The 266752-nt window shown below is 47.1% G+C and overlaps 9 protein-coding genes and 2 pseudogenes across 37 annotated transcripts; 6 read left to right on the top strand and 5 right to left on the bottom strand.

Annotated features, from left to right (window-relative positions):
* Window positions 1–1461: 1461 nt before the first annotated feature.
* Window positions 1462–2832, bottom strand: GPR61 (G protein-coupled receptor 61). The gene has a single exon (XM_055403938.2). It carries the CDS (start codon window positions 2815–2817, stop codon window positions 1462–1464), a length of 1356 nt encoding a protein of 451 aa, XP_055259913.2. The 5' UTR covers window positions 2818–2832.
* Window positions 2833–16638: 13806 nt separating this feature from the next.
* On the bottom strand, window positions 16639–36652 carry LOC148778079 (uncharacterized; annotated as a pseudogene).
* Window positions 36390–41896, top strand: AMIGO1 (adhesion molecule with Ig like domain 1). Of its 2 annotated transcripts, none has more exons than XM_055401575.2 (2): window positions 36390–36679; window positions 37165–41896. In XM_055401575.2, exon 2 carries the CDS (start codon window positions 37230–37232, stop codon window positions 38709–38711), a length of 1482 nt encoding a protein of 493 aa, XP_055257550.2. In that variant the 5' UTR covers window positions 36390–36679; window positions 37165–37229; the 3' UTR covers window positions 38712–41896. The 2 variants fall into 2 exon arrangements, with proteins under 2 accessions (XP_055257550.2, XP_055257549.2); XM_055401574.2 differs by having other exon boundaries at window positions 36390–36736.
* Window positions 41886–65337, bottom strand: LOC129540520 (putative transmembrane reductase CYB561D1). Of its 8 annotated transcripts, none has more exons than XM_055401570.2 (12): window positions 61466–65337; window positions 59511–59576; window positions 59024–59128; window positions 58397–58607; window positions 57817–58103; window positions 57101–57183; window positions 56567–56820; window positions 55544–55742; window positions 55287–55408; window positions 54006–54801; window positions 53628–53728; window positions 51479–52998 (listed from the first exon to the last, which is right to left on the bottom strand). In XM_055401570.2, the coding sequence occupies exons 1-11, from the start codon at window positions 61590–61592 to the stop codon at window positions 53636–53638; spliced, it is 2343 nt and encodes a 780-aa protein (XP_055257545.1). In that variant the 5' UTR covers window positions 61593–65337; the 3' UTR covers window positions 51479–52998; window positions 53628–53635. The 8 variants fall into 8 exon arrangements, 6 of the variants coding, with proteins under 6 accessions (XP_088691677.1, XP_088691676.1, XP_088691674.1 ...); XM_088835549.1 differs by lacking the exon at window positions 61466–65337 and adding an exon at window positions 59753–61454; XM_088835551.1 differs by lacking the exons at window positions 51479–52998; window positions 53628–53728 and adding an exon at window positions 41887–50146.
* Window positions 65338–65486: 149 nt separating this feature from the next.
* On the bottom strand, window positions 65487–77988 carry SYPL2 (synaptophysin like 2). Its single transcript, XM_055401576.2, has 6 exons — window positions 77796–77988; window positions 77556–77630; window positions 69941–70065; window positions 68675–68876; window positions 67557–67748; window positions 65487–66020 (listed from the first exon to the last, which is right to left on the bottom strand). Exons 1-6 carry the CDS (start codon window positions 77847–77849, stop codon window positions 65874–65876), a joined length of 795 nt encoding a protein of 264 aa, XP_055257551.1. The 5' UTR covers window positions 77850–77988; the 3' UTR covers window positions 65487–65873.
* Window positions 77989–98749: 20761 nt separating this feature from the next.
* LOC129540404 (zinc finger HIT domain-containing protein 3 pseudogene) lies at window positions 98750–99218 on the top strand (annotated as a pseudogene).
* Window positions 99219–112297: 13079 nt separating this feature from the next.
* On the top strand, window positions 112298–133206 carry PSMA5 (proteasome 20S subunit alpha 5). Its single transcript, XM_055402817.1, has 9 exons — window positions 112298–112455; window positions 117100–117166; window positions 121514–121640; window positions 123861–123928; window positions 124848–124955; window positions 125097–125155; window positions 125725–125827; window positions 126830–126916; window positions 132964–133206. The coding sequence occupies exons 1-9, from the start codon at window positions 112427–112429 to the stop codon at window positions 133039–133041; spliced, it is 726 nt and encodes a 241-aa protein (XP_055258792.1). The 5' UTR covers window positions 112298–112426; the 3' UTR covers window positions 133042–133206.
* A 3576-nt stretch (window positions 133207–136782) lies between these two features.
* SORT1 (sortilin 1) lies at window positions 136783–203584 on the top strand. 8 transcript variants are annotated; one of them, XM_088835545.1, is made up of 21 exons: window positions 136783–137238; window positions 158962–159021; window positions 161140–161213; window positions 170200–170302; window positions 170833–170997; window positions 174031–174104; window positions 177218–177267; window positions 178162–178289; window positions 181298–181442; window positions 182498–182653; window positions 184222–184328; window positions 187757–187859; window positions 188201–188369; window positions 188956–189146; window positions 192062–192251; window positions 196288–196404; window positions 196950–197058; window positions 197858–197956; window positions 198471–198577; window positions 198827–198950; window positions 199183–203584. In XM_088835545.1, the coding sequence occupies exons 1-21, from the start codon at window positions 136798–136800 to the stop codon at window positions 199195–199197; spliced, it is 2727 nt and encodes a 908-aa protein (XP_088691671.1). In that variant the 5' UTR covers window positions 136783–136797; the 3' UTR covers window positions 199198–203584. The 8 variants fall into 8 exon arrangements, with proteins under 8 accessions (XP_088691671.1, XP_055259890.2, XP_055259892.2 ...); XM_055403915.2 differs by having other exon boundaries at window positions 178159–178289; XM_055403920.2 differs by lacking the exon at window positions 136783–137238 and adding an exon at window positions 137431–137681 and having other exon boundaries at window positions 178159–178289.
* Window positions 203585–203711: 127 nt separating this feature from the next.
* MYBPHL (myosin binding protein H like) lies at window positions 203712–223116 on the top strand. 5 transcript variants are annotated; one of them, XM_055403922.2, is made up of 11 exons: window positions 203712–203771; window positions 205899–205962; window positions 206416–206601; window positions 216361–216449; window positions 217240–217435; window positions 217639–217778; window positions 217920–218079; window positions 218169–218305; window positions 218755–218941; window positions 219995–220040; window positions 222438–222917. In XM_055403922.2, coding segments are annotated over exons 2-10 (1107 nt in total). In that variant the 5' UTR covers window positions 203712–203771; window positions 205899–205961; the 3' UTR covers window positions 220006–220040; window positions 222438–222917. The 5 variants fall into 5 exon arrangements, with proteins under 5 accessions (XP_055259897.2, XP_055259899.2, XP_055259896.2 ...); XM_055403924.2 differs by having other exon boundaries at window positions 203725–205488; window positions 217240–217299; window positions 217883–218079; window positions 222438–223116; XM_055403921.2 differs by having other exon boundaries at window positions 203725–205488.
* A 3082-nt stretch (window positions 223117–226198) lies between these two features.
* On the top strand, window positions 226199–231932 carry PSRC1 (proline and serine rich coiled-coil 1). Of its 8 annotated transcripts, none has more exons than XR_008682884.2 (9): window positions 226199–226272; window positions 226656–226713; window positions 226805–226862; window positions 227290–227731; window positions 228082–228196; window positions 228293–228541; window positions 228858–228951; window positions 230472–230585; window positions 230675–231932. XR_008682884.2 is itself a non-coding variant. In XM_055403928.2 (8 exons), the coding sequence occupies exons 2-8, from the start codon at window positions 226695–226697 to the stop codon at window positions 230476–230478; spliced, it is 984 nt and encodes a 327-aa protein (XP_055259903.2). In that variant the 5' UTR covers window positions 226232–226349; window positions 226656–226694; the 3' UTR covers window positions 230479–231932. The 8 variants fall into 8 exon arrangements, 4 of the variants coding, with proteins under 4 accessions (XP_055259903.2, XP_088691668.1, XP_088691670.1 ...); XR_016037239.1 differs by having other exon boundaries at window positions 226232–226349; XR_016037240.1 differs by having other exon boundaries at window positions 226233–226349; window positions 226661–226713.
* Window positions 231933–232070: 138 nt separating this feature from the next.
* On the bottom strand, window positions 232071–257783 carry CELSR2 (cadherin EGF LAG seven-pass G-type receptor 2). 3 transcript variants are annotated; one of them, XM_088835541.1, is made up of 34 exons: window positions 254005–257783; window positions 248424–249071; window positions 246283–246505; window positions 245752–245867; window positions 245502–245590; window positions 244947–245104; window positions 244402–244565; window positions 244128–244253; window positions 243593–243759; window positions 243039–243326; window positions 242778–242952; window positions 242389–242530; window positions 242100–242220; window positions 241491–241674; window positions 241213–241314; window positions 240419–240513; window positions 239989–240198; window positions 239341–239524; window positions 239119–239247; window positions 238852–239032; window positions 238301–238468; window positions 238075–238201; window positions 237750–237950; window positions 237256–237430; window positions 236813–236925; window positions 236582–236661; window positions 236366–236492; window positions 236131–236253; window positions 235386–235513; window positions 235050–235138; window positions 234742–234936; window positions 234437–234607; window positions 234082–234316; window positions 232071–233143 (listed from the first exon to the last, which is right to left on the bottom strand). In XM_088835541.1, exons 1-34 carry the CDS (start codon window positions 257303–257305, stop codon window positions 233062–233064), a joined length of 8817 nt encoding a protein of 2938 aa, XP_088691667.1. In that variant the 5' UTR covers window positions 257306–257783; the 3' UTR covers window positions 232071–233061. The 3 variants fall into 3 exon arrangements, with proteins under 3 accessions (XP_088691667.1, XP_055259888.2, XP_055259889.2); XM_055403913.2 differs by having other exon boundaries at window positions 233100–233641; window positions 254005–257782; XM_055403914.2 differs by having other exon boundaries at window positions 233100–233382; window positions 254005–257782.
* Window positions 257784–266752: the final 8969 nt, after the last annotated feature.

The following is a 266752-nucleotide window of genomic DNA, read 5'->3' as shown; positions in this document are numbered from 1 at the left end:
GTCAATGTTGATATCAGCATAACTTTGTTATAATAAAAATTATTTATTAGCTGTTCAAAGGGGAAACTATCCTACTCCCACCAACCCATCTTCCCCCTTGAAGCTCAATAAACCAGGAATTTGTTCAAATACAGATCACATCACCATCTGGTCCTGCCTTGACTCTTTAATGTTACCTGATTGAAATGAGGGAAATGGATGAACAGGTAGTCCCAGATGGGTGTCCTGTCCAGTTTTGCAGTTATTCCCCCTCCCTTGAATATACCGCCATCAGTACCACCTAACACAGTTCCTACAGTCTCAATCAGTGAACAGCTGAGCCCAGTTCCTGTGCCCCCTGTCCAACCCAGGGCTGCAGATAGGAGCGAGATTTAAGTCTTTGTCACTGAAGCTAATTTTGAGAGCGATGAATGGGAGTAAGGAAGCATTTAATGAACCATGGAAACCCCACCTTTCCCATTCCCAACCTTAGTCTCTTGTACCCGGTTGTCCAGGGGGCTGGCGATGGGTCACTGCCTTGAGGAGAGAGATCAGGGAGGCCAGTTCTGGAAAATAAAGATTTACAGTATTATTGGTCAGGGTTATTATGGGCCTCTCTGTATCCAACCACCTTAGCAATTCAAATGCTAACCCCCACCTTCAGCAATCCAACCCCCAATCCTTCCACTTCATTCTAAAAGACAAGGAGAAAGAGCCACCCTGCTTTAATCTTTCCTCTGCTAAGATCAAGTCCCAAAATTGATCTCTCACGTCTAAGAGAGAGACAGAAAAAATACAACAGAACAGCTGTTCCTGGAATGTGGGAGACAGAGCTGCAGTCAGCTTTCCTCTCTTCTGCTCTATGGGCCCTGGTTACTACTTCCCCTTGCTCTGACCGAACTCAAGAAAAGAAGAAAGCTGGTCCTCTCACTTCAAGAAAACCTCAGGTTTAAAACTAGAAAAAAATCTGTTAAATGGAAACACTTGACTGCAATTTTGTCCTTTTTTTTTAAGCCTAGCAAGGAAATGAGAAGTCAGGGGTCATTTTCTTACCTTGCCTGGTGCAGTTTCTACCATGGACTATTATACTGAAAAATGAAAGCTCCTAACGGGTCCTTAGAATAACTCCACGCCTGGCCTGCTGCCCTATATCCTCCAACTCCTACCCTTAGAATTTCCCTGCTTCCTGAAGCATGGAAAGTTCACTGGTTGAAAAGCATCCTCATCTCACCTTCGTGACCCTTGACTCTCGTCACCATCTCACCAGGTTCCCTCCCCCAGTAGTCAAGGATCATGGCCATGTCCAAGGCTTTTGCCATATATCCATCCAGTTGGCTCTGTTGCTGACCCAGAAAACATTAAGCAAAAGCTGTGTGCAGAGACCCCAGCCCCAGCTAGCCAGGAAAAGGTGATCCCACAAGGAGTTCCTTGCAGTTATAACTGGCCCCCAGCCCCATCACCCTCCAAGTGTCCACCAGCCCATCATGACTCCAGTCGTGGTGAGGGGGCGGGACGGAGGTAGCTGTCTGACATGATGATATCGCTGGTGAGTTGTTGCTCCAAGAACTCAGAGGTCTCCTCAGCTATCTGGCCAGGGATTCGAAAGTCAACTGCAGGGGGCTCCTGCTTGGGGCTGGCTACAGGTCGGGAAGCCCAGGACTCCGTGGGACAACCAGTGCTCTGAAGAAACTGCAGGAAGTTCTCCTCAATGGAGCCCTCCCGGCTTGGCAGCCTCAGCTCCTCCTCTGGAGCCTGTTTGAAGAAGCAGACAAACTGCTTGCTAAGCTCCCCCCGGATCTGCCGATTGAGACATCCATAGAAGAAAGGGTTGGAAGTGAAGCAGAAGTAGCCAATCCAGGTCACCACATTCTCCACCTGCCCCGTTGAAACAGGCTGGGCACTCAGGGCGACGTAGAGGTGAAAAGAAAAGTAGGGCAACCAACAGAGCAGGAACTGTCCCCCCACAGCCAGGAGGACCACTGCTGCCTTCCCTCCCCCAAACGTCCGGCGTGGCGTGGTCTGGGGGGCCCCCGAGCTGGTGACCATCGTGGAGCGGCTGCTGAGAGACTCAGAGCGTTGCCGGGGGGTCTCCATCCACGTGGGCAGCGGTCCATGCTGCATGGCAGCCACACGGGCTACTCGGAACATGCTGCAGTAGACCACTAGGATGAGGAGCAAGGGCAACAGGAAGTAAAGGACAGCAAAGACCACCACAAAAAGTCGGCAGTAGGCACTGTGGCTCCATTGGAGTGAGCAGCCTAGGGGGATGCCAGGCGCTCCCTCCTCCCGCGAGACCCTTCCCAACACTGGCACAGAAGCCATGGCCAAGGCCTTCACCCACACACCCACCAGAACAGAGGCCACCAGCCCCAGCGTCATGCGCACCTCATAACGCATGGGGTGGACCACGTAATAGTAGCGCTCCACATTGATGGCCGACACTGAGAGGATGGCCAGGCTGACAAAGCATATGCTCAGGAACAGGTAGAGGCGGCAGGCAACCTCCCCAAAGAGGTCATGGTCAAAGAGGGCAGAGCTGGAGAGCATGGCAAGGGGCATGAGGGTCAAGGCGGCCAGCAGGTCCACCAGGCAGAGGTGGAAGACGAAGACAAATTTTCGAAGGGCGGGCGTCTTGGCAATAACAGCCATCACAGCAGCATTGCCAGCCACAGCGGTCAAGTCCAGCAGGAGCATGAAGAAGAGGGCCACGGATTCTGAAGCCACGTCCCGCAGCCCTGCCTCCGGGACCCCACTGGCAGTAGAGGGACCTGGGGTTTGAGGGGCCCTCCCCAGAGTGGAAGAGTTCCCTGATGACTGGGGGATGGGTGAGGACTCCATGGGGCCGAAAGAGGACACCCAGGGCACCTCCTGTCACAGGCCCATCCCCCATCCTAGTCCAGTGCCCCTGGGATGGCAAGCCCAGGCCCAGGCTTCCCAGTTTTGTGTGTGCAGATCTGGGGGAGAGAGTGCCTCCTGCTGGAGCGTCTCAGCAGGCTCCTGTTGCCAGCCTTCAAGGCCAGTGACTGAGGGCTCAGGAGGCAGCTCCGGTCCACCTTGGTGACTGCAGAGAAGCAAGAGAGGGAGCGATGCAGGAGCCTCACCCACTCAACACTCCATCTTCTGAGTGGTCTCCAGCTCCTTTTCCACTTCCTTTTCCTCTCTTTTCCACACCCTTCTCCCCTTTCAAGGACTGTTGTCCAGAGTCTTAAATCCTCTGTCCCCCTTTCTCAGGGTCCCGCTGAGCTCTGGGATTGTGCCCCAGTTTTAAGGTTGCTTATGTAAATTTCCTGATTTCTTGTCTCCTCAGAATGGCAGGAGTCGTTGCGGAGAACAGGCTCGAGATCTGGTTTCCAGTCCCAGGTCTGGGAATTACTAGCTCTGTGGCTCTTCTAAGCTTCAGTTTCCTCATAAAGCCATCTGTAAAATGAAAGGAATAATACCTACTTCACAACTGTGTTTGGAAGATGCTGCAGGATTTATTAATAAAAATCCTAATAAGCAGTAATGTATATATGATGCTTTCCCCATGCCAGGCCCTGTTCTCAGCACTCCACGTATATTAACTCATTTTAATCCTTATGCAACCCTATGAGGTAGATAGCCTTTCCCTGTTTTGCAATTGATAAAACTGGGGCCTACCAGAGATAAAGGAACTTACCGAAGGTCACATAGCTAGTAAGTGGCCAGGTCCAGTTCCACACCCAGGAGGCCTGGCTCCAGGGCTAGTACTCCAGCCCACTGTGCCATGCTTCGCCTGAAGGTGCCCTCCACGGTGGCTGCAACACAACAGACATTCAGTAAATGTTGAATTTGAAACATCTCTAAAAATGTCTTTCGGGTTTCTCTGGTAGCTCAGTGGTAAAGAGTTCCACCTGCCAATGCAGGAGACACGGGTTGCATCCCTGGACCAGGAAGATCCTATATGCTGCAGAGCAACAACTGCAACTCCTGAAGCCTGCACGCCTTACAGTACGTGCTCCATAACGAGAGAAACTACCCACGACGAGAAGCCAGTGCACCACAGTGATGAGTAGCCCCTGCTCACTGCAACTAGAGAAAAACCCACACAGCAACGAAGACCCAACACGGCCAAAAATAAAAATTAATTCATTGAAAATTTTAAAAATGTCTCCTGCTGAACTGGGGCCACCACTGGAAGAGATCACCTGAAAAGGGGAAAGATTGTGCTTGAGTTTTGCTCTAACATCACCACCCCCAAGCCAAAGAGCTGCCACTTTGGAAGTGTTGAGAAGGACCAGTGAAAACAAAACATCCCACTGGCAGAAAACTGGGAAGTCAGTTCATCCAGCCTCCATTGCTCCCAAAGCCAGAGGACATAAGTCATATGAAAGCTGCCCATCTCTACCCACTCATTAACTTCCCAAGGTCACTGTGCCCCGGAGGTGGGAGAGGACCTGCTCCTAACCTCCCACTCTCCAGGGCCCTGGATCTCAGGTCATTGCAGCTGACCATGGAGGGACCTCTGGCCAAAACCCTCCTGTTCCTGGACTGTTCCCATAGACCCAGAACAAGAAGGGAAGTAGGCATCTGTATAAAAGGTATGGGGAGTGAAGGCGGGTGAGCATAAAGCAGAGAGGTAAACCGGAAGAAACTGGCAAAGGAAGAAGTCTCCGGGTTCAGCGTTTCTCATTTCTCTGATAAAATCTGTTTTATGTGTCTCATTATTCATGCTGAGTTAGCACAGAATTGAAATAAGTTGCCCAATGTACAGCTGACCCTTGAACAACATGAGTTTGAATTGCTGGAGTCTACTTAGATGCAGATTTTTTTTTCAATAGGAAATACTACAGTACTACAGGATCCCATCAGCAGTATGGGATGCGGAACTGCAAGACGGAAGGCCGACTATAGTTTATACCCGGATTTTTCACTGCTCAAAGGGGCAGCACTGCTAACCCTCACATTGTTCGAGAGTCAGCTGTAATTTTAATTTTTTTGATTTCCATATGCCATTCTTGCAGTCCAGAATCCTTCAGCATAGTGTACTAAGGTATAAAAATTAGAGGCAAACTGTGGCCATGCCAAGTCTGATGGGCTTTTTGTAGACAAGTCAGAAGTTTCCTGGGTCACTCTCCTCATGTGTTAAATGGGAGGGTTGAACTGGAAAAACTTTAAGGTTTCCATATGTGATAACATTGGATGGCTCAGTGAGTTCCTGGGCTATGGAGGGTCTGGTGGCTGCTCAATTAAAAACCCCATCATTTCTCTGACTGAAGTAAAGAGGCCCACATGGAGCAGATGGGTCCCTTGCCCCTCTATAGCTACAGCCTTATAATCACCCTTGGTTTTTGCCATTACCATCAACCTTGCACTAATTTAACTTCTAACATGCCTTGCGTGCAATAGGTGCTCAATACAACTTTGTGACCTGAATCAAACTCAGATTCATCAGTTAAATCCTTCCCTCCAGGATATACTCCAGGAACACTCAGTCCATCAGTTGTGTGCCAGCCAGGAGCCTCTCTTTTGGAATGAGTAACGGGCTCCTGAACTTGAGGGAATCCGAACTTTGGACTAATTACTTAGAGATGTGCCTCTCCCAGGGGATAAAAGACAGCTCATGTCACGTAGACTCAGAGTCTGTGGAGAAGGTGAAAGAGAGGGCTCAGAGTAGAGACGCTTATCACAAGACAACCTTCCAGAAAAAAATGCGGGAAGAAACACCAGGAGAGACAAACTTGCCCTTTTCTTTCTATGCCATGACTCCCACATCCCTTCTACCTGGTTGGGGCCCAGAAGACGTGACTCTGGGGTCCTGGTTGCTAAAAGAGTAAAGGCCCACCACATCTGCCCAGACATCAAGACTCTGCCAGCAGAGCCTACCCAGGGTCCCAGACCACGGGAAGCAGATGTGTGTTCCACGTGGAGATGGACAGGTGCTGTGCAGCCATAATGAAGCCCTAGGCAAGAAGGCATTGAACATTCCTCTTTTTCGCAGCCCCTCTGAGCCTTACCAGTATCTCCGCACTGCTCCCTAATTCCAGCATTCCCATTTACCTTCTAGAGAAAAGCCAGTATACCTGCTCCCCAGCACTTCCTCACTGATGGACCAGGGTAAAGGCTGGGAGGGATATGGGGTAACAGTTTCACAGTGGAAGCCCAGGGATCCTCGCTCTAGTCCTCGCTTGATTATCGTGGCTTCTCGGATGCTCTTATCCTCTCCCTGCTCCCTTCTAGCAACCCTTCCCTCACCTCCAGGACATCTCAATACCTGGAAGGCTTTGCCATCCTAGAGGCTGAAGTCTGGGCCTCTAGCAGGGGTGCGGTCAAGTTACAAATAGCCTTCTCTCAGGAGGCGAGATGCACAGAAGCGCCCAGCCCAAGGCCACAGAGGTATTGGGATTCACAGGTACCTGTTTCTTAGTTACAGAGCTTCCATCCCGAGGACCCGAGCCTGGCCTTCCTTCAGACAAGAGCATGCCCCCCTAAGCCAGGAGAGATTTTCAGGGAGCTATGGCACCTCTGCCCGACAGAGTTGCTCACGCCTAAGACACAGAGTTGCCCATCGACCTGGATGCCAAAGGACCTATTCCTAGGATGTAGGGGACCCATTTCTATGACATGGAGCAAGATGGATGGGGAACCCTGTCTGTCTGCAGGATGTGGATACTCCTGCTGGAGATCAACCCCCATCTCTAGACTTCAGAGATGCCCACACCCCAATATTTCCTTCAGGATACCTGGGGGGCCCATCCCCGGACAAAACTGCCCACCATAAGGGAGGGTGGGCTGTACCCTTCTGTGGGGTATCTCAGCACTCATCACCAGGCCTGGGTCTGGCCCCCATTTCTGGCCTAGTCGGCAACTCCTACCTTTGCTGAGCAGCTCCCGGCTCCCATGTGATAGCGCCTCTCAGCTGATGCTTCTCCAAGGCTGCTGAAGCCTGAACCACTGCAGTGATCAGTGAGAGGCAGCCGGCAGAGCAGGATGCTCTGAGAGCTTCTGGGTCCTAATGGCCTCCTGCTTCCCACCCAGACCCTTGGAGCCACTTCTGGAGCCAGGAGCCAGGGACCAGTGCCCCCAGGCAAGGTACCCAGGAGTGGGCCCAGCCCCTCCCACTCGTCTCAGGCCACTGGAGCGGTATCTCAAAAGCCTGGTGAGGCCAGGTGATGGCAGGCTGGGGAGACCCTCCTGGCTAACCTGATGACATAAAAAGAGCACTCAGAGTCAGAAGACCCAGGTTTAAGGTCTGACTCTGGCAGTTCCTAACTGTGTGACCTTAGGCAAGTTACTTGTCATTTCTGGCCTTGGGTTCTTATTTGTTCAAAGGGAGTGAAAGTGAAAGTGTTTGTTACTCAGTCATATCCGACTTTTTGTGACCCCACAGACCGCAGCCAGCCAGGCTTCTCTGTTATGGAATTCTCCAGGCAAGAATACTGGAGTAGGTTTTGCCATTTCCTACTCCAGAGGCTCTTCCCCACCCAGGGATCGAACCTGGGTCTCCTGCATTGCGGGCAGGTTCTTTACCGTCTGAGCCACCAGGGAAGCCCTCAAAGGGAATTGAAGACAGGTGATCCCTGAGGTTTATGACAGCTGTGCCATTGCCTGGTTCTGTGACATCAGAAGCAAAGCACTCCTGTAGTAGGCCAGTCAGTGCAGACACAGGTCTGCAGGGTCAGGTCTGACAGGGGCTGTGGCTCGAGAGCATGGCCCAGACTTGGGCTCCTTTGGAAGCTGCTTCCTGTATAAAGAGAGCAGGTTTGGAGGAGAGCTAAGGGCCTTGTCCTAATCCTGCACTTGCCCCTCAAAAAGCGCTTTATTATTGTCTTCTTAGATAGTATGTTTTTCTGGTATGGGGCTGCAAGAGCTTGTGGAGACAGGAGACTTGAACACCTTCATAAGCCACCCTGTGGTACCAACACAGCACTGCTCCCTCAAGGCAGGGTGGGAGATAGGTGCTTGGGAAGGCTCTGATTGTGGGGCTGAACAGAGCTGGGAAACATTATTGGCAGAAGGGCGAAGAAGAGGTGATGAGCCTTTGGAAGTGAGATGAAGGGGCGTGACTTCCCACAAACTATGAAGAAAACAGCTCCCTCAGGATTGGGGCTGACACCCAAGGACAGGATCCTAAGACTGGAGTTGTAAGACATCCTACAGGCCAAGGCCTCTGTGCTTCTGAGGTCCAGAGAGGTGAAGAGATTGCCCAGAGTCACATATGGCAGAGCCATGAGCCTAGACAAGGAATTCAGTCATGATATCTGCTCCAGAGCCCCCTTCCCTGAGACTCACCTGTATGGGAACTCCTTCTGTCTCGAAAAAGGAAGAAAAGGAATTCTGGAACTGTTTACCAGATTCTAATCAGAGTCATAAGAACAGTGAATTACCCACGGAACACGAAGAGGGCAAGGTGGCTGTCCCAGGCCCTGGTTCAACAACAAAGAGTCAGGCGACCAGCCCAGACCCACACTTACTTGAGCTCTTACGAGTGCCAGCCCCTTTACATACGAGGCCTTCAATCCCGACACCAGTTCTATGAGGCAGCCATCATACACCTTACGTCACAGACAAGGAAATGGGCACCAGAGGTGAGGTGACTTAGCTAGTAAAAATCAGAGCCAGTATTTGAACCTTTGTCTGTTTGAAGTCAAAGCATTTACTTCTTCCCCCCTACACCCATGGCTTCTCTGGAGGCCTGACATGAGACTCTGGGCTGAGCCCCTAAAGCCAATTCCACAGAAATAGCCACTACCTTTCAGGAAACAGCCTAAAACAACATTAGATATACCTGAGTACAGGGAAATCTAATTAAAATGTCAAATTAAACCCGAAGACAGCAAAGTGATTTTTATCAAAACTTGTGCTCTCATATTGGCAGGATCATCCTGGCATCAGTCAAACCCTCTGGAATCAGGTAAAGCCTGTCCCTGATCAGGGCCCACATCATTCCTGCAGGGGCCTAGCTCAGAATGACATGGCCCCCGTCCAAGGATTCACAAAGAACCAGAGACTACACTTAGAATGGGATTATAGGAGGGTCTTCCCTGGAGCGTTCATGGCTGGAACCCAGATTCAATCCTTGGTTGGAGAACTAAGATCCCAAAGGCCACACAGTGTGATCAGGAAAAAAGAAAGAACACTGGATTGGTCAGAAGTCCTTGGTTCTAACTGGGCTCTACTCTGTTGGTCAACAGCAGGAACTTAGTCTGTGCCTGAGTATTTCTATCTATAAAATGGATAAAATTCTTTACTTCCTACTTATCCAATAGGTATTTGTTGTTGTTTAGTCACTAAGTCATGTCCAACTCTTTGGGACCCAATGGACTGTACCCGCCAGGCTCCTCTGTCCATAGTATTTCCCAGAAATACTGGAGTGGGCTGCCATTTCCTTCTCCAGGGGATCTTCCCAAGCCAGGGATTGAACCCACGTCTCCTGCTTGACAGGCCGATTCTTCACCACTGCGCCCCCTGGGAAGCCCCTCTAATAGGAATAAGAAGCCTACAATACATAGCCTGCTTCTCAGGCTTCGGGGAGCTAGTACAGTTACCCTAGCTGGTCAAACAACTGGGGTGGTGGCCAGCAGGCAACATCTCCAGGTCCTGAAGTCCCTCCCAGGATCCTGGCAGGGTCCTTGGTACTGAGGTCTGATTTAGTACTGAGGTCTGATTTCATCCCAGGCTTGCTCCTTGCCCTTGCCCACCATCATCTCGTGTTTATTTTTGGCCATGCCACATGGCTTGCGGTATCTCAATCCCCCGACCAGGGATTGAACCCAGACACCAGCAGCGAAAGTGTTGAGTCCTAACTAATCGCTCATGGGGCAGTTCCCCACAAGCACCTCTTGATGGGGTTATGTCCACACCTCCCACTCTCTCCTGCCTCCGCACAATGAGGCCTTGAGATGGACCAAGTTTATCTTTCATTCATCCACCCACGTGTTCAGAAGTCTCTCGAATGTTCCATATGTTCCCACAACCCCCTTCCCATAGCCCTTCGCCTGCTTAGTGGCACCCACTGCCCTCCTCCTCTCCTCTCTCTGGGTCTGTCAAAACCTGCTTTCAGGAAAGAGGCTGATAAATCCATTCACACTGGTAGCAGCTTAATGTGTTCTCTCTCCCAGGAATATTAACAATTTAACAGGGAACAAAGGGAAGAAGCTGGATGTTGGGCTTCTGGCATCGACAAGGGGTGTCCCCGAGATCCCACAGCAAAGACTGGTGTTGCCTCCCCAGGACGCCAGCATGGCGCCCTTCCAGCCCCCACCACACCCACATGGACATGCAAGCCTCCCCGTGTGGAGAGCAGGCTAACAGCTGGGGCCTCCCCACCGCAGCTCAGCTCCTGGGTCCAAAAGCCCCCTGTGCCAGCACCAGCCCCACCTGCTCCCCAGGCAGCCAGCTCCCTGCCCACCATCTGCGGGAAAGCTGAGGGGCTGAAGAGGGAGTCAGAGGAAAGAAGAGGTGAAAGCCTTCCCATTCCCTTTATTCCCCCACAGTCTGGCCTACACCCCCTGCCAGGAGCCAAGATCCGACAGTATATTCAGCCTGCAGCTGCCACTGGTCATGTGAGCCCATTGCTAGGTTACAGGGACCCAAAAATAAATCCTTCCCAACCAGATTAGAAACTGAGGGCCTTGGATGAACCAGACTCACAGGAGTGACAGGAACACCCACAGTGCCTGTGCAGGCCAGGCCTGCTATGAGACCACAGAACCTTTCCCTTGCTGCCCACCCAGCCTCCCCATCCATCAGCTGGGGCTCAATGCTGGACCTCCAAAGAAAAATTCCCAGAGAGCTGCTGGGCCCTTGCTAATTGCACAATAAATAGGTATCCAGGCAGAGTGGCCCTTCCTCACTAGTATCACTGGTTGGGCGATACCTCTCTGCCTCTTCTTCCCATCCAGCGTCCTCAGCATTAGCCTGCCCCCTCACAGGCCCCGCCCCATCCCAATGTACCTGCAAAGCACCATTAATCATTTGCCCTGTGGCCAGAGTGTCGATCTGTGCCAGTTGCCTTTTTCCAGACTCCAGGAGGGGGGGAGACCTAGCAGTCACCCCAGAACTAGGCACTTTAACAGGAGAAATGTCACAACAATCTTCTGAGTTAGTTTCAAAAACTCCATTTACACATGTGGAAACTGAGGCTCAAAGAGGATAAGTGACTTTCTCAGCTAAGCAGCTAGAAATCCCAGATCTATTTACTGAGTCTGGAGATGGGACAAGGAAAAGGACAGGGAAGCACAGGGAAGGGAAGTAGGGGTCCCTGAAACCCCTTCCCTGGAGCCTGATAGCTGGACACTTTACTTACTCTGAGTTGGGAGTGCTGTCTCTCTCTGCCACTCACCTCCACATCCTGAGACCAGCCACAGCTGACCCAGGCCACCTACCTCCTTCTTTATGGCTTTGGGCTCTGTCACCTTCTCTGGTCCAGGACCTAGATGGGGTCATTCCTGATGCTCAGGCCTGAGAAGAGTCATGTACAAATCCCCAGTAATCATTACCCTTCTACTTCAGAACCTTGACCTGCAGTCAAAATAGCAGAGCTTTGAGGGTCATCATGGGTGCATGCTCAGTTGTGTCCGACTCTCTGCGACCCCATGAACAGAGAGCCCACCAGGCTCCTCTGTCCGTGGAATTTTCCAGGCAAGAATACTGGAGTGGGTTGCCATGCCCTTCTCCAGGGGATCTTCCTGACCCAGGGGTCAAATCCACATCTCTTGCATCTCCTTCATTGGCAGGCAAGTTCTTTACCACTAGTGCCACCTGGGAAGCCCACGGTGGCTCAAACAGTAAAGAATCTGCCTGCAATGCAGGAGACTGGGCTCAATCCCTGGGTCAGGAAGATCCCCTGGAGAAGGGTTACCTACTCCAGCTTCTTGCCTGGAAAATTCCATGGACAGAGGAGCCTGGCAGACTAAAGCCCACGCAGTTACAAAGAGTCAGACATGACTGAGTGACTCACACACACTTGAGGGTAATAGGGGGCTTCCCTGGTTGCTCAGTTGGTAAAGGATCCACCTGCAATGCAGGAGACCCCAATTTGATTTGGCCGGGAAGAGAGGGTCATAGGAGGTCAAATAGCAATTTTACAGATGAATAGGCCCAGAGACAGGAAGTAACTTGCCCAAGGCTACACAGCTAGAGGGCAAAGGAGAAGTGACCAGAATCTAAGCCTCTGGATTCCTATCCCCATTTTTTGTGCCTGTCACTAAGGACAGTTGGGGGTCTGTCATACTTGGCGCTGGGGCAAACCCAAAGTTCCCCCAATAACAGGTTCCCTTCCTCGACCTGCCACATCTCCAAGGCCCTCCCACCTGCCTGCCCTCTTCAGGAAAGTACTCCTCCCCAGGCAAGGGTCTAAGGAGGCCCAGACTCCCCACTCAGCTCCTTGTACATGTCTTGCCTCCCCATTCTGGGGACACTCCTATCATCTCCTAAAGCCTCAGAGCATCCCATTCTTACCTCCTGCAACCCCCAGCAGCCCGAACTACAGGCTTCATGTTACTCAATTCACGAAATAGTTCTTGAGCACCTTCTATGTGCAAAGCTCTGTTTAGGAAGTAAGAGAGAAGGTACAAAGGTGAAACAAATACAAACATTGCCCTCTTGGCACTTACGGTCTAGGACAGAGATGAAGCAGGTTATCACCTTCAAAGGAGAATCAAAATGCTGTGGAGATCCAAAGGAAAAAGTGAACCCACTCACTCAGGAAATCTGGGAAGGCTTCCTGAAGGAAGGGGCAGGGGTCTTAAAGGAGAAGTAGGATTTAAACTGCAAGTACATGGAAGAATTGATGCTGTTGAACTGTAGTGCTGAGAGACGACTCTTGAGAGACCCTTGGACAGCAAGGAGATCAAATCAGTCAATCCTAAAAGAAATCAACCCTCAATATTCATTGGGAGGACTGATGCTGAAGCTCCAATACTTTAGCCACATGATGTGAAGAGCCGACTCATGGGAAAAGATCCTGATGCTGGGAAAGATTGAGGGCAGGAGGAGAAGGAGGTGACAGAGGATGAGATGGTTGGATGGCATCATCAACTCAATGGACATGAGTTTGAGCAAGCCCCAGGAGATAGTGAAGGACAGGGAAGCCTGGCGTGCTGCAGTCCATGATGTCGCAGAGTCAGACATGACTGAGGGACTGAACCACACAATTGAGAGAGGAGAGGAGGGTAGTTCAGGGGGAAGGAGCAGGTCTTGGAAAAACGTGGAGACAGGCAGGTTTATGGAATATCAAGGCAAGAGAAGTTGTCCAGTTTGACTGAAAATAATACATGTGTAGAGAAGAAGTGAGAATAGAGGAAGTAGACAGGCTAGACCGTGAAGGCCTGGTAAGCCAGACTGAAAAGTTAGCACTGAGAAGTGTTTTGGGCAGGGAAGCCCAGGGCCACAGATGCGCCCCACCTCCGGTCTTTCAGTGAGTCAGTTGATAAGTATTTACTGAAACCACAAGTTCCAGAATGAGGGGTTGAACTCAAGGCTGGAAATTTTCCTTTTCATTCGGGCTTAGAGAGAGGCGCAAAAAAACACATAGATCATCATGGAGACAGTGCCTGCGAACGTACGACAGCGTGAACTCAGAGGAAAGGGGCCATCAGCGATGAAGTGCTGTAGAGACCAGATGACACCCCTGCACCCAGGTAGGGCTTTCACAGGTGACCTGCATATCTATTCTGTGGGGGAGGTGAAGAGCGGAGTGGCAACTCAAATGCCTGGAAACTCTGCCTTCTAGATTTATGTGTCATAAGATGCCGCCCAGCCTGATCTGCAGGGACAGGGCATCCTGGACCACCCAGCTGTTCATCCCAGGGCAGGTTGCCCAGCTGCCCACTCACTGCCAGGTCATGGGCTCTGACCTGAGAACCAAGAGCTGAGCTGGGTTTCCCAACTTGGGTTCCACGGAGTGCTTTCAGCAGTGCCCGGGCTCAGACTGTAGGGGGCATCCCTGCTCTACATCGTTGGGACAGTGCCCCCTAAGTGACATGTACTCAGCCCTTGGGGACAAACTGAGAGGTAGGGTAACCTGACCCTTCCTTCTCCAGACTGGGCATAGCTGGGCACAGGGATACGAGCCCTAGGCTTCTTTCCCAGTTTTCTTTCCTCCAAAGACCTCTCCCTCCATTTCTGACCCACTTAAAAACAGGATCCCCATCCCCATTCAATTCTCATGCCCTTACATCCAAGGAAGGGCCAGACTTCTAGAGCCAGAGCTCTTTAGGGATGGAGAGACAGCCTGTGCGGAGTCCCTCTGGGCAAGGTGGAGAGGGATGGATTGTCAGTCCTGGCCCACCCACATGAGGACCCTACTGGAGAATGATGTGTGATCTCTCAGATGGCCTAGCCTGGAAGGGCAGCCCCGGAGGGTCTAAATTAGCCGTGGGACAGGGGATCATAGACAGTGAGGACCTGAAGGAGAGAAGACACCAACTGCTTGCTACATTTCAGAGCCTCTAGGCGTCCCTGACAGAAAGTAGCCACAAGAGGGCAGTGTTGATCACAGAGCTGCAAATAGTCTGCTGTTTCCAGGTAGAGGCGCCTCACTTCCAAACCTTCATCAGCTGTATCCTTCCTGGGGGACTTGCTGTCTTGTGGGCCCCAGTTTTCACCTTTTAGACTCCTACAATATATGCATGGAGGGCCAGGTAAGCGGGCCAAGAATCCCAAGAGAAACATCTCTCCTACTCCTAGGAGGTGGGTCGGAAGAGGTAGGCAGGCTAGCATTCTGGGAGTCCAAAGGCTGCACCCGCATGAGTGAGCAGTGCCCTTGGGGCTACTCTCCCCACTTCTCTGAGCCCCAGCTCCAAATGAGGGTTGGACTAGACCTTTAGGTGCTCTCTAAAGTCCTTTGCAGCTCTAAATTTTGAGTCTGAGTCTTAGCTGCTGACATCAAGTGGCTTCTCTCTCCAGGGCCCTGGCAACTTGAGAGAATCAGGGCCTGGGGGTAAAGGAGTGGATGCAGGAAATAGCAGTGGGCACTTCTCCACCAATCAGGTCATTCCTCTGGGAATTACAGCCAGAAAGAGATTCAGTCCTAAAACTGGGAAGGGACCCAGGAAGGGATGAATGGCATCAGCCAGGCCCCAGAAAGACTCCTCTGAAGGGTTCCATTGGATTGGTTTGTGTGTGACAGTGTGAATGGTAGGAGGGCTGAAGGCTGGCTGAGCAGTGTCCCCTCCCAGGCCCAAGCTACCCAGAAAGCCACAGGACCAGACTAGACATACCCAAAATGGAGGCTACAGGAAGTCTAGACCCCTTCCCTTGGCCTTTTCTCTCCAGTCCCCTAACAGTCAATTTGTCTCCTCCCCACATTGCTCTGACCCCTGCCCTGCTTCCAGCCCACACCCTCATCCCCAGAAAGCAGAGTTCACAGCCTCGATTCTAGGGGAGGGTCCCTGCCTGACCGACCCATCTCTGGCATCCCTCCAGAACAGCTCTGTTCCCTGTGCCTCTTTGTCCCCAAACAGTGTCTCCTGACTCCAGTCATTTCACACCAGGCCCCTGGACACACTCTGCCCAGCACCTCAGTTTCCCTGATGGCCATCTGATCCGACACCTGGGGCCTGACCTTACCCAGCAGAGGGTGTGTTCTGCTTCTTGCATCCCATCTTCTCTTTCTTCCCTGCTGGCCTCATTACTCACTGTTTTGTCTCTTATTTGGCTTCCTTCCTTCGACCTCTCTCCTCTGTCCTCCCTAGCCCGTTCTCAGAACTCTCTAAGTCTCAGAGCCTTTTGCCCTGGGCCTCTGCTCCCCCGTCTCTCTGTTTCTTTGCTCAGCGTACACCTTTCCTTTCTATCTCTCTCCTCCCTCACTTCCTCCTCTGCAGTGAGTACAATGAGAATCCAATCCATTCCTCCCTGGACTGAAGGTATAAATAGCAGAGGGAGGCTGGGCTAGGAGCCAGACTTGCTACCAGCCTCTTCCTTGCAGCCCCAGGCTTGGGCATTCGGGACCAGTGGAGGGAAGGGTCCAGGGCAGAGAGTTAGAGCATTGGAATTGAAAGCCACTGTACAGAGTGGCAGACCCAGGCAGACAGAGGATGTGACAGGAATCTGGGGGTGTGGATCTTCGGGTCCTCCCCACCAGCCTATCCACCTGCACTAACATGGTTACAGAGTTCCTTCTTCGCTTCTGGAGAAGGAGCTCTGGGTCAGAAGACTCCCTAGGGCCGCTCAAAGGCCTTGCTACCTCCTCCTGGCCACAGATGCATGGGCCCAGGTGGCAGCCAGCAGACAGCAGCTGGGGACTAGAGTGGAAGTGGTGGCCTCAGGAAACAGGCCACAGTCTCACCCCAGCCAGCTCCCCGGCCTAATTAGAGACCGGAACAGGCGTTGATCGTCCCTGAGCTCATTATGTCACAGCTGGGGAACAGCTGGCCAGTTTTTTCCAGGCCATTAGCTGCGCCATGAAGTGGAGAGAGGGAGGGGGCGTGTGAGCAGGATCAATACCCTGTCTGTCTGCGGGAGAAGCGCCTCGTGGCTGCCTCCTTCTGCACTCAGGGCTGGGCTTCTCCTCTCTGGAGCGGCCTGCCTGTGTGCTGAGCTCCTTGGAATTCACACACCAGGCTCAGCTCCTTCCAGCCTAGAGGCAGGAGAGACAGACTCTGACCTGACCCTGATCTGACCCATGGGGACCCCCTGAGTATTCTGTCTCTGGGGATGAGAAGGGCAGAAAAGAGTCTCAGGTTACCCACGCTGGGCTCAGAGGGGCCCTTTAAAGTCCAGCTTCTCTCCACCCCCTAGGCAAGATGACACCTGTGGCAGCTGTTCCTGCTGGCCCAGGGCCCCGCCTCTCTGTGCCCCCCGCCGGGCTGAGCCAGGTTCGGTTTCCAGGGCGCAGGGGCAGGAGGAGTTGGGAGGGGACACCTCAAACCTTGGGGAATGGCAGGTGGTGGAGGAGGAGGGCAAGCAGGTCAGCTGAGCGGGACCCAAGACAGGAGGCAAGCTGCCCGCACGCCCTGACCCCCAGGAGGCCCGCTGTTAGAGGGGAGTTCAGCTTTATTCAATGAACTGGCTTTTTACTTACAGAGTTAGAAGGTGTCAAGACCTCTAAAATCCCCCAAACGATACTTCTCAGTTTACAGAGAGAGAAAGCAAACTCTGCTGCTGCCAAGTCGCCTCAGTCATATCCGACTCTTTGTGACCCTATGGGCCGGAACCCCCCAGGCTCCTCTGTCTACGCAATTCTCCAGGCAAGAATACTGGAGTGGGTTGCCATGCCCTCCCTCAGGGCATCTTCCTACCCAGGGACTGAACCCTCATCTCTTATGTCTCCTGCATTGGCAGGCAGGTTCTTTACCACTAGCGCCACCTGGGAAGCCCAAGCAAACACTAACATGCCTTAGGCTCTCTGTGCCTGGCCAACTACTCTCAGCATTTTGCTTTAGTTCTCTCTGTCCTTTCCTACTGCTGCTATATGAGTTCTAATGCAGCCCTGGGGACTTTTAGTCACATGTCCTTAGGCTACCAGTAAAGCTGTGGGAACCACCGGGTTCCCCTCCATCCTGCCTCCACCCCACCCCACCCCACCCTGAGCACCACCCTGGGTCCAGCTCCTACTCCCTGAGCAGTTCCCCTATCCCGTGAACAGAGGCCAGGATGTGCCATGCCCTCTGCTCCCCAAACATCCCACCAGCCCCTGTTTCCAGAATCAGCAGTGAATTGATCCTGGGAGTCAGAAGGCCTGAACTACAGACTTGAGTTCCTGCTAGGCTTGGCTCCAGTCATGCAGAGCTGGCGGACTGGTTTGACTAGATGAGCACAGAGGACAGAGGACCCTTAAAATGCAGTCCTCATGTTATGGATGAGGAACCTGTGTCCCAGTGAGCAGAAGCAGTTTGCTCAACTGGTTAGAGCAGATCTGAGACTGAGTCTGCCAGCTCCCAGCTGGTCAGTGTTGGTTCTAATCCACCACAAAGCCTTGGCTCTAAGTTCCCAAAGCCACTAGATCAAAGTCTAATGGATCACCCTTGACCCATCCAATGTGCCTGTGTGTTCAGTTGTTCAGTCATGTCCAACTTTTCATGACCCCATGGACTGTAACTCTGCCCATGGGTCCAGGCTCCTCTGTCCACGGAATTCTCCAGGCAAGAGTACTGGAGTGATTGCCATTTCCTCCTCCAAGGGAACTTCCCGATGCAGGGATTGAACTCATGTTTCCTACATCTCTTACATTGCAGATGGATTCTTTACTGCTTGAGCCATCGGGGAAGCCCCTGACTGATCCAGCACGTCCTGACAAATCTGACAAATTGATTCCTAACAAGCCCAGAGTGCACCCTCTTCCTCAGGCCTCTGAGAACCAAGCAGAATGCAGGTTGGTCACCACTGCTGCCAGAAACAGCTTCTTCTCCTGGAGCCTCCATCCAGTCAGGAGCAGCTGCTACCAAGGGAGCTGATGGAGCAGAGACCAGCTGGGCACTGCGGTGTCTGATGTTCATCCATCTGTCTGTCTGGGTCCAGGAGGTGCCGAGAGCAGAGGGAGTCTGGCAGTAACCTGGCCTTGCCGAACTTCCTCCTGCCTGATTCACAGAGATAGAGCGAATCGGAAGAAATTAGGTATTGCTCCTTCTGCTGGCGTCGTGAGGAGAGAAATGTCTGTGTGGACTTGAAGATGGCACCGCAACTGGCCTCAGAATCAGGAAGAGCACAGGAATGAGTTCCAGAGGCCAGCTTCCTGGGGCCATCGGCAGGATGGCCTCATCCTCGTCGTCTTCTCCTTTGACTGCAGACGGAAGAGTGACAGCCTTAAGCCGCAGGGGCTAAGATGCTGAACCCCATGGTTCTAGTCAAAATGTAGGGGGGCAGGGGTGGTCGGACAGCCTAGCGAGGGAACCCTAGCATAAGGTGCCTCAGATGGGGATCTTGTGGCAAAAGAGCTCTGAGAAGCCAGGGGCACAGAGCCTGGAAAGGGACAGAAAGGCACCAGCGCTGAACCATCTCCCATCAGAGTGTCCGTCAGAACGTCCATGATGAGGAGAGCCCTTGTCCTGGCTGGGCATCCCGTGGGTGCCGTTTACTAGCCCTGTGGACTGGGGCAAGGCCTGGTCTCTGATCGTCGGACTTCCCTGATCTGTGACAAGATGCAGAGAGCAGGGTCTGCCTCACAGGTTGCCGCAGCTTTAAGGCTCACGGGGGGGAATGTCTGTGAGAGGCTTCAGAAAACAGGAATGATGATTGTCATTACCCTACACTGCTGTCTGTCAGCAGTGTGTGTGTGGCGCTAGGACCCTGATGCCCAAGTTGCCAGCAGTGGTTTGTATCACAACATTGTGTACACAAGGACTTCGGTCAGGAGGGACAGAAGCAAAGGGCCTTTCCTTCTAGAAGGCACTACCCCGGCCCCACCAGCAGATGCTTATGAATCTATAACAGCATTCCTCAGTCCCCCAGGGTCCATCTGCTCACAGAGAAGAGGCCTAAAATTGAAGCAGCCAGGATGTGAGTGCACACACACACAGGGACACAGGCACCCGCACCACAGCAATCCATGGCTCTGCCATCGATTGTCCTTCCTTCCTAGGTGCTGGGCTTTCTCAGTTCACAGTCCATTAAAGGATCAGCGTCTCTGCGTATAACATGTTGTGATGGTAACTGGTTGAAGAATTAAGAGAAATGCCAGGACTGAAGGGACAATTTTGCATTTATTAGTTTTAGTTTTCTGGGAGAATAATACTACTAGTGATTTACATTTGGTATCATATTTTATGACTTAAAAAAAGTGTCACAATCATTACTATTTAAGCCACATGGCACTCTTAGGAGATGCAGACTATTATCTGAGGCTCAGAGCGTTGAAGGGCTTTTCCTTGTCTTCATATTTCATGACCTTGACATTTTCAAACACTACTGTCCAATTATTTTGTAGAATGTCCCTCAGTTTGGGTTTGGCTGATGTGGCCTCACGAGTGGATTCAGGTTAAGCACTTTTATCAGGAATGCTACAGAAATGATGCTGTATTCTCAGTTCATCTCCAAAGAGACACCAAAGTTGACTTGTTCTGCTTCAGTCTTGCTTTTTGTGTTTTTGGCTGCACCCTCGCTTTTCCCTGGTTGAGGCACCTATGGGCTTCTCTTGTTGCAACCCACGGGATTCTCGCTGCTATTCACGTGCTTCTCTAGTTGCAGTGTGTGCGGGCTTAGTTGCCCCATGGCATTTGGGGTCTTAGTTCCCCAACCAGGGATCAAACCCATGTCCCCTGCATTGGAAGGCAGATTCCTAACCACTGGACCATGGTTCCCATGGCCAGGGAAGTCCCCAGGCATGCTAACTTTTATCAGTTAGTTAGGATCATGTCAGCCAAATTTCTCCACTGTAAATACAGTTATAAGTACTGTCGTTATAGATGAATAAGCATTTGTGGGGAGATACGCTGAAACTGTGTAAATATCAGGTTCCTCATCAAATTTTCACCCACAGGTTTTAGCAGCCGTATTCTTACCTAAGTCCTTTATTACTATGATGCTAACCAAATGGTGATTTTCTAATTTCCTCTCTTTTCTGTCTTTATCAATTGGCATTCCAGTGTAAGTTAGTGCCTGCCCTTCTCACCAGGTATTTATTTGTATCTGTATTAACTCTCCATTCCTGTTTTATTCAATGGGTTCAGTTCAGTTCAGCTCAGTCGCTCAGTCGTGTCCGACTCTCCGCGACCCCATGAATCACAGCACGCCAGGCCTCCCTGTCCATCACCAACTCCCGGAGTTCACTGAAACTCATGTCCACAGAGTCGGTGATGCCATCCAGCCATCTCATTCTCGGTCGTCCCCTTCTCCTCCCGCCCCCAACCCTTCCCAGCATCAGAGTCTTTTCCAGTGAGTCAACTCGTCCCATGAGGTGACCAAAGTATTGCAGTTTCAGCTTTAGCATCACTGAATACAAATACTAAAATTAGTTACTTCGATGCCTCAATTGTCCCAGACTTGGCCGGCATGTATCCTTCCGATCTGGATTATGTATCCTTTTGTTTCCATCATTCTTTGAGCACTTCCATACTTTCTTAGCACAAGGAGATGCTCTGGGTTCAACTATAAATTTTTAGGCTGATGAGTCTTGGTTCTTTTTAGTGGAAAATGGTCTTTAGAAATAAGGAGCTGAGTGATTGGTGTGTTCACTGCTATTTGGGTATCATTGCTTATAGGACCTCTCAGCAGACAGAAACAGAAATATGTATGTACACACACACACACACACACACACACACCCCTACATCTATGTATCTATGTTTAAAACATGGGTTCAAACTAATTATGCCAATTCTGATAGCTTATTTCCTTTCTATAAATGTAACTCCTTTCACTAAGAAACCATGAGAAATATGGCTCCCATTATCCTCAACATATTATTTTCTCAAGTCCTCTACTTTCAATCAATCTCCTAACCATACGGGCCATATTCTCTGCCCCAGCCTCACCAAACATTCTGGCTGCACTGGCCAAATTTTGACCCTAGTCTCACTGACCACATCAGCTATGCTGGCTGAATCCTCCATCTATATCAAAGGGAAATAGGAGAGGAAGGGCACATTTTGTCATTTTTCAAGGACTGGATTTATCGAAGTTTGTTCTCATCACATAGTGAAAACAGATACAGTCATTCAGATACATCACATAACCTAAAGACATTTGTTCCAATAACAGAGGACCTTTAATGTTTCTAATAGAGTCAGTATTTATGAAATTATTTCTCGATGAATCTGAAAAACAGATTATAATATGTATGTATTCTTCATCCTATATAAAACTGTCATAATCTGTTTTCTTATTTTATGTCGATTCTGACTTTGTAAAGATGACAAAGAAGAGAATCTTTGTTCTACTGGTAAGTTCAGGAACAAACTTTTTAAAAAGGTGTGTCAGAGACTAGTTGTTTACCAAACCATTTCTTTCGCCTCCTGGGTGCAAGCGGGACTACATTTCTCAGTCTCCCTTTCAATCAGGTGTGGTCACATGACTGAGTTCTAGCCAGTGGAATGTGGGCAGAAGTAATGAAAGCCACTTCTAGACCCATAAAACCTTCCACACAGTTCTGCAGGCTCCCAGTCTCTACTCCATCTGCTGACTGAATACAGAGGATTCAGTAGAGGATTCCAAAGCCTGAAACAGTTAGCAGAGCCACAAGATGGATAATTCTAGGTTCCTGAATCACCCTGTGGGAGGCCATCAACTGAACATCTGCATTCAACCCTTATGTGAATATGATGTCCATTTGTATTGTGATAAGCCACTGAGACTTCAGGGTTATTAGTCAGGTCAGTTAGCTCACCCTAACTAATGCAGAAAGTAAATGAATTGCTCATGTTTACCCTTTAGAAGTGGTAAAGTATCATGTGGAAGGCGACCTTCTGATCCCTACTTGAGGGTTCTTTCTATCAGTTTGTGCGTGTGTGTGTGTGTTTGTGTGGGTTGTGTGCTCACATACTCTTTGCGACCCCATGGACTGTAGCCCACCAGGCTTCTCTGGAGTTTTCCAGGCAAGAATACTGGACTGGGTTGCCATTTCCTCCTCCAGGGGATCTTCCTGACCTAGGGATCAGTTTCCTGTACCTCCTGCATTGGCAGGTGGATTCTTTACCACTGAGCTACCTGGGAAGCCCCTTTCTATCAATCAGACCAAGTTAAAAGTAACATTTTCCTTTTAGCCCAAGCGTGACACTAGACCCCCTTTTAGCCCTTCCCCTTTCCCAAGGGAACCATGACCCACATTTGCTGTTTCATGGATTCATCTTCACCAAATGAAAGCACCTCACTTGCCTAAGACCTGACCTCTGACAGGAGACTTACTCACCCTGCAGAGGTCTCTGATGAAAGGTGACCACCCTTTCCTGCAAGAAGACTCTGTGGTTGGTGTGGCAGTGGTAACAGAGCCCAAAGTTGAGATGGTCCAAAGGGCTTGGGGGACAAGTTGAATTCCTCCTCTGACACAGGAGGTCAGCAGCAGTTCCTGGTCACTCCTACATCCTGGCTTATTCATAGGCTGATAGCTACTGGTTCAGTGTGTCCGCCCAGTCCAGGCTGCGAACAGCATATATCTTCTTGAACAGGATGTTCTCATCTTCCATTCTTCAGACAAGTTTTAGAGACTAAGAGAGCTAGAGACATCAGGTCAAGTGGGTGGGGAGGGTGGGGAACAATGCAATAATACAGGGGAAAGGAAACCTCTGACTGGAGACGTGGACATGAAAGACCTTGGGAGTTTTCTCAGTATCACAGTCTAAATTTTATAGTAATTCACAAACTCATATTTCCAGAGTTGGGCAAAACTCCAAGGTTTTCCTAGCTTTCATTTCATAGAGAAAAGCCTAACTGTCACTTCATAGGGAATTGATGACCTGAGTGATTAAGGAGCATGTTTAACGTCACAGAGATAGTCAAGGCTAGGACTAGACCCCAGAACAGTGCTCTTAGCACTTTTCTACTTTGCTTGCAGGTCTGATGGGAGCCACTCAGTTCAAGCAGTTGGAGCAGCAGATGTAATTAGGATACTAAGTGTTGGAGAGTGTGGTCCCTGAGGACACATCTCTCCATGACCTTGGCCAACCCCCAAGCCTCCCTGAAAGCCTTTCCCTGCTTATATGAGAAGCCAGCACCCATCACCCACCAGGGTCTGACACAAACATGTCTGGGGTGAGTTGCTCAATTCCAAGGTGAAGCAGGAGTGGGAACATCTCCAGTTAAAACTCCAAAGCATCTGGGAAGGGAAAGAATCTCCAGACTGGAAAGGCATGGAAATTTCCCTGAACCCAGAAGCATGCTTGGAATAGTACCGCTGCATCACCACTCCAGCCCGGCCTTGTTAGTGAGGCAAGCCGCAATCAGGAGATAATTAGCTTGCTGTTATTTATTCCCTGCTCTAATCAGCAGCCCACTGCTTGCACAGTGGAGAGGGCTCCCACCCCCAGAGCAGTGGGGGTTCTTGGGGACCTTTAGTTACATGCCAGGAAACAAGTGGCAGAAGACAAAAGGCTAGGGAGACCAAAAGAGGGAGGGAGGGCCTTGACCACAGGACCCACAGCAAACAAATCCCTGGAGAGAGGCAGCTGGGGATCACCAGGAGCCCCGGGCAGCGTTACACTCCGCCTCATTTTGTTCCTGGAGTTGGGCTCTGGTCGATAAAGGGCGGCTGGCGTTCAGCTCCCTGTTCTGCCTCACTGCAGTCAAATTGCCTTTTTCCAAGGCGACTTTCAGAAAAAAAAGATGACATTTATCAAAGCCTGCTGAGTGGTGACCTTGGTGGGAGGGAGAGAGGGCGGGTGTACTGTCTGTGGAAGCAGGCAAAGAAAATGAGGAAAACCTAGAGGGAAGGAAATGCTTTCAAGCCTCAAAGTTGTTGGAACAAACAGAGAGAGATGACTCAGGGTTGGAGGACGTGCTCAACCACACTCCCTCCCGGCCCCGTCCTCATCCTCAGTAGCTCATTCTCATGGGCAATCCCTGCCTTTCCAGGCCCAATAGTAGACTGAGGATGCTCCATCAAACAACCACCTCTGGAAAGGGGTCAGGCCTATGACTGCAAGATACACAACCTTAGAATCAGTAGCAGTTCCAGAATTTCTGCATAGGGCAGGCTATGAGGCTGCTATTTGATTGGAGCGGCAGGAAGTGAGGCAACCAGAAAACTTGTACTTTGCATAGCGAATACATTGGTGTTTTTTATTTTTTCTACATATGTCATACATCTGCAGGGCATGGAGGGCATGCATAAAGCCCTCCCAAACCACTTATTGGCCCCAGCGCTACGTGTGTTGTTATTGCGTTTCAGTCGCTCAGTCATGTCTGACTCTTTGTGACCCCATGGACTACAGCATGCCAGTCTTCCCTGTCCTTCAACCAACTCCTGGACCATGCTCAAACTCATGTCCTTTGAACTGGTGATGCCATCCAACCATCTCATCCTCTGTTGTCCCCTTCTCCTCCTGCCCTCAATCTTTTCCAGCATCATGGTCTTTTCCAATAAGTCAGTTCTTCACATCAGGTGGCCAAAGTATTGGAGCTTCAGCTTCAGCATCGGTCCTTCTAATGAATATTCAGGACTGATTTCCTTTAGGATTGACTGGTTTGATCTCCTTGCAGTCCAAGGGACTCTCTAGTCCCAAATACTACATAGGATCCCAGAATTGGAAGGGAACTTAGGAGTCATCTGTAGGACCTTGGGTCCTACACAGGATTCCACTGTAAGTCTTCTCCCTTCTCTTCTCTGGCCTCGTAAGCCCTTTACCCACAGGCTCTTATAGCACCTGTCACCATGCACTGTGAACATCGATGTCTCAGTTTCCTTTACCGAACAATGATACTTGAGAACAGACAAGGGTTCTTGTGCCTTCACCTTTGTATTTCACTTTTCTATTCCTAACCACTCACAGGAGTTCTTGCTGTATGTGGATCGGGGTATGTGTGGTAGAGTGAATGAACAAACAAACGAAGGGACATCTGAGCAAAACAGTCCTGCAGCCCCTGCTTTGACACTTCCTGTGATGAGGCGCTCATGACCTCAAGATGGAAAAGATCCGTTACGGGGCAGTTGAAAGGTCAGAAGGTGTTTCTGGACATGGAATATAAATCTGCTCTTATGACACTTCTATAGAACATTTCTTCCCTTTAGAGGCCCAGAAGCACAGAGGTCCTCAATCTAGGATTCCACATATAAGTCTTATGAGATCACTGCTCCCAAGAAATTTGTGTCAAATTCTGTGTGTGTCTGCCCGTGTTCTTAGGGGTAGGGGATCCATTGCTCCACAAAGGAGTCCTATTGCCACATTTTATTTATTTATTTTAAATATTTATTTATTTGGCTGCACCTGGTGTTTGTTGCAGCATGTAGGAATCTTTAGTTGTGGCATGTGGGATCTAGTTCCCTGACCAGGGATCCAACCCGGGTCCCCTGCACTGGGAACACGAAGTCTTAAGCCACTGGATCACCAGGGAAATTCCTGTATTTCCAAATTTTAGAGCCACACTTCATTTGTTTACTCCCCCATGAAATGTGTACTAGACAAATCAAGAGTCCTCAAAAATGCTTACTTTTTTATATTTTTTTCCCTCCTACTTTTCCAAAGAAAGCAGACTCCCAGGTTGTTACGTATCTTGAACAAAACTAGCTCTGCTACTCTAACCACGGATGATTAGACAGGGATTAATTCACATACTGAAGTTAACCGTGAATGGGTGAGGCACACAGGAAGCTGAAGGAAGGAGTTTGATAGGAATTGTGAACAAAAGGGTGCACCATGTTGGATGGCAGCAGTTTGACTCATTCAGAGGCTCTTCATGGGGAAATAAATATCTTCGGTGATAGTCACAGAAAGTGGGTGACTTCGGAGTTGCAAGCCTCTTTTTGCCAATTCAAATCACTTTTTCAATTTTCCAAGTCTTGGAAGCACTGGGCTCATAGTGACTACAGCTAATAAGGCAACTCCCCAGTTACAATAAACCTCTGTGGGTCCTACAATAAACCTGTCTTCCTGAAACCTATTAGGTGTGACTCTTCTTTGCAGTTTCAAAGATTCTGACTAATACACAACCCTCCAATTTTCACAAGTGGCTATTATGACTTCCTTCTAAAGTATAAGACTGGTTCCAAATAGGAAAAGAAGTATGTCAAGGCTGTATATTGTCACCCTGCTTATTTAACTTATATGCAGAGTACATCATGAGGAACGCTGGGCTGGAAGAAGCACAAGCTGGAATCAAGATTGCCGGGAGTAATATCAATAACCTCAGATATGCAGATGACACACCCTTATGGCAGAAAGTGAAGAGGAACTAAAAAGCCTCTTGATGAAAATGAAAGAGGACAGTGAAAAAGTTGGCTTGAAGCTCAACATTCAGAAAACAAAGATCATGGCATCTGGTCCCATCTCTTCATGGGAAATAAATGGGGAAACAGTGGAAACAGTGTCAGACTTTATTTTTTTGAGCTCCAAAATCACTGTGGATGCTGATTGAGGCCATGAAATTAAAAGACGCTTACTCCTTGGAAGGAAAGTTATGACCAACCTAGATAGCATATTAAAAAGCAGAGACATTACTTTGCCAACCAAGGTCCATCTAGTCAAGGCTACGGTTTTTCCCGTGGTCATGTATGGATGTGAGAGTTGGACTGTGAAGAAAGCTGATCACTGAAGAATTGATGCTTTTGAACTGTGGTGCTGGAGAAGACTCTTGAGAGTCCCTTGGACTGCAAGGAGAGTCAACCAGTCCATCCTAAAGGAGATCAGTCCTGGGTGTTCATTGGAAGTACTGATGCTGAAGCTGAAACTCCAATACTTTGGCCACCTCATGCGAAGAGTTGACTCACTAGAAAAGACTCTGATGCTGGGAAGGATTGGGGGCAGGAGGAGAAGGGGACGACAGAGAATGAGATGGCTGGATGGCATCACCGACTCGATGGACATGAGTTTGAGTGAACTCTGGGAGTTGGTGATGGACAGGGAGGCCTGGCGTGCTGTGATTCATTGGGTCACAAAGAGTCGGACACAACTGAGTAACTGAACTGACCTGAACTGAAAGTATAAGATCCTCATTGCTAAGCTATCCTTCATATATGAGCTACCAAAATAAGTATTCACACACAGTCTCATTAAATCCTTATAAAATCCTACAGTCATTCTCAAATGACTTGGATAGGGTACAAAGAACCACTTGACTCCACCTTAAATATAGATTCCCAAGCCCCCATCTCCACAACTTCTAAGCAAGTCTGGGGTGGACCTTGAAATTCATTTTTTAAACAAGTTACTTGGAGATTCTGATGTTGGTAGTCTAAATCCCTCACAAGAAGAACACTGCCCTGGAAGTTTTTCCCAACTGCCTTGATGATCAAAATGCCTCTCAGACTCTGCCCATAGAAGTTCTGATTTAGTGGATAAGGGACTCTAGAATTTTAATAGGGTAGGCATCTTAATGTTCAAGACTTCCCATCTGGCACAGTGGTAAAGAATCTGCCTGCCAATGCAGGAGACCCAAGAGACACGGGTTTGATCCCTGGGTCAGGAGGATCCCTTAGAGGAGGAAATGACAACCCACTCCAGTATCCTTGCCTGGGAAATTCCATGGACAGAGGACCCTGGTGGGCCACAGTCCATGGGGTTGCAGAGAATTAGACACGACTGAGCATGCACCAAGCATAATGTCCATTTTATCTGTGAGAGAACTGAGCCCCAGAGTAAATTATCTACAGTCATACAGATAGTTGATGACAGGGGTGAGATTAGAATCCAGCTCTCTTGACACTCAGTCCCACGTTCTTTCTGCTGGGTCACAAAGGCCACACCACCTGTATAGAGGCCTGGACATAATAGGCAATTGATAGTGGTTTGTTAAATAGAATCCACACAGGTTCTAGAGGGAGGAAACTATTTCTATAAAGCATATTTGCATTTTGTTCCACCTAGCCTCACCCCAAGGTACATAATACAGTGGTCTGCGCTAGGGGCTCAACAGATGTTTGTGAGAGAATGTGTTATTGTATGATTACTGGACTCTGTGCTGCTCTATCAGCTACCTCTGGCTGTGCTCGAGATTGTAAATGAGCTGCCCAGAACTGAACTTGATACACAAGTGATGGTCTGACCCAAACTGAGGACAGCAGGATCTCCTTTGCCAGTGTTTTTATAGGAACTCTTGTCTGTCCTGGGGAACAGGACCTTGCCCTTCCTGCCAGTCTGGGGTATGCCCTCATGAAACCAAGAGGAGTTGACAGCTCTATTACTGGCCCTGGGCCTCCTCCCTCCTTCAGCCTCCACTGTGGCTTCCTAATTCTAGATTCTCATTCATCAACACTTAGAAATCTGCTATACCCATAACCTTGACAGCTTTCCCCCAGTAGTTCTTTGCACTACTCCTAGAAAAGAACCCTAAACAAGGATGATGGGCATCAGACCATTCTTATGTCCCCACATTTACAGAATGCATACCACATGTTGCATACTCCATAGGAGAATGCATGCTAAGTTACTTTAGCTGTGTCCAACTCTGTGTGACCCCTATGGACTGTAGCCCTGCCAGGCTCCTCTGTTCATGGGATTCTCCAGGCAAGAATACTGGAGTAGGTTGCCAGGCCCTTCTCCAGGGAATCTTCCCAACCCAAGGATCAAACCCACATCTCTTCCGTCTCCTGCGTTGGCAGGCGTGTTCTTTACCACTAGCATCACCTAGGAAGCCCTCTATTAGGCACGTGAGCTTATTAAATACACAACACCATTAGGTAGATACTTTATGCCCTTTTTACAGGTTAAGTAATTGGTTCAGGTCATCCAGTGAGTGGCAGAGCCAAGATTTGATCCTGAGGAGCTTCGCTCCAAACACTATGGTCTTAACCACAAAGTTATACTCCCTTTCAAGGTTAACTCAGTTCTGCCTTGACCCAGCTTGTGAACTTGACTGCTAAGGCATCTTCCAGCACTGGTAGTCTAAACTTTTCTCATCTCATAAATTAGTACCAGCCCTGGTGACAGTGTGATTAGCCTGAGAACAGGCTAAGAACAGTAGACTGTAAGTAGTCAAAGAGTAGAAAATTCAGACACAAATGAATAGATAGAGACTCAAAAAGTATGATTACAGGGAAACAATTTACAATTCAAAGAGTTAGCCCAATGGCCTTAGATAAGTGAAAAAAAATTCCTTAACTGCAAGTTTATCATTTAGTTTAACTATAATCCTTTACAAAATCATAAAAATACCATTTTCCTACGCTGGAATATTAACTCCACATATAATAAAAACTAATCAAATATTCATACAATATGAACTAGCTTAGAGGTCTCATGTTAGTTAAATTTTAATTTTAAATGTAAAGCCTTTCAAAATCAAAAGAGAGTGTTGCATGTGCAGGAAAAGAAAATATTTTCAGACTTTGACAAAACTTCTTAATGAAAAAAAACACCAAATTCCTTTTGGAGGACCTCCTGGTTATCCCGACTTCCAGGGAGGAGCTCCAGAGTAGTCTTATTTGTCACAATGCTTGGAACAAAAGTCTTTCATTTCTGAGATGTATGATCAACTGCAGGCTGACTGAGGTAGGAGAACCCCACTGCTAAAGGCTAAAATAACATTCTGAACCATGAATTTATTTGTCAGCCATATTTCAAAGACACATCTGATGACCCGTTGCAGAACTATTTTGAGATGTCCATACGTGGATGTCAAAAGTCAAGAAAGTGTTTATGATTTAGTCATCAGGAATGATCACCTCTATGGAAGTAGAATAATTCTGACCAAGAGCAAGCGCTACAGATTAAACAAGATGAGTTTAGAATTATTAGACAATATGGAATATTACTCAGTCATCATAAAGAATGAAATAATGCCATCTGCAGCAACATGGATGGACCCAGAGATTATCATACTGAGTGAAGTAAGCCAGACAGAGATGCTGAAACATCATATGACATCCCTCATATACGGAATCTAAAAAGACATGATACAAATGAACTTGTTTACTTAACAGAAACAGACTCACAGACTTAAAGAATGAACTTATGGTTGCAGGGAATTGGAGGGAGAATGCGGGGGAAGGGATAGTTAGGGAGTTTGGGATGGACATGTACACACTGTTATATTTAAAATGGATAACCTACAGGGTCCTACTGTATAGCACAGGGAACTCTGTTCAATGTTATGTGGCAGCCAGGATGGGAGGGGAGTTTGGGGGAGAATGGATACATGTATATGGATGGCTGAGTCCCTTTGTCTCCTGAAACTATCACAACATTACTAACTGGCTACACTCCAATACAAAATAAAAAGGTTAGTAACAAGGAATTATTTGACAAAACTGAAGATATCAAGACACTGAAATTTGTCTATGGCACCCTTCTACCCACACCAGTGACTCCTCTTCTGCCCCTGGGCAGCATTCACATCCTTGCACTCCCTGCAGACCAAGCAGAATTTCCAGAAAGTGTGCAGGGTGGAGGTGGAAAAGAGTAGAGAGTAGCAAAAAGGGAGTTGGATGTCAGCTGTCCAAAAAGACATTAAACAAAAAGACAGTAAACAATGGGTGAGCATGCTAAAAGGAAGTCAAAAGCATCAGAGAAATGAATGGCAGTTTAGGACTGAAGATGGAAGGAACAGGAATCCTCCAGATTGAGCGCTTTAGGGGACAAACTAGAAATGGAAACATTGGTCAATTGTTAGATATGAAATGGCTCAACTCAAACAGGAAGGGCTTAAATTTCAACCCTTTAAGCAATACTTAACTAAGCACTCACCTTTATTGCTAACCCTCCCAGAAATGACTTAATCCCGGTGCCCCCTCTTTCTGGAGATACTCTAAGAATGACAAAACTCATGTTGACAGCAGTAATACCACTGAGGTTCTCCACAAAATGAATATTTTTAAAATTAAATTTTTAAATTTAATTTTGTAAATATTTTTAAATTGAAAAGATAGCCCAGAGAGTGAGAGCTTAAAAATATTAGTGAATGCTCTAAACAGGCAAAACCCTAGAACGTGAGAACAAGGCAGACAGGTGTGCAAAGTGATCTGTACATTTTTGGGGGGAGGCGGTTGGGTTTTTTACTTTTGTTAATTTATTCATCTTTGATGTTTTGATCTGTACATATGTTGACATCAAGACCAGGGGATCTCCTAACTCTCATGGAGAAAATTAGGTTTTTAAAAAGATAATACTTATAAACAATAAAACACATTCACAACTACTAGCTCATTTGATCTCCCAAATAATCCTATGAAATAAGTTCAGGTGCTGTCATTGTTCCCATGTTATAGATAATGGAAAAATAAACTGAAATACTGAAGGTCACAGAGTCAGTATATAGCTGACTTCTCCAAGACCAAACATTATGCTTCAGCCTTACCTATTGTATGGTCAGGCCATTCAACATGAGTGTGGGGTTCATTTTTCCTTTTTGTATGGCTGTGCTGGGTCTTCATTGCCCTGTGAGTTGCGGGATCTTAGTTCCCTGACCAAGGATTGAACCCACGTTCCCTGTGTTGAGAAGGTGAGTGTTTAACCACTGGGCCATGGGGAAGTTCCCCAAGGTGGCTGCTCTCTTGCTCTCTTTATGTCACCAGTCCCTGCTTCACTGACATGACTCTCCAATCTTAGTTATAGCACTTAAACAGTAACAGCCTATGTGTTTGCCCCTGACCCAGATGCTAGTTTCCTTGGTAACTGATGAGCTAACCTGATGTCAATTCCCCCATAAATGGTAGCCTCCTGAGCAGCCTACCCTGAGTAGTGAAGATAGATGCCATGTCCTGCCTGCCGCCTGCCATATACAGTGGGGGTGTAGCTCCAGGATATTTCGCTTCGGGTGTGTAAGACTCCCCTATCTAATAAACCATTGATGTCTCTGTCTCCCGGCTCTTTCTTCAGTCTCAAGGCTGGGCAATTTCAAGGCTTGCAGCCCAACAGCCCTATACTAGGCATTGAGACTAACATATAATGAATGTGCTAATTTAATGCAAATATTAATTAATGAATTAATTCAACAAACATGTTTTAATGCCTATTAGGAGCCAGACCAAGGGTAAATCCCTGCTCCCAAGGAGCTTACAGTCTAATGGGAAAGCAGATATGTAAATAGAATTGTAAATGAAAAGTTTTATAAGAATATATGTGTGTGTGCTCGCTAAGTGGCTTCAGTCATGTTTGACTCTGTGACCCTATGGACTGTAGCCTGCCAGGCTCCTCTGTCCATGGGATTCTCCAGGCAAGAATACTGGAGTGGGTTGCCATCCTCTCCTCCAGAGGATCTTCCCGACCCAGGGATCAAACCCATGTCTCTTACATCTCCTGTATTGGCATGTGGGTTCTTTACCACTATACCCGGGAAGCCTATAAGGACATATATATAAGAAAAGAACATCTAAGTGTGTTCTTTAGACTGTGTTGTCCTAAAACAAGGGTGGCCAGCTGCCTGCAGTCTTTAGAAAGAAGTCAAAAGGTAGCTTCCTAACAAGGTGTCTTTCACCAGCTCTGACTGAAGTGCCCAGTACTAGTTATCGAAAAAGAAAAAAAAAAAAAAAAAACTTCTAGTACAGAGAAAAGCAATTCATCCAGTTTCATAACCTAGTAGACATATCCAACCATTTTGCTCAAATGCTGAGCTGACTAAACAACCTTTCAAATTGTACTTAGGAACACTGGGTTGACACACTCAGGCAAGAGGAAATAAACACCCACTATAAATAACCTGTTGCTATTTATCCTGCCAAAGTCCTCTTTTTGTTGTGAATTAATAGACAGTTGTTCTGGTCTAGAAATCACCTCTGGCAGACCTATCATGAGTCCATTTTTATACCAGTGCTATCCAGTGGAACTTTCCATGATTATGTTCAAAAGGGTAGCTAGCCAAATGTGGCCATTAAGTGCTTAATAAGGGGCAACTAAGGACATTATTTATAATGTTATTTAATTTTAATTAATTTAAATAGCCATGTGTGACTAGTGGCTACTGTCTTGGACGTCATAGCTCCAGATCCTTGGTACTCAAAATGTGCCCTGTGGATCAGCAGTGTCCGCATCACAAAAAGTTATTAGCTTCTTAGAAATGCAGAATCTCAGGCCCCACCCCCAACCTAAGGATTCAAAATCTGCACATTAACAATCTCCCCAGGTGATCTGTATGCACATTAAAATTTGAAAATGGCAAGGTTACTTCTGAATGACCTAAAAAAAAATTTTTTTTTAAGGGATTGACCACCATATCCGTGGTGACCTCTTCAAATTGCAGACACCCACATCTGAGGCCAGTGTCCAGCATAAAAGACCTTCTTTGTCTCTGTCTCTCATCCATCCATAAACATAGTGAACAGGAAAAGGAGAAAGCCTGGTACACTCCATCGAAGGAAAGTTAATACAGGATATGGGAATAGGGTGGAAAGAGCAAGAGTTTCTCAGGGATACTTCTACAAAATAAAATGATGAAATTTCCTTGATGATTACTAAATATGGATGATGGATATATGGGCATTCATAGAACTATTTTCTTTGGTGTATGTTTGAAATTTTTCAAAATTGAAAAATAGACGTGATTTTTAGAGATGATGAATGTGATATTCAGCCTCCAAGAATGGCCTCCAAAGATCATCTCCTCTTGTATTCATACCTTTGTGTAGTCTCCGGCAAAAATGAATGGGGACTGATCCTTGTGACCAAAGTGGAGGTGACAGGTGTGACCTCAGGAAGCTAAGTCATGGTGACTTCTGCCTTGTTCTCTCTTGGATCTCTTGCTCCGAGGGAAATTAGCTATTCCTCACCATGCTGTGAGGAAACTCAGTCTCATAGAGAAGCCTTTATGGACAGGAGTCAAGCCCTCTGGCCAAGAGCCAGCCCGTCATACAGGTGAGCCATGGAACTGACCCTCTGCAGAAGTTGATTCTCCAGCCCCAGTCAAGCCTTCCATTGACTGTAGCTCCATTTGACTGCAACTACCAAGTCAGACGGAGAAGGCAATGGCAAGCCACTCCAGTCCTCTTGCCTAGAAAATCCCATGGACGGAGGAGCCTGGTAGGCGGCAGTCCATGGGGTCGCTACGAGTCAGACATGACTGAGCAACTTCACTTTCCCTTTTCACTTTCACACATTGGAGAAGGAAATGGCAACCCACTCCAGTGTTCTTGCCTGGAGAATCCCAGGGACGGGGGAGCCTGATGGGCTGCCGTCTATGGGGTCACACAGAGTCGGACACGACTGAAGTGACTTAGCAGTAGCAACCAAGTCAGAACCGCCTTTCAAGCCACTCCTGAATCTCTGACCAACAGAAACTGTGAAAGGCAATAAATGTATATTCTTATATTAAAACAGTGAGTTTTGGGGTAATTTTATGTTGCAATAAAGAACTAATACAATGTGATTTCAAAATTTCCCACCCGCTCAATACCGTCCGTCTCTTATCACTGATGCCTGAAATAAACAGGAAAGACCTTTTCGCACTGTGCATAGGGTTAACACGCTAATACCCTTCGAAGGCTGGGAGCCGAGAAATTGATGCTTTCGAATTGCGGCACTGGAGAAGACTCTTGAGAGTCCCTTGGATTGCAAGGAAATCAAACCAGTCAACCCTAAAGGAAATCAGCCCTGAATATCCATTGGAAGGACTGATGCTGAAACTGAAGCTCCAATACTTTGATGCAAAGAGCCCAGTCATTGGAAAAGACCCTGATACTGGGAAAGATTGAAAGCAAAAGGAGAAGGGAGCGGCAGAGGATTAGATGGTTAGATAGCATCACCAACTCAATGAATGTGAATTTGAGCAACCTCTGGGAAACAGTAGAGGACAGGGGAGGCTCATGTGCTGCAGTCCATGGGGTCACAAAGAGTTGGACACGACTTAGCAACTTAACAACAACAACATAACCCCTTGAAGAGATAATACATTCCCTTAAATTTATAGTAACATATGTGACAGATATAAATTCTTTCCTTTTAAAACTCTTAGCAGGCTCATGTATTGAGACATTAATTTCAGTCTTGCTCTTGCTGTTGTAAGAAACTAGAAAGAATAGAAAGGTAAATTCTCCCTTAGGTTCTAGCATCTGAAGAACAGCTATAGTTCTAATTATAAGATCTAGACTCTGCTTATATGCCCTTCTTCCCATGCCCAAACCTAAAACCCACACTGGTTAACAGCTTCTTGGTGTTTCAGGGATTACCCTAAAGATGACAAGCCTCCCACCCCCTTCATTTTGAGGATTAGGTAACAGAGAAACTATGCTGGAATTGCCCCATGAAGGAAGGGGAAAGAAATTATACTGGTTTAGGAAGAGGGCAAGTGGCCAGGCCTAAGGGAGGAATGAGTTCTCCCAGGCTGGAAAAGATTTTTGAGGTTCCAGAAATGGAAACTTGTCCCTGGTTTGTACGAAATCTGGCTGTGTGTGTGTTTGTGTGTGTGTGTGTGTGTGACAGAGAGAGAGAGATTGCTTCACAGGGTGTGCCCCTACTCCTGCCCGTCCCACTTGTAGGTTGTAGAGCTGCAGCCTTTCGGTGATACCCCATGGATCGTGGTATCAAGTCTGAAGAAAAAGGCCCTTCTCCAAATCTTTCCCCAAAATGTTGGAACTTCACAACCCTAGCGAGAGGGGAGGGAGGACCTCGGAACGTGACTAATGAATTTCCCGCCAACATTGACAGCTGGGAGCAGAGCCAGATTTTTCTAATTTGTAAAATTAGAAGACATGTGACGCGTCTTGGCCTGGAGTCAACTGCAGCGAATTCACTTCAGTTAGACCTACTTTTCCTGAGAGCTGTTTTGGTAAGTAGAAAGGTGGGGAGGTGAAGGGGATGGGAAAAGGTGGAAGAAGTAATAGGGAAACTAAGAGGCCAGGCAGTTTTCTTCTCCAGGTCCGGACCTGTTCTAGACAGAATGAGCAGCGCGCGGCCGCCCGTCCGGCTCCGACACAAACACACGCACGTGCGCCCCGCCCCCGCCGCGCGCACGCGCCCCGAGGCTCGGCGGCGGCGGCGGCGGGCGCGCGCGCGGTGCTCGCGGCCCCCACGCCGCTCCCTGCGTTCCGCTCGCTGCGTCTCCGGCTCCCCGCGCCGCTGCGCGCCTGCCCCGCGGATCCGGAGACGGCGGCCGTGATCTGGGGGCTCCGACGGCGCGGCGCTGGGGCAGCGGAGCCGAGCCCGGCGCGTCCGTGTGAGGCGATGTGACCGGGAACGGGCCCCTGCGTAAGGCGGGCGCCGCGGCAGGCCAGCCGGTGAGGCGCTGCTGGGGGAGGCCGCGACGGAGCTCCCGGACCCGCCATGGGCTGAGACACGTCCTCGCCGAGCAGGTGCAGTGATCAGAGGTCCCCGGCTGGGAGCCCGCCTCCACAGGCCCCTTCAGCCAGGTTAGAATTCGCCCTACCCAGCCTGTGCGGAATCGACCTTCCTTCAGCTCCTCCCCAAAGGCTCTGCTGACCCCGCCTCCAGACCTGGGCCTTGCAACCCCTATGACCCCAACAGCCCCTGACATCCCGGGAGATCCCGGCCCTCCACTCCTGTTACCCCAGCCTGGTGGGCCCTTGTGCTCACCTCCTCCTCGGTCCCAGTATTTTGGGCCCACCGTCTGCACGGTACCTGGGAACAACTCAGCATCGCTTCCTTTCTCTTCTAGCCCTACGGTGGCGGGGGGTGGGGGGGTGGTGCGGGGTGAGTGGGGGGAGGAGAGCGGAAGGAGGGAGGGAGACTGGGTCTTTCCCTCCAGAGACCCTGGTGACCACAAACCTATACTCTCTCTGAAGCCTGTAGTGAAAGTGACCCTTCCTTACCCCACCAGAACATGCCCGGGTGATTTCCTCCCAGATCTTCCTTGTGGCCTTCCTCGCCCTCCGCAGTGACACTATGCAACCCCAAGGAGACCTGCGAGGCCTCTGGCTCCTGCTGCTGTCCCTGTTCCTGCTCCTCTTTGAGGTGGCCAGAGCTGGCCGGCCGGTGGTGAGCTGTCCTGCTGCCTGCCTGTGCGCCAGCAACATCCTCAGCTGCTCCAAGCAGCAGCTGCCCAACGTGCCCCACTCCCTGCCCAGCTACACCGCCCTCCTGGACCTCAGCCACAACAACCTGAGCCGCCTGCGGGCCGAGTGGACCGCCACGCGCCTGACCCACCTGCACTCCCTGCTGCTGAGCCACAACCACCTGAACTTCATCTCCTCTGAGGCCTTTTCCCCGGTTCCCAACCTGCGCTACCTGGACCTCTCCTCCAACCAGCTGCGGACGCTGGATGAGTTCCTGTTCAGCGAACTGCAGGTCCTGGAGGTGCTGCTGCTCTACAATAACCACATTATGGCAGTGGACCGCTGCGCCTTCGACGACATGACCCAGCTGCAGAAACTCTACTTGAGTCAGAACCAGATCTCCCGCTTCCCTCTGGAACTGGTCAAGGAAGGAGCCAAGCTCCCCAAACTAACGCTCCTGGACCTTTCCTCCAACAAGCTGAAGAACTTACCATTGCCTGACCTGCAGAAGCTGCCCGCCTGGATCAAGAATGGGCTGTACCTACACAACAACCCCCTGCACTGCGACTGCGAGCTCTACCAGCTCTTTTCCCACTGGCAGTACCGGCAGCTGAGCTCCGTGATGGACTTTCAGGAGGACTTGTACTGCATGAGCTCCAAGAAACTGCACAATGTCTTCAACCTGAGTTTCCTCAATTGCAGCGAGTACAAGGAGCGTGCCTGGGAGGCCCACCTGGGTGACTCCTTAACCATCAAGTGTGACACCAAGCAGCAGGGGATGACCAAGGTGTGGGTGACACCCAGCAATGAACGGGTGCTGGATGAGGTGGCCAACAGCACGGTGACCGTGTCCAAGGATGGCAGTCTTCATTTCCAGCGGGTGCAGATCGAGCATGGGGGTGTGTATACGTGCTATGCCATGGGGGAGGCTTTCAATGAGACCCTGTCTGTGGAGCTGAAAGTGTACAATTTCACCTTTCACGGACACCACGACACCCTCAACACGGCCTATACCACCCTTGTGGGCTGTATCCTCAGTGTAGTCCTGGTTCTCATATACCTGTACCTCACCCCCTGCCGCTGCTGGTGCCGGGGTGTCGAGAAACCTTCCAGCCATCAGGCAGACAGCCTCAGTTCTTCCATGCTTAGTACCACACCCAACCACGACCCTATGGCTGGCGGGGACAAGGATGATGGTTTTGACCGGCGGGTGGCCTTCCTGGAACCTGCTGGACCTGCACAGGGTCAAAACGGCAAGCTCAAGCCGGGCAACACCCTGCCAGTGCCTGAGGCAACAGGCAAGGGCCAGCGGAGGATGTCGGACCCGGAATCGGTCAGCTCGGTCTTCTCTGATACGCCCATTGTGGTGTGAGCAGAATGGGTTGGTGGGGAGATTCTGCCCCAGGAGAGGTAATGCGCCCTTGAAGGATGTGAGGGGGTGGAAGAGAGGGCTAGCTGCCCAAGGGAGTGGGTTCCCCTCGAACTCAAGGGAATTGGCCACAGGTACAACAGCAGGCAAGACCCCAAGCAGGGTGTGGCTGCCATGATTTTCAAACGTGGATACACTAATCCTCAGGCAAAATACGACACCCCTTCCCAGAGCCCTGACAGCTCTCAAGGTGGTGGAAGAAGAGGGTGTCTGCTGGTGGGAATGAGGAAAGGGGTGAAAGAGCAGATCCCCGAAACTTTCTTGAGGTCATCCCTAGCTCCTTCAGAGAAAATCATTTGGGAAAAAGTCACTTTTTTCCTTTCTCTGCCCACCCACACCTGTGATGTTGTGTGTACTGGGGGGAGCTTCCACAGGAGTCACGTTGGGGAAGAGCTAGATTGTCTTCCTTGGCCAGGAAGTCACGCGTCACAGCTGGGGAAATGGGAAAACTTCGGCAAAAGAAGTCAGGAAAAGTCTGGGACCTCAATAACGTTCCCCAAAGCTGTTGTAAGGCTTCCCAGGAACACCTTCCTCTTTCCAGAGGAGCCCTGGGTGCATGGGTCTTTTGCAGGAGCTTGGCCTGTTGCCTGTCAGATATGGCAGCAATATGAGATGCGGTATCTTTGTCTTGTCCTGGGACCAGTGGCGCAGAGGGGTACAGCATGAACCAAGGGGTCCCTGTGACAGTATAGATGCCAGCACAAAACCTATAGATGGAGGATAAATTCCAGATTGGAACCAGTTGGTGAAACTCTTGGTTAGCATTTGATTCCCAGCACCTGTGTCAGGTCAAGGTGTGGGGTGCTAGAAGCAGAGTGTCTGTGGATGCCTGCCACAGATGTGGGGTGAGGGCCTCTTTGCACGAGGAGGTGGAGGGTAAACCAGCCACTGTTATGTAGCATCCAGCGGGATCTACCTGATTTTCTGTGTATGCCATCTCTTCATTCGTTCTGCTGATAGGCTCAGGTAGAATTCTGAGTGTTCCCTAATATGCTGCTCTGCAAAAGAAGGAATCCAAGAAGTCTGGCCCCAGCTGGGTTAGCTTGGGCTCAGGGATGGAGGGGACCAGGCAGACATCTCCTTTGTGCTAACAAAGCCGCCTTGCTCCTCTCTTAAGAGAGCTCACCCCTGCTGCAGAGCTGGAGCATGGGATTCATCATCTGCGGAGCTGGAATCAAGTGGTCCCTGCCACAGAGGAATTGCGGTTTGGAGGGTGGCTTAGAGTTCTGCCCTCTCCGCAAGGTTCCAGGCAGTCTTATAACAGAGACGGTCAGTGGCACTAAACTTTCAGAAGGAGACCCTCTCAGCCAGAGGTATGCACAGTTGTCAGGCCAGAGGAACTTAAGAACAGGCCCAACATTCCATTCCATCAAAGTGGCAGAATATTTTGGACATAGAGGTGGCCACTTCCTTTGACTCTACTGCAGGCCCTGGGGGTTGGTGACTCTGAGCTTTGGCACGGGGACATGAAGGGGAAAGGTGAAAATGTTCTCTGATGTTGGTCTTTTCAGTCTGTCCCCTCTCTCCCACCAAGTCCCCTGTCCTTGGAAGTTCTCCAGCTCTTCTAGTTTTCTGATCTGCTGTTTAGGTTCCAAGAAGTGTCATTTCCCTGTGGGTGAAGGCTACTTGCTAGGAGATCCCAACTCCCACTGCCTGTTAAGATCCGAGGTGGGGACTGGAACTCAACATCTTCCCCTTGTCTGTTCCTGGGATGTCAAGACCACTGTCCATCCTTTATTAGTAACCTAGTTTTGTCGAGAGAGGTGCAGCGTTTCCCTCAAGTACTTGCATGCTCATAGGGATGCATGCTTATAGGTCTGCATGCACCCAGCACCTTGACTTCCATCAGGACAGTTCTTCAGTCCCCACTAATGTCCACTTCCAGAGTGGTTTCTACTTACTTGCACAACTTCACGCACACGATTTTCTTGCCCTTTAGGAGAGACTGTGACCATGCCAGGCTCTGCAGATACAAACTTTTGTACTTTTGATTTCTGAACTGCCTAAATCTTCACCCACATCTCTGTGGCACTCCATAAAGCCCAGAGTTAGGAGAGCTGCAGGTTGAAGACCTTGAGAGAAGGGTTGATGAGGAGCAAGCTGGCTCTTCAAACTCCTCAGAAACCTTCCTTAGAGTAATGGTATGGCAGAAATAAATGTAAAACTAGGTCGGTGACAGATCCAGAAGAACACTGGCAGGGGACCAAGCAGCTGTAAGTTGCTCTTCCTGTGTTAACTGCCCTAGTAAGCCAGAGGCAGGAGGGAAAAGTTGTGTGGTCATATTCCAGAGACTTCTAAAGATTCTGACACTGAAGCTATAGGAACCAGGACCCCTCCTCAGACTTATCAGAGAAAATCTCACCTCCAGGCAGCAGCTTCCCCTCTAGGCATCATCTAGGGCTCTGAAAATCTTTCAAGTGGATGCCAGATGAAGTAGGTCCTCTGGACATCCTAACTGAGTTTCCAAAGACTAGGAAGGCCGTTTTCTTCCCAAGTCCTACCCAGTTTAGGGCATGAGGCTCTTAGTCTCCCCACTGTATCCTCTAGGTTAGCCAGGACCTACCAGTTTGGGAGCCTGCTAGGTGTGCCTGGCTTCCCCACCAAGAGACTGAACTGATTGGCCTCTTCCCATGGTTTCAGTGACTAGAACCCAAAGGTAGCTTTCTACTTGAGGGATTGGGTACTCAGCAGATGTAAGTTCACTGGAACCCTGTGTAAGAAACTGCCAGGTCTGGTTATAAGAAAAGGTCAAGCGATCACCCCCACCCCCATCAGTCAACCAGACATGTCTCCCAGGAAGCAGTTGTCCCTGGAGACAGAGTATGTCAGGGCTGTACAATCTGTCTGTGCGATTGTTTGTGATCTTTCTTTCTCTGTATTTATGAGGCTCCTAGGAAGGAGCCAGGAGTGGGGAAACCCCAGCTGGGGAGAGCGAAGGCGACTGATTCCAGTTTTCCGTGTGTCCTTACCTCTGTACTTCCTTGTAGCCCTGCTGGCGAAGTGAGCAGGCCTCCCCATGTCCAGGATCCTAGTCCTTCCACTTGTGTACTCCCAGGCTGGCAAACCTTGGAGCCTCTGGGCTCTGAAAACTAGACAATGATCATTAAAACCTGGCTTGAGTCTCTGTTCTGGCGGAGTCTGTGACTGGTTTATCTTTTCAGCCTGTGGGGAGGGTTCACAGTACCTCAGAAGGGTACAGCCTGTCTAGGGGGAGAATAGTTAAATGCTGTTATGAGGGCATGGATAGAGTCCACATCAAGGCATGAAGATAGACCAGGGGTCAGCCAGCCTTTTCTGTGAGGAACCAGACATGAAACATGTTAGACTTTGCAGCCCATAGAGTCTCTGTGACAGCTCCTCAGTGGTACCGTTGTGGCAGGAAGGTATAGAAAGTGCACAGACAGACAGTGACTCTGTTCCAGTCAACTTTATTTATGGACACTGAAATGTGATTTTCATATCATTGTAACATATATTTGAGGGTTTTTTCCCAACCATATATAAATGCAAAAACTCTTACTGGCTCACAGACCACAAACAGGCAGCAAGTTGATTTTGGCCAGTGGACAAATTTCCCAACCCAATGTTCTCAAAAGAAATGTCATTGACACTTTAGCAGGAGTGAGTCTAGAAATTCCATGACTTGGGGCTAGAGCCTGTAGATAATGAAGGCTATCTGGATCCCTGGGGAGAAGGGTTGTCTCCCTGAAGAGCCCTCTTGAAAGTCTGGATCAAGCCTACAAACTGTACTGTGGAAAATGTTTGAATTGGGTTAAAATAAATGATGGTGGGCAGCTTGGGTCCACAGTATTTTTTGATTGTTACCAATATATGTTGTGAGTGGTAACCATCTGAGTTTGGCTTAAAGTATATTAGTCTCATGGGCAGGTGATATTATTGACAATGTCATGTGTCCTAGCATTGCACTGAACAGAGAAATGCAGTCCCCGCTTTCTTGGTACAGAAGACAGCCTATCAGAAATTGGCCCAAATTCTACTGAACTGTGAATAGGCAGTTTCTTTGGCTACTCTCTTGGTACTTCAGGAAGGGGATTGTCATGGTAGATTCCCAAAAGGGAGGGGAAATTGTATAACAAAAAAAGAAATGAAAAGAATCAAAGTAGGGGGAATTCCCTGGCGATCCAGTGGTTAAGACTTGGCATTTTCCCTGCCCAGGGCCTGCCTGGGTTCAATCCCTGGGTGGGGAACTAAGATCCCGCAAGCCGCGCAGTGCAGCTGAAAAAAATAAAGAATCAGAATTTGAATAATTACCTCATTTATTACACTGCTAAAATCTGGACTGAAGGGCGGTCCTCTTCTGTCTGGAAAGTTGTCTTTTTCTTTTCATTAGGGGACAACTAAAGAGTGAGGGATGGAAACACCTCACAGCCAGTCACATCAGACATATCAACCTTGGCAGTCAATGAAATGACAGATGTTGATGCCAGGGCGTCCCCGGAGTCTACACATACTTGGTATTTTTTAATCTTTTCAAAGCAGTTTTTGCTATGGCTGAGTTTAGCCAAGAGGATGAGCTGGTAAAGAGAACAGGTCTGGGGAGGAAGACTACTGAAAATCCTCCCCTCTGTTTTGGCCTGTGTCAAGCCCTGTCTGCGCCTAGGAAGTCTTGATACTCCTTTCTCCGTCATCCCAAGGCTACATCTCTCCAACCCTCCCCATCCCCCTGCCAGTCCCCCAAGAAGTTCCATAAATTCTGGCCAAGATGGTCCACCATGTCTTGCGGCTCTTCCCCTAGCTCCTCTTAGGTGGCACTGCAGGAGAATAGAAAAGGTTAATACGACGGTTATCTTTTAGAACAGAAAATGAGAGTTCAGTGGATTGGCCAGCCTGGTCTCTCTCCCATCTGATCTCTCAACTTCTTCCCTTTCTGCAGTTGTAACTCTTGGACCCCTTATCTTGTCTCTGAAGCAACCACTGGAGAAGCTTCACTTGCCCCACCCACACTGCAGAAAAGACTCAGGCCCATTCAGTGGTACTGTCAGCTTGTTTGGTCTGGCTACAGGGAGCCTACGCTGAATGCTTCCTCTCCCCAGGGTTGAGACAGGAAAGCTAAAGCAGCTGCCACATCAGGCCCCATCATCAGGCATATAGCCTGTTGTGTGGAAAACATCAAGTGGTGAAGATACTTAGACCTGCCCTGAGGCCTTCCAGTTGACATCAGCCTGGTTACAGTCCCAGAATCACAGCCGGTGTGGAGAGAACCAACCTTTAGGATACAGGACCCTGCAAGGACTTCTAGGTGCCCCAGCACTAGCGTACATAAAGAAAGAGTCATTGACCCCAGAGTTGGAGGCTTGTATGCATATGTGTCTGCAAACACACAGATTAGGGACCGCTGCAGCTGGGTAGAACTTCATGCTGCTTTTCCTTCACCTCCCACTGCTCCTTCCGTTGGCCGTAGTTTGCTTTAGGTGTGGACCTCAGCAGAAAGGTCTGGCCCAGTCCTGGGAATCCTTAGAAAACACTGGGAGATAACAGGGGATCTGCCTGAAAGACAAGGGTGCCGGGGGGCCTCATGAATACTCAGTGAGACAGAGTTGAATCCTCTGGTACCAGAAGATAGAATCACCTGAAGTAGCTACTTAAAATGCTTTCAAAAGAGGTTTTACAAAATCTAGGAAATTCTGATAGAACCAGGTAGATTTTAAAACTGGGACTTATTCCCTGCACACTGGCGAGTTAGTCAAGGCTTCTGGGTGAGTGGGTGGGTAGGGAGAAGGTTGTCTTACTGGAGGGAATCTGCCTGCTTTAAGCTGAGCTGGAGACCATCTACATTAAACCACCCTCCGGAGCAGTTCTGGGGCACTGTCCTCTTGCCTTTCAGCTGTGTCTTCCCTGTGTCTGCACTGGTGACAGCTGTTGAGGCCATGACCACAATGCCTGATCAGTGTTTCATTCCTGGATCCCAGGATAGCCGGGGGGAAACACCCAAGATTAAAAAATTCTGAAACCTCTGTGCTACTATGGTGCCTGCCTCTCTGTGTCCACTCTAGGAAGACTGCTGGCTGTTCTCAGACCAATGGAATGGAAAATAGCCTCAAGTTAAACATAACTGCTTTCACTGTGCATGTGTTAATTCTAATAATGGCCTTTGAGGAGGAAAGGACAGTGGTCCTACTCCAAGAACCTGAAACAAGGAAGGAGAAACAAAGCTGTGAACAAGCCAGGGGCTGTTCAGCAGAAAGGTCTAGCCCAGTCCTGGGAATCTCCCCTGTGGCTACAGGGGCAACCAGAGAGGTGGTGTGACTGTGTGGGTCCACTGCTGCTTCTCCCTTCCTGGCCTGTCTGCTCTACCTTTCCCTCGGAAGAGCAGGATGAGCCAGGAGAAACTTAGATAGACTTGCAACCAGGAGCTCCAGGCTGGACCTGGGGCATAATTGGACTGACTCCAGATCTGCAATCAGCCCCATGATTTGAACACATCAGCTTAGGACAGCAACTTAGGACAAGCTTCAGTAGAGTCATAGCCTCCATAGCACTCCTGACCTTTCTAGGAGAAAATGTCTGTGTTCTCTGATGGTGGCCAGCAACACAACCTCTCTGAGACTTGGATCCCCTAAGCATCATTATCCATAACTGTTTATTGCCTCCCTAAAACTGAGTCCCTTGTACTGCAAGGAGATCTAACCAGTCCATTCTAAAGGAGATCAATCCTGGGTGTTCATTGGAAGGATTGATGCTAAAGCTGAAACTGCAATACTTTGGCCACCTCATGTGACCAGTTGACTCACTGGAAAAGACTCTGATGCTGGGAAAGGTTGGGGGCGGGAGGAGAAGGGAACGACAGAGAATGAGATGGCTGGATGGCATCACTGACTCTGTGGACATGATTTTGAGTGAACTCCGGGAGTTGGTGATGGACAGGGAGGCCTGGCGTGCTGTGATTCATGGGGTCGCGCAGAGTCGGACACTTGAGCGACTGAACTGAACTGAACTGAAAAGAAGCATAAAACCCAGAGCCAGGCTGAGTAAGAGATAAGGACAGGAACATAATAAGCCACCTGTTTACATGTGTTTACTACTTTGAACATCCCAATGCCTGTAAACATGCATCCTGTCATCTAGCGCTCACAACATTCCTGTGAGACAGGTCATGCAGTAAGTGATTTGCCTGTGGCCACACCAGTGTCAGGGGCTGGGTAAACCCAGACTGCAAGTTTCCTAACTCCCGGATCAATGTGCTTTTCACTTCATGATACATAGACTCTTTATGCCAACCAAACGCAGGGGCAGCGGGAGCACTAAACCAGGAGCCTCCATGCTCCCTAAGCCTGCAGAGTCATCAGAAATGCTGGGGGAGTCAGGGGTGTACCCTGGAGGCCAAGACAGGTCAACAGAAGGCTAGGCAGGAGTACTAGAGATTCAAGGTCAACAACCACCAATGCCACTACCACTGTCAGCGAAGCATACACTGTGTCCTTTTGTCAGGTGAAAAGACCTGATTGGTTTACTCAGAGGACGCTCAGGGATGCTTCCAGGAGGAAGGAAGGCTCCAAGCATGGCTGCGAGGTAAGACTTCTAACCCCTCCTCCCTCTGCAGCCCAGGAAGAGGGGGAAGGTGAGGGCTGGCTGACTCAGTCTGCAAGTGCTTGGAGATCTGGAGCTGAAAGGCCCCAGCCCTGTTCAGCTAATGATTATTATTAACTCTGACCAGACCTTGGCATAGAAGCCAGCTGGCTCTGGGAGAATGCCTGGATCTCGGACAGTGAGGTTTTAAAAACAAGACCCATGGCAGCCGTGCCTGGTGTGGTGCGGGTTGGGGGGAGGACAGGCTGGTGTCAGAGAGTGGGGAGGGGTAGTCTGCCCTGTGAGAGGGTGGGGCCAGGAGGTGGCATGGGCTGGCAAGAGATACCTTTAATACAGCTGAAAAGCCCAGAAGGTGAGGCTGGGAGACTTCCCCACACAGAGCTCCTGCCATTCAACACCACCCCCAGTAAGGGGTGGGGGGTGGGGCAGTGGAGTATGGAGGGGAAAGGGTGGCCAAGGAAAGATGGGGGCTTGGGTGTGGTATCTGAATCTAGAATGGTAATCCTATTACCATCTGGATTTGGATACAAAAGCCATCTATATTTCTAATGTCCTCAAGGTTGAGTTTGAATGTAATCATATTTGGAATCAGGACTCAGTGAGCCTGATATGCAAATTTGTGCAAATGACACAGAAATTTTAAAAAGTCTCAAGCACCCTGGCTTTTATTTTTAAAGGCAAAAGAGGCTGGCTACTAGCAGCTTTGCTTAGTCAGACAAGGGCAAAAGGGCAGCCGTCTGTTTCTCCTTCAAGCCTCTGCCTCATTTCTGAGGAGCCCAGATAATACCCCAGATGGGGAGACACTGGATGGTGGGGGGGGACAGAGGGTGCAGGGGGAGGAAACACAAGCAGAAGGCATATGCAGCCACCAGCCACCGAGATCCCAGTTGGAGGAAGAGTGCCCTGGCACTGAGGTCTAATGGCTGTCCAGCTGCTGCCCTGGGATGGGAGGGCAGGTGGTGATGGAAGGAGCAAGGAGGAGAGGGGAGGGAAGTCCCTCCACAATCTGGCCAGCTGAGAAGAAGGGCTCCTCCTCGTGACCTCCACTCAATACTGCAATCACACTGGCTAAGCAAGCGGAGACCACCTGTACCCCCTCTCCGCCCTGTGCCCCTGCCCACTCCCAGCTGGGGCCTACCGGTCAGAGAAGTGACAGCTGGGACCCCTTCCTCCTGCAGAATATAAATGACTTCCCCCTTCCTCCCAGGGCTGGGAATAGACATCAGCTGGCACTGCCCACGCAAACTGCCGGCTGTCAGCCCGCCTGCCCGCCCACCATCCCCCGCACCACCTGGGAGGAGGCAACACCTCAGGCAGGCTCAGGCTCTCTGGTGTTGCCTGCTTGGCTCCCTGAGCAAGCTCCCCAGGCCTTCCTACCCTGCTGGCGACAGAGCGAGACCCCCAGCACTGACTGTACGGGCCAGCAGAGAGGGACTCCCCCAGAATGACCCGAGGTGACAATCTCCTCCATGCAGCCCCAGTAGCCCTCTCTCCCAAGGTCAGACCACAGTGGAGAGCTGGAAAGCAGAAAAAGGGCAATGAACGAGGCTGGAATAATCAGCAGGGGCCCCCTTGAGATGCTCAGGGTCTGGGGTGCTCCTAGGAGATGCCATCTGACCCAGCACAGTCTGCTCTGAGGACCCTTCTAACCCTGCCATTCTCATGCCTGTCCTGTCGAATCATACCAAACTCCCTGCTGCTGGGTCACCCAGGGAGGAGGTCTGGAATCTTCTAAAGACCTGGGATATAAAAACTATTGCTCTCTAGGAACACTTGCCCCTGCTCCTGGGGCCTCAAATTCTAGGCCCTACTCCGTAGGTCTCCCAGAGTCCCCACTGAGCTCTCTCTACCTACCTCAACACTGCTTTCCAGGCTCGGCCATTCTCAGTTTTCACCATGATCTATGGAGGTCCCAATCCAATGGACAGAGGAGCCTGGCAGCATACAGTCCATGGGGTTGCAAGAATCAGACACGACTTAGCAACTAAACCACCACCAACCACTACAATGGAGGTCCCAACTCCCTGAATGAGCCAGACCACAGTTAACCAATGTAACATCCAGCTCTCACCAACGAGGGATGAGGGCAGTCTGCAGAACTACTTTCAGTCTGGAACGAGAAGGGGTCTCTGCAGGGAAGAGAGCCCAGTACTCAGTTGCCAGTTAGCACCAAACTCAGCCCCTTCCTGGGCCAAAGAGCTGGCAAGAGACGACACTGAAGGGAAGCCTAGCTGATGAGGGGAGAAGGAGAACCAGGGACTGTTTTCTCTAGATCAGAAGTGCCCTGCCCCATTTCCTTGGCTTTTACTTTGTTCTAAAAGCTTTGGAATAGCTCCAGGAAGCTATGTGCTAAGGCAAGGACCCAAGCCCTAAGAAGGGCAAAACACGAGATGCTCAGGACTGCTCTGCCACTGAGAATGGACATCTTGCAGCCCCAAGCCCAGATCTCAAGATTAGCTGAAGGAAGTTCTTAGTTGGGCTAAGATACCCAGCCAGCAGCCAAGGCCTGGTTAAGCCAATGCCTTTCTGCTCCTCCAAAAGTTTAAGGTGCCTTTAGTGCCCTTACTGTCTTGGTGTTCTGGAGACCTTCACCTGGGCCCCCTCTCTCTACAGCCCCTGATGTTTTGTCCCCTGGTGCAGGGGCCAAATCAGCACAGGTTCTTGGAAAGCTAGGAGACCATATTGGTTCCTCTAGAGGGGTAAGGAGACAATGAATGTAAGAATTACACCCTGAGTCTGATGAGTGGTTCAGCCATGGTTCAGAGCTGGGAAGATGCTGTGTGACATCAACTTGACAGATGCTGAGTGCTAGGAGAGATTGTTTAGAAACAATCACCCATTACACAGTGGAGGAAACTGAGTCCCTGAGACCTGAGACATTGGACTCACATAAGGTTGCACAACAGAGCCTATAGAACCTATAAGGACCATACCCATAAATGTACTGGCTCTCTCCACTACACCGCTTTCTCAAAGTGACCCAAAGAGCTGTTGCCACTCATAAGTTACAGGAATCCAATTTTTCATTAGGCATGCAAGCAAGAAATGACTGCCAGCACCATCAGCACCACCCAACACTTTTCTCCCATCAAGAGTGGAGGCTTCAGGATCAAGCTCCCCATCACCTGTCACTTGTGCCCCATCCATTTCCCCATTTTGGCCCACTGAGTCATCTATCAGCAATGGCAGCTTGGGTTTCTGCAGCCTCCACCCCAGCTAAGACATACAAAAACCCTACCCCTTCTGAAGTGGATCCCTGAAGGTCACTAAAGGAGCCAGTGAAGTCCAAGTCAAGTGTCCCATTTCGATTCAGAGTTTGGAGGAACTCACATTTCCATTTTCTTCCTTGGCAGGTAGGAGCTGGAGATCTGGTGTATTATTACCAGGGCTGGATAGAGGGGCAGCAACAGGCACAGGTACCAGGCTGCACCTTTGATCTGAGCCTGGAACCACACAGAGTGCATGCCCAGAAACACTGTTACTGTAGCCATCAGGTAGACCACCAGTCCACATGTCAGATGGTAGAGCTTGAGACGAGCCACCCTTGAGACCCTGGCTGCCCGGGGACACAGGAGGCAAAGTCCACACAGTGCCTGACCGATAGTGGCCAGCAACGTCAGAGCCCCTACCCAGCTGTGCCAGGATGCCAGGTGGGGCAGCTCACTGCGGGTCCTGCTGGAGATGATGAAGCCCAGGCCCAGGGCTGCAGAGAGGATGGCTAGGGTCTGCCCTGCCCAGTGGAGTCGAATCCGGGCCTTTCGGGAGCAGAAGAAGAACAGGGAGTGCTCAGGCGAGAAGAGCAGGATGGCCTCAGCCATGCAGAGGCAGAACTGTGAACACAGGAGAGGGCCAGTGAGCCTCAGGCCCAGCTCAGAGGCCTGGAAAAAGGGAGGTGCCCTCATACATCCAAATAAGGAAGACAAATAAGAACTCCCACCAGGACCACCTACCTGCCTCACAGGTGGCATTTGTGGGCAGAATTGGGAATCCACACTTGAGCAGAAGTGTCATCATTCAGGCTGACATCCATGCCCCCCCTCCAGCCCGCCCCACATCCTCAACAGCAAGGACTCTCATTTCTTGACCAATGGGAACAGCAAAAGTTAAACTTTCTCCTGAACTGGTGGGGTGGGGAGCAACTGGATAACGCCCCTTCCACTTCCTCTTTTCAGGCCCAGAGTGGAGAAAATAATGGTATCTTCCATGCCCTCCCACCCCGTTATACCATCTGATTACCTATAGCCCAGTCCTCCATGTTTCCTGATCTCAGTGGTTGCAAGGAAAGACGGGGCCCTGGGTATTTCCCCCCACCTCTCTGAGCCAAAGAAAGGTTAAGCTTTCTAAAGGCTAGATGCTTCCTTAGGGGCATATCCAAACCAATCACCCAAACTCACCGCCAAGGCCATGAATACAGGGTGCCAGGAGAAAAGACCTAAGAATCAAAGAGAACAGACTGATGGCGGGGCACCATTGGTTCTGCCCCTGTAGTTGGCTGGAGCCCAAAGAATCTGGCTGGAGGGGAAAGGTCAGTGTAGTGTCTTCAACCCTAATCAGTAATCAGGACCTCCAGGCAACGTGGTGCAGCCAAAGGGCCTTAGGCCGAGCAACCAAGAGGGCAAACATACCAGTTTGGCCTGGATTCCCCATTCAGCACTTCGCAGCTACCAGCCCAGTCCTAAAATAGACCTTGGCCTCCCTCCTTTACTTGTAGCATCCGTGAGGGACTCTGCTGGTGACGAGCTAGCGAGTTCAGTTAGTGCACTTCAGGCTTCTCTCCTCCCAGCACCCGAAGCCCCACCCTTCCAGGACCCACCCCCAGGACCACGCCCCACCACGCCCTTACTACCCCTGCACAGTCACCCATCCACTGCGAGCCCCTACTCCACGCCGCTCAGCGCTCCAAGCGCAGCCCCTCCAACATCTCGACTCCGCCCCCTTTCCTGGCCCCGCCCCTCCTGCACACTCACTGGTTCCTGGCCGGGACAGCACAGTCAGGAAGATGGTGAAGCCCACAGCGACCAGATGCGCCAAGATCCCACTGCCTCTCCGCAGCCAGCGGGTCAGTCTCGGCTCCCTCGGCGGAGCGAGAACCAGACCTACCTCCAGAGACTGCATGGCGGCGCCCGGCAGCCGCACACTCCCAGCTGCCAGGGCAAGTCTTCCGGGTTTGCGATCGCGGAGGCGGCCGCGGATGCGGGAGAAGCTCCTCCCCGGGACGCCGCCGGCAATGCGGCGGCTCGCCCACAGCGCCCTCTGCAGACTAGGGGAAAGCGCCTCGGCCCTGCAGAGCCACGAGGGCAGGGGGCGAGTGGACAGCTCCGGGCCCACCTTGTGTCTTCAGCCAACCTCATTGGTATCTCTATGTCTACACGGGCTTATGGGGCTTATGTCTCAAATAGCCTGTGAAAATTACTTTCATGACAACTGATTTCACCCAAGTCACAAATTTGATATACAGAACCAAAGTGTGAAACCAGTTTTGAGCAGTTTTCCAAAAATACTGGATTTCCCTGGTTGCCCACTCTCTCCAGCCACCCCTCCTTCCGTCTTGTTAAGGGAGTTAGAGTCCCCTCTGCCTTAAAGCAAGGAGATTGAAAAGGAACGGATAAAGCTAAAAACTAGTGTCCCGTACCTGGTGAATTAGGGTTTGAGGACCAAAGGGGGGACCGGCAAAAGTCGTGTCCCCTATCTGCACAGTAGCTGTTGTCCCCAGTGAGACAAATGAAAAATCTAGGGCACTCCCAGCCCTTGCCGCCTCCACACCATCTGCTCAGCCCTGGGGAGCCAGGTGATCCTGAGGGACTAGGACCTCCCACACGCTGGCTGCCTCCCACACCAAGGGAAGTTCTGTAAGTGATCTTACCTTTTCCCTTTCTGCCTCCAGAAAAGGTGTGCTTCCGCTTAAGGAGGCCTACCTGGGAGAGGCTGCACCCCTTCCTTAAGGGTAAACCCACACGCCATGGGGCGAGAGACCAAAACAGGCAGTCCCACAGGAATCAGGGACATCCTGAGAGCAATTACCAACTCCACTTCAGCTCAAGTGGTTGAGAAAATGAGAGGCTACTAGTACGAGGCAGGAGGAGCTGAAGAAACTGAGGCAGTAATTCAGAGGCAGGATGGAGGCGCCGGGTTGCTGGAAGACCAGAATAGGGCCACAGGCTGATTCTCCTAGACTTTCAAGGCGAAGATCCAAGAGTAGACCTGGAGGTATGGCTCCCCTTCCCCATCAAGTTTCCTTCCCCAATAGGACTGTAGTCCCCTTGCTCACTAGAAGCAACATGCCTCCTCATCCTAGGACTCCCCCAGTGACACAACCCCTAGCCATTTCTAGAGACTAAAAGTACAAAAACATATGAGCATAAGAGATTCTTTTGCAGGCAAGTGATAGGAGCTGGAGGCTGGCTGCCTATCAGGTCAGCCTCCTGGGATGTAGCTGGGGACAGTAAGGACACTCATTTTATTACACTTCTTTCCTTCCTATGTTTCTGTTTTTATATTTTCTTAGCAGCAACAGAACAGGAAGACAGTCTTGAGGTATTTTAAAGAGTTTTTTTTTTTTTCTTAAAAAAAATAATATAAAGTTATAAAAAGCGGCAGCAGCCTGGGGCCCGGATCTGGAGGGGAGGAGGTGCTGGCGGCTCCATTGCAGTGGGCAGGCACTTTCTCGTTAATGGGCTTTTGACTGCAAGAAGACAAGAGGCAAGAGACAGGGTCAGGCTAGGGGGGTCTACCTGTCCTCCTATCCAGTGAACTATGTGGGCCATAAAAGCTAAGGGTCGATTTTCTCCTGCTGGCCTGTTGAGTAAAGCTAGGCACGGGGGAGGATAAATGCCTGCCCAGCAGAGGCAGTCTGGAGATCACCCATGCAAGCGGGGGACACAAACACACTCAAGCCCTGGGCAACTGTCAACTTATTACTACTCTCATGTGGGTGCCAAATGTGTTGGGATGCATCTGGTCAGTGCCTAAACCAGGAGGGCACCCCTCTTCCCACCCAATTCATCCCTCCTGGCTAAGATCATATGCATAGCTCAGAGCATGCTACTCCAGGGTTCCCAACAGAAGAGGCAAATAAATCTGGCTGCTGGCTTTACTGGAAACCCTGGAGAGTTTGCCTGACACCTGAAAACCGGGCAGTGGATTCATGTGCAAGGTGGGCAGACATGCATATGGGGACCTCGGGTGCTGTCCCTGCCCTTTCAGGCCCTAATGCCCAGACACAAAACCAACGAACAAGACCAGCCCACCCACCCTGTGCCCAGTGTGTTAGGCCACAGCTCTGGGACCCCAGCTCAACCCCACTGCCCAAACCTTTCTTATCAGAGCTCATGGAGTCCAACTTCCTTTCCTTCAGGGAACAGAGGTAGCTCCAGTTCCTGGAGTGAGGGCCACAGCCAATTCAGAAAGTGGCCCTTTAATTAAAGCAAAAGTGAGGGAAGAGGGAGAGGCAGAGGCAACATCTCCTTAGCCCAAGAGAGAGGGCTGGGGACAGGGGAAGGCCCACCAAGCAAGAGCTGGGGTCACCTCTCCCTAGAGAAGATGGCCCAGGAACTCTCAACTTCCCGTCTTCCCCTCCCTGCACAAAGTTTTTACTTAGGCACCTCTTTCTGTCAGGTTCCTGCTGGGCACGACAACCTCATCCATCCTGACCCTTCCCCGCCCCCGCTCTTCAGGGAGCCGGGCCGGTACCTGCAGTGCAGAACACTTCTCCTCAAAGGCCAGGGCTGGACCCGGCTTCTTGCGGCGCACGGAGCAGGCCGTGTCGGCAGGAGCACCGGCCTGGCAGTGCTTGGCCTTCACTGGCCGGCAGTAAGTGGCCAGGTTTTTCCGCTTCTTGGCTACCTCCTCCTCAGAGAGGCAGTTGGTCGGCAGGGCCTTGGCTGTGTGTCCAGCTGCCCCCTGGCTGTCCAGCTGAGAAGGCTTGACTGGCATGGGGGGCTGATGAGGGGAACCCCGACAGTCCAGAGGCCCTGCCCTCTTCACTCTTGGCCCCACCGTCCCATTAAGCCCCAGGCCCAGAGCGGGTTTAGTCTTGGCTGCGAGGCCCCGGCATCCAGAGGGCTTGCCTTTTGCAGCGGGCTCCAGTATGCAAGTCCGTTTGAAAGTGGTGGGGCCGGGTGATAACTTTCGCTTTCTAGAAGGAGCCCCCACCTCAAGCCTGTCCTTGCCTTTGGATGACTTGCTGGCCTTGGAAGGTGGGAGCTTGCTGAAGGACGGGGACGGCGTGTTGGCAGGCAGTGGTGAGGTGATGGCCTGGCTCCCGCCCATGCACTCCGCCTGACTACAGGCGGCTGCCACGTTGGGGGAGCCTGCAGGGTAGCTGGGGACAAGGCTGTCCTTGGTGGGGGGCGTGGAGGTGGGGCAGATGGGTCTGGGGGGTGGGCCTGGAAGGCGAGGGCTGCTGCCTCTAGGGGATGGGCTCAGGGGAGCAGATGGGAGAGAGCTGACAAGGTGGGATGGAGGCTCAGCCGCCGGTGGGATCTTCCTGTGGCAAAAAAGAGAGCCCCACTGTGATGCCAAGCAAGCCAGAGGGCATCCCCACCAATATACAACAGCCTTTCCACCCCACGGAGAAATGGCCCAGAAACCCTGGCAGTGCTGCCATCTGCTGGGAGACGCTGGAACTGAGGAACACGAAGAAGGCCCAGGGACAGACAGAGTTGGAAGTAATATATAGATGCTTTAAGAATCTCACTGTAAATCTCAGGTTAGCCATCCCCTATGCTTACTTACCTAAAAAGTACTGGAAGTGACAGGTAAGAGTTAAGATCCACTCCCAGACGACCCATTCGTGCCCGACCTCAGCCTAGCTCCAGGCCACCAAGTTTCCCCACTTCCTCTGCATCCTACTTGGGGGTTTCCTGGCCGATAGCCAAGCCACGTCTCTAGGTATGTGTGAAGAATTAGGGCTTCTGAAGCCCATGAGTGCCTGGGACCCAGGGAAGGAAGTTCTGGGGCCGAGAGACTCACTTCCACATGTGGGAGCTGAGGTGCCGTTCCAACATGGAGCTCAGGGCCGAGCAGAACCGGTCCAGCCGGCGGCTAAACACGTAGCATCCTGGACTCACCAGCCGGCTCCCAAAGGTGCAGAACTGGAGGCAGAAGGAAGGTACATGGTTACCGGTGCCTGAAATACAGGGAGGGTACCTGCACACAGAATCGGACCTCCTTCCCACACTCTGGGCCAGGAGGGCTGCCCACTCACCCCCAGCCCCCTGGGTCCTTACCGCCTGTGGCCGAGGGGGCCGGGTTGCATAATGGCAGTCAGTGGGGAGGTGGAGTTCATCAGATGTCCCCTCCTCCTCACTCTCCTCGCTGGAGGCCTGGGCCCCACCCCGGGGCAGGGGGAAGGGGAACAGGCCTGGATCCCCATCGCCACCACAAGGGCCTTCATCATCCAACTCACTCTCAGAGGAGGCCCGGGACCTGGAAGGGCCAAAGGGGATGTGAAGGCAAAGTGACAGAAGTGGGTCGGGGGCGGGGGTGGGTTGTCCCTGAACCCGCCAAGCTCAAAAAGTCAGGGCAGACACCCTGTGGGCCGTCAGACAAAGAGGAAGGGGGCCCGGGAGGGAGGGGACACCAGAGCTCACAGAGTTAAGAGCCGGAAAGATCAGGGGCCACAGCTCCCGAGGGATTCTCTCCCCAGCCCCTCCACTTCCCAGGCCCTGCCTCCTCAGGGGGAAAATCTGCTCCAGATTCGCCTCCTCCAGAAAATCCTCTGAGAGTAACTGCACTCAGCTCGGGTCAGCCCAGTCAATTTTCTCAACCCCCTTCTTGCATCACATATTCCTGTGAGCCTGTCTGTGAGCTGAGCCTGTGTTTCGTGTCTGCCCCTCGTGTTACAGGCAGAGATGGGTGTGTGTCTCCTTCGGCAAGGCAGGCTCTCCCCCGGGTCCAGCGCAGCCTCTGCACACGAAGGGGCCAATGAATAAAAATACACAGAAGGACTGCTTCACCCAGGACCCTGACCCTTCTGGCTTCCCGATGACGACTTTTCGCCTGGTGGGAGCAGCTGGGAGAGTGTTTTTATCCTGGGTGTTGGATGGCTACAGAGAGGCAGGTGGACTGTGGTATGCCAGGTTAGCAGCGGGGGAATCACCTGCTTCCACACCACTGCCAGGGCTCCTCCCCCCACATCAGGGTGGAGTGAACAGCATCTTCCAGGATACCCCCGGGCCTGTCTCCAGGGGTCCCTGATGGTTTGGGGCCAAGCGTCCCCGGGTCAGATGGGTGCTTGCTCCTGGACCTACCTGGGCAGTGCACAGTAGGGGTATGTCGGCTTGGCACGAGCAGAGAAGGCTCCGCTGGGAGCAGCCGCTGCTGCCACAAGTTGGACTGAGGCAGGGGGCTCCTGGGAGGGGCGCTCGAGAGCTGCCTCCTTGCGCCCTGGGCTCTTCTCCTTGGGAGACTCCCCTTTGCGGGAGTTGGCCTTCAGCTCTGCCACCAGCACGTCAAAGTCCTTGGCTCGGCCCTGGACCTCCCGGCGCTGGTGCACTGAGTGGATCTAGAGCACAGCAGGGCGGAGGGTGGGGAGGGGGTGTGAGCGGAGCAGGGGAAGGGGCAGCAGTGTGCTCTGGCTTACGCAAGCGGCGAGACTAGCGGGGGAATCTGGGAGCCACCCCCCTGCCCGCTGTTCCTACCTCGGGCCCACTGGGGCAGCCCCTTCTCCCTATCTGGTCTGGGCTTAACCCCATCCCTTGAGTTGGACCTTGGATAAGATCACACTCCCTCTCCCTTCCCAGGGCCCGTGTTCTCCCTCACCAGGCAGAGGGAGTAGAGGTTACCTTGCAGGTGAGAAGGCGGGTACAGATCTTTTTGGTCTCTGGATTGATTACCCCACACTGCCTGTTGAGGTCGCACTCCTTCCCTGTGGGGAAAGCAGGTCCCATGAACCCCACAGCCACTTAGAGGAGGCCCAGGGGAAGGTCTGGCATCTTCATGCCAAAGGCCTGGGAAGAGCTGGGCCTAAGGCAGGAAAGCCTCTGGCCCTCAAGTCTGCGGCTGTAGCCTTCCAGACAAACTCCTCTGGGCATCAGCAGCTCTCTGCTGGGCGTAAGAACCATCCCATCCCCATTACCGGCCCAAGAATCCTTTGGGGGGCTCCAAGCCCCAAATAAAGCAACATATACCCAGAAACAGGAGCAGCCACAGGCATCTGGAATGCCAGGGAAACCAGCTATGGGAGGTTTCTGGTGCCCTGGATCTAGGTGAGAAAAAACATAAAGGTCCATAGCCCAGGGTGAGGAACAGTACCTTCACCTACTTGGGCACAGGCTCCCATAGCCTTAATCAGGACAGCTGGACTGAAGAGAATCTTCCAAGAAAGCAAGCAGGTCAAGTGAGTGCCACGTCAAGGGATGACCAGGGGTCCCTGTACCCCAGCAATCTGTGATGGCCAAGCCCCCTCTTCACTGACCCCCTCTCCATCAGACCCAAGGACAAAGCTGTCCAAAGGAGTCCCCACTCTACCTTTCTGATCCCCAAGACCATGACTACTCACGAGCCATCTTCCGGTGGGTTTTGGGGGGCAGCTTGGCCCCACCAGGCTCCTTTTCAGAAGGGTTGCCTTCAGTCCGGTGACTGGGGCCCTCGCTGGGGGCTATCTCGATGCTCTCTCTGCCAGGAAGTTCTTTAGAAGGGGATGCCATGGGATTTTTTCCAGTGGAGTCCTTGGTGAGGCCACCTGGCTGGCCGAGGAAAGCAGAGGGCGGGGCCACCCTGATTCCATGTCCATCGGGCTTCGGAAGACTGGACATCTTCTCCAGATTCACCACAGGCACGAAAAGGCTGTAAGTGGAGAGACGGTGTAGGCTGGGAGGTAGGGAGGCTGGGTCTGGGCCCCAGATTCTAGCCCAGGACCATCTCCTTTCCCAGAATTTGGGTGGGCTCCTGCAGGGGTGCAGAACTCAGGACAAGGGAATCCCATATTCCCTGGAGCAAGTAGAGGGAGCTGCAGAGAGAGCTGGCTCCCTCCCACCATGAGCAGTGCCCATCGCCCCATGGCTGCTTCCATTTGTGTCAACCCCTCCTTGGGCTGTGTGGTCAGGGCTTGTCTCAGGGAGTCTCCAGCCTTTCCTTACCAGAGGTTGTCCTTCTGGGTCTTCTCGGGAGGCTGGTGGCCACGGCTGCGAGACCCTTGGCCCTTCTCCCTGGAGGAGGTTTTGGCAGAACCTGGGGCCCTACAAGCAGGGCCCTGCCCATTCACTACATGGCATTTCTGAGAGCTGGCAGGGGCTGGAGGTGGAGGTGGGGCCCGGGCGTAGAGCTTGCTGAGGGGCCCATGTCTTCTTTCTGTCACCAGGAGTGGAGAGAGCAATCGAGGTGAGTGCTATTAACTGCCTCCTGCCCCATCCTCCTAACCCTGCTCACAGATTTATGACAGAGAATCTGCAGTTTCCGAATGTTAGGTTTTAGATTTGCCTCCTTCCCCTTTGAATCTGCACCTTCAAGACTGAAAATTCTAGGACTCTGCTTCCTGAACCTCTTAGCTCTTCCCAGATGCTAGAACGTTACTCCACCAGATGCTAGAAGTTTGCTTAAACAATAATCCGAACCAACCACAATGTCTGAAGCTCCACCCCACCCCACCTTCCTATTCACAAAGCCTCCCTCCATTACCCACGTGACCTCCCAACTGGCCCTGTCCTCAGAGTTCCAAGTTCCACCTTCCCCTATTCCCTCTATCTCCTCCCTAGGGCTCCCCTCACCGCAGTGCTTCTGGAAAGCTTGAGGCTTCACCACTTGGCTGCAATGGTTACATACAACCAAATAGAAGTCGTCATGGGCAGGGCAGTGCCCGAAGATGGACATGTCTGCAACGACAGAAGCCCTTATCACTGGGGCTGGGGATGCCAGGGTTTCCCTGTAAGATCAGAGAACAGACCCACCCACCACTCAGATGACACTTCCCCTCCCAGCTGATATAACAGGCTTTATGATGGATGCTTCCAGAGTTCAGTCTAACCAATCCCTAAGAATGCAGGCTTTCAGGTGAGAGAGCACCAAACACCAATGATTAGAATCTCCCTCAGTAAGTCACAGGAGCCAGAGGAAGAGGCTAACTCAGACCTATCAAAGTGAGAATGCCCAGACTGGCTGCTTCACTGGCTGCAGCCACCTCCTGGGTTGTGGTGGAAGAAGGAAAGGTGGTCCTGTCTGCCCTGGGCCCCAGCCCTAATGTGTGCCAACTCCCACCTTCTTTAATGAGGGTCATGGCATCCAACTTCTTCGGGTTTTTGTTACTCTCCTCCAACTCCGCCCCTGAAGGAGAAACACAGCTCAGAAGGACCACTCCCATCCCAGACGCCCACCTCCAACCCAGCCAGGTGCTGTGGCCACGCAGGAGGAAGCCCCTGCCTTTCAACAAGCACCCGGTGCTCAGGATCACCCAGAGAACCACTCAGTGGATCCTTCTCAAGTGGCCATTCTGCCTTCACCTGCTACCTCTGGAATAAGCTGGCTCCATCAGAGGATCCTTTCGTGTGGCTCCTTCACTCCAAGGTGCAGTTCAAGATCCCATCGCTGACTAGTTGGGTGACTGTGGGTAATTATCTCTTTTCTGGGCCTGCTTCCCCATGTAAATGGGGAACAGGCCTTCACTTATTTTACTACAGATCCCTGAGGCCCTTCTTGAGATTTCTCAGATGCGTTCTTTCTGCTTTTCTGTGGCATCCCAAACAGATACTCTCCCAGGTCCCCAGCCTCAGTTTTGTTTCACTTGGGTTGCCATGGCATGGTGAAAGTTACACCCAGTTGCTCAGGTCCTGCACTGACAGGATGGCCATAGAGCAGAGAAACTGCTATCTTGGGGCCCTTCAGCATCTTCAAAGTCCCCTCGGTCAGCTACGCAAACCCTCCTCTTAAGGGGGTTTGGGCAAGGGTTGCCCTTGTACCTCAGTTTCTGGGTTGATGACAAAAGCATCTTAGCTATGCAAAGCAGCTCTTTCCCCATCCCCCCTACCTTACTGCTCTCCCCTCCCTCCTCTGCGCCCCCTCCCTGTCCTTTGGAAAAAAAAAAAAATCAATTCTGAGTCACCAAACCCGTCTGATTCCATTTCCGGTTCTCAATGCACCTAGACCCTGACAATGGCCCCATCCTTGCCCACCCAGCATGGGGCAGTTCTAGGGTGGCCTGAGGCTCCCACTTAGGTCTGCTTCTGACACCTACTAACAGACTTGCCCCTTTCTAGAATGAGAACACTGACAGTCTTATATAATCTTCAGATGTGAGGGGTGGTGGGTTAGGTATGCAAGAGACAAGGGGCAGCCCCCACTCTGAAGTCCGTTAAAATGCAGTGATGGACAGAACTGAGCTGGGAGTTGGATGTCTCAGAGGAGAACAAGTGTCATCAGAGACGGCTCCATGTGGTCTCCTCCTCCACCTCTTCACACTTGCAAACTTCTTCAGGGGCGTGATGCCTGCTGTCACCCCAAAGGCCACGAGGCCAGATGCCCCCTGGGGCCCAGGAGACAAAGATCAGGAAAGGGGCTGTCAGCCCGCTCCACCAAAAGCACTCAGGGGCCTAGAGAAGGTGGGTGTCAGGGGAGAGAGCCCGGGAGGTAGGGCAAGAAGCCCGGGAAAGGACGGGGGGTGGAGGCATGGATGGATGGACAGAAGGAGGGAGGAAGGGAGGATGGATAGATGGATGGACCGATGAACTAATGCGGAGGAGGCGGGGGTCCAGTGGCACTGCAGTCGACAGGCAAACGCCGAAAAGGAGCAGAAGGTGTGGGGCAGAAGGCGACGGAACAAGGGGGGTTGGGAGGGGGGCATAGAAGTGGGGTGCGTGGGAAACACGTGGAGAGGACTGTTGCTGATGGGGAAAGCCCGAGGCAGGTGCAGGAGGGGCGGAAGCTGGAGGACAGCAGGCAAGAAGAAACATAAAGGAAAGCAGATGTAGGGGCAGGTATTGGGCGACGGCAGAGACAGAGGTGGGCAGGGTGGGCTGCTGGCGGAGAGCCGGCGCTAGGACCCGGAGGCGCGAAGGTGGCGGAGCGGGCGGGCACTAGGACCCGGCGGGTCCTTTGTTTGGGGGGCCGGGGAGCCGGACGGCGGCTCCCGTCGGCAGCTCCCCTCTGCTGGCGGGGGCCCGGATGGGGGGAGGGGAGACAGGGATGGGGTTTTCAGACTCTAGGAGAGCTTCACTCACCATCGGCCGCGGGCAGATCGGCCCTCTCCACCCACGAGCTCCAGCTCTGTCCCGCGAAGTCATCGAGACTCGGCACCCGCCGCTCCAGAGCGGCCATTGCTGCCGCCGCGCGTTCACGCACCGCCATCACCGCCGCGGACGCGCGCCCGCCCCGGCGCCGCCGCCGCGCGGCCCCCTCCCCTCATCCCCGCCGCGGGCACGCCTCCCCTCTCCCTCCCACCTTTCCAGCTCACTCTTTTGCGCAAACGCAGCACTGTTCGTCTGGCTCTCAGTCTCTCGCCCACATAGCCTTCTGGGAAATGTAGTCAGCTAGGTGGTGCTGTTGCCTACTGAGCTTGCCACGAGAGCCCCTACAAAATGCATGATTGCGGGGGTAGGAAGAGACCAGAGCCGCAGGACCTCCTCTCCTAACCCTTGCGAATACATTCTTTCTGCTGCCAGCCCCTCTCTTAAACTCACTGCACACAGACCCCAGTCCTAAACCTCTCTGCCCAAGACGCCCCTTTAAGCCGTGCCTCCGCCAGCTGGCTGGCGCCCCTTCCCGGGCTGGCGGCCACGAGCAACTTCGCTTCCCTGTAGATCGAATAGGGTAGGTGCAGGGAGGTGGGCGCTGTGAATCAGAAGGGCAAAGGGAGGGGGTCTGTAGGATGTGCTGGAGGACACGGGTTGGCGTGGGGGAGGATCCTCAACTCTGGTGGTGTGCCTTTGTGGGAAACCCACGCTGCCCTGATGCAGAGCAGAGGGTTGGGGTAGCGTTTTCTGGATTTGGTAGGACCTAGCTGAGCTGACCAAGATCACCTGTCAGGATGACAGAAGGCTATTTGTGAGCCAGAGCCAGCCCCGGAACTGGGGTGGCCCCTAGGCTGCTGATGTTTGCAGCATCTCTGCTGATCCGTCTCTCCCCTTCTAATAACTGCGATCGATAATCGATACCCTGTATCGCCTCTTCCCAAACCCTGGTTGGACCCTGACTCCATCCATCACTTTGGCTTCTTTTTCTAACGAATATTTTCTGTGCTGGCAGGGCTGCTACCAGAGCTTCGTCATAGGGTGATTTCTCATTAGATCTGTTTTTTTCCTTGCTAAGGCCTGGAAAATATTGATACCTTAATCATCCACATTTTTCTTCTCAGCTGATAACATTCTTTCTCACCTTCATACACTCAAGAGACAAAAGCCTGTCCCCTACCCCATCACATCGGGAAAGAGATACTAATTCTCTTTTTCCTTACACCTCATTCTTTCATCCCAGGGGAAACCAAACTGGAGGCAAATAAGTCAAGGTCTGTGACTTCAAGACCTCTGAGTGTCTTCTCATTTTCACCCAAGGAATGTTAAAGTACTTCAAGGATGATCTCTGATGGTAGAGCTTCTTAACCTGAAAACCACAGATGATTCCTAGGAGGTTGGCCAACCTGGTGACATTTAGTGTAATATTGTGCCCAAGTGTATTTTTCAAGGGAATATAAATGAAGTCTGTGACTGTCTGTCAGAAGGGGCATAGAGGTGCAAGTTTGTAAGGTTAAGAGGACAACTCATAAGGCCCTCAGCTCCTTACGGGAAGCCAGATTAGGTCACAAATGGTAGGAGAGCACATGGAAACAGCATTGTGGAAGCCACTATCTCCTGCCTTTTGAGTTTGCTCTAAATTTATTAATGAGTCTCAGTTACATTGGATTGAGGAGATGTCACCAGGCTGGGGTCTGCCAGGAACAACTCAGCCTTCAGACTCTTATTGCTGGGAGTGCAGAGTGGAGAGGAGTAGAATGAGGTTTGGGTTGAAAATGCTGATATTTGTCCAAGAACTTAAAGCAAGGGGAGGAGGAAAACAAATCCCCATAAGGGCTACATTCTTGGCTTCTTCATGGCAAATGCTTGAAGCACTGTTTATTCATATGTATAATGACAAGCACCAGAAAAAAACATGCAACATTCTCCCCCCACCCCTGATCTGCAATCCCAGAAGAAGGACATCTACTACCATGGTAGTGGAGGGAACTCATGTTCAGAAAAGGTCTGAGGTGGGCATCCTGGCAGAGTCAGAATTTACTAGGGCAAAGGCAAGTGCCCTGCCTGCTGGCCTCCTCCCAGCAGCTGGAGAAACCAGACACCTCCTACCTCAGGCTCCACTAGACAAAGTGGTGATGCCAGCCTTGGTTGGAGGGAACATGAGTCCTCTGAGGACAGTCCATCCCTCTGAAGGTAATGAGGTGAAGCAGTCTTTCCTTTTAGGATGGCTATGAAGAGAGAGGCCATAGCCTAGATCAAGGCTCTTCTGGCTGAGAACAAGCCAACCACTTGAAGAGGATAAAAGAGCCTTCTTGGCCTAAGGGAGAGTTCTGGGCTAGGAGTCCTTGGCAGGAGTGTGTACCTACCCAACCCCTTTCCCTAGCTGAAGGGCCAATTAGTAACTTAGGCCCCGCAAATGAGAACACTTTATCCATCACATTTCAGATAAATTATAAATACGTACACAGAATCAAACATAGTTCCAGTAGAAGCTGCTCACAGACCCTCACGGGGGCCAGCTTGAAGAAAAATGAAGGAGCCCCTTGTTCTCTGTGTCTCTGGAGCTGTAGGCAAAGCTGTCCCACCTTGTCCTTGAGTAATCATAGGGACAGCTCAGGACAGAGGGAGGTTCAGACTTAGAAACACTTTCATCCCCATCTCCCAGCTTCCCTCCTCAAAGCCTTTCCCCGAAAGCTAAAAAAACAAAATACCTAATTTTTCACTGAAGGACTCTAGGGCATTTGAAGATATAAATCTCACACTCCCCTATCAAGTAGGGAAACTCTGACCCAAAAGATTGGCCCAAAGTCAAAGGTCCTGCCACCCAGGTTCCCCAGTAACACACACATTACTGCGGAGGGTGCTGAGGAAGGCGAGGAGGTTGGAGGGGTTGACTCGGTCCTGAGGAGAAACTGGCACATCCACCCTTGGGATGACAAATGGGCTAACTGGCACTGGTTTGGAAAAGGGCTGGATTCTGCCTTTGTCATTCTTCCCTGGGCAGCTCTATGGCCAGGGCAGACTGAAATGTTTTGAGTGGGAGGCAGATGGCACTTATCCAGTCAGCAGTGACTCTTGGGCCCTGGGGTCCAGAGAGGGCCTGAAGGAGGTGTCAGGAAAAGGAGACACACCAAGGACAGATATGGAACTGGGTCCCGAAGTGAAGAAGCACCAATAGCACCGGCCTGCCCTGGACTGAGGTGGGGGCGAGGGGTGGGGGGATAGAGCTGGGAAAAAATGCGACAGGAAGAATGGAGGGCAGAGTGAGAGGGCATAGTCTTTCACAAAGGTGAGAAAGGGAAATGTGAGCCAGGGTCCAGAGGAGGAGCAGGGAGGAGAAAAAAAAGAAAAGAGTGAAGGGGAAGTGGGCCCGTCCATCCATGCCTTGGGGCTCTGGGGCAGCTTAGACTCATGATGGTCCTTTTTCCTCCTTCCAAAGCCCCTAGTCGGCCCCACAGGAATGAAAGGAAGGCCTGAACAGACTCAGAAAAGGATTTTGAATGCTTCAGCTCCAAGAGGCTGGGGAAGGGAGCTGGACAGAGAGGCAGGAGGTGGGGAGGGCTGAAACAGAAAGCCTCCTAGGCCCCTCATCTTGTGTCCCAAGTGTAAGACAAGCCCAAGAAGGAGGACAGGGGGAAAGGTAGAGAGTTTCTAGGGCAAGTAGGAGTTGAGAGTGTTGGTGGAAAGTGCCCCAGCAGGGAGGGGTGGGAGAACTAAGGGAATAGAAAAAATGGATTCCCCAGCAAGTTTCCTGGCTACTGTTTCCTGAAGTTGCAACTCAGTTGCAGTTGAGACACTCTGGAAGGCTGTTTTCTAGGCAAGTCAGCCTCCTGGGTTCAAACATGATGGGCTCTGTGGGCAAACAGGGGCCAGAGGAGGGAGTGGGGAACATACTGAGCTCAGACTGATGTCAGGTCAGTGCAGACATGGGGCCTTGATGACAGCCACTGAAGAGAGGTCACTAAACCACTGGTGGGCCCTCCATGCAAGGGAGCAGGGAGAAGGCTGCCAGCCAATTTCCCCTCCCCCCACTTTTATTGAAGCTGGACAGATCGATAGAAGTGGCAGCAAGGAACCAGTCTCAGGGTCTCCTGACCCCAACCCTTGCCTGCAGCAGAGGCTGTGAGGGTATGTGTAAGACCCCAAGGAAGATGCCTGGGTCCAGGCAGTAGACCAGAAGCACTGAGCTCCTGCCATCTGGGACTTCAGGAAGAGGAGGGATAGGAAGGCACTGGGAGAGCTGCCCAGGTTTCCGACAGCTGGTGCCTGCCCATCAGTGAAGACGTCTCAAAGCCCAGAAGGATGGGGGAGGGAAGTTGGAGGAGAAGGAAGAGGGAGGTCCTGGAAGCCGGAGGTGGTTGAAGAGGTGCTGTCCTGTTCGGGAGTAGCTGTGGGCTGCTTACTGCTTCTCCACCGCTCCCTGCTCAGCTGCGCTCTCCGGGCTGGCGCCCTGACCCTGGTCCTGGCCCTGCCCATGCCACGGGGTCTCCTTGAACACAAACCAACAATTCCCGGCCCACAGGAAGAAGTTGATGAAGCCGAAGAGCTGCAAAGACATGGTGCAGGGAGGAGGGAGGTCGTGAGAATAGGAAGGAAGGCACTGTGGGAACAGGGAGGGGGAATGCCTGTGTGAGGTTGCGGGGAGGGAGGCACAGAGGGTTAGAAAGACTAAAAGACAGAGGACTGGCTGTAGAAGCATGGTTTAGGGCCATCACCCATTAAGGGGCTCTCTGATGAAGGTATCTAACTCTGTCTGCAGCATGCACCCAAGCTGTGGCTTGGTCGCTGGGAGAATGTGATTCCTGGAGTGGAGCACCATGCAAGGCAGAGCAAAGAACAAGGGCTCTCATGGTGCCTCTCCCAGCATCCTTGGGGCCTCCTGGGGTGGGCGGGGCCAGAGCTGTCCAAGGTGCTTCTTTCCTAGGGCAGCCACCCAGCTGGCTCTATCCAAACATTTATTCAAAATACTTAAAAAACTATCAGCAGGAAGTATTTAGGGGAGGTGAATGGATGTCTGCAATTAACTTTGAAATGCATTAACAATAAGATGGATTGATAGATGAACAGAGGCAGATAGATATGTGATAAAGCAAGTCTAGCAAAATGTTAATGGTACAGTCTAGTTGATTAGTGTGTGGGTGTTCATTGTAAAAATTCTTTCAACTTCGCTGAATGTGAACATTTTTACAGTACAGTCTTGGGGGGGCAGGCCAGGAGGTGGAACCTATCATCAAGATTCCAACAAGGTCTAGAAAGCTCCCTGGTGTACCAGCCATTAAACCTGTCAGTTACCGGGCCTTGGGGATGTTTTGACCATTTTCAGGGAGAGATTTCCCTAAGTAAAAGTCTCTCAGTTGTGTCCGACTCTGCAACCTCATGGACTATACAGTCCATGGAATTCTCTAGGCCAGAATACTGGAGTAGGTAGCCTTTCCCTTCCGCAGGGGATCTTCCCAACCCAGGGATTGAACCCAGGTCTCTATCTGAGGATGTTTAAGCCAAAGCTCTCCAGGGCAGGGCTGACATGGCTGTGATGACAGGGGTGCATTTGCAAAACTCGAGGCCTCAGCTATTTACCAACTGATAGAGAGATATTTAGATGTTCTAACAACTAAGGTGGCCAATACATGCATATCAGCTGCACCCACCACTGCCCAAATCTCTTTTCCAGCCTGGAGCCCCTTCTCCTGCACTCCAGGTCAGCTCCCAGCTTTGAGCCCCCCACAGCCCTAGGCGCCCTCTTCGTGGGCCCATGCGCATGCGCACACACACACATAAAGAGACAGGAGGAGTGGGGGGTGGTCACAGAGAGCATGCCAGGAGGTGGGGAGAACAGAGGGAAATGGGAGGCAGAGGGCAGAAGGGGGAAGAAACGGGAGGCTAAGTGGCCCTTCCCAAATGTCCCTTGGGGTCAGCCAGAGGCCAGCAGCCAGTGTGAAGAAGAGATGTGCTGGCTGCAGGTGCTGGGGACGCCAGCTGTGGGGACACCCTCTCTGTTCTTCTCAGCCCCTACTGCTGTGACTGGCCTGGGGATCAGGGACAGTGCTGATCCCCAGACCCCATCAGTGGCCACAACTCTCACCACGGAGATGTTGGCCAGCCCCATGGAGGGTGTGGCCCCGGCACTGCACACTGCTTCCTCTCCATGGCACACAGACATGGCGGCGGTCAGGCTAGATGGCCGTGTGGCCCCCTTGACATCAGTCAGGCCTTTGCCCCAGGCAGCTGCAGCTACCAGCCAAAAAAAGGTGAAGGAGACAGTCACACAGAAGTCCTGGGAGGAGCAGAGGGACAGGAAATACTGTCAGAAAAGACTCCATGATTCTGCACTTCTTTTCCTCTTGCCGTAATGCACTGTGATCCTGGGGTCCCAGGACAGCTGCCTCTTCCCAGCCTACCCGACACCTAGAGCCTCAGCAAGCCTAGATCATTCTGGGGAATCTGCCATCAAGAGAATCCTGCCAGCCAGGGCTACCCTTGCCCATGCCCTCAGAACTGAGATCAGGGAACAAGTCATCTATTGGTCAGTGTCATCCCCAAACCCAAGCAGCCTAAACTCACCACTCTCCCCTGCCCCAGCCTTTGCTTTGATCACCATTGCTCAGTTACACCTGGTGGCAGAGTTAGGGCAGACTGCAGGAGATACGTGGGGATCCCCTAAGGCACCCTTTCCACCTTGCATGTCTAGGATAAGGAGAAAGCAAAGGGGAAATAGTATTAATAATAGCTAGCACTTATGGAGGCTAACTATATACTAGATATTTTTATACCAGACATCTTATCCTTCCAAAACAGTGAGATAATGTTTTCTTTCCATTTTCTAGTCGAGGAAACTGACATTTAGAGAGGTTAAATAACTTGTCAAGAGCATATTGCTAGTAAGGGACAGTGCTGGGGTTTGAACCCAAGCAAATCTGACTCCAGAGCCTGCTTCTTGAAGCTGTTGTGCCTCCTGTGAGCAGAGCAAGTGATGGGAAGTCGGTAGACACAGAGCTGTGGAACGTGGGCCTTCTACAGGCCCAAGGACCTGGCAGCCCCAGCACCCAAAGGGACCAACAGCAAAGAGCTGGCAGGGAGATTGAGGAGGTTCACCTGCAAGTGCCAAGGACCCAGGAAAGCTGCCATGCTTGTCCTCAGCCCAGAATGTACACGTCTTCATTATCTCCTCTCCACCCATCCCGGCTGGCTGTGCCCACTCACCACCAGTGGGAAGCGCCTATTTTCCGTATAGAGTTTGTGGAAACGCAGGTAGACGACAAGTGCAGCTATGGTGTAGAAGAAGGAAAAGATGCCCAGGGTCACGAAGAACTCGGCAGGGGCAGAGAAGTCTCCCATGAGGTGCATGGTCTTGGAGGTGGATTCGTCGTCACAGAGAGGCATCTCATACTGGACCCGGTTCAACCTGCAGGTGGCATGAAGCCAACCCTGAGCTCAGGGCGATCCTCTCCCTGTGCAAGCAGTAGGCTCCCCCTGCCCCAGGGGTAGTCCTGCTCCAGTTCTCACCCAAGGACTTTTGCAGAGCCGAGAGAGGGGCATGTAGGGAGGAAAGTTTCTGGAGGGAACCTTGCAGTCAAGACAGGAATTTCCCTGGAATTCTGGCCAAACTCTACCTCCCGCTTGGCCACTACCCCACATTCATCCACCCTGCCCAGACATGGTGACCCTGTATTTCCAAGTATCTCCAGGACCCTTAAGGTCATAACCACAATATATATAGTTCATCTATTTCTGTCAGCCAAACCATCAGGGGAATCAGCTTCATTCTGCCCCTGGGAAAGCACTGTGCCCAAGTTAAGATTGGAATTACCCATTCTCAGACTTTAAGTCCCCCAGTGAGACTACATTAGACCAGATCAAGAGAGGAGAACAAACACACTATTATGTTTAAGAGACAGCTGATCTAACTTGGATGCTGCTACTGGAAATTTCTGAAGAGGTAAGCCCTGTCCCTATTTCCCTCTGAACACGTGGGCTCCCCCTTCTCTAAGCTCCTGGATACCCAGGGAAGAGTATTCCCTTCTACCTCCTGGTCAAGGTGTACCTCCTTGCATTCTGGTGGTACAGGTGAGCGTTCCCCCTTCAGCTCTTTAGGATCTGAGTACTGACAAGCTTCCTTACCTTTAAGGCAGGGAGGAGGCTGTGGAAGGTAGAAGAGACTTGCCCAACTAGCCCAGACTCCTGTAAGTCTCCATCCCACACAGTAGGGTTCTTTCTGTAGGAGCTGTCATTACCTGCTATTGGTTATTCATGGACTGGAACATTATTAAAACAAGGATTAATCTGAGTTTCCCTTATAATTTTCTCTGGTTAGTGTGTCTGAAATTCCTAAAGGGCAGGAAGGAGCTGTGCCTTGTAATTCTATATGAAACTGGAGTGGCACACAACAGAAGGTCTTCAGGTGTCCAGAGGAGGAAGAGACCACGCAGGTCCTGCCAATCCAATGAGAGAGGATGTGCTCACGCTCACCTGAAGGGATAGCCGAATGAAACAATGATGGCGCTCACGTCCTTGGCTTCGTTGTTGCAGCGAACCGTTGCTCCGGTCTCCCCGCTGTAGGAGCCGCAGGACCCGAAGGCGAAAATAGCAAAGAGCTGAGGGAGAGTGAAGCCCGTTTGAGAGTCGGAAGGTCTCAACAGGCCAAGATCTATCCCTCTGAACCACCCTCTCTCTCCTAGCAGGTGCAGATATGGGATGGAGCCAAGTGAAAGTGAAAATGAAAGTCGCTTAGTCATGTCTGACTCTGCGACCCCACAGACTGTAGTCCACTAGGTTCCTCTGTCCACGGAATCTCCAGGCAAGAATACTGGAGTGGGTAGACATTCCCAGGAGTCCCTTTAATCAAGTCCCTTCTGGCTTGATTGGTCTCCCAGCCTCAGGGTTGGTCTCCCAGCCTCAGGGTGCTCTGTTCACTGCACAGGATGCTGGACCAAATAGCCAAATGCATAGGGTTGACTTTGACTGGTATCTGGGAGGGAAATGAAGAGGGAGAAATGGGCAGTTTCTAGGTCTCCCCACTGGATGTGACATTGGAGACCACAGATAGCCTCCTTAAGATGATGACTAACACAAAGCAATTTAGGCTTTGGAAACTTCTATCACAAAGTGTACTTGAATTTCCTCCCCAAGGGAGAGGCATCCTAGAAATTCCCCTGTGCCAACGTAGATCAGGCATGCATGGAATTCTTTCCATTTCTCCTTTAAAGGCATCGTTCAATCTTGTCATTACCTTCTTGCTAACTGACAGTGACTTCCTGCCTCAGTGGAGATATAGCTTGAGGGGACTACCTCTGCCAAGCCTTCAGAGGGGCCAAGGGGGCAGGGGCCGGGCTGCTGTCCCATGGTACCACCAGCTAACTTCTCTTCCCCTAAAGGCACCTTTCCTTCAGCAACAGTGCTGGCTGGGTTGATGCCGGCAGTCCTGGCTCAAACCCAGAGAAAAGCGTCCTCCACTTGCCTTATCAGCCTTTGCTATTTCCCCAGTGGTGTTTCACTTTATAATCTGTTGATGCTGCCTTTTATCGGTGTTGAGAACCAAAGGCATTTCAGATTACTTGAATTGTTTTCCTCTTCACCTTTCATCACATGTTACTAAACCTCATATCTTGAGTGAAATGGAATTTCTTCATCCTACAATTTTCTAATTTCTAACTACATACTTTGGTTAGAAAAGGAGGTGAGAAATTGGAATTTCTTTATTCTCCCACATCATCTGTTGAGGCCCCCATTTCCTGTGTTCTTACCATTGGCTTGTGCATGATATAATCCTTTGTGTTAAGCAGTGAGCTTATTCTGTTAATTGTTCACTTTTTGTATGTTTCTTTGTGATTCAGTATCTCAGACATGAATTACCTAGAAGACAGCTAATTCACATCCCAACCCTTCATCCAGAGTTGATAGAATAGAGTTGTGTGCATGGTATCTTGCTAATGCTCGATAGTGTTGTGGAAGGAAAAGAGACCTGGATTAGGAGTCTGGAAATCGGGGTCCTAGTCCTGGTCCTGTCACTAACAAGCCAGCAACCTCTAATAAGTCATCTGTTCTCTGCATCTCAGTTTCCTCATCTGTAAAACAAGGCCATCCAAAGGCCTTTTCCAGCTCTGTGGTTCTCTCACTTTGAGGGTAGCTCTCTCCATGCGCTCTTGGCTGGGTTTGCCAGCAGCTGTGCTCCGGTCCCTGGTGGTGTCTGGTGCCACTGTCCCACTTTGCATCGCCTGGCCTGGCATATCTTCTCCAGACTGGAGCCATTGACCCCTCTCTAAAGGTCATAATGGGTACCTCTCTGTTTCTAGGAGGTTTAATTCGAACAAACAAGAATTGTCTCCATCTTAACACTCCTCTAGGAAAGGAGATAGTATAATCTCTCTCCAGTGCCTGAATAACCTCCTGATCTGACCTAAACTACAGAGGCCACAGTAGAACCGTTTGCTCATCTTCTTGACAGAACTGAAGAGAAATCACTCAAAACCTCTGCATCATTACCTTTACATACTCCAAGTTGCCTCCCTGGCATAACCGTGGCACTTCTCTAGCCCATCCTCATAATGATTCTCTAATCTTTTGTCAGCTCTGTGGTTCTCTGAGTCCTCATGGAAGTTTCTTTGTTCCTCTTAGCTTCTGGTGTCCAGAACTGGACACAATTAAGACGTACCATTCTAGGAAGGGCAGACAGTTGGATATATTTTTACTGTTGGCAGTTAGTGAGTGGCTCTGTATAGGTTCCCCCTAAAAGCTGGTACTTCTCACCTGGGGAAATGAACAGTTAGTTATGGAGCCTTCTGTTTTACCAGCACTCTCTTGACTGGCACTCCTGACCAGCTACAGAAAGATGTCATTTATTGAGCATCTACTATGTCCCAGGCATTGTTCTAGGCAATATGACTTATTAGTGAACAAAAGAGAAAAACAAAATCTCTGTCTTCATGGAGCTCCTACCCTACAGTTTCAGTATCCACTATTGTAGCAATTAGCCAAATGTGGCTATTTACATTTAAATTAATTAAAATTAAATAACACTTACAATTCAGTGGCTCGGTCACACTATCCACATTTCAAGTGCTCACTAGTCACACGTGACTAGCAGGTTCCATACTGAATCACACAGATTATAGAACTTTTCCATCATTGCAGAAAGTTCTGCTATGTCCAGAAGACAACTTTGAGGTTCTAAAAATCCTGAACCCTGCTATTTGATTCTTCCATGGGCAAAATATACCCATAGTAAATTTAGTATTAACTGTATTCTCTTCTGTTCTGATTCTTTGAAAGTCAGGAGTCTCTAAACAACTTATATAATTTTATTAACCAGAATATATGGTTAAATCAGAACAACACAGTCAGAAGGTATCAGATAACAGATGACAGTTTGCTATTAAGTGAACAGACAGTGGAATCTCGGGAAAATCTCTCAGGTTTACAGAACAGCAGAGTAAAAAGGATCTCAGAGATTATCAAGTGCAACAGTGTCACTTAATAGAGGTGGAAACTGAAGTCCCGAAAGATTAAGTGACTTTCCCAAGGTCACATTTAGCCAGTGTGAGAGCCAGGCTTAGAATTCACAACTCCTGATTGCCGCTTCAGTGCTCTTTCTATGCCATCCATTCATTAATCAACAAAGAGTTATCGAGCATCCACTTTGTGCCAGACGCTGCAGAATCCAAGATGAATAAGACCAGTGCCTGCTCTCAAGAGTTTGCATCCAGAAAGGAGTCATGCTCAAATAAAAGCCAAAACATAACCCAGGATCACAGAATTATTAAGGCTGAAAAAAGAGATCTCCACTCTGTGCAGGGAGGATTGCAAAGAGGAAGGAAGCAGCTGTGCACCTTGGGATGCAGGATCAGAGAAAGATGCTTTCCCAGCTCCTTCCACCTTTCTGCCCCAGATATGCCTTTTTCCTGAACTGTGTCAGGGGACTGAGCCACAGGGAAGAGTACAGAAGACAAGTAATCACCACTGTTACTAAGCACCAAGCTGGTCATAAAGAACAGAAGCCAAGGAAAGATGGAGACCCTGAGACAAGGGGCATCTCCAGGGCTCTGATACCAACTTAAGCCTTCCTCCTCATGGACCTAGATTGCTGGGAACAGCAGTGGTCATACACTCTCCTCCTCCTCCTCCTTTTCCTCTTCCTCCTGCCTCTGCATCTCTTTTGGAAAGATGTAAGAATAACCTTGCTGGTTTAAGGATGAGGCTCCACTTTGGTGCTGACTTGCTTTTTGGTGATAACCTTTGTCAATCCTGAGAACACTAACATTTCCACTTAGTGCAGAACACAAGGAAGACAAGTTCTCCCCCAAAGCCTATTCCCACAATCATCTCATTGGTTGTTACAGACTCTGATGGTGTGCTTTTGAATTCTCCACATTTATTGAAATACCTTATTTTCACTACCAAGACCCCAGAGCCAAATAAGTGATTTTGGTACCTCAAAGGTGAGTTACTGATCAAGGGCATGCCCAGTTAAAAATACTATGACAGTATTGGAACAGTGGGCTTCCCTTGTAAGAATCTGCTTGCAATGCAGGAGACCTGGGTTCGATCCCTGGGTTGGGAAGATCCCCTGGAGAAGGGAAAGGCTACAGACTCCAGTATTCTGGCCTAGAGAATTCCATGGACTATATCCATGGGGTTGCAAAGAGTTGGACACGACTGAGCGACTTTCACTTTCATTGGAACAGTGACTGAATAATCCAAGAGATTCATACCTTACCCTCAGAGTGGGGTAAAGGGGAGAGGGAGGATAAGGAGGAAGGTAAGAAGGAGGGTAAGGAGGAAAAGGGGGCAATAGAGGATGAGATGGTTGGATGGCATTACCGATTCAATGGACATGGGTTTGAGCAAACTCCAGGAGATGGTGAAGGACAGGGAAGCCTGGCTTGCTACAGGCCATGGGATTGCAAAGAGTTGGACACAACTTAGCAAATGAACAAGAACAGAGTAGGGATTAGGCAGTAACATCTAAATGATCTTACCAAAGGACAGGTCGAGCTGACAGTCTGCATAAGGGGGAAAGTTAGGGAGAATGAGAGGTTTGGGAACCAACACTTACTGAATACCTTTTGGATTGCCAGGCTCACCATGGTCTTCTCAAATGCTCCAATGCTTTACAGATATTACTTTCTGTAATCTTTCCAGCGAGCTCATGAGATGGATCTTACCCTCATTGACAGATAAGAAACTGAGACCCACGAAGATTTCATCACTTACCCCGGCTTCCATAGCTAGAAAGCCGAGAAAAACTAGTTTTCCAATAATTGGTATATGCCCATGTTCTTTGCCTAGCTTAGTGTAGACTCAGTGAGACCCCAGAGCTGAAATTGAGGTGAGATTAGTTCATGTTAAAATTTTTAAAAGATACGCTAATAGAAGAATAACATTACTTTATCTCACCAGGATTCCAGTAAAAGCTTTGCTTTTTAGGTAATAGTGACAACAGAGTTTTCAGTTATCATTACAATAACTGCAAGCTTTGTGTGTGGTGTTTTTTTTCCCCTTGTCGAGAGACAAGAGTATTTGATCCCTCCAAGCAGGAAATATGCAAAAAGTCCCAAATGATATTTTCACCGTCATTTTGGTACTGGTTCCTGGGGCCAGTTCCTCTGTTCACCTGGAGAGACTCAGGGCAGGTGAAACTCACTTTGGATTCAGGTTACCAGGATGGCAGTAAAAGCAAAGCATGTCTCTTTATGAGGCTACCCTTTGAATGAAAGCTGAGTTCAGAGCCTAGCCATGGACTCCCAGATTGAGTATTATGAGAGAAAAGCATAACTTCCTCTCTAAGAAACTGCGGATCTTAAAAGTCAAATACGTTTTAACTCTTAGGGATCAGAGCTGACTGTGGATGAGACCAGGCATTGCTTTGTGCAGCCTTACAGAAATATTACGGGTGTTGGCTGGGGGAGGGTTGGGAAAAGGATAGAAAGGTTGAAGATATAAGTCTTTCAGAATCCTCCCTATGGAGGATGATTCCATGGTCTAATAACCTCATTGTTTTCCTCATCCCTTAACAGTCTTTCTCAAATTTCCCTTAGATCCAATTGTCTAGTTTAATGATAAAACCGTACTGTTTTATTTCTGGTTCTGCTCCTCTGGATTGCTCATAATGGCTCCCCAGCTCTGGAAAGCAGACACATGGAGCCTTAAGATCACTCTTCCATGGCCCCCTCAGGTACTGAAGGGGTGCGTCAGAGCAGGGAAGTGAGGAGAGGTGAAAGAGCTCAGTCAGCAGTCGTTCCAAATGCTCTTGAGGCAGTAGGGAGAGTGGAAAGTCCCCTCTAGGTCCCACGGTTTGCACTTGGGAGCTCCCCAGGCTGGCCTGTCGCCCCAGTCAGGGTCTCAGATATCGGAAGATAACCCCAAATGCACTATTGTTCCTGAATTCCAGATCTGATGATTCTCATCCAAAAGATGATTTACAAATCAGTGACACAGTGTTAACTCCTGTCTCTAGTGAGTTAAAAGCCCTTTAGAACTCAATCCTCCTCAGTATTAATGGTAACTTATTCCCCAGCTGAATTTTGTGCTGAAAGCACATTAATTAAGTTATTCACACACCATTTGGTGCGCGGATTGTCTAACAAATCTCTTCTGTGATAGTGTGCTAAATGTTCCCGACAGGTCTTTTTGAAAGAGTGAGTGCACCTGTCCAGGTTCCTAATTTATACACCGGGAAGGACAGAGAACATGCTAAGGTCTCAAAGTACCAGTCAGGTGGGAGAAGATGGTGTTTCCCCTATACCACTAGAGGGAAACTGAGGCCCTGGGCAAATGATTTCTTCAAGGTCACAGAATAAGTCTAATCAAGGGTAATGTTCTAGCATGCCAACCCATTTAGAGCAGAAAGGGACCCTAGGGACAGTCTGATCAACATTTGATTAATATTGGAAACTGAAGCCCAAAGAAGAGATTTTTGCCAAGGTCAAGTAGGTAGAAAAGGCAGGTCCAGCTCTGTAACCTAAGGCCCCAGCTTTCCAGCTCAATGTTCTATCTTAGTCTGCTGCTGCTACTGCTGCTAAGTCACTGTGTGAGCCCACAGACGGCAGCCCACCAGGCTCTGCGGTCCCTGGGATTCTCCAGGCAAGAGTACTGGAGTGGGTTGCCATTGCCTTCTCCATATCTCAGTCTACAAGGCACGCTTTTGCTGACTTTGCCTGGTGGGCTTCCATCTATGGGGTCGCACAGAATCGGACACGACCTGCTGCTAAGTCGCTTCAGTCGTGTCCGACTCTGTGCGACCCCATAGACGGCAGCCCACCAGGCTCCGCCGTCCCTGGGATTCTCCAGGCAAGAACACTGGAGTGGGTTGCCATTTCCTTCTCCAATGTGTGAAAGTGAAAAGTGAAAGTGAAGTCGCTCAGTCGTGTCCGACTAGTAGCGACCCCATGGACTGCAACCTACCAGGCTCCTCTGTCCATGCGATTTTCTAGGCAAGAGTACTGGAGTGGCTTGCCATTGCCTTCTCCGACTTAGCAGCAGCATTGTCTTATTTTTCTTTTCTTTTATTTCATCCCAGAGCCATGAAATCCATTCATTCATTCACGCACTTGCTCCCGCAGTTACAGCAACGTAGATTAGTGATCTCAACAGAGCAGGCCTGCCAGCCAGGACCCTGTCCCTTGAGTCCACCTCCAGGATCAGTCAGGCCCTGGCAGGTCTGGGGACAGGATGGTACCCGTCGCCTGCCTCCTTCCCTCCTCTGCCCTCCGCAGCTTTCCTCGTCCCCCTTGTCCTCCTCCCCTCTCCCGCCTCCCGAGAGTGGTATGTGCAGGATCAGAGTTCTGGAAAGGTTACACCCGGGTCCTCTCGCCCGGGTGAAATGTGAGCGCCCTGGGCAAAAGCTCCTTGCACATAGAAGGACTGAATCCGGGACTCCGCATGCCTCGTTCCTCACCCTCCTGCCACCAAGTGCCGGAGAAGCAACCCCAGCCCACCCCTCCCCCGCCCACCTGTCGCCGCCCCCCACCCTTCCGCCCGGCCAGCCGCAGCACCTCCCCACCCCACCCCCCAACTCCGGCCACATTGCTTAGGGTCAGCGTCACAGCCCAGGCTCCCGAAATAGCCCTCGGCTGGGGCTGCGACTCACCCACTGGAGAACTTTGATGAAGCCCAGCGGCTCCTCCAGCCGCCGCCAGCGCAGCCCCACGAGCAGGCGGTCCACCTGCAGAGACACAGCCCGCCCGGGGTCAGGGCGGTGGAGGACCAGGGAGGGCGCTGCCCTCTTTCTCCCACTCACATGCGGGAGACGGGGCGCAATAGGGGTCGGCCCGACACCCCGGTAGAGGAGCAGAGGCGAGAGGGAGCCTCAGGGGCGTGAGGGGAGTACCTGCTGGCGCGGCGACTTGTCCGCGGTGCGGCTGGAGCTCTCCGTCGAGGACATGCTGGCGCAGCGGGGCCGGGGCGCTGCGCGGGGGCTGCGGGGACTGTGGTGGGGCTGAGGGCTGCTGACCCGCGGCGCGGGAGGCGGGCGGTACGGGAGCTGGAGCGGCCGTCGGCCGCCCGGGATCCAGGCTGGCTGGGTGGGTCGCGGGGGGCGCTGCTGCTCGCGCTCTCCGAGGCCGCGGCCGCAGCTCTGCCCGGCCGGCTGCAGAAAGCCCCCGAGTCCAATTCAAACTTCTGTCAAACTCGCGAACCAACTTGGCAGCCGAGTCACGTGGCGCGCGCTCGCGAGCCCTCCTCCCGCCCCCTTAGCTGCCGGGTTCCTGCCCGCCGGACGCCTTAAAGGGACCTGTAGCCTCTGCGGGCAGTTCGGCCGCGAGGGGGCTCCGGTTCTTTGCCAGAACCTCCAGGGGTCAGCGAGACACCACGGCCACCCCGACCCACAACCCAAGTGGGCAACTGGCCCGGCGCGCTGGCAGTCACCGGCTCCCGAGTTTATCTTTCCCAACTTTCCTGGATTTGGAGCTGCTCAGTGCCTTTGTTCTTCCTCAACATGTAGAACCTAAAGCATTCTCATCAAAGCATTATTATCAGTACTGAAATAAAGTTCTAAAACTTCTGGTTAGCAAACTGCTTTCTCCCCAAATCTTCAAAGCCGGAACAGACGAAAAGGGCGATAGAAGATACCAGTTTTTGCTGTCTAGTTAGGCGTTGCTTTAATTTTTTAACAGCAAAAACCATTCTTACCTTAGTGATTTAAAAGTTTTGGATCATTGAAAAGTATAAACTCGGTCTCCTTTAAAATAGCCACTGCCATTTAAATGAGAGTGAAAAATAGTCTGAGGAATCAGGGGGCTCAGAAAATGTACTTTGTGTTGAAAATTTGACGTTGTTACTTAGGATCCACCATAAATCGGTCCCTAATTTTCGAATTGGGCTCTGCATGAGCCGGAATGAGTAATGACGCACATGACACGTTCGGTTTACAGGAGTGTAAATGTTAAGCACTGAGAGGTTAAGTGATTTGTCCAAAGTCACTGAGTGAGCCAGTGGGGATGGGGGTGGGCCATCGACAAAGAAACTGCCTTCACCTTCTAAAAACTGGCTGTAAATGTGTATCCATCACCTGAGTATCATTCCTGGAAGTCTCTTCTGGTACTTCAGAATGACTTTTGAGGGAACATTTAGCTATTATTAATGCAATTTGTCCCCTCACTAAGTAAGTGCCTTCCAAGCTTGGAGGTGGTCAATGAGGGCGGTCAAGTCACCTGGGCTTGAAGGGAATTTCTCCAGTGGACTTCCATGCAAATCTAGGCTAAGCAAGGACATGCTGAGTCCTTGGGCATGCATGAATCCATGGGTGCCTACATGCTCAGTTGTGACTGACTCTGTGGACCTATGGACTGTAGCCCGCCAGGCTCTTCTGTCCATGGGGTATCTCAGGCAAGAATACTGGAGCGGGCTGCCATTTCCTTCTCCAGGGGGGTCTTGCAGACCCAGGGATTGAGCCTGTATCTCTTGCATCTCCTGCACTGGCAGGTAGATTCTTCACCACAGTGACACCTGGGAAGCCCCCCCACAATCCAGTTGTTAATAAATTATCCTGCAGTCTCAGAGATTCCTTTTCTATGGAATGGGGATAATAATTTCTGTCCTTATTTCATAAAGTGATCAGCAGTTTAAGTGGTTTAAGGTACGTAAATACCTACACTACACACACGAAGCAATGTCAACAACAATATGCATGTGGAATACAATGCAGTCAGAGAAGAATCAGAATAACACAGCAAAAATCCACATACCCACCAATCAGCCTTGTGAAAATTTAACACTCTTCCTCATTTGTCTCAAATCTATTGTTTAAAAACAAAATTAAAATTGTATGTAAAATTGAACCCCTGGGTGTACCCTCATATCATTCTCTCCCTTCTTCCTTGCTGTAAGTAACAACTATCCCATCCTGCATTTCTTTTTAGTTAGCCTCATGCACACTTTAGTGCTTTATATATAACTATATACCTGACTGCATGACTGTATCTAGAAATAATACACATTCACCATAGTACTGTTTTTTGGATTGTTTTAAACTTTTATGTAAGCAATATTATATGTTAAGTATCCTTCCTCTGCTTTTTTTTTCAAACACAATGCTGTGTTTGTAAGAGTCATCTAGCCTGATGCACGTACCTTTAGTTCATTCCTTTTAGCTGTAAGGAATTCCACTACATACACATACCATACACTTATTCTCATATTGATGGACATTGAGGTTATTTCCAAACATCTATTCTCACAAACAGTCCTGCATCGCGTGTGTGCATATATCCTTCTGCATCTGTGCCTAGGTTGCTTCACAGCGAGACATTTCCAAACTTTTCTTTTCTAATACAAATGCTGGTAAGAAATACATTTTTATGTCATGATCCATGATATAAATGGAAACAAAAGTTTCACAAAAAGCTTTCATATTTTCTATTCCATCTCATTTTTTAAAAAAGTCTGATGATCCAGAAGCAGATCCAGGTTTTGTGGGGACTAAAGTTTATACAATTTGGGCACTCTCTTTAGAAAAAGAATACAAAATTATGAATAAAAATATATTAGCCAGGTATTGGAAGAAGCTTTGCAAGTGAGAGGTCCTGAAGCTTAAGCTTCATTAGTTTTAGGGTCCCTCTGAGTAGACACACTAAATTAATTTAATGATTCACTTATAATGATGAATCTCTGCCAGCAGTTTGAGAAACATCACTCTATACCTAAAAGTGAGCTAGCTGGATCATGAGATGTGAACATTGCAATTCTGAGTTTTGATAAATGTTTATACCCATATAACCACCACCATGATCAAGATAACAGAAGCTTCCATCATTCCCAAGTGCTTCTTCCTGCCATTTTGCTGCCAATCCCCAGTCAACCACTGATCTGCTTAGTCATTATAAATCTGCTTTGCTTTTTTAAGAATTTCAGTTGATGGAATTACACAGGATATATTCTTCTGTGTTTGGCTTCTCTCATGCTGCATCATGTTTTTGAGATTTATCCATATTATTGCTGCACTTTCCGGTAGCTCGCTCCTTTTTTGTTCCTGAGTTCCATCCCATCACTGTTTATTCACCTGCCAAGATACATTTGGGTTATTTCCACTTTATTTTTTTAATATTATAAGTATAGCTGCTAAAAAAACATTTTTGTGCAGGTTTTTGAGTGAACATAAGTCTTTATTTCTAGGGTAAATACCCAGGAATGGGATTTCTAGATTATATATCTAACTTTATATAAAACTACCAAACTGTTTTCTAGAGTGGGCCTACCATTTTGCTTTCTCACCAACAATGTATTCCAGATGCTCTACATCTTCTCCGGAATTTGGTGTTGTTAGAGGTTTTTTCCTTAGCCATTGTTTTTTTCTTAGTCAGTGGCACCTTATTGCTGTTTTAATTTGCATTTCCCCAATGGTTAATGATGTTGAATATGATTTATGTGCTTATTTGCCATCTGTGTATATTTGGCAAAGTGTCTGTTCAAGTTTCCTGCTCCTTTTTTAGTTGGGTTGTTTCTTACAATTAAGTTCTAATAATTCTTTATATATTCTAAATGCAAGTCCTTTGTTGGATATGTGATTTTGTAATATTTTCTCCTAGTCTGTAGTGTGCCTTTTCATCCTCTTAACAGTGTCTTTTCCAGAGCAAAAGTTTTACATTTTGGTGAAGTCTAATTTATCTTTTTTTAAAAATTGATCATGATTTTGGCATCCTATCTGAAAACTCTTTTCCTAACCCTAGGTAACATATATTTTCTCCTATGTTTTATCCTAAATGTTTATAGTTACATGCTTTCCATTTGGATATTTTTGAGCTTTTCTTTTTTTGTATAAGATATGTAATTTAGATCAAGATTCTTTCTTCCGTCTTTCCTTCTTCCTTCTCTTCTCTGTCCACCCTTTCTAGGCATGTAGATATTCAGTCGTTCTAACATCATTTTTTGAAAAGACTATTCTTTCTCCATTTAATTGTTTCTGTGCTTTTGTGAAAAAAAAAATCAGTTGGTCATATTTGTGTGAGTTTATTTCTGGACTGTCTGTCTAATCTGTGTCTCTATGCCCTTGCCAATACCAAACTGTGTTGGATACTGTAACTTTAAAGTAAATCTTAAAATAGAGTGATACAATTCCTCCAACTTTAGTGGTCTTCTTCAAAATTGTTTTAGCTATTCTAGTTCCTTGCCTTTCAAAATAAATGTTAAGATCAGCTTGTCCATATTGTAAAAAAATTCTGCTAGAATTTTTATTAGAATCACATTAAATCTACCTGCCTAGATCAATTTAGGCAAAATTGACATGAATTTTATGTTGCATTTTTCAATCTATAAACATGACATGCTTCTCCATTTATTTAGGGCTTCAATTTCTTTCATCAGCATTTGCAGTTTTCAGCACACAGATCATGTACATGTTTTGGTAGATTTATTCTCAACTATTTAATTTGTGAGAGGAGCCATTATAAATTATATTATTTTATTTTTTTAAATATAATTTTAAATTTAAGTCTCCTTTTGACAATTGTTAGTATATAGAAACATGATTGATTTTGTTTCTGTTGACGTTGTAGCCTGTGACTTTTCTAAACTCACGTTTTGGTTCCATGAGTTTTTTGTAGGTTCCTTGGGATTTTCTATGTAAACAATTATACTGTCTGCAAATAGAGAAAGTTTTATTTCTTCCTTTATAAACTGTATGCCTTTTATTTATTTTCCTTGTCCTACTGCACTGGCTAGGGCTTTCAGTATGATGTTAAATAGGACTGGTGACAATGGACATCATTGCCTTGTTCCTGACCATAGGACAAAATATCCAGCTTTTCGCCATTTCGTGTGGTTAACTCTATGTTTTTTTATAAATGCCCTTATCAGCTTGTATAAGTTTTTTTCTATTTCCAGTTTGCTGAGAGATTTTAATCATGGATGGATGTTGAATTTTGTCACATGCTTTTTCTGTATCAACTGATAGTGATCATATTTTTTCTTCTTTGGACAATTATGACAAGTCTGGTAGATTACACCTGATAATTTTTTTAGAATTTTTTTTTTGGCCACACTGGGTCTTTGTTGCTGCACACAGCCTTTCTCTAGTTGTGACAAAACAGGGCTAGTCTCTAGTTTTGGTGCACGGGCTTCTCATTGTGGTGGCTTCTCTTGCTGCAGAGCACAGGCTCTAGGGTGTGCAGGCTTCAGTAGTGGCATGTGGGCTTGGTAGTTGTGGCTCATGGGCTCTAAAGCATGGGTTCAGTAGTTGCAGCATGGAGGCTTAGTAGCCCTATGGCATCTTCCCAGACCAGGGATCAAACCTGTGTCTCCTGCATTAGAAAGCGGATTCTTAATCACTGGACCACCAGGGAAGTCCTACTTTTTAGAATTTTAAAAGGATATGTAAATATATGTCTATATAAAATTACATAGAAATATATATCACTTTAAAATAAAGTATTAATACATGTATCAGTTTAGTTCAGTTCAGTCGGTCAATCGTGTCCAACTCTTTGTGACCCCATGAATCATACACACATACATATATGTGTATGTATATATATATATATATATATACACACACACACATAGATATTTTGTTTTTAGAGCAGTTTTAGGTTCACAGTAAAATTTGGCAAAATGTGCACAGAATTCCCACCTCCCTACCCTACGCTGTGATTCGTGGGGTCGCGGAGAGTCGGACACGACTGAGCAACTGAACTGAACTGAACTGAACTGAACTCTACCCCGTCCCTGCACACAGCCTCTCCAATCATCAACAACCCGAATCAGTATGGTACATTTATTTGTAACAATCAATGAGCCAACACTGACACATCATTATCAAGCAAAGTCCATAGTTTACATTAGGATTTACTCTTTGTATATTATATAGTCTATGGATTTTGACAAATATATAATGACATGTATTCACTCTTATAATGTTATGCAGAATAATCTCACTACCCTAAAACTATCCCAAACTTTACCTGTTCATCCCTGCCTTCCCACCACCCCCTGGCAACCAACTACTTATCTTCCTGCCTCCCTACTTTTGTTTTACCCAGAATATCACACAGTTGGAATCATTTGGTATGTAGCCTTTACAGATTGACTTCTTTCACTGAGTAATATAAGTTTTCGTTTCAGTTCAGTTGCTCAGTCATGTCTGAATCTTTGCGACCCCATGGACTGCAGCACGCCAGGCTTCCCCGTCCATCACCAACTCCCAGAGCTTGCTTAATGTCCATGTCCACTGAGTCGGTGATGCCATCCAACCATCTCATCCTCTATCATCCCTTTCTCCTCCCGCTTTCAATCTTTCCCAGCATCAGGGTCTTTCCCAATGAGTCTGTTCTTCCCATCAGGTGGCCAAAGTATTGGAGATTCAGCTTCAGCATCAGTCCTTCCAATGAATATTCAGGACTGATTTCCTTTTAGGATGGACTGGTTGGATCTCCTTGTAGTACAAGGGACTCTCAAGAGTCTTCTCCAACACCACAGTTCAAAAGCATCAATTCTTAGGTGCTCAGCTTTCTTTATAGTCCAACAGTCATATCCATATGTGACTACTGGAAAAACCATAGTTTTGACTAGACGGACCTTTGTTGGCAAAGTAATGTCTCTGGTTTTTAATATGCTATCTAGGTTGGTCATAGCCTTTCTTCCAAGGAGCAAGTGTCTTTTAATTTCATGGCTGCAGTCACCATCCGCAGTGATTTTGGAGCCCAAGAATATAAAGTCTGTCACTGTTCCCATTGTTTCCCCATCTATTTTCCATGAAGTGATGGGACTGGATGCCATGACCTTAGTTTTCTGAATGTTGAGCTTCAAGCCAACTTTTTCACTCTCCTCTTTAATTTTCATCAAGAGGCTCTTCAGTTCCTCTTCACTTTCTGCCATAAGGGTGGTGTCATCTGCATATCTGAGGTTATTGATATTTCTCCCGCAATCTTGATTCCAGCTTGTACTTCATCCAGCCCAGAATTTCACGTGATATACTCTGCATATAAGTTAAATAAGCAAGGTGACAATATACAGCCTTGATGTACTCCTTTCCCAATTTGGAACCAGTCCTTTGTTTCATGTCTGGTTCTAACTTTTGCTTCTTGACCTGCATATAGGTTTCTCAGGAGGCAGGTAAAGTGGTCTGGTATTCCCATCTCTTAAAGAATTTTCCACTGTTTGTTGTGATGCACACAGTCAAAGGCTTTAGCATAGTCAATGAAGCAGAAATTTTTCTGGAATTCTCTTGCTCTTTCATCATGATGTGTTATTCTTTATATGTTGTCTATTATATATGCATATATTATATATTATTGAATTCAGTTTTTAAATATTTGTTGAGTGTTTTTTTTTTTTTTTGGTTGTGCCACTGCTTGGCAGGCAAAATCTTAGTTCCTTGACCAGGGATCAGTCCCTATGCAGCAGAAGTGTGGAGTCCTAACCACTGGACCACCAGGAATTCCCCAGCTGGGGATTTTTTTCACCTATGTTCATGAGGAATATTGTTTTGTAGTTTTATTTTTTGGACTCCATTTCTTTGGTTTTGTTATCGAGGTAATGGTAGCCTCATAAAATGAGTTAAAAAATGTTATTTTCTCTTAATGTTTTCTGGAGAGGTTTTTAAAAAGCTGAAGGTGTATTGTAGACAAATCAACGACCGTTCAAGGTAACATAACTCTCTCAGAATTTTTTAATCCATGAAATTATTCCACAGCAGATATTTCATTTTTTTTAAAAAATTATGCCTGTTGGGAGGAGAGGAACCCTACAAAAGGAGATTGATTACTGCCAAATTTCTGTCCTGAATAGCTTTTTGTTTCATAATTTTAGACAGTCTTCGATTATCTAAATTTTAGATAATCTTTAGGGGAGACCCTAAAGACTTGTTGGACTTTTGGTAAAATGACTTCTACTATTTGGAATCCTAACTCTGATTTTTTAAACAATTTATAAAGGCCTAATACATTTCAAAACCACTTAATATTTGTACATACTTCAGAAGAAAATAGTTTATTTTAAGGGAAGAAATATACATGTGTATAGATGGGAATCCCATACCACCTGACCTGCCTCTTGAGAAACCTGCATGAAGGTCAGGAAGCAACAGTTAGAACTGGACATGGAACAACAGATTGGTTCCAAGTAGGAAAAGGTGTACGTCAAGGTTGTATATTGTCACCTTGCTTATTTAACTTATATGCAGAGTACATCATGAGGAACGCTGGGCTGGAAGAAGCACAAGCTGGAATCAAGATTGCTGGGAGAAATATCAATAACCTCAGATATGCAGATGACACTACCCTTATGGCAGAAAGTGAAGAGGAACTCAAAAGCCTCTTGATGAAAGTGAAAGAGGAGAGTGAAAAGGTTGGCTTGAAGCTCAACATTCAGAAAACAAAGATCATGGCATCTGGTCCCATCACTTCATGGGAAATAGATGGAAAAACAGTGGAAACAGTGTCAGACTTTATTTTTTTGGGCTCCAAAATCACTGCAGATGCTGATTGCAGCCATGAAATTAAAAGACGCTTGCTCCTTGGAAGGAAAGTTATGACCAACCTTGATAGTATATTAAAAAGCAGAGACATTACTTTGCCAACCAAGGTCCGTCTAGTCAAGGCAATGGTTTTTCCCGTGGTCATGTATGGATGTGAGAGTTGGACTGTGAAGAAAGCTGATCGCCGAAGAATCGATGCTTTTGAACTGTGGTGTTGGAGAAGACTCTTGAGAGTCCCTTATACTGCAAGGAGATCCAACCAGTCCATTCTAAAGGAGATCAATCCTGGGTATTCATTGGAGGGACTGATGCTAAAGCTGAAACTGCAATACTTTGGTCACCTCATGCGACGAGATGACTCACTGGAAAAGACTCTGATGCTGGGAAAGGTTGGGGGCGGGAGGAGAAGGGGACGACGGAGAATGAGATGGCTGGATGCCATCACCGACTCTGTGGACATGAGTTTGAGTGTACTCCGGGAGTTGGTGATGGACAGGGAGGCCTGGCGTGCTGTGATTCATGGGGTCGCGGAGAGTCGGACACGACTGAGCGACTGAACTGAACTGAACTGAACTGATACATCTGTATACATGTAAAAATCAATTTGTATATATGTAAAAATAAAAACCATGATAATTATTGAGTGAAACAATGATTTAAATATTTCTGTTTTTTTCTGGAACCAGTGACACAGAGAAAACATTCTTATATAAACAAAGGCATGGAAGTGTGAATTGCTGAGGGCTATTGGCGTTCAGCAAATGCTTATATTTGCCCTGAAAATCAGATGTATGAAGGGGCATAGTAGAAACTAAAATTGGAATGGCAGTTGAGAGTAAGGGTCTTAAGTGATAAGCCCCTAGACCTTACTGACTGCTCACTCAGATTCTGAACAGAAGGGGTGATAAAGAATAGTGGTTAAGGACCCAAGTCAAGTGAGAGAGATCTGAGTTCCAAACCTAGTTCTGCCATTTAGTAGCTATATTTCCTTTCCAAGAGACTTATTTTTCCTAAGCTTCCATTTTCCTATCTACAGAATGGGGTTAACGATGGTACCTATTTTGAGGGTTTGTTATGAAAATTAAATAAGATAATATAGAGAGAGCCTTGTGCTTGCCATATAGCAAATATTCAGTAAATATTAGTGACTACCTGCTAAGAGCTGTGCTTCAAGAATATTAATCTGGCAGCAGTGTGTATAAATGATGTAAGTACATGACTTTCTTTCTTAGAACCAGAGCCTTCCAAGGTTTGTGCCAAGAATATTTCAGAAAGTTGAATCTCTGGGTGGAATGGCATGTCTCTGCAATTGAATTACCAAGATTTAGAGGCTACTCTGAAGGTCAGGGAAGAGGGAGTTATGACTGCATTACTGTTTTCTATATTTCAGTGTTCCCGCACACTGTGCTATTTTTAAGCACTGAAATTCAAGTATTTTTGTCCGTGTAATACCATCATCCTAGACATTCGTTGACAAGTTTATTTACTCTCTTTAGGTCCTCTTCAAACCCTCTTTCCTTTCCTGCTGTAACCCCCTCCTCATCACTACCACCATAAACTCTCCCATCCCCTCCTTACCACCCAGTTCCAGTAACTCCCTCCCTCTGCTAACTTCTTCATCCTCCACTACGCTCTCTCAGCAAAAATACTGAGTGAGGATTAGATAGGAGAAGCCTCTGAAGTAGGAAATCTCTCCACAGGAAGTGAAGAAGAGTCAGATCTAGCTAGAGCTCACAGGAGAGAAATAATTTTCAATCAGAGGAAGTAGCCCTGAAAACTCCATGGGTTGCTAAATTGGGCAGGAAAGTTTAGAAGCTCTTCCAAACCAGTTATAACAGATGAGGTATGTGTGTGGATGTGTGTGGGGGTATAGATGGAAGAGCAGTAAAGTTGCAAAAAGCAGCAGAGCCAGTAGTGGCTAGAAGGATATTTTGTTACTTTTAAAAATATATAAAATAATATTTAGTTACATTAATATTTTTTAAACTTTGTAAATTCTAAACATGTAAAAAATCCAATATTTTCACTTTGTGGGAAATCAAAACAGAAACATCAGTAACATAATTTTGCTCTAGTATTGTAACTACTCACTAAGAGAGGAATCCAAGATAGTTTTAAGTGTGAAAAACCATTGAGGACAGGTATAAAAGTAGGGATGTCACAGCAGGACTATCAAACATTGTCCTGTACTATAAAATATGATGACATGATATGGATCCCAAACTGTTTTATTTCTTTTCTCTTTTTTTTTCACTCTTTTTTAAACTAAAGAGAGACAGTGAAGAGAAAGAATTTTGTAGTTTTCCTTTGCTTTCCTTTGGTATCCACACCAAGTACCAAAATATTGGATTTTATTTCATCACATGTTCAGAATTCATAACATTTTTTTTTGAAAATTAGTGAAACTGGTGCTAATTCACATTGCTGTTGTTTAGTTGCTGAGTTGTGTATGATTCTTTGTGACACCATAGACTGTAGCCCACCAATCTCCTCTGTCAATGGGATTTCCCAGGCAAGAATACTGGAGTGGGTTGTCATTTCCTTCTCCAGAGGATCTTCCAGACCCCAGGGATAGAACCCACGTTTCCTGCATTGGCAGGTGATTCTTTACCACTAAGCCACCTGAGAAGCCCTTCTCACCTCAATAAACTTGTCTAAAAAAGTTATAATAGATAGTGAACAAGCAAAAACAAAAAGTGATCACTATATCACATAACAAATCTGTTAGAACTGCACCTAGAATCAAGGCCAGTTGGCTCTCAGTGAAAATCAAAGACCATTTCCCACAAATGAAGCCCATGAGCTCTGGTATATAAACTTTATAAACTTCGTGACATCTGTTTTGGTAGCTCCAGGTGGTTTTTCAGAGCTGAGGGCATAGAGATGTTCTTCTGCAGAATCATCTTCTTCAGTAAGCTCTTTAAGTGTGGGCCCCTCTTAGGGTTTTATTCTCTGAATAATTGAGTTGTCACATAAATTATCTCTAGAAGATGAATTGTACCATAATCTAACAAGCGGGTATTTCTCTCTCCTAGGATTGCACCAGCAAATCATTAGGCTGCAAAGAGAACCTCATAGGATATTTAAGCCACCTGGAATACAGGCAATAACTATTAAATGTAGAATTTAAGAGCTAAAGGAATCTTGGATTGCCTTGCAGAATGCAGCTAATTTTCAAAATGAGTCAATTAAATAAATATCAGTTGAACACTGTTCTGTTACTGATTGCTTCCACAGCATTCATTTCCCCATTTTTCCAACAGTGGTACCCAGATTTTGCTTAAGGCACACCATTTATGGCCACATGTTTTAAATAATATAAATGATACCTCTGGTTTTAGAAGTAGGTTCTGATTGACTTATGGCAATGTTTCTGGTCATAATAATTCATTAAAGGATGGGAATATGACCCAATTTAGGCCAATTACACTCAATTCTTAAACATCTATTTGAATGAATAAGAATCTCTCTCTTAATTGCACACAAATCCATATACACCTAGATTCAGGCAGCCATCCTGAACCAGGAAGGGAGAGCTTGCAGAGGATGAAGCCAGTCTCAAGAAAAACTGGAAGAGAAAAACCAGGTCCTGGTCACATTTTTTGAGTTGTTGTATCAAGCCACACCTGAAGCCATATACTTGTGGACATTTTGGTAATGTGCACCAATAAATTCCCTTTACTTTTCAAAGTCAGTTTGAGTAGGATTCTTTGTTTGTTACTTGTTGTTCTAACACAAACCCCAACTGAATACAATTCTGATGCTAACCACCTGCAGTTGGTGCAAGACTACACAAGTTTAAGGGCACAATTCTCAGCAAGACTGCCCTTACATCAGATGCCAGCTACACTCTGAGGGTCCCCAGGTCACCCACACTTCTGACCAACTGGCAAAAATTCAGGGATTCCGACGATCCCCTCAGGTTCAGTAAGTCACAAGAATAGCTCACAGAACTTAATGACTCAGGAATGCACAATTTAGTCAGTTCAGTTGTGCCTGACTCTTTGCGATCCCATAGACTGCAGCACGCCAGGCTTCCCTGTCCTTTACCAACTCCCAGAGCTTACTCAAACTCATGTCCATCGAGTCGGTGATGCCATCCAACCATCTCACACTCTATCATAGCCTTCTCCTCCCACCTTCAATCTTTCCCAGCATCAGGGTCTTTTCAAATGAGTCAGTTCTTCGCATCAGTTAGGTGGCCAAAGTATTGGAGTTTCATCAGTCCTTAAAATGAATATTCAGGACTGATTTCCTTTAGGATTGACTAGTTAGATCTCCTTGCTGTCCAAGGGACCCTCAAGAGTCTTCTTCAACACCACAGTTCAAAACCATAAATTCTTCAGCACTCAAGCTTTCTTTATAGTTCAACTGTCACATCCATACATGACTACTGGAAAAACCATAGCTTTGACTAGACGGACCTTTGTTGGCAAAGTAATGTCTCTGCTTTTTAATATGCTGTCTAGGTTGGACATAGCTTTTCTTTCAAGAGCAAGCATCTTTTAATTTCATGGCTGCAGTCACTATCTGCAGTGATTTTGGATTCCTGAAATACTCTCTCACTGTTTTCATTGTTTCCCTATCTATTTGCCATGAAGTGATGGGACCAGATGCCATGATCTTCAGTTTTTGAATGTTGAGTTTTAAGCCAGCTTTTTCACTCTCTTTTTTCACTTTCATCAAGAGGCTCTTTAGTTCCTCTTCGCTTTCTGCCATAAGGGTGGTGTCATCTGCATATCTGAGGTTATTACTTGATTCTAGCTTGTGCTTCATCCAGCCCAGTGTTTCTCATGATGTACTCTGCATATAAGTTAAATAAGCAAGGTGACAATATATAGCCTTGACGTACTCCTTTACCAATTTGGAACCAGTCTGTTGTTCCATGTATAGTTCTAACTGTTGCTTCTTGACCTGCATACAGATTTCTAGGGAGGCAGGTCAGGTGGTCTGGTATTCCCATCTCTTGAAGAGTTTCCCATCTCTTGAAGAATTCCCATCTCAAAGAATTAAGTGCAGGAATGCACTCCACTTAACAATTACAGTTTTATTTAAAGGATACAACCAGGGCCAGTCAAGTGAAGGGCAGGGTGAAACCTGGGAGGGTTATGAACATGAAGCTTCCATATCTTCTGCCTGGGCGGCCAAGACATGTCACCTTCCTAGCACACCTGTATTTACCAACCAGGAATTCCTCTGAGCCTCAGCATCCAGAAACGTTATTGGGATTTCATTAGGGAGGCCTGATGCATTGGGTCATTAGCCACATGATTGGACTCAGTCTTCAGCTGTGTTAGAGATGTTTGCTCAGGTTCCCCCTCCTTGCTGTCCCCCCTGCCTCTGCATGAATTTAATCCCTCACCACTTCTCACCTGAACCCTTAGTACAGCTTCTTGGTTCTCATTCTTATTCCATGTCAGTTTCCCACCAGTTGGGCCTCCTTATTCTAGCAGTTTCTCTGCCTTGATGAAGCCCCAGGAATACTACAGGTGGGATTTCTTCATCCCCAGTTAACCTGCAAAGTCCAGCATTGAAGATCCTTGTTACCCAAAACAGAGAATATAATTAACAGGAAATTTAGGATGTTTCTCACTAATCTCTCATCTTCTTGTCAAATTTGTCTTTTTGAGGTCCATGTCATCCATCCATTCATCTTTTATCCCTTCTAAATGCAATGATCTTCCAAATGCTTGGCCATTTTCCTCACCTGGCTCATGGCTTTCCTGTTCCTTTCCTGGGCAATTATAAAGTCCATGTGGCCTCTCAGCTTCCTGTTCTCACTATCTCCAATCCAATGGATTTCTTAACTCCATGTCATCCACAATCCTCTTCTGCTGCCATGTCTCCTTAGACCCTCTTATTAATTCTTGTGGCTTTAGACACAGTCTGTGTACTCATGGCTCCTAGTTACTCTTCCAGTTCCGGCTTCTCTTCTGAAAGCCATACCTCCATATTCAGTTGCCTGTTTAGCATATCCTTTACATGACTCACACTCAGGCCTCTCAAACTCAACTTCTCAAAACTTATATATTGCTTCTTTGAACTTCCTTTGGCAAATCTGCTGTTGTTGCTAAGTCGCTTCAGTCGTGTGCAACTCTGTGTGACCCCATAGACGGCAGCCCACCAGGCTCCCCCATCCCTGGGATTCTCCAGGCAAGAACACTGGAGTGGGTTGCTTCTTTGAACTTCCTTTGGCAAATCTGCTACATTTCAGCAAATGATACCATCAGCCATTCAATTGTGCAATCTACCTTTTTCATCCCTTCATTTATTCTATCAAGTCCTATTCACTTTACCTCCAAGATATATCCTGAATCTGTTTACTTCTCAACATCCCCAGTGCTGCCAACCCAAGCCAATGCATCATCCCTTTTTGCCTGGACCATTGCAGGAGTGTCTATCAGGCCTCTATTTGTTCTTGTATTCTTTCAACCCATTCTATACATAGAGAACATGTATGTAAGTTGTTGGGCTTTTTAATGTACACATTTTATCTTTATTCTCCTCCTTAAAATATTTTAGAGGCTTTCTGTTTTCTCGGAGGATGTTATTCAAGATCTTTTGCATGTTCAACAAGGGCCTTGCATGATTTGGTTCCCTCATTCTTTCTGGCTTGCCTCCTGCCACTCTCCCCTTTGTTCACTGGGCCTGTCACACAGGCCTTGCTCTTTTCTGAAGATACCAAGCTCCCTCATGCCTCAGAGACTTTATACATACAGTCCCATCTACTTTGAACATTCTCAACACCCTACTCTCATCTCCATGTACCCCTTAGAATGTGACAGAAGACACAACTAAATGAAATACAACTCTCTTTCCTTAAGAGCTCATAGTTTAATAAGAGACTTGTGCTGTGCTGTGCTTAGTTGCTCAGTCGTGTCCAACTCTTTGTGAGTCCATGGACTGTAGCCTGCCAGGCTCCTCTGTCCATGGGGATTCTCCAGGCAAGAATACTGGAGTGGGTTGCCATTCCCTCTTCCAGGGGATCATCCCAAACCCAGGGATTGAACCCCAATGATCGAACCCAGGTCTCCCGCATTGCAGGCTGATTCTTTACCATCTGAGCCACCAGGGAAGCCCAAGAATACTGGAGTGCATAGCCTATCCCTTCCCCAAGGGATCTTCCTGACCCAGGAATTGAACCAGAGTTTCCTTCATTGCAGGTGGATTCTTTACCAGCTGAGCTACCAGGGAAGTCCAATAAGAGACCTACACGTAAGCAAAATAAATAAATAAACAAAAATTCCACTGCAGTATATAAATGCAATAGAAGTATGGCCAAAGGAAGAAATATTTATCTACCTCCGAAAATCAGGAAAGGACATTTAAGTAGAAGAACCGTATGTCCCCAAAGACAGAGGCAAGGACTCAAGGTGATGTAAGCAGTTTGGCATTGTTGGAGAGTAAAGGCAAGGGGGTTGTGGGAGATGACTTGGATGCTGTGTTGATGGTTTTATCCAGTACACAAAGAGGGGTCCTCTATAAAGGATTCTATGTAGGAAAAATATGAATACATATCAACTACAGTGCTATCAAACTGATAGTGATGAGAGAGAAGGGCCTCAATAGAAGAAGGTGAAGGCAGAAAGTCAAGTAGGAGAATGCCATGATAGTCTTGGCAAGGGGGATGGCAACTGAATTAAGGCAAAGGTAGTAAAAATGGAAAAGGAGATGGGCAGAAGATATTTTTAAGGGGGAGAATTTGATAGGATTTGAGGACTGAACAAAACATGAATTCTTGCCTTTATGGAGTTTGCATTCTACTGTAGAAGGCAGATAATATGTCCAACAAACAAATGCATACATGACACAATCCCTGTCATGCTACAAGCTATGAAAGAAAATAGAGCAGAGTAAAATCCCAGCAAATGAAGGAGAGAGTTATTTTAGATGAAGTGGTCCCTGTGAGGGGGTGAGACCTGAACAGAGAAGTGAGCCATGTGAATACCTGGGGAAAGAGTATTTTATGTAGAGTGAACAGCAAGTACAAAGGTCCAGAGATGAGAATGTTCTTGTCATATGTCTGAGGAAAAACAACGAAACTAGTGTGATTGAAGTACAAAAAAAAAAGGAAGGGGAGAATGGAAGAAGATAAAGTCAGAATATAGCAAGAAGCACACAGATCATGGAAAAAACCTTGGGTGTTAAGTGTGATGTGATCATTGGCGGGTTCTGGAATAGGGAGTGGCATATCCTAACTCATGCTGTAAAAAGATCACACCCAGAAGACTGCAGTGGGACAAGTGTGGAAGCTGGGCAGCCAGTTAGAAGGAAGGGATCTGGGTGAGAGATGATGGCAATTTGGACTAGAGAAATAGTGATCAAGTTGGTGATAACTGATCAGTTTGGTTTATATTTTGAAGGCAGAGCTGATGCAATGTGCATCAGGATTAAATGAGGGTAGCAGAAAAAGAAAGGAGTCAACAACGACCCCAACATTTCATGCATGAACAATAGGCTCAATCACTGAGCCATTTACTGAGATGGAAAATATTGATAGACAGGAAGTCAAGATTTTTAGACATGTTTAGTTTGGAATACTAAGTAGAGTAGCTATTGGAGATATGAATCTGGAGTTCAGGGGAAAGCTTAAGATATACAGTTTTGGATATATTGGCATATAAATAGTTAAAATGATAGAATTGGTTAAAATGAGTATAAGCAAAAGCTGAGAAGTCCAAGGATGGAACAGTAGAATACCCTAAGGCTTAAAGGTTGAGAAAAGAAGGAAGATCTAACAAAGAGACTGAGAAGGAGTGTCCAGTCAGGTGAGAAAATCAGTAAAGGATAGAAGCCAGGTAAAGGTGGTCTTTCAAGAAAGAGGAAATAATCAACTCCTTAAATGCTGCTATTAGGTCAAGTAGTTTGAGAACTGGATTTGACAACATGAAGGTTATTAGTGACCTTGATAAGAGAAGTCTCAGAGAAGTAACAGGGATAAAAGGTTTTAAGTTTCATAAAAGGTTAATATACAGTAGATAAAAAGTGAGAAGATTTTCTACATAAAGAGGAGCGGAATAGTAGTGCAGTAGCTGAAGAGACATATGCCGTCTAAGGAGGGTTTCTTCAAGAAGAAAGGGAAGACTGGTGATGCAGGAGAAAGAGGAGCGTAGGCGAAGAAGTAAAGTTCTTGAGTAGGTGAGTTCTCTGGATATTTGAATATTTAGGCCTGAGGCTCAGGAGAGAGGTAAAGGCTAGAGATACCAGACTTTGGAATTATTAAACTAAATATGGAAGAGGCAAATGTGAGACTAAAAGAAATTGGGACAAGTGAAAAGCAGAAGCAGAATAGCCACAGGTATCAAAAATTAGAGGAAATAAGGGGAGTAGATCCAGTAAGGAAGATTGAGAAAGAATATCCCCTATTTTCCAGCTATTTTTATGCTCATAGCACATGGCATATTGTTTCACTTCTCATGCCTGTAAAGCATTTCCTTCCCTGGATTCATACCCATCTTTCATAGTACTTTATAAAAATCTTCATTAGCACTTATTTCACTGCATTTACATTATATGTCTGCTTCTTCCACCAACCTGAAAGCTCCCTCTGCCAAAAACTTTATTCATCTTCTTATCTACAACTCTTAACATAATGCATAGAAGGTGCTAAATGAATGAGGCATAGAGCAGGGGGAAGTTAATCCACAAATAGAGTGTGATATATAAGCATAAGAAAGTGTGAATATGCCTTTTATGCCTTTCTGAAAGAAACAGACATGTTGGAAAGAATTCACCAGAGAAGCCATCTGGCATATTTTTTGTAGAAAGGTTCTGAATTATGAATTCAATTCCCTTAAAATAGAAAATATAGAATTTTCTCTTCATTATTGTTTCAGTTTTGATAAGTTTTACTTTTCAATAAAAATTCCCACTTCATCTGAATTGCTAAATTTGTTGGTATAAAGTTGTATTCTCTTAAATTTTTAATGTCTATAGGACCTGTGGTGATGCCCCTTTTTTATTGTTGATATTGGTAATGTATCCTCTTAAATTCTTCTTTGATTAGTCTTTCTAAGAGTTGGTTAACTTTTTTAGTCTTTTAGAAGATTAGTAAGTTTTGCCTTGTTGATTTTCTCTCGTTATTTTGCTTTCTATTTCTGATTTTATCTTTATCTCCTTTTTAAACTGTCTTTGCATAAACTGCCTTTTTCTAGCTTGCCATCCGCGCTCTGAATTCTGACAGTAGTTCTCTAGCTAAAGCAACCCACTGGAGAAGTCTCAAGTCTGGAAGGAGTGGGCTTGCATTATTACTCCACCATGCTCAGTCATTAGCTAGGAGTAGGTTGCGGGAAGTGTGGCCTCAGTTGTGAACACATTGGCAGATCTACATCAATATCTGAAGTCATCAATTAACTGTGTACCACAGCAGGAAATCCAGGGGCCCATTTTCAGAAGCACCACAATCCACTCCTTCCCCCACAGATCTACTTCTTGCTGGTTTGGGGGAAAGCTCTTCCATGGATTCCATGGACCTCTCTTCCTGAAGAGAAACTTAGAAGAGGAAGGTTAGTGGAATGAACTACAGAAACTTCTCTGGATGCCACGATTGATACTCATTCTCTCCCTTTTCCACTACCTACTCTAAATTCTTCTCACCTTACCAACTTAGCAGGTCTTGGTAGCTTATGTGGTGGTGTGGTTCAAACTTCTATTTCTGCGGAGACTGAGCTCCTAGTAACCACATCCTTCTTAGGCCAGAGTTGCTGTATGTGTTCACAGTTACAGCAAGGCAAGGGAGTATCAGGTGACACCCAAGCAGATCACATGGAATCTGTAAAAAGCAGTAATACCTTCTACTGATCAGGGTCAGTTTTCCCTGTCATGATGTGACTTCTCTTTTCCTCTACTGGTCCCTTGAATAATGAATTTAAAGTGCCCTGGTGCAATCATAGCTCAACAGAACCTTTGTTATGACTCTTGACAGGAGTGTAATCCCTTTGGGGACCAGTACCTCCAACCCTATATATTCCAGATTTGTGGGTATTGGAAACAAAAAATCCTCTAGTGGGTCACTGGTAGTAAAGGTAAGTGGAGCTATTTCTGCATCCACTCTTTGGTTAGCGGACCCATGTATTTTTCCTACCAGGTTCATAAAGGCCAGGATTTAATGTGTGTAACATATCCTGGATGATAGCATCTTGCTTTTTCAGAGTTGCCACTGACTGGCATTTCACTTGAACCTTTAGAAATGTCATTTGAACTCTTTATCAGGTCAGCTTTTTCTGATTGGTGTGGTACTGATGAGGTCATAGGTCCACTCTCGCATTTTTTTTTTTTTTTTACCATGAAACAGTTGCCCTGTTTGGATGCTACGTTTTGCAGGATTCTATGCCTGTGGACTGGACAAACCCCAATACAGTTATCATGAAAATGAACTATTTGCCCCTCCAGAATGGAAGGATCCCAATGTAGTCAACTTGTCACCAAGTAGCCAACTGTCTCCCTGACTAATAGATCCAAACTGGGGGCTCAGCATTGGTCTCTATTGCTGATATGTTGGGCGTTTAGGCATCAGTAGCTAAACTGGGCTTAAAAACTTGAGTCCAAGCTTCATGCACCCACAGCAAGCTTCTGTCTTCCACGGTTGCTCACTTGGTCAAGAGTCTGCCTGCAATGTGGGTGACCCAGGTTCAATCCCTGGTTCGGGAAGATCCCCTGAAGAAGGAAATGGCAACCCACTTCAGGAGCTAGCTTCTGTCTCTACCACTGTGGGCACACCATTTGTGTGCCTGCGTTAGTTTCTTAGGGCTGTGTTACCAAGGTGATTTAAACAACAGAAATTTATTTTTAAACAACTTTAAAAATAATTTATTTTTGGCTGCACTGGGTCTTCAGCAGTTGTGGTGCATGCACTTAGTTGCTCCAGGGCATGTGGAATCTTCCTGGATCAGTGATTAACTCTGTGTTCCCTGCATTGGCAGGTGGATTCTTATCCACTGTACCACCAGGGAAGTCCTAAACAATAGAAACATATTGTCTCACATTCCAGAGGTTAGAAGTCTGAGATCAAGGTGTCAGAAGGCCTGAGTCCTTCTAACGGTTGTGAGGGAAAACCCATGTTCCATGTTCTCTTCCCTAGCTTCTAGTGGTTTGCTGGCAATCTTTGGCATTCCTTGGTTTCTACTGCATCACCCTCATCTCTGTTTTTATCTTCACGTGGCATTTCCTCTGTGTCTGTCTTCATATGGCCTTCTGCTTATAAGGATACTAGTCATTGAATTAGGGCCCATCCTACTGCAGTTATGATGTCATTTTAACTAATTACATCTGTAAGAACCCTATTTCCAGATGTCACATTTTGAGGTATTGGGGATTAGAACTTTTAATGTATAAACTGGGGGGAGAAGGCAGGTGCGGAGCGCGTCCCGGGAGAGACCATGGGGTCACTCAGCTGTGGTACCACCGTCTGCGTTATCTGTTTGGAGAAGCCCAAATACCACTGCCCCGCCTGCCGTGTGCCCTACTGTTCCTTGCCCTGCTTCCGGAAGCACAAAGAGCAGTGCAAGCCTGCAATTGGTCCTGTTGAGAAAAAAATAAGATCAGCCCTTACTGCAAAAACTAAAAAGCCTGTGGAAAATGAGGATGATGATGACGATTCTGTGGCTGATTTTCTCAATAGATGAGGAAGAGGACAGAGTGTCTTTGCAGAATTTAAAGAATTTAGGGGAGTCTGCAGTGCTGAGGAGCTTACTGCTCAACCCGCACCTCAGACAGTTGATGATTGACCTCAATCAGGCGGACGACAAGGCCAAGCTTATGCAGGCCTGCATGCAGGAACCCTTGTTTGTGGAGTTTATGGACTGCTGCTCGAGTATCGTGGAGCCATCTCAGAACGAGGATCTTTAAGGTGGATGACTGTGCTGTCTGCTCCTCCTGGGAAGCCATCACGTGTGAGCCCTGCCCAGGGGGGCAATTCCAGGACTCAGCGGCTGATGTCAGGTGGGCCGCTCCAGCCCCCTCTCCAGCACTGCAGGCTGGGGCACAGGCAGGTGGAGGTACTCATGGTGGCAGACCCGTATGGAGAGAGAACTTGATGTTCAAATGGTTGTTTTTAAGTGTTTTATCTTTGGTACAATTAAGACATAAATATTCACTGAGTTTCCACACCCGTTTGAGTAAAAACTTGCTCAGTGTTTCTAAATAAAATTATGGTGTGATGGTTCAAAAAAAATTGGGGGGAGGATACAATATAACCCACAATAGTTCCCATCAGACTGGTTCCAAGGTAGCCAATGATTAAGGTTGGTAATGACAATTGGATGAGTTATTCTACTTCATTGTTTAGTACCTTTTCCCTGGCAAGTGCAAAATGTGTTACAAAAACCTTCACAATTCATCCTCACTCCTGTATATCCACCCACAAGACTCTACCCTAGACCTTCTTGTCTTTGATCTTTCAGGTCTTTTTCTTCCCAGCCTCCTACCAGCGAGCCAGGCCATTGACATATGCCCAAGCATCTGTATATATTTACTTCAGTCTGCTTCTCCTAATATATAAACCAAATGACCAGGGACAATGCTTGTAATTCTATCCATTAGGAAGATTTTTCCTCTTCTCTATTTTTCAAAGCCTATCAAGTATGTGGCTATAAAGGAGCCACTATCTAATTTTGGCTTACACCTACATACTAAGCTGACTCATCCATAAACCAAACTCAGCCTTTATCCCTCCTCCTTCAGCTGATCAGCTGTTGGTACAGCTATGGTAGGTGACATGGGAGTCTAGATTACTTGGTCCTGCAGCTTAAAAGTATCTCAATTATGTTTGAGCTCCATTTCAGATGTACTATTTCCATCTTACAATAAATGCTACTGGGTCCATTTGAACACCAAAAGAACCCAGACCATACAGGCAGTTCTGGGTACATGGTCATTTGGAGTTCCATGGTTAAGTGTTTAGTTTCTTCCAATGTGCAGTATCACACTAGGAGTTGTTTCTTAAAACTTAGGTAATATTCTGCTACAGATAGAAGAATGGCCCTGCTCAAGTCCCAGGGACTGCACTTTGATTTTTCCACTGAGGCTTACTGTAAGTTCTGTCTTAATTCAATTTGGGCTGTTATAATGAAATACCATAGACTGGGTAGTTTAAACAGCAGAAACTTGTTTTCTGACAGTTTTAGAGGCTGGAAGTCTGAGATCATGGTGCCAGCCTGCTCAGGTTCTGATGTGACCCCTCTTCCTGATTTGGAGACAGTCACCTTCGCATTCTCATTCTGCCCCCATGGGGGTGGGGGCAGCCAGGGAGAGTGCTATCTGGTGTCTCTTCTTCACCATCACGTTGGGAGTTAAGGCTTCAACATATGGATGGGGATGGGGACAAATTCAGTCCAAAACATTCCACCCCTGGCCCCCTAAAATTCATGTCATTCTTGCAGGCAAAACACTTTCAATCCATCCCAAAAGCCCCCAAAGTCTTAACTCATTCTAGCATCAACCAAAAAGCCTCCGCTAAATATTATCTAAATCAGATATAGTGAGACTCAAGGTGTGATTCATCCTGCAGCAAAATTCCTCTCCAGCTGTGAATCCGTAAAATCAGACAAGTTATGTGCTTCCAAAATACAATCTGGGGAAGGGGGCAGGCATATAGGATAGGCATTCCCATTCTAAAAGAAAGAAACGGGAAAGAAGGAGTGATGGATCTTAAGAAAGTTCAGAATTTAGTGAGAAAAATTCCATTAGATCTTAAGGTTTGAGAGTAATTCTATGGCTCAGTGCTCTGCTGTCCAGGTCCTATGGGGTGGCAGCATCACTCCCAAGGCTTTGCTGTTTAGTCCCACTCCCAAGGCTTCAGGCAGAAGCCACCTGCCTGTCAAAACTGAGGCAGTGGCCCTGACAACCATCTATTATTATGTCCTGTCCAATTCAATAAATCCAACAGCTGGCCTTTATTTTTTCCCATCTCTGTCCTCTTCAGTTCAAATTGGCAGTATTTCTGCTCATGAAATCCCACATACTCCTTTTCAAGTAATAATCTAGTAACACTGTTGGTTTTTTCATTCAAATACGTTTTCTCATTTTTTGCAATAATGGATAGGCTGAGAGTCTTCTAAGTCATCAAGTTCTAGTTTCCCTTTGCTTTTTAATTCACCTCTCTCCTTTCATGTTTTACTCTAAATAATAAGGTGAGACCAAGCCCTTCCTTCAGTACTTGGCTTAGAAATCTCCTCAGCTGAATATTCAATTTTATCACTCAAATTCTACCTTCCACAAAACACTAGGACACAATTCAGCCAGTTCTTTACCATTTTATAACCGGAATCACCTTTCCTTCAGGTTCTAGTAACATGTTCCTCATTTCCATCTGAGATCTCACTAGATTTTCCCTTAATGTCCATATTTCTAGCATGTAACTTAAAATTATTTCAGCCTTTAACCCTTATCCAGTTCCAAAGCTGCTTCTGTATTTTAGTTACTTATTACAGCTGTATTCCACTGCTCATATCTGTATTAGTCAGGGTCCTCCAGAGAAACAGAATCAGTTCAGTTCAGTTCACTCACTCAGTCGTGTCCGACTCTGTGATCCCATGAATCACAGCACGCCAGGCCTCCCTGTCCATCACCAACTCCTGGAGTTCACTCAAACTCATGTCCATCGAGTCGGTGATGCCATCCAGCCATCTCATTCTCTGTCGTCCCCTTCTCCTCCCGCCCCCAATCCCTCCCAGCATCACAGTCTTTTCCAGTGAGTCAACTCGTCGCATGAGGTGGCCAAAGTATTGGAGTTTCAGCTTTAGCATCAGTCCTTCCAATGAACACCCAGGACTGATCTCCTTTAGAATGGACTGGATGGATCTCCTTGCAGTCCAAGGGACTCTCAAGAGTCTTCTCCAGCACCACAGTTCAAAAGCATCAATTCTTCAGAGATCAGCTTTCTTCACAGTCCAACTCTCACATCCATACATGACCACTGGAAAAACCATAGCCTTGACTAGACGGACCTTGGTTGGCAAAGTAATGTCTCTGCTTTTAATATGCTATCTAGGTTGGTCATAACTTTCCTTCCAAGGAGTAAGTGTCTTTTAATTTCATGACTGCAATCAGCATCCACAGTGATTTTGGAGCCCAAAAAAATAAAATCTGACACTGTTTCCACTGTTTCCCCATCTATTTCCCATGAAGTGATGGGACCGGATGCCATGATCTTTGTTTTCTGAATGTTGAGCTTCAAGCCAACCTTTTCACTCTCCTCTTTCACTTTCATCAAGAGGCTTTTGAGTTCCTATTCACTTTCTGCCATAAGGGTGGTGTCATCTGCATATCTGAGGTTACTGATATTTCTCCTGGCAATCTTGATTCCAGCTGTGCTTCTTCCAGCCCAGCGTTCCTCATGATGTACTCTGCATATAAGTTAAATAAGCAGGATGACAATATTCAACCTTGATGTACTCCTTTTCCTATTTGGAACCAGTCTGTTGTTCCATGTACAGTTCTGTCTGTTGCTTCCTGACCTGCATATAGGTTTCTCAAGAGGCAGGTCAAGTGGTCTGGTATTCCCATCTCTTTCAGAATGTTCCACAGTTTATTGTGATCCACACAGTCAAAGGCTTTGGCATAGTCAATAAAGCAGAAATAGATGTTTTTCTAGAACTCTCTTGCTTTTTGATCTCTGGTTCCCCTGCCTTTTCTAAAACCAGCTTGAACATCTGGAAGTTCATGGTTCACGTATTGCTGAAGCCTGGTTTGGAGAATTTTGAGCATGACTTTACTAGCGTGTGAGATGAGTGCAACTGTGCGGTAGTTTGAGCATTCTTTGGCATTGCCTTTCTTTGGGATTGGAATGAAAACTGACTTTTTCCAGTCCTGTGGCCACTGCCGAGTTTTCCAAATTTGCTGGCATATTGAGTGCAGCACTTTCACAGTATCATCTTTCAGGATTTGAAATAGGTCAACTGGAATTCCATCACCTCCACTAGCTTTGTTCGTAGTGATGCTTTCTAAGGCCCACTTGACTTCACATTCCAAGATGTCTGGCTCTAGGTCAGTGATCACACCATCGTGATTATCTTGGTCGTGGAGATCTTTTTTGTACAGTTCTTCTGTGTATTCTTGCCACCTCTTCTTAATATCTTCTGCTTCTGTTAGGTTCATACCATTTCTGTCCTTTATTGAGCCCATCTTTGCATGAAATGTTCCCTTGGTAGCTCTCATTTTCTTGAAGAGACCTCTAGTTTTTCCTGTTCTGTTGTCTTCCTCTATTTCCTTGCATTGATTGCTGAGGAAGGCTTTCTAATCTCTCCTTGCTAGTCTTTGAAATCTGCATTCAGATGCTTATATCTTTCCTTTTCTCCTTTGCTTTTTGCCTCTCTTCTTTTCACAGCTATTTGTAAGGCCTCCTCAGACAGCCATTTTGCTTCTTTGCATTTCTTTTCCATGGGGATGGTCTTGATCTCTGTCTCCTGTACAATGTCACGAACCTCCATCCATAGTTCATCAGGCACTCTATCAGATCTAGTCCCTTAAATCTATTTCTCACTTCCACTGTATAATCATAAGGGATTTGATTTAGGTCATATCTGAATGGTCTAGTGGTTTTCCCTACATTCTTCAATTTAAGTCTGAATTTGGCAATAAGGAGTTCATGATCTGAGAAACAGTCAGCTCCCATCTTGTTTTTGCTAACTGTATAGAGCTTCTCCATCTTTGGCTGCAAAGAATATAATCAATCTGATTTTGGTGTTGACCATCTGGTGATGTCCATGTGTAGAGTCTTCTCTGAAGAGAAATGCGCTGGTGTCGCCAAGAGGAGCTACCCCTCGCCCGAGGCCAGGGGTGGCGGCTGAGAGGAGAAACAGAATAGGAGTTAGATATAGATGTAAATTTATTATAAGGAACTGGCTCATGTGATTACAGAGGCTGAGAAGTCCCAAGATCTGCAGTCAACAAGCTGCTGACCTAGGAGAGCCAACGTTCATGTCCAGTCTGAGTTCAAAGGCTTGAGAACCAGAACACCTATGGTGTAAGTTCCAGTCTGAAAGTTGGCAAGCTCAAGATCCAAGAAGAGATAAGGTTTCTGTCCAAGTCTGAAGGCTAGAAAAGACCAGTGTCCTAGCTATATAATCGGGCAGTTGTAATTCCCTTTTACTCAGTTTTTTTGAGTTCTATTCAGGTCTTAAATTGACAGGATATGGCCCACCCACATTAGACAGGGCAATCTGCTTTACTCATTCTACCAATCCTATGTTAATATCATTTAGAAACAAACCCCCACCCCACCCCAGACACACCCAGATGTTTGGCCAATTATTTGGGTACTCCATGGCTCAGTCAAGTTGACACAAAATTAACCATCACAAGCTCAAAACTTCATCTTTTCCCACTCCTGACCCCTCTAATACAAGAGTCTACTGGAATATATGGCCAAAGTGACAGAGATACTTGTATAAGAGACCGAACCATCTGAAAAGCCCTTCTGTTCTGGGTCTCAAAGCTGGAAATCTTCTGTTACCTGGTATATAAGCTGGAGAAGTATTCCCAGATATGAAATATACTGCCCCAGAAGATGAAGAGAGATACCAAGCCCTATGCATTCTTTGTGGCAGAGGATGCAAGATGCAACCATTTATTTTTTATGTGGAAGGATGAACCCTCAAAAACTTCACTGAAGTGACAAATCCTTGAATCTCTGCAGCATTTTTCTACTTTCTGGAGCGTGGGTCTTACCAATGCCTCCAGCATACTAGCCACCTCTTGCTTGCACTTGTCTGCCCAGCATAATATCATCTATGTAATGGGTCAATGTGATATTATATGAATTGTCCAGGTGGTCCAGATGTCTTTTGACGATGACAGAGGACAGAGTTAACTTATCCTTGAGGCAAAACTGTACATAAGTATTACTATGTATCCCACACGTATGTGAACCTTTTCTGATGATCTTCTCTAATTAGAATGGAAAATAATTCATTCAACAAATCACTGGCCATACACCATATCTTGATGCCTTATTAACCTGCTCCAGCAACAATATTATGCCCAGCACAGCAGGTGTGATTAGAGCTGTTCTTGCTAAAGCCTGCAATAGTCTACAGTCATTCTGCAAGATCCATACAGTTAAGTTTCTGCAGGGGCCAGACTGGCTGATTAAATGGAGACATGACAGGGACTGGGTGTCCCAGGTGGGGCTAGTGGTGAAGAATCTGCCCGCCTAAGCAGGAGCTACAAGGGACGCGGGTTTGATCCCTGGGTCAGGAAGATCCCCTGGAGCAGGAAATGATAACCCACTCCAGTATTCTTGGAGAATTCCATGGACAGAGGAGCCTGGCAGACTACAGTCCATGGATTTATGAATTGGACACAACTTAGAGACTAAACAACAACAGCAGCAACAAATTACAAGGTCGGTGCCAAAGTAATTGTGGTTTTGCACTGTTGAAATTTGCCATTTGATATTGGGATATATTCTTAAATGTGGTTATGTTATTCATCATTTTAATGCACATTTCTTGCTCTATGTTTTTTGCTCATGAATTATTACTTGCTATATATTTTATATATATTTTAAACTATGGAAATCATGTTAGACAAAAAAGGCAAATTCAAGCTATTTTCTTATTCAAGTTCAAAATGGGTCATAAAGAAACACAGACAACTTGCAAGGTCAACAACACATTTCTCCCAAAAACTGCTAATATACAGAGGGGTGGTGGTTCAAGAAGTTTTGCAAAGGAGACAGGAGCCTTGAATATGAGGAGTGCGGTGGCCTGCCATCTAAAGTTGACAATGACCAACTGAATCATCAAAGCTGATCCTCTTACAACTACATGGGACAACTACATTGCCCAAGAACTCAACACTGACCATTCTACGGTCATTAGGCATTTGAAGCAAACTGGAAAAGTGAAAAAGTGCAGTAAGTGGGTGCCTTATGAGCTGACCACAAATCAAAAAGAACTGTCATTTTGAAGTGTTATCTTCTCTTATTCTGTGCAACAATGAACCATTTCTCAATCAGATTGTAACATGCAATGAAAAGCGGATTCTATATGACAACTGGTGATGATCAGCTTAGTAGTTGGAACGAGAAGCTCCAAAGCACTTTTCAAAGCCAAACTTATACCAAAAAAAGGGTCATGGTCACCGTTTGATGGTCTGCTACCGGTATGACCCACTACAGCTTTCTGAATCCCAGCGAAACCATTACATCTGGGAAGCACGCTCAGCCAATTGATGAGATGCACTGAAAACTGCAACGCTTGGAGCCAGCATTGGTCAACAGAAAGGGCCCAATTCTCCATGACAATGCCTGACCACACATCGCATAACCAATGCTTCAAAAGTTGGATGAATTGGGCTACAAAGTTTTGCCTCATCCACCATATTCACCTGACCTCTTGCCAACCGACTACCACTTCTTCAAGCATCCTGGTAACTTTTTGCAGGGAAAATGCTCCCACAAGCAGCAGGATGCAGAAAATGCTTTCCAAGAGTTTGCCTAATCCTGAAGCACGGATTTTTACATGACAGAGATAAATAAATTTATTTCTTGTTGGCAAAAATGTGTTGACATTAATGGTTCCTATTTTGATTAATAAAGATGTTTGAGCCTAGTTACAAAGATTTAAGATTCAGGGGCCAAAACTGTAATTGCTTTTGCACCTGTCAACAGATCAATTCCAATTACATACACAGGAACTGAAGAAATGATCACTGGGTGGGCCCACAGATGCCATGGACCCATTACCAACTTTAGCCAGGACCCCATTTACTACAAGGCCCTCATAAGCTTCCAGTCTAACAGGGGGCCATGACAATGCCTGGGTCTCAGGGTATTGATATCCATTTTTTGAGTTAATTTTCTGGTTATCCCTCTTCCACATTCTGTACAGTCACTATAGTAAATGGTCACAGGTCTGTTTGGGGAAGGACTGAAGTGCTGAAGTGCTGCAGGATCTGCCATCTCTTAGTCAATGGATTTCAGATCTGAAAAGTGGCCCAAATCCAGACATTGAACAAGGGATAATGACTTTTTGGCTAGGGTTGGGGGTGAGGGGGACCATCTTCAGTCTCCTATTTTTCCATCTTGGCCTATTTTTGGTTGCAGATGTTAACTTTACCTCTAGAGATGCTAGGCTCTATATCCATCTCCATAATTCCCTGTGGGTCAAGGCCCTTGGCTGCCAATCTTGTCAGACGTTGCTAATCTTTTTAATATTTGTGGCCTCCTGGTGACTAAGTGCCACCATCTGGCCTGTATTACTTGGGGGAAGGGGGATATCATTCCCATAGTTATTAATCAATCCCAGCTCTGTTCTAACTCCAGACTGTTCCTATGTCAGCCCAGACTGCAGAGAACTTCTTGGTGATGCTCTTGCCCCTCACCAGAGGATTTCTGACAGTCTCAGTGAATGGTGTTTCCTGGGCCTTCCTGTGGAACATAATACTCTGACGGGTCCTCTGGCCTCACACCTATTCCTGCATGCCCACTTCCCTGTCTTTTTATTCATTCTTCTATCACATGCCAGGGCAACTGAGACATTTCTACTTTACTCAGCACTGGCCATCACTTTCTCTAGGTTCCTAAAAGCCCCCCTGCAGTTTGTTTCATCCCCAAGGGTTTTTGCTACAGTGTTAAATCCTGTGCCCCCAGAAAGTGCTCCTAATTCAATGAATTCCTGATTATACAGTCTTATATTCCAGGCCCTTTGATCAAGAAACCTCAAAATTCAACTGCAGGATACTCTCCTGGCTTCTGTCTGTATATGCTAGCTAATTCTTACAGTTCTTTGTATATAATCTCTTTCCTTCTGTATCAGGCCAAGTATTTTCTCAGCTGGGCTTCCCTAGGATTTAACTCCGGAAATGGCAACCCACTCCAGTACTCTTGCCTGGAAAATCCCATGGACTGAGGAGCGTAGTAGGCTACAGTCCATGGGGTTGCAAAGAGTCAGACACAACTGAGCGACTTCACTTCACTGCCCTGGAAGCCAGCAGAGGAGGTAGGGACAACTTCTATGTTGCCTTCTGGGGCAGTGACTCTGCAGTGTCTTTCAGCATGAAGGGAGTAAAAAGAAGAGGTAAACCACCTCTGCAAATTTTGAGAGTTCATGCGGGGCTTGCAGAACTAACATCCTTACAGATGTCCATTCAGATGCACTATCTCTTGTTTCAGGTTTTCTCAACCAGGGCCCTGACCTGTTGCCTCTTTGATGTCCAGAGTCAGTGGCTTAACTGTCAGCTCTTCCACTATAGGAGATAAAAGCCTCTTTGAAAGCTACTTAAGAGGCCCTCTGTCTCTCATACTTAACCATTAACCAGGGGAGAACCCTTGCTTTCTCTCCTTATTCCTTTCCAGAGTGTCACTACAACTTGGCAGTAACCAGTAAACTCCACTGCCCTTATAGGCATGTTTCTCCCCCAGCCACCATGTTTTCACATGCCTGAAACTGTACCTGCAAGGGCTTTCTCCTCCACTGGGATGTCTTCCCAGGTTGTTCTTAGTCGCTCAGTCATGTCCAACTCTTTGCGACCCCATGGACTGTAGCTCACCAAGCTCCTCTGTCCATGGGGATTCTCCAGACAAGAATACTAGAGGGGGTTGCCATATCCTCCTTCATGGGATCTTCCCAACCCAGGGATCGAATCCTGGTCTCCTGCATTGCAGGCGGATTCTTTACTATCTGAGCTACCAGGGAAGCCAGGTTACTAATGATTAAACCTTTAGCAACTAGATCACCAACTGTGTAACTACCCACTACTCAGGAAAGCATCATCTTTGTTTACAAGGTAGTGAGTGTGCCAGTCACACTTTCTCAACTTTCTATGTTTTCTTGGACCTCTCCTGGTACCACCTGTGCTAGTTTGGGCCCTCTAAAGAGGCAGTTGCCAAAGTGTGATTTGACATGTACATTAGCTAGGGCTGGGTGGCTTAAACAATAAATTTATTTCTCACTCTTCTGGAGGCTAGAGGTCCAAGATCAAGATGTCAACATGTTTGGTTTCTTTTTGGGCCTCCATCCTCGGCTTGCAGATGGCCACTTTTGCAGCACGGCCCCTCCTCTGTACACATACCCCAAGTGTCTCCTTATGTGTCCAAATTTTCTCTGCTTTTAAGCAATTAGCCAAACTGGGTTAGGGTTCACCTTAACAGGTTCATTTTAACTTAACTGTGTCTTTCAAAGACTCATCTCCAAATACAGTCACATTCTGAGGTACTGTGGGTTTAGGGCTTCAACATATGGATCCTTCAACATATGGATCTTGGGGAAATCACAATTCAACCCATAACAACATGCAAGATATTTATTAGGGAAGCTATCTGTCAAAGATAAAAGGGAAAGGAGAAGGGAAGGTGGGAGAGTCTGCAAACTGTGACTATGAAGTCACATACCTGACATCTATGCAGAGAAAAAAGAAAGGATTGAGTAGGCAGGTCTCAGACTGCAGCACAAATTGAAGAAACTCTATAAATTAGGCTGATGGGTCCTCCAGTCAAAACTGCCCATCAGAGGAGTCCCAAATGTTACAGCAATGAAGCACATTAGCAGCTATGTGCATTTATAAGTTAGACAACTACAGACACATAAAGAATTCCGTTTACAGACCAGTTCTTACTGGTTTCTTTGCGTAGTGTTTCCAGTCCACTCTGGCTATTCTGCCACACTTTATTTTGCTCCAGGACCCATGTGCCTAGCTCTCCAAGATGTTTATATATATCTTTCTTATTTTTTGAGTCCAGCTCATTCCCTCATGTTTACTTCATTCCTTTCCTTTCTGTCTTCTATGGCTTATTATTTTTTTTCAGAGGGATATCCAGTTCAACTTTCATGAAACATTTATGGAATGGGATTGATTATGGGCAATAAACTATAGTAGGTACTGGATTTTTATGCCCTAATGGTCCACTTTCTTGGGAGACAACAAGATTTCCCTTCTTTTCCACAATCAGAGCTACCTGCAGCTTCCTTTCACTTATGATATATAGGGCACAAGCACATTTACCTTGAGAATTCTAATTCAAATAATTTTTTGAGACATTCACCATAATATCTGATATTAATAAGGGCTGCAGAGCACCCTGCATCCCTGGATGTTCAGGAAATATTATTATGCTTGAAGTGAGCTTCCCTGGTGGCTCAGCAGTAAAGAACCCGTCTGCAATGCAGTTTGATCCCTGGGTCTGGAAGATCTCCCGGCGAGGTTGCAAGAGTCAGACAGGACTTAGTGACCGAAAAACAACATCAACCTATTTAGATACATCAGTGATATTTATGTAGGTATGTATAAATAGTTACTATATATTAATTTCAAAGGAACTTCAGAAGAGAAAGCATAATGAACTTAACTAACATTTTGTAATAGAAAGGTCATATTAAGCTGACCAGAAACCTAAAGGATACCATTCTTTCTCAGAAATCTAAAAGATACCCGAGGACTGCTCTTGGAATTTCTCCTCAGTTTTATCAGTGTCAAACTTCTTATTGGCTAGGGGCCACAAAACAAAATTCCAGTTGAACTCTTGAGGGAAAGACATAAAGGATGGGGAAAACAGATATCAATACTCAGATGGCTTGTTTCTACATTTCCCTTACCACTGAATTGCCTTGGTCATTTACAAACCTAATCTGAGGCCAAGTTAGGAATTTGAGAGAAACAGGCCTGGAGAGGTTGAGACCTTGACCAGTGGTATATTATTAACCAGAAATGGAACTCTGGCATTTCTCTTTCAGTCATACACCACCCACTAAATGACTTCCTAACTGGCTATCTTTCTTGAACATATAATTCATTCACAGTCTTTCTATGAAGCTGTGAGTGTGCTCGCCTACCCTTAGGGAAGGGAAGTTAGAAAAACAAAAACGACACTGCTGCCAGTTAATTCATGGATAATAGAAAAAGCAGTGAACAATCTGAATCCCAGATCCAGAGCTCTGGGTCACTAGGTCGAAAGCCTGTAGTACTAGTGGCTGGAGGCTAAGAATGGAAGTCCCCTACACATGAATGAGTTCCCTTCCAAGAGCGTGTAAGTCCAACAAAGTTAGCCTAAGCACCCAACTAACAAAATCGGCTATACAGTACTGTACTGTAATAGGTTTATAATACTTTTCACACTAATATATAAAAAACAAACACACAAAAATAAAGAAAACACTTTTAATCTTATGGTACAGTACCTTGAAAAGTACAGTAGTACCAGCTACATCACCACAGCTTTAGCTCACTTCAGGATATCTTGGGCTTGAAATAAAGATACTGTACTACTGTACTCTATATAGTACTGTAAAGTACACTAAAGCAAAACCACTTGTAAAGGACGCACACATGTGACAATGTATGCCAGACATGTGAACTAACTTAGGTAACTGGACATGCGAAGGCACTTCCCACGTTTGAAAGTTTGCAACTTTCAACTTTGAAATTTCCTATGTAGGAGACTTACTGTAAGATTACTTTGGCCATGGGGAAACTTCAAGACTTTCCTACCAACTTTTCTCAACAAACGAGCCATGGGAGGGGTGGGCTGAAGTGAATGGACTCGCTCACAGTACCGGTTCAGACGCATCCCATTATTTCCCAAGTTCAGTCCTGGAGGCAGTCACAGCACCTGAAGAAAGTCTACGCCGGAGCCGGAAGAGCGGCGAATACAGCAAACAGCCGGGCGGGCGGAAAGCGAGGAGAGCCTGCGACAAACGCTCGCTAATAGGGACCCATCAAACCAGGGTTCAGACAGTCTGGCTCGCCACAAAATTCCCCAGTTGACAATCTTGGGACAGGTTCACAACAACTCTAAAAAAGTGAACTCTCACCACACGCCTTCCGTTCCGAGCGCCCCTGGCAACCACCGGCGATTTAAAACGGAAGAACGACCTTTGTCCCGCCCTCCCTGGGCCACCGGCGGCCCGGCGGGTTAGCTCGTTGGCCCAATCGCCTCGGCGGGAACTCCGACCAGCCAATAAGAGCCAGGCACGGGAGGGCGGGCTGACGGGGTGGCGAGCGCACGCGCAGCTGGGAGAGTGGCCCTGGCAGTGTGGCGGTGTGAGTTGGCTGCAGGTGGACTCGCGTTGGCTCTAAGAATCCCGGAGTAGCCACTGCCGCTGTCTCCTGCCCTTACCATGTTTCTCACCCGGTCTGAGTACGACAGGTCTGTATGGCTGGGGGAGATGGGGCCAGGTAACGGGTGGGCGGACTCGGGGCCCGGTCTGGGCCTGGGTTCTGCCGTGTCATCGGGGCACCCCACGAACCCGAATTCTGGCCCAGCCGGGGGGGTCTCCTCCCTTCCCCAGGCGTCCGCTGTGTTCCCCAGGCTAGATTTGCGCCCATCGGCCTCAGTTGTCCTACCGCTGAGTCACTGCTGGGTCCCAAGTCGGTGCGGAAGCTTGAAGCTCTGCTTTGTGCTTCGAAAAGAAGGCTGATGGAGCCGGAACTCTGACCTTTAACCCGGGGAAGGCCAGGAGTCACCCTCTCTCTCCTTTTTGTGCTGAGTATGACTGCCTTTTAAAACATGTAAACCCGCTACCTGGAAGAAAAAGCAATTAGGGATCACTTAACGGGTTTGGTGATTTCAACTCCCTTTTCTTTCTAGGAGGACAGCCTCGTTTTCCGTTTCTTAGTTGTGGGAATAAAGCTGCTCTTCCTTTGATTGAGATGTAGTAGGGCGTCCTGGGATGTTTAATTTCTGCAGAGGAGCGAAGGAAGTCTCAGCTTTGCCAAGATAGTGTCTGGAGTCTGATTTTGTGGGAACTGGAATTTAGAGTGATTCTCAAGAGTTTTGTCATCATGTTGATTCAAATAGCCTTTTTGACTTTTTAAAAAGTTTAAGGGAAGTTGCTTTAAGTGTGTCGAAAACGAAACCTGTTTTTGAAATCAAAGCTGTGAGATTGTTGTATTTATTTAAAAGAGAAAACCTTTCAGAGCTTGGGAATGTTAATATTAGGTTGTATCTACTTATGCTGTAGACATTTTCACTTTCAGTTTCTGTTTTGATTGGTTACGATTCTCATAGCTATTAAGTTGCTTAAAAATTTTGAGGCCAGGAAAGGCAGATGTTTTCTCTTGGCTTTAGATGACTTTGAGAAGCTGCATTTCTTCTCAAGTATATGTTGATCATGTTGAAAGTTTTATCACTTAGAACTGCTACTTCTTAAAAAAAACTTTTTACTGACTCAGGAGATGTATGTGAGGCTTTAAAACTGACTTTTTCCTACTGTCCTATAAAATAACTTTGTTGGTCGGTATTTATTTTCTAGAACATTGAAGAGAATCGTCTTTGTGTGATACAATTTTGAGTAAGGGTGTGTATGATGGAAATTGTTGTCCTTATCAGAAAACCTTTATTAAGGTTTTTGTGATCATTGACTTAACAGCTTTATTAACTGCTTTGTGTTACCCATTTTTGTATCTTCCTACGTGCATGCTGAGTTGCTTCACTCGTGTCTGACTCTGCGACCACATGGACTGTAGCCCACCAGGCTCTTCTGTCCATGGGATTCTCCAGGCAAGAATACTGGAGTGGGTTGCTGTTTCCTCCTTCATTGTATCTTCGCAAGAATGCCTAAAATATAGTCTGCTTAGCTAATATACTTAAATGCTTGCTGTGTACAGGGAACTGTTATAGTTGCTGATCATACAGCAGTGAACAAAAATCAAGATCCTTGTTCTCATATGGGAGACTGTCCTTTAAGAACTACTAAACAGGAGAATTCTCTGGTGGTCCAGTGGTTAGAATTCTGGGCTTTCACTGCTGAGGGCTCGGGTTGGATTCCTGGTTGGGGAACAGATCTTGCAAGCTATGAGGTATGGCCAAAAAAAACCCACCACTATTTACAAAAGTAACTACAGTATAAGTCAGAAATGTGTTCATGTCATTAGAGAAGCTGAAATCAACACTATGGGAGTTTTAATGACAGAGGTTGCATTTGATGTTGTAAGGGGATTATGGAAAACTTTAGAAGGAGTTGATATTTAAACTGAGTTTAGGAGTAAGAATTTAATAAATGTTCACAGTAAGAGTCAATAGTTTTGAGGCAGAGAATATAAGATGAACAGAGGAGGGGCCATGGGAAAGCACAGTTCATGTTTGGGAAGATTCTAGGCTTCTGGCACATATGATACACATATGGGAATAGGGGGAGTTCAGAGAATATCACTGGTGCTAGGTACTGGGTGGTTTTTAATTTGAAGTTAAAGGGTTTGGATCTTATTTTGTGCCGTTAATTATCATTTTAAGTTACATAATCATAATTGTATTTTATAGAAATTAATTGACTGAATTAGAGGAAAGAGTCAATACCAGTTAGATGGCTGTTATAGTTAGGTGAAAGGTAATGAGGGCATTGCGAATGGAAGGGAGAGTTGAGTTACTGTGGGGGAGGAACTGATTTAAATTAATATGACTTGGCATATGGTTAGTATGGGAAAGGGCTTCCCAGGTGGCTCAGTGGTAAAGAATCTGCCTGCCTGTATAGGAGCTGGAGGTTCATCCCTTGGTCGGGAAGATCCCCTGGAGGAGGAAATGGCAACCCACTTCAGTATTCTTGCCTGGAAAATCCCACAGACAGAGAGGAGCCTGTTGGACTATAGTCCATGGGGTCGCAGAGTCCAACATGACTGAAGAGACTGAGCACTCACGCACTAATATGGGAAAAGGGAAGGATTGAGTCAGATCATTCAGAACTTTCTAGCTTGGGAAACTGGGAGATGGGAGGTGTTTTAAAGTAAAAAATGAAGTAGGAATGGCAGCAGGTGGAGCTGATTTTGAAAGGATGACTGGATTTAAGATATATCAGGTTGGAAAGTGTTAAGTGTTTTGTATTAATGGGATATCCATGTGGAAACGCTCAGAAGACATTCAGATTAACGAGGAAAGAGGTCAAACTGGCAATAGAGATTTGGAAATAGTTAGTGCTTAGCATTGGAGAAGGAAATGGCAACCCACTCCAGTGTTCTTGCTTGGAGAATCCCAGGGACGGGGGAGCCTGGTGGGCTGCCATCTCTGGGGTCACACACAGTCGGACACAACTGAAGTGACTTAGCAGCAGCAGTGCTTAGCATAGATGAAATAACCCAGGGAAAGTTTGAAAAGAGGGCCAAGAGCAGAGCCCATATTAGAGAAGAAATGGGAATACTTCACCAGGATGAAGTTCCTGAATTAGAGCGAAAATACTGTATTTATATTCACAGAGTAATTTGGTGGCTCAGATGGTAAAGCGTCTGCCTACGATATGGGAGATCCGGATTCGATCCCTGGGTCGGGAAGATCCTCTGGAGAGGGAAATGGCAACCCACTCCAGTATTCTTGCCTGGAAAATCCCATGGACGGAGGAGCCCAGTAGGCTACAGTCCATGGGGTCGCAAAGAGTTGGACTTTCCCTAGGTTATTTCATCTTTGCTAAGCACTAACTACTTCCAAATCTCTATTGCCAGTTTGACCTCTTTCCTCGTTAATCTGAATGTCTTCTGAGTTACTAAACTTTCATTTTCATAATATGTGCCAAACAATAACAATTGTATTGTGACAGAAGCAGGATAGGTTTTTTTCATTTGAGAGAAGAAAATTTAGTAGGTGACACAACTAAAATTTAATCCCAGATCTTCTGCCCTGACTTCCCTCTCAGTGATTTTTTAAAAACTGTTCTTTAGAGTCATAAATTTCCTTTTAAATGACCTTAAGGAAAGCACCTCTGGGGAAAATGAGAGGCTGGAATGGTGAGATTCTCCTTTGAGTCCTGATAGTTAGAAGCTTTGTCTCTGTAGTCAGATTGCCTAAATTCTCATTCCAGCTCTGCTTCTTATATGGCAAGTGACTTTGGGCAAATTATTCAACCTCTTTGTGTCTCAATTTCCTCTTCTCTAAAATAGTATCTGCTTTGGTTTACTTCGTGGGATTGTTTGAGGATTAAGTGTGTTGTCATTTCTAGGATTATAACAGTGGTAGGCATATAGTAGACATGCAGTAAACATCAACCTTTATTATCTGTTTTATGTTTGGGAGTTAAACACACACACATATTTCTTTGGGGGGAAAAAAGTTTTTGATAAAACGAGTTTGAAAACACTACTCTTTATCATGATAGTTACATGTTATAAACTCCAGATTCCATAAACCAAGGAACACAACTATTTGGTTTTATTTGTTCAAATATTCTTAGTGTCCATCACGTGCTGAAAGCTTGCATAGCTAATACTATGCTGCCTCTTCTCCAAAGGAATTTCTAACAGACTGGAGCGAGGAAGGGTTGGGAATTGTTTAAGGGAGAAGACCATTCTGGCATAGAATTAGTATAATATACTGAGTGAATTAATCAGGTTAGGTTTTAGGAACCATTCAGATCTGTCTGTTGTTCCGATAACAATACTAATTCATATGAATAAACAGAGAAATGTCCCTGTGGCTGATTTCTACTAAAATGTCGAATGTACATAATGGAAAGAGAATAAGAATAAATGTACATTTTCATAAGAATTACCTGATAGTTTGGGGGCATGAATTTACCAAAGGGATTCCAAATTGATTCAGGCTTGAAGCAGAAAGTCACCTGCTCTCATTGGATCAGTTTGAAGATACTCTGGGAGTGGGATAGAAGTGTTCTGTATATAGGTTCCATTCTCTTGAAAAACTGTTAATGTACCTAAAAAACAGAAGATTGTTGTGGTTAAAAGAGAATAATGACAATATGCACATCTGAGCTAGATGTCAGGTAACTTGAGTTTAATGTCTCTACATTTTTTGTTTTTTTTTTCTTTTCTCTGAAAATGTTAATACCTTTTTTTTTCCTTTAAATTATAGGGGTGTGAATACTTTTTCTCCTGAAGGAAGATTATTTCAAGTCGAATATGCCATTGAGGCTATCAAGGTATAGTATCAAGTAGTATCAAGTGGGATAGTTTTTGAAATTTCATGTTTAATGCTTTGCTGGCGAAGCATTTGGAGTAAATGTATTTAAATAATTTCTCTAGAAAATGTTCTTTATCTCCCTTTAATCAATCACAGTTAACCATAAAAATATTTTAATTGAAGTATAGTTGATTTACAGTGTTGGGCACAATTAACCATTTTTATAACAGATTCAGTCCCAACTATTTGAAAGCTTTTTAAATAAATAACTGCTTCACAGTTATGTCAGTGGCTTTTTCATAGTGGGGTTGGAAGGACATGTTTGTGTTTGTAGTGTTCTTAACTATAAAGAGAGGGGTATAGAATTCTCGAGTTAGCACCTGCGAGATATTTTGTCATCTTGAACAAATTATTAAACTGATCACCTGTATTCTTGTTGGTAAATTTGTCAATTTGTACTAGATATTTTTGAGACTGAATAAGAGATGTGTTCTGTAATCTAACAACAAAATTGAATAGTTCAAACCAGTTTTCCAAAAATTAGAAAATAAACTGTATACTGAAATTTAGTTATGTGGGATCTTCTCTTTATTGGGTTGTGGATAGTATAAATTCTGATTTAAATCTAAATTAGGTCTAGGAGAATGAGGTCCAGGCATCAGTATTTTAAGGACTCCCTCAGCGATTCCAGTGTCCAGCAAGGGTTGAGAATTACTAATCTAGTCCAGCTCTTCACTGTTTGAATCACCTGTACATCCCCGGACAGGTTCTGTTTCTGTAGTTCTAGTGACAGAGTATTTTCTCCCTAGATAGCTCGTTCTGTTTGAAAAGAGGTCATGATGGCTTAGAAATTTATCCTGTATTGAATCAAGAGTCTAGCTTCATGAAATTTTCTTCACTTGGCCCTAGTTTTACCCTTGAACCATACAGGATGTTTAAACCTCTTCCGTAAGGCAATTCCTCACATATTTGAAGAGAACTGCTGTGTTTCCCTTTAAATTATCTCTTCTAAAAAGTGTATACTGGGGAAATGGTTGTATGACAGTCTGGTAAAGGGCAAAGCAAATTCTTAGTTGAAGATGTAGAAGTGAAGGTGGAAGCATTGTAATAGATAGTGGGCAGAAAAGGATGGACCAGCTACCTGAGCTGTTTTTCTGTTTCCTCACAATATTGTTTTCGTGAGAGTTAATACTTCTTTTTTAAAAATTTGCCTGATTTAGTATGTAAATATCAATAGTTCATCTCAAAGATCTCCAAGTTATGTATATCCTTTCAAAACACCCAAGCACATTTAGTATCTCATTAAAGATTCTTAAAGAAATCTTTGATCCTCTGACCTGCTCCAACCTGGACTGATTCTCTGGGCCTGCTGCATAGCTGTACATTTAGGATCTTCTGTTGTCATCTTCCTTTAACTCCCTCTTGCATTGTTTTATCATTTTATCCTTAAAATTATATGATATAAATCAGGTTGTTTCTGGACTTTCTTTACTTAGCTTAGGATTTGGATTTCTTATGTCTGCTTTATTAAAGAATGAAGAATCCTTTAATTCTTCAAGGATTAAAAATTTTTTTTTTCTTTAGATTTTTTTTTCCCCTTGAACTAGCTAGATTCTTTCGATACATTTTTTTGAACTGCAGGTCTTGAATTAGTGGGCATTAGGTCAGTTTAGCAGGTAGTAGGAGCAGCTCTCTTTTTAAGTGGGATGGAGCAATGGATTTCAGGATGCCTTGTGTTGTGTTGGTGATTTCTTCTTTTTTTCATGAAACTTTGTTTCTATTATATTTATTTATATCTATTTGTACATTTTGGTCGTGATGTAGAATATATTTCTTAATGTAGATTTGGATCAGAAAATTTGAAAACTCCTGCTGCAGAGAAAACTGCCTCTTATATCATTCCTGAAGGGTATTTTTGGCCACTCACATGTGAGAGCAGTGTAGGGGAAGAAGGCTGGGATTTGTAGCATTAAGCTTGTCGGTTTTTACTTAATCCCCTTGTTTTGACAGTAGTACTCCTGCCTTTGAAGGTGCTTGGTGTCCTCCAATGTAGACACCCTCATTGTATGCTTTCCAGAGTCATCTGCAAGAGTGGGAGAGTAGGGGGCATACTCTAGCTTTACAGTGTGGAGTAAGGGATCTGGAAATCTATTTCTTAAGCACACACTGAACTAATCTTGTAATTTTTAGCTGTTCCACTTCTATTCCCAGAGGTCCTTGTTGCCATCATTCCCTTTTTGAGCACCAGTGGTGGAGTGGTCCTGTGATATAAATCAGGTTGCTTTTGTACTTTTTTTATTAAGCTGAGGATTTGGGTTTCTTGTGTCTGCTAAGTAAATTATCACTTCCCCACCTTCTTTCTTGAAAACTTTGTTGTTTCTGTGGCTTTGCCTTTCTGTTTGTCCTAGTATATTCATCCTACCCATGCTTAAGCCCTTTAATCTCCTATCCTCAGGCTTGGGGAAGGAGTGGAGCTAATGTACGTATTCAGTCTACACCTTTACTCAGAAGTAAGAGCATTCATTTTTTACATAAAATTCTTTGACAGTTCATTTCCTGCAGTTACGCATGTACAGTGGATTAAGAAAATATACAATGAAAAGCAGGTGTATACATTTAATAACACTTCTAAATAATGTCATGGCAACCCACTCCATTATTCTTGCCTGGACAACCCCAGGGAGCCTGGCATGCTACCATCCATGGGGTCACAAAAAGTCGGACACGACTTAGTGACTCAACAACAACAAAAAATAAGGTCATAACTTTGTACGTTTGAAAAATAATACAGATATGTATAAGCCATGATCATTCGGTCTGCATATGTGTTGAAAGCATGTTATGCACAATAATTCATGAAATTCGTTCAAATACTTTGCAATAACAGACTCCAGGAATCTGATGCTCACACTGACAGTCATTGCTTTGTAGAACTAAACGAAAAAAATGATTACTTAGAGGAGCAAGCACATATAGTCCTGGGAGACTTTATGAACGATGGGGTAGGATTTGGATTGGAAAAGGGAAGAGTGTATTCCAGGGGTGATGGCATGGCAGAGGTGCAGATGCAGGGGATGACATGGCATGGGAAAATGGATTTGGCTGCAACGGGGGGATCTGGTTAGAGCAAAGTGCGTAATAAAGTTGGAAGAGAAAAGTATGATTAGGTTTTGAGAACTCTGGAAGCTTGCTTGGATTTTATGTGTAGGCAGTATAGGGAGACATTGGTTCTTCACAGAAGAGGTATAATGAAAATAACATATTATTGTATCAGTCAGGCTATCCATGAACAATGCATTGGGAGAGAGATTAAAGATGGGGAGACTAAGTAGGAGGCTATTGAAGTCATCTTGGCACATAAAACAGCTAACATCTGTTGCTCGTTTATTATGTGCAAGTTGCCATTTTAAGTATTTTATGTATTAGTGTGTTTACCCTTCTTGATGTATAGATATTGTTATTATTATCCCCATTTTGCAGATGTGAGACGAAGGGTAGGTGACTAGGATGGTGTTGTGCAGCTGGAGGGATGAAATCAAGCTATATTGTAGACTGCTAGTGACCTTGAGAGAGATTTTTATGTTGTTGGTGGTGTTTCTTTTTCTTTCTTTCCTTTATTTTAAATTTTTTTAAGTAAAGTACTTTTCTGGAGGTCACATAGATTTGAGAGATATCACCTTTTGGGATAATGCAAGGTAGCAGAGCTAAAAAGATACCGAGTCCAAAAGAAACATTCAGTTCAGTTCAGTCACTCAGTTGTGTCCGACTCTTTGCGACCCCATGAATCACAGCACGCCAGGCCTCCCTGTCCACCACCAACTCCCGGAGTTCACTCAAACTCATGTCCATCGAGTCATTGATGCCATCCAGCCATCTCATTCTCTGTCGTCCCCGTCTCCTCCCACCCCCAATCCCTCCTAGCATCAGAGTCTTTTCCAGTGAGTCAACTCGTCGCATGAGGTGGCCAAAGTATTGGAGTTTCAGCTTTAGCATCAGTCCTTCCAATGAACACCCAGGATTGATCTCCTTTAGAATGGACTGATTGGATCTCCTTGCAGTCTAAGGGACTCTCAAGAGTCTGACTTTAGAACCTGCCCTTCTCCAAAAAATTGGCACTAGAGTTGATTGTTTTCCAGACATTTTGAAGACGTTATTGAACTTCCCCTTTACAAGCACAGAATTCTGTAAATCAGTGGTCTTGCCACTGACAGAAATAGTACATTATTTATTAGGGGACTCCTGTTCTGTGTACTAGATATGGCTGATTGAAGCTTCTATCCTGTGAAGATACACAGAGAGATTTCTGGTGAGTAGGTGAGACTATTCTTTGACTTCTCCATGATAACCATAACCTGTTTTTCTTTAGCTTGGTTCCACAGCCATCGGGATCCAGACATCAGAGGGTGTATGCCTAGCTGTGGAGAAAAGAATTACCTCTCCACTCATGGAGCCCAGCAGCATTGAGAAAATTGTAGAGATTGATGCTCACATAGGTAAGAAGTAGGGGAAGATTGTTCTGTAGGATCGTGCTGAGTTCATCAGTCTTCTTTGATGTTCCAAGGGAGGTTCATTAGGTGAACATTTTATTCCCTTGTTAGCTGTTGCTTTCCAGGCTATTGTGCATAATATCGTTAGTAGGAAGCAGTTGTAGGATTCACCTTCTCCCAGAAGTCCCTTTCTCCCTCAAATTTAGACTTGGCAAATGTGATGGTTATTGAAATATGTAAAAGTTGAATCATAGGCCAGTTCCCCGTGATGGCTGGGTCTTCATGGATGTATAACATTAGGAGGCCACCTGGAGCAGAATTGTTGTGTGGGAAGCTAGGGGTGTCCACTGAGAAAAGAGAAATTCTTAAAGATCTTCAAAGTGACTAAGGTGCAGAGAGTATAAAGATAATAGACTTTGACCCAGATCACTACTCTTCCTCTGTTTTCAGATTTATCATTTTATTCTATCTCCCCCTGCCTTCCCTTCCTCCCCTTTTGGGTCTCTGATAAATTCCCCTCCTGTAGCTTCTGGCATCATTGTAACATAAGGAGTAGTTCTGCTTATTTATAGCATGGCATTTTAGTTGACTGCCCACATTTTCTTAACCTATCTATTCATCTAATTAATGAAACATTGATAACATAAATAATTGCTTGAAGACATCAGAACCAAATGCCATGGTGACGAAGGAAGCTTGACACTATCATAGATACAGAAACTGAGATTTAGTCTTTAAGGATTAGAACATTGTGTCTATCTCAAGCCATCTCATCTACCTTTTGGAGGTAGGTCAGGGTCACTTCATTCAACAAACTGACAATCTACTATGTGCTAGACTTTGTGCTAAACACCCGGGACACAGAAAAGAGAGACATAGACATAGTCCTTTGTGTTCTAGGAGCATGCAGTTTAATCACAGAGATAAACATGTAAATAAGTCAATGCAATTAAGTGATGTAGATACTAAGAAAGACTGTGGCATATGCTCAGTAGGAGTATAACTGGGGAAATAGTTTTGCCTGGGGCCTGTGGTAGTAAGGCTTTCAGAACATAATTCCATAAAGGTGACACTTGAGCTGAGCTGAATTCTAAAGGATAAGGAGGAGTTTACCAAGCGAGTAAGTGTCTAGGTGTAGCAGGGTAGAGCTTTGTGATCAGAGGATATAGAAAAGAGCAAAGCTGTCATGGTGTAAAATATAAAATACCCTGACACCGGCAATTTGGGATGACTGGGAGGTATAACTTGGTAAGAAATGAGTCTGGGATCAAAGAGTGAAAGTCCTTTTTACCATACAGAAGAGCTTAAACTTGATCCTTTTGCATTGACATCAAAGATTGTATGCATTGAGGTGATATGATCAGATTAGGATTTTAGAAAAACCATTCTGACAGTAGTGTTGAAGGTAGAGTGAATGGGACTGAAACTGAAGGCAGGGAGACCAGGTCAGAAAAATTTTTAACAGTCTAAATAAAAGAGATGAGGAGGGCTTTAGCCAAGGAAGTGGCCGGACATCGGCGAGGTAAGGATTAATACCAGACAGGCTAATCAGATAGTGATTGATAGAATTTGGGATTTTTGATTGGTTATTAGGGCCGGGGAAGAAGATGGAGTCAAGAAGGGAAATGAGTTGAATCTGTGGTCTCTCCATGCAGATATATTAAGGGAGTCATTTGGCTTTATAGGTCTGAACTGTGGGAGTGAGACCTAGGCTGGAAATCTGGATTTGAGTCATGACATGTTAAGTAATAGCCATAATCTCGGCTTCCTGGGTCATCTCTACTATAACTAGTTGGTGTTTGGCCAGGAAGTGAGAAGATTTTTTATTTTACTTTAGGGTGTTCCACTGTAGCTCATAGTGATATAGTTATTTTTCAGTTTTTTTTCCTTATTTTTCCTATTGGAGTGTTAGTGCTCGCATGGGCTGCAGAGAGTGCTAAAGGGATGTTTGAGTCTAAATATGAAAGTGCATGTTTGATTGGCGGTCCTTCTCTGTCTCCTCTCTTAATAGCTGGACTTCTGTGTCACTGTGGATGGTTTTTGTTAGTGACATAATTATACTTGTGTTCAGTGCAGATACTTGCTCATTTAATCTTGTGGGTATAGTGCTATGGGATTGCTGGTTGGCTGCCATGGCTTCACTCCAAAATTTCAGTATTCCCTGAGTGGATGAAAGAGTTCTACAAGGATTTGGCTTACTGGGTCACTGTTGCTTTTACATTGCAGGTTGTGCCATGAGTGGGCTAATTGCTGATGCTAAGACTTTAATTGATAAAGCCAGAGTGGAGACACAGGTAAAATCAGCATCAACTCTCCTTTTTACCATGATGCTTGGGTTCCTTGTTTAGTGATGATATAACTGCCTGGGCTGTACTGCAGCTATCTGTGTTAATATCTGATGTCACTCTAGGGAGTGATTTTGAGCAGAACCACTGGTTGTAACTTTCTGAGGCCTGGAGTCTAGCCATCCAACCATTACGGCTCTAAGGAAGCCCTGGTAAATAGTGCTGACAGTCTCTTGCTTTTTCTTGATTTGCCTTATGTAAAGTAGGCATCACACTGCATTCTGTGCCCTAATTGACTTTCTGTGGGAGCACCATAGCAGGAGGTAGAGGTAGCTAAAGGAGTTTTGCCCCACCTGCCCTTTGCTGCTAGGCTTGCAAAAGACAGCTCTCCTGTGGTGAGTAATGATATGTACCAGGTGATAAATGCTGCTTAGGAATACTGATTTTTTTTTTTTAACTGAGCTCTTGCTGCCTGCAGAGTAAACTGGTCAGAAAAAAAAATACCTGATTGGTAAAAATTCTTTGTGCTTATTTGCAAGTTTACTGTCAGTACTTATGTAAGAATAAGTCATTCAGTTTAAACTCCAGCAGAATAATAAAATAGAATATTTGAGGGAAAGTGGCACTCAGCTATTAACTTTCACTTTGTGAAGAGACTAAATTTGGTTCTTTGAGGGGTTAACTCTTTTTGAAGGGAGCAATCCTCTAGCCATCATCGCCCAGAGTCCTTTGGTATAACTTTATTTCCAGAGCTATTCCTCTTCCTCTCATGCAGTCCCAAACATTTGAGGTTAGTGTTAAGGAAAACACACCTGAGCTTGAGCCTTCAGTTTTTAACCACAGTTCAAAGGGATGTGTGTAGTGAGATGGTGGGCTGCTTTTAATGCCCTTCTTCTGAAAGGCAGACCACGCATTGCTCTTCTTTTAGAACCATTGGTTCACCTACAATGAGACCATGACTGTGGAGAGTGTGACTCAGGCTGTGTCGAATCTGGCGCTCCAGTTTGGAGAAGAAGACGCAGACCCAGGTGCCATGGTGAGTGTGGTGATTGCACCAAGCTGTCTTGCTGTCCTGTGGGACTTAGGATGTCTGTCCTCGGAGCATGTCTTTCCCTGGTCTTCTTGCCCTCTTACTTCACTGCTGTTCACCTTAATATCTTCTGATTTGTGGTTCTAGTCCCGTCCCTTTGGAGTAGCACTGTTATTTGGAGGAGTTGATGAAAAAGGACCCCAACTGTAAGTACCGTTTTGCCATTTTTCTTCTGATTCCTTTTTTATCATTTGGGATGGGATTAGTTGTTTATCAACTGAGAAAGATTATTATAGAGTGGTAAAAATGAAGGGCTTCTAATTCTATGAAGTTGAGTGATTCTGGGCTGCTTACACAAAGACAAATTTGGGGATTTTATGAAGAGCACCCCTATTGGAACCAGGGCTACTTCTGGAAAGAAAGAAGTAACTTTGTTACTATAGTCAAGATATGTTTTAGAGCCTTGCTTTGGAATATTGATTTGATCCTTATCCTCAAATGGTATTTGGATAGTCATACATAAGTGTCATATTTATATATACAGTGTGTATAAAGTATATTTATATGTACTTCTCTAAATCCCAGAGGAAATTTTTGTTTTCTTAAACACTTTAAAAGATCTGATTTCTCCAGCCATGGAACATCTTTTGGATGTATGCCTTGGTATTTCCTGGCTGCAAGGCCAAGCATTTATATTTTTTTAGAGAGAAGTTTGTAATGGAAAATATCACCATTCTTAAGCATTTTAATCCTCTTCTTTTTGGTGGTTTTGCAGATTTCACATGGACCCATCTGGAACCTTTGTACAGTGTGATGCTCGAGCAATTGGCTCTGCCTCAGAGGGTGCCCAGAGCTCCTTGCAAGAAGTTTACCACAAGGTAATTCATTCCTTTATTATTATTTTTTAAATTGGGTTAGAATTTACATACAATGTACAAACCTAAGACTTCAGTTCTATGAATTTTGATGATTGTATGTACCCTGGTAGTTACCACTTAAAATATAGAGCACTTCCATCATCCCATCCCAAAATGCTTGCCTCCTCTCCAGTCAGTCTCTCCCTCCCTTTCAGCCACATTTGTCATTGTAGATTAGTTTTGTCTGGCGTTTTTATAAATACAGCCATACAGTTTGTATTTTTGTGTCTGCGTTTTGTTCAACATACTGTTTTTGAGATATGTTCAAGTTCTTGAACATTTCAATAGTTTCTTTTTATTGAGGAGTGATACACCATGGTATAGATATACCACAGTTTGCTTATCCTTTATCTTCACAGCTTTACTTAGCATTTTATATTGACTAGTCTGGCTCTTCAAGTGGGCTTTTTATCTTTGTGGGATGGGAAGATTTGGTTTTGGATGACTCATTGTAGTGGCTGAAGACTGCCATACTTGTCATTCAGGTGGTTCATACAGGGATGTCTGCTTATAACAACCCTTCATAGCATTGCTTTTACATGTGCAGGAAATTAAGTATAAAATGGGGTAAGAAAAGAGCAGATTTTCTAAACCATTGGGTTACCTTCTAGATCATTTGGGAATTATTCATAGGATATCACCATTATTGTTTTGTTTTTAAATTAAAAGACAAGGACTGGAGAAGTTTAACTCTTTCTCCTTCAAAGATCACTTACTGTATTAAAGTTGGGGACTCTGTTCTGGTTCCAAATAAGGCTTTTTTTTTCTCTGAATAAATGTACTCTACTTATATACCACTTACTTGAATTCTGCAGATAATGCACTGTACTTACTAAGATGTTTGATTTATTGATATTTGCTGAATCATTTTTTCAGAAAGATGGGGGTTACAAGGGGGATCTGTGTAGGAAAGAGGAGTTATGTACAATTAGTGACTACTCTTCTTACCTTCTTTGTTTCAAGTCTATGACACTGAAAGAAGCCATCAAATCTTCACTCATAATCCTCAAACAAGTAATGGAGGAGAAGCTGAATGCAACTAACATAGAGGTACTTTTCTGTTTTATTGATTTTTATTCAGATATCATAGCTCTCATTGCTAAAGATTAAATAGATCAAGACGGTCACATTTTTATATGCTCAGTTCCTAAGAAATTATTGGTTTCCTTTGAGTAATCAATTCTAGTAAAGTAGTAATTGCAGAAGCCAAAGGTTGATGAGTTAAAAAAGAAAAGGGAGTGATGGAGTGGACAAAGCAAGAATATGCTGCCTTCCCAGGAAGAAATATGTCAGCAGCAGGCAGCATTAAAGAAAAGGATTTTTGTCTTTTTAAGGATACGGAAAGACTAGAAAATACATTTGTAGTCTGAAAAGAAGCAAGAGAATAGAAAAAAATGTTAAAAGAATTTAAAGCAGAAGTTAGTGATGGAAAATTTCTCCAGAGAAGACATGGTACAAATGAAGGCATTCATTTTGGAAAGTAGAATTGACTGAGCATCATATAGAATACCCATTGTATGCCAGGTGTCAGTAGATGCCAGGGATATAGACACAGAAGGTCCATTTCCAATTTAAGTGTTAACAGTATACTGTGTGGTATAGAGGACGTACAGATAATGACAGCTTGGGTTGATACTTCAGCAGTAGCGGTGAGAATGGATTGACACGGGCACATATAACTTACACTGGGACATTAGGAAAGGTTACTGGAAGAAGTGATGTTTGGAAAAGCGAGAAGAGAATGGTATTCTGGAAGACGAAATAGCACATGTAAAACATCATCGGGCATCAAAGGGAGCCTTGAAGATTTTGTCTTATTGTTGGAATGTGAGATGTGTGTAAGATGGGGAGATGATAAAGAGATGACACTGGAGAGACATGCACTAGATTCAGAATGCCCTAGTTTAACATCCTAAGAGTAGACAGGAAGAAAGGAAGTAATGATAAAATAAGGTAAGTTCGGAAATAAACTGGGAGAGAGGGATTATATTTCCCTGGTGATTGTTAGATCACCTTCTGAGGGTGGGTGAATGCAACAGTGAAATTAAGAAGAATGGGAAATATTTGGAAAAGTGTTTTCAATAGGGAATAGAGAAGATAGGGATGAGTAAAAGGATTTCTGAATCACATTAAAATACTAGCTAAGGCTGGAATCACAAATTGTTGTAAAAAGTCAGGATTGTGGTTACCCTTGGAGGCATGGTGTGTACGTATGTTTTAATTCAGAAAAACTTTTAAAGGCCAACTGAGGCTGGAATCACAAATCATTAATTAAACTAGTCAGCACTTAACCAGGATACTTTTCAGCTGTACTCTTCATGGACTGAGAAAATATATATTTAAACCTCTGAAGGAGGGTTGACAGGTTATGGGCAGAATAATGGAGAGTATTGTTATCATTCTGTCACCAGCTGCAGGGAAAGGGGCAAAATTGGATGCCAGGACAAGGGGCTGGCCTAAAGGTGGGACAAGCTGAGAAGAGTTGGGATGTGGGGTTTGGGGGCATTTGGCTTGCTTGGATTCTTTACCACTGAGCCACCTGGGAAGCCCCTTATTTTCTCTAGAGACATGTCTGTTCAAGTCCTTTGCCCATTTTTAATGTGGGTTATTTGGTTTTTTATTGTTGAGTTAATAGGCTCAGTGGGATATTCTTGATTCTGAAATGCATAATGCGGTTAATAATAATTTATAAAAGTTCCTCCCAGCTTAAATTTGGATTGACATCCCCTTGAAAACTTTATCTTGGTTATTCCTTTGTCTTTCTCTTCCCATCACCAATTTTCAAAGAAACCTATTAGAACAGGTATTTGTCCTCATTTTCTCAATTATGTTTATAACTTGTTGAGTCATTAAGCCGTGTCTGATGCTTCGTGGACTGCAGCACGCCAGGCTTCCCTGTCCATCACTATCTCCAGACTTTGCTCAAACTCATGTTCATTGAGACGGTGACGCTATCCAACCATCTCATCCTCTGTTACCCCCTTCTCCTCCTGCCATCAATCTTTCCCAGCATCAGGGTCTTTTCCAATGAATCTTTCTTTAGAAAAACAAAAAAATTAAACTTACCTTTGTCAGCCTCTCTCTCTACCTAGTATCCTTTTTGAAAGATCAACTTTGTTGAGGTATAATGTACATGCTATAATGGGGACCTATTTTAAGTTACAGTTCAGTGAATTTTGACAAATGAATTACCCTGTGTCTACCACCACAATCAAGATACAGAACATTTCTGTCATCCCCAAGAGTTCCCTTATGCCCCTTTTTAGTTACTGATCTCCTTTTTGTCACTATAGGTTTGTTGTGCATCTTCTAGAATTTCTTATAAGTTGATCTACAGTGTGTATTCTTTTTGTGTCTCACTGCTTTCACTTAGCTTCATAATTTTGAGATTCAGGAGCCTGTTACGTTTTATCACTATCAACTGTCTTTTTTAACCTTTAATTGCTGGACGATGGATCTGTATTCATCGTCCTCACTGCCTCACCTCCCATTTATTCCTCAATCACTGACATTGGTTTCTGTTACTTTCGAGACTGTCCCTTGCTAACCTACGCCTCTTATCAGATTTCATGGTCATTTTTAAAACTTACTATATGACTTTTTCTGAAGCAGATACCTCAAATTTTTGACACTTCTAAAACCTGTCGTTTTTCCTGAAAGCCACTTCCTCTTCTCATACTTCTAATCCTGGTTGACGACACCTTTAGTGTACCTGTCATTCACAGCAGAAACCTTGAAGACATTGACCTCCCTTTGTCTTCACTGATTGGTGCCTTTGCCTCCTTAAATAACTCTCATATCAGTGCCTCTTCTTCATCCCTTCTCCCAGGGCCTTCTCTTGTTCAGTCTCTCATTTTTCTGCTGCCTTGTATATTCTCAGAGGTTTTCTAACTAGTCTTCCTACTTCTAGCCTTGCCCTCCTCGTTTTCATTCCATTTCCCCTGCTACTTCATTGTGCTACTGAAGTGGATTTTCTGAATTGTGTAGCAAATCTCGATTGTTCTCCACTTTAAAAAAGTCTTTTCTAGGGGGCGTCCCAGGTGGCTTAGTGGTAAAGAATCCATCTGCCAATGTGGGAGATGCAGAAGACACTAGTTCGATCCCTCGGTTGGGAAGATACCCTGGAGGAGAAAATGGCAACTCAATCCAGTATTCTTGCCTGAAAAATCTCATGGAGCCTGAGGGCTGTAGTCCATAGGGTCACAAAAGAGTTGGATGTGACTGAGCACAGCACACACATATGGGCAGCCAGCTGCTGAAAAAGTCTTTTGTGACTCTTATTGTCTGCAAGATAAATTCCAAACTTCTTTTCCTGTCACAATAATTCACTACCTCTTAAGGCATGTGTTTAACCTGTTAGGTTAATTTTACCTGAAATTATCATTACATGCAATTAAAAATTGCTAATCTTACATGCAGGAGATGCAAGAGACACAGGTTCGATCCCTGGGTCAGGAAGATCCCCTGGAGAAGGGAATGGCAAACCACTCCAGGATGCTTGCCTGGAAATTTCCATGGATAGAGGAGCCTGGCAGGCTGCATTCCATGGGGTCACAAAGAATCGGACGCAACTGAGCATACATCGGAAGGTTAAATAGCAAGTGTGCTGGTACCAGGCCTTCCCCGGTGGCTCGGTGGTAAAGAATCTGCATGCTAATGCAGGAGATGCAGTTCGATCCCTGGGTCAGGAAGATCCTCTGGAAGAGGAAATGGATATCCACTCCATTATTCATGCTGGGGTAATCCCATATACAGAGGAGCCTGGTGGGCTACAGCCCATGGGATTGCAAAGAGTCAGACATGACTGAGCACGCATGCACAAGCAAAGAAAAAAAACAGTTTTACATGCAATTATCTTTAAATCCTCGCAGTAGCCCTATGGGATAGGTGTTCCTATTTCCATTTTACAGAGGAGGAAACTGAGTCTTTGAGAAGGTAGGACCTTGCCCAGAGTAATAGCATTGGTAAATGGTGGGGTCAGGGTTTGAAACCAGGCCTTATTTGGGGATGTGTACTTTTAACCACTTTAATATACTGTGTCTCTGTGAGCTCTCACTCCTAGTACCTCTCCATTTTGTCTCATCTCATATGCAACCTCTGCTCTAGCCATTCAGAATTACTTTCAGTTTTGCAAAGACATCATCTTGTTTCATGCTTTTATGTATTTGCATATTCAGCCTGCCTTCTGCTACTTAAGATTGCTGTCCTTGAAGCCTTCCTGGACTCTCAAGATTACTCCTTTGTCCCTTTCTCTGTGTGCCAGGCTCTGTTACAACCCTTATCTGACATTAAAAGCATTTGGCCTCTATAACTCTTAGTGACAGACTTTATCTTTGGATCTCTAGTGCCTTGTACAACCATAACTTGTACACAGGTGCTTTGCAGTTAATTATTGATCACATCACTAAAAGAAAATAACTCTTTTACCTACCTCACAGAGGTTTTTTGAAAGTGAGATGAATAGAAAAGTAGCTTTCATATTCATTATGTAAATAAATGTATCATTATGTAAATGCAAGGGATTATTTTTACTCATCTAGTGATGAGTACCTTTCTGAAGGCAATATTTGGTTTAAGTCCTATTAATATTGATTTGCAGCCTGGTTTTACGGGACTGTTCTAATTCAGGATTACTCAGTTTCTGGTTTTTAGCCCTTGTAATGGTTTAGGAGGACTAGCTTGTGAGCCATCAGTGACTTGACAAAAAACTCTCTAGCCCCTCACTCTTCCTCTGATTTATTGACTTTGTATCTCTCTGTCCTCATGTCCTTAAGGGAAGTGTTTATATATTTTAATTTCCTTGAAATAGAATTTATGGTCTGTTTGGACATCAGTAAATTATTTGACATATATTTTACAAATGTGTTTGGGACTCTTCTGACATTTCAAGTACTTGGATAGATCTTCTAGGAGAATCTGGTGGCAACTGCAGGGTTTTTTTAGCTCATCCCCAGACTAGATCTTCAGGTGTTTTGAAATGTGCAGTCGTAGTCTTTTTCTAAATTTTATCTGTAGTTGAGGCAGAGTTTCATGTTCATATCATGGAACTGGATGGGCTGATTTTGGCAGTTTTCAAATTATACTAAATACCAGTAGTGACTATTACTCAAAAAATGCCCTACTATGTTTAATTTTAAAGTTAAAAAATAAAATATAAGGAAATGACATCTCAAACAAACACAAAAGCTGAAGGCAAAAATGAAGTTGCCCCTATTCCTTGGTATTGCCCTAGAACATGGGACTGTGTTACAGTCAGTAGGGATGATGGGAAAACTGGGGATCTGGTTAAATTTGAAACTAACCATCTTCTGCCCCTAGTCTTATATTGCTTAAATATGTTGTAACCTGGACTGCTGGGTTTTACAAATACCTTGAGTCACAGCTGATTTCCTACTGTCAGTGTTAATGGGATCTTTTCATGGCCAGTCCTTTTAAAAAACAAAACAAACCTTTTTCTTACTAAGTTAGCACATAGACAATTTTATAGAAAATAGTACCCAACAATAATAGTTAAATTAAGTGGTCCTTATTATAATGTTTTAAGCACTGTTCTAAGCATTTTACATGGATTGACACATAATCAGACACAACTTGGCAACTGAACAACAGCAGCAACTGTATGAGTTAGGTGCTATTCTTATTATTATCTCCATTATCCCGATATAAATTGAGGCACAGGGTGTCCAGGTATCCCAGGGTCACACACAAGCTCAACTTGCAAGTGTGTAATATGCGTGTCTATTTCAGAATCTAACCTGTCTAAAGAAATCTTCAACAGAAAAATGTTCTGACCCCAATATACTGCTGCTTTTGTGATCCTTGTTGAAGTAATCTCAAGAAGTGACAATGACACCAGGCATTTGGTTTTAACTATTATTTTGTTGGTTAACCTCAAAATAGAAAATTTGGTCAATAAGAGTTTTTATTTTGGAGTCAGAGAGCTATTTTAGGGACCTGCTGTTGGAAAGGCTATCCCTGGGACAGCAGATCCCTTAGTTCCTAATGAACAGCTGCATCACCAACAACTCCTGACCATGCGAGGACTAAAGCAAGGTAATTGAGCCCAGTTTATTAACCCTTCTCTGTTTTATTTCCAGCTAGCCACAGTGCAGCCTGGCCAGAATTTCCACATGTTCACAAAGGAAGAACTTGAAGAGGTTATCAAGGACATTTAAGGAAGTGTGATCCATAGAATTTCTTGGGGACAGTTTCAGTTCTTCTGGTTGCCCTTAACTTTTATTTCCAGCTCCAGTTCCTTGGGAAATCTCCAGTGTATGTGCATTTTTTTATGATGTCTGTACATAAAGGCAGTTCTGAAATAAAGAAAAATTTAAAATATTTGTTAATAGACTATTATCTTCTAATGCAGTCTTGTGTATAAAATGCTTATATTAGGGGCAAAAAAGATGGTGGTATTAACAGCCCTATCCTACCAGACTATTCTAAAATTGTTTGAGTAACTCGCTACAACAGAATCAACTTATTATCAATTCCTTGGTGTTGACAGATGAACTTCCAACTGGTCCAACTCCTTCTCATGTGTAATAGATATTAATACTACTGTGAACCCATTTCAGTTCTGTAGTTTTTCTTGAGTAAATGGGTATTTTTGCTGCTTTCCTTATATGAAGAAGATGCTACTAACTAACCATCAAAAAGAACATGTTTTGAGCTCCTCCCCAAAACACTGATGGCTTGGAATAAGCCAGCTACAATGTTTTACTAGTTCTTGTGCCTTAATAGATAATTTGGAATGAGATTTTTTTTTTTTTTATGAATTCAATCATTATAAAAGAAATGAATTCACGATCTTGGTCTCTCTGGCAATCAAAAGTGGATTAAATTCAGAAGTAGTTTACCTTAGACTTTGGAATATACTATGAATTTCCCCCATTAGAGCTGCCATTATATGACCGGTTGAGATTATTTAAAGAATCAATCAATCTACTGGAGCCTGAAAAATGGCTGTGTGAAGTAGGTATCTTTACTTATAACATCATACTTAACAGCTGAAGAATCTAAGGATGTATGACCATAGACACAAAAAATTAAGCTCTTGGGACTTGAACACAGATTTTTCTGATTTTAAATCATCAGCTCTTAATTTTTAAAGTGCCAGGTATAAGAAGCCTAGATACCTACTGAGTAAGAGGGAAACCTCAATGAGATTTGAGAATATACTATCCACGACATGACTAATCCATACGTGATAATGCGTGATTGATTGTGTATTATTTTCATTAGTATCTCTAGGAAATTTTACTCTATTGACTTAAAATTCTGATTATTTGAATAGGCTGAATTCAAATTAAATTCATACCTTTTTCCAGCAAAAAATGTGTCCTTATATACATCTGGAAATTGCAGTGATGGGAAACATTTGGGAAAAAACCTTTGCTTGAGACATACACACGTAAAGAAAATAGGGAACTAGAGGTATATTGTCACCAGTGTTCTGGAGACAGTTCTAGTGATATATTAAATATAGCATAATCATGAGATTAGTTTCTCTCACATTCACTTCTTAAATCCTAATAGGAAATGCCATTGAAAAATCATCTCAACTAATATTTATTCAGATCTAGCAAATTTGAGTACTAAGAATATAGTAAGGTATTAGGCATTGGAGATAGAGCTGTGGTATAGGTATGGTCTGTGCTCCCATGAAGCTTCTAGTAGGGAGAACTAGACAATAAATACGCATTTTAACTCAGTGTAGATTAATGCAGCAATGGACTAAACATGCTTTAGGGAGAGGTGAAGCTGTGTCTTGGAATCATGTATATTATGTAGGGAAGAAAAAAATACTAAGGAATAAAGTAGCTCTCAGCTTCAGCTTACACTGTACAGGTGAAACAAAATTCATTCCCTCTGTAATCCCAATTACAGAATTATTGAAAGAGATCGACTGCAGTTTTCTGCACAATTTTTAAATTTCCTTTAAGGTTTTTTGTGTCAGTTTAAATAGAAGAAACAATCTTTCTTATTAACAAAAACAATGGTTGTGTGATGTGTACCTGCTTTCAATTCATCTTTCTGCTATAGGATTTATCTTGGAGAATAGTATGGTTTTAGTAATAGGATAAATTTACATATTTTAGTCTTGCAAGTAAGGTAAGATCTTAGGTGTGGTATTTCACAAAGGAGATCTGACAGGGCAACTTTTGTATTTAGTGCCTGTATCGTTAGACAAAAGTGAAATACTGAAATAATTCATTCACTCAAACACTGAGTGCCATATGCTGGGTACCATGTCCCCAGCAGCTAGTACAGTTTGAAGAAGGCAACATATTCTCTAAGCATATAATGAAAACTAAAAGCAATATATTAAGTAACTGCAACAATATGAGTTAAATAGTGGGGTATTTAGTAATTTCTCCAGGAGATGGCACTGTTGAGTTGGCTGTTTTCTTTTCAGACAGTAAGACAATAGACCATTTATGTATTGGCCCAAACAAAGAAATATTCCTGTATAGCCTGTCTTCTCTCTCCAGCTAATCACATGCTACTGGAACTGACTGTCTTGTGATCTACTCCCCAGTTGGCATAGATTAAAAAATAATTTGTATTTTAAAAATCTGACATATTGTAGTTAATGGAAAAGAACAAATTGTTCACCAGTTTTCATGGAGCTTTATCTTGTCAGTTCAGTAGCTGAGAACTTGGAAAACTATTCCAGTGACTTTACCTTTCAAAATTATGTTTTCACTTGTCACACCTTACTATGGTTGTTCTGGCAAACTGTACACTTGTAAACATTAAAACAGTAAATTTTTGTTTGCAAATTAATGTGACTAAAGGATTTTAATGTAACACTTGGGTTGGGGGCACTGCACCATTCATTTTGCTCTACAATAAATATATTATCATTTGGGTTGTTAATTGCAGAAATTGTTAAAAGTAATTTTTAGTGACTTTATTTGGGTGTAATGTTTTGTATATTTTATGTCTATTCCCTATTTTACAGAACAACTTCTGGCATTCTGAAGGGATGGAGTCAGTAAGGAGAAAATCCAGAACTGGTTTTACCTGCACTGCATGTTCCAGAATAAAGTTGTGTGTGCAGTTTCTGCGATAAAGGCAACAGCTTAGGGATTTTGTTTTATTTATTGGAGGCAGGATGCTAAATTAGGGAATATCATATATTGAAAATCAAACTTGGGCCGTGCACTCACTGCAGGGTTAAAGTACTTTGATAAAGATAAAAGTGCATTTACACAATAATGTCTAAAGTAGGCACTGGGCAATTATATTGCACCCTTTTACCTGCATTGCACCCTTTTAACCTGCCCCTAATGTCTAAGCTACTTTCTAACTCCAGGAAAACCAATAAGCAATTCCTGTTTTGGCCTAACTCCCTGCCTAAAAGGAAGGTGAGTGAGGAGAGATTTCACCAGGCTTGCGTGAGTCACGGATGTCCTGATGTCTGTGTGCCTCACAAGACTCAGCCCACACAATTCGCACTCACTTTTGTCAGCAAGGCGGCTGCTGCAGTAGAGAATGGGCGCTCCAAAGTGCGGGGGTTAAAAACCGGAAGCACCGGTTCACGAAGGAGCCCCCGTTTCCAGATAAGTGAGCTCAGGGATTCCCTGAGAAAAATTTCCAGGTGCTGCCACAACCCAAAGGAGTTTTAGGGGTGTCTCGGGGAGAAGAGGGGACCACCCCAGCCCCAACTTGAGGGTGCCAGAGAGAGCAGTGGGGGGTCGGGGCGCCACGGAGCAGGGGGGGTTCTTGTGAAGGAAGGAAGCTCCTCTCAACTCTGGAAGCCTGGCCTTGGAGACGCGGGGCGAGCGGGGGATGACCTCAACCGTCTCTGCCACGTTCCAGCCAATCAGTCCCGCATCTTGGCATCCGAATCCAGGACCCCCGAAGCCGGAGGCGACGCGAGCCAATGAGCAGTGGGCCGGGGAAGAAGGACAAGCGGCCAGCCTATGGGGACGGAGAGGCCCGGCTCCGCGTATCCAAGGAGCGCCGGGCTCGGGCTCGGGGGTGTGGCGCGGCGCCGGCGGGGGTGGGCGGGAGCGCCGGGCTGCAGGTGTCCGCGGCGTAGGCACTCGGCGGCGATGGAGCGGCCCGGGGGAGCTGCGGACCGCCTCTCGCGCTGGCCCCACGGCCTCGGCCTTCTCCTCTTCCTCCTCCAGCTGCTGCCGCCGGCGACCCTCGGCCAGGACCGGCTGGACGCGCCGCCGCCGCCCGCCGCGCCGCTGTCGCGCTGGTCCGGCCCCGTCGGGGTGAGCTGGGGGCTGCGCGCGGCCGCGCCCGGGGGCCCGGCTCCCCGCGGCGGCCGTTGGCGCCGCAGCGCGCCCGGCGAGGACGAAGACTGCGGCGGCGTCCAGGACTTCGTTAGCAGGCTGGCCAACAACACACACCAGGTGAGCGGGCGCCAGGTCCGGCCACCTCCCGGACTGCGAGGTACCGACCCTCGTACCGCCGGAGGCCCGCCCGCCAGGCCCGCGCAACCGGCCGCTCTTTCTCTGTCCGCGCGCCTCGCGTGCCCGAGGAGCCCCCGGCCGCGCGGCGCCCGCGCTCACCGGGCCGCGGCCCCGAAACTGCGGCGGCAGGAGGGCCGCGTCGGGCCGAGGGAGCGACCCTCGGTTGTCGGGGCCCAGGCGGCTGTGTTTCGTCACAGGGGAGGCCGGCTTAGACTTTCACAGCGTTCTTCTTTTTTTTTTTAAGTTGTCAAAATCTGTCGAGCGTTGTTGTTTTCCGTCTGTATGAATAATTAGGATCGAGCAACGCTGTTCCCCACCAGGAAGCTGCAGGAGTTAATTACCTCTTAAGTGGTTGGAGAAGTTGGGGCTGCGCAGAAGCAAAGGTGTGTCTTCGTGGGGTCGGTACTTTCAGGGTCTGTCGCTGGTGTTCAGAAGTACCAAAGCAGTAATTAGGTTCATATGTGTGTTTTAATAGCTAAAGGAACAAGGTTGTCTGTGGGATTACAGTATGTGATCTGTCTTACGCCTTCAATTTGGTCTTCTTCAATTTGGTCTTCTTCAATTTGGTCTTGGTATTGGACTCTAACCAGGATGTCTCGATACTGTTGTAACAATGGTTTTCGACGGTAAAGAAACACTGCAGAGATTCTCCTTTGAGCCAGGTCTTGGGCGAAAACTTTAGAAATTGTGGCAGTTCTGTCTCTGGAGACAAGCAGCTCAACCTTTGCACACTACTGGATTGACAGTAGTCAGTGTCCTGGCTACTTGCTCTAGTGCAACCTGGGCATCTTCCTCGTATTTTTTCTAGAACTAATGATTTATTTGTTGCATAATGTCTTTTCAGTTAAGTGCGTTTTCTCCGTTATATCTCTTCCTTTTTCAGAGAGAGTTGCTGTGGGGGGCAGAGGTGAGTGGCTCACTGCACTTGTCTTTGTAGAACCACATTCTGTATCAGCCCAACTTCAGTCTCCCCTTGATCTTTCTTCCTCTGCCTGGACTAGTTATCTGTGCAGAACTCTTTGTTCTGGGGACCCAGGGCAATTGCAGCCAAAGCGCAAGCAGTCAGGGAAAACCCTTGCTAAATGCAGTCCAAACAACAGCTGTGAAAAGGTGGCCAAGCTAATGCCGACCTGTGGGACAGGTTGGGTGCACATAGGGCAGAATGAGAACTGGGAAGTCTTCCTGTTTGACAAGGAAAAGAAAAATGTTGTAGACTTCCATCTCACAGTCGGGAGTGGAGAAAGTCTTTACAACACCAATGCCTAATTTATAACGTGACCACTTCCTTCCTTGAGCCAGCCAGACATAACATTCTTACTCCAGACACAGCATTCTTACTCCATATTTGGATTCTTCTCTTGCTGATTGACCTACCTTTAGGACCTGCTGCTGTTTATTTATTCCTTTAGTCAGAGTCTTCCCTGGTTGGTTTGAATTGATATGTCATTTGTAATATATTGGTTTCTAAAGCAAGAGGTTGAAAAAAAAACTGGCTCAGGAGGTGCTTAGGCCAGATCTACTCAAGAGCAGATCTGAAATCTCATTCTTTGAAGTCTATATATATATATATTTGTTTATTCCCCCTTTCTTTCATTTAGTTACTCTTTCCAGTGATTTTTTTTAAAACTTGCTTTTTAAGCCTTCTTTCAGTGACCTTCTTTAAGAGAACTATTTTTGCATTTCTTAATCGTCTACAGTTTCTTCAGAGATCCCATCTTTTTTATAGCATGTATATGTAAGTGGAGCCACTCTTAATAATAATCACCTTAGAAATGGGTGAATAAAACGGTTCTTAGCGGTGCACCCACCTTAACCAAGAATTGTTATGTAGTGGTCTCTCCTGCTTTGCAATTCTATATTTTTAGAAGTCACAATGAATCATCCTGAACTCTGTTGAAGAGATCTAGTGTTATGAGAGCCTTTATAGACAGTGTGAAATAAATGTATCAGCATGACTGAACAACTTTCTAACTTTCTATTAGAAATATTGTATACTTTGTACAACTGGGTATGTGCCATTTAGAGCAGTTTTTCATAAGATGGTAGGATTCAGTTCCTAAGAAGAATCAAAAGTTCCTGGTTCTCTTCTTACTTGTTAGAGGGATAACCTGCTGTTCATGTCAAGCCTCCTTCATGTAATGAATGTAGGCGAATGTCTTCCACTGTCCAAGATGTGTTAGATATTGGAGGTGCCAAGATACAAAGAAGAGATAATTCAAACTGGAGAACGAAAAGCCTCAAAGTTTTTAGCATATCTCCTAGACCTGTTCCTGTGGCCTATTTTGCTTTGTGAGACTATGCTGGGGTTTAATCTTTAGAAAGCAAAATAGAACTAAAGCATGAGAGTGCTTTTGTAGTCTTCAAGTTTTAGGAGACCTTGTGCTGTAATGACCTATATAGACTTGGTCTCTTCAGTCATGAAATCCAGCGACTAAGTGTGTGTGTGTGTTTATAAATGCTTTTCTTCTTAGACTCAATAAATAACCTTCCTTTTGCCTTTAACCCCAAACTTTTTTCATGACACACTTTTAACTGATTCTTTCCTTTAAATGCTTAGAGTGTTCATGACATGTATAACCGTTGTGCAAGAGAGAAGTTGAGCAAGCCTAGAAGATTTTATTAATGTTGGTTGCTAAGTTGGATTGCTTCAAAACATTCCTTCTATAAGCACCCCTTTGAGGTTAGGCCTGAAACTGTGTCTTAAAGAAACAGATGAAATGCCTTGGCCAGAGTTATGGCGGTGGCTGACATAATTTCCTTACTTCTCATTCCTGAGTTCGGACCATTTGACAATTTTCTTAAAGCTTTTAACACTTAGGATTAATAAAGCCAGGAACTGTGGTTCATTCTCTGTCCTGTTCCTGTCATTAACTGTTTCTTTACCTGTAACTTCACAACTTCTACCCCAACATCAAAGTGTCTGGTTTCTTAAATAAAACAGGCCCTGTAGTGAGGCCCTGTTGTATGGGGTGTCAGTTCTGAGAAGAATGTGTGTGTTTGTTTGCTGGTGCTGGCAGGACTGAGTCCAGGCTGACAGGACTGAATGTGCCTGTTGGAGGCTTTACGGAGCGGCTGCTTGTAGCCTGTTGCGGATCTTTGTCACACCCAGAAATCTGAAGGTCAGTGCCTTTAACTGCCCTGAAACTTTCTAACTGCCTCTTTTATTGCAGTACCCAGCCTCTCTTTATACTACCTTCCCCAGGACTCCCACCCTCACCCTCTAGTTAATCTTCTCTTGAGCCCTGTTTCATCCATTCGTTTTGAGGTCAAGGGATAGGAATTTTCTAGGCTCTCCTTCCTGGTCCTGACTGAGCAGAATGAGCAAAATCCTGTTGAGGACTCTGCACCCATACAGTATATCCATCAGACCTGTAACCCCTAGGAGATGTTAAAATGACTTCTGTGTCGGGGATTTCAGTTAGCAGTATCAGCCAACCTGATGAAGTATACTTATCTAGGGAAGGGTTAGTTATCATCTGAGGTTTGGTTAAGGTGAGGGTAGAGAGCTAGCCACATAGAATAAATGACTCAAAGGGGATAGGGGGTAACAATTAGGTAAGTTCTCTGCCGACTCAAGTATTTGGCTCAGTGCATAGTGATTTTTAATTAGAAAATTAAAAACACTGGTCAGTTTCTACTGGCAATTTTCTTTTTGTAATGGTGATAATAATAGGTTCCTCATCCTGCTGTTTTGATCTGATATTTTGTGTTAGGTTCACAGAAGCAGTTGACAGCCTCTTTTGCACTCTGCTGATTTCAAATCAACTCTTGCCAGTAAACGTTGGGTTCTCAGTGAGTGACTCGAGACCGTGCCCCACAACTTTGCCCTAGTTGGCCTGTTACTCTCTTGTGATGCTCAAAGAAAGGGCAGTTCTTAATGCTGAGTTGTAGTGGTCAGATCAAGAGAGTCACATTTCCTCCCTTCCTACTCCTCAAAGTTCTCTCTTCTCAGAAAGTGGACTGTGCCTTGAGACTGGAGAAATGAAGTACAGATGTTTTATACAATGAGAAGCTAAGTTAGACCAGAAGTTAAGGTAGACCAGATATTAAATTTGATGTGTAACTAAAAATACAGCCTTTTTAGCAAAAGTTTGTGTGTTAGTGGCTCCAAAAATATTATAAAACAGATACTGCATTTGTAAATTTCTAAAAAAAAAATTTTTTTTTTAAATTATCTTTTTATCTTTTTCTAACCAGTGTTTCTATTGTATCTTATACTCCTTTTTAAACACTTAGTGGAAAATTTGTTCTTCCCACTGTCTTTGTGGCCTCCCTGATCTGTATGTAGGTGGTTCTGAGGAGTAATGGGGCTTGAGGAACAAATTGGTCAATTTCAGTCTGTTCTAGGCAGGTGTTTTTGGTTTGTTTTTTTCCTTCTGACACTAATGGTGACTACAGTCAAGGTTGGGTTAATAGTGTGTGGCTTTGAGCTAGCTGGGTTGGATGAATCTTCATGATAGACTCTTCATACTTGTAGAGGCTGTTAGGTGAATGCTGGACATATGGGGGTGTTTTGGTTGTTTTTTCTTTTTTTTTTTTTTTAAGATCGGAGCTATTTTTCCTTCTCTGTTCTCAACCCCAGTCTCAGGAAACCATAGCAAAGACAGAATTTTCCATTCAGAGCCCATGGTGTTTTGCTGAGAAAATTTTCTGTGAATGTAATTTATTTTCTGTTTTGCATTTCAGTATCTGGCCCTCAACTTCTCATCTACAACATGAGAAGTTTTGGACTAGACTGAAAATGTCTAATAAATTCTGTGATTCATATAGAAGAAGAGGAGGCCAAAGGTTGTGATCACAAATGTTTATTGGTTGATTCCAAGTTTAGAAGCAAATTGTGGCTGTTCTGCTTCCCAGTTGAACTTGAACATGGCCTAGATTTCACATCTGGGGTAATTTGTTACCACCTCCAGAGCTTGCTTCAGTGAAATATGAGTGTTCTTAAAGATAATGGTCATATTTTTGTCCATATATTTATGAGAAATTTAATTCTTATTTAGGCAAAAATACTTTATTGTTCCTTGTTGATTGGAAGAAATCTAATGTTAATCAAAGCTAGTAGCGTGGATAGTCCAAAAGCAAACCAAATAGATACCTAACAGTAAATTTGTTTTCCTTTTCCTTCCCTATAGTACTCTGCCAAAAATGAGGCTTTTTTTTTCTTTTTGTCATGGCTGCTTGTGTGTTTGAAAATAGATGGTCAGCCTCCTATAAATATACTCAGCCCTGTGCTAGTTAGAAACTTAACGTGGGATTAATTGGCTTGATTTAGATTTAGATTTCTTCTTCATTAGAAGAAAATGTATGTTTTTTTCCTTCTAGAGCTTATGTATCTCTCGTGTTTGCTTTTGTTAAGTTTTGCTCTTTTTTCCTGAATGTTCTAAAAACTAAGTTCTAATGTTGTACTTGAGCCTGTTTGCAAATCTAGTTCAACAGTAAGATCACCCGGAAGAACCAAGAGAAATTGAACTGGGAAGGAAATTTTTAACTGACTTTAGTACTTCTCAGGTAATTCAAATCAAATGTTTATATGGTACCTGCTCTTTGTTAAAGGGTTTCCTGTCATAAGTGTGTTATATACAGAATTCAAAAAAGAAATCTTAATACCCAGACTTCCCTCGTGTCTCAGACAGTAAAGAATCTGCCTGCAATATGGGAGACCTGGGTTCAGTCCCTGAGTTGGGAAGATCCCCTGGAGGAAGGCATGGCAACCCACTCCAGTATTCTTGCCTGGAGAATGAATCCCCGTGGACAGAGGAGCCTGGAAGGCTACAGTCCATGGGGTCACAAACAGTCAGACACGACTGAGTGACTAAGCACAATACTGGATTTGAATCCTGACTCTGCTGTTTCATAGCTGTATTGTATGATTATAGATAATCACTTCTCTGACCTTTATAGTTTTGTTGTTGTTTGTTCGTTTTACTAGAGAGTCAGCTTTAGGATTATTTGGAGAGTCAAATGAGAAGTTTTATCAAAATGTTTGTTAAAAGTAAAGTATTGTGTAGGTATCCTTCACTTAAACACTTTTGGAGTTCTGGCCTGTGCAAAAGAAAAGTTAAACATTAAAAACTGTATTGTTGTCATCTTAAGAATTTAACTGTTCAGTGCTGGTTTGCTGAGAGTCTGAAAGAATTTTAGAAGGCATGATGACTGCAATGCAGTAGTCTGGAAAGGCCTCATGGATGAAGAGAGAATCAAGGTGTGGAGGGAATTCTTAGGGAGACCTGTAAAGGCTTGGAGATAGGGAAGTCCACGATATGCTCAGGGGATGATCAGCAGAGACTTTCTGCTGGGAAGAAGCAGTTGATGAGTATGAATAAGGTTTCCAGAAAAACCTAGTAAAAAAGATAGCTCATTGTAGGGGAAGGAAAGACAGGAAGTACGGGGAGGGAGTCTGCTAATGGTACTTACTGGAGAAAGTGTTTTAACAGTTCGTGGTTGACAGGAGGCTAGAGCTAAATAAACCAGAGGTGGAAATGGAGAGCCAAGAAAAGTTATCCTTTTAGAGGTCGACCATTCACTGTGGTTTTGGAAGAGTATGTCCAGCCCATAGCAGGACAGAGGGCAGGGCAGTCCTCTTTTGTCCTTGAAGTGCTCAAGGTTTCAAGGAACACTCCAGGACTCCTGGACCTTATTAAAGGGGGAAGTGAGCCCAGGGATGAGAAGTTCAGGAACTAGAAGACAATGAAGCCTGTGAGCAGATTTTTCTGAACATCTGTCAACAAGGATAAAATTGAACTCTTGATGATAATGTGCTTAACAGTTTGAATAATAGATTGTTAGGCTGATTAGCTGGTCGGCTCTCTTACCAACGAGGCTAAATAACTTGCTTACAGGTCAGGAGCTGGGTGTAGAACTTGTATGTCCTGTGGCGCTGCATTTGGAAGGCTGCATAGAGATATTTTAAATTCATTTGCTTTAGAGGTAAGGCAAGATTATAGACCCTAGCTGGTAAGTCATGTAGTTGTGAATTCCTCTCTGCTCCTTAAGGTCATAGTTCCCTCAACAGAGCTCAATCAGCCTTTCTAAGCCTCAACTCTCCATCATGCAAAATGGGAGTATTATCATAAAGACTTTGAAGAGAAAACACTTTGAAAACCTTGAATCCTACCATATATGTAGGATTTATGTCATTTCTTAGTAAGCCTGTTGATCTGTTTCTGTGTCCATAGAGCCCAATTGTCAGCCAAATGATGCTGGTAAATACCAGCTCCCAAGGAACATGTGCGTAAAAGGAGACAGATGCGGCATAAGTGTATTTGGTTTCATCACTTGGCAGGGTTGAGTGACAGCCTTGGGCGGGGGTGGCAAGAATGAGAGTGAGTCAAGATTGGCAGAAGTGTAAGAAGCATATGTGTTCTTTTTTTTTTTAAACCCTCATGATTACAGCAAAATTTAACTTGTTAATATGAGTGATACTAACAAGTAATATTGAGTCCTTTTAGGTGGTGATTAGGAAGGAATGTGATCTCAGGTTAGACCTGGATTCAAAGTTTAGTGGTGACCAGGGACAGATGAATCTTAATGAACCTTAGTTTTTTTCATCTATAAAATGGATGTACTAATACCTACTTCCTTAAGGTCCTTGTGAAGATTAAATATCTACCTCTTAAGGTTCTTGTGAAGATTAATTAGGATTTGGTGTGTATTCATCCTTTATTAAAGGTATTTTATGATGATTATCTTCACAAAGCTTCTAATGGATTGCTAGTTAGATGCTCAGATATTTATGTATGCACTTAAAAATTTTTTTCATAGCTGAAATATTCCAGGAGAATGAGTATGGTTACTCACAAGAACCAAATCTGGATTAAGTAGTACGTTCTTACTTATGTTCTTGGACTTGGAGTTTAGAAAAAAAAACTGGGTCTGATGAGGGAGAGACTGTCTATCCAAAGTGTCTGTTTTTTTAATTTTATTTATTTTTAATTGGAGGGTAATTTTTTTACAGTGTTGTGTTAGCTTCCACACCAGCATGAATCAGCCATAGGTATAAAACTGCATAATAAACCTAAAGCTTGGGGCTTCCCTGGTGGCTCAGTGGTGAAAAATCTGCCTGCCTGCCAATGCAGGAAACATGGGTTCAATCTCTGGTCCAGAAAGATCCCACATGCCTCAGAGCAGCTAAGTCCGTGTGCCTCGACTGTTGAACCTGTCCTCTGGAGCCTGGGAGCCACAACTGCTGCGCCCAGGTGTCACAGTTCCTGAAGCCCGCAAGCCCTAGAGCCTGTGCTCTGCAAGAAGAGAACCCACCACATGGAAAAGCTGGTGCACCATAACCAGAGTAGTCCCTGCTTGCCACAGCTAGAGAAAGCCCATGCAGCAACGAAGACCCAGCTCAGCAAAAACAAATGTTTACAAAAACCTAAAGCTTAATGAAGAGGAGAAATATTATTGAATTATTTTTTATTATGTGCATGTCTCTTTAAAGTAGCATTGCACCACTTCCTGGCCTACGTTAACTCTCTGCTCTAGTGGAAGCTACCTTCTCACCAGTCGCTTTTGCCGTGTGCTCTGCTGCTTCTCAGTCTTTGTTCTCATGGCATTCCTCCTGTCTGCCTTTCTGGCTCTGCTTGCTGTTTTCTGTTCTCTCCTGTGGCACTTAACGCAGTGTAACCGAGCACTTTACTATAGCATTCAATTTGGTATTTACTTTCATTTATCCCGTTGGTATTCTCCAGATTATAGACTTCTTAAAGATAGTAGAAGCATGCCGCTTAACTTCACCCTTTGCCTCACACAGTGCGAGAGAAAGAGTAGTCAGCAAATGCTTAGTCTGGCATCAGACAGAAATCTGAATTCTTGCTCTGCCACTTGTCAGGTATGTAACTTAGGGTAAATTACTTAGTCTCTCTGATCTTCTTTCATCTGTAAAGTAGCAGTGATGCTTTATATATCATGAGTGCTCAATAAAAGTCAGTATTATTATTATTCTTTAATTCAGCCATTTTTTATTGAGCACCTACCACATGTTAGACCTTGTACTGGGTCCTGGGAACTGATATAGACTACAACAGACAAGATCCCTGCCTTTGTGGACCAGTAGACAAAATAGACATTAAACACATATGTAGTTATAAATACAGTGAGTACCAAGAAGGAAATAAGCAATTGATAGAGCTCCCGAGAAATTATTTAAGCTGGTGCTTAAAGATGAATAGAATTTTTCCTGTAGGAGTGTCCCAGGCAGAGAGAACAGCATGCTCACAGATGTGGGGCTAAAAGCATAATGCCTCCAAAAATCTGGAGGAAGGCCTGTGTGATTGTCACAGAGAGAGTCAGGGGCTGGCCTCCACACCCTGTCGGGAGCCATGAGCTTTCATGGTTCAGTTAGCTGGCAACTGGTGCAGACCCTTTCATCACTTTCTTTTCTTTGAAATGAGACTAAGATGTAAAAATTAAATCCTAACAGTTTTGAAATTTAACTGATTTATTAGGCATGAATAGAAATGAATTATCCCATGAAAATGAATTTTTCCATAACTATGCCTACCCTTTTAAGTGCCAAAGTTTTTATTGTTTGTTTTTTAATGGATATCTTTCTAAAATACTTCTCTGCCTCCTTAGTCAACAGTATGATCTTGGATCATTAAGGAGATTAAATTATGCTGTACCACGACTCATTATTTTAACGTGGTGTGGCATTAATACCCTCAAAGTCTGTTGAGATTTGTGGGGCTATTTTCACCCATTTCATTGGCCCAGATTTATAAGCTTAGCGAAATGGTCTGCCTTGCTGAAGTTTACTCTTTTTTTCTTGTAAAAATGATAGTCCCCCTTTCAAAATCCTGTTCCTTCTCACTGCTGTTCCTGTCTCTAGAAACACTGTCCCCCAAATTTAACTTCTATAAACTAAAAAATTTTACTTAGCTTAATTTTGCTTCTGTAAGATGCTTCTGTAAACTATGAAAACAGATTACTAATTTTAGATAGTCTAACAGGTTTAGCAGATTGATTTAGTGTGATGGTCTGCAGGTTTCTCTTAGTGGTCAAGTCCATAGGTTTTTATTACATGGACAGTGGCGTCAGAGATCTCTCTCCCTTGCTTCCTTTCACTGAGTGCCCAGGTTGTTGAGTTTTCCAGATACGGGATTATTGTTGCCCTTTTTTGTTGACACTAGACTATTGTGGAACAAGGAGCTGATTTTTTTTTTCCCCGAACGAAGACAGAGCAGTGGAAAAGCAAACTGAGTTGTGAAATTATCGATGAGTCATAGAATACTAAAGCTTACAAGAATTAGAAATATTGTTGTTCCAGCTTCGTCACCTTGGCGGTGAAGTTAGGTTGCACTGCTCAGATTCACAGAGCTATTGGCAGAGCCAGAAATAAAACTCAAGTTGACCAGGTATTAAGCCAGTGCTCTCTTCTGTATCATCCAGCCTCAAAGGAAGCTGAATAATTGAATAGGTTTGCAAGCTTGTATGCTGTTTTATGTTTAGCCCTTTTATTTCTAAGGATAGTCTCCAGGAGAACTGGAACATTTGTGATCTTATTTTTGGCTCATGTTGTGTGATCCTAGCAGGCTCTTATTTAATAGAACTGTATTCTGTTAAGGTTTTCTTCCTGCCCACAAGCGCTTTGCCCAGGTTTGTCCCAGACCTCTCTTGCACGTCACTGTGTCCCATCTATCCTGTGTTTCCTGCTTGGGTTTGGACGCCTGAACCTTCAACTCTCAGCCTTTATGGAATCACCGGTGCCTTGTTACTTCATTTGACTCTCATTACTCCAGCGAGTGAAGGAGCATAATACAGTTTTATTCCTGAGGAAATATAATAGATTCCCAAGACAGAAAATGATTTGTGACTACTTTCCCAACCAGCTAGTTACTAGACCAGGTTTTAACACTCTTTTGCAGTTTTATTTTCAGTGACAGGTTGTCTTCTGTAGGTTGACTATCTTGCATGTTCAGTCCTCATTTTTAGACTTCTGTTAAGTGTGTTCACAGAGTACAGACTTCACGAGCATAGAGTGTGTGTTATCACTGCTGTGTCCCCAGTGCCCGAAAGAGGATCTGGCACATGGTAGGCAAGCAGATTTTTTGTGGAAAGAAGGCATGTGTGTGAAGGGTGACATCATTCACTCCCTGTTTATTTGCCAGATAGGCTGTTCCTGATGGCCAGACAGTCGGGTCGTTTGCAAGTGGCTTTTAAACCAGGTCCCCCCATGTGAAACTGACCCAGGCTCAGTTGTGTTGGTGTGAGTTTTTTCAGTATTTTGTTTTTGATAGGGTGTATAACTAAAGATAGAGATTTCTCATTACCAAGGTTTTTTCCAAGCTACAGTGACTCTTGGGACCAACTGTGAGTTCTCCTAGCCATAGCAACAGTAATTTAATTAGGCTTCTAGTTTAATTAGATGTGAAGACAAAGTTATTTCTGTGAAGAATGTTGTGTTTTGTGGCCTTTCTTTTTTTCCAGATGAAACTGAAAAATTTTTTTTTAATTTGAGTCACTCAGTCATGTCCGACTCTTTGCGACCCCATGGACTGTAGCCCGCCAGGCTCCTCTGTCCATGGGGATTCTCCAGGCAAGAATACTGGAATGGGTTGCCGTGCCCTCTTCCAGGGGATCTTCCCAATCCAGGGATTGAACCCAGGTCTCCTGCATTGCAGGCAGATTCTTTACCACTGAGCCACCAGGGAAGACCAAGATGGAAGTAGGGATGAGCCAGATGAGTGTAGAAATGGACATTTGTGTTCATTCGTGGTCTTTTAAATGCGTGAACCTCAGGCTTTTAAATAGTGGGCATTAAATGTGTGGATGAGTCTTGCATTATCCAATGTCAAGATGAATGTATTTCAAAAAGCTGTCACCTACTTTCTAACATGAGTCCCTGGAAGCCAGCTTGGTTGTAAATGCCCATCAGTAACTCCCTTCTACCCAGAGCTCCCCTGCTGGGGTCAGTATATGGCTATCAGTGCCACCTGGGACACTAAACATCACAATCTTTTCAACAGATGATGAGGTGCAGAGTAATCCAGTCACTCTGGAAAAACGATAAAGAAGAAACATCACCATAAATTCTACCTGTAAAAGGTGGTTTCTGTTAGTATTTAGAAGAATTTGTTTTTAATCGTAAACATAAACACACGATTTTACCTGCTATTCTGTAAATCTGCTTTTTACTCAACATGTTTTGAACCTTTCAAAGTCGGTAAATACCTGAACATTTTCAGTAACACCTGGTATATTGTTTTATTGCCTGAGATAACTTACTTAACAAAGCGTCAGTTCTTCACCTAGCATATACAGATATAGTGATATGGGGTTGTTATGTGGATTAAATGATAATGTGTGTAAGGCGTTGAACACAGTAGATGGCCTGCAGGATGTAGTGAACATGCAGGGGTATAACGTCTTCTGTGAAGATGTGTAATTATCCCCTGATGATAAATTCTTGAGTGGGATTGCTTGAGTCATGTGGTTTGAACATTTTCAGTTGATTCACATCACCAAATAGGTCTCCAGAAAAGTTAACAGCTGTTTATACACGCCGCTCCCACCCACAGCGCACACAGGCGCTCTGGTCTCCGCCTCTCCCTGGATGCCTTTGATCAAGCTTTTCCAAAAGGTGGAAGATGTTATCACATTCTTTTTCTTTGATTACTAGTGAGATTGAGTAACTTTTCAAACATTATTGGTCATTTCTGTGTCCATTTGTGAATTGGTTGTTTGTGTCTCTTGCCTGTTTTCTTTCGAGGCATTTGTCTTTTTCTTACTGACCTGAACACTTTGTATATTGACCCTTTGTTGTGCTGCAGATAGTTTTTCCAGTTTTGTTTCAACTTTATGTTCAATATTTTGCTATTGTTTATATAGTCAAAGTAATTGATATATTAAGGGTTCTGGCTTTTGTATCATTTTTTAAATGGCCATCTCATTCTAAGTTTGTAAAAATATTCACTCATACTTCTAGGATTTTTGTGGCTTAACGTTTTGTATTTAAATCTTTGGTTTATGTGGAATTTAGTTTGGGGGGGCGGGGGGGTGATAGGAAGGAAGTTAGTAGGAATCCAGCTTTTTATTTTTTCCAAATAGCTAGCTTTACCAACTCTCCTTTACCAATGATTTGAAATGCCTGCTTTATCATACATTAAAAGAAACTTTGTCTAGTCTTGACCTTTGTTTTGTTCTATTGATCTGTCTTATCTATTCCTGTGCCAGTAACTGTGCTATGGAATTAATAAATCTCTCACTGGATGTGGCCAAGTTTCATGCTCATCTGCTCCTGATTGGATCAAGCTGACATTTTACATAACTAGTCTTAAATTTCTTGGTTTCTGAGTTTTCTATGATAGGGTATGATTATGTAATCTGAACTACTGTGTTTACTCTGTGGTCCCTCTGGCTGCTGGTTTTGGATCGCTAATCACACAAACAGCATGTTTACGTGGTTTCCCTTAATTCTGACTTGCTTCTAGAGCCTACATTTGGCTGGCTGCTTAGCAATATGTAGTGGCCAGATCGAGTTGTCTTTCTGCTGAATAATCTACCTCTTAGGCATACTACACTGGGGCAGCACAACTATTGATTATCAGAAATAAAACAGGCCTCAGCTCTCTGCCACCTTTTCCATTTCAGTTGTCATGTATACAGTTAGTACATAGCATCTTTTTTTGTAACAATGCTTGAGGTAGATTCTCTACCTACTGTTGGCTGGACTCCTCAACTCCTAAATGTTTTTGTATATTTATTATTTTCATATTGTATGATGTTCATTGGAAATACTGTGTTGGAGGTTTGGGGTTTTGTGTTCCTAAAGGGCTTATTCTGCCTTGTGGTTCTTTCTATCCACAGAACTTTGTCCTCTGCTCTTATTTATCTTACTCATCTTACTTTGCCTTGACTAGAGCAGTTGAACCATAACTTATTAGTTGATTATGTTCTGCTGTATATACCGTTGGAAACCTTCCTTGTGTGAGTAAGTGATCCTTTGGTGTCGTGTCAGTTTTCTTTGGGTGTTTCAAGAAGTGATTTTCTTTTCACACACATTTCCTTTTCTCTGTTTTCATTATCCTTCCATTCCCACCAAAACTGTGTTTATCCTGAAGTTCTTATTTAACAAGTACTTGATATACTGTATACTCAGAACTTTACTAGTTTGTGAAATTAATATGTTTTATAATATGTTTTATCAGTGTTACCCTTTGAATTTTTTCAAAATGTTTGCCTGTATCTTCGTGTTTGTTCTGCCTGCACAACCCCCTCTGCCATATCCACTATTATTTATATCTGCTCCCACCTCCGTAAGCCCTGTTTAAATCTCAGTGGACAGACTTTTATTTCTTCATAGTCAAATATTTGAATTTCTTTTCTGTATAGTCTACTCCTGGCCATTGCCTCTAAACACTTTGATGTGTTTGGGGGAACTTCACCAATTTTTGACTATATGGAGTTGATGGTAACTACAGTGGAAGGAGAGGAATAAGATCACTATTGTACATGTGAACACTCAAGAATACACACTGCTGCTGCTGCTGCTGCTGCTAAGTCACTTCAGTCGTGTCCGACTCCATGCGACCCCATAGATGGCAGCCCACCAGGCTCCCCCATCGCTGGGATTCTCCAGGCAAGAACACTGGAGTGCGTTTCCTTCTCAGTGCATGAAAGTGAAGTTGCTCAGTCGTGTCCGACTAGTAGCAACCCCATGGACTGCACACTAGTGTTTATTAATGTTTTGGCTGGCAGTAAGGTCATGGGAAGAAACCCTGCTGCTGCTAAGTCACTTCAGTCGTGTCCGACTCTGTGTGACCCCATAGACGGCAGCCCACTAGGCTCCTCTGTCCCTGGGATTCTCCAGGCAAGCATACTGGAGTGGGTTGCCATTTCCTTCTCCAATGCGTGAAAGTGAAGTCGCTCAGTCGTGCCCGACTCTTAGCGACCCCATGGACTGCAGCCTACCAGGCTCCTCCGTCCATGGGATTTTCCAGGCAAGAGTACTGGAGTGGGTTGCCATTGCCTTCTCCTAAGAAACCCTATTTAGCCATTATTTACCGAAATGGTGGAAACCACATTAGAGGAGGGGTTACACACAGGTCAATTTTGGTAGCAGGGGTTTGTGAATAGACTTTTATGGAGTTATTCATGGAATACCTAATAGCTTGTAAGATCTTGTGCTTGGCCTTACAGGTAATACCAGATCATACCATTTACCATCTAAGAAGTCCCAGCATAATTTGAGAGTGCAAGCAACAGTACTTTGAGAGTACTGTACAATTTACAGTACAAACAACATCCATAAGCACTGTGGAAAGTAACACCTAAGAAGAGATCATTCAAACTCTGATAACTAGGAACTACAATAGTTGGTTTTACATGGAAAAATGGGATTTCAGCTGTCTTTCAGATCTTTTGCCCTGGTGTAGTCCCTCTCTTGTGGCTGTCAAAAAAGAAACACCCACAATATGGGGTGCAGCCACTATGAAAATAGTATGGAGGTTCCTCAGAAAACTAAAAATGGAATTGTCATATGATTCAGCATTCCCACTCCCGGGCATACACCAGACAGAACTATGATTTGAAAAGATTCATGCACCCCTGTGTTCATAAGCATCACTATTTACAATAGCCAAGACATGAAAACAACCTAAATGTCCATTAGCACATGTGTGGATAAGAAAATGTACATGTGCAATGGAATATTGTGTATATGTGTGTGCTTAGTCACTCAGTTGTATCTGACTCTTTGCAAGCTCATGGACTGTAGCCTGCCAGACTCCTCTGTCCATGGGATATTCCAGGCAAGAATATTGGAGTGTGTTGCCATTTCCTCTTCCACGGGATCTTCCTGACCAAGGGATTGAACCTGTGTCTCCTGCATTGGCAGGCAGATGCTTTACCACTGTGCCACCGAGGAAACCCTAATGGAATACTACTCAGCCATTAAAAAGAATGAAATAATGTCATTTGCAACACCATGGATGGATCTAAAGATTATTGTACTAAGAGAAGTAAGTCAGAGAAAGACAAATACCATGATATCAATTACATGTGGAATTTAAAATGGGACACAAATGAATATATCTACAAAACAAAAACACTCACAGATATGGAAAACTGACATGTGGTTGCCAAGGCACTGCAGGGGAGGGAAAGATTGGGAGTTTGAGATTAGCAAATGCAAACTATTGTAGAAGAATGGATAAACAACAAGATTCTACTGTGTATAGCACAGGGAACTATATTCAATATCCTGCAGATAAACCATTATGAAAAAGAATATATACATGTTTAACTGAGTCACTTTGATGTACAGCAGAAATTAAACTCAACATTGTAAATCAACTATACTTCAATCAAATAAACTTTTTTAAAAAAAATCCTGCCATATAATGCTGAGGAGCAATGGAAAAGTTCAGAACAGAACGCTTCTTTAAAACCTGACCTTTTAAAAGGTATTCTCACTGGGTGTAGATTTCTGTCTTTACAGTTTTTCCCCAGTTCTTTAAAGATTTTGATACACTGATTTGCATTGTTTCTGAAGAGAGATCTTCTATGATTCTTTATTCCTTGGTATGTAGTATCATTTTTTCTTCTGGATACTTGTAAGATTTTTATCTATCACCAATTTTAAACAATTTGAACATGATTTGCCCTGATATAGTTTTCACTGTGTTTCTTGAGCTTGGGGTTTGTGAGGTTCTTGGATCTCTGGGTTTATATTTTTCATTAAATATGGGGAAACTTTGGTTATAATTTCTTCAGTTTTTTCTATTCCCACCCTCTACATCTTCCAGACTTCAATTATATATGTGTGTGTGTGTGTATTTATTCGTTTATATATAGTTGCTTGAAGTTCTGTAGCTCAGTGATTCTCTGTTAATGTTTATATTTTTGGCCTTTTTTTTTTTTTTTTTTTTGCTGTGTTTCTCTGGATAGGTATGGCGTCCAGTTTATTAATCTTCTCTTCTGCAATGTCTAATTTCCTGTTAATCCTATTCATTGTAATTTTCATCTAGGATGTATAATTCTCATCTCTAGAAGTCCAATTTGAGTTTTTTAAAATACTCTTCCGTATCTTTAATGCTCATCTTTGCTCAGTCTATTCTCTAACTTCTTGAGTGAACATCTGGAGTATTATTATAACTTTTAATGTCCTTAATGTTATTATTTGTGTTATCTCTGGGTCAATTTGATTGATTTTTCTCCTCATTATAGGTCCTGTTTTCTTATTTGCATGTCTGGATTTTTGTTGTTGTTGTTGTTGACTGTTGGACATGGTGAATTTTATCTGCTTGAGTGCTATAAATTTTAATATTCCTATAAGTATTCTTGAACTTTGTTCTGGGTCATAGTTAGGTTACTTGACAATAGTTTGATCCTTTTTGGTCTTGTTTTTAAGTTTTTTAGGCAAGACTAGAATAGCATTTAGGGTTAATTTTTCTTCATTACCAATGTAAAACTTTTCTGAGTATTCTGTCCAGTTCCTTGTGAAATACGAGGTTTTCTGTATGGTTGTTGGAAACAGGAATTGTTTCTGGTCCTGAGTAAGGCCCTGATATTGTTTCCTTCCAGTTTTACCCTGGCCTCTGGTAGTTTCCTAGCATTCATGTGATGATTAGTATTCAGATGAAAACTCGGCAGGGTGGTTAGGGAGCCCACATCTGTAGATCGCCACTGTTCTCATTCTGTACAGCTCTCTCCTCTGTCACACACTTCACAATGAACTCCAGCCTCTTTGGCCTCCCCAGACTGTCAGCTCATCTCTTCAAGGGAGAAGGACCTCTGGACTCTGCCTTGTCTCCCCTTCCCTGTACCATGGCCTGAAAATTATTTCAGGACAGTACACTAGGGCAGATGTAGGCCATCATTTGCTGCTTCTCTTTCAGGGATCATTGTCCTTCATTGCCAAAAGTCCAGTGTCTTGAAAACTACTGTTTTATATATTCTGTGTTTTTATTTTTTTATTTATTTTTAGTTGTTTCAGGTGGAAGGTAAATCTGATCCATGTGACTCCATTTTGGCTGGCTGGAAACAGAAGTCCTCTCAGAACAGAACTTTGACATTTCATACTCATTTCTGTCTCGAGGAAATTAAGTGGATCCGGCCTTGTCTTTTCGCTCCATTGTCCTCCCTTTCAGAGCTCTGAGAGTAGTTCTTCTCAGAAGTGACTTTAATCTTCATTGTTTTCCATGTGCTGTGCTGTTTGTGCCGCGCTCAGTCACTCCGTTATGTCCAACTCTCTCTAGCCCAGGAGACTCCTCTGTCCATGGAATTCTTCAGGCAGGAATACTGGAGTGGGTTGCCATGCTCTCCAGGGGATCTTCCCAACTCAGGGATCGAACCCACGTCTCCTGTGTCTCCTGCCTTAGCAGACGGATTTTTTACCACTGTGCCAGCAATAAAGAGTCTGCCTGCCAATGCAGGAGACGTGGGTTCAATCCCTGGATCAGGAAGATTCCCTGGAGGAGGAAATGGCAACCCATTCCAGTATTCTTGCCTGGAAAATCCCATAAACAGAGGAGTCTGTAGGCTGCAGTCCATGGGGTAGCCAACAGTCAGACACGACTTAGCAACCGAGCACACTATGCTGTGTATTAGTTGCTAAAATGAATAGGCTTGGTCCCTGCACCAGATGGGCTTCAGCTCTAATGAGGGAGGCAGGCATGATTCTTGTTGCTATAATTAGAAGTAATACATGTTTTGAAATGTCTGAGATGCTACCACAGTGTAGAATGACATGTACATTTTGTTAAACATGATAAATAAGCAGTAGAATTAATGGCCTTTTGCTGACATTTGTAAATTCTGTCTCCTAACCATGACCAGATTGTCCACACTTTCCCTGGACATCTGTAATCTTCCTGTTAAAGGGGTAGGATTGAATCTATGGTCTTGGTTCCCCAGTTCTCCTGGATTTGTTTCCTTTCCATATGACCTTTTCTTCCTGTCTGAGCTTTGGTCTGTTGTTAGATCTGATTTCATTTTTTTCTTTCATTTACAGCACTATAAGAGTGGTAGAGACTGAAATATAAAAAATTCATTGCGTTTTCTCTAGGTGGATGAGTTTTCTCAGTGAGTTTATGCATTTTCAAAAGTAAAACGTATTTGGTTGCTGGGAAGGGAAGACTAAGGGTGGCACTATTACAGTTAATGAATTTCACTTCCATTTTCCCAAAGGAACTCTGGGTGGTGAATGAGGTCAACTGTACTTTGATTTGTTTGGGTTACGTTGAGGGTTGCTGGTGTCATCTAACAGTCCTTCTCTTTCTGTGACTGAGCAATAGAAGATGTGAGTAATGCCAGTGTGTCTGCTGACTGGGTCAGGTGTGTAGAACATTGCCTGAGAAGTGAAAGCTTGATCAAGCTAGCAAGAGCTCCAGTGATGGAATTTTTCTTTTATCCTAATCAGCTTTTGTGCCCAGAGCCTGTCTTGGAAAGATAGCCTTTGTTTAGATGACTGTTAGCCCGTGCAGTCTGTCTGGTATTTGTGGAAACTCTGGATATCCCTGTTTCTCCTCAAGGAGCTCATTGATGTAATTTCAGACACTGTCCTCACTCAAGAGAACACGCTGCCTTGCTCTGTGTGGCATCTTAGAAGACGCGCTGCTGTGTCAGTTTTTAAGCTTCTGGTTCCAGATGTCTCGAGCAACAGACCTACTTTTTCTCAGATGCTTGGCCAGCTTACACGTATGAATAGCCTTTCTGTCCTGCAGTGGCTCTGAGAAGCTCTTGAGCATTTGAGAGTTAACGAGCGTTTACTGAGCAAGCCGTCTGTGTGGCACTGAGTATGCTATTTACAGAGATTGTACAAGAGATTCTGTTGACCTCAAAGCGACTTACAGTCCAGGGGGAAATAGCGACCCATCTAGTAGGACCACAAAAGAAAATTAGAAGATAAGTCAAACAGTTAATGTGTGAGTTCTGTTTCTTCAGACATCTCTACTGGGATTGGTGGCTTGAGTGACCATGCAGCTGGAATCCCACCATTTATAGGCATGCTGTATTTTGAATCAACTTTGTGGTTTGGGAAGGATGTATAATTCAACAAAATGCTTATTGAACATGCAAAGTATCATGGTAGGCTCAGGGCATACCGCAGCTATAAAAATTATATCCTCAGCTCCTAAGGAACTGATCATATTTGGAAAGGCAAGGCGTATTTGAGATTTTGAAAATTTTTGTGATATTTTTAAGTCTTCATAAAAGAAAAGCATAGTCATCAGCAAACTACTCACTTCTCTGGATGGTGGGGCTGCGGGGAGGTTGTGGCGGGGAAGAGGAAGGATCTTCACTTCTTACTGTATACATTTCTAATATTAATGCGTGTAGTAAGTTTTTACCAAGTGCCAGTGTTCCCTTTTTGGTATTATTTCTTTATTGGTTAAAAAAGTGATAGAGACTAATAGATTATACACATAATGTTAACTTTGAGTATCTCTGTGTGATAGGATTTACATTTTCTTTGTTGTCTCTATTATTGTCTGGGCTTCCCAGGTGGCCCAGTGGTAAAGAATCCACCTGCCAAGCAGGAGACATGGGTTCAATCCCTGGCTTGGGAAGATCCCCTGGAGAAGGAAATGGCAACCCATTCCAATATTCTTGCCTGGAGAATCCCATGAACAGAGGAGCCTGACAGGCTCCAGTCCATGGGGTCACAAAAGAGTCAAACAGGGCTTAGCGACTAAGCAACAACATTTTCATCTACTTTTTTCTATAATGGATATATATTATTTTATAAATAGAGAAGCAAATATTGGAAAACCAAAGCTTGAAAGGACCTACAGTAATTATTATAACGAATTTTAATATGATTACCATATTTTGGATATAATATACCAGCTTTCCCTTTTTTGTCTCCTCACTTTCACCACAACTTTATTTTTTATTTTTATTTTTTTAGGTAATTAATTTATTTTTTATTGGAGGCAAATTATTTTACAATATTATATTGGTTGGTTTTGCCATACATTGATATGAATTTGCCCCAGGTTTACATAAGTTCCCCCTCCTGAACCCCCCTCCCACCTCCCTCCTCCCTTTATCCTTCCTCTGGGTCATCCCCGCATGCCAGCCCCGAGCATCCTATAACATGCATTGACCCTGAACTAGTGATTCGTTTCACATATGACAACATACGCACCACAACTTTATTAAGGTGGTTCTATTATTATTAATATTATTACTGTTGTAGTTATTATTATTAAATAAAAAGGTGAAACAGGGACATTTACTCTTGCTTCTTTCCCTTGTCATTTGGGTGTATTAGCCTAGAAACAAAAGGAATCCAGCTATTAGCTATTTGGCTGTACTGTGAAGGCTCCTTAGAAGAATTTAAATTATGCTGATTGGGTTACAATTATATCTGTCATTGTGGGCTGTGATCTCTTGTTTTAAAATATCCTAAGAATACTTTCTGTATCTTTATATTTGGTTCTGTTGGAGAAAGCAAATAGATTATCCCATCTCCCCATCTGGTACAGTGAAGAGAACTCATCTGCTTGGCTTACTTTATGTGAGAGAGAATTAAAATTTCCAAGTTATTTGTGATTCAGGTTAAGTAGTTAAATGCTGTCTCTTCCAAATTTTGTTCCAGAAATCCATATTCCCTTTTAATTATAAAGATAATTACTTTGAAAGTAATAGTGGCTTGTGTTATTTAAAGAAGTCAAAGATTGAAGAGATGTCATTTCTAAATGAGTTTTTTTCCCCCCCTTATAGCATGTATTTGATGATCTCAGTGGCTCGGTATCCTTGTCCTGGGTTGGAGACAGCACTGGGGTAAGTAATGTTTTGAGTTCGTTGATTCAGCCTAGCAAGAAGATGGTGTAGATTTGGGGGAGTTTAAGTGCTAAATGTTTTACCTTCTGAAATTGTTTCCAACTTCAGCTGTAGGAAATGCGTGTTTGTAGGACAGACTTCCAGAAGGCTGTGGTTAGTTTAGGGGTTTTGCTTTTAGAACTGGGAACATCTTGTGACCACCTTCTTCCATAATAGAAAGCTAGACACCTTTTTAGTCTTTGGTGGCTGCTTCATATCAAGATGAGCAAGAAGAAGAAAAGAGGAGAGTGCTGTGTGAAAAGGGAGCCTTACAATTTTGGGGAAAACTTCTACGTGGAAGCAAAAATGGCACATTACACATGTTGGCATTTTTCCTCCGAACTGTATTGTTCCTGTATCCTTTCCCATAGTTAGTGTTAAAGGACTGTGGCAGCCATGGGCTTATCACTGTTCAGCTCCATCTGTTGTCCTTTCCCCAATCACAAAGGAGGTAGGTACTGCCAGGATTGCGGGAATGAGACAGTCAGTAAGCTTCTCCTTAACCTTCCTAGCATGTAACCTGACTCCCAGTAGGAGGTTTGCTGAGGATTCATTGGCCTCAGGTCTTGAACAGGGCTTAACATTACCTGGCTCTGTTATTATCCTGCCTGAGCAAGGGCAGGGACCACAGCTCATGCCCTCCAGTGTTCCAGTAATGTATGTATCAGAGCACTGAGGCACATGAGACTATATCAGAAGCTGAAACAAATACAATTTTTGTACTAAAGAGCAAGTTATTAATTTTTAAATTGCTGATAGAATTTCTTTAAGCCTGTCTCATTTGCTTCTAAAATTTGAGTTGTTCCCTATTTCCCATGATTTATCACTTTATCTAAAATAGTTAGTATCTCCAAGATTTCTTGTTATATGGCTGTATGAGACTCCCTAGCTTCTTATTCCAATCTGTTACAATCATATCTTCATGCATGTTTTCTCTAGAAAAATACTTATTTAAAAAATTGATTTCATGGAGAACTAATATCAGGGAGAAGAAAAGGACAGATGTGACATAGTAACCTCTATTAGAGCATTCACCCTATTCTAGCCTTGTAAGTGGAAGGAGAGATGATTCTTGACTGAGAATATCTTAGAATAATATAGATACAAAATAGTTAAATTCTTCCTTTACTGTTATTTGGAGTTGATTAGCTCCGTTTCACACTGCATTAGATGTAGGCAGTGGGACCATCTCAACAAAACAAGCTGAGAATTTGAATCATTGTAAGCATGAAAGTGAAAGAGGAGAGTGAAAAGGTTGGCTTGAAGCTCAACATTCAGAAAACAAAGATCATGGCATCTGGTCCCATCACTTCATGGGAAATAGATGGAAAAACAATGGAAACAGTGTCAGACTTTATTTTTTTGGGCTCCACAATCACTGCGGATGCTGATTGCAGCCAGGAAATTAAAAGACGCTTACTCCTTGGAAGGAAAGTTATGACCAACCTTGATAGTATATTAAAAAGCAGAGACATTACTTTGCCAACCAAAGTCCGTCTAGTCAAGGCTATGGTTTTTCCCATGGTCATGTATGGATGTGAGAGTTGGACTGTGAAGAAAGCCGATCGCCAAAGAATTGATGCTTTTGAACTGTGGTGTTGGAGAAGACTCTTGAGAGTCCCTTGGACTGCAAGGAGATCCATCCAGTCCATTCTAAAGGAGATCAATCATGGGTGTTCATTGGAAGGACTGATGCTAAAGCTGAAACTGCAATTACTTGACTCACTGGAAAAGACTCTGATGCTAGGAAAGGTTGGGGGCGGGAGGAGAAGGGGACGACAGAGAATGAGATGGCTGGATGGCATCACCAACTCTGTGGACATGAGTTTGAGTGAACTCCGGGAGTTGGTGATGGACAGGGAGGCCTGGCGTGCTGTGATTCATGGGGTCGCGGAGAGTCGGACACGACTGAGCGACTGAACTGAACTGAACTGAAGCCATAATCACTTGGTCCTTCTTGGTTTTCATATGTATTACAAATAGGCTACTGTGAAGCAGAATTATTGGCAATCTTTCTGATATTCAGATGTTACAAACATGTAATTGCTTCTTGTTGACCACATGCTTTTGTCTCTCCAGATCATTCTAGTCTTAACCACCTTCCATGTACCACTGGTAATTATGACTTTTGGACAGTCCAAGCTATATCGAAGGTGAGATGCCTAGCATATCGTTGGGGGATTTAATTGAGTAACATAGTGTGACTATAAGTTCTCTGCTTTTCTAGGCATGATGGTATCTAACAGTTGATTTAAAAGATCTTCTGGCCTTCTTAAATTTTCATCAGATTGTCGCCCTCAGCACATTTTTTAATATCTATCTAGTTAGCAACCTAAAGCAGCATGAAAAGGATTCTAGTTCCAAGGAAATAAGGTTGACCTGACTGAGTGGCAGAACAGTAAAAGAAGATAAATGAAGAGTCTGTAGGAGTGTGTGTATGTTAATTTAAATGGATATTTATTTGTGGGGAGGTAGCATAGAGTTGGCAAGCCACTCCAGTACTTTTGCCTAGAAAATCTCATGGACGGAGGAGCCTGTTAGGCTGCAGTCCGTGGGGTCGCTATGGGTCAGACACGACTGAGCGACTTCACTTTCACTTTCACACATTGGAGAAGGTAATGGCAACCCACTCCAGTGTTATTGCCTGGAGAATCCCAGGGACGGGGGAGCCTGGTGTGCTTCCGTCTATGGGGTCACACAGAGTCGGACATGACTGAAGTGACTTAGCAGCAGCAGCATAGAGTTTAACCATCTTTCTGTTTATTATGAGCACAAAATGGTTTTATACTCCTGAAGTAACAGTCCTTACTGTACCTTCCAAGTGATTTTTCTTTTTTGGCCCCACCATGTGGCTTGAGGGATCTTAGTTTCCTGATAAGAGATTGAACCGAAGCCCTGGCAGTGAGAGTGTAGAGTCCTAACCACTAGACTGCCAGGGAAGTTAGATATCTTATATCTAAAATATTAGATAATATTTTTCATCTAATATTGTGAGCCCCAAACAGATTATTTTTAGGTCCAGAGGAGGTTCTCAGGTCAGACCTACCAAAGTGCCTGGTAATGATGATGGTAATATATGTTCTGGGACTATAGTCTATACTGTGACATTCACAAAGTTTGAGAGTTGTCTTTTCAAAGGTCCAGCTTAGTTAAAGGATAGGATTCTTTTCCTTACCGGTAAGATTCAAAACCAGCTAACTCCCAGAAGTTGCTGATTGTCTTCTCAATCATGTGTGTCTATCCCATTTTCTGCCTGGGGACCTAAAGAAATTTGACATTTCAGCAGATAATACAGAAATTACCGTCTGGGCCAAAGAATCTCCCAGGAGCCACCGTACTTTCTCAGGGGTCTTTGCTTGATTGTTGACATTGGCCAAGGTGGGAGTGAACCCACGTTGAAACTCTAATATATATCAATCCAGCCTGCCTTTCCCATTTGGCGACCCTTGACTGCTGCTCCTGAGTCTGGAGCCAGTGCTTTCTGCCCTTCAACACAGAGACTTTAATTTAAAATAGGTCAGGAAAGAATTTCCATCTTGAAATTGTTGTACACTGCATGAAGGCAGGTTCTTGACTAACTTGGGGTTCTCCAGCAACTAGCTAAATGACTGACACATAACAGACAGGCAGTACATATTAATTGAATGAATGAATGCCTTGCCTTCTCTAATAATTCTTAGGCTAATAGTATTTTTATTTGTTTGATAAGGATTGACAAGGTATTACAGAATCCTCATTCTAGAAGGGACTGTAATTTATAGGTGATTTTATTAGGTTAGAAAACTAGTTGAACCATTTTGGGTAGATGAAAAGTATCGTGTTTGGGAAGGAAAAAGTGCATTAAAATTTTTGTAACTTTAGTAAACTCTTTCCATTTTTTAAGAAACTTTGCTGTTGTAAAAGTCTTTGTGATAGTTCTCCTTACCAGCTCACCTTCCATTAAAAAAACAATGCAACTATATTATAAAACATTGGAAATTTTAAATGAAAAAAAATTCACCTTAAAGTCAAGTAATCTTATTTACAGTTTATTATCTTGACTTTTCCTCTTTAATGTTGTGCCATATAACTCTATAGTCTTAGGAAGCAACATGGTACAGTGTAAAGTTACCTCTTGGCATATAGGCCTGGGGTTGAATCTCAGCATTATTTGTGAGCAGAATGAACTTGGGTAAGTCATTTAACCTCCTTGAGTCTTTTTGTCATCTGTAAAAGAAAGATGATAATAACATCCACCTTAGAGCCATTGAGAGTTGTGCTTTGCAGCACAACTGGAATAAGAACTTGGTACCGTTAGCTGTTGCCTTGCCAATGGCCAGATACGGCATGTAACCAGAATGTACCGGCACTTGGTACTATTAGTAGTTTTTTAAATGAATTGAAAGCCTTCCATACCAGTTGATAAAAGGTGATTTCCTGCCTGCCCCCAGCTGCCTCCATAGCTTCTACAAGTACACCCTCACCCCAGCCAACATGCAAGTGTTACCAACACCTGATGTTATGAACTATAACCACTCTGATTGGTCACTGCTCATCCGATAATATTTGTCAAATTCTCATCATTTTTGTTAGATTGAAAGAATTTACTTAATCATTATTCTCTTGGACACCTAAGTTGTAGTTTTTTCACTAGTGTTAATGCTGCTGTGATAAATATCACACACGTATGTCATGCTGCTGCTGCTGCTCAGTTGCTTCAGTCGTGTCCAACGCTGTGCGACCCCATAGACGGCAGCTCACCAGGCTCCCCCATCCCTGGGATTCTCCAGGCAAGAATACTGGAGTAGGTTGCCATTTCCTTCTCCAGTGCAAGAAAGTGAAAAATGAAAGTGAAGTTGCTCAGTCGTGTCCGACCCTCAGCGACCCCATGGACTGCAGCCTACCAGGCTCCTCCGTCCATGGGATTTTCCAGGCAAGAGTACTGGAGTGGAGTGCCATTGCCTTCTCCGCATGTATGTCATAGAAGATGCCTATTTCCAGTTTATATTATGGTAGCAAATGAAAACCTGCTGTCTGATCTTTGCATGTTTTGAATCCTTTACTAAACTCCTTCTCTTGGTTGAATTATGTTCTAAACCTGTTGCTTCAGCCGCTTTTTTGCTTGCCTTCTGAATTCACGTGTTAGTCTCTATAGTGCTCTTCAATCAGGTGGTTAGAAATGGACCTGACAGACCAGAGTCATACCCACGGGGAGTGAATTGTTTTCACAACTGCTTTTCCTGTCCTTTTGCTTTTCAGAGTTGTGCTTACTTTGAGACAACCCCAAACAAAACAAAACAGTATCACTGTGTTACTGCTTAAATACCTACCACCCTCTGACTCAGCCTTTTTCCATCCTATATTTGTCTAGTCTTGTGAGAAACTACTAATATACACTTTACCAGAGAGTAAAACAAGTTGTTTCTGGTATAGTATGTTACTAAGGTTCTTTTTCTTCATTTTGCACACCAGGTTTGTTTGTTGGGTTGTTTGGTTTTACCAAGGTCATTTTGAATATTAATTACTTCCTCCCTGCTGTGAAATGAAATCTCTTCCAGAATTTGGGTGGACATTGTAAATACACCTTGTTGCCTCTCCAGCTAGGCTGGCCTGGCCTAGTCTAAAGTGACTCATGTTGTTTGACACACCAGCCAAGAGGCACGTGTTGCTTCAGAAATGAGAAAGGGAGGGAGCAATTTGAGCAAAATGAGTCCTGAATATGCTGAGCTTGCGCAACTGAGAAATCAAATAAAAGCCTGTTGAATGTGCTCTGAAGACTCTTCTGTTTTTCACAGCTTTAATGATTGTATTATTTACTGGATTATCTTTCTCTCTTAAATCTTGTGTTGTCAAAGGTTCATTTGGGATTCAAAGAGAAGGCAGCTAATCAGATGCCACCTGCCTTAAGCAGTACCGCATGGAGGTGTGCATGAGGAGAAGGAAGTTACAGGGAGCACACTTCAGAAAGAGGATTGTTAAAAGATTTGGGAAATAAAGTCCCTGGGCATTAATGATTGGATAGAATTGAATAACACATTAATATCTTCAATTAAAGGGAATCATATTTGAATAGTACAAATTTTGATTCCATCTTCAGGAATATTAATTCATATAATAGATTATAAAGTTCATTTACCTCTCACTTACAAATATGAAATTAAAAATGAAATAACTAATTATAGTTAAGATGATAATTTGATTTTCAGCAACAAATGTTGTGTGTCTTTTGTTTTATGGCCCTTTGAGTCTAACCTTTCATTGTAAGATTAACTTAGTGAAGCACATTATGTACAGCAAAATTCTATACCAGGTTAACAGAAAACTGCTGGACTATTTTACTTGTGATTTCTATTTCCTATTGAAAGTTGTTCAAATTTTGGAAATTGGTAAGTGAATCTGTAAGAGATTTCACATTAAAATTTATACTGTAGTCAATGTAAGTTTTTCAGGATGTTACCTGAGGTTTAATAAAAAGGATAACTTAAAAATATGCAACAGAAACTTCTCTGACAGTTTAGTGGTTAAGATTCCATGCTTCCACCACAGGAAATGCAAGTTTGATCCCTGGTCAGGGTGCTAAGAACTCACATGGCCAATAAATAAATAAACAATAAAGATATGCAGCAGATATTAAAGCAGAGTTCAGTAAACCAGGTTCTCCAAGGCATCTCATTATGACAACCTTTTTAATGATATGCTTGGCTCAGTTTTCACCGTAGTAGTTATTAACAATGACTGCATATTCTAATTACAAGGTTAGCATAAATTCTATTTGCAGAATATATTTTTCTGCTTTTTGTTTCTTGAAGTTTATTGAAATGTATGATGATGGCATTTTACTGCACCTTCATTTTTACAAACTTAGGGCATATAAAAATCATGAAGCTAGGTGGTTTTTGTCACTTAAATATTCCCATGATTTTCATGGGAATGAAAATCCTGTTCTTAGGATTATCTTATTGTCAATCAGAGCAAAATAAGGACCTCAGATACATACTCACATTCCTTCTGATAAAAAGTTGTTTTATTTATAATATTTCACCCTCTTTATTTTCCTACTTGTATTTTCAAAATTTCTTTAGAAAACATGCATCCTTTTCAAATAAGGATACAATGAAAATTAAATTAAAACACAGAAGGTAGCATCAGACAGTTGGGGTTAAAACAAAGAAACTGAAGTGTTGGGAATTCAGTTTAATGTAGATTCAGATTCTGTCCATCTCACCCAGCAGTGGTTTTAGGTCTGTAAGTCTTTTGGGACGTTTTAATAAGCTCCATTCTCCTTATTGATCTTTTAACTGGAAATCTCAATCCAGTTAGTTCTCATTCATGATAGTTATGTTCTCCAGTCTCCATGAATACTGAATTAGTGAATACTGAGCCATTGCTTCTAGGGGAAATACAGAATTAGGTTCCTGCAAACTTCTGGCCACAGCATTCGTTTTCATCAGTTGATCAGTCTGTTAACCTTGTTTTATGTGTGTTTCTGTTTAAAGATAACTTCTGTGTATTATTGATTCATTAACATTGAACTCACAACCAACTGTTGCAGAAAGAAGCTTATCTAACTCACATATTTTCTCCAGAAACACTAAACAGCACTTCATAACTATGCTTGGGGACTATTTAAATAGCAAAGCACCAACAGAAGGCACAAAAATGCAAAATGCAGAGCAGTAAACAGACTGTGAGGAAGATACTCATGCACAGTATAAGAGCTGAAACAAGAAAGCAGGCCAGCCGCTTGTTGGACTTCAGAAGGGAACATGGGCCCCAAGTGACACATTTTTCGTTGCCCTTTGCATATCTGCCAGTGACTAGGAAAAGTGCCATGAGTATTGATTTGAGGTTGCAAATCTGAGTAGTCAAATTTATAAGTAGGGAATCTGTAAATAATGAGGATTAACTATATAAGCTTTCTCAATTAGTGAAAACTACAAAACTAATTTTTTTGGAGTTTATTGTCTTCCTTTTTGGTAATAATTTGTAGTGACTTAATCATGGCAAAAATGAATTAAAGGAGTAAAGAAGTGGTTAGGCCTGAAAGTCAACCAAACAAGGATATTTATGCTTGTTTGATTGTTTAAAAAAGTAAAATGTTAGATTCTCTGAGATATTGTAGGATTCTTTTATTGTTACTTTTCATTGAATGTCTGCAGGTCAAATGCCCATTGTCACAGTTCTCTATATTATAAATGAAAAGCGGTCAAAAACTGAGGTGTGATTCTTGGTTATTGGCATTTGGGTTGAATGTCAGTCAACATGTTAGTCTTCTGGAAAAATACTCTCCTGAGTCCTTCATTTTAGGAGGAATTTTAATGCTATGTCTTATCAGAACTCCATGTGATGATTACTTTTTTTCCATTTATTTAAATAACGTCTAGATTTTTCATGTTTTTTGGTGGTATTAGGCTCCATCCCAAAAACGTTCGTACTCCAGTACTATTTTTTATTGTTACAAATGTACATATTCTTATACATGTTTACACCACAGATATAGCAAAAGTGATCATTTATTTTTGCTAACCAGAAAGAGCTTTGTTAGGTTTGATGTATAGAATTGTTATTAAAAAGACTAACTTCTAAAGCAGATGGTTTCACAGGGCTTTATTAATGTTTCCTGTTCATAACTCTTAATTACGATATGGAATTTGAAAAGTGATTTAGTTTTCAACGTGTTTCATTGATTTCCCCTCCATGATATATGATGTATTCCTATATATTTGCTGATAAAAGATAAAGTCACTTTAAAGCAAAGTGCCATATTAAAATATATTCCTGGGCCCAACATGGCCTTGACAAAACACTACTTAAATCCCAGCAGGTTGACACTGGTCTATCATGCTCCATTTGTTTATCTGGCTAAAGTACCAGAGTGTTGTAGCAGATGATTTTTTGTTTCCCTCATGTTGCTTTCTTTTTCTGAAGGGCAGGGATATGTTTGTTGTGCCAAGTTCTTGAAAAGCAAGCACACTTGCCAGCAGGTTTGTGGAGGTTCCCTGGGATGTCATGAAGGAGGGGTGATTTGTGAACTGGTGATAAGCTGCTGCAAACCCTTTAGGACATGGTCTGAGCTATTGATGATGTATGCACTGTAGAACTGGGACTTGAATATGCATATCTCTTGGCCTGCTGTTGAGAAGATAAGAACTTCTCTTGTACTCAGAAGTCAAAGGGAGGGTAACAGGAATCTGATGGGTGGTTTCTAATCCCTATTTTATTTAGTTTTCTCTGTGTGTGTTCTAAGAGATGGAAAGACAACTTAAAAGTCACATGTAAAAAAAAAAAAAAAAGTCACATGTAGTTTGCTTTAGCATAGTGAAGGGACCTATACCTTCACTCGGAGATACTTCCCTTCTGTCTCTCTTCAGTTTCCTCTAAGCTGACCTTTCCTGACAGGCCACAAGCCCTGGCAAGAAAGAGCAGGACCACTGGTTGCAGAGGAAGAATTCTTTACTCATAATTAAAAGTTGTCTCAAGTTTGGGGCTGAGAGTTAAGAGAATTAGATTGTAGTTTCAGTTTTTAATTGACTGGTTGACTTGATGAATTGCTTCCCCTTGAACTCCTTGTCTGTGAAAGAAGGGAGTTGGACAAGATGTTCTCTTCAGTTCCTTGCCTCTCTCATGGTCTGTGGTTCTGTGATTCTTTTTCTGTTGAGGCTGATAGCAAAACTGTACCACCTTTTAAGTCATATATTCTATCAGTGAAGACCACTGTACATTGCATTTATCATGGTAAGTGACTTGCAGTGCACAGTGGTCATCACTTATGAATACTGAAATTTAATTAATATTAAGATCTAGCATTATATATCATGTTAGAGCTGTGCATAGTATTAAATACTTCTGACTTTTTTTTCTCTTACTTTTTGAAACGTAAAAATTGACTTTAATACTTCTCAAAGATATTGTTGAACTTTTGGGAAAAGCTTTAAACAACCTTGGAGTTGAGATTAAGTTTATCTGTCTTCTTTAGCTGTGTGCTGCATGCATTAAGAGATTTGTGCCTAAGGATGGTAACTTTGGGGGAGGAGGTACTCAAGATCCTGCTACTTAACTTACAGGCTTTATCATGAGTACAATACAATGCGTTGATAAATTAGTTAGAAGGCCTTTGGCTACATTTAGCAGAGAGCCCAACTCACACTTTTAATATAATAGCTTAAGTAATAAGGGAATTGGGACTTCTCTGGCGGTCCAGTGGTTAAGACTTTACCTTCCAGTGCTGGGGGTGTGGGTTCGATCCCCGCTAGGGGAACTAAGATCCTGCATGCCTCGGGACTGAAAAACCAAAAAAAAAACAAAAAAACAGAAGCATATTGTAACAAATTCAATAAAGACTTTAAAAATGGTCCACATCAAAAAATCTTAAAAAAAAATAATATTAAGGGAATTCATGGCTCATAACTAAATACAGAGGAAGGATGGGTCGATTCAGCGCAGGGTCACAGGTTACCTCTCTGGAATCCCAGAACTATTTCAGCAGTACTGTCCACTCATGTTGGCTTCTTCTTCAAGTGGGGCTCTCACTGTATCAGAATGCCTGTAGCAGTTTTTTTGTTTTGTTTTGTATTCACATACTACAACATGGGAGTTTCTCAGCGTTGATGCTATTGACATTTGGGGCCAGATGCCCCATTTGATGCCAGATGCTTGTGGCCCTCTCTTTTTTTGGGAGACTGTGCCATGTATCGTAGGATGTTTAGCAGCACCCCTGGCTTCTACCTACTACGATGCCAGTACAACGCCATTAGCACCCAACCCTGAGTTGTGATAATGAACAGTGTCTCCAGACATTATCAAATGTTTGTTCGGTGGGGTGGGGGCATGGGGCAAAAATACCCTGGTTAAGAACCACTGATCCTTAAGGAAGACACACCATTTCATTAAATGATTGTCTTAAGTGTGTTTCCTAACAGACACCAATTCTCCCACTTTTTTCTTACTGGCTTAGCCTGGGTCCTTTCCTCATTCCTGACCCTGTCACCCATGAGGGATTGGAACTTCCTTCCACTAAATTAGGCCCACCACTGCAGGTAGGGGTAGAATCAGGAGGGTGAGTACCTCGATAAAGTTGCAGGAGAATGAGGGAAGCTAGGTACAAACCCAACAGTGCCCATGACCTCTGTATTCTAAATTTGTCCTTTTTTTCCCTCTCAGTGAGGACTATGGGAAGAACTTCAAGGATATCACAAATCTCATCAATAACACATTCATTCGGACTGAATTTGGCATGGCTATTGGTCCTGAGAACTCTGGGAAGGTGAGACTGTTTCATACGTGTACAAAACTGTGCATAATAGCATATGCAGGGCTGTCAAATGTTGATATTTGAATGGTCCAGTGATACACAGCATTATATTTAGTTTACTATTACAATATTTACAATATAATAAAATGAAACAATACTGATCACAAAAGAATGGCATTTTGCACACAAGTTCTTTTTTTGGACCTTGTCTAAGATGCAGCAAAACTCTTCATAATTAAGTGGTGGTGGTTTAACGTTACAAGGTATACATCTAAAGACAGCATTCTACTCTTTGGGGAAACTGGCTAATCTCAGACTGTGATCAAGCTCATCTACGTAGATACAATGCACTGGCTCAGGACGGTATTTTTTTTGTAAGACTAATACTTCAGGAAGAGAGTGTATCAACTAATCTGTTTTTATAACTCTTCTTACTTTTGGAACTAAAATTTTTGAACAAATGTCTGGTGAAAATGGTGGAGGAACTTCATGTACTTTTATAGTATTATACCCTGGTTCTGAACTTCCTTCTCCCTGACCAGGTGATTTTAACAGCAGAGGTATCTGGAGGAAGTCATGGAGGAAGAATCTTCAGATCATCAGATTTTGCAAAGAACTTTGTCCAGACCAATCTCCCCTTTCATCCTCTGACTCAGATGATGTATAGCCCACAAAATTCTGATTATCTTTTAGCTCTCAGCACTGAAGTAAGTCTAGTCGAAGAACTTGTCTTGCCTTTTGTGTTTTTATAGTCTCAAAATATACTGTCTAAAGAAGACTGTGTAGGTGATGCTTTTTATGTTGGACTGTCTTCTCGTGACTTCTTATGGTATAAAGTGTGGGTTTTTGGTTTGTGTGTGTGTGTGTGTGTTTTCCTGTATGGTAAAGGACACAATTTTCACATGCTGTCTATACCAGATAGGTCTGTGTCTAGTTATCATTACAATTTTTTTTTAAGTGAACAGATACTTACTATTAGAGTAATGAACTAGGAAACATTTTAATCATTCATGTTCTGCAAGAGACAGACATAAATTGTTAAACTTTTAAGATTGTTTCTTTCCTATGGCCAAACTACACCTTTATAATTTTTTCTTGTTCAGTCCTTAGTATAAAAACCTGTTGATGTCTGTCTTTGACACCCATGTGTTAAATATCCAGAGTCCTAATCCCCTGCACCCCCTACCCCATGCCTGTACTCTTCCCAGAAACCACTGGTGGCCCTCCCACCTTTGTTCTGAAAGTTTCCTGAGCAGCTCAGCTTTACCATTCCTGGAGGACCAGTTTGTTTTATCATGGATGTTAAGGGCCCAGAGTGGCTGAGTTGCCAGACTATGATAGTAATCATAATTACAGTCTGTGTTTATATGGCTCTCTCTCATCATATTGCTTAGCGTGTAGTCTGCTGACCTGCAGGATCAGATAGAAATCCCTGGGAGCTGGTTTAAGAAGCAGATTGCTTGGCCCCAATCCGAATGTAGTGTGTCAGTGAGGTGGCTAGTGTTTTTAACAAGCTCGCCAGCTGAGCCTGCACGCTAAAGTCTGAGAGCCATTGCTGTGATGACCATTCTGGGAATAGAAACAGGATTATCAAATATAGACAAGTTGGGCTGAGCAACAGGATGGCATAGGCAGGATGAGAAGGACACTTGGAAGAGAGGTCTGGGTTCTGGGCCTTCTGGGGGCAGAACTTTCAGTTGAGGTCAGGCTGGGAGGCTCAAGGAAGGTCAGAGTTAAACTCAGCCAGAGGAGGAAAACTAGCCTACCAGATAGGCTTCACGACTGAAAGCAACAATTCCTGGGAATTGGCCTTTAGTAGCTTGAGTTGGACACGACTGAAGCGACTTAGCAGCAGCAGCAACAGCAGCTTGAGCTGAAGGCCCTTCAAGGGAACAAAGAGACCCCTGTTGGAATGGACAGAACCATTGATCTGCCTTTGAAAACCCCATCACCCTTACCAAATATCTTAAGTTTATTAAAACAGCTATCCTAGGGAGAGACAAGCACGATCTGCCTTTAGGCCTGAAATTTCTTCCCATAAAGGGTGTGTTTGAAGTACAAATAATCAGGGTGGAGAGATGGACCAATTTGTACCAAAGTGCAAATAGGTGATATCAGACCGTTCCCTATTTCTAAGTAGGATTAGGTTAATTAGAAATGCTGGGAAGTGAATGTTACTAGAGGAGGAAGAGTTAAAGAAGAATGATGGGTAAGAGTGGAGGACCGCTGAAGTTATTTCTGCCTAAATCATCACCATTTCATTTGAGCTGCTCCAGGACACTTCAGTCCCGCCTCCAGTGGGTCTGGGCTCACTAGACTCCTATTGCCAATGTCATTGGAATTGTCAGTTTTTATCTTATGAAGTCTCTGCTGCACTTGAAAGTATTGACCTCCTTTTGGGAATTCTACTTGCTTGGCTTCTGTGGCAGTCCCTTTGGTTCTTTCCCACCTTCTAGCCATTGCTTCTTAGTCTCTTTTTTAAACTCCTTTCAACCTCCCCTTAAATCCCTATTGCTCATTTCACTCTGAGTAGTCTCTTCCACTCTTTACCATTTTGCTACCACTGTGATGTGTAAGATTCTCAAATCCCTACCTGTGGTCCTGGCTTCTTCCTAGGGCTGCAGATGCCTTTCTTGCTGTCTCCTGGGTATCTCTAGCTAGATGTCCCACATGTCCCTCAAACTTAACCTTTCTCAGCCATACTGTTCTTCCCTTCATCCTTATGTTGGCTGAAGATTCCACAACACTGCTTTCCCCTCACCGAGAATCCCAGAGTGTTCAACTTTCACACACACACACACACACATACACACATGTACTCCATCCTGCCCTACAGGAAAGTGTCCAGTTCTACTGAATCTAGAGTCTGTATTCTTTCTGAGCCTTTTCCTCACAGCTGTGGCTTCAGGCCTCACTAACTCTTAATGCAGCAATTAGTCACTGCTTTCCCTGCTTCTATTAATAGTTTGAACCCTCTGAAATCCATCTTTCTCACTGTCATCCAAGTATTCCTCTTAAAAAAAAGTAAAACTGATTGTGTCATTCCCCTACTTCAAGTATCCCCCATAAAATAAGGACGAGATTCCTCCGCCTGGCACAGAAGGAGGGCTCTGCACGAGCTGCCACCCCTTCCCCAGCACTGGCTCCTCTCTTCACCTTGGAATGTTGCTCCATTTGTGTCTGAAGGCTTCAACTCCCTGCACACACTGAGATGTTTCATCACCTCTCTGTCTCTGCTTGTACTCATCTCTTTGTGCAATGACATCTCATCTCCCATTTGCCTTCTTTTGGTTGCACTGCTCATCATTTAAGACTCAGTTTGGCTGTCTTCTTCACAGTGAGCTCTGATGCTTTGTCTCTCCTTTCCCTGCTGTTACCCCAGAGACCATGTTTCCATAATACTTACTGTGTGTATTGAACTTCCTTATGTGTACCCTTGTTAAACTGTGAGCTCCTTGAGAGCAGGGAGTGTGTCTTACTCATCTTTGTATCCCCAATGCAGCATCTGGTACACCTGGCACATAGTAGGCACTTCATAAGCATTTGTTATTCTGAACTTGTTCCAAGACCCTAGAGGGGGCCCCATAAACTGTGTGTATCTGTGAGCTCAGGCAGCTTGGCTGGAATTTCAGTGTGTGTTTTTACTGTCCTGAATGATTGGATATGAATTATTAAAAGGTCATACAAGCAGCTGCACATGATAAAGCTGGAATTTTGATAAGTCATTTATAATCTTTCAGAATGGCCTGTGGGTGTCCAAGAATTTTGGGGGAAAATGGGAAGAAATCCACAAAGCAGTCTGTTTGGCCAAATGGTGAGTAACAGAAGAGTCCATCTGTGCAGAGCCCTAAACCTTTCCTGACGCCGCCGCCAGAAGTCACACGAGTCAGTGTTGAGCACTTGATATGTGCCAAGTGCTCTTCAGGGTGCCATAAGGGATGCGAGAGAGGGGTGCAGCATAGACCTTGACCTGGAGGAACTTCTAATTCTGCTGGGAAAGAAGACTTGTCTCACTAAATGTTAAAATAAAAAACAAGGCCCGTCACCGAGTAGGTGCTGCCTGCAAAAGGTTTATTCTGTGTAAACGGTGACATCGGTTGCAATAGCATAAAATACAGCTTTGACTGGGGGACTTACATGCTTCTCTGCATGCACATTTATGCTCCCTCATCTAGAGATCCATGTCAGTTAGGTGGAATGTAGTGAGGAATCAGGAAGAAAGCTCAGAGAGCTTCCAGGCTGCCAGAGTCACACTATCCATGCACCACAACTCATTCACTTATCTTGATTGGCCACCCCATCTGCTTACAGAGGATACAGTGGAGGAGGCTCTTACTCGGGAGTCAGGTCAGCTTTGTTCTAACCTGGATCGACTGCTAGTCAGTGGCTTGACTTCTCTGGGATTTAGCTTGTTTCTTCTATGAAAGGAGATTTATTTGGAGAGTTTGGGGGATGATTGAGCAAGAATTAAGAGCTGTCATACCTCCAAACTCTGATTAGGCGTAGATTCTTGTTTAGAGCCTCTTTTTTCTTTCTCTTTGACTAATTTTAGCAAGTTCATTGATCTGGTTTCCCAGCTGATAGCAGGTTGCTGCCAGAAGTGGGGTATGTGAGTGTAAACAGCAAGCACAGGCCAGCCTGAGAGCCCGCTGCCTGGGAGCTGCACGGAGGCAGGAAGAGCTCTAAGAACAGGCAGAGACAGAGAACAGGACAGAGGAGCAGACAGGATGGAGGGGTTTAGTGCTGTGTCAGGAGCTGCTGACAGTAAAGCGTCTGCTTAGAATGCAGGATACCTGGGTTCAATCCCTGGGTTGGGAAGATCTCCTGGAGAAGGAAATGGAAACCCACTCCAGTACTCTTGCCTGGAAAATCCCATGGATAGAGGAGCCTGTTAGGCTACAGTCCTTGGGGTTGCAAAGAGTTGGACACGACTGAGCGACTTCACTTTCACTTTCAGGAGAACACAGAAGCCTCAGTAACTTCTAATGGGAACACTGCATTACAGTTTCATACAGTTGGTGTTAATGACAATGATCCATAATCCCGAGGAAGAGTTTGGTATTTATTGTTCTCTGCTTAGGGAGGTAGGAAAATGTGTGATATAGACATTGCCAAATATGTCCACTGAAATTAACCAAAACATTTAAAAAAAATGATGCTTAAGCAAGCATCCTTTTTTAGGAAGTGCTAGTTAAATGAGGTTTTTATAGCACTACTATGGTACACATCACATGTCTACTTTCGTTTTAAGTATTTTAATTAATTGTGTTTATATCATATGATCTTATCAGGAAGGAATTTTTAAAGTAACAAAGTTAACAAATTATTTTGCTCCTGATAAACCTAAAATATGTAGTGTGTCTTCAAATAAGACTATAATAATTTTGATCATTAAAGCTCACCTTTACATCCATATATCAGATCACCACAATGTACATTTTAGATGTCTTACAGTTTTGTCAGTTATACCTTAATAAAGCTAAAGGAAACAACAGAAAACTCATCTTTAAAACTAAAGAGTTATTTTTAAATGGCATTTTGTTTTGTATATTAATACAATAATTTTTACTTTTGTTAACTTGCTTCATTGAATAGTGTCTAAATGTAAGATCTGGGCTGCTGGTAACTGTTTACTCACCTTTTAGATCTTTGGTTTCTAGAAATGTACAGTCTAAAGCTCTGAAAGAATATGCTCAGACTCAGCACCTTTTTTGTTTTATTGAGGTACAGTTGATTTATAATAATATAATCATTTTAGGTGTATAGCATAGTGATTCAAAAATTTCATAGGTTATACTCCATTTATAGTTAAGAAACATTGGCTTTGTTCTCTGCACTGTACAGTGTATCCTTGTAGCTTATTTATTTTATACATAGTAGTCTCCACCTCTTAATCTCCCACCCCTTTCTTGCCTCTCCCCCACTTCCTCCCCCAGTGGAAACCCCTAGTTTGTTCTCTATATCTGATACCCAGCACCTTTTGCTGGTGCTGATCTGTAAGTCCTGTCAAGGTCTGAATCTAGTTCCCTGGAACTCCCTTTCCAAGTTAGAGTTTAAATAATTCAACTTCTGACCTAGTTGTCTATTTCAGATGAAAGAACTAAATTATTTAGTTCATGCAAAGCACTGAACTAGGTTCTAAGGGGAAACAAAAAAACTTAGCACTTGCTGTGAAGAACTCAGTGGTGTAGTAGAAGAGGCAAGGCACACAGTATGCAATTAAAATAGCCAAACGGGAGGCAAAGGAATGGCCAGGCGGCTGACACGGAGCCGCACGGGAGAGCTGCACGGGCTCTCGAGCAGCATTCCTCGACCTAAGCACTAATGGCGTTTGGACTGGATAGTTCTTTGTTGTGGGGACAAGCCTGTGCATTGCAGGATATTTAGCAGCATCCTTGGTCTCTCCCCATGTAAGAGTCATAACATCTCCCCTCCCCCAGTGGTGACAACCAAGAATGTTCCCTGGGGAGCCAAATCCGCCCTGGTTGAGAACCACTGCTCTAGAAGTTTGCAGCAAAGAAATCTTCAAGTTAGAGTGACAGAAAACTTCATGGAAGAGCTAGATTTTAACCTGGAGCCTAAAGATTGTGAGGGTAAGGTTTAGTCACGTAAGAAAAAAACATTTTAAGAAGGAAACAGTCTGAACCAACGCAGGAGGCAGGCTTGGAGAGTGTAAGGAGACCAGTTTGACTGGCTGGAAGAGTTCACATAAAGAAGTAGTGGAGTGTGGAGAATGCCTGGGAGCAGACTGGGGCGCCCTAGATATGATGCTGTGGAAGAATCGGGTGTACAGCATCCGAGAAGGCTGTTTTGGCTAGTACCTGTGGGTGACACTTATTAGACCTGCCTGGAGCTGAATGACTAAGGTTAACGCAGTCTGTTAGCAGTCTTGAACCGTGTCTTTTCCCTGTCTTTGCCTCATTGTAGGGGATCAGAAAACATCATCTTCTTTACCACCTATGTGAATGGCTCCTGCAGTAAGTATATTTTAGTCCCAGAAAAGAGTGTCCTGGTGTCCATTCATGGTAGAATACTCTTAGTTGTAATAGGCAGAAGCATCAAAGATCCTTCCATTCTCTCGTAATTTTAATAGCTAAAGATAACTAGCTGTTAGTGGTTTTTAAAATCTTGGAAGCACAAACAACCAAGTACTATACTGTGCCTTGATCAAATAAAAAATGCAGGCTATACACAGAGACAGTATACTTAATTTTAGCAGTGTACATAAGGTAAATATTAGGCTACAACCAATAACAAAATGAAATGCATAGTGATTTCTGCCAAAGAGCATGGGCTGTGTTTGTGTTGGTGGAAGCCACTGGCTTTCCAGTCAGTGGCACAAAGCTGAAAGCATAATCTTCCATTTATTCATTCAACAGATTCATTTCTTTTATTCATTCATTCTAACACCTGCAGTAATATGTTAAACACTCTTCTCAGGATGGTGAGAACAAAACACCCAAGGCCTGCTCTCATGGAGCTTAAATTCAAGTAGACATGCTGGATGATCAGCCAGAAAATCAAAACTCAAATGATACAACTTAAAATAAGTTTATTATTTTAAATAAGATTATTTCAAACTGTGTCATGAAGAAAGTAAAGCAGGATGCTGTGGTGTTTTAATGCAACACTGTACTGAAATTAATTCTCTCTTTCTGTCCAATATAAAACTTCACATGTATAAAGATAAAACCAAAATGTGAATTTCCTGTGTCAATTCCTATATCATTTTATATTGTTATCTGATTAACATGCATAGCATTGAAAATTATGTTGCTATAAAACTTAAGAGTAGTTCTAAAACAATTGTTTTGAACTAGAGGCTCACCAGTAAGTAAAATTTTAATTAATATTTTGTCTTGTTTAAGAAGCTGACCTTGGGGCACTGGAATTACGGAGAACTTCAGACTTGGGGAAAAGCTTCAAAACCATTGGTGTGAAAATCTACTCGTTTGGTCTCGGGGGACGTTTCCTTTTTGCCTCTGTGATGGCTGATAAGGTGGGTGTTTGCCTCTTTTCTTTGGGTTCTGATATTTCTGTAAATATGCCTCAAACAGATAGCTTCAGTACATGTACTGATGGAGTTTCTTGCCTTTTGTAGTATTTAGTGTCACTATTAGATTTGGAAGTGCTTCTTTTTATCGGGGCTGATTGATTCTTCCGGACTTCTCTCCACTTTGGCCTGTGTCACCAACTGAATTCTGGTGTCTGTTTAGGATATATCAACCCAGTGTTTGGGCTTTTCTCACACATGGATTCTGAAGAACACATGGATTCTGAAAAGCAATATCCTTTCTCTTTATCCAATGAAAATAATGGAAACATGTAATATTTTTTGAGTACCTACTGTATACTAGGTACTGTTCTGGGTTCTGGGAATATAGCAGTGAACAAAACAGATAAATGTCTTGCTCTCAGAGTTTCTGTTCAAGTAGGGAGATAGATACTAAACTAACAAATATGATATAATATCAGGTAATGATTAAAACTATGAATAAACCTAAAACAGAGTAGATACATAAAAAGTGGCAAGAATTGGAGCAGCGCTGTTCCAGATAGGGTGGTTTGGAAGGGCTCTCTGAAACCCAACATAGCTGCGTGGATATCTAGGCTGAGGAAACAGTGAGCACAAAGAGCCTCAGGCTGGAGCATGCTTGGAATGCTGAAGAAAAGTGAGAAGGGCAGCATGGCTGGAGCACAGGAAAGGGTGGTCCAAAGATGGGCAGCCAGTGGCCAGATCACACAGGGCCTCTGTAGGTTGTGAGGAAGACCTTGGCTTCCATTCTTCATGTGTTGGGAAGTTGTGAAGGGGGTGCAGGCAGGGGAATGGTTTAACTGGCTGTTTCTTTTGACGGAATAGGTGTGCATAGTGTCACCTAAGGGTCAGGAATGGAAGTAGCAGCAGCAGCAGTGAGAGAGACAGTAGATTGGACCAGGCTGTTAACAGTGGATGAGGGGAGATGTAGTAAGATCATGGATGTATTTTTAAATGCGCCACCAGCGGTGTTTGCTGGTAGATTAGATGCAGACTGTGAGAGAATAAGATGAATCAAGGATAATTTTAGAGTCTTTGGCCTGAGCAACTGCGTGAATGGTGGTGCCATTTACTGAGATGGAAAGGACTGCAGGAGAAGCAAGTTTGTGGGAAGAAAATGAAGAATTCAGTTTTGAATATGAGATGCGTATAAGATATCTAGGTGAAAATGTCAGGTAAGCATTTGGGTATATGAATCTCCCAAAATTATATAGTATAATTATATGGCATGGTCTCATCTAGATGTGTGACTAGATGGTATCTCGTGGGGGAATGAGTAGGTCGAGAAGAGGTGGGAGGGCTGAGCACTGGGTGCCCTGGCGCCCCTCACGGAATGGTGGGAAAAGACTGAACAAGCCAGCAAAGAGGACTAAGAGGGAGGGGACTAGTGAGGTGGGGAGAATAGGACCTTTCATATCAGTTGTACCCAGTGAGGAAATGGATAATGAGATGTGTAATTATTAATAATAATGTGCCTGTCAGTGTCACTGCACATGGTGATATCTTGAAAGCCAAGTGAGAAAAAGGTTTCAATGAGGAGGAAATGGTCAGCTGCATTAAATTCAGCTGAGATGTGGAGTTAGATGAGTTCTGAGAATTATCCACTGGAGTTGGCAAAGTATAGGTTGTTGGTGACCTTGATGAAAGCAGTTTCTTTGGAGTACTGTGGTTAAGAGACTGATTGGAGTGGGTTCAGAGAGAATTAGAGATAAGAAAAGTAGACAAGGTAACTACACATCACGCCTTGAGCAGTTTTGTAATAATCCTCCCAACAGCCCTGTAGTTCATACTGTTATCTCAGTTTAGGAAATTGAATAACTTGTCTAGGTGGAACTCTGGTGGAAACAGAGACTGTGTAATTCCAGAGATAGCTGCCTGTACACTGCTGCTGTCCACAAAATTAAAATTCTACTATGTGCTTTTGAACTCCAGTTTTTACCTATAACAGCGAGTATAAGATTCAAAGTAAACATCTGAGATGTAAGTTAGAAAAGTAAGTTAAATGGGCTCACCACTGAACTTTAAAAAGATTAATTCTTGTGCCCTGGCTGAACTGTGTCTAGAAGCTGTTTTAAACTGTTTATCAGATAGTACATGTTAATTGCCTCAACGTCAGTGCTAAGTTGCTTCAGTAGTGTCCAACTCTTTTCGACCCTATGGGCTGTTGCCTCCAGGCTCCTCTGTCCATAGGATTCTCCAGGCAAGAATACTGGAGTCGGTTGCCATTCCCTTCTCCAGAGGATCTTCCTGACCCAGGAATCAAACCTGAGTCTCCTGCACTGCAAGCAGATTCTTTACCGTTGAGCCACAAGGGAGACCCCTTTTAACAGCTAAATGTTCCCTGATCAGCTTCCTATGTTAATTTCTGACTCTGCTTGCCTTCCTCCCAGCCTGGCCTGTTCCTGCCATCATGGCTGTTCTGAAAGCCTTCCTTAAAGAGGAGACATGTCACATTTTGACTTACTTCATGATCTTCCAAACCTGGGTTTCATCTCCATTTTCCAGACCCATTATCTAATTCTTTCAATAATGCCAGAGCTATCTGAAAGGAACCAAACATCTATGCAGCAGCCATCATTTTAAGAATTATCTGAGCAAACATATGCAAATGGCTGCAGAGCCAAGCTCATAATGGTCCCAACAAACCCTTATCTCTGTTGAAGGAAATTGGCATGTCTGAGGTTAAGAGGATAATATTGGTATCTTAGAGGGCCACACAAGAATGAAGAAGCCAAAGAGAAAGCCAGGATAACCTTACTTACAACAGAACGGATTGTTCCAGTGCCTGGATCTTTGCAAGAGGTTAGAAAAAGCTTGGACAATTGGTACTAGGACCTTTCATTTATAATAGATGTACCTAGTGAAGAAATAGGTAATGAGTATAATTATTAAATAATAATGTGCCTATTAATGTCACTGCATATGACATCTTGGTGGAATATTTAAAAGATAAGTATCGGCATTTGTTCCAGGATACAACAAGAAGGATTCATGTGTCAACAGATCAAGGAAACACATGGAGTATGGCCCAGCTCCCGTCTGTGGGGCAGGAACAGTTCTACTCTATTCTAGCAGCTAATGACGACATGGTGTTCATGCATGTAGATGAACCTGGAGGTAAGAGCTTTGCAAATGGTTCACCCTTCACTGCATAAAGACTTAAACTCCAAACCCTGTTTTAGTAGCTTTCCTTCTTAGTGTGCATGCTGAATCATTTTTGACTCTTTGCGACCCTGTGGACTATAGCCTGCTAGGCTCCTCTGTTCATGGGATTCTCTAGGCAAGAATGCTGGAATGGGTTGCCATGCCCTCCTCCAGGAAATCTTCCCAACCCAGTGATCGAACACACGTCTCTTATGTCTCCTGCATTGGCAGGCAGGTTCTTTGATTTTTCTTTTCACCCCTGGGAATTTATTAGTGGCCTACTTGTTTTAGAGATGATACGTAGCCTCTGTTAAAAAGGCCATTTTCTTTGACCCTCTAACATAGTTTGTAGGTATATCCAGGTGTTCTAGAGCAGTGCTACTCAAAGAATGGTCAGAGAACTAGTACTGATTTGCAAATTCTTTATTTCTAAATAAGTGCAGAAAGCAGCAGCAAGCATTTAGAAACTCTTACAGCTCTTTGACAAAGAAATTTTGTATCTGTTGACTCTAATAAAAAAAAATTTTGAATATTATATTTTTTCTTTCTTTTGTATTTCATTTTTCTAATGATAAATTTTTTGTTATATTTACAAAAGCATCAGTTTGTGACAATTAAAATTTTAAAATTGATCCTTCATCACAGAGAGTTTGAGAAACATTCGTTTAGAGTAAAAATATTTAAAGATGTGTAAGATATGAAGCTAAATGCAATGCCTCTGCTACCAAAATATAACTGATTATACCAAAATATAGGAGTTTTTCTGTAATGTCTGATTAATTTATTAAACTAATTCGTCATCTGCTATATTCAGACACTAAGCTGGGTACTAGAATTAAAGATGGTCACGAAGTTCTTAACTATCAATCCTTGATTAACTCTCAAGTCTGCGTCTGCATCACGAAGAGAGACAGTTGGCTGATGTGTGCATGTGTATGGGTCATGTGTATGATTAGACTGTTGTTTTTTCTTCTCTGTTCCCTCCCAAGACTTGGTGGGTTTTTTGTTTGTTTGTTTGCCTATTCCAGACACTGGATTTGGTACCATATTTACCTCGGATGATCGAGGCATTGTCTATTCCAAATCCTTGGACCGACATCTCTACACCACTACGGGTGGCGAGACGGACTTCACCAATGTGACCTCCCTTCGTGGGGTCTACATGACAAGTGTGCTGTCAGAAGGTGGGTCCTTCAGCTGAATATGTTCAGAGTTGAGGCTTTAGGGGAAACTGATGGTCCTGTCCCCTCAGTAATGGTGCTTGCCTGGCCAACAGCCTGTCTGTGTGAATTCTGGCTCTCTATTATAAGTAAGTTATGGTGATTAGAACTAAGAAAGAACAAAGCAACAGCAGGCAGAAAGAAAGATTTGAGGTTATTTAGTTTGTGAAATAAGTCTTATGTATTGGGAAGTTCAGGCCTGTGGGAAGAAGTTTGAACCACTTAACTGCTTTTCTGATTGTCAAGGATAGAGCAATAGCCAGCCCAGACTTTTCCTGTGTTCTCTTCAGTGGCTCTGCAGAGCCCAGTTGAACAAATAAACACATTACTCTGAAGTACAAAGGTTTTTAAGGTTTTATTTACTTATGTATTTACTTTTTGGTAGGAGGTGGGGGCTGTTTGTTTTAATTTTGTAAACACCTTTCAGTTGTCTACAGGATCTAAGTGATTTTGACTCCTAATTCATCCCAGACATCACTTCCAGCTCCTCGCTCCTTTGCTTACTCTTGCAGTCACTCCAGTCCTCTGCCAGTCCTTAAACACATCAGGTTCACACACTCTTGGCTGAGAGATTTGCAGTGACCTCTTTCCCCAGATGTCTGCATGGCCAACACTTTCCTCCTCCCAGCCATTGGTCATGTTACTTTCTGATGAGACCTGCCCCAACTAACCTGTTTTAAATGTCAGTCTGCCTCCCTGCTACACATGCACATTCTCATTCCCAGTTATCTGTACAAGAATTTTCCATAGCATTAATTTTCTAACATACTATGTAATTTACCTATTTACAGTGTCTAGTGTTTGTCTGTCTCACCCCACTAGAATATATGTTCCACAGAGGTTTTTTTTCTCCCTAATTTGTTCACAGATATATTCCCAAAGCCTTATAGCAATTTTCATATAGTGGATAGGCAATAAAACATTTATTGGGAAAATGAAATTAACTTTATTAGCTTTCTTTTTTAAATTTTCCTTGAGAAAACTCAAAGCATCTCTCTTAATTTAAATATGCAACAGTTTATGAATCATTAGCAATAGAGAATAGGGAAGACGCATGAAGAAAAAAAAGTGTGTAAGAGAAATAGAATATGGCATGGTAAAGAGACAAAAGCTAGGAATTAGTCATTGAGACTTAATGCAGATACATTCAAATCTTGAGATTTCCTAAAATAAGCCTGGTATCATGGCCTTATTCCAGATTAGAGTGCCTTCCCATTGTAGATTTTCCTCCAGGCAAGCAAGCAAGGAAGAATAGAATTGTGTTGATAAGGAGATAAATGGTATCTTTTTTCAAGAGTATCAGTCTACATGATTTCTGGAATCAGTTGAATCCTGTTCAGGCGGGAAGCCTCCTTCAGGTATCATAGTCACCAGAATTGACCCATTTCACTGGATGTCAACATCGTGTGGGACTCCAGGGTTCTATTGGTATTACATAATCTCTGTTAGAGAGTTATGCAATGATACACTGAATTGATCAGGGTGCTTCCTAATCAATATATCAAGATTAATGTCATCCTTTTCCTATTCAGATAATTCTATCCAGACTATGATCACTTTTGACCAAGGAGGAAGGTGGAAGCACCTGAGGAAGCCTGAGAACAGTGAATGCGATGCTACTGCAAAAAATAAGAACGAGGTTTGTTTTACTCCTACTGTCATATGTATTTGGAGCAAAGCAACCATTCTGTTTTGCTCTTATTAATACCAGGCTTTTGAATAATGAAGTTTTGTACTTGCTGAGGGTCCACAGCCAACAGTGGAAAATTGGGAAATGAGAGGTTGAAATTAACTAGAATGTAGGAAATTTGAACTGTGAAGAAAGACCAAAATATTATGGTTTATTTGTCTTTAAAGAAAAACAAAACTGAAGGCTAACAATTTCATTCAGTTTAGTTCAGTTGTTCAGTCATGTCCAACTCTTTGCGACCCCATGAAATGCAGCACACTGGGCTTCCCTGTCCATCAGCAACTCCCAGAGCTTACTCAAACTCATGTCTATCAACCATTTCAACCTTTGTCATCCCCTTCTCCTTCTGCCTTCAATCTTTCCCAGCATCAGGGTCTTTTCCAGTGAGTCAATTCTTTGGCTAAATTATTGGAGTTTGAGCTTCAGCATCAGTCCTTCCAATGACTATTCAGGACTGATTTCCTTTAGGATTGTCTGGTTGGATCTCCTTGCAGTCCAAGGGACTCTCAAGAGTCTTCTCCAACACCACAGTTCAGAAGCATCAGTTCTTTGGCACTCAGCTTTCTTCACCGTCCAACTCTCACATCCATACATGACTACTGGAAAAACCATAGCTTTGACTAGACAGACCTTTGTTGGCAAAGTAATGTCTCTGCTTTTTAATATGCTGTCCAGGTTGGTCATAGCTTTTCTTCCAAGGAACAAGCATCTTCATGGTTGCAGTCACTATCTGCAGTGATTTTGGAGCCCCCCAAAATAAAGTCTCTCACCATTTCCATTGTTTCCCCATCTATTTGCCATGAAGTGATGGGACCGGATGCCATGATCTTAGTTTTCTGAATGTTGAGTTTTAAGTCAGCTTTTTCACTCTCTTCTTTCACCTTCATCAAGAGGCTCTTTAGTTCTTCCTTTCTGCCATAAGGGTGGTGTCATCTGCATATCTGAGTTTATTGATAGTTCTCCCAGCAATCTGGATTCCAGCTTGTGTTTCATTCAGCCCAGAATTTTGCATGATGTACTCTGCATTTAAGTTAAATAAGCAGGGTGACAATACACAGTTTTGACATACTCCTTTCCCAATTTAGAACCAGTCTGTTGTTCCATGTGCAGTTCTAACTGTTGCCTCTTGACCTGCAATTTGTGCTAACAGTTTGTATTATACTAAATTGCTGAATGAAAACAGGGTGGTCAGATGGGCCAGTGATTAGTTAGGAGTCATGATGGCAGCTATGAGACTTCAGCAACTCTATAGAAAGCCATCAACCAGCCATTCATGAGCAGTGCAAAGCCATATTGGCCAGAAACAAATGGAGGAGAACGTGGCCTCTCTTCCCATCCGCCAGGGCTCCACATGGCCTGTGGATGTGGGTGGTGACCTGGTCTGACATGTGGATTCAAGAGCTGAGCCCTCTGAGGAAAGGCCACAAACTAGAGATTCAAAGGCATTGCTGCAGGAGAGCCAGGTTTCATGAGTGACAGGTCTTGACAGGAAAGAAAAGCAAAATTTGTGTCTGACTCTTAGAGAATTTGAGAGCTTAGCAGAACCCTGGGAGTTTCCTTCGAAAGTGACAGCATTGGTAATTCCAGGCTCTCTTCCTACAGCTGGTATGTGCTCTGCTGTCCTGACTAGGCTTTCTGTTTTGTTTTAAGACTCAACCAGTGGGAGATAAACGTACCCACACCATTCCCATCACACTCTCTCCCTCTGTGTCTTCATGACTCCTGTGGAGTCTCTCCCCTGCTGCTCCCCTTCCCTTGCCTCCACCCTGGCCTTGCCCTGCTCCTGCCCTCCCCACCTCAGGCACAGGCGCAGGCACAGTGGCCTCCTTACTTCCCTTGCCACCCGCATGCTGCTGTGCCTCTCCCTCCCTGGCACTCGTCATGGTTCTCTTCTGCCATGATCTGGTGAATGGAGGTCCTCTCCTCCCCTGGCAGGTTCTCTTCTGCCTTTTCATTGTTGTTGCCCATTTCATTGTCGTTGTCACTGACACACCCCTTGTTGTAACCTCTGCTGCTCCCTAAACACCCTGCATGTGCCTCTAGCCCATGTTATTCCTGGGGAGGTTGTCCCTGTTTCCCCTCCCCCCAGTTCATTACGGTTAGTGGAAATCCTGACCATCCTTCAGTTCAGTTCAGTTCAGTTGCTCAGCCGTGTCCGACTCTTTGTGACCCCATGGACTGCAGCACCCCAGGCCTCCCTATCCATCACCAACTCCCAGAGTTTACCCAAACTCATGTCCATTGAGTTGGTGATTCCATCCAACTATCTCATCTTCTGTCGTCCCCTTCTCCCGCCTTCAGTCTTTCCCAGCATCAGGGTCTTTTCAAATGAGCCAGCTCTTTGCATCAGGTGGCCAAAGTGTTGGAGTTTCAATTTCAACATCAGTCCTTCCAATGAACACTCAGGACTGATCTCCTTTAGGATGGACTGGTTAGTTAGAACTAATCATTGCTCTTCATTTCATTAGCAGTTTACATGAAGCTTTTTTTACTGCAATAAAATTGCGCATGGCATAAAATTAACATTTTAACCAATTTGAACCTCTTTGTTTACTTGTTTATTTTTTGTAATTTTTTGGCAACACCCTGTGGCATGTGGGACCTTCGTTCCTGTACCTTAGTTCCCTGACCAGGGATCAAACCCTTACTCCCTGCATTCTGGAAGGTAGGGTCTTAACCACTGGACCACCAGGGAAGTCTCCCGAACCTCTTTTAAAGCATCCTTTAAAGGATTTCTATCCTGCTTTATAACTCAACTAATTTCTAAGAAATGTTTCTTAAAAACAGGACTGGGTCTTATTTCAAATCACCACCACATCTTGTTCAGTATCTGAAATATGGCAGGTGGTCATCAAGTTGGGAAGCCTCTCATTTTCTTTAGAGAAATGTCTTTTCAAGTCCTTTGCCCACTTTTAATGTGGGTTATTTGTTTTTTGTTGTTGTTGAATTATAGGCTCAGTGAGGATATTCTTGCTTCTTAAATGCATAATGCATTTAATAATAATTTAATAATCAAATTTATAGAGAAAGAAAGTAGAGTGGTGTCAGGATCTGAGAATGCCGGAGTCTGGGAAAGGGGGAATAGGCAGTTATAGTTTAATGGTCACAGAAGTTTCAGTTTTGCAAGATGTGGAAGTCCCAGAGATGACTTATGGTGATGGCTGCACAACAGTATGAATGTCCTTAATGCTACTGAACTGCACACTTTAAAATGTAAATTTTATAGTATGTTATTTTAACCACAATTTTTTAAAAAAGAGTATCCCACTGAAGTCTGGGTTAATAAGTTAAAAAGCCTTATTATTAGAAGACTCTGTGAGATGCATAAAAAAAATTACACCTTTGGTTTTAATCTTAGCTTTGGTTTCTTTCCACAGTGCAGCCTTCATATCCACGCTTCCTATAGCATCTCTCAGAAACTAAACGTTCCAATGGCCCCACTGTCAGAGCCTAATGCTGTTGGCATAGTCATTGCCCATGGTAAGCAGCCCTCCCTCACCTCTGTGGGAAGAACTAGTTGAGCACATTAAAGCTCAGTCATAGCATTGAACCCTGTGAGAAAACCACCATCCGTGGTTTTTACCACCCTTTGCAGAATTTCTTGCAAGATAACGATACTGTGGGTTTTTCATGGACTCCCATCAGACAGCAGCAACATGACCTCTTCCTTTACCAAATTGTCATGGCCTTTTTTTTTTTTAATTCCAAGAGGCCTGATGGGAAATGATCAGAATAAACTCATTCAGAATTTTTCTCGTGACAGTGAATCCTCTCTGTTTCCCTGCTGACATGTGCTGATGAGATGGTGGACTGTGTTGTAGGTAGCGTGGGGGATGCCATCTCCGTGATGGTCCCAGATGTGTACATCTCAGATGACGGGGGTTACTCCTGGATGAAGATGCTGGAAGGACCCCACTATTACACCATCCTGGATTCTGGAGGCATCATTGTGGCCATCGAGCACAGCAGCCATCCTATCAATGTGATTAAGTATGCATGAGCTCAGCTCCACCCACACTGTCTGCCCAGAGGGCTACTACGGGATGTTTTTCAGTTTGTGGGGAAGTTCCAGACCCTGATTCAGATTTAGGCATTCTGCAGAGCTGCAGAGAAGGTGCTTGAAGGGGTTGCATTCAGAGCAACTAAAATGGCTTTGTGTTTTTCCTCTGATTCTGCTAGCTGACATTTTTTTATCACTTAAAAAAAAAATACTCTTCTCTCTTCCCACAAGAATATTATGGATGCATTGAAGCACTCTGGATGGGAAATGACTCCTTAAGTACAAGTTCTTATTGTATAATTTCTGTTTGTTGACTCAGAAGCCCATTCTTATATGGGTCACTATTCTTTCTTTCCCTTGGAAGAATTTTTATAAAAGCATTTTCTTCCATACTACTTGAGTAAATCCCATTTCCCTGTTAACTGCAGGCATTAGAATTAATATAATTGTCAGTCAGTAAGCCATCACCTGAATATGAGAGTTCTGTGATTTGGGATGAAAACAGCTGGAGTGGTTTCCTGATATTCCAGTAAACATTGATCCTCTGTCACGATCTTCCTCTAACTGTGGTTTCAGGTTCTCCACAGATGAGGGTCAGTGCTGGCAAACCTACACATTTACCAGGGAGCCTATCTACTTTACGGGCCTGGCTTCAGAACCCGGAGCTCGGTCCATGAACATCAGCATCTGGGGCTTCACAGAATCGTTCCTGGCTCGCCAGTGGGTCTCCTACACCATCGATTTTAAAGATATCCTTGAAAGGAACTGTGAGTGTCTCCTTTGACCTTTTCTATCAGAAACTTGTAAACCCGTTTTCCTAAATAACCCATCCAGTTCAATTTCTTCTAACTGGAATAAGAAAATCATGTATATGAAAGAGTATTGAAGGATGTTCCACGTGGGTGAGCAGGCAGTGAAATGGTACCAGAAAAGCACTTCCCTGTTTGGATTAGCACTGTCCAAGAGAAATAGCATGAGAGCAACATATATAATTTAAATTACTCTGTCAGCTAGCTACATTATACAAGTAAGAGGCAAAATTTATTTTAATAATATAGTTATTTCAGTATGTCTAAAATATTATCATTTTAACATGTAAAACAATATTTTATAATAGTGAAATACTTTACACTCTTCTTTTTTAAAGATTTTTTTAAAAAATATTGGAGTATAATTGATTTATAATGTTGTATTAGTTTCACTATACAACATAGAGAATCAGTTATACATATCCATATACCCACTCTCTTTCAGACTCTTTTCCTATATAAACTGAGTGTTGAGTAGAGTTGCCTGTGTACTACAGTAGATCCTTATTAGTTATCTATTTTATATATAGTTAGTGTGTATATATCAATCCCAGTCTCCCAATTCATCACTCTCCCCACTTTCTCCCTGTAACCATAAGTTTCTTTTCTATATCTGTGGATATTTCTATTTGTAAATAAGTTCATTGTACCTTTTTTTAGATTCCACATATAAGTGATATCATATGTTTGTCTTTGACTGACTTCACTCAGTATGACAATCTCTGGGCCCATCCATGTCACTGCAGATGGCATTATTTCATTCTTTTTTATGGCTGAGTAATACTCCATAGTTTATGTGTACCACCTCTTTTATTTATGTGTGATGTACCATATCATACATATACACTGTACACAGTATATACGTGCCACATCATCTATCCATTCCGCTGTTGATGCTTTTATTTTTATGTCTTGGCTATCATAAACAGTGCTGCAGTGTGAACTGCAGTATGCCCCTATTAGCATAGGGGTACATGTATCCTTTTAGATTATGGTTTTCTCTGGGTATACGCCCAGGAATGAAATTGCTGAATCATATGGTAGTTTTATTTGTAGTCTTTTAAGGAACCTCCATACCATTCTCTGTAGTGGCTACACCAATTTACATTCCCACCAACAGTGTAGGAGGATTTTCTTTTCTCAACACTCTCTCCAGTATTTATTGTTTGTAGATTTTTTGATGATGGTCATTCTGACTGGTGTGAGTTGATACCTCATTGTAGTTTTGATTCTCTGATAATTAATGATGTTGAGCATCTTTTCATGTGCTTTTTGGCCATCTGTTATATTCTTTTTCTTCTGAGTCCTCAAAATCTGATGCATATTTTACACTCACCCTTACTATAAATCTTAATTCACACCAGCTGCATGTGGCTATCTAGAAGAGTTTAGTTTTGCACTTCAGATCTCTGTAGCATTTTCTGAGAGTTTTTTTCTGCTTGTAAGGGCAATGCATGTTTATGTTTATCTAATATTATTTCATCAAACTTTAGGGTTTTTTACCGCTGGTTACAGCGGAACTATAAAGAGGAAACTTTAGAGGAAAATGTGTTACATCTAATTGATTATGTCATTTATCAAAATGTTAAAATAAGGAAGTTTTCATGCAAAGAGTTTGGTTTGAATGTCAGTCACAACTGAGACTCTAGATTGGCTCCTGAGCAGGCAAGAAGCCCACACTGACCACTTCTGAATGCTGTGACTTCAAACTGGAAGACACGTTAAAGACCCAGAAAATGGCTTCAGAGAAGGAGTTAAAATATTCATTTCACGGTATTCCGAAAGACTCACAAGCAAACCCAGTCCCTCATACTAAAGATGCTGACACTGTATTGAAAATAAGGATAAAAAAAAAACTGGACAAAAAGGGACTACCTGTGACCCGTGATTGCTTGGCATACTATGAAAAAAGATACAAAGTTTCAAGATGCTTGGGTTAAATTTTGGTCCTGATTTTTCTAGACTGTGTTAGCGGTCCATTTCCTTAGCATGTTAAATTTAGTGACTTCTGCAGGAAGTAGAAGCACTTGGTTTGGACCTTTTCTACAAGATGTTTCAATGATTTAAAACCAGAGAGTCATTGTAATCTAAATTCATTAAATAGACGGTTAAAGAGCTGGCTTATGAGTTTTCCCCTATGCAGATGCAGGCAGCTTCTACAGTTATCCCTGAGGTTTGACATCATTAAAAGATTGGTTAAGCACTGTTCTTTAACAGGCTGGGTGCTAGTCTTCATATCCCGAAGGATAAAAGCCTAATCCACAGTCTTTAGGCCACAGCCTTTGAGTCATTTTTCCAGGAGTGGATGATATGACACACTGAGCCAGGTTGACTGTCATTAGCAGGCTTCATTTGAAAGCCAGTCAACAAGAGTTAAAAGACTGGAGAATGTTTGTGCTCACTTCATCAGCACAAATACTAGAAAGAGAATGTTTCCCCTTCCTTTTGAAGCATACTCACCCATAGCACAATTAAACCCTTGCTTTTGGTTAATTGGCGTCTTGCCCTAAATGCAAACATCTGGTTGCTTACCTCTGACAGCTCCTGACCGAGAGTACAAGTGTACAAGACTTAAAGACAGCAGCCTCTCAGTATGGAAGTAACTTTAGAGGTTCTCCATCCACCTTCCTGCTGCACAAGAAGGTTTTTCCTAGAACTCAAATGGGCTGTGAACTGCAAAGACTCCTCCCTTGGCTTGAGGAAAGGCCAATAGCTAGTAGGCTCCCACTAATGCAACTTTCTTTTGCAGTTCCAGAATGAAGCCATAGGTTAAGTCAGACATCTGTACTTTTCTTCTCCTCTTTCTGTTGCCTGGCAGCTGTCTCACATGGGTGGATTCATGTAGTTTCCTGAAGAGCCTGTCTTTCTTTTAGGTGAAGAGAAGGACTATACCATCTGGCTGGCTCACTCTACAGACCCTGGAGATTATGGAGATGGCTGCATTTTAGGCTATAAAGAACAATACCTCCGGCTACGCAAGTCATCTGTCTGTCAGAATGGTCGAAACTATGTTGTGACCAAGCAGCCGTCCGTCTGTCCCTGCTCTCTGGAGGACTTCCTCTGGTATCTGCACCCCTCAGATCCCTGTCAGCTACTTCCTGTGCTGGGGGAGGCAAAAAACAGCTGAAAATTATTTCAGTCCTTTTTTCCCCTTTTTTCCTCAAGAGTGGAAAACTGTTGCTGCTTCTTTCCTCAGGGAAATTGAGGCACAGAGGAAGGGAAGCAGAATTGTTAGTAATTGGACAAATAGCATTATTGTATCAGACCATTAATTACTGTGCAGAACCAGCAACAACCCCCGAAATCCTGACTTACCCGTGTGAGGAAGGAGCGGGGTGTAGAATGAGGATGGGAGTGAGAAAGTAGAGAGAGGAGGCAAGAGGACAGCAGCGCCCCGCAAAGTGGGGCAGGAACTGGGAGCTTAGAGGAAACGGGGCTTTAGCAACAGCCTGATTACCTGGGTTCAGCAGGTAGGGCCAGCTTTGGGGTTGTCTGCAGTACTGAAGGCAGAGAGAGAGTGGCTCTGTCCTGAGAGAGATGACATCAGAATGTTTGGTCTCTATGTCCCGTCAAGGCTCAGGAGCCATCATGGTGGACCCCTAGAGTTCAGAACCATCCAGGCTTAAGGATTAGTTTGGTGGCTGGCACAGGGTTAGTTGATTGTACAGGGGTGAGGGAGTTCCTTGGTAGCCTAACTTAGGGCAAATAAGAGGAACTGCTTCACATTACAGGTACTAATATTGTGGAGTTTGTTAGCTGCAGAAGATGCTGTCAGGGAGGTAGAAGTGGATTTGGAAAAAAAGACAGGAAGATAGCAGTCCTGTTGTCCTACAGTGTATTCTCCCGAACTGTAGGTGACAGAATATGGGACTGAACAAACCCCAGTCTGCCCCAGTGTGTTTCCTCCTGTATTGTTCACATCTGTATGTGGAATGGCCAGGGGCCCTCCCTTCTCTATTGCTACAAGCGAAAATGGCACTCAGGTCACTTGGATATTATAATAGAGCTGGAGTTTGTGGATACTGTCAGACTCTGAAGGGCTCTCTCACCCTTAATGGCACACAGGCTGACTGTTGGTCACCTGAACTACTTCTGTTTTCCAAACATGCTCTGAGGCTTCAGAGCTCCATGCCACTGTGCATGCTGCTGCTCCTGCCTGGAAGGTCTTTCCACATTTGCTGCTTGACCCCCCAAGCCTGGTGAATTCCTCCTTGGCCTTTAATATTTTAGCTCAGATGTTGCCTCCTAAAGCCGTCCCCAGTTTTTCCTCATCTAGGCTCCCACTGCAGTTACTATATTTTTGCAGCACTCATTATAGTTTAATTCTTACGTATAGATTAGATTCTACCAATAAAATCTAGACTCCCTGAGCACATATTGTATTTGATCATCACATAGTCATAATGATAGCAGCTGACGTTTTTAAACATTGCCTCTGTGCCAGGCACTGTCCTAAGCAGCTTACACTTCTCCTCAGCAGCCGCATGAGGTAGGCGCTGTGGTTATTTACATTTCACAAAGGGAGAAACAAAGGTCCAGAGGGGTTATGACTAACTTGCTGTCACGTGACAGAGCTGGGATGTGAGCCAAGAGCCTGAACACACACCCCACGTGCCTGAGAAGTGTGCAGTTTGTGAGTGGGGAGGGTGTGGTTCCTGGAATTTTGGGTTGAACACACAAAGTTTTTGCCAGAAATTTCTCCTTGCTATGGGAGGCATGATGTCTTCTCTTGTTCTTCCTACCCTCTCCCTTCAGTATTTGTCAGAAAACCTTGAAGTCCAAGCAGCATCTATATATTTACCAAATATTCATTGAATATTTGTTATGCACAGGGCAGTGCAAAAGTGACAACTGAAATTTTATTATAGACTCTTCTGGTAAGAGTCACATGATTATGTTTGAAAACAGAAAGTGGTAAGTACCTTATGGATTTAGAGAAGGGAGAGATTCTTCCATCCAGACCTAAAAGGAGTTGGATCAGAGAGGCTTTGTAGAGGCGGTGGCATCTGAGCTGAGCCCCGATGAGCTGTAAGGTTTGATCTGTACATCTGGAAGGAAGCAGATCATTAAAGCCAGTGGACTGATGTGAGCGTCGACCTCCAACAGCATGATCAGGCAGGTTGTACTGGGGCTTCCCTGATGGCTCAGTGGAGAAGAATCCACCTACCAATGCAGGAGACATGGGTTCAGTCCCCGGTCTGGGAAGATCCCACATGCCTTAGAGCAACTAAGCCTGTGCACCACAACTCCTGAGCCCACATGCTGCAACTGCCGAAGCCCTCGGCGCCTAAAGCCTGTGCTCCACAAGAAGAGAAGCCGCCGCAATGAGAAGCCGTACATTACAACAAATAGTAGCCCCTGTTTGCCGCAACTAGACAAAGCCCACCTGCAGCAGCAAAGATCCGGGGCAGCCAAAAATAAATAATTTTTAAAAAGAAAGAGTATGCCGGAAGATAGGCTGTGAGGGGAAGCCGTGGCTGTCACAGGGAAGAAGTGAGGGGGTCCAGTTGGAGGTGCTCAGGCTAAGCTTCCAACTTCTACGGTGGGGAGGAAGATAGTGCCCTGGACAAATGTAAAGAAATGACAGGAGAGGCCAGCACAAAGGAGGAACCATGATACGTTTTGAACATTTTTGTTTCTTTGAGATTCTGTCAACAGATTTATGTGGCAGTGTTCAGCAAGTATTTGGAAATGTAGGATTAGAGCTCAAGAGAGGTAGAGTTGGAAGTTTTATTAATTTTTTAAAGTTTTTATTTGTGTTTTTGGCTGAGCTGGCTCTTTGTTGCTGTGCACAGGCTTTCTCTAGTTGCGACAAGCAGGGGCTCCTCTCCATTACACTGTGCGGGCTTCTCACTGAGGTGGCTTCTGCTGTTGCAGAGCACAGGCTTAGTAGTTGTGGCTCCCAGGCTTAGTTGCTCCAGGGCATGTGGACTCTTCCCAGACAGGGATCAAACCCATGTCCCCTGCATTGGCAGGTGGATTCTTCTCCACTGGACTATCAGGGAAGTCCAAACCTAGAAGTTTTAGTTACAGCAAATAGTTAAGCTCACGAAGGGAGAGCAGATACACAGTAAGAGAATGAATGATAGAATCTTGGAAAACATCTGCACCTACGTGCGAGGAAGAGAGCAGAGCCAACAGTGACCAGAGAAACAGATGAGTGCAGCTCTCGGGGCTGCAGTGGGTGGGGCACAGCAGTGTGCCAGGTGGCCAAAGTGAACAAGACAGAGAAAGCCCCCAAGGTTGGATGACTGGTGGGCCTGCGGGGGCACCGCCATTCATTTTCAAGATTGCAGCAGGGGATTCAAGCCAAAATGCAGAGAATAAAAAGTAAATGAATAAAACAGAACAAGTAAAAGAGAAATTTGGCCAATAAGGGAGAGAGGGTGGTGAAGGAAGAGGACAGGTGCAGGCTAAGGAGAAGCCGCCGGGTGAGGGGACTGGCGGTCCCTCCACTCTGTCCATGAAGCAAGCCCCCACCTAGGAGCACGAGGTGCCAAGGCCCTGCATGTCCTTTCTTTGGGGAAAGCAGAGAAAGGAGAACAGGTCGGGGGGCACTATGGAGAGATGGGATGGAATGGAGGGCAGGGATGGGCATTCACTTTGGCGTCAGGCACCATCTAAGAGGCTGAGAGGGACACAGATGTGGGGAAGGCAGGAAAGGTTTGATATACACTCTCATGGGTATAACATAATGAGTTATTTTGGAGATGAAAGAATTGCGGAGTGTCTCTGCGTTTAGGTCTGTGGCTGCCGCACTGTTGCTCTGTGTGTTAGTTGCATGTGTCCCCACCCCCTATAGACTGCACGCTTTCCTTTCCCTGGGCATGAGCTGTCTGTGTGGAACTCCTAGCTACGGAGTCCTCAGTCCCCCAGGCCCAATCTGTAAGCCATCCCCCCGCTCCCCCGCAATTAAGCCCTCTCTGTGTGCTTTTGTTCCTAAAGAGACCTCTTTATATGTCACAGACTTCCTTAGCTGCTTTCTGGCAACCCAAGCCTGGAATATTAACCATCCTCTGCCCCACATAAAGCCTTCACTGCTATTTGCCTCCTGTCTTTCAGCAACTTTGAAAGATGCATTCTTTGCTGATTCTTACAGTGATTTTGGCTACTTCCGTCCAGAAAATGACTCCAAATGTGTGGAACAGCCAGAACTGAAGGGCCATGACCTCGAGTTCTGTTTGTACGGAAGAGAAGAGCACCTGACGACAAATGGGTGAGGCGGCTGCTTCTCCTGTGTCGGACCTGCGTTTCCCCTGTGCAGAGAGAAAGTTCCCTCCATGTACTTCTGAGTATTTGAGAGGGTCTAGAAAGTCACTGTCCGTAGAACGTTCTGGGATGGGGTAAATGCTCTATAATCTGCTGTGTCTGGTACAGTGGCCCCAGCGCTCTGTGGCTGCTGACACCAGAGTGAGGAACGGAAGTAATTTTAGTCACGGTAGCAGAGAGCGCCTTCTAGAGGAGCCCGACTGCCCGCCCCCTGATGACGCTCCCCTCCCCTGTATCTATACCGCGTATTGACGGGCTCTCCCCGGGCAGAAAGTCGGCATGTCACTGCAGCATGGCAAGGGATGTGTGGTCTGTCCAAAGACCGAAACGACACAGAATATCCCCCCAAGACCCCTGTGGATCTCCCCCAAGGCCTGAAAGATGGTGTAAGGACCAGAAGTTTCTCTACAGCTTGTCAAATCTTGTTTTCAGGAAGTAAGAATCCAGAAGTGCATCCTTGTATTCTGTCAGCACCTTTTCTCTGCCCCTCAGGTACCGGAAAATTCCAGGAGACAAATGCCAGGGTGGTGTGAATCCAGTTCGAGAAGTGAAAGACTTGAAAAAGAAATGCACAAGCAACTTTTTGAGTCCAGAAAAGCAGGTATGTTAAAGTACATCTGGTGTAGATACAAGTTGGGCTTCGAGTTCTGCCAGGAATGTCAAAGTTACAGTGTGTTGAGAACTTTATCACCTAATACAAGTGGCCAGACCACTTATGTCAGGCACCCCATTGCACAGGAAACTGTTAGGATGAAGGATGGTCACTTAAGCCAACAATAAACTCATCTACTGAAAACTTTTTGGGGGGAGGGAAAATGGTACTCAGTATTTATCCAAGTCTTAGAAGCTTAGGGTTGAGAAATTCTCTGAGGCTCAGAGTCACTTAGAAAAAAAGACTCAACAAGTCCTGCCATCAAGGGCTGGGGTTTTGCACGTGTGGAAGGGAAGGCCATGGGCCCCTAGTTAGTGGGGCTTTCTGTGCCGAGTCATGTCAGATGTGTTCATAATGAAAACGTGAACTGCGGTAATAAGGGGCTGGTTTTGATTGAGAAGCAAGTTTGGAGGCTGATTCCAGATCTGTAGCACTGAACTGTCTGGCCAGGATATGGGGATCTGGTAAGAGGAACCCTCTTGATAAAGAAGCACTGGCCCAGCAGTGTGACTGGGAACAGAAGACTGTGGACCCCAGGTTCCTAATCTGGAAATTGAGAGATGGGCAGTCTGCAGTCCCTCCTGTCTAACCTTCTCAGGAGTGAGAGCCTGACAGGGGGTGGAAGAAGGCAGGGGGAGAAGAGTGTGTGGGTGTGTGTACTTGTTGGGGGCAAGCTCCTGCTTCTCTGCATCACTGCCCTGCACTCCTGGCGGCTGTCCTCAGAGTGTTTGTGTGTGTGATTGCACAGGACTCCCGCCCACAGGGACACAGCTTGTCCCAGAATCCAGCTCCGCCTCCTCTGGGATACACTGAAAACACACACTCCCTATCTCCCACCCAGAAGCAGGTAGGTCACACTCAAACAACGATATGACAAAGCTTATTTATAACAACATACAAAAACTTAAAAAACGAATCTTGGTGTCATGGGAGGGCCTGCCTGAAATAGCACTGGCACAGCTCCTTCCCAGGTGATGGCCCTATGCTAGATTCATTCAGCCCACTTACTGTCATGGTCTCCCTCTCTGCTTCACCCTTAAAAGCTCCAAGACTTATAACCAGTGGTCACGGGGAGCAGTCACAATTATATTTGATCTATGTAATTACCATAGCTTCCAGTGTAACTTTGACATTGAAGCCCCTGAGTTTGCACTATTCTGACAGCTTCAAGGCAGCTCAAGTTTTGATTACCCTCTGCCAGCTGTGGTATTCTCCTGGTAGCACCGAGATGGTCATCTTGAGGTGCCTAGAGACTACAGATTGTTGAACAGAGAAATAAGGGATTGAGCAGCTTCTTTGAATTCAGTCCTGGAATATGCACGCCCAGAATTGATTGTGTGTTTGTGTTTTAATTTATCAAGAATTCCAAGTCAAATTCTGTTCCAATTATCCTGGCCACTGTGGGATTGATGCTGGTCACAGTCATAGCAGGAGTGCTCATTGTGAAGAAATACGTCTGTGGCGGAAGGTAAGGAACCGGAGTCAGTCAAACCCACAAGTCAGCCAAGGGCAGAGTCTGCCGCTGGCAAAAACCGACTAGTTGAAGTGAAACATCAGACCCAAATCTTTCCTTCCATTTTTCATATACCAACTGTAGGCTGTGCTTCCTATATGTGCGACTCATTCTGTGAGTGTGTAAAACTTGGAAAGTCCACAGCCCTGTAAGAAATGCATTCTTCCTCACCACGTGAGGGTTGACAGCAGTTTCCACCCCCAGGTTCCTGGTGCATCGATACTCGGTGCTCCAGCAGCACGCAGAGGCTAATGGTGTGGATGGTGTGGATGCTTTGGACACGGCCTCCCACACTCACAAAAGCGGTTATCATGATGACTCAGATGAGGTGAGACTGTTTCTTCTTGAGGGGTGGTCCAGAAGTCTTTAAAAAAGAGCGATTCTTTTCTTACTTATGACCAAGGTATGTTTGAAGCAATGGAGGGTATAAACTAGAAGCAGCAACTTAGTGACTGTAAGACTTGGCCAACCCAGAAGCTACGTAATGGCTTTCAAAATAAGGATTAGGGATTTTTTTTGGTCTGTAAATAATATGGCCCATGTCTTTTTTTTTTTTTCAGGACCTTCTGGAATAGCTCCTCAAAAGAGCTGGGACCGAGTACAAATGATGGATCCGCAGTACCTCCTACACTCCCTGTGGCTCCGACTTAGGGAAATAAATTTCCCATTGCGAAGGACCCAGCTCTGTTTCTGCTGCTTCCATCAAAGCCAAAAGGACCTATACTAAAGAAATAGGAGGGTGGGGACCCGAAACACTCTTGCCAATTGGCTCGGAGAAGAGAGGGGAAATTTTTAATTCTTTAACTTTACGAGATCTGTGTTTTTGCAAAGTATGGGCACTTTTTGGTTTTGGTTTTTAAGGGAAATGGAATTGAAGGGAACTTTTCACTAACCCCACAGTCGCATGTTTTGCGTGGCGCCTACCCCAGGGCACCGGCCAGCTTTGTCATCAACTCTCATGAAGCCCTCGGTGCCATCCCTGGGCTGTGCCGTCCCTGGACAGTGCCAGCACCATGAAGCAGCTGCAGAGATGAGCAGAGAGGCTGCGATGACTGGCACAGCCTGGGCAGCCTCTCTCCCTCTGGGGCCAGCCCCGCTCCAAGAATAGTGCACACCAGCTCCTCACACAGATCACTGCTTTTTGTTATTTCTTTCAGGAGCCATAGGCCACAGTGATTTTTCTTTTCCCCTGTTTAATTAGGCAATACCCTTGTTAATTGCCCTTTGGCAACTAACTTACATGTGCTTCCAAGACACTAAATCAGGAAAACTTGAAGGGCAATATTTTTAACTTGGGGCAGGAAGAAGGGAACAGCAGAGAATTGACTAGATTTAGCACCTATTAAAGGAGAAATTCTTGCTTCTTCCAAGATCTTTCAAGCCATGCCTTATGTGTGTGCCAGTGGACTTGCTCAAGGATGGGGCTCAAGCTGGGTACCCAGGCTGAGCAACCTCTTCACTGGAGCAGCTGGTGGCATGCGCAGTGCAGCCTCTGAGGACGACTCAGCCATGAATCATTAGAATGGCTGCTTATTTGCTTCCTCTTAGGTTGCTGCTCTACATGGAGCCATGACTAGACATGTTTTCAGATTTAGGCTTTAAAAAAAAAAAATTCAGTTTTTTTACCAAGTTCTCCTCCTTACCCCTCCACTTCCAGCTTTGCCAAGTAATTTGTTGGCTTGAAAACTCTGAGCCAACCAACTGAAAAACACACTTCTAGTGCAGACTGATGTTTTGTGTGATACATTAAGTTCATATTTTAAATTTAATAAAATGTTCCCTTTGACATTTTTAAAAAATGAAATAAATTAGAAAATGTAGCGAGGTGGATTTTTGGGTGGCCAGACAGTGACAGAGCGTTGTAGTCATTAGTTTTGGTACAGCTTGACTGTTTGCTCTACTCGAACACAGTACTACGTTTCCAGTCTTAGCACGCCTACTGTGCTGGTCACAGTTTCTCCCAATAATTATGATTGGGGACATTCTTTGGTAACTGCCATTTTGCTGCTAGTTCATTTTATGGCTGGAAAGTCAGGAAAAAGTAAATGTGCCAAATGAACTTTTGTCAGAATGTGTGAGCAGATGGCTGAATTGTCTTCTCACCAGAATGGGTTAACAGCAGTAGGGAAAGCAGGAGAGGGAGTGGATGGAGAATTTTAGAGAAACTTTGAAACTGCAGTAAGATTAACGTAAGTCAGGGAACTATAAAGTTAAGGCAGTTTTTGTGAAGAGAGTTCATATTTGTTAGAGCCAGAGAGCACTAGTTTTTTAGGAAAATCTCATTCCTTTTGTAAGGTTTTTAAATTGAAAATAATTCCAAAGATACACCAGCTCACAAATGATTAAAAAGTCTCAGCTTTTATCCCGTTCACCCTCACCTCCTGCCCCATGTGAATTTGATGCCCAGAGAAGACCTACTTAGACCATGCACTCTTCTCCCCACATACACCCACTGAAGCAGATGTGCCGACCTACAGTAATTCTCTGATTAGTTTTACATGTAAGAGAGTTAATACTCTTCTCTATCTGTGTAAGACTAGGGCTCTCTACCTACAGTGATCCCTAGGGTTTCTGTAGAACTTGGTAGTTTTCATGGCACTTTTTCACTTGCATTATGACATTTGAACCTCACAGCATTCTTGTGAAATTAAAAAAAAAAGCGCAGGGTTGTAATCCCCATTAGAGATGGAGCTGAGGTACAGAAATGGAGTAAAGGTGTCAGGGTCCCTGTGAGTCACAAGCGGTGACGGTGATCGTCTTCCGACCTCATGCACTTTGATGGATGCTCTTGCTGCCACGTGGGAGCAGGCTGCTTTCTTAAAATGTCTTGCAGTTCTTCAGGGCACGGGTCAGTGGCCTTTCTTTCAGAGCAGCATGTAGAGCTCTTTTGCCACCTTAGTAAACAGGAAATGTTTCATGGCTACTCCTGGTCTTCATGGCTGAAAGCAAAAGTAACAGTAATTTTGAGTATGTGTTTAGAAACCGCCCCTTACCTCATTGAGGGTCACGGTGGTTCAAGAGTGTGGGAATGGAATCTCCACTGATGAGTCACCCTCTCCGTTTCCCTTGTCCTTCCACCCATGACTGGCTGGAGAGCTTAGCTGGTTTGAGGACTGCTAGCAAGCCTGGCTGGCTAGCCTTCCGCATCTCACAAGGGTATGTCCTCGGCCCAAGATGAAAACAGCCTAATAGATCCACGGTAGCTCCTAAGAAAAAAAGATTTCTGATTTGTCCTACTAATGTCAGGTTGGAGCATTATCTCTGAAAATAAAGTTGTGTAGTCTCAGGCTTAATAGCAAAAGGGATTGTTTCAGTAATAGAAGTTAGCGTCATAAGGTAGGTTGGACATAGCAGACTGTCCAGAGTGATCTGAGCTGTGAAATCCAGGTGGCGAACTCACCATCTTTCATGCTCTGTGGACAGGTGTCTTGGACTTAAGAGGGCTTTTGGTTTTCAGTGAGACCTGAGATCAGGGATGCATACACCTAAGCTGTTCATCGAATGGGAACGCCACTTAGAAGAGTGAAAGTGTTTGGAGGACTGTGGCAGTTCTAGGCTGGGGTCAGGAGAGTCAATAGATTAGCTGTAACTGAAGCTTTAGAATTTGTCATCTGCCTCTGAATAGGCTTTCTAGGGTGTCTGTCTCATTCTTAGGTTTACCTCTGGGCCTCTGCGTGCCGAAGCTGGCCTTTCATCCCTGGCAGATCAGTAATGTGCTGGCCACCGCTGGCTGTGTCAACCACAGCTGGTTCTCCCGTGGCCTTCACCATGGGACAAGGATAGAGGAGTGCAGGGCCGTCCACATCCACCCCACGTGGCAGGACCGGCCTGGCTTCAGTCTTTGTTTTCTAAGCAAATGATTCCAGTAGAGAGTTTCTTGTTTCCTCTTAGGAGAGCTTAAAAGACTCCTGCTTCTGTATGCAGTGGCTTGGAGCTCACCCTGCTCACTGTTGGTACTGCCCCCTTGCCTCACATTAACCTGGATACTTGGAACTGCTAAAATAGGAAGAGCTTCAACTTTTCAACTTTGCTATTACCTTGCCTCAAGCAGGTAAATAAACATGGACTTACATGTCCTTCAAACAAAAACCAAAGTTTAATATTTCCACATGATAGTGATACGGAGGCCAGACTGTTCCATCTGCCACCAGTTTGCCCAGGGACACGGTCCTGCCCGAGGAGGGCCGAGGCCTCGCCCTCATGGAGGATGATTGAAATAGCAGGAATATGTTGATTTCTTAGCTACTTTGCATTATAACAATAAGAATCAGAACTCTAATTAGAAATTGTCTTCAACAACTTACTGTGTGCATTTTTTTTCACACTGGTACATTCTTAATCATCCTTGTTTATATAGAATAACATAAACTAATCTGTACCTTTCTATATATATATATGTGTGTGTGTACATATATACATGTATAAACTGTATAGTGTACATGTTAATGATATGCCCAAATCCTTAATGCAGTTCTCATCCTCCGCATGCCCTCAGCTTGTGGTCATGTGACTTGAATGTTCCTGATGATTCTGCCCACCTCCTGTGTTTGGACGTCTAGAGAGGAGGGTAGGGTTTTGATGATACCCTCCTTATACTTGTGCACAGATATGCTCAGGGTCCCCATGTGTGCCTGGTATCCATCCCTCTCTTGTTTCCTGTTCCCTGTCTGAGCATGTGGTCCCTCCTGGTTCTGTAACTTCTCTGCCTCCTCCCCAAGCTGTCAGATAGCCTTCCTACTCAAATCTAAAGCAGTATTAAGATCATTACTGCATGTGCGCTAAAACCCCAAGTTTTCTGTTCCCTTGAGACAGAAAATTGCATGTGAGGTGGGATAATCAAGTTTCAATGACCTGTGTCAGTTGCACAGCAAAGCCAGACCCCAGAATAAAATTTCACAAAATGGAAATAAAACTCAAATTTCTTTAGCACTGTGTAAATAAATCTGGATGTGTTTAACTTTGTACTGGTAATTTTCTGTATATTTGCAATATTTGGGTTAGAAATAAAGCAGACTGGACTTTATTACCTGACCTACTAAAACGACTAAGCTACAGTTTGTTAATATGAAAGTTTCTCCACTTTTCTAGCTTCAAAAATCGAACCCCAGCAATCAGAGAACATCAATTAATGAGCCAGAACTATGTATCTGTAAGTCCTACATGAAGGGTATTAGGTAATTTATGGGAAAAACCACTCACTTTTTTCTTCTTCATGCTCTCAAAGATCTGTCCCCTCATGGGTGTTTGTAAGACCAGATTTCTTTTTCTTCCTCCCCAGAAGTATAGCTGACCCGCCCTGGTACAGCTTCTCAGCTTTGATTGCTACATTCTTCCTTCTGGATGCAGCCACATGTCACTACTCTGTTGAATTACATGATCCTTTAGCAGGTTCGACAGACAGCAACACTGAGGAGTTTGCCTTCGGCACTTGCCCCTCTCACATTTCTCCCGCTGCTCTTACTCATAGTCCTTCCTAACCCATTTCATTAAGGACCTTCAAAGAGTTGCAAGTTGACTTCAAAATATTCCTCTTAGTGGAGGTTATTGCCCAGTCCCATTTAGCCTTCAGCCAAACCAGACGACTGCTTAGCCTGCTGTCCTGGGCTGGGGGTGGGGGTTGGGGGGGTCTTTCCCTGTAATGTTTACTCTGGAGCCATTGTCTGAAGATGACCAGGCAGAGACCTTGATCCTGAGGACCCCATGTCTGCTGGAAGAGTCCTCCCCCGAGGGAGGTTATCCAGGGTGGTTTATTTTCAAGAATTCTATCTAACATAGTGTTCTCAGGCTTCCTGCGACAGAATCAGTAAGTTGCTTTTTTAAATGCATATCCCACCCAGACCTACTAAATTAGCCTTTCCAGTGGATAAGACCCTAGGAGTTGGCCTTTTCTATTTGATTCTTTCATACCTGAAATTGCAACAAAGAGCTAAGACCAAAAGCCTGAACCAATCTCTTCATCAAAGCATGGGGATAAGGGGGTGTTTGGAGTACCCTGGTACACTGTCTGGATTTGTAAGGGCTCTGGCTGGCTCAGATAAGAGAAGTAAGTCAGAAAGTCCTTTACACCTGAGAGTCCTGACATAGCACAGCACAGCCTCTCACCACCAACCCCAGAGGTCAAGCTCCATAGTTACCCTCTTCAGCCATCCTAGCTCCTGATAAAACAGGTTCCTGGATCGCAAGTGGGTCTACAAGTTGTCCTGGCCCTCGGTCCCAATACAAGTTGCAAAGATGAGTTATGGGCTTCTGTCCCACGACCCAAGGTAGTAACACAGACTCCCAGGATCCTATTCAGTTCAGTTCAGTTCAGTCGCTCAGTCGTGTCCTATTGGCTGCCCCCAATTTGAGGGCCAAAGGGGAAAAACGAGTAAGGAGCTCATTCATTCAACCATGCTCACTGGTTTCCTTTAAAGAGGGAAAAGGGAGGATGTGGAAACTTGCTACTTTCTACTCAGCTTTGCTATGAACCTAAAAGTAAAATTGAAGTCGCTCAGTCGTGTCCGACTCTCTGCGACCCCGTGGACTGTAGCCCACCAGGCTCCTCCGTCCATGGGATTCTCCAGGAAGAATACTGGAGTGGGTTGCCTTTTCCTTCTCCAGGGGATCTTCCCGACCCAGGGATCGAACCCAGGTCTCCCGCATTGCGGGCAGATGCTTTAACCTCTGAGCCACCAGGGAAGCCCCTTTAAAGTCTACTTTAAAATATATATATATATATTCACATTAAATATATGTATTCACAGAGGAGATGCCAGCTTCTGGAAATGAGAAAGGGAGAGTACAATAGGAAGTCTGATCTATTGGTTGTGCTGCATGGAAGGTGCAAGTGATGGTCTAGTGAGCCTGGAAATCACACAGGACCTTTAGTACGTAACTAATACCTACTGTGCTCTGGCCACTTTCACACACTTTTACCATTTTATCCTCAACACGATCTTGGCATCGTCATGCCTTGTTTCATAGACCAGGGACCTAAGGTTCAGAGTCCATGATTTTCCCGGGGCTGCCTAGCAGAGGAATAAGTAGCAAAGTCAGGGTCACACTCAAGTCCTCTGACCCCATGTCCCTGACTCCCCTCTCACAACTGCTGCCTCTTGCTTTACTTGTACTTTTATCTCATAGGCAAGGGAGCTTTGAAAGGGCTAAGTGCTGGCCCAACCTAAAAATAGCTTACATTTATCGAGCACTTAGTTGGCTACACACCGCTAAGCACTTGACACAGATTACCTCTTTGAATGCTCACAACAGCCCTAAAACTGTTATCTCCATTTCACAGATGAGGAAACAGACCTAAGAGAGACTGTTGTTACAAGGCAGAGCCAATTGGTGATGGAGCCAAAGTGAGTTGGGGGTCTGACTCCAGGGTGCAGACTCTGCCTTCCACTTCCATGGGGCAGGTGGGTGGGGTGGAAAGGAGAGGATGGGACCCCTTCCTGTGGACCCAGACACCCCTGGATGAGTTGGAGATCAGGAGCCGAGATGTCGCCCGGTCTTCCCCTCAGAAGCCAGAGTCCCCATGTGAATGGTCTGAGCAGGGAGGGGCTGTTTGAAGCTCAAGCACTCCCCTCCTTCCCCAGTGCTGTGTGAGAGGTGTTGTCTCTCTCCCAAGATAACAGCGCCACTGGGCCCTTCTCCTGCAGCTATTCCGGGCTGCGATCTGCTCCCCCGCTTCCTCTAGCCCCCACGTCATCCCTCATGGGAGTTGCTGGGTGGGAACAGGACAGCCCAGTTACATGACCCTGGGGAGGCCAGGCTGGAGAGCAGGTGCTCAGTCCCTCCCTCACCATCAACAGTGAAAACCTTCCCCTGGAGCCCAGCCTCTGGGTGGCCCAGCATGGAGGCAACCACAGCTCCGGAGGCTGCCTTGGGACCCACACTGAAGGTGAAAGAAGCCAGCCCAGCAGATGCTGACGGACCTCAGGCTTCACCCCGGCGGGGGGCCGGCAGCCCCCTTCCCCAGCTCCTGCCCCCCATAGAAGGTGACTGGTGGGGAGGGGGTAGGCCGGGCAGTGGGTGATGTCCATGGGTTTTGCAGAGCTAAATGCTTTCATGGGATGGGGACTTAGGATGGAGGAGCATCCACCGGAACCCCCGCCCCCACTTTGATGGACTCTTTGCTACTCAACTGCCTCTGCTGGGTGTTTGCTTTTTACCTGAGAAGTCAGTGAACGGTGTTTGTGATACGCTACAGTAACTGATACTGATAGGCTTATATTTTTACCTTTAAAATGTGTCGGTCGCAGGGACTAGGAGGACCTGATATATTACTAACACCAGTCAGGAAGGGAATGAAGGGTGAGATTGTATCCATCTGGACCAGAAGAGGGAAACAAGAAGCTTGGAGCCACTGGGAGGCTGAGTGCTGAACAGATGTGACATTCCGTCTCGTCCTCAACAGGGCCAGGAGTCCGAGACCTGTCCCAATAACCCCACCGGCTCCCACGAGAGACTAGCCTCTCCTAACCCGAGCGCCACGGAAGCAGAGACCTTCGAGGAGAAGCATTCTAAGGCTCCTCCTCTGTGGTCTCTGTGAGCCTCTCAGCAAACAGGTGTTTTTGATCTAAAAGGTGGTGGGTGCCCCGGCCAGCCCTGGAATTCTGTGTCTTCAGCCCTGCTGCCCACCCCACACCTGGCCCCACAACTGGCCTCTGTAGCTAAGAGACTTCACTGGAGTGGCTCCCATTGCACCTGGCTCAGCCAACCAAGGGAGACTGGTTTTTGCCCTCTCCTGCAAAGAAACACTGAAAAATGTTCCCTGTACAAAGTTCCCACTTCTGGCCCCTTGAAGCCCTAAGTGCAGAGGATGCAAAGACCACAAATGAGACAGCGTGGAATGCCAGGATAGGGAGAAGAAGAAAAGACAGGGTCTGGACTCACTTCCCAGGGTCGCCTCCAGCAGTTCCGTGACCTTGGTGAGGTCAATGGACTTCAGGGCTTCAATTCCTCTCTGTAAAATGGTGGTTATTAGTATCTACCTGGAAAGGTAGTTGAAAGGATTGTTGAGATAATCCAAAGTGCTTTTGAAGAGGCCAAATGAAGATGTGAATAGATAGGTATTATTTCCAAGTCAGGAGTAGAGGCTGAAGTTCTACCTGCAAACAGGGTTGTGGTGGGAAAGTCCACAGCCTCTTATCATCCTTTGGAAGACAATGGATCTTCAGAAGCTATCTGAGTGTCAATGGCACGGAGTCAACTGAGTTTACCCCCCACTGAAAAACAGATAAAGAGCGCAGAAGTTATTGGGAACATGTTAGGTTGGAATGGTCTTGAGGCAGAAAGTCAGTTTCTTTCCCCCAAAGACCCAGGGAATAAGCCACAGGGTGAGGGAGAATGAGAGCCAGGACTGCTGACTCCTTGACCACTGGTCTCCACAAAGCCCTGGGAGAGGGTGCTCATCCCCCCATACTTACCCCTCTGGCCACAGGGTGGATGCTGTGGGCTGGCAGCTCCTGACAGCCCCAGCCCATAAGTGAGGCCTGAAGGACCACATTCTTGTGTGTGATCTCACCCACTGGCATTCCAGAGGCCCCTGACAGTAAAGCCTCCTGGTGACACTGTGCAAAGTGTTTGCATCTGTTACCCGTTTGGAAAGAGTTCAAATGCTAGCTCTGTCCTGTGACCCTAGGCAAGTCAATCCACCCCTTTGGGCTTCCATCTCTCATCTGTAAATTGAGAGGTAGAATTAAATCAGAATTCTTAACCCTTTGCTGGATATGGATCCCTACGAAAACCTAATGAAAGCTGTGGGCTCTTGCTTCAAGAAAAATACTCAACAAAGCTCAGGGAGTTCACAGAATTACTGAAGTCTATCCAGAGGTCTTTGGGCTTCCCTGGTGGCTCAGAGGTTAACGCGTCTGCCTCCAATGCGGGAGACCCGGGTTCGATCCCTCGGTCGGGAAGATCCCCTGGAGAAGGAAATGTTAACCCACTCCAGTATTCTTGCCTGGAGAATCCCATGGATGGAGATGCCTGGTAGGCTACAGTCCACGGGGTCGCAAAGAGTCGGACATGACTGAGTGACTGAACAGAACAGAACAGAATCCAGAGGTCTTTAGGGGTTGCCAAGGTGCTGGCCTAGATGGCCCCCAAGTTCCCTATGAGCGCCAAGGACTTCTCCTTCCTCTTAATGCCGCCTCTTTCTCATGGGGAGTTCTATAGGACCTGGAGAGGCACAGCAGTGAGCATGTGAGCACACGTGAAATAGAGCAGGCGTCAAAATATTTGCAACATCAAAATAAACTTCAACTGGCCAACACTGAGCTTTTAGTCAAGAAAGTGCTCTCCATGGCTAAGTAAGTAAGTGGAAGTGGGAGTCTGGCACTGGGAAAGCATCCTTTGTCACTCTCAGCACACACGGAGGCACTGTGTCCTGAAGGCCACACTGGGTAAGGGCGAAAGGAGAGTGTTCACGGTAGTGAGAGGCCTGCTTCCCTGGTGGCTCAGTGGTAAAGAATCTGCCTGCCTGCAAATGCAGGAGACACGGTCTGATCCCCGGTCCGGAAAGATCCCACATGCCGTGGAGCAACTAAGCCCATGCACCACAGCTATTGAGCCTGTGCTCCAAAACCCCGTGGGGCTACAACTACTGAGCTCATGAGCCGTAACTACTGAAGCCCGCGTGCCCTAGAGCCTGTGCTCAGCAACAAGAGAAGCCGTTGCAATGAGAAGGCCAAGCACAGTCAGCTACAGAGTAGTCCCTGCTCTCTGCAGCTAGAGAAGAGTCACTGCAAAAACAAAGACCCAGCACAGCCGAAAATAAATACATAAATAAATAAAATTTTAAAATAACAATAGTAGGAGGCCATGGGACAGGCTGCGTCCTGACACGGAGAAGACAGAGAAGACGGGACCCTGAGCCCCAGAGGGAGGGCCCATCTGTAGATCTCAGCTCGATTGCTTCCTGCTGACCCCGGGTCCTCTTTCAATCGGGGACCGTTCTGTGTCTTCTCGCTTGGGAAGCTGCGTGCCTAGCCTTGAAGCAACCATCCTCCCTCCCACTCTCCCTTCCTATCCTCTTTCTTCCTTCTGCAAATATTTATTTTGTATCTATTATGTTCCAGGCACTGTTACAAAAATGCACAAAATAGGCAAAAATAATTTCCTTGTAGAGATTACATTCTATGTAAGGAGACAGATGATAAATAAGCAAATAAAATGTATGAATAGTGATAAACTGCTGTGCTGAAAAATAAGACAAAGAAAGAAGATAGAAAATGCTGGTAAGGGAAGAGTGCTTGCTGTTTTCGTTTTGTTTTTTTCTTTTTTAATAAGTTTGTCTTTTTTTCATTTTTTTTTAAGATCTATTTATTCATTTATTTTCTTTGTTGGCTGTGGTGGGTCTTAATTGCTGTCCGCAGGCTTTCTCTAGTTACAGTGAGGGGGTCTGCTCATCATTTCAGAGCTCAGACTTCTCATTGCATTGGCTTCTCTTGTTGCAGAGCGTGGGCTCTAGGGCACACGGGCCTCAGTAGTTGCGCCTTGAGGGCTCTAGAGTACTGGCTTAGTAGTTGTGGCACACAGGCTTAGTTGCTTCAGGGCATGTGGGATCTTTCTGGACCTGGGATCAAACTCGTGTCCCCTGCATTGTCAGGCAGATTCTTATACACTGTGCCACCAGGAAAGTCCGCTTGTGGTTTTTAAACAGGATATTCAGTGAAAGCCTTGTTAATAAGGTGATTTGAGCAGCAACTTAAAGGAGACGAGAGAGCAATACATGCAGATAACTGAGGAGGAGGTTTTGCAAGGAGAGAGAACAGTAAGTGCAAATGCCCTGAGGCAGGTACGCCTTCTGGACTGGGGCTGCAGTGGCAGAAGCAGAGTGAGGGAGAGAACGGCAGGTTTGGCGTCCACAAGGTAGCAGGGCCATTGTGAATGCCAGTTCCAACTGAGACAGAGGGGCAGCCAGGGTGGGGTTTTAGGTGTAGGTTTTAAAACTTTTCTGGCTGCTAAGAATAGGCTGAGTTGTTGTTCAGTCACTAAGTCATGTCCAGTCCATTGCGACCCCATGGACTGCAGCATACCAGGCCTCCCTGTTCTTCACTATCTCCTAGATAGGCTACAGGCAAGCCTTAGACACTAGCAAGATCATCAATTACAATGAGGATTTGGGAGAAGGTATGGAAGTTTTAGAAGAGGAGGATGTGCAACAGTCACCCGGGAGAATAGGAGATTGAAGGAATTAGGGAAGTCTGGCAGAAATGCCAGTGTCTATTTCGAGGTAGTGGCCATCCATTTAAATTGCTTTTGTTTTTTGGCTGCAATGGGTCTTTGTTGCTACACAAGGGCTTTCTCTAGTTGTGTTGTGAGGGCTTCTCATTGAGGTGGCTTCTCTTGTTGTGGAGCATGGCTCTAGGCATGCAGGCTTCAGTAGTTGTGGCAGGTGGGCTCAGTAGTTGCGGCTTGCGGTCTTAGTTGCCCTGAAGTATGTGGAATCTTCCCGGATCAGGGATCAAGCCATTGTCCCCTGCTTTGGTGGGCAGATTCTTAACCACTGGGCCACCAGGGAAGTCCTGGCCATCAATTTAAAGTCAGCACAGTTTTGTAATATTTTCCCCAGCCACGTTCGGCTGTGCGGATGCAGGCACCGAGGGGGTGGGAGTTAACAGGGGCTGGGTGTTATTAGGATGTGGAAAGGATTAGGGATTTGAGGGGGTATGCAAGGAGTGAATCTGATGACAACCGTGGAGTCTAAGCTGGGTAAGAAAGAAAATGATAACATTGAGGGGGCGATGGAGAGGGCAGGGGTGGGAGGATAATGAGTCAGAGGCCTCAGTGGGCTGAAGGGTCGCTGCTGGAGAAGCACTAGAGGGAGAGAGTTGAAGGGATAGATCGGTGGCACTGAGAGAGTGGGCTGCTTGAAATTCGGATTCTAGAGTGGCTAGACTCTATTCCATTGGCCTAGACAAGGACTAAAGGAACCAAGGGCTGAGGCAGGGGAGGATGAAGTCTTTGGAGGAGTGGCAGGCAAGGCTGTTGAGGCGGCCCTGCAGGAAGTGGAAGGCTGGGTGTTGAGATGCCCAAGAATCTCGACTGCAGCTGTGTTGGAGAGAGTGACAGTGGGTCAGTGTTACGGCATCAGCACGAGGAGGAGAGGGTGAGCGTCTTCTCCTCAGAGAAGCATAAGATGCGTGCTGTATCCCGTGGACCACCTCATGTCCCTCTAAGAAACGCTGGTACTTTTTGGATCCGTGGAAATCTTCAGGGTTACTGGAAGCCGCGGCTTGCCCTGTGGGCTTGCTCCTTCAGTGGCCATTGACTCACACAGGCCTGTGCGCACACATGCCCCCACAGTCTTGCACTCACACGCACGCACAAGCACACTTCACTCTTTCAATGTGTCCATCTTGTTCCTTCACTCTCCAGACCGTAATTAACACCATCATTCTGAACTACACAGTCCTTAGGGAATCACTGAAGCAAAGTCTTTAGCCATGTGAAACCAAATTAAGTGAGGATGTTGACAGTTAATTCCCATGAACAGAGAAGGAAACCTCAGCAGGATGAAATTAGGTAGAATCAGGAGGGATTCTCTGTCTTTTTTCTTTTTCTTTTCTTTCTGTTTTTTTGGCCAAACTGCATGGCATGTCGGACCCTAGTTCCCTGACCAGGGATCAAACTCATGCCCACTGCATTAGAAGCACGGAGTCCTAACCACTGGATCACCAGGGAAGTCAGAAGGGATTTTCTATTCAAGAGGAGTCAAGATCTCTGGACTTTAAGTAGCTTCCTTCTCCACTAATTTGGGATTTTTTCTAATTAATTAATTTGGCTGTATCAGGTCTTAGCTGTGGCACGACGGATCTTTTGTTGCAGCACACTGACCCTCTAGTTGCGGCTCTTGGGCTCAGTTGCTCTGTGGTACGTGTGATCTTCCCCAACCCGGGATCAAACCCACGTCCCCTGCATTGCAAGGCGGATTCTTAACCACTGGACCATGAGGGAAGTCCCCTTTCTCCACTGATTTGTAAGACAGTATTCTGTCTGAGGAAAATTCAGTGCTGAGAGCAACACAGCTCAGAAGCCAAGGGCTCTCACAGCACTTTCCGAAATTCCTTTTCCCTAAGACTCTGTGAAGGGAGAAAACCAAGCTGCCACTGTCTCAGAACTGGTCTCAGGAAACCAAGGTTCTGCTCCAGGGTGGTAGTCTTTGGTGCACATCCCTCCTGGCATCTGAGGAGGAGAAAGACCTTGGGTAGCAGGAAAAGCCAGGTTTCTCCAAGGTCAGTACAATTAACACCTCGCCTGACTGTGGATGTGTGAAAAGAGAGGCCCCAGATGAGCCCTGCTATTAACATTCTTAGCAACGGTCAGATTGCTCTCTTTTGCTGGGCAAACCAAATCCTGGGGTGCTCTGGGGAAGGGCTTGCTGCAGCCCAGACACCTGGAGCTGTCACACACTCCTCTGCCACCTCCTGCGCTTTGTCAGCAGCTTTAGCCTCGGGTTCATCTTCTGCCCGCCCTCCCACTGGAGCTGAGAGGCTGCTGAGAGCAGAATCTTCACCTGCTCGTCCTCAGACCTGGAACATTCTTGTCACTTAAGTTTGTCCCCTCTTGACTCATCCTCTTGTCAGGGAGTCCCATTTCTTTCTTTTTTTTTTTTTTTTCATGTGGACCATTTTAAAAATCTTTATTGAATTGGTTGCAATATTGCTTGTGGGTTCGGGTTTTGTTTTCTTTATTATGTTTTGGGTTTTGGGCCCCAAGGCAGGGATCGAACCCACACCTTCTGCTTTGGAAGGTGAAGTCTTAACCACTTAACCAGGAAAGTCCCAAGGTCCCTCCTAACTCGGAGATTCTATAAGCAGTGCAAGGGACTTCAGAGCTGGCTTCTCCCCAACCCTCTGCCCAGCAAGCGTGAGGGGTTCGCTCCCCACCCAGCAGTGGGGAAGCAAGGCCAACAAGATGAGGTTTTGAGCCTCCTTTTCAACTGCCACCCTCTTTTTTCAGAAAACCCTAAAGTCATATCCGCCTGTTCTCAACTCCTTGGTCGCTTGCCAAAATGGCCACAGGAGAGGAACACATCACACAACACTTCTTCTGTTCTGCATGCCCCTCCTCCACCCAAACCACCAAAGTCGAACAGAGGGCAGCCCAGCAGAGCGGGGTCATTCAGCTGCCCAGGCTCTGGGCTGTCCAGTCCTTGCTGAGGCTTCAGGCCCTGAGCCACATGGGCGGGACAGCATTCAGAACACCGCCCCCGCCCCCAGCCTCGCCGTACCACTCAGTTCCTGATCCGTTGGTGTAGAGGGGTGAGGCACAGCCTAAGACAGCACAACCCAGGTTGAAATGTAAGCCGCTCGGTGAAAAAGGAAACTAGGCAAATAAAATGGACAGCGTGCACTGAACATTTCTGTCTATATTCATCTACAAAGCCCAAGGAACCTTGTGATGGTGATGGGGGTGGAGTGTGGGAGTGAAGTTCCTGGTCTCTAAGCAAGACCTACAAACTGAGGGGTAGGAAGAGCTTTGTAGAACCTTTGTTTTATTTTCAACTCCACCATTCCAGTTCTGCATTATGTAATGTACATTTTAAACAGTTCTGTTTGTAAGTAAGCATACATATATTGGGGTGAATGTTAAGGAATGTATTTATAGGGACATGTATGTTATCATGAAGGCTGACATCTGCTATCAAGCTGCTATCTGCTGGAGAAAGGAGGAGACAGGGGAGCTCCAGAAGCCTGGAAAACAGAGTAGATTCCAGCCAGGACCCCAAGGGAATCCAGTCAGGACCCCAAGGGAACCCATCCTCCAACCTTACTCCTGAGCATCTCCTGTCTTCATGCTGGAAGCCAGTCAGTTCAGTTCAGTTCAGTCGCTTAGCCGTGTCCGACTCTTTGCGACCCCATGAATCACAGCACGCCAGGCCTGTCTGTCCATCACCAACTCCTGGCATTCACTCAAACTCATGTCCATCGAGTCGGTGATGCCATCCAGCCATCTCATTCTCTGTTGTCCCCTTCTCCCCCTGCCCCCAATACCTCCCAGCATCAGAGTCTTTTCCAGTGAGTCAACTCTTCGCATGAGGTGGCCAAAGTATTGGAGTTTCAGCTTTAGCATCAGTCCTTCCAATGAACACCCAGGACTGATCTACTTTAGAATGGACTGGTTGGATCTCCTTGCAGTCCAAGGGACTCTCAAGGGTCTTCTCCAACACCACAGATCAAAAACATCAATTCTTCGGTGATCAGCTTTCTTCACAGTCCAGCTCTCATGTCCATACATGACCACTGGAAAAACCATAGCCTTGACTAGACTGACCTTGGTTGGAAAAGTAATGTCTCTGCTTTTTAATATACTATCTAGGTTGGTCATAACTTTCCTTCCAAGAGTAAGCATCTTTTAATTTCATGGCTGCAATCAGCATCCACAGTGATTTTGGAGCCCCGAAAAATAAAGTCTGACACTGTTTCCACTGTTTCCCCATCTATTTCTCATGAAGTAATGGGACCAGATGCCATGATCTTAGTTTTCTAAATGTTGAGCTTCAAGCCAACCTTTTCACTCTCCTCTTTCACTTTCATCAAGAGGCTTTTGAGTTCCTCTTCACTTTCTGCCATAAGGGTAGTGTCATCTGCATATCTGAGGTTATTGATATTTCTCCCGGCAATCTTGATTCCAGCTTGTGCTTCTTCCAGCCCAGCATTCCTCATGATGTACTCTGCATATAAGTTAAATAAGCAGGGTGACAAAATACAGCCTTGACGTACTCCTTTTCCTATTTGGAACCAGTCTGTTGTTCCATGTCCAGTTCTGATTGTTGCTTCCTGACCTGCATACAGGTTTCTCAAGAGGCAGGTCAGGTGGTCTGGTATTCCCATCTCTTTCAGAATGTTCCACAGTTTATTGTGATCCACACAGTCAAAGGCTTTGGCATAGTCAGTGAAGCAGAAATAGATGTTTTTCTGGAACTCTCTTGCTTTTTCCATGATCCAGTGGATGTTGGTAATTTGATCTCTGGTTCCTCTGCCTTTTCTAAAACCAGCTTGAACATCTGGAAATTCACGGTTCACGTGATCTAATCTGTCTTTCACTGGAACAGCCTGGAAGATCAAGGGGGCGGGGTGAGCAGTGGACATAATCTTTCCCAGATTCTGATTTACAAAGTGATCTTCCACAGACTGGAAGACACTACACAGGCCCCTGAAGAGGGTGGTCTCACAGAGGAAGGGACCCAGGAGCCAGATCCCCCAGCAGTGACATCAGTGCTGTCCTGGTGGGTTCAGAGTGTTGATTACCTGCGGAAAGTAAAGCTTCCTCCTCTGGGTCTGGCCCCAAACTGGGAAGTGGGGCTGACACTTGGGGGCCAGGATTGACACTGAAAGTGGCCTTGATAAAGGGAGTGTTGCTGAGGACAAATGTAGAAAAGGAGTGGGAAGGCCGACCACTCAGGCTGGACTGGTCCGTGCACAAACAAGATATCTCAGGTGATGAAAAGCCGGTGGTGGAGAGCTACAGATGATAAGAAGTAGGAGTCAGGCCCACCCTTCAGTGCTCTTTCTGCCTATACTTTAATGCTGTCTCTCTCGGATCCTTCAGCTGGTTGCTCATCCCTAAATCTCAGTGAGACAACGGGTGCAATCCTCTCATTCCCTGAGGGAGGGCTGAGTTAGCTGAGTGTTGCCTGGGTCACCCGCCTATGGAACAGAACTCGATGCAGCATGCACATCCTCTAAACTCTCCTCTTCCCCCTACAGGAAGCTCACCATGCCCCTCTTCTCTCTCTTTCCATCATTCAGAGCACCCCAAGATCTGGCTACCTCGGGCCCTGAGGCAGACCTGCATCAGGAAGGTTGGAGATACTGTGAACCTTCTAATCCCATTCCAGGTGATCATACCAGGCCCACGTTGAGTCCATGACCCGAGCCAGGCCAGGGTTTTGATTTGGAAACAAAAACCAAAAGTTCTGCTAGTGGCGGGGCAGCCATCCTAGCCTTGAATGGAGGGTGCATGTCCCCCAAAGTTTGAGGTGGTCCTTTCATCAGCAATCCTGAGGTGGGTTGTGATCAGGTCAGGTCAGGCCAGGCACGCCTAGGGGATGGATGCTGCGAGGTTAATCCACACTCTTCAGCCAGCAGAGATCTGAGAGCTCTCAGTCTGTGGGGCTCTCAGGAGTCTGGCGAGCATCCCAGGTGGCTCAGTGGTAAAGAACCCAGCTGCCAATGCAGGAGATGCAGGAGATGAGGGTTGGATCTCTGCCTCAGGAAGACCCCCTGGAAGAGAAAATGGCAACCCACCGCAGTATTCTTGCCTGGGAAATCTTGTGGACAGAGGAGTCTGGCAGGCTGCAGTCTGTGGGATCACAAAGAGTCAGACATGACTGACTGACTGAGCACACACGCACGGACAAGAGTCTGGGCAGCTATTGTTAGTCCCAGCTGCCCTGAGTGTCCATGACCTAGACTCTCAGAGGGTGGGAGATGCAAAGCCCTTTCCCATGATCCTGAGACTGTTGCCGAGAGATGCAAGTCCCCTGGGACAGTTCATCAAACTCTCACTCAAAGAATTTGCAGCTGTGAGTGAAGTCACCATGTGGACCTGGTGGCTCTGATCCTTACTGCAGCTGGGAGGGGCGAGAGGCCTCTGGGGCCACTCACAGTCATCTCCCTATTTCTCAGGGCAAACCCAAACCTCAAGCCATCTGGACGCGTGATGGCTGTGCCTTGGACACCAGTCGTGTGAGTGTTCGGAATGGGGAGCGGGACTCTATCCTCTTCATCAGAGAGGCCCAGCGTGCTGACTCAGGTCGCTACCAGCTCAGCGTGCAGCTGGGCGGGCTGGAGGCCACTGCCACCATTGACATCCTGGTGATTGGTACTGTGGGGGGAATGGGAGACTGGGTGGTCCTCGGGGCTCCCGCTGCAGCCTGAATGGGGATCCACACAGAGAGCTAGGGAAGCGGGACTGTGGGGCGCAGTGGAAGGTGGAGGGAGGGCTGGCATAGCAGAAGCCTCTCCTGGAGTGATGTCATGGCATGAGAGGCATGTCATGCCCACAGTCATGCTTGGCCCTTTCAGAGAGGCCGGGCCCTCCTCAGAGCATCAAGCTGGTGGATGTCTGGGGCTCCAGCGCTACCCTGGAGTGGACTCCTCCCCAAGACCTGGGCAATACGGCTCTCCTGGGATACACGGTGCAGAAGGCTGACACCAAATCTGGGGTGAGGCCGGGCTGGGCGAGAGGGAGGGAGGAACATGAACATTCTGGAATGGGGCTCTGGTAACTCCATGCGGTTGGCTGGGGATCAGTGAATTCCCTAAACAGGGGTTTCACCCCCGGCATATTCTGGGGGCACCTGCAGCTGTGGTTCACTGTGCTGGAGCGCTATCACCGCACCAGCTGCACGGTCTCCAACCTCATCGTCGGCAACTCCTATGCATTTCGAGTCTTTGCTGAGAACCAGTGTGGGCTCAGCGAGAATGCCCCCGTCACTGCCGACCTGGCCCACATCCAGAAAGCAGGTAAGGCACCACCAGGACGCAAAGCTGCGAAGAGTTAGAGAAAGAGCTGGAGAGGGATGCGGCCCTCAGGCATTTGTTGGTCCCCTCAGCTACTGTTTACAAGACCGAGGGCTTTGCCCAGCGAGATTTCTCTGAAGCCCCGAAGTTCACCCAGCCCCTGGCAGACTGCACTACAGTCATTGGCTATGACACCCAGCTCTTCTGCTGCGTCCGTGCCTCCCCCAAGGTGAGCAGGGAGGTCTGTGCATGGCTGGGCTGTGTTACTTTCTGCCTGCTGAGGAACATTCTAACCGAAACATTTATTCCTATCACCTTCACAGCACGTTAGGTAGGAACACTCAGGGCGCTGGGGTTCAAGAGAGGCCGATGCGGATAATGTTTCCAGTTTGCCCTTTAGTGTTTGATCCTCGTACGTGAAGATGTCACTTAATGTTGCTGCTGCTAAGTCGCTTCAGTCATGTCCGACTCTGTGCGACCCCATGGACTGCAGCCTACCAGGCTTCTCCGTCCATGGGATTTTCCAGGCAAGAGTACTGGATTGGGTTGCCATTGCCTTCTCCGGTCACTTAATGACCTGCTAGCAACTGGGCACAAGGTTCCAAGCTGTCTCTCTGGCAGGGGCGATGGAGTTGTGTTGGTTTCTTCTTACTCTCCCCACTCATCTTTATCTTCCAGCCGAAGATCATCTGGCTGAAGAACAAGATGGATATCCAGGGCAACCCCAAGTACAGAGCCCTTACTTACCTGGGAATCTGCTCCCTGGAAATCCGCAAGCCTGGCCCTTTTGATGGAGGCATCTACACCTGCAAGGCAGTTAACGCCCTAGGGGAGGCGTCCGTGGACTGCCGGGTGGCTGTGACAGGTACGGGCAGACCTGTCACCTTGGGGTGCTGTCATCTCCTCTCTCCTTAGTTGGAAAATCTGAGGGCAGAGACACAGGCCTAGAAGGAGAAGGGCTTGGGTGGCTTCCCCTTCAGCCCTTCTCATCACTGTCGTCATCAGGATGTATCTGAGGAGCCGTCTTTATTATCCACTCTTTCATTTTTCTCCATCATAATTCTGTAATTTAGGAAGAATCGCTATTTCCGCTTTGCAAAGGGGAGACCTGAAGCACAGGGAGGTGACTGATCGGTTTACCCTGGATTTCCAGTGTTGGTTAGTTGAGGAGTTGGCACTGTGGCGGAAAGAGGCCAAGTCTCCTGGACCTCACCCGGATTGTCTTCATTAAACTGTACAATCTTCTGACTCAATCCCAGAGAGCTGCAGCCCTTTGTTGGGCATTTAGACAAACCAAAGGACGTTCATCTCCAGTTGTGAAACAGAAATACTGCGTAGTCTCTCTACCTCTTTTCAAGCATTCACTTATTTATCCATTCCTGTCACCTTGCTCAAATCACCATCATTCCATTTATTTTTAAATTTATTTTTATTTATTTGGCTGTGCCAGCAGGATCTTCCATCTTCATTGTAGAATGCAGGATCTTTAGTTGTGGCATGTGGGATCCAGTTACCTGACCAGGGATCAAAACCAAGCAGCCTGCATTGGGAATGTGGAGGCTTAACCACTGGACCGCTAGGAAGTCCCCATCATTGCATTTAGAATATTGTTTATCATGATCTATTTACAGATGTTTCCCCATAAACTCTGAGCACTTTGAGGGCAGAAACAATCTTATTTGCCTTTGTCCCTCAGTTTTAGCCCAGTTTATGACACACAGTGGGCCCATTCTAAGTCCTTGCAGCGTGAATCAGGGCTGAACGTGCCATTACATGTCCTGTTCTTCCCTCTGCATAGATTCCTAATTAGCCCCATAGACTTCTCCCAGACCTGAAAGTATATCCGTTCTTGATGTTCTCAAAGGTTTCCCAGAGATTTCTGAAATGTTAACAATGAGAAATGTCTGAATTCTTGCAGCTCCTAATTGAGGCACCCTAAGCGGAAATGGGTAACTCTGACGAAGGTAAGGAAAGAGGGACGGGAGGTCTGAGTGGAGTATTTTATGTTTATGGTTAGTGTTGTTGAATCTGGGACAGATATGTATTCCTGACCTTTCAACCACACACTCACTGGCAACCACTTTTTTTAATAGTTTAATGTATTTTAATAGAAAACATAGCCAGAAGACAGACAACATTAAAAACATGTACTTGCATGTAGGACAACTCAGAAAAGTAAACTGAATGGATGGAATCTACTGTATAATTAAAATGCTATAAACACCATTTAGTTGAAATCAATAAGAAATTTGCTTGTTTTAAAAAATCCAAATGCTGGCATTGTCCAGAAAAATTTAACTGGTTTATTTATTTATTCTCTTTCATTTTTATTTTTTGAATTATGAAAGTATGATAACACATTTACAGGAGACTTGGAAAATACAGAACAAAGTTACATATAGTTCCACTATGACAGGTTTATTTATTATTGTTATAAACTTGAACCGCTGAATCTTGTTTACCGAAACATTTTGACTTGCGTTAATGCTTTATGGTCCCAAATTTATGTTAAAAATTCACACAGAAATGAAAATGGAGAAGCTACCAGTACCTGATTTCTGTCCCCCATTTTTCCACTTGCAAACATATACTCAGGTACCTTTTGACTCAACAGAAAAAAATAATGTTCAGAACTACCAATAGCAGGAAGAAGAGAATTTGTTTTTTTAAGAATGAAATGTATCCATCATAGCGCATTCTTAAGCAGGCTCTCCGTTTGTGGTGTGCTAGCTGGATGTCTTTGGTATAATTGGTACACTTTTAGCATGAATAACACAAAGGTTGATATTTTAAAAAAGGCTGACCAGATAGGCCTGGTTTGCCTCCTATGAAGCACCAATAGTTGCACTCTAGAGGCTCAGATCTGTTTTGAGGTTCTGGGCAATTTCCTGCACCAGACGCAGAAAGGGAAATTTGCTCATTTAATGACTTGGACAGGGAGGCCTGGCATGGTGTGATTCATGGGGTCGCAAAGAGTCGGACACGACTAAGCGACTGAACTGAACTGCTGCTGCTGCTAAGTCACTTCAGTCATGTCCGACTCTGTGTGACCCCATAGATGGAATGACATCTAATTTCGTGGAGTGCCATAGTACCAGTCCTGTTAACGATGAGGTTTCTTTACCCCTCCAGTAGAGGGTGCAGCTTTCGTAGCCAGTTGCTTTACCAGCCATGGATTCGAAGGCAGTCTTGAGCCACTCTATAGAGACCTCCTTAATTATTCCCCCTTCTCCTTGGCTGGAGCTCTTTGAGCTAGAAGCAGTGCTAGCGTTTAACAGAGATGGTGGAGCAGATGCGACTAGTACACAATTCTTTTCTTTTAACGACTTTTTTTGTAAGTGAATAAATACTATCATCCATGTGGAGGAAATTTACTATAGATGAGGTCTACTTTTGTCTCAATCTCCATCTATCTGTACTCCTCAAGCTGATGTTAGCAATTAAACTTAATGGTCTTCTGAAGAAGAGTGATAGCATCTACCTAATTGTAAGGGGGGTTTGGGGGGTTCTGTGGGAAGGAGTGAACAGGTGCTGTAAGGAAAGGCATCAAGGAAACAGTCAGGAGTGGAGGATGGTGGTGGTCACGGCCACCATACGGCAGAAAAAGAGAGAAGATGTTCCTGTCAATAAGTGTTTCTACCACAGTATGTTAAGCATGATGAAAAACAGATCAGTTTGCTTGCTTTTTACTTTGAAGCTTTGGGGTTCCTTCCTTTCCAAGAGAAGAAAACCACTGTTATCCTTATATGTCAATAATAATTGAACATGTGGCTTATGTGGTCCCAAGCAGCACATTATTGACAAAGGGCAAATCAGATGGTCATGGAGAACTTGACAGCTCCTTCAAGACTCTACATCATTCACAGTAGAAATGTTGTGTACAAGCTGATGAGTGGGGTGAAAAGGAAGCTCATGAGAAAATTAAAGAGAACTGGTTCCCAACGTCTCCTCTGACTTGCAGCTCCTGGCTGATGAAACCCAAGAGTGCATTCCATCCCAGAAGCCGTTTATTTAAGCCTCTCACTGCTCTATAGCAAATGAAAACCCTGAGGGATGCATTAAAATGCAAACTTCTCAGGAGAGCTCTCTGCCAGTTGGCTTGCACAGTCAGTTCTCTCGCCATCCCTCAGCTCCCTCTCTGCGTTAAGGTTAAGGTTAATGACATTGTGTTGGTGTTATCCTTGTTACTGTTAGTTGCCCTCTCCCATCTCTCCCAGTCAGTGCCAGCAACGAAGCAGGGTAAATGGAGAATTAAGAGCACAGGATGCAGAGAATGTGAACGGGTTGCCTCAGCAGGCTCGATGCACTCTGGCTGTTGGCTGTTATGGCCACCACATACCCTCTCTTTTCTGTGCTTCCAGGAAGCCTGTGGCGAGATTGTGTTCTTAAGAAGCTCCAGCACAGTGTCTGTTCGGACTAATCTAAATAAAAGCATGGATCCTCAGTGCAAAAGTGTCCATCTGTTTGAGGCTTTCTATATAGAAAACCACTGAGAAAATTGCAATCCTTCAGCCAGACTTATGGAATCTCTGGACCCCCAAGACTCCTCTTTCTCTTCCTATATGCCTGTTCTCTTCCACAGAGATCCCTAACACTGTCTTTTTCTCTAGAAAGTCATGACAACGCTATACAGAATCAGGTGCGCAAAGGGATGTTAGAGATGACCTGCCCTCTTCCTCTCTGTGCTTTCCAGTGTAAGTTGGAAAACTGGATGCAGTTCTATCATAGAGAAACAGACAACAGGATACATGAATACATGCATAGCTAATTAAAGACAGAGCACTAAAACCCGAGGGCTGGGAGACAGTGAAGGAAGTGAAGCAGAGTCTCAATAAGCCCTAGAGAAAGAATAAAGGTGATGTGCTCTTGCTTACATGTTTTCATTTCTATAACAAATAACTTACTGAAGGCATTCTGTGATGGAATCTGCAGAAGACAGCAAAAAATCCTCCCATCCTGGTATGGGCATGGTGCTCTTCCCATCCAGAATTGGAGTCTGTTTCTTCCCCCCTTGAATCTGGCTGACCAGGTGACCTGTTTTGACCAAAAGAACATAGTGGAGGTGATGCTATGCCAGTTGAGAGGTCTACTAGTTTCTGTTTTTGCTTTTGGAAGTCATTGTGTACATAACTGACTGGCTTCTCAGCCAGTCATGTGCACAATTAAAGAATTGTCATGTTCCCAATTAAAGAATCTCATCATAGATTGCTGAATTATGGGAGGCCCATGAAGGACAACCAAGAATCCCAGCTGACAGCCAGCACCAGCGCCCTAGACATGTGGGGCCACCTTGGAGCCCACAGCTCTAGAGACACCCAATCTACTCCTTGTGTAAAGACAGTCTGGCCTTGAACAATCCAGCAAAACATGAGCAGATGAATAGTTGCTGTTGTTTCAAACCACTAAATATACATATTAATACACGATTGAAACAGCCTTTTATACGTGAGGCTCTGAAGGCTTTATCTCTTTTAATCTTCATTTGACAAATGAGTGAGTTGAAGCTTATAAATTGCTCTAAGTTATGCAGCTGGAAAGTAGAAGCTCTAGGATTTGAACCAGGTCTGTTTGACTTCAAGCTTTCCATATTTCTTCTCATCTCTTTCACCCAGGGACCCCCACTGTTTGGGTCTGGGTTGGAACCATGGGTTTAAGAAAGAAAACATTCCTAGAAGACAGTAAATATAAGGCAAAGTTTTGAGAAAGGAAGGGATCTATTTCGTCTAAGTATGAAGAGCTTTTCTGTTCAGACTAAACGCTTATTTTCAGTTGAGACCAAGTATCTATTCCAGCCTTTCTCAACTGCAGTTCTATGAGAATTAAGTTCCAATGTCCCAAGGCATTCCTTGCATGTGATAAATTAACTTCTTCCTATGCAATGGCAACCCACTCCAGTACTCTTGCCTGGAAAATCCCATAATCAGAGGAACCCAGTAGACTGCAGTCTATGGGGTCGTGAAGAGTCGGACATGACTGAGCAACTTCACTTTCTCTTTTCACTTTCATGCACTGGAGAAGGAAATGGCAACCCACTTCAGTGTTCTTGCCTGGGGAATCCCAGGGACGGGGGAGCCTGGAGGGCTGCCGTCTATGGGGTCGCACACAGTCAGACACGACTGAAGCGACTTAGGAGCAACAGCAGCATGCATCCAGAATGTCACTAGTTATCTAGCATCCTTGGGACAACTGAGAAAAGTCACACTAATCATATGTAGGGTCTAATGCACTTGCTGAGAATGTTGGGAGGACCGTTAAGGAGCAGGGGCCAGAGTCCAAAGCCAGACAGTCATATACACAATGACCAAGAGGCTTGCCTGCATCCAAGGAGAACTGCACTGGAATCCTAAATTTTTCATTGATACACTCAACACTATGCTCAAAGTACCTTCTGAACTAAGGCTCACCATATGCCTGGGAGGGAGTATTTCTTCATTAATTGATCTCTTCATTATTTATCCAAAATCTTTAATACCTATTCATACATATCATTTTGGGGTTGACCTGAGAGGGTCACATATTTCCCAGATTAGAGGCCTTTATGCTGAGTGAAGAATTCTTGTGCCTGGAATCTACATTTTCTGCCTTTGTTGTCATTCTCATGGAAAAGAAAGTAGATCCATTGCTTATTTCTCTACAACAGCTTTCAAAATCATAATTTGGTGATAGAAAATTAGAGATGAGTTTCCTTAGGAGGAATTAACTCCCAACTTTCTAAAACTGCCTCCTTCACTTACCTGAAGGTAGGTGAAGAATTTCCTTACTCAGGCTGCTCCCAGGGGAAGAAGGAAGGCAGTTAATTAACAGCTTCTTTCCCTCTATCTCCACTTTGCCACTACCTGCCTGGAGAGAAGGAAGCTACTGGCTTTGGTTTTCTTACCTCCAGAGTCTGAACCCTGCAAGCAAATAAAATTCCACCTTCACCAGGAACCCACAGCAAAAGAGGCAATCCTCTTGTCCCAGCTCTTCCTCACATAAACTTGCAAGTTCTGGGTCTCCCCATCCTCTTCCTTTATCACACTACTGAATTTCAAGGCTCCTTCCTTCCTGTGGCATTTATTACAATAACATCTCACTCTTGCAAACCTCACCAACTCAACTTTACAGCTAAAACTGAAAAGTAAACAAAAAGCCTATAAATAGCCAAAATAGTGGTCATAAACTCTGGAGACTGAACGTTCAGGCTGTTAATGGGAGAACTCTTTAACCATCTTTTGGGGACTTTTAATTTCAAAATTTTATAATATTTCTGAGAAGCTCTATTAACGGATGGCCCAGGCTATTCACAGGCAACCCTTGGAAGCAACAAAGAAAATCCCTAACAAGTAGGCTTAAACTTTTTACGACATAGCTTTTAATTTACAGGAAGCCAGTTACAAATATTACCCTCAAAAGCTCTTAAGGCACACGGTATAAAACTCGATATTCATAATTATTCTCCTAACCATGAACTGTGACGATCACGATCCTCTTAGATAAGTGGGGAGGGGGGGGTCAAATATAAGCTCAGAGAGGTCAAATGTACTCAATATTCTTATCAACAGGGGAGCCACGGTTGAATCTGAACCCAAATCTCCCTGTCTGAAAAACCCGTTGTTTTATGCACGCCTTGAATGGCTGAGGATCCGAATGTTTTTGCCCCAGAAGCCTGTGGAGATGCACTTCTTAGAGAACCCCAATATACTTAAAATATAAATGTTTAGTTGCTTCCGTAAATTTGGAAGAATGACGACTGAGGGATCGGGCTCACACGGCGCTCCCGAACGAAGTGAGCCTAAGAAAACGAATTTCCCCAAGCAGAGTATTAGTGAGCCGATGAGGGGGCGAAGAAGAGAGTGCGGCAGGGCGCGAGGCCCTCGCTCACTGGGCCGTTCCCTCGCGCGCCGCCGCGAGGTCCAGGCTGCTGGAGGGAATCCAAGCAAAATTCCTGGGCACGAGCGCGCGCTCGCGGCCTCCCCGCCTTGGCCCTCCGGATGGAGCCCTCCACAGAACCGCTTCCCTCTCCACCCCACCTGCAGACTTCCGGCCGACTGCCCCTCCGCCGCCCCGCCTCAGGAGGGCGTGGCGATGCTGGCCTCCACCAATCATGAAGCGCGTGTCGGGGGAGGGGGTGGGACCTGAGAGATTCGAAAGGAGCCCCGCCCCCTCGGAGCTGATTCCCGGGACTAGGTTGTGGAAGGAGAGCACCTTCCACGGGAGGTGAGGCGGCTCGGAAACAGAAAACTGAGGGTGGCCTGTAGTAGTGGTGTGGAAGCGGCCCTGCGGCGAGTAAAAAGGTGGCTTGGGGAGAGGAAGAACCCGGAGGATGGTGGCGGGGAGGAAGATGGGGCGCGTAGACCGCTCCAGCGAGAGGAGGTTGGGTCGCACTGGGGCGGGGGCCAGTGTGTGGAGGGAGATGGGAGTGCAGGACAATCTGCCCGTACATGCCCGGGTGGTAGCAGAGGTAGTTTACAGGGGCAAGTCCTACTGCGGGAACGCTTGCTTTACCTTCACGATTATTCCCAACCCTTGGCTTGCACCCGGAGTCTAGCTGGGAGGCCTTGGGCAGGATGGAGACGTGAGGAAAGGTGTTTTCTCTCCAGCTCAGGTGTCTAAGCTGACTCTTTCCTGCTGTCTGGAACATGGAAGATTTAGAAGAAGGTAAGGAAACGCTGGAGGGAAGAATGGGACTCTGTGATTGAGAGCCATGTTGGGGACCCAAAGCTGGCATTCCTTCTTTCCTCCCCTGCAGACGTAAAGTTTATAGCGGATGAGACCTTGGACTTTGGGGGGCTGTCACCATCGGACAGGTAGTAGACTCTTTATCCTGTTTACTTTTTTCTCACAATGATTGTTTCTAACCCCTTACTGCTAAATTATTGGCCTCAGGTCTGGATTGGTAATTTAGCAAGGTTGGGTGCACTGGGGCTTCTGGGTGGCTGGGTCACTAGGGCCCTGCGACACTGCTGGGGATGGGGGGAGTGATAAGCTGGAATGAGATTTCAGGGTGTTAAGAAGAAGGGTAAGTGGATTTGTGGCATCTTCACCCTGGCATAATTTCCAATGTCAGTAAGCACGGAAGCCTCATAGAACCAGATGTTTCATCACTTAGATCTCACGGCCAGTATGGGCTTCAGAGTTTGCAGCTGTGTTCTTGGCTGTGCTGTGGGGGTTTTGCCCAGTCCCCCTTGCAGTCTTCTCCTGTGGGCATGATGCCTGCTTTGTTTTCTGTCTCAGTCGAGAGGAAGAAGATGTAGCAGTGTTGGTGACTCCGGAGAAACCCCTCCGACGAGGCCTCTCCCATCGAAGTGACCCAAATGCATTGGCCCCCGCCCCCCAGGGTCTGAGGCTCAGCTTAGGCCCCCTCAGTCCAGAGAAGCTGGAAGAAATCCTCCATGAAGCCAACCGGCTGGCAGCTCAGCTGGAACAGTGTGCCCTGCAGGAGCGGGAGAACACAGGCGAGGGCTCAGGGCCTCGAAGGGTGAAGCCCAGCCCTCGGCGGGAGACCTTTGTGCTCAAGGACAGTCCTGTCCGAGACCTGCTGCCCACCGTGAGCTCTTTGGCTCGGAGCAGCCCCTCTCCAAGCAGCCTGACACCCCGACTCCGGAGCAGCGAAAGGAAGGGGTCTGTCAGGGCTCTTCGAGCAACATCTGGAAAGAAACCCTCCAGCGTGAAGAGGGTGAGTTGCGAGGGCTTGGCTTAGATGTGTGCCTCCGACACTGTGCATGACCCAGTACAGGCATTTTCCTTGTTGGTAAGATGGAGATAGTCATATTCTACCTTGTAGAATTGTTGGAATTAAACAAGGTGCCATAAGCGAGGCACATACCACAGCATCTGTGTATAAGCTCTGTAATGTCTGTAATAAGCTCTCAATAAATGGAGTTGGTGGTGACGCTGCTGTTGTTGGCAGCTAACTTCTGCTCTTCTTCCTGGGATCTAGGAAACTCTCCACCTCTGTCCCTGAGTCAGCCAGCAGAACAGATTCTTTTTCCAGTCTAGTCCTTTTTCTCCCTCTGTGTGTTTCAGGAGTCGCCCACATGCAATCTGTTCTCTGCCTCCAAAAGCCCAGCGTCTTCTCCTCTTGCCCGATCAACTCCTCCGGTCCGGGGAAAAGCCGGGCCCAGTGGGAGAGCGACAGCAAGTGAGAAGGCCTGGGCAGTGAAGCTGTGGGTGGCGGGGTGTAGGGAGTGGGGAGGAGGTGGTGCGAACCCTGAAATTCCTCCATTCCTCTCACCAGGCCCACCTGCCCCTGTCAGACCAGTCTTGGCTGCACAGCCTTCTACCGGCAACTCTCAGCGCCTGTCTCGGCCCCAGGGAGCAGCTGCTAAACCTTCCAGTCGACTGCCTGTTCCCTCGGCCGTTCCCAGGCCTGGCAGCAGGATGCCACTCGCCAGCCGGAGTGTCCCATCCAGCAAAGGTGCCCCTCCTTCAGATTCCCTGTCAGCTCGGAAAGGACTTCCAAGACCAAGTGCGGCAGGGCACAGAGGTGAGGAGGAACAGGCAAGAATAAGGAATCAGGAGGAATAATATTTGCCCTTGCCCAGCATGCACACTCTCCCAGATGATCACAGCGAATCTTCCACCCTCATTACAGCTCTGTCTGGACATGGGGAGACTGAGTTAAGGAGAGGATGTGGGCCTCAGCAAAGCGTTCAAGTCTTGGTTTTCAAATACCTTATGTTTTTTACCTTGGGGGAGAAAGACACTATCCCAGACTCACTCTGCCTTGACTACACTATTGCTTTTTGAGAAGGTCGCTTGAACTCTCTGCTAACTCATGTCTTTTGTTGACTCCCATCAAGTTCCTGTTTCTCAACGACCAAATCTTCCTATCTCTGGTGCTGGTCGCAGCAATCTGCAGCCTCCCAGGAAAGTTGCTGTCCCAGGACCTACCAGGTAAGACACTGAGATGCTGTCTCTTTCTTCCTTATCATCTGGGCTTCCGAGCTATTTTGCCCCTCAGCCCCAAATCCCATGAGGCAAGATGGGCATGAGGAGGGAGCCTCGAGGGGCACGGAGTCCTATTGCGTCCTACCCTGAGGAACTTGAATTCACTGGTGACAGATGGGCTTGTGAAAGAAGGGCAATTTAAAGCAGTTCCTCCTTCTGTCTCCTTAGGTAAAGAGATCAGGACAGCAAGCAAGAATTCAGTAGCAAACCACTACAAGCCACTGCCTGGACTCACCTCTGTTTGGTTTCTCAAGCCTTCTTGAAGGCAGGCCTGATTCTAGCAGATCTGGCCCAGGGATAGAAGAAAGAGCTGCCACCCCAGCTGGTGCTTCAGGACTAGAGACTGTGGGAGATGGGCTGGATTCGGGTTGAGCTGGAGGGGAATCAAAGTCTCTGAGCTGCAACTAGATAGGGAAAAGAGGTTGCCTCCCAGTGGTGAAGTTCACACAGAGAAAATAAGAAACGCTGGAGACTGTTTGTCCTTATTCACCCCCACTCTCGTATCCTGGTCCAAAGTTTTATTTTCTTCCCGGGCTTCGGTTCACTGGACATTTACATGTGAATGGCCTCTGTGGCCAGCCTCCCAGCTCTCCGAGGAGCAGGCCTCCAGAATCACATCCTCTCCTGGACTCAGGCCTGTTTGGAGAGGCAGAGGCAGGCATCTGGTCTCCAGAACTTGTTTCCTGTGGATTCTGTGACTCCTAATGGGCCAGTTTATAATAAGCTTACTCCATTGGTCTGCATTTTTTTCTAAAATAAAATGCATATATTTTTACATTCTGTGTACACGTGGAAGTAAATACTCCTCCAGTTTCTAACAGATTTGGAGTAAACTCCTATGTAATTTCAATGAGGGAGCCAGGATGGGTTTCCCAGGCTGGGGTCTGAATAGGCCCGAGGGCCTTGAGATTCCGGCTCATCAGGCAATGAGTAGCCCCCTTGCTGGCATTCAGTGGGAACAGGCTGCCTCTTCCCAGGCATTTCCAGGCTTCTTATGTTATTAGTGGGTCCAGATCAACTTAAGTATAGTTTAATTCACAGTATGGGAGGCTATCGAACCAGGGTCTTGGTAAATTATTTATATCCTAAATGTGGGTGTCTCTTCCTCGTAAGAGAATAGAGCTGCCTAGGAGTCGAGCATCTTGTCTGCTATACTTCAAGGATGAGGGAGCTCTTGGGTGGGTACTCTGGTGTTCAGGTTTGCTGGTTGTCTCAGGCAGAAGATACTGATCACCTCATGATGTTGTGCCTCACACCTTTAGAATTGTTGGTGTCCTTTTCTTTCCCCTACTAGAGGGCTGGCACCAGGGTTTATAAACTTGTGCTGTGCCTCCTGTTGTGAGCTGTACATGGTGGAGGATTTCATTCATTTATTGAAAACATAATTGAGTGCAAGATGGGGGTGTTTGTTAAATGAATGACAAAAAGTTTAACAGATTTAACTACGGGTCTCCCTTTTCTCACAGCCGTTGATTCTTGGAACCGGAACCAGCTCAATTCCTTGTGAGTTTTGAGAGGACTTTCCTCCTTGGAGGCCAGGCCCTGACTTAAGGAAGCCTGCAGGCAGCTGGATAAAGGGAGTGAGTTCCAGCTGGTGCCCTGCCCCCCAGGTTTACACATCCATAGGCCCCCTTCTGAAGCACTAACAGGCCCTACCCCTTGTTCCCAGGGCCAGCCACCACCCCGCACCATGGCTGCTTCCTTCTTATGGCTGATCGTCAGGTTCATTCACCTGTGTCACCATGCTAGCTGCCTACACGTCACCTTTCCTGAGCCTTTTGCAGCAACTCCTGCAGCCTCTGGGCTTCTGAGCATTGAGTTCAGGGAGGGGGTGTGGAGACAGACATCGAGTATTCAGCTCTGGAGAAATCTGGCAGAGGCAAGAAAACGTCAGGTGTGCATCCTGACCATCCTGCACTGGTGTCTGACAGAAGCAAGTCCAGGCACACACTTGGGTGTGGCCAGCAGATGGCACGTTTGTGTGGCCTGGGTGTGGGCAGGTCCTGTGGATCCTCAGAAGCAAAATAAGCCGCAGACCCGTGTGTTGTTGCCCCCTGGTGGCCAAAGAGGACAAGACACGTTCCTTTTGCCCTTCAGGTCAGTCGGGGGTTTGGTTAAAGGTTAACGGCTCTTCCAATCCCACTGCAAATCTGCTTAAGCAACATGGCAGTGTTAAGGAGGTAGCGTCAGCTGGGGAGGAGCCCCCCCATTCCCCCCAGCAGCTGCCCTTCTCCTTTGCTACCTGCTTACTTCCTTCCCTTGTAGTCAGGCTTTCTGTTTTTTCTCTTTCTGCATTCTACCTCCACCCCAACCCGGTAGCACCAAGGAGGGAAGCCAACGTTTGTTGGCCTCTTACTATGCACTGTGAACTGTTCAAAGCACATGTGTTAACTCATTTAATTCTCATAAAAGCTCAATTAGGCAGAAGCCATTATCCTCATTTTGCAGGCAGGGAAACTAAGGCTCAGAGAGATGAGGTCACTCAGTCTGGTTCCAGTGTTTTTCTAAACAGCTCCCCTCTGTGGCCCCCATGTGAACTCCCTATCTAGTCTGTTGAACAGATGGAAAAAACACAAAATTTGGGAACACAAGTGATGTGGCACAGTATACAGCTGGCTAGAGTATGAATAGTTGCTTTATTTCTGATGGGGAGAAACTCAAGACGGCCCAGAGGAATGAAGTCAGGAGGTACCTAGTCACTGAGCACCTTTCAATTCCCGCCAGCCTCTTAACTCAGCCCTCCCGACCTCCTGAATTCGGCTCCCAGAACAGGACTCAGCTGGAATCCTGCCTGCTCTGGGCAGCCTCTCCAGCCATGCAAGTCCCTCCTTCCTGGTGAAAAGCATACTTTCCCTGCTGTCGGTCACATCTTCCTTGGAAATGCCAGGACATGGGCTCAGTCCTGATGAGGCTACTCAGGGGTCACTGCTGCAAGTGTTGGTAGAGGGTATATGAGTCCCCTGACCTGGGCCCTCCCAGGGCCCTGCCTGCTCTTGTTTTCCAGAGGCCAGGCCTAGCCCCTCTGGAAGGACAGGGCCGCACACAGGAGGACACAGTGACGGTGCTCAGCCCGCACAGAACTAGTTTATTCAGAGTATGGAGAAATGAAAAAACAACACAAAATGCTACCATATTTACAGTAACAACCAGACTGTACAATCAGATGGTTAATATCAAGTTAGCATCCAGCATCTTGGTATTTTTTTAAATCAAGTCATCAGTAGTAAAAACCAGTTAAGTTTTTAACCTTTTGCAGGAATTGCCCAGGGGAGAGGCCGGGGGGAGACTCCATGGCAGAAAAACCAGAGACCAGCCTTACAAATGAGAAATAGGAATATTTTCTCTACTCAGAGCCTCTTTTTCTAGCCACCTGCTCCAGAGGAAAGTCGGTGACAAGTCTGGAATCCATGTTTAGTGTAAATGGTGACTCCAATGAATAGCAGCTGGCAAAACCAAGGAGGAAGAGGAGGGGCGGGGAGATGACAGCCTGGAGCAAGGGCAAGGGCCTCAGGCGCCCTTGCCAGGACTGCTGGGTACACACCCAACCTGTGATGGCCATGTCAGACCCCCGGGACTGGACCCATCCCAACACAACAAGCAAATAAATAAAAAATATATATTAACTCTCTCTTCGCAGGGAGCTGGGTGGTGAGGGGGAGAAAAAGGAACAGGACTTGGTCTTTTGAAGAAGAGAGCCAATTTCAAGAAGGAGATAAAAATAGAACATGTCTCAGAGGCCACAGCAGGTCAGTGGGGTTTGTCTGGTCCCGGAGGAGGGAGAGTGGACACAGGATCCTGGACTCCAGACCTGAGCTGGAGCCCGCAGGGGGCGACCCGACTCCCTTCAGTCTTCCTCCTCCCTATCCCACCCACATAATAGCAAAGAAGCGCAACTGAACACGTGACTGGCCTTGCCCAGCACGGGGCAGGCAGGGAAATGAAGCACTTTTGGGTCAGCGAACTGAGCAAACACCCGGGCTGCAGCGCACGGCTGGAGTCCAGGACAAGGAGAGGGGTGGGGGTGTCCCGGCCGCCACCCAGGGGCACGGGTTCCCCTCAGAATGTGTTCATGCAGCATTTGGGGGTCCGGGGGCGCCGAGTCCTTCTGCCCCCTCTCCGGACAGGGCTTTTGCAGTTCCTGGAGGTGGCAGCACGGGCAGAGTGAGGAGCGCCCTCTGTCCCGCCACCCTTGCCACGCTGAGGCCCACCCGGTGCAGCCCAGAGGGCATGATGCCCTGGGTGCATGTGGCTTCGTCCTTTCCTTTTGGTGATGGCAGATGAGGGGGGCAGGCCCCCCAAGAGTCCCTCTCCTCCCAGAGGCACAGCAGATGGGAAACTGAGGAGAGGCTGGGAGAGCATCCTGGGGGGTCCTAGCCTCTTAGGGGAGGGAAAGGGGCGTCAGTTTCCAGCGTATAAAAAAAATTAATCCCTGAAGTCATGAAGAGTGGAGATCCTTTTTTAAATCTTTTTTTTTTTTCCTCTTTTCTGAAAAACTTTGTCTTGGAGATGTTGGCCCCAGGGGTCCAAAGTGCAGTGAGGGGGATGATGGGGAAGGGAGTTGGCACTAGATGGCCTGGGGTGGGGGGATGCCCCTCCCGGCAAGGCCCAGGCTCCTCAGATGGACGTTTCGTCGCTGCTGCAGGCAGGCAGGCGGGGGAGCAGGGGCAGAATAAAGCACAAGACAGGAGTGGGGGCATGAGTGCAGCTGGGGAAGGTAAGGGAGCCTCAGGGTGTAGGAGCCACGGCCCAGGGTTAATGCAGGAAGTTAAAGAAGAGAAATCTGGAGAGGCAGGAAAGCAAAGTGACAGACAAGGCAGACGGAGGGTTAGTCAGAGCAGAGGAGACAGGGAGAAGCTTTCCCCGAAGAAGGAAACAGAAAAGCAACCCCAGCTCCCTGCCCTCCCCCGCTCTACCCGACGCCAGGCTGGGCCGACCCCGTGGGGCACCATGTCTGTGGGCACGTGGCCTGAAGGGCCCCGGACCACAGTCTGCTGCCAGCCAGGGTGGCCTGGGGGAGGTCTGGAGGCAGGGCCTCTGCGGGGCTGCACCCTGATCCACCCACCCAGCCACACTCACTCGGAGCCTGACGAGTCCTCATCCACCGTGCCCGCTTTGATGCTCATGGCAATGGGCATGACCCCATTCAGCTGCTCCTGGAGGCTCTGCCGGGGGGGAGGGCGGGGAGGGAGCCCACCCCGGCTGCCCTCGCTGGCTGAGGAGCCCCGAGAAGATGTGGTGCCTTGCTCGGGGGGTAGCCGGAGGAGGCTGCTCTTCTCACTGATGGTGGGCAGACACTTCTTCTTGAGGATACCTGTGGGCCAGAGGGTGGGCACCATGAGGGGCAGGTGGAAGGAGCACGCCCACTGCCCACAGGCTGGTGTGAGGTGGGGGCTGTTGATGGAGAGCATGCAGCTGTGCATACCCCACTCACCTTTGTGAGGCTGGGCAGAAGGGCCTGGAAGGGGGCCCAGGGACCCCTCCCAAGTCAGGGCATCTCCATTCTCTCGTGGCCGCTCCTCAGAGGCCCCGTTGCCACCACCTTCCTTTGCTGTGGTCCCAAAGTCTCCTGGCCAGGGGACCTTCCCGGGCCCCAGGCCCCCATCTGGTGGACAGAGGAAGTAGATAAGGCCCAGAGAAGGCAGTCGGGAGAATCACCACCCCAGTCTCACCTCCCAGAAATCCCAGCCCCTCTGCCCTCCCACTGCCCCCAGAGGCCACAGCCCTGCCCTGGCCCACCCTTAGGGGTACTGTGCAGGGGCAGTCTCTCGGCCCCAGGCCCTAGCAGGCTGTCCCAGCCCGGTTCTCCAGGGAAGGCTGCCTCCCTCTCCTCTTCCTCTTCCTCCTCCTCGCTGTCTGATGAGTGGGTAGATGCATAGGAGCCGCTCTGGTCATCCTCCAGGGACAGGTCACTGTCGGAGTCTGTGTCTGGATCTAGCAGGTGGGGGAGAGGTCACGGACAGCCCATCTGCCACCACCCACCCTCAGTAAAAGCTGGGTGGCTGGGCCTCCACCCGCCACTGGCCATCAGGAGATTCCGTCCTCACCATGCTGCTGGTTTTGACCTTCCAGGAACAGGCCACCAGGGTCCCCCAGGCCAGGGGGCCCTTGGCCAGGGTTCAGTGTAGACTCCTCCCTAAGAAGACAAGACACACTGGAGGCATCAGCCTGGCTCCTCACCCTGCGTCTCATTCTCTTATCTGCCCTGGGTTTTCCCGTTCCTGTCCCATGTCCCTCACCGCTTCTAGGTTCAAGCTGCCAGCGTGTCAGCCACGGTGTGTGCTACTCAACTCCTAGCCGCCTGGCCTGGGTCTAGCAGGCCTGGTGCCCTTCCTCTCTCCCCAGCCCGCCGCCCGCCACCCCGCCTTGCCAGAAGACCTCACCTCAGCAAGAAGGGGATGTAGCTGGGCTGACTCTTGCCCGAGCGGCTGGCGCTGTGCAGGGAGCCGGCTGAGTCTCCGTAGGGCTGGTACAGCCTTCCATCCCCGTAGGGGCTGGAGCAGTTGTAGGACTAAGTGGGGAACAGACAGGTCAGTACGCTGGGCAGTGGGACGGGGTGGCCCAGGCTGGGAAGTGGAAGGGCTGAGGGAGCTGCCCTATATTCTACCCACCATGTACCGAGGACTGAAGGGAGAGGCACTACGTCTCTGCTGCCCCCCATTTCAGGGCCTAGTAGTGCTGCTGCCCCCCATTTCAGGGCCTAGTAGTGGCTGTAGCTCTGCTGTAGCTGTGCCAGTTCTGTGCATCCCAAATACCCTGCACTTGGCTGTCTAAGGGCTTGTTAGCAAAAGATGGCTCTCCTGAGAGCACCCTGGGAGACACAGATTTCCCAAGACGCACGAGGGACTCTCAGGTGTGGTGCACTGATGACCTGTCTCGGCCACTTTCTCCTATGCTCCACTCCCATCTCTCCCAAGTCAGCATCCCCCTCCCTCACCCCCAACCCTGCCCCGTCTTCCCAGGTCACACACACCATCTCACCACCCCTTCCTCCTTTCAGGAAAGGGTGTAAGGATGGAGAAAAAGTGGGACAAAAAGCACAGAGAATGGGCTCCTTGGGCCTCCTGCCTCTCCCCTGCCTCATACCCGCCACGACCCCTCCACCTCCCGGAACCCTGGCCCCCTCACCGAGGTCAGGGTGGACTTGGTGGTCAGAGCAGGGTCAGGGCTGGGCTTGCGGCTGCAGGCAAACTTGAGTGCTTTCCGGACCTCCTTGCTAAGCACCACGTAGGAGAGGAAGATGAAGGGGCCCTGACAGGCGAGAAGCAGCAACTGTAAGTGCTGACTGAGGTACCTCCTAGTCAAGCTTCCCACACACACACAACTCCAGCGGCCTCCCACAGGGCGTGGGCCGGGCCGGTACCTGGACACAGTTGGAAGCAGCGAAGAGGTAGTGGAAGAGGAGGGTGTCACTGTTGACGGACAGCAGTGCCAGCAGCCACGTGGCACTCAGCAGCAGCAGGACAGCGAAGGAGGGCCGCAGGCCCGAGCTGGGGACAGGGGTGGGCTGTGAGTCTGGCTGCGAGGGCCCCCACGCCGGTGCCCGTCCACCGCCCAGGCACCCCCAGCCCATACTCACACAGGGCCTTTCTTCTCAAAGCCCTGCCGCTGGGCAGCGCAGGAAGCCCGGGCCGCCAGGATGTACAGGAAGACACTCATCTGGCAGGGGAGGAGGGGGTGTAAGGGGGGATCATCAGGACACAGATGGCTTCCATCCAACCCCCCGGGAGGCCTCCGCCATTCCTAAAGGGGAGCCTGAGGTCACGCTTAACCTGCTCTGCCCCACCCCCAGGCACTCTGTAGCACTTACCGAGACCACAAAGGCCACGGGGCCGGTGAAACTCCATATGAGTATGTCGTGGATGGAAAGCCAGCAGAAGTCGGGGTTCCCATAGCCCTCCGGGTCCAGGCCCACGGCTAGACCTGGGAGTGCAGTGACAGCAGCGGGGAGGGGTGGTCAAGGGACTTGGGAATCAGTCAAGCGGTCAAGTGGGCTCCAAGGGCCAGGTGCAGGGGAGGAAGGGTTCTGCCCACCCTCTGTCCATGCCATCCTCTCCAGCCTAGGGGACCCTCTCCCTGGGTGGGGCTCCCAGGCACCGAGTTAAACGAGAGGGATGCTTGTGGAGAAGTTGGTCAGGGGCGTAGGGATGTGGGGCCTCTGGGCCTGGGATGTACGTGGGAGAAGGTGGAATAAAGGTGCACTGAGGCCCGAGGGATGTAGACCTCAAGACCCGGGCTGGGGGCGGGGGGTACCTGTGATGAATGCGGGCACGCCCCAGCCCAGCATGTAGTAGAATCGCATGGGGCCGGCATTGACATCCCGCACCTCGGTGAGCGCCCGGTACAGGTGCAAGGCCTCCAGCAGAGCCCAGGAGAAGGTGCAGAGGTACAGGAAGTGCAGCAGGATGGCAATGACTGTGCAGGCAAACTGAGGGCCCAGGCCGTGCCCGGTCAGTGCCCAGGCCACACCCAGGATGTGGGCTCTGCTCTCACCAGACTGGAGAGGAGAGCCTGGGTGCTGGACGCTGCTCCAGGGGGGAGTCTGGGCCATAGGAAGGTACCTCTAGGGCGTGCTGGGGAACCAGGGGGAGCTGGAGCGGTGGAAGCCATGCGCTAGGCCCCAGGCTAGCTCTTTACCCCTCATGGCTGCAGAAGCAGGGATTGAGGGGAACGCTGGGGAGGACTGACACGGGATCATGAGAGCGGGGGACACTGGGGAAGGTTTCTGGTGAGGAGGAACATCTTACAGGGAGGTCAGCCTGGTTGATTCCCAGGAGGAAGACCAGCTGAGCCAGGCCCAGGGCAGCCGTCAGATTCCGTCGGATGCCATGCTGGTTGGAGCGCAGGGCGCGCAGGACAGCAAGGAAGAGGAAAGTGAGCAGGAGGGCGGCCAGGGTGACCCCAAGGGCCACATATGTCAGCGTCTTCAGTGGCAGGATCTCCCCATTCTGCAGGGGTGGGTGGCAGAGAACCAGGGGGATTAGGAAGGGCAGGGTCTGAGCACCCAGTCCAGAGCCCTGGGCTCCCACCCCCAGCCCTGCGGCTGCCCACCCCCACCCCTGTGGGCCCAACCTCACGCCGAGACACGTCCATGAGCACAGCGAAGCTCGTCATATGGTTGCACTGGCAGCTGACGTGGCTCTCGTTGCGGAAGACGACTTCACAGCCTCGGGCTGACCAGCCACCAGTGCCACTGACCCTGTGTGAGGGAGGCAGGGTCAGGAGACAGGAGGGTGGGGTGCACTGGGGCCTGGGGGTTCTGCCCACAGCCCTGGGGCACAGGGCAGTGCAGGCTCACAGGATCGAGTGGTTCCAGAAGACACAGATGGGTTTGGTGCGCTCCTCCGTCTCCAGCAGCCGGAACTGCACCGTGACTGGCTTGTCCAAAGCACGGGGCAGGAGCTCCTCATCGTCATGGACGCTGATGCTCACCACGGGTGTGTTGATGACGGGGCGTTTGGGAACTCTGGGCAGGCAGGCACACAGTCACCACAGTATTTGTGTGAATGCCATGCACGCATGCTAAGTTGCTTTAGTCGTGCCCAACTCTGTACGACCCTATGGACTGTAGCCCGCCAGGCTCCTCTGTCCATGGGATTCTCCAGGCAAGAATACCAGAGTGGGTTGCCATGCCCTCCTCCAGGGGGATCTTCTCAACCCCGGGATCAAACCCACATTTCATGTCTCCCGCATTAGCAGGTGGGGTCTTTACCACTAGCGCCACCTGGGAAGCCGTGTGACTGGAGGGCTCTTCTTATCACGCTGAGATGCTGCCAACCCCTGGTCCATCTCTGTGGCTCACCCACTGACAGGCACCCCCCCCCACTCCTTGTCTCCCCGGCCACTCACCTCAGGCTGCGCTTGTCTGGGTCGTAGTTATGGGGCAGCAGCCCGGCCAGGGTGCGGTAGATGATGACGCTGGCCACAGCCTCACCCTGGCTCAGCTCTGGGTGCCGCCGCTGCCGCCGAGCCAGCTCCTCCGGCTCCTGGGGCTCTCCGGGGCCCGCGGGTCTGACCACAGGGGGCGTTTCTGGGATCGGGACATTGTCTGCTCAGCTGGGTCCTTCACAGACACCCCAACCTGGCCCCCTGACCCACCCCTCAGCCCCCACTGACCTCTGAAGACAGACTCAGGCAGAATGACCATTGTCTCCAGGTCTGGGGGCCGCTCCCCCCGCAGTGCCTCATAGCGGGGCAGCTTGGCCCCAGCGAAGTTCCCCTTGTCCAAGCGAACGACAGAGATGACTAGGGAGAGGGCACAGGTCAGACCCTCAGCGAGAGCAGCAGGCCCCTGGCACGGCCCTGCACACACCCTCTCTGGGCCGGTGGCAGCCTCACCAATGTTGGGTGTGACGATGGTGAAGGGGCTCAGGTAGGTGTGCCGCATGTTCTGGGCCAGAGCGCTGGCATAGGCCTCATAGTGCTGCAGCAGCCAGGCAGTGCCGCCCTCCGTCTGCTGGATCAGCTCCCAGTGCCGCTTGTTGGCCGCATCCAGGAGGGCGCTGCCCACGCGCAGCAGATTCTAGGGTGGGCACGGTTACAGCAGGCTGTGCACACGGCCTCACTTCTTGTCCCCACCAGCCCGTCCTAGACCAGCCCTGGCTCACCCCCCACCATGCCCCGCCCACTAATCCTTACTCCTCTAACAGCTTCCCAGGGCCTGTGCCTCTGCCCACATGGATTATTTGATGCGGGTTCCTCCCTGTCCTGGCCCAGTGGGGGGGACCCCTCCTCTGGCGAGCCTGGTCAGACCGGGTCCTCGTACAAACATTATTCTCTATGGGTACCATGCTTTGAAAAGGATTGGGAAGAGGTGCTCTAAATGACCCATGTGCTGGGCCATGCCTCAGGGGGCCTCATGATGGCCGGGAGCTCCCTAAAAGCAGGGAGGGGAGTGCCCCCCACTCTGCCCCGAGGTTACCAGGAGCCGGCTCACTCACCATGACCTCCTCCCACCCCGCCTTCCCTGCCCACTCCGAGCCCCACCTCGGTGAAGTGTACATCCTGCGTGGCGGACAGCCCAAAGCCTCGCTGGGCACTCTCGTGGGCCAGCAGCCGCGTGGCCAGCTGATAGGCCACCTTGACGTCACTGCCAAAGTAGCCAGCCGTGTGTTGGGTAGCATTGCGCAGGAGCAGGGCCAGCCGCTGGGAGCGCCCCGAGTCCAGGCCTGACTCGTTTCTCTGCAGCCGCTCAGCCTGCAACCAAGACAGGCAGTGGGGTCAGCACAGGAAGGGGACAGCGAGGCTCCCAGAGGTAGAACTGGAACTCCAGAGTAAAAGGACTCGGGAAGGGGCCCCCAGAGGCAGGAGCTGGACTCGTCGGAGTCCCCTTTCTCCAAACTGGGGAAGCGGGCAAGTCATCCTGGGTGAAGACTGGGTGAGGGGCAAGGAGATGGAGAGGAAAAGGTTCACTTACAAATCCCTTCAGCTCTGAGAAGGTGACCGATGTGCAGTTGAAGAGGTTTGGGGGAAGCCACCCTCTGTGCTCATCACAGTGGCGCACCGCAGTCCCTGGGGGAAGGCAGCCAGGAGGGCAGGCCTCAGGGAGAGACCTCGCTGAGTTCTGCCAGGGGCTAGCCCCCATGGACCAGAGACAGGAGACTAGCAGACAAGGGCCCTGCTGTCCAGTATCCCAGCGTGTGTTGACCACCAGAGCCAAAACCTCTGTGAGACCAACCCACAGGAGGGCTACAGGAGTGCACGGCATGTGGCCCCTGAGCCCCTGGACTCGGCTGCCCTACTCCGGCCACCACCTTGAACTTTCTGCCACACACTCTCTGTTTCTGATTTCTGCTCATGGTCAGTCCAAGGGTCAGTGCCAGCCTGCATCCTGCAGCTCCCCTGGGACAGCACCCCATGTCCCCGGCTCCCCAGGCCGTCTTTCTGGAGTGGCATGACTCCAGTACGAGGCGGTGAGTTGAGGATAGCAACCAGTGTAACTCATCTTTGAACCTCTAGTACCCAGCCCCGTGCCAGGCACGCTGCAGGTTTTCAGCACTTTTGTTACAAGTCCAAAACATAGACACCTTTCATCCAGGCAAACTTGGGAACAGGGGAGCATTGAGCCAAAGAAGCATGGGACATGGAATCCCCCAGACCTGGAGGCCAGAAGTTGTGGGGTCACAGGATCTGCAGCCAGGGGCTCCCCACCCTCACTCTAGTGATAAAGGCCAAGTCCTCTATTTCATGTTCCGGGCCTCCAGCACCTACCGAAGGAGCCTTTGGGACAGGGGGCAGCGGCAGGCAGCCCAAAGCGGGTACGGGGCCACCAGATCCCAGCCTCGATGGCCCTCGGGCAGCTGTCGTAATTCACTGCAAGGAAGTGCACCGTCACTCAGGAGCAGCTGTCCCCCTATAGCGATGGCCGGGCTCCCCAGCCCTCCCAAGGCAGCCTCAGGTCTGCAACCCGTCCCGGCTCCTGGCCTCCCTGGGACACTGGGGCCTGGCACACGGCAGGGAGGGCCACCCACCCATCTCAAGTGCCCTACCTTCACAGCCGTTGGTGGTGACCTCCGCAAAAGGGTTGTCACAGCGATCACACTGGCGCCCAATGACGCCTGGCTTGCATGGACACTGGCCCTCCTCAGGGTCACAGACTCGGGACAGAGAGCCTGTGGGGTAGCAGTCACAGAGGAGGCAGGCGGGGCTGCCAGGGGGCCGGTAGTGGTTCTCCTGAGAGGGAGAAGGGACACGCGGTCGCTGGCTCAAGCTCTCTTCCCTGGGTGCTCACGGATCCTCTCACTGTGGCCCCTCTGGAGAGAGGCTCCCTGACCCCCAAGAACGGTACATTCAAAGTATCTATTAGCTGGTCGTGATTCGGAGTTTAACCCACTAGTGAGACACCAATCAATTAGAATGGGCCGCAAACAACCAGTACAGCTGGCCCAGAGCTCACCGATTAAGTATAGGTCCTGGCCCCCTCTGCACCCCAAGACACACAAGGACAAACAACCACTGGCCCGCGCCAGTGGCTCAAAGGCACATAGCCCTCAGCGCTCTGTGGGGAGGCTTCTTCCGCCGCCCACCCCCCAAGGGCCCAGGAAGCACAGAACGGCGGCCGCGGCAGCCGCTGTGGAGGCCTGGGTCAGGGCGGTCACCTTGCAGTGGCACTCGCCGCTTGTCTTGTTGCAGTCGGGATCGAAGCCTTTGCTGACATCGCAGTTGCACGGGCCACACGTGGGGTGTCCCCACCAGCCTCGGGGACAAGGTTGGTCAATCCTGCGGAGAAGGGACCAGGGAGGAACGAGCTCCTCCAGCCACCCTGTAGCCACGTGTGGCCCTTCTGACTCTAGCCGTGGCCCAGCCAGGCTCCCAGGGCTCTGAGGGACACAGTGGACATCGGCAGTAGGCCCTGGGGCCTGCTGCTGCCTGCACAGATCTACATACCTGGTCTCACAGTATGGCCCGAGGTAACTGGGGGGACACTCGCAGGTATAGCCATGGGGAGCACTGGGCTTTCGGGTACACACGGACTGATGCTCGCATGGGTTCAGGTCACACACATTAGTGCAGTTGTCACCATAGTAACCTGGGACCAACCAGAAGGACAACAGAGGCTCAGTCCCCACCTTCTCCTGGCATTTTCTTCAAACCTGCCTTCATTCACCTCCTTCTATTCTGAGCAGCTATCCCAGCTGGCTGTGGCTCTGCAGTGCAGGATGAGAGGCTCAGAGGGGTGAGGTGACTAGCCCCAGGTCACATGGCAAAGCCAGAGTGAGCCCTCGCCCCGCCCCACACCTGCTGACCTGTCCCATTTCCCTGGATCCCTGGCCTACCTGGATCACAGCTGCAGGAATAGCTGTCCCAGTCGTCACTGCAGTAGCTGTTGGCAGGACATGGGTTCGAGTCACAGGGGTCTGGCAGGCTGCAGCCTGGCTCCACGTTGATGCTCTCCCCACGGCTGGGATCTAGACTGCTGATGCCCTCAGGCGTCTCGCTGACCCGAACACCCTGGGAGGGAGAGAGTAGTGGTGTTTGCCCTTTGTGGAATGGGCTTCTCAGTGTTGGAGGGTGAGAAGGCAGAGCAGGAAGCTTACCTGCAAACAGCCCCGGAAGCCTCGGGCCACACCACTGGCCGGCCCTGGAACACCCCCGACGGTAATGTTGCTCAGGTGTAGCCCATGCAGCCGGGGGCCCAGGTTGCCCTCTGCCCGCTGCTGCCCATAGTCGAAGGACAGGATGGCGTGGCCAGGGCCTCCACTGGCTCCCAGAGCCAGCTGTGCATGGTGCCAGTCACCATCATTAGCCCGGCCTGGCTCCAGCTGGAGAGACGAGGCCTGGAGCCCCGTGCCCTCCACGCTCAGCACCACGTGGCCCTCCCGAAGCTGGCACCAGAAGAAAAGAGGGTCAGCAGACTGCCTTGATCAGCTCATCTTCCAGCCCACTGTCCTTCCTGGGCCACCAAACCCATCCTGCTGCCCAACTGAGGCCAGGGAGGAAAAAGCATTATTTCCTGTGGGCCCGAGAGATGGCAGCAGTGATCCACCAAAGGAACCCAGCTGCCTTTTCTCTCCCAGGAAAGACCCCGCCCAGTCAGCTCTGACCAATAACCCGTGCCAGGGCCCGCCTGCCCCACCCCTCCCTGCATCACCTGCAGAGTGATGGTGCTGCGCCCCCTGGTGACAGCCTGGAGCAGGACACCATTGGCCTGGCGTGTGCGGAACATGAGGCTGAGGTGCCAGGGCTGGGAGATGGGCAGTGAGAGGCCATGCCAGGCCAGCAAGCTGCTGCCCAGGAAGCGCTGCGGGTTGGCCATCTCTGGGGAGGCAGATAGAGGCAGACTCTGAGGGGCGCAGTGGCCGAGTGCCCCAGTGGGTATGATGTTCAGCGGGGGTAGCTCCGTGGGAGGCAGGGTACTGCCCCTCCTAGTGCCCAGGCTCCCCAGCTGCCCCGCCCTCCAGAGCATCTACCTGCTCCGGGTCCACCCCACTCTGTGCCCGGGCCTGCCTCTGACTGGGCCCTTTGTCTCCAGTGCTAACCCTCTCAGGGCGCTGCCCAGACATGCTTTTCCACCCACAGCCAAGCTCAGCTGGGCCCTGCCCAGGGCCTGGCCCGACCGTGCTGGGGTTCCCAGCACTGCTGACAGCTCCCAGGCCCCAACCTCTGACAGCTTCCCCCATACCTACCCTGGGCACAGCTCTTGCCCCCAAAGCCCAGAGGGCACTCGCAGCTGAATGCGTCCCACTGGTTCACACAGGTGCCCCCGTTGTGGCAAGTGTTGCTGTCACACACGTTCTTCTTGGCAGGGCACCCTAGAATGGAGAAGGGTGCTCAGGCAGAGGCTCCCGACAGAAAACCTGTGGCAGTAGTTAGAGGGGGCTTTGAGCCCTCCACTTCCAGGGGCCCCCACACCAGGCACATCCCACCTCTCCGCATTCAGCCTGACCCCGGCTCCCATACCAGGCAGGGTGCCGTTGTTGGCAATGAAGTCAGCCATATCAACGTGGCGGCTGTCCACCTGCAGGTTCCTCATGCAGCCCACGAACTGCCGGGTGCGGACAGGGAAGCTCTCGGGCAGGTCCGGCACCCCGCCCAGCAGCAGGGGCCCTGTCAGGTCCAGAGACCTGGAGGGTGGGGTGGGGGTGGGGGCGGGGAGACAGCCAAGATGTAAGGGCGAGTTGGGTGCTTCCAGCTCTTCTTTCTCCTTGAGCCTGGCCACCAGGCCAGGGGTCCTAGGGGCCCTGCCGAGCAGTCAGGGGAAGGGGAGCCCCACCCTGGAGCTGCTCTCATCAGACTGCTGCCCAAGGCCAGCTCGAATCCCCCAGACTTGCCGGCTTTGCCCCCCACCCAGCCCCTGCGCAGAGTGCTGACCAGGGGCAAAGGGAAGCCAGGTGAGAGAAAGGAATTGGCTCCCATTTCAGAGCCCCCAAAGTCCCCCCTTACAACCCTCCCTCCCTGTGTGGCCCCACACCTCACTGCACCCCCAAGCCCTCTCCCCTCCTTACTTCTTGCTGCCACCCTGAGTGCCCTGGGCAGCGCAGGAGTAGTTGCCCAGCATGGCTCCAAAGCGCAGGGCTACCCCTGTGTCACAGCCATCCACGGTCACCATAGCTACCTTCTGCTCGGATGGGCCCTGAGGGAGCCCCGTCTGACCCAAGAGTGGCTGTGGATAGGGAAGGGCAGAGAGGAGAAAGAGTGGGCCAGGGTCACTCATGGGCCAGCAGGGAGGAAAACACCAGCACATACACCCTCCCTTTGCGTACTGCTGCACACGCACACACGTGTGCTATACACATGTACACGTGCACACAGATGTGTGCTCACATGACCATTCACCTTCCTCAATGTCCACCTGTGTTTGTACCTAGCAGAATAGGAAGTGTCTGCACTACCTAGCAGGATGGGAATGCCCGGCGAGGCAACAAGTTCCACCCCTCCCTTCCTCCCCGTTCAGCTAGACGTATCACAACCAGCCCCCAGCAAGGCAGGGCCCCCCAGGTGTGGGAGGGAATCTGAGCCCAGGACAGAGCCCTCTCCCTCCGTGACCCTCCCACACCCACCTTATTGTAGTACTTCAGCTGCACCGTGTGCCACTGGCCGTCACTGACCCCTCCGGGCACGAACGGGGACACGGTGGTGGTCGATTCCCCTGAGGAAAGGACCCAGGTGAGCTGGGACACCAGGTGAGGGCTGGGCACTCACGGTTGGGCTGCGCCCAGGTTTGGCTGGGAGAGCGTGTGACTCAGGGTCAAGGGAAGAGAGACACAGGAACTCGGGGAGACGTGCGAGGACGTGGGGCCACGGGATCACCTGCAGAAAAGGTGAGCTGGACCTGCTCCTGGATCACCTCGAGGGCCACGAAGTCATGCTTCTCATTGAAGCGCCCGTTGTACAGCAGCAGCCCGTCGCGCTCCTTGGTGGCAAACCTGAGTGGGAGTTGGGGAAGGGGCAGGAAATGGGGCACCCACCTGGATGCTGGCACCCCAGCCACCTAACCAGCCCTGGTCCTACTCAGAAATCTCCTGAGGGCTGACTCCTGGGCGAAGGCTGTGGGCCACATGGCTAGAGCGTGGAAGATGAGCAGAAACCAGGACTGGCGGCACGACCCTGGCATCCTGGCTCCCACCCTTGAGGGTGGGTTGGGAGGAGTGTAGGTGGCCCTGGCGGGTGAGGGGCCTGCCAGCCAAGGGTACAGGACAACTCCAAGTACAGGCCTGGCTCTGCCAACAACTCCCTCCCCCACCCCCGCACAGCATCACTGATCGACTTCCCACCTCATCCACACAACAGGAGGCCCCCCAGGCTGTCCCTGACCCCTATTCTAAGTGCCCAGGCACTCACGAGAGGGCCAGGGTGAAGTGGAAGCGCTGGCGCAGGCCCCGGAAGGTGATGAAGGAGCGGGCAGGGAAGCTGCGCGTGGTCACCTGGCAGAAGGGCTTCTCGAAGTCTCCAGATGGGCAGTCGCACTTGAAGCCGCCCACCAGCAGGTTGACACAGGTGCCCCCGTTCTTGCAGACGCCTGGGGTGCAGCGGCCTGAGCGGGCACTCACTTCGCAGTGCTCACCTGGACAAGAAGTCAGGCAGGTGAGCATCAGGTGCCGGGGACTCTCAGCCTCCTTCGCACCCAGGGATCCCTCTGTGGTCTCCCATGACTCCTGTGACACTCGAATCCCTCCAGTACCCCTGCCTCCTCTTGTGTGCTCAGCCCTCTGAGCTCTGTGAAAGCCTGGCTCCTCTGATGCCCTGCCTGGCGCACTCGCCCATCCTCACCACAGTCCCATATAGCGCTGTCCTGCATGTTCCTGGAGGCTCCCAGTTCCTCCCATGCCCCCGTTTGGACCTTAAGAGCACAGGCCTATGAGGTCCCTGATCACAAGGTCCAAGTCCTAGTGGCCTTTGGTGTGAGGGCTACCCAGCAAGCATGGGGGTGTTCTAGCCCCATCAGGGGGCATGCCTGTGGATGAGAGGGCCTGCAGGGCAGCACAAGGGCTAGTGCCAACCCCCACCCCACACTGGTGCTTTTGTCCCTCACAGGCACCAAGATCAGCTTCCCTCCCTGGGGATGAGACCAGGCTTCCACTTGGATTTGTTGGAGTTGTGGGATAGTGTGGGCGGGAAGCTGGGGATGCTCCAGAAACGGGGCAAGAACTCCCACCCTGAGCACTAGTGTTCAGACTGAGGACCTCTGTGCACTTGAGAGATGTTGAGACAGTAGGGAACTGAGCCCTGGGAGCTGGAACGGAGGAGCTGAAAATCCCAAACATCAGATGGAAAAATCCACCCTTTTCTCTCCCTCCCCATTCCCAGATTCTACAGATAGGTTCTCAGCTCCAGTGCCTAGTGACTAGCTCTAGTTTCCATGGAAACTGTTGTTCGCCTACTCTAAGCACCCCCCTACCCCATCCTCTTGGACAAAGACTTCCCTCCCCTCCCCCAAACCCACCCCTCTGCTCCCCCCTACCCACAGCAGCAGCTGAGAGGAGTCAAGTCTGGTAAGTTCTGGGCAGGAAGATGCAGCAGGGGAGGCAGCAAGGCTGGCCTACCACGGCTGGCGAAGCGGGTGGGCATGGCTCTGGGGGAGAGGGAGCAAGGCCTAAGGCCCCTGGGAAGGAAAGGCATGGAGAGCAGGGGATGTCCTGAGGGAAAGCAGGAGGCTGCAGGGAGGGGTCCGGAGCAGGAAGCAGAGGCAGTGAGATCCCAGAGAGAGTCTGGGGACAGGGTGTAAAGATCCCTGGAAATAGGCCAACAGGCCTCTTGGTCAGGCCCTGCTTTACACACCTGGGCAAGGGTGGAGCACCACGTCACACAGGTGCGAGGATCTGAAAATCCCTATCCCCACACCTGAACCCCACCAGTTTCCCCAGCTCTTCTGTGCCTTCCCCTCAATACCTGGGGAGAAAAGCACCTGCTGTGGCTCTGAAAGGAAAGGTAACTCGCTCATCAGTTGGGAGAGTGCAGGTACTAGGCGCAGCCTCACCTCTAATCCAGGTGAGACCTGGGGCAAGTCACCTGATCTCACTATTTCCTTAAATCACAGCCAGCACTTCCCACAGGCCAGCTCTCTTACCCGTATTAAATTCAATTAATCCTCACAACCACCTTGTCATGGGAGTAGATTCATCACCCATTTAAAAATTCTACGCCACAGAGCGGTTAAGTAACTTGCCCAAGGTCACCCAGCCGCTCTTGTCAAAGCTGGGATACAAATGCAAGCAGGCTGGCCGCAGCGCCAGCGCTGCCCTCAGTCACACCATCTGGGGGGTGGGGGTGGGGGCGGGTTGGAGACGGAGAAACAAGGCTCCCCTCTTCCTTTCTCAACAGGTGACTGTGAAAGAGCAAGTGAATGGCCAGTGTACCCTGCACACTCCGCAGGAGGAGGAGGAGGAGGTTACCCGGTTCTTAGCTCGGTCGTGCTGGGCTGCAGCCTTAACCCCCCTCCCGGGGCCGCCCCCAGGCCCTGCCCGCCCTCCGCGAGGGCTCACCGGTGTAGCCGTCGCGGCAGAGGCAGGTGTAGCCGCCCTCGCGGCTGCGGCAGCGTCCGTGGGGGCCGCAGGGCCGTGAGTAGCAGAGGTCCACCTCGGTCTCGCAGTAGTCGCCGGTGAAGCCCGGCGGGCAGCGGCAGCGCAGCCCGCCCACCGGGTGGATGGGCCGGAAGAGCACAGAGGAGGAGGCGATGAAGGGCGCGGAGGAGTCGAAGCGGAGCACCGACACGCAGCGCATGTAGTTCTCGCAGGGCTCGCGCAGGCAGATGTTGTCGTCGAAGGGCAGCACGCGCTGCGCCGAGATGGCCGCCAGCAGGCTGCGGTTGAGGTACAGGCGCTCCTGCAGGTCCTCGGAGGGCAGGAAGGGCGGCCCGCCCCCGGGCCCCGGCGGCTGGCCCACCGACAGGCTCACGTTGAGGATGTGGCTGCCGGGGGCGTCGGTGTCCCGCTGCACGTTGAAGACCACCACGTGGTCCGGGGGCGTGGCCAGCGTGGCGGCCACTGCCTGGATGAAGAGGCCCAGCAGGGGCGACAGGAAGCGCTCGGGCGACATGTCCTCCAGGCGCAGCGTGATGCTGTGCGTCAGCATCTCGTCGGTGATGATCGTGACGCGCAGGGAGCACTGAGCGGTCACGCTGTGCACGCCGTCTGTGGGGAGGCCAGACGGTCAGCACCCAGGGAGGGCAGGGGGCCCACGCCATAGGTCTGGCTCCGGGTAGCAGCACCCGGAGGAGGGCATGCGTGCGGGCCGGAACCCTGCTCGCACACTCCTGCACTGCCCAGGTGCCAAGAAAGGCTCTTCTTTTCTAACTGGCATAAAGGAGCCCTTAGGACAACGTGTGCCTCACCTGAGGGAGAGTCACTCCAGTAGGGCTCAGCCCCCAGCAGCACTCAGGGGGACTGATTTCCAGAAGTTCTCTTTGCATACTTTCCAGAAACCCTCTGTTGCAAAGCATGTGTGTGTTAATTGCTGGGTCCTGTCAACTCTTTGCATCCCCATAGACTGGAGCCCACCAGGCTCCCCTGTCCGTGGGATTTCCTAGGCGAGAATACTGGAGTGGGTTGCCATTCTCTTCTCCAGGGGATCTTCCCCACCCAGGGATCGAACCCAGGTCTACTGCATTGGAAGTGGATTCTTGGTGGTCTGAGCCACCAGGGAAGCCCACTGGAAAGCATGGACACATCTTTTAATGTTTGTGCATCTTTCCCTGCCCCAAGCCACAGACGGGTTTGCTCCCCCATATCAATACCAGACCAGGTGCTTCCCTGCATGAGAATCTTATTGTGCCTTTTTCTTACCTCCCTAGAGGGCCCAGAGCACCATGCTGCTGCTGCTGCTGCTAAGTCACTTCAGTCATGTCCGACTCTGTGCGACCCCATAGACAGCAACCCACGAGGCTCCGCCATCTGAGAGCACCACGAGAGGCCCACAAATATAATTCTCCTGCCCACTCAGCCTCTATATCTCAACACTACTACAACCCTGACCCTGGCTGTGTTCCCCCTCCCCCATTGCAGAAGAGAATGGAGGGTGAACTGGGTCAGTGGGCCACCCAGTCCCCCTCCCACTAAGCCCCGTGGCTGCTTGGGCGCAGGCCCGCTATCCCCATGGCAACGCCCCACACAAAGCATTCTTCCCGCCCAACTCCCTGAGTTGCTGAGGGTAGCCTGGGGGGCCCTACCCCAGGAAATCTAGCTGAGCCACCTTACCAGTGGCAGCACCACCCACTGGTCTGATGTTGTGGGGTTCTGGGGGGCCAGAGATGGAAAGGCCTGGGTAGCTTTCCACCCTGAGCCCCAGACAGAGCCCCACTAAGCTGACGTCTCCTTTGGGCCTAGACCTCCAGCTACTCATCACCCACTTGGCTCATGGCATTAAACCCAGTGCCTGCCACACCCCCAGGCCACACACTCACTTATAAACAGCTAAGTACTAACACTCTGGTGTCTCACCCCACCCACACACACTAAGCCCAGAAATACCGGGCACACCTGAATGCACAAATACATGGCAATGGATTTTATTCAGCTCAAAATGAAAGCTGGAGGCCAAGCGGTGAGTGAAATGGCTTGATTGGGCTATAAGCGATATTCTTATTATTTACTACAATGTTCTACGCCTAGTAAGTATTCAGTCAGATGTTCATGAGAATCTATTTGATCTCCCTAATGAAGAAATGGTCTTTAAAACACAGCAGGGAGGCGCAAGTAGTTATTTAAAAGGACATCCTAGCAGGAATGGGGCAGGAGTTAGTGTTTCTCAGGTGGGACAGAGGTAGGAAAAGACTTCCATGGTGGCTCAGTTGGTAAAGAATCCACCTGTAATGCACAAAATGTGGGTTTGATCCCTGGGTTGGGAAGATCCTCTGGAGAAGAGCATGTCAACCCACTCCAGTATTCTTGCCTGGAGAATCCCATGGACAGAGGAGCCTGGCAGGCTACAGTCCATAGGGTCGAAAAGATTTGGACACGATTAGTGACTAAGCACGCACACACGCACACACTCACAGGTGTAGGAAAGGGATCTGGGAATAGATTCTTCTGCTTCTATGTCATAGCACCTTGAGGTGGCTGACTGCGCCAGCGGCTAGGAAGGCTGAAGCCAGACACACATCTCAGCTGTGGCCTCGGCCCCCTGCCCACCTTCCCTCCAGCCTCACTGCTTGAGAATGTGAGGCCCGCCTGCTCTCACCAGCAAGCCTGTTGTCATCACTAACTCCTCTCCTCCTTTTCTTGACTGCTGCTGAACAAGCTGTTCCTTCCTACCTGGACTATCCAGCCACCAGCCCACACTCCTCCTAGTTTTCTAGCCCGCCCTAAACTCACCTTTTCCAGGGAGCCTGCTCAGATTTATGACCTCAGGCTCCACTTTCCTCCCTCTTTCAGAGCCCCCTGCACTTAGTTCTGGAGCCAGCCCAGGGCCCTTGTGTACCTGGTGCCCAGTGAGTCCTTGGTGTGAGAGTTTCTCTGGGCAGGAAGGAGCCCAGAGTCCGCACAGAGTCCTCCTAACTGACCGGGGAGGGGCGGGGCAGGCAAGAGGAACCTCTCTGCCATCCGCCCTGGGAACACGCGCTCCTCCCTGTGTTGCCCCTCTGCCGGCCCAGGCCCCACCTACACCCCTCACCCAGCGTGTCTGTTGCTTCCCATCTGGCCCACCATCTGTGGCCACCTGCCCCCTCTGCTAGTGTCCCCACCCCAGCAGTCAATGGACCGCTCTCTCCTTCCTCTTTGTTCCTTTCTCCTGCCTTGACCTGGGTCACCCTTCAGGTGCAAAGGCAACGGTGGGAACCAGGGTGGGGGGTGCATGGCTGGAGCCATCCTCTTGGGCAGAAGATGGTGGGGATGGGCCCTGACCCCAGGAAACACCCTCTGTGATGAGAACCTTGCCTGCCACACCTGCAAAAGTGCCAAGTCCCAGACTGGTGCAGATTTAGATGCCAGGCCTCCCTTCCCCTGGCAGATGCACTGTGGGAGTTGTAGGCCTGGAGGGGTCCGAGGAATGACCAGGCCATTGACGGGCACTCCTGTGTGTCCAAGCAGAGTTCGGAAGAGGCAGAGTTAGGCGAATTCGGGCCTCAGGAGAGCCACCCGGCCCATGCTGGGGCAGCTGAAGTCCCAGGGAACAAGAGACGGGGAAATCAGAGAGGCAGAAACACAGAGGCCAAACAGGGGAAGACAAAGGCCCAGGAAAAGAGCCAGCAGGGGAGAAAGTGGGAAAGGAGGAGAGAGTCACACAGGAGATGGGGAGAGGACCATGGAGGAGACAGTGCAGAAGGGTCCCCAAGGGCAGACGTGGGAAAGAGAAGAGACAAAGAACAAGAGAGGGAAAACAAAGGCAGTAGCAGTTGATTCCCCTGCCCCAGCCTCTCCGAACTTTGGGGTTGCCGTGGTGACTGCCTCCAAGGGTCAGGGCCGAGGGGAAAGGGTGGGGCTGGGCTGGAGGGCCAGCCGAGGCCTCCCCCTCTATTCTAGGGGAGCCGAGGTCTGGGGCTTTGCATGGGTAGGAGCGCGAAGGCTGGGTGGGGCCTCCTCTGCCCACGTCCCTTGGTCACCTAGGGTGGACTGGGGGAGGCAGGAGGGAGAGGCCCTTCCCCTCCAGCCCTCCCCACTGCTTCCCAGCACAGAGAAGGACACGAGATAGCAGAGCTCCAGCCCCCGCCTCCTCCCTCTAGAGGAACTGAAGCTTCCAGAGGCATGGAGCCTGTCCGTGACCTCTAAAAGCTCACGTGCCCTGGCTCCAATGGCCACCTGAGGATTGCGAGGGGAGTTATCTGTCCCAAAAGGACTATGAATGGGGAGGGGGCCGAAGCCACACCCTGAGTCTTGCACGCCTCACTCCTCTCCAGGCCCGGACTCCTTGGGGTGGAAGTGAGGCTGGCCAGGCAGCTTTCTCCCCACTCTGATGTGTCCGAGTGAGGGTACCCTGACCCACCCATCCCCAGGCACAGCTAACAGTTAGTCCTCACAAGGGTCCCAGCTGTTCGCAGGCTCAGGGAAGGGGCTCGGCAACCTGGGGCCGGTGCCCTCCTTGCTGCCGCTGTTGTCCACTCCCTGCTCCCAACAGAAGAGACAGAATGTTGCTCACCCCACCCCCCGACTCTCCTCCCCCAGTCCTTCTGTCCAGGAGTCTGCAGGCTGAGCGCTTGGCCAAGCAGCTGGAATGCCCGGCCTGGGTCCCGGCCAGGCTCCCACGCCCCAGGAGTCTGTTCTCTTGCCACTGGATCCGGGGGCTCTGCCCTCAGAGGCCACTAGCGCCCTGGCTCATCACGGTCCCCACAGCACATCCCCTGAGCCCAGGCTCTCACGGGCCGTGGGAAGGCCTGGCGTCTAAGAACAGCCAGGCCTCGGGGAGGCAGGGGGCCCAGGAGCACCGTGGCCTGCCCCTGGCTCCGCTGCAGCCCTTCCCCCAAGCCGGACCCCAAACCACCACCTCTGACAGTGGGGTCTGTTTGGACAGAAACAATGAGCTCCGGCCTCACTTCCTGTGGAAGCTCTGAAGGGGGGGGCCAGGCCAGGCTCTTTCTGCCTGGAGGGAAAAGAATGTCCTAGACAAAGTCCCCCTCAGCTGGTCTGTGGCTCAGCTGGGAGCCAGAAGGGGCCCAACCACAGGGTCCTGACCCCGTGGGGGCAACCCTGTGCCCCCACAGCCTCGGCTCTGTCCAAGGCTATGTGAGATCACAGGGACGTGCCGGCAGGCAGGCGGCAGGCTGGCGTGAAGGGGTGGCTTGCTGCTCTAGGCCACAGTCCCCTCCACCCCTCCCCAGCTCTCTTGGACCCCAGAGCCTTTTGCCACAATTCTCAGCAGCCACAGAGAAGACAGCCTCACGACACTTCCCCCACCATGTCACAGGCTGGTAGGCAGGGGGCCGCCAACCAAAGCAGCCCGGCCCAACCTGGGGTGGCAGGCAGGGCCCACACAGCTGCCAAGATTCCTCGGGCTCTGTCCCCAGCTGCTTTGCACCCCTCAAACGCTGGGCCAGTCCCAAGTAAAGAGATGGGTCAGCAGTTCCTCATCAGAAGGCCGCCCAGGCCCTCCCCCAAGAGCCAACTCCACCCCAGTGTTGCCTGGGCCCTTCCTTACCTGACACCAGCACGCTCATGACAGCCTCCAGAGGTCGGTTGTTGTCCAGTGCCCGACTCAGCCTCAGCTCGCCTGTGGACGCATTGAGGAGGACCAGGCTGAGTTCATTCCCCCGCTCGAAGCTGTAAGTCAGGCTGTCTGAGATGTCAGGGTCGTGGGCAGGCACCCGGCCAATGGCACCCCCAGGGAAGCTGCTTGATCGGTTGGTGACATAGTTGTTGAAAAGGATCTCGAAGTTGCCCAGCACTGGTGGGTTGTCATTGCGGTCAAGCAGGCGGACGTGCACTGTAGCTCGGCTCACCAGCGGAGCCGACGTGGCCTGGATGACCAGGACATACTCAGGCCGGTCCTCGTAGTCCAGGTCCACCAGAGCGGTCAGCTCTCCGGAGAAGATGTCCAGTTGGAAGACCTCAGGGATGTTGCCCTCCACGATCTGGTACATGATCTGAGCATTGGTGCCTTCGTCAGGGTCAGTGGCTGTGACCCGGGCCACCGCCAGACCAATGGGGCTGTTCTCTTCCACAAACACATCAAACTCATCCTGCTCAAAAACAGGTGGGTTATCATTGACATCCAACACTGTGACTGTCACATCCATGGGCGTGCGGGCTGGAGGCATCCCCTTGTCCACTGCGAATGCCCGCAAGACGTACTGGGCCACATTCTCACGATCCAGCCTCCGCAGTGTTCGCACGATGCCTGATGTGGACTCTACGATAAAGTCTCCGTCTCCGTCATCGCCCCCTTGGAAGGTGTAGAAGACTCTGCCGTTAAGGCCAGAGTCACGATCAGTGGCTGAGATCTGCAGGACGCTGGTGAAGGGGGGCACGTCCTCATAGACACTGCCCTGGTAGGAGTCCCGCAGAAACTGAGGGGCATTGTCATTCACGTCATTCACCAGGATCTCCAGGTAGGTGGTGTCGGACTTCTGGGGAATGCCATTGTCCCGGGCAGTGATGGCCAGGGTGTAGGACACCTGGTCCTCATAGTCCAGCTCAGCCTGGGTGGTGACGGCCCCTGTGTCCGCATCGATGCGGAACTGGGGGATGCTGTCCTCCATGAAGTAGGTGATGCGGGCATTCTCACCCGTGTCCTCATCTGTGGCACTGATGAGCACCACTGTGGTGCCTGCTGGCCGGTCCTCATTAATATTCACCGTGTAGTGGGAGCTCTGAAAGACAGGGCGGTGGGTATTGGCATCGGTGACGTTCACCACCACTTGTGCCGTGTCCTGCCTCGTGCCGTCGGAGGCAGTGACAGCCAGCACATACTGCCGCTCAAGTTTGTAGTCCAGTGGCAGGGCGAGGGACACCAGCCCCCCACCGCTCTGGCTGGTGATGGAGAAGCGGTTTCGGGTGTTGCCGCTGGTGATCTGGTAGGTGATGACACTGTGGGCATCTCGGTCCACGGCCGACACCGTCACCACGCTGGTGCCCACAGCTGCATCCTCATTGAGCCGCACTGTGTACTCTGGTTGGGTGAAGGTTGGGTTGTTGTCGTTGACATCCAGGATGGTCACGCTGACACTGGCCGAGGCAGTGAGTGCTGGGGTGCCATGGTCGCGGGCTTCTACTCCAAAGCTGTAGAAATCAACCTCTTCCCGGTCCAGCTCAGCTGCCACAGAGATCCAGCCTGTGCCATTGTTGATGGTGAAGGGAAAGTCGTGTCCAACCCCTGCAAGGCGGTATTCTAGGCGGGCGTTGTCACCCGCATCAGCATCAATGGCCTGGACATGGAGGACCAGGTAGCCTAAGGGGACACTCTCCAGAACGGTAGCCTGGAAGGGGGTGCTGACGAAGATGGGAGCATTGTCATTGATATCCAAGACCTGCACTGTCACCAAGCCAGAGACGTTGGAGAGAGGGGGGCGGCCTCCGTCCTGTGCCCGAACCCGTAGGGTGTATTCCTTGGTCGTCTCATAGTCAAGAGGGCTCACCACGTCCAGAGCCCCAGTCTGGGCGTCTAAGTAAAACTGTCCCCGAGCGTTGCCACTCATGATGCTGTAGTGCACCAGAGCATTGCTGCCTTTGTCTCTATCTGAGGCCGTGACCCGGAGGACCGCGGCTCCTGGGGTCACATCCTCCCGCACCTGGACCACGTAGCGCTTCTCACTAAACTGGGGGGCGTTGTCATTATCATCCTCCACTGACAGGAAAATGGCAGCTGTGGCAGTCCGTGGACCGGGGTCCCGACCCTGGTCATTCGCTTCCACCGTCAACTGGTAGGATTCCACCTCTTCCCGATCCACGGGGCCTCGGGTTCGGATGACCCCAGAGCGAGGGTCAATCTCAAAGACTTCAGAGGGGCTGCCCCCAGACCCCTCCAGCAGGCGGTACAGAATATTGGCATTGGGAGGGGCGTCACCATCTGTGGCTCTGACGGTAAGCACCTCATAGCCGACTTCCAGGTTTTCCCTGAGGCTCTCCTTGTACTCCTGCTGCTCAAATACAGGGTCGTGATCATTGGTGTCAGTCACCAAGATGGTAAGTGTGGCCAGGGCACTGCGTCGGGGCATGCCGTGGTCCTGCGCTGTGACCCTGAAGACGTGCGTGCTCTTGGTCTCACGATCCAGCTCCTCGGCTGTGGTGACTGCACCAGTGATCGGGTCCAGGGAGAAGAAGTGGTTGGAGCGGCTATCGAAGAGGGCATCCATAGTGTACTCCAGTCGACCTGCCTCGCCCTCATCTGGGTCGATGGCCCGCAGAGACGCCACAGGAGTACCTGCTGGCTGGTTCTCAGGCACTGTGGCCTGGTAGCTGGGGGGCTGAAACTGGGGGGCGGTATTCACATTCCTCTTCCGACGTCCACCCATGGACTCTTCTGATAAGCTGTCCCCTGCCCTGAAACCTGGGGCCTGCACCAGCTTACAGGACTGGCATCTCAGCCGTGGGGCCTTTAAGCACAGGTGCTCCTGGGGCAGGGTAAGCTTGCCCTGTGGGGAAAGGTGGCCTCCTATGCCCAGAAGACGACAGCTCCAGGGGCAGCCTTCGGGCGCTGGTGGCAGGGGGATGTGGGCCCCGGATTCTGGACACCAGACCCTCAGACCATCATGGTGAGGCACCAGGTGGCCAGTCAGTTCCGTCCCCGCATCCCTGCAGCGGCTGGTGTAAAGCCAGAGGTTCGAGGATGAAGCTGGACAGAGCCAGCCCACGGGAGCGCAGGCCCCCGACGAGCCGCGTCCGCCGGGCCCCAGGGAGCGACAGGGCCCCACTTGGTCTCCCAGTAGTGGCGGCAGCAGCAGCAGTAGCAGTAGCGGCGGCAGCGGTGTTGGAAGTGGGGCGCGGGCCGCCGGGCTCCGCATCTCTCCCCGTTCCCGGCCGGCCGGGTCAACGGCGGCCGCGGCTCCTCCTCCCGCTCTTGCGGACCCCGCCGCGCCTCATGCCCGGGCCGGGGCGCCAGTCCCCGGGGGCTACTTTTGCGCCCCGCGGGGCCTGCTCCTTGAAGCCTCACCGGAGCCCGGCGCTGCCCGTTCCCCCGCGCCCCAGCTCCCACCGATCCCTAAGCCTTGCCCCCGCCCGGGTCACCCAGACCACCACGGGCTGGCGCCGCGCTGCCACTAGCACACCCGGCTCTCGCCACCTGCGCCCGCGGCGCCCGCGGGGCCCGCGCGCCCTTGGCCCTGCCGCCCCGAGGTCCTCAGAGTGCCCCTCGCCCCCGCGGAATAGCCCACCTGCTCCCCCGGAGCTGCGCACCCGGACCCCGGCCCGGCCCCGGGCGCCTCCGACGGCCCCGCGCCGGCCGCTCGTGCCCCGCGGCCCCGCCGCCGCTGCTGCTATCGCCGCGGCCCCGGGCCCAGCCCCACGTTCCCTCGTCTCCCCGGCGGGCGGGCGAGCTCTGCAGAGCGGCCGCGGCGGCGGCGCCTCATTACCATAGACCTGCTCGCGCCGCCACCGCCTTAAAGTGGCGACGCCAGCCGCACCGAAGGAGGTGGGCCCCACCTAGCGCCCGCCTCCGTACCAGTGTTAAGAGAATTCGCGTATTACTGACCTTCTTCCCCCATCCCAGTCCCACGCCAGGCCTGCCCCTGGGCCAGATTCCTACGACAGTCTACAAAGGAATTGATAATCAGAAGCCAGACAGCAAATGATAATAATGGTGGCAAACCCTAAGAATGTTTAGAGGTTTTCAAAACCTTTTGAAGGACTTTCAGAGGACAAGTGCCCATCCTGACGCACCCCGCTTCAAAAGGCTGCATGCTGATAAGATTCCTTGTTGCTTCCCCTCCCCTAGTCTGGGTCAGACTGAGCGAAAATGACCCTGCTCAATAGTATAAAGCCTCCTCCTTGTGCCAGAGAGACACCACACTTCCTAAGGAACACACAGTGACCATCCTGAGCCCCCACCCCCATACCCTCAGCAAAGTTGTGGTCTAATCAGGTTGCCCCTTGGAGTCCAGCTGCAGAATGCAGTGCAGAATGACCCCAACCTCCACCTGGATGCCACCCGGGCTTGTCACGGGGAGGTAAGCTGGGAATGTCAGAGCAAAAGCCAGTGGGTATAAACATGCTAATATTAGCAGGTTCTGAGCCCCATAGCGGGTGAAACTTGTACAGGGTCTCAAGGCTGGAGAGGGGTGGGACTAAGTTTTAATTCAAGCTTCCTGGGTCCTAGACCAGTGGTTTTCACTGCCCCATAGGGCCTCTTGTCCAGAGAGATGACCTCTTGCCCCCTCTCCACTTCCCCATCCACATCCAGCTCCCACTCCCCTCCTTCCACCCTCAGCTTTGTGACAGCAAACAATCCTGCCCAGAGCACAGGACTCTGGAACCTCTCCACTCGCAGGCTTTAGACTGGACCTGCCACTTGAAGGGGCGTGGGAGATTCCAGGACTCCTGGCCAGGCATGGAAGCCGGACCTTGAAGTAGAGCCAGGCATTGGGAGGTGGAGGGTGATCCAAAGGGACTTCCCTCCCTCATACCCAGTCCAGAGGCCCAGGGCCAACTGTGTGAGCAGCGAGGGGCTGGGGCCAGTGGTATGAAGGCTGGCCTGGGGAGGAGGTCCAGCCCACCACCGTCTAGCTTTGTGACTTTGGTCAAATGCTTGTGCCAATTTCCTTTTGTAAAATGATGGGATAGAATAAGCTCAATAACTTCTAATTTTTATTTAACAGTAGAATCCCTTTTTCACTGAAACATAAAAGTAGAAGCCCAGATGATAAGCAAGATAAAAGTAGTCCTGCTACTGTTTACAATAGCTAGGACATGGAAGCAACCTAGATGACGGAGGAAGGATAAAGAAGTTGTGGTAATATATAAAATGGAATGTTACTGCATAAAAAGGAACACATTTGAGTCAGTTCTAGTGAAGTAGATGAACCTAGAGCCTGTGATACAGAGTGAAGTAAGTCAGAAAGAGAAAAACAAATACCGTATATTAACATATATATATGGAATCTGGAAAGATGGTATTGATGAACCTTTTTCCAGGGCAAGAATAGAGGCTCAGACATAGAGAACAGACTTACGGACACAGTAAGAGAAGCGGGGCACTGAAAAACTGAGAAAGTAGCACAGACATATATCACTACTATGTGTAAATTGGATAGCTAGCAGGAAACAGATGCATAGCCCAGAACTCAGCTTCATGCTCTGTGATGACCTGGAGGGGTGGAATGGCAGGGGTGGGAAGGAGCGTCAAGATGGAGGGGATATGTGTACATTTATAGCTGATTTACATGCTTGTACAGCAACACAACATTGTAAAGCGATTGTCCTCCAACTAAGAATACATTTTAGAAATAGTAATCTGAAAAAAAAAAAAGTGCTGTGGGGTTGAAGTAGGAGTCAGGGTCTTGCGCATGCCCACTGGGCCTGCTGTGGAGCCTGAGGGTCTGGAGAAACCCAGTTGAAAAGTGCGGGGTCGGATGCGCGCTCTTTTCCAGCAGGGCACTCTGCTCACGTCTGGTCCCTCTCAGAGCATCGCAGCAGGAGACCCGCGTATCGCCTCTCAGGGGCTCTTGGCCCGAGGAACCTCCCTGTGACTACAGGGTAATGCCAAGAATGAGAAATCACCTTTCTTCTTTCTCCCTGGGGAAAAGGAAAGGCGATGAGCTTCGGTGACAGCCAGCGGCATTAGGTTAGCCTACACTCCAGGCCATGGTGGTGGATGGGAGGAGGAGAAGGAAGTGGGCAGGGGAACCACCCCCGCACCTCGTGACTCGGGGAATTGCCCTCTTCTCTGACAGAAGATGAAGAAGTCCAAGGAAGGCTCCAGAGACAGAAGGTGGCTTAAGTGGCCTCTGCGGGGCTCCGCCTCTCCAGGCTCCCTTTGACTCTGTGGTTTGGGAGCATCTAGGGGCTGTGTGGGCATCTTGCTCTTCACCTAATAGCCATGTGGCGCGGAGAATGCTCGGAAATTATACCATCTGTTAATTATCCCTTGAATTGCGATTGGGTAATGAGACTCATTTCTGCTGAAGGCCCAAGCCAACACACGGAGCAACTGCAGCCCTCCATTCATCTCTCTCCCTTTGTACTAAAATAAGCTTGCTGGATGGGAGAGCGCGGCAGCCGTGGCTGGGGAACTTGATTCTGGAGCCTAGAGCTGAGGCAGCATGGGCTTAGGAAGCCCCGTTCATTGCAAACAGCCTTTCTGCCCAAGGACAGACCGGTTGGGGATGTGAGGAATTCCTTCCTTCACCTCCAGGCAAGTTTGGCAAATAGTCTCCCCACCCTGCTCCCAGGGACACAGGACAGAGCTATCCCCTCAACCTACTCTTATCCCCTCAGCAGCTTCCCCGTCCCCAAAGCAGGAAGGACACGTCAGGGTATTCTATGCATCCTTGTTGTGCTCAGGCACTCAGTTTTCTTGTGACCCCATGGACTCAGCCCACCAGGCTCTTCTGTCCATGGGATTCTCCAGGAAAGAATACTGCAGTGGGTTAGCCATTTCCTCCTCCAGGAGATCATCCTGACCCAGGGATCGAACCCATGTCTCCTGCACTGGCAAGCGGGTACTTACCGCTGAGCCACCTGGGACAAACTAGGGCTTGTCCTGGTGGTGTCCTCCTTGACCCTTAAGGGAAGGCCTGCCTATTTCACAGAACTTTCCAGCTTAAGGAACCTTTAGATCTCCCTCCCACATGGGAGAAATCCAAGGTGCAGCAAGATCTTGGAGTCAGTTCAAAAGGAATTTACTGCTCATCTAGGCCAGCCCTCAGGAGGGAAAGTGACCTGTAGGGAGAGCCTGGAAAATGCACACGTGCGTAAGACGTGGTTCTCAACTGAACAAGGTAGCATGAGTGAGGTGGTCCAGGAGCAGATGAGACAGAAAGGGCTAAAGGAATTCAGAGGAGAGAGCAGAGAGGGTTGAAGAAATCTCAGACGGCCTCTTGGAGGAGGTAGGACGTGGTTGCCTCTTAAAGAATCAGGAATTGCATTCCTGGCCAGAGAAATTCATCGGCAAACTCCTTTAACCTACCGGTTAAGGGTCTTCTCTGAGGTGACACAGCTAGTACATGGCAGACCTGGGACTGGAACCCAGGCAATATGGCTCCAGATTAAGCAGTATAAGCTATGAATGAATGAAATGTGAGGGTCACCTTGGCTGAAGCCAAGATTGGGGTGGGTGTGGGAATTGCCTGGTGGTCTTGTGGTTAGGATTCTGTGCTTTCATTACTGGGCTGGGTTCAATGATCCCGCCCACTAGCCACGCTGCATGGCCAAAAAATTTAGTAAGATTGGGGTGGGTGTTGTGGCCCAGCATACTAGGGCAGACTGGGCCAGACTGAGAAGAACCTGGTGACCTCGTGGGCTCAAATCTGGGACCAATGGCCTGCTTGGGAGGAGGGGTGGGCAGGGAGGCCACTGATGGCAGAGGTGGGTGGTCAGGGCAGTGGCTCTGACAGGAGAGAGGTGGGGAGAAACCCTGGCTGTTGTTCCACAAAGGGCAAAGAAATGGGGAGGGGAGAGCCTGGCCTCAGGGAGGTCCAGACACTGCTGCTCAGGGGCCACGGGCCAGCGGCCTCCGGCGGGCTGGGACCTGCGTGTTCTCCTGTCCACACTTGCCCGTGTGCCCAACTGGCTGTCCTGCACTTTTCTTCAAAACTAGAGGGTGAGTGCCTTGAGGGTGGGCTCTTTTTTTTAAAGAAAAGGAAAGAGTGGCTTTATTTCTTTGCCAGAAAAAGAGGGAACACAGTAGGCTAGCGCCTCATGAACTGTACCCCAAAGGATGGGCTATTTCTGAGCATCCCCACTCCATGCCTGGCACTCAGGGGGCACTCAGCTCAGGTTGTATGGAATCTTCCTGAGGTTGCTTCCTCTCCAAACCAGTCACGACTCAGTTGCCTAAGTAATCTTTTAGAATTTTTTAATTAATACAATGTTTTTTAGATTGAAAAACATCTCCCCCAATTTTCTGTCTTGGCAAATGTCTAGCATTCAGAAAAATGGCTGAAATGGTACAACATACCCCCTAGATACTCTCCACTTAGTTTCAATAAGCATCGACACTGTGCTTTCTCTCAGTGTTTGGAGAGCGAAGTAAAAGTAAGGTGCAGACTTCATGGACTCCCACCCTCCAGTGCCTGAGTCAGAGCCCTGTGGGACTGGGACCGCTGCCACACCCAGGAACAGGATGATTCCTGTGTCATCTCGTGTCCAGTCCAATTCAGATTCCCTCACAGGTCTTTGATAGCTGTGCTTTTAAACCAGAAGTTTATGCATTACGTTTGGCCATGCTGCTGCTGCTAAGTCACTTCAGTCGTGTCCGACTCTGTGTGACCCCATAGACGGAAGCCCACCAGGCTCCCCTGTCCCTGGGATTCTCCAGGCAAGAACACTGGAGTGGGTTGCCATTTCCTTTTCCAATGTGTGAAAGTGAAAAGTGAAAGTGAAGTCGCTCAGTCGTGTCCGACCCTTAGCGACCCCACGGACTGCAGCCTGCCAGGCTCCTCCATCCATGGGATTTTCCAGGCAAGGGTACTGGAGTGGCTTGCCATTGCTTTCTCTGACATTTGGCCATACATTGCTTTAATTTCCTTCCTTCTCTCTATCCTTCCTCGCTAACTTCCTTCCTTTCTTCTTTTTTGTGGTGTTGACTGAAAAGTTCAGGCTAGTTTTCTTGTTGAATGTGCCACTTTCTGGACTTTTCTGATGAAAGGACTCCTCATGGTATCCCTCGCAGAGTAATACTGCAAAGTCTGAATCTGAGCATGTTGCTCCCTTCCTAAACACTTGGCACTGGACCTTTTGGTTGTGCCTTGAATAAAACCCAATTTCACAGGGATCCACAAAGCTTGGGATGCAATGGCCCAGCCTCTTCTTACTCCTTCCCCTTCATTCTGTTCTGGGCACCCTGGCTTCTTTCCAGCTATTGAATATGGTGGTGTTGAATGTCCCCTCCTTTATGGCACACATTGGAATTTGTAGTACAAGGAAGTATTTATTTGTTAATTTAGTTGGTTAACATCTGTCTTACCTACTAGCTGTGAGCTCCAGGAGCAAGGAGAACATGTTTGCCTTGAACACCTAGTTAGGATCTAGCATGTCTGCTGATATGCAGCAGGCATTCAGTAAATATTAGTCAAATGAGTGAATGGATGGGTGGATGGATGAACTGATGTATGAAACAGAGGGGTAACCAGGTGTCATTCCTGGAGCCATCATCTGGGAAGCTAGTTGAGTCTCTAGGTTTCCTTTTGCGCAGCCCTGAACCCATTCACGTTAATCACAAAACTGTATTACCAATGCTAGCTGCAGTCAGGAGCTGCAAGCCTGATGTCCCAGACAAGTTAGATAGATTTTCTTGGGGACTCAAAAGATGGCACCAGATGCCTTAACCCGTGATAGCTTCAGCCGACAGTGCTGGTGCTGTTTGCAGATTCCATACAGATGTATAGTCCATCTAAGATCCAGTTGAGATCACATTTGGCTCCTGATCACAGAAGGGAAGAGATGGAGCCTGGGGCTGAGCTGTGCCCAGCAAGTCCCAAAGCAACATCTGCAATAACTTAGTTATTAATAAATTGGAGTAGGCTGAGGAGAGAGCCCTCTCCAGCCCTAGCCATGCTCCAGGCACTGGGCTAAGTCTGAGAAGTACACAGATGGACAAGACTCCAGCTCTGGCCTCAAGGAGCAACCAGTCCAATGTAGACAGAGACAAGTGCCCTATTTATTAATATCTGCTTGAAGGTGTGAGAAGTTAGGGAAGGGTTTGTAGAGAAGGCAGCATTTGAACCACCTTGAAGGGAAAGGACATGGAACAACAGACTGGTTCCAAGTAGGAAAAGGAGTATGTCAAGGCTGTATATTGTCACCCTGCTTATTTAACTTATATGCAGAGTACATCATGAGAAATGCTGGGCTGGAGGAAGCACAAGCTGGACCCAAGATTGCCAGGAGAAATATCAATAACCTCAGATATGCAGATGACACCACCTTTATGGCAGAAAGTGAAGAAGAACTAAAGAGCCTCTTGATGAAAGTGAAAGAGCAAAGTGGAAAAGTTGGCTTAAAGCTCAACATTCAGAAAACTAAGATCTTGGCATCCGGTCCCATCACTTCATGGGAAATAGATGGGGAAACAGTGGAAACAGTGTCAGACTTTATTTTTTGGGCTCCAAAATCACTGCGGATGCTGATTGCAGCCATGAAATTAAAAGATGCTTACTCCTTGGAAGGAAATTATGACCAACCTAGACAGCATATTAAAAAGCAGAGACATTACTTTGCCAGCAAAGGTCCATCTAGTCAAGGCTATGGTTTTTCCAGTGGTCATGTATGGATGTGAGAGTTGGACTATAAAGAAAGCTGAGCACTAAAGAATTGATGCTTTTGAACTGTGGTGTTGGAGAAGAGTCTTGAGAGTCCCTTGGACTGCAAGGAGATCCAACCAGTCCATCCTTAGGGAGATCAGTCCTGGGTGTTCATTGGAAGGACTGATGTTGAAGCTGAAACTCCAATACTTTGGCCACCTGATGTGAAAAGTTGACTCATTGGAAAGACCCTGATGCTGGGGAAGATTGAGGGCAGGAGGAGAAGGGGATGACAGAGGATGAGATGGTTGGATGGCATCACCACCTCAGTGAACATAGGTTTGGGTGGACTCTGGGAGTTGGTGATGGACAGGGAGGCCTGGCGTGCTGTGGTTCATGGGGTCACAAAGAGCTGGACACGACTGAGAGACTGAACTGAACTGAAGAGGAAGGAAGAGTTCCAGGGACAGGCCAGAGGAAAGGCATGGGGCAGTGGGAACAGCAAGAGCAGATAAGGAGGGTGTAATGTCAGTCCTGGGAGAGGTGAGCAGTTCCTTAGGGCTAGAGCAAGAGACAAGAAGAGCAGAGGAGCTTGCTGTTCTGAACTGTGGACACAGTTTGAGGAATCTGGATCTGGCTGAGAAGTCTGGACTTTATTTTATAAGTGGAGGGAGCCATCTGAAGTGTTTGGGTGGGGTTGGGGGTGGAGTGGGAGCAGGAGTGTCTGCACCATCTGTCACAGTGGGAAGGCTGTATCTGAAAGAGGGGCTGGGGTCAAACAGACCGGCAGGAGGTGGCTGTAACAGTCCAGGAGGAGGGGAGTCTGCGCTGCAGCTGAGGAGCAGGCTGCCAAGCAACCAGATCTGGGCGATGAAAAAAGTGGGACTGTGAGAAGTTGGCTGCTGGAGGAGAGGAGCGAGTGGTCCAGGGCGAGACTTCCAGGTATTTGGGTGCCTGACTATCCAGAGGAGGGTGGAGGCAGAGGATCGGATAGAGGATTAGATTCTGGACTTAACAGTTTGGATCGTGATGGAGATGCTCAGTGTGTATTAAGGGTAGGTGGGTCAGAGCCAGAGATGTGTGATGAGAGCTCACAGATTTGGGATGTACAGCAGGAGAGCACACGCAGAGAGGGCATGCAGGTGAGAGGCAAGAGCCCCATGGACCCAGCCTTTAGGGCAGCCTTGTCTCCTTATCCAGACCACTTCTCTAGCCCCAGCCCAATCCTCCTACTCCCTTATGCTGTTCCCACTGTATGGAACATTCCACCTTCCTTTTGAGGGGGTGGGTACTAGGAGGTTGATGGGGTCACAGATCCTACAAGTATCCAGGGTTTATTTTTCTTTGAGGGAAAGGAGCTGACTGGGATCATAATTTGATAGCAAAGCCTGGGTTGGTGGTTGGGGGAATGGGTGGGGAGGGGAGGCTCAGGAGAGGCAGGTTGAAGAGAGAGCTGGCTGTAGAAAAGGGGCTCAGGGATTCCGAACAGGGGCCAAATACGGGCTTAAGTACACAAGCACTGGTTTTGGAGGAGTAAGGGAAAAAAAATTCTTTTTTTCCCCTAAGACAAGATGGAAGGAGGAGAAAACAGATGCTATTCTAAATGGGAGCTCAATTTTTCCCTTTTTTAGGGTTTAAAAAAAAAAAGCAGTTTCCCAGAAGGGTCACACCATCTTATCAGTAATTTACACCTCATTGAAAATAATTTTCCAGACCATTTCTAACAGCAGGTTTGTGCAGCGGAGGGACACCCTGGTTCTGTGGTGGAGGGGCCCTATCGCTCTCCAAAATGCAGGGCTCACCCGCCAACCAAGGAGAACAGAGCAAAAGAGGAACTTCCCCTCTAGAAGAAAACGGGGTTTTCTCAGAATCAGAGGTCACTGGGACCCCCTACCTCTGCCCGCAGGTCCGGGGACTTAGAGATTGAGAACTGGCAAGGCTGGCTTTCCGGCTCCTTTCCGCAGATGGGGAGCCGCACTTGCTGGGGTTCTGCAACAGGAACCTGCCTGCCGCGCCCCCGCCCCCATTGTGTGGGGGGGTGTGTGTGTGTGTGTG

Source organism: Moschus berezovskii, chromosome 4 (genome assembly GCF_049115385.1).
Source record: "Moschus berezovskii isolate FMDL1 chromosome 4, NW_MosBer_1.0, whole genome shotgun sequence".
NCBI classification, from domain to species: domain Eukaryota; kingdom Metazoa; phylum Chordata; class Mammalia; order Artiodactyla; family Moschidae; genus Moschus; species Moschus berezovskii.
This window is presented reverse-complemented; position numbering and strand designations above follow the sequence as displayed.

Coding starts and splice junctions, on each gene's coding strand:
- MYBPHL (XM_055403922.2), top strand. Junction 217,436..217,638: donor CATTGACATCCTGGTGATTG/GTACTGTGGGGG, acceptor TGGCCCTTTCAG/AGAGGCCGGGCCCTCCTCAG. Junction 217,779..217,919: donor AGGCTGACACCAAATCTGGG/GTGAGGCCGGGC, acceptor GGGCACCTGCAG/CTGTGGTTCACTGTGCTGGA.
- AMIGO1 (XM_055401575.2), top strand. CDS start 37,230: ATGCAACCCCAAGGAGACCTGCGAGGCCTCTGGCTCCTGCTGCTGTCC.
- PSMA5 (XM_055402817.1), top strand. CDS start 112,427: ATGTTTCTCACCCGGTCTGAGTACGACAG. Junction 121,641..123,860: donor AGAGATTGATGCTCACATAG/GTAAGAAGTAGG, acceptor TTTACATTGCAG/GTTGTGCCATGAGTGGGCTA. Junction 125,828..126,829: donor TGCAAGAAGTTTACCACAAG/GTAATTCATTCC, acceptor CTTTGTTTCAAG/TCTATGACACTGAAAGAAGC.
- LOC129540520 (XM_088835551.1), bottom strand. CDS start 61,592: ATGGCGGTGCGTGAACGCGCGGCGGCAGCAATGGCCGCTCTGGAGCGG. Junction 59,129..59,510: donor CATGACCCTCATTAAAGAAG/GTGGGAGTTGGC, acceptor CTGTCGTTGCAG/ACATGTCCATCTTCGGGCAC. Junction 54,802..55,286: donor CTCAGCTCCCACATGTGGAA/GTGAGTCTCTCG, acceptor TTTTTGCCACAG/GAAGATCCCACCGGCGGCTG.
- SYPL2 (XM_055401576.2), bottom strand. CDS start 77,849: ATGTCCTCGACGGAGAGCTCCAGCCGCACCGCGGACAAGTCGCCGCGC. Junction 70,066..77,555: donor TCATCAAAGTTCTCCAGTGG/GTGAGTCGCAGC, acceptor ACTCTCCCTCAG/CTCTTTGCTATTTTCGCCTT. Junction 68,877..69,940: donor TCATTCGGCTATCCCTTCAG/GTGAGCGTGAGC, acceptor TGCCACCTGCAG/GTTGAACCGGGTCCAGTATG.
- CELSR2 (XM_088835541.1), bottom strand. CDS start 257,305: ATGCGGAGCCCGGCGGCCCGCGCCCCACTTCCAACACCGCTGCCGCCG. Junction 242,953..243,038: donor GCTTCCGGGGCTGTTTGCAG/GTAAGCTTCCTG, acceptor TCTCCCTCCCAG/GGTGTTCGGGTCAGCGAGAC. Junction 240,514..241,212: donor CTGTCCCAAAGGCTCCTTCG/GTAGGTGCTGGA, acceptor GCCTTCCCCCAG/GGACTGCGGTGCGCCACTGT.
- GPR61 (XM_055403938.2), bottom strand. CDS start 2,817: ATGGAGTCCTCACCCATCCCCCAGTCATCAGGGAACTCTTCCACTCTG.
- SORT1 (XM_055403915.2), top strand. CDS start 136,798: ATGGGGACGGAGAGGCCCGGCTCCGCGTATCCAAGGAGCGCCGGGCTC. Junction 187,860..188,200: donor TGGCATAGTCATTGCCCATG/GTAAGCAGCCCT, acceptor ACTGTGTTGTAG/GTAGCGTGGGGGATGCCATC. Junction 192,252..196,287: donor TCTCTGGAGGACTTCCTCTG/GTATCTGCACCC, acceptor TGATTCTTACAG/TGATTTTGGCTACTTCCGTC.
- PSRC1 (XM_055403928.2), top strand. Junction 227,732..228,081: donor AACCCTCCAGCGTGAAGAGG/GTGAGTTGCGAG, acceptor TGTGTGTTTCAG/GAGTCGCCCACATGCAATCT. Junction 228,197..228,292: donor CAGTGGGAGAGCGACAGCAA/GTGAGAAGGCCT, acceptor TCCTCTCACCAG/GCCCACCTGCCCCTGTCAGA.